The sequence below is a fragment of the Scyliorhinus canicula genome, chromosome 4 (genome assembly GCF_902713615.1).
Source record: "Scyliorhinus canicula chromosome 4, sScyCan1.1, whole genome shotgun sequence".
Classification (NCBI taxonomy): domain Eukaryota; kingdom Metazoa; phylum Chordata; class Chondrichthyes; order Carcharhiniformes; family Scyliorhinidae; genus Scyliorhinus; species Scyliorhinus canicula.
Window position 1 is genome coordinate 46,819,175 of NC_052149.1, and position 243,423 is coordinate 47,062,597.

At 44.7% G+C, this 243,423-nt stretch overlaps 2 protein-coding genes across 3 annotated transcripts; both read right to left on the bottom strand.

The window, feature by feature from the left end:
* Positions 1 to 32,524: 32,524 nt before the first annotated feature.
* ccdc17 (coiled-coil domain containing 17) lies at positions 32,525 to 121,273 on the bottom strand. The gene is made up of 15 exons (XM_038794175.1): positions 120,918 to 121,273; positions 120,177 to 120,445; positions 102,925 to 103,083; positions 82,663 to 82,725; positions 78,289 to 78,418; positions 71,900 to 72,053; positions 69,175 to 69,291; positions 66,128 to 66,255; positions 65,860 to 65,982; positions 60,079 to 60,284; positions 53,779 to 53,864; positions 49,726 to 49,941; positions 42,836 to 43,058; positions 33,495 to 33,605; positions 32,525 to 33,035 (listed from the first exon to the last, which is right to left on the bottom strand). Exons 2-15 carry the CDS (start codon positions 120,393 to 120,395, stop codon positions 32,880 to 32,882), a joined length of 2,091 nt encoding a protein of 696 aa, XP_038650103.1. The 5' UTR covers positions 120,396 to 120,445; positions 120,918 to 121,273; the 3' UTR covers positions 32,525 to 32,879.
* A 1,506-nt stretch (positions 121,274 to 122,779) lies between these two features.
* gpbp1l1 (GC-rich promoter binding protein 1-like 1) lies at positions 122,780 to 233,062 on the bottom strand. Of its 2 annotated transcripts, none has more exons than XM_038794176.1 (12): positions 232,828 to 233,062; positions 188,582 to 189,397; positions 186,204 to 186,322; positions 182,338 to 182,473; positions 172,285 to 172,580; positions 172,089 to 172,161; positions 169,497 to 169,684; positions 152,795 to 152,935; positions 145,877 to 146,032; positions 142,476 to 142,591; positions 138,972 to 139,071; positions 122,780 to 123,623 (listed from the first exon to the last, which is right to left on the bottom strand). In XM_038794176.1, the coding sequence occupies exons 3-12, from the start codon at positions 186,264 to 186,266 to the stop codon at positions 123,468 to 123,470; spliced, it is 1,425 nt and encodes a 474-aa protein (XP_038650104.1). In that variant the 5' UTR covers positions 186,267 to 186,322; positions 188,582 to 189,397; positions 232,828 to 233,062; the 3' UTR covers positions 122,780 to 123,467. The 2 variants fall into 2 exon arrangements, with proteins under 2 accessions (XP_038650104.1, XP_038650105.1); XM_038794177.1 differs by having other exon boundaries at positions 182,347 to 182,473; positions 232,828 to 233,061.
* Between the last annotated feature and the right edge of the window lie 10,361 nt (positions 233,063 to 243,423).

A 243,423-nucleotide genomic window follows, 5' to 3' on the forward strand; every position in this document is an offset into this window, starting at 1 on the left:
GTGAGCAGTTCTAAGTATCATACCTTAGGAAGAATAGATTGGCCTTGGAGGGTATGAATCGTAGATTTAGCAGAATGATAACTAAACTTCAAGTGTTACATTAGAAGAGGAAAAACACAAACTGGCATTGTATTCTTGGAAATGCAGAAGGTTAAAGATAATTTCATCCATGTTTTCAACATTTTTCAGAGAATCATAGAATTTACAGTGCAGAAGGAGGCCATTCGGCCCACCGAGTCTGCACTGGCTCTTGGAAAGAGCACCCCACTTAAGACAACACCTCCACCCTATCCCCATAACCCATGCTAACCTTTTTTGAACACTAAGGGTAATTTATCATGGCCAAACCACCTAACCTGCACATCTTTGGACTGTGGGAGGAAACCGGAGCACCCGGAGGAAACCCATGCAGACACGGGGAGAATGTGCAGACTCCGCACAGACAGTGACCCAAGCCGGGAATTGAACCTGGACCTGTGAAGCAACTGTGGTAACCACTGTGCTACCGTGCTGCCCTTTATGGGGAACATAAAGGGCAGAGAGAAAAAAACAGGTTCCATTGGTTGTGGAGTCTAGACTGCAGGAATAGTCTTAAAATTGGAGCCAGGCAAGGGTGAATAGGAAACACTTCCGCACAAAGAGGAAGCAGGAGATAGCTCTAATTAAATTTTAAATAAAGGTAACTCAGTAAAAATGCAGGCATTAGCTGAATAAAGAGAGCCCACTGACGAAGCCAATTAAGTTACCCACTCTTCGTACCTGGCTGCAAATAAGGAACATGAATATTGCAATCAGGCACACACATTTCTTGTGAGATACATCAAAAATGACAAAACTAAATTGGAAACTGCCGAACCCTCAGGGAAGCATCATTTCAAGCATGACCATCACATATTCTGACACAAATACTTTTGTTGTGCCTACACTGTGTGGCACAGTGGGCTCAAAGAATTGAATGACCTAGCCTTCCTGATATTTCCTATATTCCTGTTCAGTCATTGAGTATGTTCAAGAGGGCGATCAATAGATTTCTACACATTAAAATATTACTTTTACAGGTAGTGATTGTGGGCAAAATTTTCAATTTCTTTTTCCAAGTGCTGGCTGTGTCAAGAAAACGGACGTGCAGCTCTCCGGCTGCACAGCCAGCTTATATCACCAGATAATGCAACACCTAGAGAAATATAATGCTGTCGGCATCTCTGAGGCCATCATACTGGCAGGGCAGGGCTTGGTGTGGGCTCTAGAGCGATCAGGGTGTTGTTTTTAAAGGACAAGAAAAGAAAACATTCCTTCCATGGATAAGGGGAAATCCCCCAAGGGGGGGCATTGCCCCCTTGCCCCCTTGTACTGCCCTATGATAGTACCGGGGCATTGCCAGAATGACAAGAGGCAGTACCAGTATGCCAAGGGGTAGTGCCAGGAGGTCAGAGGGCAGTGCTGGGAAGTGCCAGGGTTTCAAGAGACAGTGCCAAGGTGCCAGGGAGTAGTGCTAGGGTGTTGGATGGGCAGTGCCATAATGCAATGAGGGAATGCCAGGATATCACAAGGCAATCAAAGAGAAAATGCTGGAAAATCTCAGCAGGTCTGGCAGCATCTGTAGGGAGAGAAAAGAGCTAACGTTTTGCAGGGCAGTGCCAGGGTTCCAGAGGGCAATGCTGGGAAAGTGCCAGGGTATCAAGAGACAATGTCAGGGTGCCAGTGAATAGTGCCAGAGTGTCAGGGGGAAATACCAGGGCAACAAGGGGCAGTGACCAGCCATGTGTCCCCCCCCGTCCCCCCGTAACCCCCCCGTCCCTCCCCCCCCCGTAACCCCCCCCTCCCGTCCCCCCCCCCGTCCCGTACCTCCCCCCCCCGTAACCCCCCCTCCCGTACCTCCTCCCCCCCCGTACCTCCCCCCGTACCCCCCCATGTCTCCTCTCCCCCCCGTCTCCTCCCCCCCCCCCCGTCTCCTCCGCCCCCCCGTCTCCTCCCCCCCCCCCGTCTCCTCCCCCCCCCCGTCTCCTTTCCCCCCCCCCGTCTCCTTCCCCCCCCCCGTCTCCCCCAAGGGGCTATACATATTTGTGCTCCTCCGACGGGTTCCCTTTGCTTGGTTTACGTTTTGATAAAGCAGTTGTAAACCGCGGTAATTCGTGACTTGAGGGGAACATACGGTGGGGAAACCCCTTAATTTAATGATAATTTATGGAAATGAGCTTCCCAACCTTTCCGGGCGGGAACCTCATTATGTCATCAGTGTGTAGTGGGAAAACTCAGAAAACAAGACCTCACCACCGAGATTCTCATTTCAGCGGTCTTGTGAGATAATCTGCCGACGTTGCCATTTTCGCCCACGGCAAATGACGGCAGAAAATCATGGCCTACAGGGAAAGAACAACAAGCCGACACCAAAGTCTTCCAATTGAGATACTTGTTTGCTGCGACTTTATATTGGGGTCAGCTAAAACAATTCTAAGACCCATCATCTAGTGTTTCTTCAACTTTAAGTAATGCAAGTACCATAGAATGTCACATAATAAAGAAACAGTGGCTGCTTTGTGATTAACCACCAGCGTCAAGCATCATGATGCTTTTGTACTCAAATATCATAGAGCATACAGTGCAGAAGGAGCTTATTCGGCCCATCGAGTTTGCACTGACCCTCACTTCCACCCTATCCCCGTAACTCTAAGCCCTCCAAACCTTTTTGGGCACTAAGGGCAATTTAGCATGGCCAATCCACCTAACATGCACGTCTTTCAACTGTGGGAGGAAACCGGAGCACCCGGAGGAAACCCACACACACACGGGGAGAATGTGCAGACTCCGCACAGACAGTGACCCAGTGGGGAATTGAACCTGGGACCCTGACTCTGTGAAGCCCCAGTGCTAGACACTTGTGCTATCGTGCTGCCCACTGTGCTAACGTACTGTGCTACCGTGCTGCCCATCATTTAAACATTAATCAACCGAGTGTCTTTTCTGTTCAAGTCCGCAAGCTTATACGAAAAGTCACACTGCCCACATGGGTGCTCCATGAGCTCTTTCTACTCAAGCTACCTGGTGAATTTCTGTTTTGACCTCTTGACTGTCACTGTGCTGTCAAATTACTTGTCTGATATTCAGTCTCAACTTTCCCAAGCTCAACCTCTTCAGCCTCAGCCATAAGTTCCATACTCTCACGACTGATTCCATCTCCATTCTTGGCCATTGCCTCAAGCTGAAATGAACTATTTGCAGTCTCAGATGCTTGTCTGATCTGAGATGAGCTTCAGACTGCATCCTCTCCAACACAAAGAACATATATTTACCTCTAATGCTCTCCCCCACCCTGACTTCAGTCCTACCACCACCAAAACACTTGTATGTGTCTTTGTCACATCCAGATTCAATTAGGGAGTTCCAATGTTCAATTTAATGGGCTCCCCTCTGTCATAAGAACATAAGAACTAGGAGCAGGAGTAGGCCATCTGACCCCTCGAGCCTGCTCCGCCATTCAATTAGATCATGGCTGATCTTTTGTGGACTCAGCTCCACTTTCCGGCCCGAACACCATAACCCTTAATCCCTTTATTCTTCAAAAAACTATCTATCTTTACCTTAAAAACATGTAATGAAGGAGCCTCAACTGCTTCACTGGGCAAGGAATTCCATAGATTCACAACCCTTTGGGTGAAGAAGTTCCTTCTAAACTCAGTCCTAAATCTACTTCCCCTTATTTTGAGGCTATGTCCCCTAGTTCTGCTGTCACCCGCCAGTGGAAACAACCTGCCCGCATCTATCAGTAAACTCTAGCTTGTCCAAAACTCTACTGCACATATCCTTTCCTGCACTGTATTCTCACCACACCAGTCCTTACTGACCTACACATTCCTCAAACTCTGAAATATATAAATCTCTGACCCCAAGTCCTTAAATCTAGTATTGCTTAGTCTTACTTCACCCCATCTCCAAAACCACCTCCAGCCTCACACCCACCCCACCCTGAACACACACTGTCTGCTTGGCATTGTCCTCATTCTTCATCGACTATTGCCAATGCTACGTAAAAGCTGTTCCTATTTCAAATATGGATGGACTATGATAGTGAAGTGCTGATGCCACTGAATTAGTAATCCAAAACCTGGATTGATAATCCAGGAAATGTAAATTCAAATCCCATCGTGGTAGTTTGAAAATTTGAATTCAGTTTAAACATCAGGAAATAAAAAGCTGATATCAGTGAAAGTGACCACGAAGCTATTGGATGTTGTAAAAATCCAACTAGTTAACTAATGTCCTTTTCAGAAGGTAAACTGATGTCTTTTCCCAATCTGTTTTACACATATTTCAAATCCCACACCAGTGTTCATTGACTCTTAGCAAGATATTCACTTGTATTAAATCAGAGCAACTAGGGATAGGGAATATAAATGGTAATCCTGTCAATAATCTCCACATTCTGAGAATGAATTAAAAAAAACTAATTATTGGACTGATCAAAATAACTGTTTTCAAGAATCATTTAAATGAGACTAGCATGCTGATTAGCTGATATGTTGACTGGACCCCTACCTCCTGCTCTCCGAAGATAAAGTATCCATGTTTGATGTTAGATTTCACAGGAGCAGTGGTCCATAACATCCCAGAATTCCTTGTACTAATTATCTGCCAAGGAAGAGTTAGTTAAGGAGGATTGCCTCACATACACAGTACACTGCATCTCACATGGTAATACATGAGAAGATAAACCCTGCAATTATTTGTCAACATTGAAATCTTTAGGTATGGAGATACGGTGGACAATTACTGAGTGGAATGTTCCCTAACACCAAGGACTGAATACCCAAGGGATGAGAGGCCACCCATTTTAGAAATCTAGAACATGGCTCCAGTTACCCAGATACTGGCTTCATCTATCAGTGTAGTTGTACTACAACTACTTCCATATAACCTGAGGTGGTTATAATTGGATGTCTGGTTTGGCTATCTATTTGATGGCCTACTGAGTGGAGAAATAAAGTACTGCCCACAACGGATCTTAGTGGGCAGGATGATGTGATGTGTTACCTAGTCTAGGAAACATGGCCACAATCACACTTCAGGTTGACCCTCACTTTCCACTTATGGAGCATTACCAATGGTCTCTGTGGATTAGGTTGAGTGCTGCCCACTGTCTTTGAAGGAGGTTGAAACCAGGGAATTCTGTTGATGGGTCAGAGATATTGGGCCGGATTCTCCGTTCCGGAGACTAAATGTTGATGCCCGGGCAGGATTAGTGGATTTCTATGACAGCAAAACCGGCGCCACACCTGGGCCAATTCACCGACCGTTAAGGGGCCAGCACTGACGGCACGTGGAACACAATAAATTCCAATGAGAAATGGTGACGGATACACCAGGTTCAGGATTGACATTCAGGACAATGGACAATGAATTTGTTTATTGTCATGTGTACAGAGGTACAGTGACAAGTATTTTTCCATGAGCAGCTCAAACAGATCTTTTAGTACATGGAAAGAAAAGAAAATACATAATAGGGCAACACAAGATACAATGTGAATACATAGACACCAGCATTGTGTGAAGCATACAGGAGTTTCGTATTAATCTGGTCAGTCCATAATAGGATTGCTTAGGAGTCTGGTAACAGCGAGGAAGAAGCTGTTCATGCGTGTTCTCAGACTTTTGTATCTCCTGCCCGATGGAAGAAGTGAGTAAGCCGGGTGGGAGGGGTCTTTGATTATGCTGCCCGAGTTCCCAAGACAGTGGGAGGTATAGATAGAGTCAATAGATGGGGGGACGGGTTTGTGTGATGGAGGGCTGTGTTCACGACTCTCTGAAGTTTCTTGCAGTCTTGGACCGAACAGTTGCCATACCAGGCTGTGATGCAGCCAGATATGATGCTTTCCATGGTGCACCTGTTAAAGCTGGTAAGAATCAATGTGGACATGTGGAAGTATAGGCGCTTTTGCGCTTTCTTGGAGGTAGCGTCGATTAGAACAGGTATCAAGCTGACAAGCTGCAGCCGCATCTACACACTGCACTCCCGAGACACTTATCCCAGGCAGCAAGACGAGCAGCACCAAGGTTTACAGATGCCAAACTGGAGACCCTGCTGGAGGCCGTGGAGGAGAGGCAGGCGACCCTGTACCCAGGGTGGGAAGGAGGCTGGCAGTTGCCGCCATTTGCTGGGCATGGATGCAGGTGGCAGAGGTTGTCAGCGCCGTGGGCAATACCGTGAGGACCGACCAGCCGTGCCAAAAGAAATTGCCTGACCTCAGGTCGGCCAGGATGAGGCAGCATTGTGCCCTGAGCACCAACCCCAATTCCACACACCAAGAGAAGGCCGCATACAACTGCTGAGAGAGGGAGAAGACCGGAGGGGAACCGTTGGAACTGCTGTCCCTCACTGCAGCAGAATAGAGGGCACTGGGCGTGGTCAGCAGGCCTGAAGAAAGGGTAGTCACCGGGACGGAGGTCAGCATTGGGCAAGGAAGTGAGACCCCGTTCAGTTGCAGTTCCCCATGGCACTTGTGTCCACCCCCACACCACACCACCACCACCACCATCCACCCCCACCACATCCTCGCTCCACCACTACCACCATACTCTCGCTCCACGACCCCCGACCCCACATCCCCTCTCCATCAACAACCCCCTCCCCACACACCCCGCTCGACCCAACCACAACCACATCCCCAGGTGTCGAGCAGTGATGACGATCATACCGACATGGATGGGAGCCATCGACCCGCATTCCATGATACCCTGGAGCTCGAGTCCAGGGAAGACACCAACGTGCCATCACAGCTGTCTCCAACACCTTCCGCCATCTCAGAGACACTCAGCTGGGTTGGGCACTGTGGTGGTATGATTAGCATAGCTGCCTGCCATTGGTGCAGAACACCGGCTTACCACTGGCCCTGGTCGGTCATGTGCCTCTCGACCGGTTGGTTGAGACCAGTCATGTGACGGCTCCCCGATTGGTCGAGAGGCTGAGTTAACCCCGCCTCCAGGCTGGGGTATAAATACCCAGTACTCCCGGCGGTCGTCCTTCTACTGTAATCGACCGCAGGGCTAACATCTAGTAGATTAAATCCATACTTTTGTTCAGTAACTCGTCTCGCGTTCAATTGATGGTACATCAGGCACTTTAGTGAAGAGTTTCCTGGGCACTATCTGGTGCGCACCACATACATGCTCCGGTACATCAGGTCGAAGTAGGAACCCCTGAGGGGCAGACGGTTAGAGGGCAGGTCGACCCCAAGGAGTAGCAGCCATCCAGATGGGTTTCGGATTTTGGAACGGACAGTCCCATCGTTCGTGGAGATGCAGTTGCAGACCCAGGGACTACATGGGGGGGTTGTTGGCGAGCATCCAGCACCTGCAGGTGCAGGTGGAGGAGTCCAACTGCCTGTAGGAACAGGAGATGGTACCGACCATGCATGCCAGCCAAGCCAAGAGAACCATGGACATTCATAGTGCGGAAGGAAGTTACTCAGCAGGTCCGGCAGAATCCAAACACCCACAAACATGACTCCAACCGTCGGTTGTTTGCCATTTCAACTCAGCATCTTGCTCTCCTGCCCACACATCCATCCTCGGCCTGCTGCAATGCTCCAGTGAAGCCCAATGCAAGCTGGAGGAGCAGCATCTCATCTTCCAATTAGACATGCCACAGCCCTCAGGATTCATCATTGAGCCGAAAAACTTTAGATTGTGACGTTTCTCCTTCATCTTAAACCCTTTTTTTAAATATCCCATACATTTATTGTCCCAATGCAAAACCCTCCCTTACTCCACCCCCATCAACCCCAGCCTATCTGTCTTTGAAATTTAAGTTTTGGTCTTGCAATCTCGTCCCGCTACATTATAATATTCAACACATTTTCACTCTCTTTAATTCTGATGAAGAGTTAAACAGACTAGAAACATTGGCCAGAATTTTCAGGCTGTTCTTGCTGGTGGTGTCTTCCTGTCCCGTTGACGGTGGGTCCCGCCGCTGGTTTCCCTGTGGTGAGGGGTGTATTCAACGGAAACCTTGTTGACAGTCGGGGAACCAGAAGATCCCACCACCGGCCAATGGGGGAGCACCTTCACCACGGCAAAACACATGGAGTTGGGTTGCTCATTATCTCTGTTTTCAGATGCTGCTGGACCGACTGAGTTTTTCCAGCATTCTCTCTTTTTGTTCCGCGATCAGCATCTACAGTATTTTGCTTATCCTCTTCATTATGTATCTGGGAATACATTCTTGCTGGTTCTGTGCCACGTGATGTGTATTCAGTGTTTGTGCAGTCTTTGGGCAAATCACCACATTGATTGTATGCGCAACATCCTTAATAAACCTCTCATTGTGTTTTACAAGAATCCAGAGTGCGGCAGCAAAGAATATAACAGGAGAGAAAACTGGCGATGAAGATGGAGGCAGAGGAATCGCTAGAAAAATATTTTGTTCACTAATTGGGGGATGGCATCGGGAGCAATGGAAAATTCTTGGGACCGGACTGGCACACACACCAATGTCGGATAAAGCACTGCCACCCATGTGAAGGCTTAACAAAAGTTTTTGACAGCAACTATGAGTAAGAAGACCAAAAACGGTGAAGACTTGCTTGTGTTGAAGGGAGTGGACTCTGGGCTGCAGGGACCGCACATGTGGCAAAGCTACACGGGCCACAGGGAGCGGGGATTTCAAAGTATGCTGAGTCTGCACAAGCCATTATTCAGGCAAAAAGTCACATTTTCGGCGAAAAAAGGGAAAGAATTCCTAGTTGCTTGTTCAAGGGATCGTTAGTGCCTTACTTTCCAACACAGTTGGAAGAGAGGAAGTGGAAGCCCTAGGAGCCCGGATCTAAAAATGGTGGGCAAAACAGATGTCATGAATGCGTTTGATGAGGATAATGAAACATGGCAGTCATATTGGCATAAATACACAGAAGGCATAATCAAAGTAAAACAAAGATATAACTGACCAGATGATCAGAAGCCAGGGAGGAATAAACATCAAACAGTCCCAAAAACCAGACAAGACAGCTTCTAGCCAGCATGCCTGAAGGCCAAAGTTTTTCCACTAGCAGCCTCGAGGTCAAGTTTACATGAAATACTCTCAGAGCCAAGGCAATGCAGAAAACCTTCGCAACGGCAGTTTTAAATATCTTCGCTGGATCAGGAAAAGACATTTTCCAGACTTGAATACCATCCCTGTATTGTGCGGTAACCATGAGCTTGTTATTTGATTTGTTCCAAAGACATGCGGGTTAGGCGGATTGGCCATGATGAATTGCCCTTAGTGACCAAAAAGGTTAGGAGGGGTTATTGGGTTACGGGGATAGGGTGGACGTGAGGGCTTAAGTGGGCCGGTGCAGACTCGATGGGCCGAATGGCCTCCTTCTGCACTGTGTGTTCTATGTTCCAAAGGTTGCAACATTTCTCAGCCCAGTTGGCGGTTAAATGTTTCTGTTGCTCCAGAATTTTGTTCACACAGGAAAACCAGGAGCAAGTCCTTCAGTGAGTTAATGGAAATCTTAGAGAGACATTTCTCTCCAAAACTGCTATTGATTGCAGAATGCTTGGATTCCACCACCATAGTCAGGAAGAAGGTGGAACCATTTTAAAGTTTGTAGGGTCTTTAAGAAGATTAGCGAGGATTTTTGTCCCAAAGGCTTTTTTCAGAAGTATGAATGTGGCGATATCGAGGTTTATATGGGCGGATAAAACTCCAAGAGTAAAGAGGACACTCCTGGAACGGACCCGCGAAGAATAGGGCTTCGCTCTCCCGAGCTTTATTAACTACTACTGGGCTGCCAACATATTGATGGTCCGGAAGTGGGTAGTGGGGGAGGGGTCTGTCTGGGAGCGGATGGAGGCAGAATCCTGCAAAGGTACGAGTCGAGGCTTTACTGACTGCGCCCCTACCGTTCTCGCCGGCTCAGTACTCCACAAGTCCCGTGGTGGTGGCAGCCCTGTGGGTGTGGGGGCAATGGAGGCAGCATACGAGACTGGAGGGGGCGTCAGTGTGGTCACCGATCTGTGACAATCACCGATTTGACCCGGGGGAACTGGATTGGGGGCTATAAGATATGGCAGCGGGCAGGGATTGAGAGGTTTGGGGATCTACTGATCCAGGAGGGCTTTCCGACCTTGGAGACATTAGAGGAGGAGTTTGATTTGCCGGGTGGGAACGGGTTTCGGTATCTTCAAGTGCGGGACTTTGTACGGAGACAGGTCCCAAGCTTTCCTCGCCTCCCCCTGAGGGGACTACATGATAAGGTGCTGTCAAAAACAGGGGTTGGAGGTGGGAAGGTTTCGGACAGGGAATTTTTAGAGTGGGAAGGGGCCCCTATCAGAGGTGAATAGGAAGTGGGAAGAGGATCTAGGAGGGGAGCTGGAAACTGAACTGTGGGAAAAAGCCTTGAAAAGGGTAAATGCATCCTCGTCCTGTGCTAGACTCAGCTTGATTCAGTTCAAGGTACTCCACAGGGCCCACATACGGTAGCTCGGATGAGTAGGATCTTAGAGGAGGTGGAGACAGATGTGGGCGGTGTGGGGGTAGCCCGGCCAACCATGTTCATATGTTTTGGGCATGTCCGAAACTGAGGGAATTCTGGCAGGGATTTGCAGATGTTATGTCGGAAGTCCTGGAAGGTAGGGTAACTCAGAGTCCAGAATGAGCAATATTTGGGATGTCGGAAGATCCGGGGGCAAAGGGGTGGGAGGGAGGCCGCTATCCTGGCCTTCTCCTCCCTGGTGGCCCAGAGACGGATCTTGCTGAGATGGAGGGACTCGGAACCCCCAAAATCAGGTTTGGGGGTCAGCGAAATGGTAGGGTTTCTCAGTGGAGAAAATCAAGTTCACTCTGAGAGGATCAATACAGGGATTCACCAGAGTTGGCAGCCGTTCATCGATTTCTTTAATAAAAAAGGATTCACCTGAGGAAGGTGCAGTGCTCCGAAAGCTAGTGTTTGAAACAAACCTGTTGGATTTTAACCTGGTGTTGTAAGACTTCTTACTGTGCTCACCCCTGTCCAACGCCAGTATCTCCACCTCAAGGAAGGGGGCTGCAAAGGCGCAACCATGTCACCATTGTACACAGGTTGGACACTCAGCGGAGGAATGTTGGAGTAAATTGAATACATGCAAGGACTGTGGCAAGAAGGGCCATATTGCCATGACGTGTTGAGCTCAAAAACATCTTCTATACCAAGAAAGTGCAAGAAGAATAATACTAATAAACAATCTAGTTGTGTTTACAAATCAATGGAAGCTCATGATCACTTAAAAGACAATGAAACCAAGCTCTACAACAGCTTAAAGTAAGCGTCTTGTCAATGCAGTGCAATCAACAACATTTTGGGGCACATCCAACACTTGAAGGTCAAGAAATTAAAATGGGAATAGATACGGGTGCATCAGTATCACTAATACCCGAGACAATTTATCGTCAAAAGCTCAAGCATCTGTCTCTAAAACCAACAAATGTGATTCTCAGGACATACACTCAAGAGGCTGTACCATTACAAGGATGCATTATGGTGAAAGTAGAAGCAAATGGACAGACGGCAAAGTTGCCTCTTCATTTTGTCCGTAAAAATGTTCGTGCTCGATTTGGCAGAGCATGGATTGGCTAAGATTAGGCTTAACTGGGAAACAGTCAATCAATTTGTGGTTCAAGGAGCAACTTGCAGCAACCTGTAAAGAAGAATGAGAACGTGTTCAAAGATTCACCACGTTCTATGACTGGAGATGAGCTACACTTAAAATCAAGCAAGACAGCACACCCAAATCTCTCAAGCTAGAACTGTACCATACATCATTAGGCCTAAAGTTGACAAAGAACGAGAAAGATTAGTAAGCCCTGCTACAGAGGCAGGGGCAACAGGGTGAGAGTGTTCACGGTCTTAGCCAGGCTAGTGGAGGAGGTGGAGCTGGACCCTTTGGTGGCAATATTTGTTGTTTTAGAGAAGCCGGTGCTCATGGAGCAGGAAAGCCTTCGCCTCTCTGATTCCACTGGCGGCAAATTTTACTAGAGTGGTGGTCGGCATCACCACCAGGGGTTGCGGCTTGGTTGCATGACCTGTACGACTTCCTGCGGTTGGAGAAGAAAACGTATGAGTTAAGGGTCTCCGAAGAGGGTTTGAGAAAAAGTGGGGGATGTTTGTGACTGTGTTTGAGGAGCTGTTCGTCGCAGGGAGCGGGGGGGAGGGGGGGGGTGAAAAAGTGGAAAACATTTATACTGACTGTATAGTTGATTGCTAGAAGTGTGTTTCGTGGGGTTTTTTAATGGGTTGTAACCTTTTTTGCTTCATGTCTGTAATAAATAACATTTATATAAAAAGAAAGATTAGTAAGGACAGGAGTCATCAAACCTGTTGCTGCAAGTGATGGGGGACACCAATCGTTCCAGTATTAAAACATGATGGCTCAGTGAGAATTTGTGGAGATTTAAACTACTATTAATCCAATTCTGTGGAAAACACGTCACACGATAGGTGGTTCCTGCCAGGGTCCCAGTATTTTGATCCCTTTTGCCCCATTTGTTCAGGATATTTTGGGTTCTAACGCAGTAGGTTGGTGTGGAGAACAGAAAGGTGACAGGTGTTATGGGCCAGGGTTTAGAGAACCCCAAAGTGTATCATGGAGTCCACCTGACCCACAACTTTTAATACATTGTGGTTATGGGGAACACACGGGCCTACTTTACAGGTGTAGTGCAACAGAGAACGAAGAATATTTTTAAACAAAAAGCATGTTTATTCTATGAATCCCATTAACATTTTTAAACACACACACAGTAAATATCTTAGCAACCATCAACGAAAATGCTCTCCCCCAAAGAATACAGTACTCTATAAGTAACCCGTAATCTTTCCTTACAACATCCATAAGACAAAAGACCCTTTTTAACAGAGATCAGGTTTAAATTCTCTACTGAGAGCAGTTATCACTTTGAAATCCTCAAATGATCTGGAGACAGTCTTTAGATTGCAGAGAGATCCTTATACAGCTGTTTGCTTTGCCTGCAGCTATCTAGCTTTCAAAACTAAACTAAAAAACACCCTGTAGCAGACAGCCCAAAGCGAAAGTAAAGCAGACAGACAGCCCAGCTCCACCCACACTCTGACATTACTGCAGCTATTGCTAAACACCCATTTCTTAAAGGTACTCTCACATGACACAGGGGAATGTCAAAAGCCTCATCAGAAAAGGCCATGGGAAAGTCCCGGTGGATTGGAAATTAGCAAACGTGACACCACTGTTTAACAAAGGAGGTAGGCAGAGAGCGGGAAATTATAGGCCAGTGAGCTTAACTTCGGTAGTAGTGAAGATGCTGGAATCTATCATCAAGGAAAAAATAGCGAGGCATCTGAATAGAAATTGTCCCATTGGGCAGACACAGCATGGGTTCATAAAGGGCAGGTCGTGCCTAACTAATTTAGTGGAATTTTTTGAGGACATTACCAGTGCAGTAGATAACGGGGAGCCAATGGATGTGGTATATCTGGATTTCCAGAAAGCCTTTGACAAGGTGCTACACAAAAGGTTGCTGCAGAAGATAAAGATGCATGGCATTAAGGGTAAAGTAGTAGCATGGATAGAGGATTGGTTAATTAATAGAAAGCAAAGAGTGGGGATTAATGGGTGTTTCTCTGGTTGACAATCAGTAGCTAGTGGTGTCCCTCAGGGATCAGTATTGGGCCCACAATTGTTCACAATTTACATAGATGATTTGGACTTGGGGACCAAGGGCAATGTGCCCAAGTTTCCAGATGACACTAAGATGACTGGTAAAGCGAAAAGTGCAGAGGATACTGGAAGTCTGCAGAGGGATTTGGATAGGTTAAGTGAATGGGCTAGGGTCTGGCAGATGGAATACAATGTTGACAAATGTGAAGTTATCCATTTTGGTAGGAATAACAGGAAACGGGATTATTATTTAAATGATAAAATATTAAAACATGCTGCTATGCAGAGAGACCTGGGTGTGCTAGTGCATGAGTCACAGAAAGTTGGTTTACAGGTGCAACAGGTGATTAAGAAGGCAAATGAAAATTTGTCCTTCATTGCTAGAGGGATGGAATTTAAGACTAGGGAGGTTATGCTGCAATTGTATAAGGTGTTAGTGAGGCCACACCTGGAGTACTGTGTTCAGTTTTGGTCTCCTTACTTGAGAAAGGACCTAATATCAGCTGGAGGGTGGTGCAGAGGAGATTCACTAGGTTAATCCCAGAGCTGAAGGGGTTGGATTAGAGGAGAGATTGAGTAGACTGGGACTGCACTCGTTGGAATTTAGATGGATGAGGGGGGATCTTATAGAAACATATAAAATTATGAAGGGAATAGATAGGATAGATGCGGGCAGGTTGTTTCCACTGGCGGGTGAAAGCAGAACTAGGGGGCATAGCCTCAAAATTAGGGGAAGTAGATTTAGGACTGAGTTTAGGAGGAACTTCTTCACCCAAGGGTTGTGAATCTATGGAATTCCTTGCCCAGGGAAGCAGTTGAGGCTCCTTCATTAAATGTTTTTTAAAGTAAAGATAGATAGTTTTTTGAAGAATAAAGGGATTAAGGGTTATGGTGTTCGGGCCAGAAAGTGGAGCTGAGTCCACAAAAGATCAGCCATGATCTCATTGAATGGTGGAGCAGGCTCGAGGGGCCATATGGCCTACTCCTGCTCCTAGTTCTTATGTTCTTATGAAAGAAACCCCTGGTTAGTAGCCTTACAAAGGAATCTGGGGGACAAAAGAATGCGGAAGCGGCCGCACCCATCATTTAGAAACGTTGGCCAGGGTGATGTGGAGGGGTTTTGGATATGTTTGGCAGGCAGATGTATGGTCAGTTTGAGTGACAAAGGAAGGAGATTGAAGAATAGTTCAAAGCCACCATCGAGGAGACATTGGGCCCGATATGGGAGCAGCTGGGCAAGGCGGTGAAGGTGCAAGGGGAGGCATTGAAGGGCATGGAAGAGGGTTTGTCAAGGCACAAGGGTCAGCTTGCCTTGTTGGAAGGTGAGATGCTGCTCACGATGGACAGGAATAAGGGGCTGAAGGTCAAAGTTGAAGATCTGGAGAACAGTTGAGGCGCACAAACCTCAGAGAGGTGGGCTTGCCGGAGCGAGTGGAGGGCACCGAGACCAACTAAATTATGTTCAGAAATGTTCTCTCAATTGGTGGGAGGAGATGAAGTGTTCTTTGCTCCGGAATTGGACAGGGAGCATTGGTCTCTGCAGCAGAAGGTGTGGCTGAACGAGCCGCCATGGATGGTGATCGTCCAAGTTCACAGTCGCCAAAGGAAGGAGTGGGTCCTGGAGCGGGCGAAAAAAAGAGTCAGAATATCGTATGAAAAGGGCACACAGTGCGCATCTACCAGGGCACTGGTACTGAACTGGCAAAGTGGCAGGCATCCTTCAATTAGGCAAAGGCGATGCTCCTCTCCATAGTAACGCGCAAAGGACTATTTCGCTATAGGAGGCTTCCCTTTGCAATAAAATCTGTGCCTGCTCTTTCCCAAGATACATGGATCAAATTCTAAGTGGGTTAATGGAACACAATGTTATTTAGATGACAGTTCATCACCAGTTCAAGTGAAAAGGAACAGTTGACGAATTTGGAAGCTACCCTGCGGCGATTACAAAGCCACAACCTGAGAGTTAAGAAGGAAAAATGTGACTTTTCAAGTCATCCATAAATTACCTTGGTCATGTCATCGTCAAAGACGGTTTACACAAGAATCAAAGAAAATGTCAGCAATCTTAGGAACACGCGTCCTCAAAATGTGACACAATTAAGGTTGTTTTTAGGATTGACCCATTATTATGGTAAATTGTACCGAACTTAGCAATACGATTGAAGACTTTACAGTTTGCTATGTGTCAAACAAGCATGGCACTGGTCAGAAGAATGTGAGAATACATACAATAAAGTGGAAGAATCTTTACTGAAGTCAGAGCTGTTGGTTCATTATAATCCAAAAATGAAGTTGCAAGAAGCTTGCGATCCTTCACTCTGTGGGGTTGGTGCAGTTGTCGTGCCACATTATGCCTTCAGGAGGGAATGACCAAAGCATTTGCTTCACCCGCTCTTGCTAGAGCAGAAATGAATTATGCTCAGCTAGGAAAATAAAATTTGGGCATCATTTTCGATGTAAGAATGTCCCAGCCTTACATTTATGGGTGTCACTTACCGTTTTGACGGATCATCGACTACAATCTTTGTGCCGTATAAAGATATATCTTCTTTGGCAGTTAGTAGATTGCAAAGATAGTCATTGATATGTTGGCACACAATTACGATATCCAGTATCGCAAGTCCGAGCAGCATACAAATGGTGAAGCTTTATCATGAATGCCGTTACAAGTCAAGCATAACCCAGAAGAAAATGTTGTCAATATTTTCTATTTTACGCTCATGGTTAGTGGACTGTGACTTCATCTAAGTTCAAAGATATACAAGAACCGATCCAGCGATGGGTAAAGTGATGAACTTGGCCCAAAAAGGTTTCTGTCAGATGTTCATATGACAAACCCAGACATCAAGCCCTATCTTACACAAAGACTTGAGTTGACAATACAGAATGGAGTTCTATTATGGGGGATCCATGTGATTATTCCTCCTTGCGTAGTCCTTGACCAACTGTATGAAGGACATCCTGGTATGGTGAGGATGAAGGAATTCACACAGTTATTTTTGGTGGCCAGGATTAGATGCTCAAGTTGAAGAGAAAGTTGGGCAATGGCAATCTTGTGCAAACCTAAGAAACACACCGCCATTACAACCATTACATCTGTGAAAATGGCTGACTCAGCCATGACCGGGAATTAAACATTGATTATGCTGGTCCACTGGAGGGCCACATGTTCTTATTTATTGTGGGATGAGCACTTGAAATGGTAGAAGTCGCGATAATGAAGACTGAGCAGACTATTGAGAAACTAGACAAAATATTCGCAAGATTTGAAACATCAGAGCAGATTGTCAGTGATAATGGTACAGGTTTACTTCAGAGCACTTCTTGAAGGGGAACGGTATACACCATATCAAGTCAGCTCCATATCATCCAGCAATGAATGGATTGGCCTGAACGTTTTTGTGCAATCATTAAAGCATTCTATCAAACCATTAAAGTACCAAGGGACATCATCAAGAAGCGGAAACAAGTGCAGCACGGTAGCGCAGTGGGTAGCACTGCTGCCTTAGGATGCCGAGGGTAGATGGATTGGCCATGTTAAACTGCCCCGTAATTGGAACTTTTTTTTTTGAAAGAGCAAACAAATTTCTAATATCTTATCGGAACACTGAACACACTACCACACAAAGTTCATTGGCAATGCTGTTGTTTAAGAGGAAACTATGAACACAGTTTGATTTGTTAACTCCACCTGATACTTCAGAGATTATCAAATGACAACAACAAACACAAATTGCTAAGAGGAAGAAAATATCTAAAAAGCAAGTATTCAACCAGGAAGAGAGAGTATTAACTGTACACCACTAATGAGAAATGGGTACCAGCTATGATTCTAGAAAAGACAGGTCCAATATCATACACCGTACAGAGACGATGAAAGAGTTTGGTGATATCATAGAACATACAATGCAGGGGGAGGCCATTCGGCCCATCGAGTCTGCACTTAAGCTCTCACTTCCACCCTATCCCCGTAACCCAACCTAACCTTTTTGGTCACTAAGGGCAATTTTATCATGGCCAGTCCACCTAACATGCACGTCTTTGGACTGTGGGAGGAAACCAGAGCACCCGCAGGAAACCCACACAGACACAGGGAGAACGTTCAGACTCCGCACAGACAGTGACCCAACAGGGAATCGAACCTGGGACCCTGGCGCTGTGAAGCCACAGTGCTATCCATTTGAGCTACCGTGCTGCCCGTGCATGTTGATCAGTTACTTGTTGCACAAACTAAGTTTGCAGAAACATTTCAGGAGAGTTATACTTTGGAAAGCAGACCAGAGACAGTGATGAATTCAGATTCTCTTTCTGAGGACCTTTCAATGCTTGTAGTGAAAGATACTGAAATATCTACTCAAGAAGTCCCATCTACAGAAAGGAATGAGAACACTTCTGAGGTTGCAAGTAGCAGAGTTCAGGAACGCCAAATTCCACCAAAATTGAACAGATGTCCACCACAGAAACTGTCTTATTGAATTGTATGGAAATAACATATGTGCGGATCTGTTGTATAAATGTAATTGTTGTCACTGCACAAATGAAGTAAAGAGAGAGGATGTTAAGTATGGGAATACCTTCCTGCTGGGCATGCATCACATGATGTGTAGTGACATCAGCAGTGCTTACGCAGGTTTTGAGCAGATCACTATCTTGATTATATGAGCAACACTCTTAATAAATCTCTCATCATATTTTACTAGAATCCAGAGTGTGGGCCCCTCCATACCTTTACTCTTTGCGGCAACAAAGAAATGTAAAACTCCTAATCTCTTCACCTACAATATCGGTAACCATTTTAATCTAGTTGTTGATAGCCTAACTGGAATTCATGAAAGAATACATCACATATTTACCCTTCCTGTTCTCTTATGGTATCCAGTGAGTCTTAAGCTGCCATCACCAATGGGGGCACCTTTCACTCTGTCCATAATAATCCCAACACATTTTTTCCATCTCATTTTCATTGTCCCGTTCCTTGACTATTTGTACAGTTAAACTTTTTCCGTCAGTAGGCCTGAAAACGAATATGCATGTCAATACATGTAAATCAAAAATTACCTTTCCAAATGACTTGCAGCTATTTTTATAATTTTAGATATTAAATAGTAATCAGAATTTAACTCCATATTATGTTTCACAACAAATTTACACAAAGAGAGAAAATTACGTAAAACACTGAACAAAATTATTATTTTTTTCTATTTTTTTAAAAAACAAAACTATTTTCTTTCCTCTCCTTCCTCCTTTAGAGTCTTCCCATTACCTGCACCATCTTCAGTCCAAGCCATCAACTGCGGAGAGTTTTTCCCAGGCTTCTGCTGAGGTTGCTTCATAGTGGCCGGATGGAGTGACAGCCTTAGTTTTTTTGTCTATTCCTTTTGGCAAAATTGGTACACAACCGATTTCAACACTGCTGTACAGCTCTTGGAACTGTCCCACCAGGTCACTTTCTTGTTGCAGCTCTTTACCAGGAACAGTAGCAGTTTTATGTTGCTGGACCTGTAATCCAATCCAATAGGGCCTGGACTAATGATCCGGACATGGGAGTTCAAATTACCATTCCAAATTGGGGAATTTAAATTCAGTTAATTAAACAAACCTGGCATTAAAAGCTAGTATCTGAAACAGTGATCACGTAACTAAGGAATTGTTGTAAACCGCCATAGGTTCATTAATGTCCTTAAACCAGACTCATGAGCAATGTGGTTAACCCTTAACTTGTATCTGAAATGGCTCAGCAATCTTACCGGCCCACGTCGCCAGGGCAATTTTCACAGTAACTTCATTGCTGTGTTAATGAAAGCCTACTTGTGACACTAATAAAGATTATTATTATTTTTGGGATTGGCAATAAATACTGGATTTGGCAATGGTGACCACATCACATGAATGAATAATAATATTGACATGATCAAGTCGTCCTTGAAATGGGATAATCCATACCTTGCATGCAGATGCCCTTCCAATGAAGCAAGGTCACATTCTATGCAAATTTCAGGCTACAGTTACCCTGCTCCCATTGCCAATCCTACTTTGATTTTGAGACTGAAATTTTGCTTGGGAGTGAATATGGCTATATTGGCTAGTTTCTGCTGTAAAGTTAAACTCTTGATGTGAGGTGAAATCAGGCAGAAATAAAAATAAGAGCCCCCTTAATTAACATGTGAAATGAGCGGAATCAGTCAGGAAGTAGTTCACTATGTGGCGGGGCACTTGATACGAGCATGGTGATCTCCAAATTTTAGCCAAGTGGTTTGAGAAGCGGTTGAATGGAAGTATGGTACTTTGGGCAAGGATAGACAAAATATCTATGGGACTCATGTACTCCTTCTAATGGCAAGGGGCACAGCATTGTAGAAGACCTGGAACAAAATACCAATCTTCTTTGCCAAATTGCAAGGCAAATGGTAGAAAAGAAAAAGCCGGACAGTTTTTAATATTTACCTCGGCAGAAAAAACAACTTCAAGAATAAAACATTACAAGTACTAAATGAACAATAGAGTTGTTTTTCAAACATTCACTCGTAGTAACTGTACAATGTGATTGTTTTTCCTGACGTTTGTGAGAGTCTTTATGCACAGCAGTTTAGTGATTTTTAGTAAATCAAGGAAATTATAAAACAGGAAAAAGTCTTCCAGTTGAGTATGGTTAGCACTGCTGCCTCACAGCTCCAGGGACCCCGGTTCAATTCTGGCCCCGGGTGCTATCGGTGTGGAGTTTGCACTTTCTTCCCGTGTCTGCCCAGGTTTCGTCCGGGTGCTCTGGTTTCTTCCCACAGTCCAAAGATATGCAGATTCGGTAGATTGGCCATGCTAATTGCCCCTTAGTGTCCAAAAGACAAGGTGTGGTTACTGGGTTACAGGGTGTAGGTGTGGGCTTAAGTAGTGTGCTCTTTCCAAGGGTCGGTGCAGACTCGATGGGCCGAATGTCTCCTTCTGCACTGTAAATTCTACAATTCTATGATTATACCTGTATCAATATTAGTTGTACAATTGGATTGATCTTCTCAAATTCCAATCCTCCTCCCTTTACCATATGCTTCTACATTCGAACATTTCCAATTATTTTGTAAGTGATATTTATTGTAACTCATAAACCTGTAGGGAGAAATATCTTACAGTTTCCCCTTTTTCCTCGTGAGAACTGGTGGAAACAGTAACTCGCTATATTTTTAATCTGTTCTTGAGGTTTAGGAAACATTGGCAAAGTAATATTCATTACCCATCCCAAGTTATCCTCAGGGGACCAAGCATCAACCACATGGGTTTGGGCCTCGAATCATGAATAAGCCAGAGGGGTCAGACCAGAGTTAGTGAAGCAGTTGGGTTTTAGCAAAAAGCACCATCTTTTGTTTTCATGTTTTGTTGATAGCCCACATGCCAATTTTCTTAGGAGTCATATTTATAATTTTCTATGGGGAATTTAAATTATTTTTAAAAAACTTTTAGAGTAGTCAATTATTTTTCTTTCCAATTAAGGGGCAATTTAGCATGGCCAATCCACTTAACCAGCACATCTTTGGGTTGTGGGGTGAAACTCCACACGGACAGTGACCAGGGCCGGGATTCGAACCCGGGTTCTCAGTGCCGCAGTCCCAGTGCTAACCACTGCGCCACATGGCTCCCTCTGGAATTTGAATTCAGAATTACTAGCCAGTTCTATAACCACTTGAACTGCCAATGTCCTAAGGGCAATATGTGGCTACTGTTCATCCATCCACAACTGTTTAACATTCTGAAATACAAATTCACCTCCTTTGTTCCACTGAAAAAGCATGTGTTTTCAAGTCTTTTCTATATCACCGATAATTTATTATCCCAGTGATCCCTTGTTAATTTTCGCTGCATTTGAACAATTCTGCAAATTTTCCTGAAATAGGAAGCCCAGACCTACACACACCTTACCCAGAATCTGTTTTGTGCTTATACTCAATTCTCCAATCCACCTGCATGCTTGATAGTTTCTAAAACAAAAACACCTTTGACCACAAGGCAATCAAGTAGTGGGATGCACGTAATGTCCTCAAGGCCCTAGGGAAAAGAAGGTGGGGGATCATGTCGGATGAAGCCCTGAGCAGACTGTCAGAGTCATCTGGCAGAGTGCTAGAATGCTTCACCATCAGAAAGCACTGAGACCTAGCTTTGCTGGAGGTGAGAAAGGCCCTCCCCGTCAGATCCTTCATGCACGCCAGAGGTCTCAGCGTGTAGCACACTGCCCTCGAAGCGGCTATGGGGGAGTATGAGACAGTCACTCTCCTCCTTGTGGACTGTGCTTTGCAAAGAAGGTCTGGAAAGAGATGCAGTGGTATTTGTCGAGGTTCATCCTGAGCAGTCTGTGACGCAGGATTGTGTGCTCTATGGGCTGTTTCCAGGGACATACACCAAGACAAACATCAACTGCTGCTGGAGGATCATCAACTCGGTGAAAGACGCTCTCTGGTCTGTCCGAATCATGTTGATCTTCCAGTGCAAATAATTGTCCTGGGTCGATTGTCGCATGCTGGCACATTCCAAGGTCCAGGACTACGTGCTGAGGGACGCACTCAAACTTGGGGCAGCCGCCACAAAGGCACAATGGGGAAAGGGCCACTGTGTAAGGCCTTTCAGCAAATGTACACGGAGGGGGCTGGTAACCATGTATAACCCTCAGTCTGGGTAATTAACACTAAATGTTTCTAACTGTATTGAAGCACTGCAGGGTGCAGCATGACCAATGTAAATATTGTGAAAAGAATTGTAATGAAAACATTGAAATGTATATAAAAGCAAATTACTGCAGGTGCTGGAATCTGAAACCGAAGAGAAAATGTGGAAAATCTCAACAGGTCTGGCAGCATTTGTAGAGAGAGGAAAGAACTAACGCTTCGAGTCCAGATCACCCTTTGTCAAATGTATATAATGTCCTCATTATTGATTTGAAGCACCTCAGAGTGCTTCTGGACCGCTGGAGAAAATGCAAATATTATCGTACTTTACTGGGCGTCATGGTAGCACAGTGGTTAGCACTGTTGCTTTGCAGCTCCAGGGTCCCAGGTTCGATTCCCTGCTTGGGTCACTGTTTGTGCGGAGTCCGCATGTTCTCCCCATGTCTGCGTGGGTTTACTCCGGGTGCTCTGGTTTCCTCCCACAGTCCAAAGACGTGCAGGTTAGGTGGATTGAATGTGCTAAATTGCCCTCCGTGTCCATAAAAGGTTAGGTGGTGTTACTGGGATAGGGTGGATGTGTGGGCATAAGTAGAGTGCTCTTTCCAATGACCGGTGCAGACTCGATGGGCCGAGTGGCCTCCTTCTGCACTGTAAATTCTATGATACTGTTATGACAATTTGAAATGTTTTTGTAATGTCTTTTCTTTCGAGCTTTTATGAATAAACTATATTTCTTTTTTTAAATCCTAAAGTATGCTTAAGTGCATGCAAGGAGGGTGTCTGATGCCCAAATAACTAAGGAAGTCGAGCATTGAACTGCTCCATTGCTTGGCTGTAGATTTTAGTTTGTATTTACATATTGGGATTCCTTTCGCTTCTCACCCCTCTCTCCCTTGAGCCATGGTAGAAGCTACTAATGTGTTAAAATACCTTTGGTATTTGGTATTGGCTTACCAATGGATGCAAGAACTTTATCTTCCTGTTCTCCCACTTCCTTTTATGTACATCCGTTAATTATTTACCTGTGAAGTTCAATCCTGACAATTGTTGGCAGATTGCTGTGTCAGAGTCTGCAGGTATAATTGGTGACTTCTTGGTGGGGTGCAGTCCATCAGATTGTGCTGATTGTTAATCAAGCCGCCTTTCATACAGCTCCACCTAATGCTCTGAATGCTGTGTGAATGTTCAGATGAAAAATCACCTAGTATTAAGATTTGTTAGTCCTTCCTAGATTGTATTTGTACATCCTCTCTTTGGAGCCATTAATCACCTTTATTTTCTGATAAAGATGTGGGAATAGCAGTTTGTGGACTGTTCTGACCATTCTGACACTTCTTGTGCAGCCTGGCCTGTTCTGGCATAGGTATATTGGATTTTTGCTGGGAAACCTACAGTTGCACCACATGGAAAAGGCTTCAGGAGACCCAGTAAAAAATTATAATCCTTAAGAAACAGCAGGACCTTCTTCTGCTCCCGGTGGAAAAACCTTGCTGATTCTTCTTTAAAGGATTCAGCTTGAAGCATTGTCTCTAAAAATTGCAGGGTCCAGAAGATCAGAGAGCAGGCATATTGTTCATCAGAGGGCCAAAATTTGGAGCACAGACTCAATGTGCCATATGTCCATCCCATTTGGCTTAATGGTAAATTCCATTCAGGTAGTACCGGCAAATCTTCTGCATGCTGAACCACCTCCCGCAAGGAAGCAGGTCTGAGAGAATCTATCTGACAACTCCTTCACTTAAATCATCAGGTGAACAGCTGGAATGGGTTCCTTTCAGGGCCTAGTAAAGGCCCAACTTCAGTAAAGTCTTTATTTTTGAGGCAGTTACCTCCCTTAAATAGGAGAAATAATTTCTTAATTTTACCCTCAGCCCGTCCTGCGGTCTCATTCTCCTAATGGAATGACATTTCAACCTCCACCTGATGATTAGATCAAGCATCTCAGTGTCCTTTTACACATGCCATCTGCCTGCCCTATGTTAATTACCTCTTCTGAATCAATCACTATTGGCAATGTTGCTGCACCCTACTTCTGCTGGTAGAGACAGGAAGCCAGATTTCCAGGCTATAGTCTAAATGTGTGATCAAGTATTAATGATAGCCTGCATGGTATCAAGGATTCTAGTTCCTTTGCAACCTTTCCTAGTTCAGCTGCTACTATGCTCTTTGGAATGTCTTAATCCTAAAGAAATATTTGATCAAACAGTAATCACTGTTTGATCACAGTGATCAAACAGATTCACAGTATTTTACATTGGTATCATTGAAACAGTAACCTTTGTGCCATATTCGTACCAGCCTCCCCGGACAGGCGCCGGAATGTGGCGACTAGGGGCTTTTCACAGTAACTTCATTGAAGCCTACTCGTGACAATAAGCGATTTTCATTTCATTTCATTTTCAAAATAGACTGCCTCCACTGTGGCAAAATGGATAATATGGGCTACGAGCCATCGTTTGATTGTAATGAGATGTAAGATGCAGATTAAGATACTTGTCAAAGGATTCAGTCACATTAAAGAGATTCAACATAAAACAGTGGTTATAGAAGACCATTTGGCCTAGTGTCTGTGTAAGATTCCTACAAGAGCTATTCAGCTACAGCCTCACCACCCCCGCCCCTCTCTGCCTGTAACCTTGTCATTTCTTCTCTTCAGATAATTATCCAAATGTTAGACTGCGAGCTATTTTTTTCAGAATATAAACTTGAACACCAGAACGTTAGAAAATGTTGATCATGAAATGATGTCAAACCGGATGGAGACACATATAGGAATTATCCTGTTTGGTTTGTATTTTTGCTCATAAACCATGGTAATCTTCCATCTAAGATAGGTTTTACTGCTTTAACAAACCTAAAATTACAACCCGAGTTGCTTCGTTTGCCAATTTATTGACCTAAGTTAGGTGGATTGGCCATGCTAAATTGTCCGTAGTGTCCTAAAAGTAAGGTTAAGGGGTGGGGGGGGTTGTTGGGTTACGGGTACAGGGTGGATATGTGGGTTTGAGTAGGGTGATCATTGCTCGGCACAACATCGAGGGCCGAAGGGCCTGTTCTGTGCTGTACTGTTCTATGTTCTAAGTGCCAACGGGATTATAAATGTCAGTTTGACAGCCCCTTCAAGCGAATTAAGGGTTTAAAACAAGTCACTGCTTCTGTGTTCTTACTGGGAATCTGAGGGATGCCCACTGAATTCACAACTATTGACCTCACATTCCAGTTGAAGCATGAAACCATTACTGTGAATCAGGAAGTAGTATTTTAAATGGACATATTAGAGGTCTCTTTGAAATTTGCCACTTATTCTCCAGTGTACACCTGTTCCCCAAATCCTTGGCAACTGGTTCCGATGAAAGGTCACAGATTTGAAATTCTGTTTCTCTCTCCACAAATATCAGACCGTTTGAATATTTCCAACATTTCTGTTGTTTCAGAATTCCAACATTCACAGTATTTTACATTGGTATCATTGAAACAGTAACCTTTGTGCCATATTCATACCACAATCAAGTTGGGAGATGCAAGATTGCTTCAGCAGTGTCATCTCCAATTGACCCCTGTGGGATACGACATCCCACAGTCGCTGCATCTGGGAATTCCAAACGTACTATTGGGCAAAGGAGAAAAGTCACTTTTCTCACACTCTTGGCTGAACTCCAGCTCTGGACAAGATAATTGATATTCACAGAGCAGAAAGTTCACTATTTTGCTCCCTCTGATCCAAGGAAATTTGGACATAACCCCCAAATCTTTGTTTGCTATTCCTGGTAATTATGCTAGGATGGTGAATAACCATTATAAGGTCATTTGGGAACTCTGAGCATATCCAGATCCTGGACTAGATTTTTTTTTTTAAAAAGTGGATTGATTTATAGACATAATCCATAATTATCTTCAACAATTGTCAAAAGCATCCCCCTTCTCCAACGTTCATAACCGAGAATGATGAGAGTAGCATTGTTGCAAAAAACCCATCTTCAAGTTCCCCTCTAAGTCACACTCAGTGAGTTTGGATACAGCCAGGAAACCCATTAAGATCGGATAGCATTTTGTAAATAAATTGAAACACAAAGCAAGCTAACGGACTGAATGACTCTTTCAGATGTTCAGATTGTCTTATGTCATTCATTATATTTTATTTTCAGATTCATCCATTGAGAGGACATACAAAGACCTTAGCAATATGTAATATAAAGATCGCTTGTTCATGGGTCTTCCGTAACTCTTGTTCAAACAGTTCACAAATGTTTAGTTCTCTCGCAAGTAAAGAGGTTTACAGCTGGCACAAAGGCTCAATAACTGTATTCATTTTTCGCCCATGTAAATGTTATGTGAATGTTAATGTTCATGTTTTATTACTATGTAAACAAGTAAATACTCACTAGATCAGCAGAAAATGTAAGGTAAAGCTGAAAGTTAAATGTTATAAATCCTGCAATCATTGATGTTTAGCAGGTCTAATGACAAAAACAACTGCCTGTCAACTTATTTGTCATGATATGTCGCAAGATTTCTATTTTACGATAATCACTATTTTCTGTGCGATTATAATGTGTTGTTCTTAGTTGGGTACTGTATAAAATGTCACCCACTTTCTATTTGCACCTCAACAATTAGAAAAGGAAAGAAGGATTAGGGTTGTCGTGATCTTGCAATTTGACAATAACACAGAAATATACTAAATGTTTCCATGATGGGAATGACTCAAAACTACTGTTAATACCATTTGGGGATAATAGTTTAGAATGCTTTATTTATTCTTCAGATCATATATAAAAAATAAGATCAAGTAAATGGCAATGGACCAAAGATTTGGCAGTCTTCATAATTGTAATAGCCTGAATCTGTTCATTGCCAACTTTTTTAAGTTTTGAATTTCTTCTTTTAGTCTAAGATCTTCTGCCAACTTGTACTATTCCTCAGGCAAGAGGTTAGGGGCATGGCGGGCCTGCGGTGAGTGGTCTACTTGTAGGTCTCTGTATTGCTTTGCATTAGTTTGCTCGGGGCGACCGAGTGATCTAAGGTGATTTGCCTGCTGATTTTCCTGTACCTTTTGTTAAAATTATGTTTTTATCAAATAACAGAATGACAATATCATGTCTAAGGATTTCTGAATGCAAAGCATTCTATGCCAAAATTTTGCAGCTATTTCTGATGATAGTAATGGGTAGTCGCCAGGCTCTTTTTGACCTTTCAGGATTATGAAAGCTATGAGCAAGGTCGTGATTCAATCTACAACATTTACTTTCCAATGCCGTAATATCACGTTACTTAACATTTACAATTTTCCCCCTCACACTATTTAAGTATAAAAGTAATTACAGCCCCATATCTTACACTGCAATTACTTTAAAACGTAATGCAAAAGTTGCATATTTATGCATACTTAATATCTGTTAAGTGAATATAAATAAGTGATTCGGAGGAAATTTATCTCAACTGCAACCATAAAAGAAAAATAAATGAATGCATCATTGTGATTTATGTAGAAGTTAATCAAAAAGTAATATGGACCGTTATCATTCCTCTGTTTCATAAGCTACATGACTTTAACTCACCCATAGATACACAAATATGTTATTTGGCTCATTACGTCTGTTCTACTCATGTGTTAGTGGAGTTATTTCTCTCCAATCCAATTTTCAGCTCTTATTATATTCTTTAATCCCCCAAAATATACAGGAGTTTGGATGAAAATGGCAGTGCAAAACAATTTGGGAGACATGTTTTTGTTGTGAGGAACCAGTTCCAGCATATCCCTGCCCATTTTTTTCCAGATCCCCAAAGGTTTCCAGTGAATCCTGTGAAAGGTCCCCAGTTGCTCTGCTGCCCTTCCACAGCTTATTCTCACAATTGCAATTTTGAAGTCTTGTGAAAATGAAGGAATCCTTCTGTTAGATATCAATTGAAAAATCCGATGAGAATCAGTGAAAAGCATGACTTACCTGCTGTGCTTCCAGATACCTATTATTACATCACATTGCTGCAGGCTTTTAAATACTGTAACAGGAAGTTTCCTACCACAAACCTCTCTTCTATCCCACAATCATTAATTCACATGTTAGACCTGAGTGGCACTTCTGGCCTCCCAAGACACAGTTAGATATTCTGTCCCAATGAATTTCTCCGGGGTCAGTGGCACAAATCACCAGTGGATTTAGTCACAACCAGCTGGAACAACAATACAGATTTTTAGGGTCTAAGTAATTATCTGTCTCCCTTTTAACCAACAAAATGTATTCTTCCATTCATGGCCTTCTGGGCAGTACATTGCACATTTCCAAAATCCTTTGTGTGATGTTTTTCTTTGCCAGTTTATTCCTAATTTTAAGATTACGTCTTCTTATTCTGGATTGAATTTAGGGGGAGGATTCTTTCCCAATCTGTTTTGTCCATCAAAACTCAGTTCTAGTCAGTCTCCGGAGGGGAAATGATAATTTTGTTGCACCACCTTCGGTAAAGTGTTCATCTTACAATGATGTGCTTCATTTAAAAATGGGGGCTGGACAGTTGGTTTGTGAAGCAAACAGAAGTTTCAATTCCCATACCGGCTGAGGTTATTCATGAAGACCTCGCCTTCTCAACCTTGCCCCTCGCCTGAGGTATGGTGAGCCTCAAAGTTAAATGTTAACTTTACTTTTCTTTAAAAGGAAATTCTCTCAGCCGGGGCTCAGAGGTAAAAGTTTAAAGCACTGGCCTGCAGTTGTAAGCTTCTATCCCAGATAAGTTAGTATCTTCAGGAGAAGCTGAAATTTTTTTATTTTTTTTTTTAAATTTAGAGTGCCCAATTCATTTTCTTTTTCCAATTAAGGGGCAATTGAGCGTGTTCAATCCACCTACCCTGCACATCTTTGGGTTGTGGGGGTGAAACCCACGCAAACACGGGGAGAATGTGCAAACTCCACACGGACAGTGACCCAGAGCCGGGATCGAAGGAGAAGCTGAAAATTAAAGGCCCACAAAAAGCTAGAATAAGATTCCTTTCCCCCCCTGAGATATGGAAGAAAAACTGCTTGTTGATATCATTGCTTCCTTCTCATATTAGTCGTATAACCTGTATTTAATGTCCGAGTTTTGGAGCCACACACTCTTTAACAGGAATTGATTTGATGACCCAATTAACCTTATTGGTACTTTAACCCACGTGATGATTTTATCAGAGCACCTTATAAGGTTGAGGATGTCTTCTCACCATTCTCGCCTGCACTTTGGAACTGTGAGGCGTCAAGAAATGGCAAAACAAAAAACGAAAAACTGCAAATGCTGGAAGTTAGAAATAAAAACAGGACAAGTTGTAAATGCAAAGCAGGTAGGCGGGATCTGCAAAGAGAAAAGGCAGTTTCTGACAGTTCAGTGGTGTACCCTTCAACAGATTGAAAACTAGGAGATTAATGAGCCTTTTATTAAGGTTGGAAAAATAGAGATAAAGGGGGTGTGAAGATTGGAGAACAGAACCAACAGATACATCACTTAGAGTGTGGGAGTTAAGTGTTATCTAACATGAAAAGTTCTTATTAAAAAACAGGTGGCAATATAAATGATCAGTGAGATGACGCTGTCACAGAGAAAGAACAAAAGAATGTGCAGATGCATTGGGTGTGGTAAAATGGCAGCAAAACCATATTTAACTCAATCAGAAGAAATTGAGAAAAAAACATTTTTAAAAGGTTAAACTTGACAACAATGATTGAAGCTGACAAAAACAGTATGGCATTTTAATAAATAGCCCGTAGTAGGCAAAGATGAGCAGGGAGGACAGGATCAGTACATGTTTCAAGCATATTATTATATCTTGGAGTGTTTTCTATGGTCTTCTGATTAGTCAGGAATAACATAAGACAATGTATACCAAACCTTGTGGGTAGTCATTTGTCCAAAAGCTTTCCTCAAAATTTAAATTGATAACAATCTATCAATATATATCAATGGAAAAAAAACATTTCTGTTGTACCTTGTCTCATAGCATCCCAGATTCACAGAATAATACAGTGCAGAAGAAGCCCTTCAGCCCATCGAGTCTGCACTGATGCATGAAAAACACCTGACCTGCCTACCTAATCCCATTTGCCATCACTTGGCCCAGAGCCTTGAATGTTATGACATGCCAAGTGCTCATTCAAGTACTTTTTAAAGTATGTGAGGCAACCCTCGCAGGCAGTGCATTCCAGACCGTCACCACCCTCTGAGTAAAAAGGTTTTTCTTCAAATCCTCCCAAAACTTCCTGGCCCTCACCTTGAACTTGTGTCCCCTCATAACTGACCCTTCAACAGCTACTCCCTATCCTCATCCCTCATAATCCTGTTCACCTTGACCAAGTCACCCCTCAGTCTTCGCTGCTACAATGAAAACAACCCAAACCTATCCAAACTCTCTTCATAACTTAAATGTTCCATCCCAGGAAACATCCTGGTGAATCACCTCTGCACCCCCTCCAGTACAATCATATCCTTACTATAATGTGGCGACCAGAATTGCAAACAGTGCTCCAGTTGTGGCGTCACCAAAGTTCTATACAACTCCAACATGACTTCCCTGCTCTTTTAATCTATTCCTCGATTGATAAAGGTCAATGCGCGGTATGCCTTCGTCACCACCCTATCAACCTGCCCTTCTGCCTTCTATGGACAAACACGCCAAGGTCCTTTTGTTCCTCAGAACTTCCCAATGTCAAAACATTCATTGAATACTTCCTTGGCACGTTACTTCTTCCAAAGTCCATCACCCCACATTTTCTAGGGTTAAATTCCATCTGCCATATTTCTGCCCATTTGACCATCCTGTTTATAGCTTCCTGTCAGTCAAGATGCTCAATCTTACTTTTAACCACCCAGCCAATCTGTGTGTCATCCACAAACTTACTGATCCTACCCCGACCCTCACCCCCCTCATCCCCACATATTCAACTATGTCGTTTACATAAATGATAATTAAGAGGGGACCCAGCACAGATCCCGGTGGTACATCACTGGACACTGGCTTCCAGTCACTAAAGGAGCAGCCTGTCATCACCCTCGAACTCCTACAGCTAAGCCAAGTTTGAACCCATCTTATCAAGTTGCTCTGTGACCCATGTGCATTTGCCTTCAATATAAGTGTCCCATGAGGGACCTTGTCAAAGGTTTTGCTGAATTATATATAAACTATGTCAACTGTGCTACCCTCATCTGCACACCTGATCAAATGCTCAAAAAATGAAATCAAATTGATTTGGCATGACCTCACTCTGACAAAACCATGCTGACTATTCCTGATCAAACCTTGCATCTCCAAGTGGAGATAGATTCTCTCCTTCTGAATTTTCTCCAATTGTTTCCCTACCACTGACATGAAACTCGCTGGTCTGTCGTTGCCTGGCTTATATCTACAGCCCTTCTTATATAGAGGAACGACATTAGCTGTTCTCTAGTCTTCTGGCCCTACTCTTCCCCTGGCTATCCTCTTCTCCTTGATATACTTAGAGAATATCTTGGTATTTTCCCTACCAGAGCTTTCTCATATGCCCTCTTAACTCTCGTAAATGTTTTCTTAAACTCCATCCTGCACTTTCTGTATTCCACTAATGCCTTTGTTGATTTGCTTCCCTTGTACTTGCAAAAAGTCTCTCTTTTCTCCTCATCGAATCCTGAATGTCTCTGGTCATCCATGGTTCTCTAGGCTTGTTCCTCCTTCCTATCACCTTGGAACATTTTGGGCCTGTACCCTTCCCATTTCCTTTTTGAATGCCCACCACTGCTCTTCTGTAGATTTCCCCAGAAGTAACTCTTTCCAGTTTACCTTGGCCACATCCTGCCTTATTTAATAAAAATCCACACTCCCCCAATCCCAATGTCAGAATGAGAGACTGAGGAAAAATTTATTTGCTCAAAGGTTGTGAATTTTGGAATTCTCTACTTTCTACTCGCGAGTGCTGTGGAGTCACTGATAGTGTATTGCAGACAGAAGTCGATAGATTTAGATTAGGAAGAGAATTGAGAAATATTGGGATGCTGTGGGAAGATGCAGTTGAGGTGGATGATCAGCCTCTGTAATTATTTTGTTGAATGGTGTTGGAGGCCCAAAGGGCCAAATGACCCAGTCCAACTCCTATTTCTTATGTTTAAATGGTGGGTTTTACTATAGAGTGATATCATAGCTAAGGTGTCAGTGGGTTTAAGATATTCGAACAGTTTTCTCCAGAAATATTTGATTTTTGTTATTTTGTCGATTACAACCACAACATTTCTCATGCAGGTTTTCAAAAAATTTTTTTATTAGGACTAAAATCAGATACAATAAATCTGTAGCAACTTCAAACAGGGCAAGGTTTTTTGAAGAGACAACCTTTATAATGCTCTTAAAGTTAGTGTAATGAAGATCTACAAAATAGATGACTGACATTATATATACTCACTGTAAGTAGACCATTTAAGTCAGTCTCAGTAGATTGTCTCATATGAGAGTGTCTTATTTGCAATGCTCATGGAAAATGGTTCCTTCATCAAGTCATTTTGATCTTCAATGAAATTAATCTTTCTAGTTTTAACATTGTCATATGTTTAGATCATGACAGCTCTGTGGGGAGTAGTCAAGGAAAGGATCGATCTCTCTCACCTTTGATTGGGTTTGTGGAGGTCAGCGCGGCCATCATTAGGAGGAAGGTCAATATGAGAAGGAAGTGAGAGATAATGAGCTGTCGGAGGATGATAAGAGGGGTGTTGAGGGGGAGGTAGGTTTTCAGAAGGAGCAACACTGTGGTTTGCCATCTGCAAATGAAACACAAGAGTTAACATTGACTTTATAAAGAGCACAGTCTTAGTGATGGTCCAATTACCCTTTCGGCACAGATATATGATCTTTATTAATGGGCTATTATCTTCAAATGTAAGCTATCGTGTAACGTAGACTGGAAACTAAAGCTAAAATGGTACAAACGACCAGGTCTACATAACTGTTAACTTTTTGATTAGAACTTGAATTTAAATCCGATTAAATTAAAACAGAGGACAACAGGAAGTTTAAAATTGTACACACAATTCCATAGGCTACATTTTCCTTTAACCTTCCATATCGGGTCCATGCAGAACCTTCACCCTCTGGTCCAACTCCAATGACATCAAATCAGTTTCCTAGGTTGCAGTCAAATCTAAGACTGGCAGAATTCCTACCAACACGCCTAGCAATAATACCCAGAAAAATCCATGCTGTGCTGAAGCAGGACTTACCAATGGTGGATATTGATACATGGAAGCATTGTGAGGATCTATAGCAGCCATTGATTGCACATCAGCATCTCTTGCATTTAACACTCTTAAGTAGACTTCAGCACTGCCAACCTAAAATTTGAAAATTAAATCAAATCATCTCTTAATTCCTCAAGAACATAAAATAATTTTATTCTGCTTATTCTCCTCCTTAAAGCACAATAATTGTTGCAAAGTGCATTACTTCAGTACACATGTTCATGTAAGAAATACATGCCCTTCTTCACAATCCCCCATGCCGATACTCATTATGAACTTCTAACAATTATGAATGGGCCCTAAACTGATGTAAAAAGTCAGAGGTGAATCAATAATGACATTGTTTAGTGGTCTCTTTGGGCCACATTATAGTTGAAACTTTCTTAGAAAACACAACACTTTAGAAAGTTGTCATTCAGATGTGCAACATAAATGTATAGAAATATCCCAAATATGGAAAACAAATTGGGGAAATGTCTGGAATGCTTCTCATGGTAATAGAGATTAGATTATTAGAGGAAGAAGCTGGGTTTCTGGTGGGACAAGACCTCAAATTTGCTACACAATGCAACATAAGGAAATTAAACAGGGAAAGATATCGGATGCCAGAAGAGTATAAACTGGCCACATTACATTTTTATTTAAATTATGTACTGGAGTGCTACTTTGGGCTGCAGTAGAGTGCTTAAATTGGTGTTTTGTGACTGAGGGAAATTAAGGGTTAATTGCAATATAAAGTCTAGTCTTTCTTCGATTTAATAATGAACTAAAAATTGCTGTTTGGGTTGGAAGAAGGTGAATTTTAGGCCACCTTTAAAACAGCGAAAAGTGGCACAGTGATGCAGTGCTTAGCACTGCTGCCTCACGATGCCGAGGACCCGGGTTTGATCCAGGCCACGGGTCACTGGCCGTGTGGAGTTTATATTCTCCCAGTATCTAAGTGAGTCTCACCCCCACAGTTCAAAGATATGCAGGGTAAGTGGATTGACCACCCTAAATTGTCCTTTCATTGAAAAAAAAAAGTTGGGTACTCTAAATTTAATTTTTAAAAAGCTTTAAAACTGGATTCATTCAGGCTCTGCTTTCAGCTGCAACTAGTTAATTAGATAACTTTATTTAACCAGTGTACAAAGGCTAGATTCAGGCAGTATAAAGGCAGGCTCTCTCACACTGCTGACTTTGTTTTCACTGGAGTGCTACTTTGGGCTGCAGTAGGCTGCGTAAGTTGGGGTTTTGTGGCTGAGGGAGTGCGGTGAGGAGGGATTTGATTTGATTTATTGGCACATGTACCAAGGTACAGTGAAAAGTATTGTTCTACACACAGTCCAGACAAATCGTTCCATACGTGAAAAAACAACAATATATAAATACACAATGTAAATACATAGACACAGTCATTGAAAGAGGTGGTCCTTTCATTTTCTACCTGTCCTCAAAGGCAAGTGCTGGCTTTGCAGTGGGAACCATAGGGGCCACAAACGATGGCTTTCAGAGGTGATGTCATGATGTCACAGTTCAGAAAGTGACGTGGTAGCTGATTGCTGAGTATGTCCTGATAGGCATTTATCAAACTATCTTAAATTTGAAGTAATTCTTTTAGCAAGGGTAGAGACTTAGTTGATTTACATTTTTCTTTAAATATAAAAGTCTTCTAAAGTTTTTAATTTAAAAGGTATAGTCGTGGCAGGAGAGCTCAAAGCCGTGGTATGCTCTTCCTGCTCTATCTGGGTACCGGGCACATTTCCAGTCCCCAGGACTAGCATGTGTGCAGGAAGTGTGTCTAGCTGCAGGTCTTAGAAGCTTGGGTTTCAGAGCTGGAACAGGGACTAGGGACACTGTGGAGCTTCCGATTGAATGAGGGAATCGTAGATAGCATGCTGAGGAAGGTGGTCACACCGCAGCTGAAGGGACTTTAGGAAGGAAGTGAATGGATGATCACCAGGTAGTCCAAGAGAAACAGGCAGGTAGGTTAGGAGTCCCGCCAGCAAATCTGTATTCATTTTGTAGGCTGATCAGAGCATTGGTTCCTCCAGGGAGTGCAGACAGAGTCAAGCTTCTGACACCATAATAGTAATCAATATTTTCTGATAGGCAAAAAGGGCTATTTTAATGTAAATATTAAAGCCCAGTTTTAATACCCTTTTGAAAATAAGGATTTCAGCACTCAGGCCATGACAAAAATTGGTGTTTAGTCCAACAGAAGTACAAAAGCCCAACACATGCATAAACTAATTGTAGATTAAAACAACATTTTATAACAAGCTATTGTTCTAATAAACAGATTTTCAAAGTCAGTTTGACATTAAGAAATGAGCTGTACCAGTAATCTAGATCAAGGTCAAAGTAAGCACCATAGCAATATGAAGGCACCATTGTTCATAATGTGGATAAAGTAAAGTCAGCAGAAAATCAGTAAAAACCAGTCTTGATAATAACACAAAATCGCATTCCATAGTATGCACAAGTATTCAAACATGAAACATTCAGAACTTACATTGCACATTGAGGATTGACAGTTAACCATCGAATCAAATGTATTTGATTCTCACCCAAACCAATTAGGACAACATAGTGGTGTAGACAGATGTCTAAAGACTGATAAAATTCTCCTTAAACATGATGGTCTGTACGGCCATCTTTATCCAGGATCATTCTATACTTTGATCGGACTACTCGCTATCTCTATTTTCATATTTTCACTTTTCCTCTCGAACTCTTGAAGTAAATGCAAGCTGTTTTGCCGTAAGAAAGAAACCATTTCTGTGTTATTTCGAAAGTAAAATTGTTTAGAAGTTACTTCTCTTTATGTCCTTTTGCTAGCCGGACTTTATTGAGAATAGATTTAAGTTTCTCTTAATTGTAATCAAATAGAGGCAATAAAAGTTTCTTGTTTGCATCTGAGAAGTGTAACACAAATTTCTACTGAGTTTTAGTGTTGCAAGACTTCACTAGATCTGCATGGTAGATCTCTACACACCACACACAGCTTGTCAGATCAATCACTGCTTAAAAGTTGATGCAGGAGGGAGGATATTAGAATTCTGGATTACTGGGATTGTTTCTGGGGAAGGTGGTACCTATACAAATGGGATGGTCTACATCTGAACCAGGACCGGACTAACATCTTAGCCAGCAGGTTTGCTAGTGTTGGGAGAAGTTTAACAAATTCGGTAGGGGGAAGGGACACAGACTGTGAGCAGAATAGGGACACAGCATAAGACAGTAAAGCAATCAAGTCAGAGGGAGCGCAGCTGTATTAAGTTTCAAGGGAGTAAGGCAAGGCTGGATGGCCACTACCTTAATGCCAGGAGTTTTACAGGTAAAACGGATGAGTTAAGGGCAAGGATTGACATGTGGAATTGTGATATAGTAGCCATCACGGAGACATGGCTGAGGGAGCAGCAGGATTGGCAGCTCAACGTCCCAGGATTCAGAATCTTCAAGCGAGACAGGGGAGGAGGTAAAAGAGGAGGAGGCATTGCATTATTAGTAAAGGAGTCAGTTACTGCAGTAAGGAGAGATGATATCTTGGAGGGAGCATCAAATGGATCCTTGTGGGTAGAGTTTACGAATAAAGAGACAGCCACATTGCTTGGTGTTTATTACAGACCCCCATATATTCAGCAGGAATATGTGCACAATTCACGGAAGTGTGTAAAAATAACAATGGAGTAATTATATTAGGTGAATTGAGCTTTCCCAACATTAATTAGATGGAGTGGAGTTCTGAAAATGTATACAGGAGAACTTTTTAGGTCAATATATAGAGGGTCCAACAAGGTGCGGCGCAGTTTTGTACCTAATTCTGGGGAATGAAGCTGGTTGAGGTGTTGGTGGGGAGCATTTTAGTAATACTGACCAAAATATTAGACAAGGTGCCAAGCCCAGAGAACCATGGATGAACAGAGATATTCAGGATACAATGAGAAGGAAAAGAGGCGTTTAACCAGTACAAGGGCAGCAAATCAGCTGAGGCATTGGTGGAGCCTAGAAAGTGCAGGGTGGAGCTTAAGGAAACAATTAGGAGAGCAAAGAAGAGCTATGAGAAAGTTCTGGCTGAAATGAAATGAAAATCGCTTGTCACAAGGAGGCTTCAATTAAGTTACTGTGAAAAGCCCCTAGTCGCCACATTCCAGCACCTGTTCAGGGAGGCTAGTACAGGCCGTGCTGCTGGCCTGCCTTGGTCTGCTTTAAAAGCCAGCTATTTAGCCCAGTGTGCTAAACCTTCTGCTGGTAAAAGTAGGGAGAATCCCAAGATATTCTCTACGTATATCAATGGGAAGAGAATAACCAGGGAAAGAGTAGGGTTCATTAGGGACCAAGGGGGATTTCTGTGAGTGGACCAGAGGGCATTGGTAGGGTGTTAAATGAATACTTCATCCGAGAGAATGAAGATGCTGGTATGGAACTCAGAAGAGAGACTGTGAGGTTCTTGAGCAAATTGATATAGGGAGTGACAAGGTATTGGAGGTGTTGGAAGGTTTAAAATTGGACAAATCTCCAGGTCTGGGTTAATTATGTACCAGGATGCTGTGCGAAGTGAGAGAGGAGGTTGCAGAGGCTCTGACCCAAATTTTTATTTTTTCTCTGGCTATGGGGGAGGGGCCAGAGGACTGGTTAACAGCTAATGTGGTTCCACTATTTAAAGAAGGGTTGTAAAGATAAGCCAGGGAATGTCAGACATCAATGTCAGGGCAACAATTGTGAAATTTCTGAAAGAGAGAATCTATCTCCACTTGGAGAGGCAAGGGGCGCGATTCTCCGCTCCCACGCCGGGTGGGAGAATCGGGGGAGGGCCGCTCTGGCATGCCCCGCGATTCTCCCACCCCCCCCCCAAAATGGCATGTTGCGTTTTGCGACACGCCGCTCGGAGAATCACGGGCCGCCGTTTTTCACGGCGACCCGCGATTCTCCGACCTGGATGGGCCGAGCGGCCTGCCGTTCCTGACTGGTTCACGACGGCGGCAACCGCCGGTTTGTGGTTTGTGGGGGGCAGAGAGGGGAGTGAGCACCATGACCATGCTCGGGAGGGGACTGGCCCGCGATTGGTGCCCACCAATCGTCGGGCCGTCGTCTCAAAGGGCCGCACTCTTTCCCCTCCGCCGCCCCGCAAGATCAAGCCACCACATCTTCCGGGGCAGCGGAGGGGACGACGGCAACCACACATGCTCGGCTGACGTCATTAGGCGCGCCAGTCGTGTCATTCTCAGCGCGCCGAGCCTTGATGCCAGCAACAAGGCCCCGCGGCCAAGATTTACGGCACGGCCCTCCTAGGCCCCCGGGGGGGGGGGGATAGGGGGCCAGGAACGCCTCTCCGGGTTTCACGACGGCATTGGGCCTTGCGGAGAATTCCGCCCAAGGTTTGATCAGGGATAATCAGCAGAGCTTTGTCAGAAGGAGGTCATGCCTAACAAATTTGATTGAAGTTTTTGAGGAGGTGATCTGGTGTGTACGTGAGGGTACCATAGATAATGTAGTTTATAGGGATTTCAGCTAAAGCCTTTGAAAAGGTCTCACATGGGAGACTTATAATGAAGGCAAATGCACATGGGGTAAAGGGTAATTTGATAAGGTGGATTCACAAGTTGTTTAGATGTAGGAGACAGAGGGTAATGGCAGATGGCTCCTTTAGTGATTGGAAGCCAGTGTGTGCAGTACCAGAGGGATCTGTGCTGGGTCGCCTATTATTTGTCATTTATATAAATGACATAGATGACTATGTGGGGGTAGGATCAGTAAGTTTGCGGGTGACACAAAGCTTGGCTGGGTGGTTAACAGAGGTTGAGTGTCTTGGGTTGCAGGAAGGTATTGATGGGATGGTCAGATGGGCAGATAAGTGGCAGGTGGGATTTAAGCCTGAAAAGTGCAAAGGAGCAATGTGCCAAGGAACAGCATGACACTGGGAAGTTCCAAGGAACAAAGGGACTTTGGCATGTTTGTCCATAGCTCTCTGAGGCGGAAGTGCAGGTGTATAGGGTGGTGAACAAGGCATATGGGACACTTGCCTTTCTCAAGTGAGGCACAGATTACAAAAGCAGGGACGTCATGTTGGAGTTGATAGAACTTTGATGAGGCCGCAGCTGGAGTACTGTTTGCAGTTCCGGTTGCTACATAATAGGATGGATGTGATTGCACTGGAGGAGGTGCAGAGATGGATATAGATAGGCTAGGAGAATGGGGCAAAATTTGGCAGATGGAGTTCAATGTGGATAAGTGTGAGGTTATCCATTCTGGCCAAAAAAATAGAAAGGCAAATTATCTAAATGGAAAGCAGATTCAAAATGCGTCTGGGCAGAGGGATCTGGGTGTCTTTATTCATGAATCGCAGGAAGTCAGTATGCAGATACAGCATGTGATTAAAAAGGCAAATGGAATATCACCGTTTATTGCAAATGGACTGGAGTATAAAAAGTAGAGAAATGTTGTTGCAATTGTACAGGGTGTTGGTGAGACCACATCTGGAGTATTATGTCCCGTTTTGGTCTCCCTATTTGAGGAAGGATTTGGTGGCATTGGAGGCAGTTCAGAGGAGGTTCACCAGATTGATTCCGGGATGAAAAGATTGACGGATGAGGAGGGATTGAACAGTTTGGGCTCATACTTGCTGGAGTTTATAAGAATGAGAGGGGATCTGATCGAGGTGTACAAAATACTAAGAAGGATTGATAAAGTAAATGTAAACCAAACAAGAGGTCACAGATATAGGTTGGGAGTTGGTTGATTTCGAACTCAGATGAGGGTGTGGGTGATGAATTTGTGGACTTCGCTGCCCCATAGTGCAGTGGAATCTGAATCATTAAATGGTTTCAAGAAGGAGATAGATATATTTCTGATTTTAAAAATGTGTTAAAGGGATTTGGGGAACAAGCAGGGAGGTGGATTTGAGACCAGGAAGTTCTCAGCCATGATCGGATTGAATGGCAGAGCAGGCTCGAAGGGCTGAATTGCCTACTTCTGCTCCTAATTCCTATATTATCCTTAAACCAAGGAGCAGATTTAGAACAGAGAGTGGAATTTAGTCATTTTTAACACAAAATATCAACTGGATTTCCAGAGAGAATGATTTAAAAAGTGGTTTAGAGTCACAGATGGGAGGAGGAGGGGTGGGTGTAGGGGTGGGGAGAAGAGACACTGCAATCTGGACACATCAACAAAGATGGGCTGAATGATCTTCCCCAACTAGATGCATTTTGCAATCACCAGACTTAAACCTGCATTCATCAGCAGTCCCTCGATTTGAGGAGGACGTCAACTGCCTTGAGTCTTCATGTAACTGAACAATCCAGTTCCTATCAGCAGATCTTTGAGCGCATAGGGCTACAGAATTCTCTCAGTGCAGAAGGAGGCCATTCGGCTCATCGAGCCTGCAACAACCCTCAGAAAGAGCACTCCAGCAAGGACCACGCCCCCATCCTGAAACACCAAGAGGCAATTTAGCATGGCCAATCCGCCTAACCTGCCCATGTTTGGACCGTGGGACAGAACCCATACAGACATGGTGAGAAATTGCAAATTTCACAGTCACCGAAGGCTGGTATTGAACTTTGGTCCCTAACGCTGTGAGGCAGCAGTGCTGAGCACTGCACCACCTTGCTGCCCATTTGGAAGGATGACCTGTGTTGTGAGATCCTTAACTTTGCCTCTCGGCCACTCCTCCCAGTCATCAATTACAAAGTTGGCACACTTCAAGGAGAACTTCTGATTACATGGAAGCATTTGCTTTCGTCTTGCTCTGGAAAACTGGCCATTTTAGAGTTGAGAAAACTGGACCTGGAACATGGGAGTCGCTTTTCACCCATCCTGATAATGTCCAGTCGATCAAGGTTGATTTTGCAGGAGTTTTGCCTGAATGCAAAAACACTAGCATTTATCAACAGACCTCCCATTGAATCCAGAGGATGCTGTGGAGGTATTGCTTATGGAATTTCTCTAGCGCTCTTGTCTGTCTCTGATAAGAAAAGTCATATCTCATTACAGCACAGGAGTGTGTGACAGCAAATGCTCCGTACACTTGGACTCTTGTTGACATATGTTGTCAAACACTTACTTCTGTTGTTTGTAGAAGGCTGAACTGCGCAGCTGATCCAATGTTAGGATCCCCTAGTTAGCCTGCTGAGGCTAGTTACTGAGTTTAAGAGAGGTAACCACCAAGGCACCAAGGTATGGGAGGTTGCTCAACTTAATCCAGAGTCTCTCTTTAACATATATGGGAGGTGCAATATTTGCTGTCCAGGTGTGGGTTGATATTTTGTTTGCACATTGTAGCCATGCTGGCCACGCAAAATGGACACTGAGCCAAACTAAAATGGAAGACAGAAGGAAAAGCCTGTTTAGTGAGAACAGACAGCCTGCTCTCAACTAATTAGCATTTTGCAAGCAGCAAACCCGTTTCTGGCCAGGTGCAAGATCTCCAAGCCAAAGGTGTTAATGGCAAAGCGCTTAGCATTCTGATGAGGCAACCCAGATCCAGGCACAAACAATGGCAACATTTCCATCTCAATGTAACACTTAATTGGTTGTGCAAACAGGATGGCACCAGAGTAACGAATATCGAAACCACCCCCCAACATCGAGGAGAGGTGGACCTGCATTCATCAGCAGTCCCATTGGAGGATTTCGAAGGTAACCGTTTGGAAACGCTCCAATCGGTACCGAAAGGTAGAGCCCGCCTAGAAGGGGGCAAGGACATTAGAGAGGGGTATAAAGGCAAATTCCCCACAGAGCCCGGTCTGTTAAACCCGTGCTCCGGCCCTGATAGACATCTTGCATCCTGACTCCAGCCGTTGAGCACCAGCCGCCGAAACCGTAAGTTCAACGCTCGCTACGCGATCCAAGCCCACTAGACCCCCAGTACCAGAACGCTTGCTGAAGGCTGCAGTACAAGACCAGGACGAAGGCCTCGTTCTCTGACCTTGCCTGTTCCTGTTAGATAAGTATTCTGTTCACTTAAGTTTAGTTATAGCTTAGTCTCTTAGTGTGTGCATGAGTATTTATTATAACTGTATAATAAATATTGATCGTTTGAACCTTACTAATCGGTGTATCGTCTTTATTACTTTGAACTTGACCTTGGAATACTTGTGACGTTGTCTATACGGCAACTGGCGACTCCCAGAGCTGAATAATTACATACAACAGAGCCTAGTAGTGTTAAGCACACGTCGAATTCGGAGGCGTGTTAATACACTCCAATAAACGCGTTTTACAACCACAGTAAAACGTGCAACAACATCATTCAACCTGCATTCCAGACTGTAAAGAGGAAAATATAACCTGTTAAACATTTGACTTGATACATGTATCCATGTGTCATTTATATATACCTGTGGAATTCCGTTGAGCTGGCCCGTTGTGAGGGATGGTTTAACTGGTAAGGATCGTATCGGAACTTTCCAGCGCCCACTGTTAACCTGATTATGATTATCAAATATATCAATCTTTGCCCAGCCTCTGGAAACCAGGCGCTGAACCACTTGGCCATATGGATCAAAGCCCCCTGCAGCTTGAAGTTCAATTACCAATGAGATTCCTGGGGAAGGGCGGACTCTATCAGAAAATAAAACCAAAAAAAAGTTAGAAGAAAGACATCTTTGACCTTATCTGTAAGGTCTTTGAACATATTGTTGTTTTCCATAGTCATGTCCATCTCTCCTACAATCCCCATCTGAGCCCTGCCAAATACGTTTCAGCATCTTGTACAGCATTAGAATAACTCTAACCAAAGTAATAAATGAGATTCTCTGTGACTGACCGAAGTGCAGCAGTCCAATTCATCCTCCTCAACCTCTTTGCAATCTTCAATGTCAAACACATCATTCTCTTCCAGCTATTTTCCTCCCCTTGTCCAGTCCTATGTCACTGTACTCACTTTGTTCTTCTCCTACCTCTTTAGATGTAGTCAGAACATCAGCAGCAATGGCTTATCTTTCCACTGATGGGGTGTCACCTCAAGTCTCCCTCAAGTATCTATTCTTGATTCTCTCTTCTTTCTCATCTACATGTCATATCTTGGTGACATCATGCAAAGACACGGTGACACAGTGGTCAGCACTACTGCCTCACAGCACCAGAGGCCCGTGTTGAAATCCGTCCTTGGGTGACTGTGTAAACTGCACACAGACATTCTCTCCATGAATTTCCCCTGGGTGCTCTGGTTTACTCCCAAGTCCAAACAAGTGCAGTTTAAGTGGCTTGGCCATACTAAATTGCTCTTTAGTGTCCAAAGGTATGTAGGTTAGGTGGGTTATGGGGTTACGGAGATAGGGCGGGTCAGTGGGCCTAGGTAGGCTGCTCTTTTAGAGGGTCGGTGCAGACTTGGTGGGCCAAATGGCCTCCTTCTACACTGCAGGAATTCTACGGTTCTATGATGAGATCAGCATTTGGCTTTCACCTTGTACCTATGTTATGGCCTATAACAGATGCAGGATGTCTTGGGCACAGTAGGTAGCCTTCCTTCATCAAAGACAGAAGCTCCATGTTTGAGTCCCACCCCAGGACTTGATGGCCAAGGAAGCCATGTTCAAAATGTGGCTGAACAGGTCGACTGTCAACATATAAATCATTCCAACGCATGTCAATGGCAGGCAACAAGAACAGGAGAAATTCCTGGTCAGCCACGTGATGGAGCCTCTAACATCACACCAGACTACAACAAACACATAAAAGTGCATGGTGCTACATAAACCTGAACTCCCCAAGTGAACTGTAAAACACCATACACCATAACAGATGCAAGAATAACAATATAGCACTGCAGATACAGGTTTTCAGGTCACTGATAATCTGGTTTTCCCTTGAATTTATTTTTGGTGCCCCTGGCGGGTTCCTGAAACGAATGCAGGAGTCTCATTTCGATGAAATTACGTTCTTGTACTTATTTCAGACTATGATTTCTATATTTATTTGCCCAGTTGGAGCTTGTCATGCATCTTTTCTGGGTCTTGAACAGTTTAACCAGCAGCCCTAAAGACATCCCCCATATTTTCAGGTTAGATGGGTTAAATTGTGAGGTGAAGGAAAGTGCATTGTGTAGGCAGACACTAGTTGATCAGGAAAGGGTATTAATATAGCATTAGATACATGGGCATTCATGGACTAAATGGCCAACCTGTGTGCATTTTACACTCTAAAATGATTCAAAGCTCATATGGTCTGTATTTAAAACAATGCTTTAGCAGCACAGAATAATAGAGTAATTGAAGAGTCCCCAATCCACCTGCAATTGACAGTAAACGGAGTCAGTTATTTGCATTTGTGCAAAGGTCAAGAATAGACTCCCTACACCACAAACCCTGTCAGAATATATTTTGTGAACATGCATAGTGCTTGTATTATTCCTCATATCTGAATAAAGCTCTTAGTCTTACAGTTGAAGTAGATGCTTTATTTCTATGAGTTTGTTCTTTCTCCAGCACTTATATTATGTTACATCTGAGCTGCCTGTCTGTGTCCTGCACACCAGCTGCCGATATATATATATATATATATACACATACACACATCTCTGGTGCTCCCTCTAGTGGTCATTTAGTTATAGTATATTTACATTAACCCCTTGTGTATATACAGTGATGCATATCACTACATCCCTCCTTTTTTCTTTTTACATATTTTCTGTACTTTGTTAAAGAAAATTTTACAAAACAGGTAGATAAATGATGATATGCCCCAAGTTGTGATGATATTGATGATTGTACAAAGCCAATTAATACTTATGAGTCCAATCTTAATAAAAAATATTATGAGTCCAGACTTTATGAATTTGTTCGGTTGAGGTTTTCTTCTGTTGTTGATGTGGTAATATTGATTTTGTAATTCCTTTGTGAATGTCGTCAGTCTTCTTGTTTTCAAGTTAGCAACAAATCATCACAAGGTGTTTGAGTGGTCGAACCACTGATGTTGACTGGCGTGGACTTTTTTCTGTGCTTGGATTGGATTTGTTTATTGTCACGTGTACCGAGGTACAGTGAAAAGTATTTTTCTGCGAGCAGTTCAACAGATCATCATAGTACATGAGAAGAAAAGGGAATAAAAGAAAATACATAATAGGGCAACACAAGATATACAATGTAACTACATAAGCACTGGCATCGGATGAAGCATACAGGGTGTAGTGTTAATGAGGTCAGTCCATAAGAGGGTCATTTAGGAGTCTGGTGACAGTGGGGAAGAAGCTGTTTTTGAGCCTGTTCATGTGTGTTCTCAGACTTCTGTATCTCCTGCCCGATGTAAGAAGTTGGAAGAGTGAGTAAGCCGGGTGGTAGGGATATTTGATTATGCTGTCCGCTTTCCCCAGGCAGCGGGAGGTGTAGATGGAGTCAATGGATGAGAGGCAGGTTTGTGTGATGGACTGGGTGGTGTTCATGACTCTCTGTAGTTTCTTGCGGTCCTGGGCCGAGCAGTTGCCATACCAGGCTGTGATGCAGCCCGATCGGATGCTTTCTATGGTGCATCTGTAAAAGTTGGTAAGGGTTAATGTGGACATGCCGAATTTCCTTAGTTTCCTCAGGAAGTATAGGCGCCGTTGTGCTTTCCTGGTGGTAGTGTCGACGTGGGTGGACCAGGACAGATTTTTGGAGATGTGCATCCCTAGGAATTTGAAACTGCTAACCATCTCCACCTCGGCCCCGTTGATGCTGACAGGGGTGTGGTATCGATTTAGTGTGTTATATGTCTTGAAAGCTGGTGTGCTTGTTTGTTCCGAAGCAAATGTGAATTTGTGAGATTCGCTGTCATGCCATGGTATGTTTGTAGTCTTGTCATTGTTTTGGAGTGTGCTGTTGCATTGTCCTTCATATGCAGAGTTGTACCATATTGTTCAGGTCATTGTCTCATTGTTGTTGTTTCTGTTGTTTCCGTCTTTGTTGTTTTCGTTGTCGACTTGTTGTTGTTGTTTTGGTCGTGCGTGTTGTTTCTGTTTTTGTTGTTTTTGTTGTTGTTCCTGTTGTTATGGTCATGCTTGCTGTTGGTGTCTTTGTTATGCTTCTTGTTGTTGTTTTTGTTGTTGTTCTTGTAGTTTTTGTTGTCGTGCTAGTAGTTTTTGTTATTGTTCTTGTGCTTCTTCTTGTTTTTATTGTTGCTGTTGTTGTTCTTGTTTCTGTTGTGCTTCTTGTGATTTTTGTTGTTCTTGTTGCGCTCAATGACTGTTCCATGTGGATAATTTGAGTCATTCTCAAATTTATTGGTGTCAGTGTCCTTTGTGGTATCTGATGTTTCATTGAGCGTTTCTTCTTGAGGATTGTGAGAATGATCTGATGTTGCATTGATCTTGCTGACATCGGTCATTCGTGGTGGATTTGATTCCTCTTCTTTGCTTCCTTGGTGCTCCTCGTCTGGAGTCATTTCTGGTTCATTTGAATCATCTTTGCTTTCTTGGTGCTCCTCCTCTGGAGTCAAAATCTTCAAGATTTCATTTTCTTGTGTGTATATGAGAGTAGATGAGGTTTCAATTGATGCGGTCTCACGAGACTCATGAGTGGTTGTGCTTTGATTGTCAAGTTCTTTTGTACAGATGAACTGAGATCTGTCAGTCTCGCTGTGATCTTGCACATCTTGTATGGGAATTGTGATTTCTTCGTCACTTGTCTCACATACAGTGGGTAGACGTACATTGTCTTCTTGTTGATTATGTGAGGTTGGTAGACTTTCATAGTCTGCTTCTGGTTGCTCAGATAAGGTTGATAGACCTTCATGGTCTTGTTCTTGCATGGACTTCGCTCTGGAGTCTTTAGTTGCTTCCATTTTAGAGTCCGTCAACAAGCTCTCTGTGGAGGCTTGCGTTGATCTCTGTGTGGAGTCTTTCAGCGCTCTGTGTGGAGTTGTGCAGTGTTCTCTCTCTGGAATTGATCTGTGCTCTCTCAACGGAGTCGTTCAGTACTCGCTGTGTGGCATCGTTTTCTTCTTGAATATTTGACAGGTTGCTGTCATCCAATGTAGCGACGATCTGCCATTGCATCATGGTATTGGATTCATCTACCATCAGTAGAGTCGTGTTGAGCTTTTCAACCTTGTCGCTGATGCTACGATTAGCATATATGAATAATTCAGCCACGTCGGAGTAGTATTTTTCAATAAACAAATCATGTTTCTTTATTTCAGATTTGTTATTGCCCTCTTCATGTTCAATGGACAAATCATCTTCTTTGGTTTTGGATTTGTCATTGTGCAATTGTGCAATTTTCTTGCAATTCCCTTTGGGTGGTGCAAACTGCTTGTTCCAGAGTGCTGTGAAAGTTATGTTCAACTGCTGGTAGACATTCAGGCAATGCTGTGCCTTTTGAGGTTAAATTTGTTGGTTTTGTGCCTTTAACAGCCTTGTTTGTGATTTTCAGGCATTTCCCCTTTAACTGGACGTGGTCTGAGTTGTCCGACGTCATGACGCTGGTGACATAAAGCGTAGGAATCGATTGCGCATGCGCAAATCGATTTCCCTTTACTGTGCGCTTTTTCGTAAACTGCGCATGCGCAGATCCCTCTTTGAGCTGTGCGCTCTTTTTGTTCAACCCGCAAATGCGCAAAACGATCTGCGTCCAAAACGTATTTTTTCAATTGCGCATGCGGTTTCCTGCACATGCGCAGACCCAGATTTGCGTCTTGTGTTCCCCGGGCAATTTAAAATATGCTCAGACGCCATTTTAACTTCTTCAGACCCGTGCAAAATAACTTTTTCGCCATTTTCTCTTGTTAAAAACGTTGTTATTTTTTTTCTTGCAATCTGCATTTGTCAATTGCGATTTCCAGTGTTAAACCTTTCTGTTATGATGATTGTTTGAGTTTTGCAACACTCATTCCCTGTGCAATTTGGTCTCTGAGCATTGAATGTCTTAAAGCAGCATTGTTACTGGTGTTACAGTAATCTTTAAATTTTTTAAGTATTACATTTAATTTGGTGTTGTCTTCATCTTTCAAGCAATTAAAGCAGTTATAGATTTCTCTAGCTTCATGTCCTGCTAGTAGAAGTGCTATTTTCATTTCTTCTGAGGCTGTGCTCAACTCATTAGCTATGAAATACAGTTTGAACGCCTGTTTAAACATTTTCCATCTAGGACTTAAATTACCGGTTATTTTCAGCTACGGTAGAGTTCCAACGCGTTGCATCGACTCCCCACGTACGAGTTTTCTTCTGTTTTCGATCTTGCTTTGTCTGCATCTTGTGTAACCTTCTAGTAAGCGTTCTGAAGACACCTGGTACCATGTATTATTCCTTGTGTCTGAATAAGGCTCGTAGACTTACAGTTGAAGTGGATGCTTTCTTTCTCCGAGTTTGTTCTCTCTCCAGTATTTATACTATGTTACATCTGAGCTGCCTGTCTGTGTCCTGTACACCAGCTGCCATTCCTGTGAAGTGTGTCTTGACTTCTTGTTTGTTTATGTATATATACATCTCTGGTGCTCCCTCTAGTGGTTACTTAGTTCTAGTGTATTTACATTAACCCCTTGTGTATGTACAGTGATGCATATCACTACAGTGCTGTTATTGAAGTCTTGTCGTCTAATACAGGTTGGGCTTTTTCCCCTTTGTCTTTGACAGCCCTCAGGATTGGATTGAGAGAACCATGGTGTAATGACATCATGATAGCAAAGAATAAAGAACAACGCAGCACAGGAACAGGCCCTTTGGCCCTCCAAGCCTGTACCAGTCATGATACCATCCTTGGCCAAAACCGACAGCACTTCCAAGTGGCGTATCCCTCTACACCCATCCTATCCATTTATTTGTCAAGATGCCTTTTGAAAGCAACCTCCCCTGACAGCACATTCTGGCACTCACCACCCTGTGTAAAATACCTGCCTCACACATCGCCTCTAAACATTGCGCCATGGACCTTAAACCTATGCCCCTTAGCGACTGACCTCTCCACCCTGGGAAAGAGTACCTGCCGATCCATGCCCCTCATAATCCATGCCCCTCATAACCTCTATCAGGTCACCCCTCAAACTCCGTCATTCTAATAAAAACATTCAGCCTCTATGCATAGCTAACACCCACCAGACCAGGCAACATCCTGGTAAACCTCCTCTGCACCCTCTCCAAAGCCTCCACATCCTTCTGGTAGTGTGGCGACCAGAATTATACGCAATATTCCAAGTGCGGCCTTACCACGGTTCTATTCAACTAGCATGACTTGTCAGTTTTTATACTTGATGCCCCGTCCATTGATTATGGGCAGTACAAGAGCACATACATTCTGTCAATAATGCGTATCGCTATTACCTGGGCACTGGCTGCTTCGCAGACAATATTCCAAAGGTGCCTTTAACTCCTTCAGACATGTAGTGAGGCCCGGCTTCCATTTCACAGTACACTGCAGGTAAGGCAGATGGCTTTCCCATCTCCTGTCCATTATTATACAAGCCAGTAACCAAGCGGATAAGGCGATATGTTGGGAGAAGGCCAAGGAGAAAATCATAAAAGACAACAAATCCTGCCCTGGAAACAGAAATATTAGTTATGAAACAAGGTATTTTTTGTTTTTTACATATCAAGTTCAAGAATAGCTTAGGAGCCAAAATACCAATCCTGTGGTGGAAGGAAGGCAATGTATTACATCTGGAGGTGTTATTTTAAAGATTCTGCTTTGTGATGAAAAGTGTCATTTTAAGTGCCCCTAGTGCATTAATATGTTTCCAGTATGCTTTTGAGTTGCCGTGATGGCACTTAAGAGATAGTCTTGTCTTTTATTGTGCTGGGGTATAAACAGTGTAGTAATTTCTTTTATAACATTAAGCATGAAAAAATTTTGAGCAGAAGCAATTTTGAGTCTTTAAATTGATTTATTATTTTAAAATGTCCACACATTCTGCAGCAAAGAATGGGAGAATGCCTCTCTGCTTCAAATCGCCGAGCAGAAACTTATAACCAAGTTCCGCACACATGAGTACGGCCTCAACCGGGATCTTGGATTCATGTTGCATTACATTCATCCCCCACCATCTGGCCTGGGCTTGCAAAATCCTACCAACTGTCCTGTTTATTGAGCTAATCCAATACCAATTTGATTTGATGATGAACTAACCCCATTTTGTTTTTGTTTTAATTGAATTTTCTCTTTTTTAAACTGCTGTAAGGGCAACCAAAGCATCCATCAAATTTACTTCTTCGTCTACTTCTGTACATGGCACTCTCAAGTAAGTTGATAAAAGGTATGCCAACTTCTCATGCACATCTTTCTGTTCCCCATTAAGAAGCATTGGGCTCAAATACCAAATTACAAACCAGGAGTAATAGGCCATTCAGCCCTGAGAACCTGCTCCACCATTTAATAGGATCATGGCTAATCTGATAGTAATCTCAAATGTGCAATCTGTTGACCCTCAATAACCTATCACGCCCTTGCTTACCAACTGGTAAAGAGTTCCAAACACCTGCTACCCTCAGAGAGAGAATTTCACTTCATCTCCATTTTAAATGGGTGACCTCATCTTTAAACAGTGATCTCTAGTCATAGATTCTCCCGAAAGATTAAACATTCTTTCTATATCCACCGTGTCAATACCCCATAGGATCTTATATGTTTCAATCATGTCACCTCTTACTCTTTTATACTCCAGCAGATACAAGACTAACCTGTCCAATCTTTCCTCATAAGACAACCCACACCACTCATTCCAGGCATCAGTCTGGTAAGCCTTCTCTGAACTGCTTCTAATGCATCTACATCCTTCCTTAAATAAGCTGACTAACAGTGTACACAGTACTCCAAATGTGGTTGCACTAGTACAACTTAAGCATAACCTCCCCAAATGATAACATTCCATTAGCTTTCCTAATTACTTGCTGTACCTGCCTTTTGCGATTCATGCACTAGGACACCCAGGTCCCTCTGCACGACAGAGCTTTGCAATTCTCACCATTTAAATAACATGCTTATTTTTAAAATTATTTCAGCAAAAATGGACAATTTCACATTTCCCCACATTTTTCTATTCGCCAGATCTTTGCCCACTCACTTAACGTATCTATATCTTTTTGTAGCTTCTTTTGTCTTCTTCACAACCTACTTTCCTACCTATCTTTGTGTCACCAGCAAATTTAGCAACCATCCCTTCATCCAAGTCATTCATATAAATTGTAAACAGTTGTGGTCCAAGCACTGATCCTGCGGGCACACCACTTGTTAAACCCTGTCAACCTGAAAAATACATATTTATGCCTACTCTCTGCTTCTTGTTAGCTAAACAATCTTCTATCCATGCCAATATATTATCTCCTACACTATGTGCTTTTACCTTTGATGTGGCACTTTATCAAATGCCTTCCGGAAATCTAAGTACCATGGGCAGGATTCTCTGATCCTGAGGCTAAGTGGTGACCCATCGTAAACGCAGTTGCATTTTACAACGGTGTCAACAGGCCCCCAGGATCAGCGATCCTGCGCCTCACAGAGGGCCAGCACGGCACTGGAGCGACTCATACAGCTCCAGTTGCCGATATAGGCGTCAAAACGGGCGCTGCGGGATTGCGTATGCGAATTCTCTCATGCGCTTTATGTTGCTTTCTCCGCGCCGGCCCCGATGCAACATGGCGGAGAGCTGAAGCCCGCCCTCTGATCGGTAGGCCCCAATCGCGGCCAGGCCACAGTGGAGGCCCCCCCCCCGGAGTCGGATCCCCTCTCCCCCCCCCCAGCAGGATGAACTCCGAGGTCCTGCCGGGTGAGACCACATGTGAACGGCGCTGGTGCCGATTCTACGGTGACCGGAGAAATCGGTGGAGCGGCGTCGCGTGAATCGTGCCCCCCCCCACACCGATTCTCCAACCCGGCCTGGGGTTAGAGAATCCTGCCCCATATACATCCTCCAGTTTCCCTTTATCCAGAGCACATGCTACTTCTTTAAAGAAATCTAATAAATTGGTTAAACATTATTCCCCTTTCTCAAACCATGTTGCCTCTGCCTGATTACCATGAACTTATCCAAGTGCCCCCCTATAAATTATTTAACAATAGCATTGAACATTTTCCCTACGACTAAATGGTAGTTTCCTGCTTTCTGTCTCCCTCCCTTATTGAAACATTGTGCTACATTTGCTATCTTCCAATCTAATGTGACCTCTCCTGGCAATTCAATGCATCAACTAGCTCACTGGATCCTTCGTTTAAGACCCTAGGATGAAATCCATCAGGATCCAGGCTCTTGTCAGTCTGCAGCTCCAACAACTTGCTCAATGCCACTTCTCTGGTGACTGTAATTTTCATGAGTTCCTCCCTCCCTTCCAGTTCCTGGCTTTAGCTGCTTTTAGGATGTTACTTGAATCCTCCATAGTGGATTAGACAATTAGAATGTTCTTGGTGCCATGGCCACTTCAAGAACTTTAAAGATTTTTTCCGGGGGGAAAGGAGAGGCGGAGAGATATAAAAGCCGAGGTTAGGTGGGGGCTAAGCTGCAAAGCATTGTGCAGCTACCAATATCCAACACCTTACCAGAGCAACTTCATGAAAAGTCATTGATGCCAATTAAGCTTTTCCTTTCATGACTTATTGCCCTGTCATGAGTCAGTAGGCCCATATTCGGCATGTTAAATACAGCAGAGCAATTGAAGCAATTTCACCGTACATGTGAGTTAGAAGGAAGGAGGGAGGGGATTCTGAGGTTGTGCAAGGAAAAGCAGAAAGGTTTAAAAACTTATTAGTTTTCTGTATTTTCATGGCAGTTAAAGGAAAAAAAGAAGAAAGGTTGAGGGTGAGCAGGAGTTGACCCCAAAGTGGATTGGAAATACAATTCAGTTGAGGCACAGTTTGGAAGCAGAGGGGGCTGGCAGATGGTCAACAACCAAGTCCACAACAATCAAAGAAGAAAATACAGATCACTGGGTCATAGGTAGCTTTCAAAACAGAAAATCTTGATCCAGTGGCGGAAGTAGCCATTAATTACTCATAAGGAAAATTTAAATATACTTCTTTGTTGTAACACAACAGCCTGTGGCTGAAAAATTAACACCCAAGTGTAAAGTTGCCATAGTCGCAGATGACCATAGGTTGCTATTTCTTAGAGAGCGGAGAGCTGACTGGAGGTGATTTAACGTGAGAGTCACCACACCTCAGGCGAGGGGTAAGGTTGAGAAGGCAGGGCCTTCATAGGTAACAGTAACCTCAGCCGGCACGGGAATCGAACCTGCGCTGCTGGCCTCGCTCTGCATCATGAACCAGCTGTCAGCCAAGTGAGCTACAAGTGCAGGACATTAGGTAAAAATGGTGTGCAATGTACTAACTGGGTGCTTCAGGGAATATAAATAATTGAATCTGTAAGATGCAAGAATGTTGGTACTTACGCTGGGTCATAGGGTGCAGGTCCTAAAGCATCTGGAGGATCCAGTAAATGTTTGGCAATCATTGGTGTCTGTGGTCTGACATGGTCCTATAAAACAGTCAATGGGATTTGTTTAAAGTGTTCACATTTTTTTGTGAATGGTTTGATTTCATCATAGTGTGAAACACGAGCACGGAGACAACCAATTTGGGTATCCAACGCTAGAGCATCAACATTTTTTGTTATTCTTAACACAAATTTGATACATTGCAAACATGTCTCTCCTTTGTCAGCACCAAGTGTCTTAATCCTAACATCCTCCAGTTTTTCAAAAAATTATCATTGTAAACCAGATGGTCGCTGAACAATAATGAAAATATTATGAACTGTGGGCAGTTTTGTGCTGTGTTCCTTTGCCCGGTTGGATGCAGGATATCAGCTGTTTGTGATCAAACTTTCTTTCATAAGGAGAGATTTTAATCCCACCATTCTGGGTTGGGTTTAAATTAAGATTTTTAGTAAAGGTTAGTGGAAAGGACCAAGGTATAAGATAAGTTACAAGGAAGTACATAATAACTAGAATTTTCAGAAAACTTCTTTTTTGGGATAGGATGGTGGCTCATGTTCATGCATACACTTCTATTGAAAATGTCCACAAATTATGTGCTTCCTTACACAATGGATTATGATTCAATCAAGTAAAATTTAAAAAAATTTTGATAAAACAATTTTAATGAGGTATTTTTTGGCATTGTAAAGAGTAGAATTTCAGAACGTGAAAACAAAAGGACTGTACAATAAACAAAGTACACAGTGCAATTGCCCTAACCCGTCCTACCCAGATCTGAACAATTGACCCCCTATACTACATTCCCCTAACCCTCCCCCCCCACCCCCCTGCTGACGATTAATTTTCCGCGAAGAAGTCGACGAACGGTTGCCACCTCCGGGCGAACCTGAACATCGACCCTCTCAAGGCGAACTCTATTTTCTCCAAACCCAGAAAACTCGCCATGTCTGACAGCCAGACCTCCGACTTCGGGGGCTTTGAGTCCCTCCAAGCTAGAAGTATCCGTCTCCGGGCTACCAGGGAAGCAAAGGCCAAAACGTTGGCCTCCTTCGTCCCCCGGACTTCCGGGGCCTCTGAAACCCCAGAAAACGCCACCTCCGGACTCATTGCCACCCTTGTATTCAATGCTCTAGACATGACGTCCTCGAACCCCTGCCAGTATCTCCTAAGTTTTGGACATGCCCAAAACATGTGGACATGGTCTGCCGGTCCTCTCAGACACTTTACACACCTGCCCTCTACACCGAAGAATCTGCTCATCCGGAACACTGTCATGTGGGCCCGGTGGACGACCTTAAACTGAATCAGGCTGAGCCTGGCACATGTTGCGGTCCCATTAACCCTGCTCCTCCCACAGGCCTTCCCCAATCTCCACTCCCAACTCCTCCTCCCATTTATGCCTCAGCTCCTCAGTCTGCCTCTCCTCTGCCCCCTTGAGCTCCTTGTAAATATCCGAGACACTTCCCTCCCCCACCCATCCTCTAGACACTACCCTATCTTGGATCCCCCTTAGTGGCAGGAGTGGAAAAGGTGGCACCTGCCTGCGCAAAACGTCCCGCACCTGAATATACCGGAATTCATTCCCCCTCGTCAACTGAAACTTGTCCTCCAGCGCCATCACCAATGCCCCCAGACTGGTGCCTCTATATGAGGCTGCGTCCAGCCCCCCCCCCCCCCCGGCCAATAATAGTTGCTGAAATTCGGCAGTGCAAGCCCCCCCTCCCCCCCGGTTCCGCTCGAGCATCACCCTCTTTACTCACGGGGACTTGCCAGCCCATACAAAGCCCAAAATGATCGTGTTTACTCTCTTAAAAAAGGAACGTGGAATGAAAATGGGGAGACACTGGAACACGAATAAGAACCTCGGGAGGACCGTCATTTTAACTATCTGAACTCTCCCAGCTAACGACAGCGGGATCACATCCCACCTCCGGAACTCCCCTCGCATTTGATCTACCAGTCAGGACAGGTTCAGCTTGTGTAGTCGACCCCATTCTCACACCACTTGTATTCCCAGGTACCTGAAACTGTCCCCAACTAACCGGAACAGCAGCTCCCTCAGCCGGTCCCCTTGGCCCCTCTCCTGAACTACAAACATTTCACTTTTTGTCATATAAAATTTGTACCCCGAAAACCGGCCGAATTCCCCCAGGGTCGCCATGATTCCGTCCATCCCAGCCATCGGATCCAAAATGTACAAAAACAGGTCATCTGCATACAATGAAACCCTATGCCCCCCCCGGACCAGCCCCTTCCAACCCCCTGAAGCCCTCAGAGCAATTGCCAGCGGCTCTACAGCTAGCGCAAACAGCAGTGGGGAGAGGGAGCACCCCTGTCTCATCCCACAGTGCAGTCTGAAATAGTCGGAAGTCGCCCTGTTTGTCCTCACACTTGCCTCCGGGGCCTGATATAACAGCCTGACACAGTCGATGAAACCCACCCCAAATCCAAACCGTCCCAGCACCTACCATAAGTAGTCCCACTCTACCCGGTCAAATGCCTTTTCCGCATCCATAGCCACCACTACCTCCACCTCCTTTCCCTCTGGGGGGCATCATGATCACATTGAGCAATCTTCTTATATTTGCCACCAGTTGCCTACCTTTAACAAACCCTGTTTAGTCCTCCCTAATAACACTCAGCACACAATCCGCAATCCTAGTGGCTAAAAGCTTTGCCAGCAGTTTGACATCCACATTAAGAAGGGAGATCAGCCTATCAGACCCACGTGACTCCGGGTTCTTGTCCAGTTTTAAAATCAAGGAGATGGTAGCCTGCGACATCATCTGGGCCAGCACCCCTCTGTCTCTTGCCTCATTAAAAACCTTGACCAACAACGGCCCCAATATCCCGGAGAACTTCTTACAAAATTCTACCAGGTACCCATCCGGCCCCGGGGCCTTACCTGATTGCATGACCTTTAAGCTCTCTAATATCTCCTCAACTCTGATCGGGGCGCCCAGCCCTTCAACTAGCTCCCTACCCACGTTTGGGAATGTCAGGCCGTCTAAGAAGCGTCTCATCCCCTCCAGCCCCGCAGGGGGCTCCGAGCTATAAAGTTTGTAATAAAAGTCCTTGAAAGCTCTGTTCACACTCGCCGCATCCACTACCAAGTTACCGCTTCCATCCACCACTTTACCTATTGCCCCAGCCGCCTCTCTCTTTCTGAGCTGCTGAGCCAGCATCCTGCTGGCTTTCTCTCCATGCTTAAATATCACACCCCTCGCCTTTCTGAGCTGCTCTACTGCCTTATCCGTGGACACCACCCCAGCCTCCTCCGTTCCCTCAAGAGCTCCACACTTGGGGTCCCTGCATACCGCCTGTCAATCTGCAGAATCTCCGTTAACAGTCGGTCCGTTTCTGCCCTGTCCATCTTGTCCCCGTGAGCCCGGATTGAAATCAGCTCCCCTCTCACCACTGCCTTGAGCACCTCCCACACCACCGCTGCTGAGACTTCCCCCATATTGTTGACCTGCAGATAGTTTTGTATACACTTCCTCACTCTCTCGCACACCCCTTCATCCGCCAGCAGTCCCACATCCAGCCTCCACTGTGTGTGCTGGAAGCTCTCTTCACTCACGTGTAGCTCAACCCAATGCGGGGCATGGTCGGAAATGGTGATTGCTGAATACTGCGCATCCACCACCCGTCAGTAGATCCCTACTCAGTATTAAAAAATCGAACCGGGAGTAGACTCTATGAACGTGCAAGAAGGAGAACTCGTTCCGTCGGCCTACCAACCTCCACGGATCGGCCCCCCGCATCTGCTCCATGAACTCCCTCAGCTCTTTTCCCATTGCCGACAGTCTGCCCATTCTTGAGCACGACGGGTCCAGGCCTGGATCCATAACTGTATTCAAATCCCCTCCCATAACCAGCTTGTGGGAATCCAGGCCGGGTATCTTCCTCAGCACCCTCTTTATGAAATCCGCATCATCCCAGTTTGTCGCATATATATTGACCAGGACCACCTTCCTCCCTACTAGCCTACCGCTAACCATAACATAGCGACCTCCCCCATCCGAAACAGTATTCCCCACCTCAAACTGCACCCACTTATTCACCAGAATCGCGACTCCCCTGGTCTTAGCGTCTAGCCCCGAGTGGAATACCTGACTAACCCAGCTCTTCCTCAACCTGATCTGGTCCGCTACTTTCAGGTGCGTCTCCTGCAACATTATCATGTCTGCCATTAAAGCCCTAAGATGCGCGAACACTTTAGCCCTCTTCACCAGCCCATTTAGTCCTCTAACGTTCCCCGTCACCAGCCTAGTTGGGGGGCACCGTGCCCAACCCCCCCTTGCCGGTCAGCCATCCCCTTTCCTGGGCCTGCCCCCAGCCCCTGTCCCGTGCCTCTGTAGCCCCGCCTCCTGGCAGTGCCCATCCCCGACCTCTTCTCCACTTCTAAAATCAAATCCCTCCCTCATCAGCCAAGCAACCCCCCCCCAGCAACAACACTAAACTAACCCCATCCCTAATCTGATTGTATACACCCCCCCCCCCCCCCCCCCTGTGCTCCCGCAGACTAGCTCACCCAGCTAGCCTGGGTGGCCCACGGTTCCGGCGCCAGCATGTCTCCCACCTATTGTTGCCTATCTGCCCTCCCCCCGCCCCTCAAAACCATCGCCCTCATCAACCCAGCCCTGACGGCCACCCCCTTTAAGAAACTGACGCCACCCAAAGTCAGTATAAAGAAAAACAAAGCCAAACTCTCACCATAATACAGATCAAAGTAATACCACTCAGAATAATACAAAGTCAAAAATCCCCACCACCATCCCCCTCACAACACAGAAAACCCACCGAAATGGAAATTTTTTTTTACTACTTTCCCCTTCTTAAACAAAAACACAATTATCGAAGAGAAAAGCCAAAAACGAAAACAAACAACCAAATAAATCAGTGCAAACAGCATTTGATAAGAACAGGAAAAACAGTTTCTCAAACTTAGAGCAAAATGCTCTCAAGTTGGCACCAGTCCTTTCTTCCTGGCAAACTCCATAGAGTCCTCGGGCAACTCAAGGTAGTGATGTTGGTCCTCAAGCGTAACCCAAAGTCGCGCCGCATACAACAGACCGAACTTAACCTGCTCCTTGAAAAGGATCGACTTGACTTGATTAAAGGCCGCCCTCCTCTTGGCCGCCTCCACACTTAAATCTTGGTACACCCGCAAAATGCTGTTGTCCCACTTACAGCTCCGCGTGCGTTTGGCCCATTGGAGAATACGCTCCTTATCCGGGTGCCTATGGAACCTGACCACCATCGGCCCGAGTGGGGTCTCCCTGCCACGGCTTCTTCGCCAGTGCTCTGTATGCCCGATCCACCTCTAACGGTCGGGGGAAAGCCCCCTCTCCCAGCAGCTTCTGGAACATTTTCACCACAAACTCCCCGGGATCGGCCCCCCGCCCCCTCCGGGAGGCCAACAATCCTAAGGATCTGCCAAATCTCCAATTCTCCAAATCCTTTACCTTTTTTGCCAGTCCCTCAGCATCCCCACCTCCATCTCCACCGCCGTCTGGTGTTCCTCCTGTTCAGCTAACGGCTTCTCCAGTTTCTAGATCGCCCGGTCCTGGGCATTTAGCCTCCTCTCCATCATTTCCTTAATTGGGTCCAGACATTCCCGTTTCTGTCTGGCGAAGCCTTCCCGGATGACCTTCATGAGGTCCTCCGTTGATGGTTAGGGCCGAAACCCCAGGGGTGTGGACACCGGCCATCTTGTCCGCTGCTGCAGCCAACACCCAGCTCGACCCTGACTTTTTGTTTCTTCCCTTTCGATCTCTTCGGGCTCTCTGTTCCATAAACCAATATATACACCGAACACTTGTTCACTGTTTCTTCAAATCCAGCGCTTAAAAGCGCAAACAAAGTCGGGGGGAAAGGTCCGACTGTTTAAGCAGAGCGGGAGCCACCAAATGTGCAACCTACTCCCTCATGATCGCCACCGCAAGTCTTCAATCAAGTAAATTAACAGAAATCAAAGGAACGCCACCAGATCCAATGTGGAAATAGTGTGACCTTTTCGTGAAAATAATAAAAATGTCCACATTATTATTCGAAATGGTGTATTTTGTGAATATCTGATCAACTCCCTTGTTATGAAAAAAAGTTCTTTTAAACATATGCACAAATGTATTTAAATCATAGCTACTCAAACTCTCTACTGGTTCCACCAAAATCAAAGAGGCAGCAAACCTTAAAACTTTACATGAAATTAAACAAATTTTCACCAGCAAAGCAAAGAGCTGCTCTTACCATGTGAGGCACCTGGGTGTGTTGGTTCAGAGTCGGATGTGGGGGAGGGGGTGGGGGTGGAGGTGGGAGCAGATGTGGAGGTGATCTTAACCCTCTTCGCATTCGCCTTCTGTTGGCTTCACTTTTCAGCATCTCAATTTCTCCTTGCAGGTCACTCACTTTGTTTATATGTTCGCGGTGCATCTCCTGCATTTCCTTTTCCAATTCTAAACCAAAACAGAGAAAACCTTTACCTTTTATAAGCATTCAAATACAGTACTCTGGTAAGTGAAATTTTCTACAACAGCATTGGAATTTCTATAGCGCTCCTCTCACATACATGATCATCTTAGAGCACTTGGTGGACAAAGATTGTGACGCGGGGGAGAGAGAAACTAAATTTCATTCTCTTAGCTCCTGGAATGCTATACAAATACTTACTAAAAATAAAAATAATTTCCATCATTGTTTGCAAACTTCCCAACAACAAAACAAGTTCTTTTAAATAAACTGGATAGATTTGCTTAAAAGCAGAAGTTATCAATTGATTATTTGCTCAATCAGAAACATTAAACAGACAGGAAGGCTCAATTATTTTCTTGAAATTAAATCCTTTTTTCCTATCACAGCAATTAGCAGTCCTTACCAATGAGAGACATGCGGGTGTGTTGGTTCAGACTTGTCGTGGTGGCAATGGAGTAAAACATTCAACATCTTATGATTATTAAAAACCCTAACAGCACACCTCCTGAACCATAATGCTAAATCCTGTTGTCACATTTTTGTCTCAGGTGGAAATGTGTAAAATTGACAGGGAATCTATTGCTCAAGAGGAGATTGGAAGCATATTCAAAAACTTGCAAAAGGGAAGTATCTACGTATATATATATATATATATTTAAAAATCTAAAAGTTGCAAGCTATGGCAAAAGAGCAAGGAAGTAGGTGGCCATTCAGCCCATCTTGTCTGCACCGCCCCATGGATAGAACACACTACTTAAGCCCACACCTCCACCCCACCCTCGCAACCCAACCTAACCTTTTGGACACTAAGGGCTAATCCACCTAACTCTCACATCTTGGGACTGTGGGAGGGAATTGTAGCACCCAGAGGAAACCCATGCAGACATAGGGAGAATGTGGACCCGAGGCCCAAATTGAACCCGGGGCCCTGGAGCTGTGAGGCAGCAGTGCTAACCACTGTACTAACTGGATAACTCTGTCAAGGGACCGGAACAGACACAATTGGCTATGTGTCCTCCTTCTATATTTACACCATTCCAACTGCAGTGAAGCTGCCATGCATCAATTTTGTGCCTCCAAATTCCCCAGCCTGTAGTGTAGAGGAAGTCCTGTACTTCAGCCAATTCTCCTTCTCAAATTGCTATTCAGCTATAAACAAATAATAATTAGTTGTTTCCCTGTGGTATTGTACATGGAGAGTTGAGCCCAAGTGTAGTCTTGGTGCCAAGTGGCTTTAGAAGGCCCAAAATAACTGGACAGATGTAATAGAGACACAAATTTAAAGTTGTGTATTCTGTCAATATTGTTAGATAACAGTTAATGCACTAGATAATCTTGGGTTCAATTTATTTATGCTGCTGCATAGCAACTCCAGTGTCCCTTATGATCAGGTATTTATCGTAACAGCCCGATATCTAGCCATACAATAGACCAATGAGGAGAGAGGAACAATAAGATCCCTCATTCTACATATTGCCCAGATGAGACCAATTCGAAATGAGATTTATTTTATTGCAAATAACCTCCCTTTCTTTCTTCTTGGCCTTTCTTGGTTCTTCTCTCTCCTTTCTCCCTTGTCACTTGGCCATGTTTCTTTTCTCCTCGGGTACTCTGCCATCTTTATCCTTACCCCCAGTTCATTAGTGCTGCTCTGTTTCCTACTTCTGCCATGATCCCATGAATTAATGTATTTAAATAAACCCACATAAACTGTTTCTCTTACCAGTTTCAGGAATGCCAGTAGCACAAACTTTCTTTGTGGATCCAAAAGGAGCACTCCTTTTCTATTGAGCCTCACAAAGATGAGTTTTACACTTGCCTTGCAAGACTCTGCGGAGTGCCTTTCAGGTTTCATCAAGCGGTGCATTTTCACAGTTTATCTCAGTAATGTCTTGCTGTGTTACAACCTCCTCTACAATCTCCATTCCTCAAATTCCAGCTTCTTGAACAACCCCCCCACCCCGCCACTTCATTTACTCCCTATTACGATCCATGCTCTGTGACTCCCTAAACTGAATCCTTCTTCCAGAACCTCCTCTGAACCCAGTTCTTTGACCAAGGTTTTAGTCACCTGATTTCATATCTTCTTCTTTGGCTCTGTCAAGATTTTCTCATGGCCTCTGAAAATTCACCTCGATTGTTGTTTGATAAAGTGCAAGGGGTCCTCATAACTCTACATTTAATTGGTCTCGTAAAAATGTTACTGGTACAGGAATGTCATCAGAACCTTGCTTTTTGTTATCAGTTAGTATTAGGGGGAACAAAAATAAGAAAGCAATACATTTTAGAAACAGAAGTTTGTGCAATGACTGCCCTTTTAAATGGACTTCAGAAATCAAAAATAAAAATACCAAGGGGTCAGAGCAAGCATCTAATGCAAAGTCTTGTTGATATTCATGACTCAGCCAGCTACCATCTGCTGTACTGCTATGCAGGTCATTTGTCCTTGAAATTCATTTAGAGGTAAAGAGAATTCTAGGAGACAAAATAGCGGTATCTGGATTTCTTAGCAAACATTATTGTTTAAAGGTATCACGATGGTACTTTTGTTTACCTTCATTATATCTAATTTAAAACAGACCATATGAAGAATGAATCATGCAATGGACAAAAGAACACCTCAGAAATATAGTTTTTAAGCAATGTACTTCATGAAGCAATAAATCTCTGTTTTGACCTTGAGCAATGAGTGGAATGTGAAAGGGTCAGAAAATGTGAAGTTTAGTCTCAAAGAGAGTTTGCTTCAAAGTGTCGTCACCATTAGTTTCTTGTCTAAAATGAATTCCTGTGTGAAGTGAGTAAGGCGAGTTTGAGATAATTTGTGTTAATCAAATTTAAAGTTAACACTATCTACATGTTTAAGTTAGACACAGAGGAATAGCAGTGCAGGAGACTTTCAATATGTGTGGCGTGTGAAAGGAGGACAATCATGACACCTTCAAGGTGGCACATTTGCACTAATTGTTGGAAAATTGAGTTTCTGGCCTTTGACGTGTTTAAGCAGCCAATTCCACGCCGCTGAGGACCCGGATTAGAATCCAGGCCCTGGGTTACTGTCCGTGTGGGATTTGCACATTCTCCCAGTGTCTGCGTGGGTTTCACCCCCACAACCCAAAGAAGTGCAGGTTAGGTGGATTGGCCACGTTAAATTGCCCCTTAATTGGCAAAAAGATGATTGGGTACTCTAAATTTATGAAAAATAAATAAATAAGCAGCCAATTGGCCACAAGTCTCTGTATCAGAGAGATGAGGCATTTCTGGATCAGATCTCCAGAATATAGCTACTCAAGGTATGAGGTAACCAATTACGCAGATATCAAAGGTTAACTCCATATCATGACCTCAAAGTGTTCCACATTTGGAGATTGTGAATGATTGTAGAAGTATCCATTGCCAGAGCTTGGCTGGAATATTTGGTTACATAGATACCATGAAATTGGTAGTTTATTCATGAAGATTACTTTACATATTAATTGAACATAACCAGTGCCAAGAAGGTTATTGACAAGCAACTCGGAAAAAACAAAATCAGGATGAAGCAGCCAATGTTAGCAGTCGAGCTCTGGCAATTTTAGAAGTTCTGACCAAATTTTGTAAGACAGATGTGAAAAGACTCAGTGGCCCAAAATTATTTCAGGCAGAAGACTTGTTTGGTTAGCTCTGAGCACCAACATGTGGCGCATCAAATAATTCTAGTGATTCACAATCCAGGAAAGGTCTATATTGTACAAACTAAAGGGGAAGGAGGAAGTGCAGCGAGTGAAACAACTCAGGAGGGTAACATGGTAGGCCATGAGATACACTGCCTGTGGAATGGGTGAGCTGTTCATTGAGCTTGGTTGTTTCATTTAAGTGGCGAAATGGCAAATCAAAGCAGCCTGTGGCAGAACCTAGAAAAAGTGCTCTAGTCACAGGAGCTACACAGGCAACTCATGCCCATCAAGGTACAGATGTACTTCACCAAACTAGATGTGCAATTGTAATTACTGCAAATAGAGGCACATGTAAGACAAGTTGCGCATCTCTCAGGCAGTTTTCCATGCAGCTCATGGGCTCCTGGGTTTCAGCAAGTTTAACAATTATGGTGGTGCAACTGGTGATGAGCATCCCAGGAGGGAAAACACATCACATTTTGGGAATTCTTGTCCATTTTCCATGGAAAGGATTTGCAAGAAAAGTTATATTCAAGGATTGCGGTTTCAAGCAAAAGTGTGTACAAAAATAAATACATAAATATCTGAATCAGATCGCATTAATAATTAATAAAAACAGAAAATGCTGAAAATGGTCAGCAGACCAGGCAGCAACTGTGGAGAAAGAAACAGAGTTAAAATTTCAGGTCGCTCAAATGTTCCAGCACTCTACAGCCTTCTGTATACGTACGAAGTTCAACAATTTTAGATGGTAACCTCTGCCCCCATCTTGTTCGAGGTGATTTTGTATTGATTTTTTGCTGGCTTCTTTCTTTATCTTTTCATGGTGCATTCAGATGGTTGCTATGTAACCGTTCATTTGTCTCTTTGCTATACCCATTGCCATTCTCTTTGGCATCACAAACTCTGCTGTTAGTTAATTTCTTCTGCCCACCACCCTATCACACACCTCCCCTTTTTTCTTCCCGCCCCCTCCTCCCTTCAAATGGCTTCATAATTCTTAAATTTCATCTTCCTTCCATTCTGATGAAAGATCATTGACTTGAAATGTACACTGCTTCAGATGCTGCCTTACCTGCTGAGTATTGCCCACATTCATTTGCTTTTGCAGAAATTACGGAATGCTTGTTTGAACATGATCATTCCTCAGTTCAGAGGAGCATGGAAATGTCATGTCAAGATGACAACTGACCAAAATAAGTAACATAGAATACAATTTACCTTAAGGCAAGGGGAAACACTGTGGAATTTCTCCTTATGAAATGAAATAGTTTGGTAAAGTCTGTGATACAGAGGATTATGCATGGTCTGCAGTGACCTGGGTTCATGGATTGACGCTTCCTTAAGTCATTGATATTTTTCTTCATATTGAATGAAATATTATCTTATTAACAACAGACAATTTTTCCTATTCCAATTATATTTTTATTAAATGTTTCTAAAATTACAATCATTAGCAACATATAATATATATATATTTTTACATTCTTTATCTGGATTTACTAACAAGGTTTTAGGTGTGAAAATGACAGTAAATGAAATTCCAACATTTAATTTGATGCATTTCCAAGCACAACACATACACGATTAACAAGCAAGAGTTGTAATATTAAGACCAGTGCATTGAAACCCTCAGTAACTGTGCATTCCTGAATTCAGGATCACTCTGATCAATTATAGGCTTTGTTTTCATGCACAGTTTTTGACTGGAAAGATTTTTTTTTCTTTAAATACACTGGTACAAGTATATTTCAGTAGCTTCAAAGTTTAGTCATTATTTAATCACACCTGCAGTTTTCTATACAGTAGGCTGTTCATCTATAGTTACTCACTAACATTGTGTTAAATTCCTTTTGTAATGGGTAACCGTATGCATTAGGGTCATCTCTGAGAGCCCAACACCTACCATCATCAGGATTCCTCCTTTCTCGCTGTAACTTTAGTTTCAAAATTTCATCTTCCAGGCGCTGGTTCTCAAGTTCCACAGCTAAGAGTTCAGCATCCAGTGACCTGTGGGGCGACTCATGTTCTGTAATGGATGAGCAATGTCACAGATCCCAGTTAGAATGTCTGTATTTTTTTCTCTTTGACAACAAGCATTATTTCTTCTAGAACAGTCACTTTCCAAAAATAGAACAAAGCGTAGTTCTAGTATAATCCTGATCGCTACATACTTTTTTTTTTCTCCTTTGGTGGTCGTGTAGACTTTTCCAGACGGTGTGCCTCTGCCTGAAGACCATGTATTTGTGCAAGAATAGTCGGATCATTGCCACCGCTCTGAAGATAGACTAGTTTCAGTGCACTGGAAAAAAAGGTAGAAACACTGATATGGAAAGATAGGTTTTTCATTAATGTAGCGAGTTAAGTCTCCAGCTTTACTATTCCTTAAAGGCCAAGAAAGCAATCTCCAGAAACATAAGGCCACCAAGTAAACATTCAGACCACTGAAAGGAATACATCCAGAACAACATAAATTTGTTTTTTTCTCATTACAAAAACTGAGCTGATAAGTATTTTAAAATTCTGTTTTCATTTAAAAAATAATACAATTAGTAGAAACCTGAAATTTTACAGGGCAGGAGACTACGATCAAGCCCACCGCACCTCTGCCATCTTTTTCAAAGCTTATTGATTAAGTTCCATTTCCTTGCCCTACTCCCAAACCCTTTTACACCTTTCTTCTTCAAACCTTTAGCAATTTATATGGCAGGGAATTCCATCTTCAAATAAATCTGTGTCAAGAAATATTTCTGCAATCTTTCTCTTTAACTTTCTACTAGTAGTTAATAAGCAACAACATATTATCACTAGTTGATGATTAACATTAGTTTATGCTTAACATCCCAGGCCCAAAACTCATTTAACTCATTCCAGGTTAAGCAGCGTTTCGCTTGCATCTCTTTCAATTTGGTCTATTGCATTCGCTGCTCCCAATGTGGTCTTTATATTGGAGAGACTAAACGCAGACTGGGTGATCGCTTTGCTGAGCACCTTTAGTCTGTGCGTATTCAGGACCCTGACCTTCCTGTTGCTTGCCATTTTAACAAAAGACCCTGCTCCCATGCCTGTCCTTGGCCTGCTGCAATGTTCCAGTGAAGCTCAACGCAAACTGGAGGAACAACATCTCATCTTCTGGCTAGGCACGCTACAGCCTTCCGGTCTCAACATCGAATACAATAACTTCAGATGATTAGCTCGACCCCACCTCAACCCCTTTGTTTCCATCCCATTTCATTTTAAATTTCTTTTACCATTTCTTTCTTTCTTGTCATTCTTAATATATATTTAGCCCTCCCCCCAATCTTAACCACCATTCCTTCCCTTTTCTCCCATTTGCTTCCCCCTTCCCCTCCCCCCACACATCTACATCTGTCACAGTTTCCCCTCTGATGTTAGTTTCTCTGCTGTTTGGCCTTTCACACCTTTTGTTCTCTCTGGGGACTGCTGTTAGCACTCTTTCCCTTTAATTTCTGTGGTTATTAGCACACCGTTTCCTTGGGTTTCTGTGGCTATGACTCATCTTTCATTCTCACTCCACAGTATAAATATTTCCCACTTTCTCGGTCTTTTTGCTTTGACAAAGGGTTATCTGGACTCAAAACTTTGGCTCTTTTCTCTCCCTATAGATGCTGCCTGACCTGCTGAGATTTTCCAGCATTTTCTCTTTTGTTTCAGATTCCAGCATCCGCAGTAATTTGCTTTTATCATTAGTCAGTTGGTGGTTTGGGTGAAATTCATTTACTACCTGTCCTTTCATCTCCTTGGTTATTTTCTACTGGAAATATGAAAGCAAATTTTCATTGCTTGGCTCCAAGTAAACTCTAATCCATGTCCACTACATTGGTTTAAAGTTCAGCTGTAATTGACAATGCTTCTGTAAACCCCACTGAGAAACTACAAGTGCACAGAAATCATGCAAGGTGGAACATCAAACTGATGTGGCCCAAAGAGTTTAATTACCCACTTGGAAGTTTTAAATTTGCTTTAAGGGCTTTGTTGCAAAGCAAAGTAGAAAAATGAACTAGACAAATTAAGTGGTCATCTGCAATTTAGATACCTTTAAGATATTTGTCATCAAAAATACTGAAGCAAGATTTTTCTCTCTCTTTCTGCTGATTCCAAATGGATCTGGGACAGTCAGAAGACATTATATTAGCTCCTTGCTAACAAACACCCCATCAGGGAATTTGTGCTGGAGCTGACCTGTCTGACAAACAAATCAGAACATTCCAAGAGTGTGGTATCATAAATCATAGTTTTGCATCATTATAACCACAACATCATTGGATGGCAGCATGTTATAACTCTAAACATTACTCCCGCACAGCACAAATCTTCAAATTATTTTAAAAGGTGGCATTTCCTTATAGATGCTGCCAGGGAACAACCTTTAATCTGACAGGCAGCCAATCTGGGCACTCAAAGACTGAAGTTCTCATTCCTTTTCACCTTCCTCACCACCCCAAAAGTCGGAAATCCTGCTGGGAACGAACATGTAAATAAATGCAAATTCAACTGAGCCTAGGAGACTTGCTGGAGTTCTGGGAAAGAGATTGAGCAGCTGTTCACCAATTTGACTTTCCATCATGTGGACAATCATCGGAATATAGGAACAGAAGTAGACCATTCAGCCTATCCTACTGAAGTTTCAAGCACACGCCTGACGTACCTTTTAATTATTGACACACGTTGCTTAAAATTCATAAAGCTCAATATGAAGTTTAGATTTACTATGAATGGAATTTGGACACTTTTACTTGTTAAAGATGCAGACATTAAAGAATAGTAAATAAACTATTTCCAGGATTACATTTTTTTAGCTACAAGTAGTTGACTTAAAAAATAAATTAAAGACTGAAATTTTCAAAATGCCGACAGGTACGGCACATGTAAAGATAAAAGTTGATTAAATAGTCCTGCAGGCACAGCACATGTAAGGATACACGTTGATTAAATACTCCAAGGGCAAAATCACAAACTGCTACTCTAAGGTTAGAAATCATAGAATTTACAGTAATTACAATATTTCTGATCAATTGTGATGTTAAATCAAAACAAGCTGTGACTTTAAAAAGTCAATCAAATAATAGCTATATCAACACAAGTATAATGTGTAATTGAATGTATAATATAAATCTGAATTTGATTCAGGGTAGACAATTTGGTAATTTACCAAGGAGTAATATTATTCTATTTATTTTTTAAAATATGTTCTGCTCACCCTATTTCAGTAGATAGGCTGTCACCACCAGCAAATGATACAAAAGTAAGTGGCACTTTTTCTTCCTTTTTCTCTGCTGGAGACCTGTCTGTAACTTTGACAGAATCCTGTTTGGCACTAGGACAAGGATATATTTACAAGTCAGTAGAATGATTTGGAACTTACAACACCACTGTAATGTATTTTATTCTGGCCAGAATAACAATGGTTAGATTAATAGTCTGTGTAATGGAATTACAGAGCATAAACAACTCCCCCCCCCCCCACCCCCCACTCCTCCACCCCCCCACTCCTCCCCTCCCCTTGCCTCACATACAAAATTTCAAATTTCAGCATCCTATTCCTTGTTTTTCCCAATCAAATATCTTCACAGCTATAGTGATTCAATATCAAAGAAATAACAAATTACATTTGGGCGACTTAAGTTTTGTGGACTAGCTTTAGCCATGACTGGCATTCCAACCGAACTCCTAATGTAGAAAATATAATCTGGCTATCAAACTAGATGACGTGGGAAATGCTTGAATGCTCCAAAATGACCACAAATTAAATTACTGTGTTAAGTAAGTACTGTGTTACACAGGAAATATTTTTGCTGCCAATTGCATTCAAATGTTGAAGTAGTCCTTCACTTTTTGAAAATTAGTTGAGGATACAATGGTCTGATGAATTAGACTGCATTCTCAAGCAATCACACTACTTCTGCAGAGCAATATGAAGCAAGTTGTCGTCTTCCAATGCTGTGCAAAGATTAATATAACTGGGTCACAATGAAGTTGCAGCATTTGCACGTGCTGCGGCTGTGGATAGGCTGCTACATTATTCTGGCAAGAGCCAGTGGCATTCTAACACTAATGTGCCAAAATCTGATACAGGTATATCTGTCAACTTTAGTTTGTTGTCATTGGATTGATTTGTAAATGTAATTTGTTTTTTCTTTGATATTCCGATATTAAAACTGCAAAGCTATTATCATACAGTTACATTCAAAGTCATACTAGCACATAGAATATTCGCAAAGTATTGTACACAAGGGGACATATAAAATTCTAAAACTAACATTGGAGTTATGGTATTTTGGGATTTTACACTGACAACTAATCACCAACTGATCTTTAAAAAAAATTCAATCAGTTAATCGATGATAGAAACAGAATATATTTTATTTTAGATATATCTGCTGTCCTTCCTGCTGACAACCAAGGTACACTTCATATTTTCATGGATACAGTGACATATTGGTTATCTTACTACATTAGTAATCCAGGGGTCTGGATTAATGATTCAGATACATCATTTCAAATCCCACCAGAGCAACTGGGTAATTTAACTTCAAATAAATAAACCCAGAATTAAAACATGGTATCAGTAAAGATGGCCTTAAAAATACTGGATTGTAGGGGCAGCACGGTGGCGTAGTGGTTAGCACTGTTGCATCACGGCTCCGAGGTCCCAGGTTTGATCCCGACCCTCGGTAACTGTCTGTGTGGAATTTGCACATTCTCTCCATGTCTGCGTTGGTTTTGCTCCCACAACCCAAAGATGTACAGAGTAAGTGGATTGGCCACTCTAAATTGCTCCTTAATTGGAAAAATGAATTGGTTACTCTAAATTTGAAAAAAAATTACTGGATTGTTGTTAAAAAAAAATACCTGGTTCACTAATGCCCTTCAGGTCAGGAAGTCTGTCAACCTTACCTAATCTACCCTGTAATGTTGTCCACAACATTGTGGTTCACTTTGAACTTCCCTGTGAAATGGCTTAGCAAATTACTCGAGGGCAATAAAGGCTGACCAGTAACCCCAAATCCAATGAAATAAATTAAGACCATAAGACATAAGTGAAGTAAGCCATTTAGCCCATCAAGTCCGTCAATTCAATAAGATCACGACTGATCTGATGTGATCCATAATCCTAGATTGCCTTACTGATTAACAATTTGTCTATCTCAGCCTTGAACATACTTAATGACTCAGTCTCTAAAGCCCTTTGCGGTAAAAAAAAAAGCCCCACAGATTACACTACTCTCAGTGAAGAAATTCCTTCTCAATTCTGTCTTAAATCGGCGACCCACTACTCTGAGATTATGCCCTTTAGTCCTAGTCTCTCCAACAAGGGGAGACACCCCCTCAGCATTTACCCTGTCAAACCCCTTGAGAATCTCAACAAGGTCACCTCTCATTCTTCTCAACTTCAGTGAGTACAGGCTCAATCTACTAAATCTCTCCTCATAAGAAAATCCTTCCATATCAGGGAACAACCTAGTGAACAACTCGTTTAATCTGTCTATATCCCTCTGTTGACCCTTTGTGTCATCCTCACTTCTTGCCTTCCCACCTATTTTTGTGTCATCTGCAGACCTGGCAACAGTACATTCACTTCCCTCATTCAAGACGTTAATATATACTGTACAATAATTGTGGGCCCTGCACCGATCACTATGGCACTCCATTAATTACAGACTACCATCCTGAAAATTCCCCTCTTAGCCCAACTCTCTTCTTCTATCAGTTAACCAATCTCTATCTAATATATTAGCCCCAACACCTTCTCTTATTAAGTAGCCTTTTGTGCGGTACCTTATCAAATGCTTTTTGGAAATAATATAAACGAAGTACTGAGCTCTCCAGAGAAGGCGTTCTTTAAATTTATATTAGACTGTCTTCTGTCCAGTTTGCTACGACCTTTCTATTGTTTTATTTGTATTGTATATTTGGATACGTACATGGATTCCATCTGCAGCAGTTCGATTTGTTCTCGGAGTGCATCTAAAGCACGTTGATTCTTCTCCTCCTGTGCCTTAAGTTCCAGCAACATCTGCTCAATATGGGCAGTGAAATGTTCTCTCGATGACAGCTCCTCTAGGCGCAGGCGAATTTCTTTAAAAAATATAATGATCCTTAAAACTTGAATGGCTGTCTGAAAATATGGAACAATCCACCCCAGACATCAGTCAAATGCATTTTAGACCTAAAGTTGCAAAACTCTGTTCTTGGTGTGGGACCTTTTCAACTCGTAGCAAAAAATTGGAGAATCAAGTGTTATGGGCCAGGGTTTAGAAACTCCAAAGTGCAGTGTGAAGTTCATCTGACCTGCAACCTTTATGTTGAATTTGGCTAAGGTGAGCACAAGAGCCTTCACTGCAGGTGTGATTCATCAGACTTCATAGACACTTTAATCAAAACAAGATTTATTCGAAGAGTTTGGTTAACATACACATATATTTTATGTATATAGAACATATAATTTACAGTGCAGAAGGAGGCCATTTGGCCCATCGAGTCTGCACTAACCCTTGGAAAATCACCCCACTTAAGTCCACACAGTAATCTAAGTATATAACACAAAATGAATTCCCCCTTAGCTGTTCCAATTCAATAACAAAATCCAATTAAACCAAAACCCTTTTTCAAGGGCGTGACCAGCACATTGTATTCTCACTTGAATGGGACTGGTCCTTCTGAAATTCTGATCCAGTTACAACCAGCAGATTCAACGTCCTTCCAGAAAGCAACTATGCCTTTAAAGTACCGAGGCAGTTAGCCACAAACAATGGGCTTTGTACTGGAACAGCTTTTAAAATGAAAAGAGAGAAAAACAGGGAAAACACTTATTTCTCCTTCTGCAGTCCAAAGCAGTCAAACTGAAACTGAACCCCCCCCCCCAAAAAAAACCCCTCTCACCTGGCAGCCACAGCCCAATGTGCCACAAGTCACATGGTAAGAGACTAAACTTTTCTTTTTTTTTTAAATTTAGATTACCCAAATATTTTTTCCAATGAAAGGGCAATTTAGCGTGGCCAATCCACCTACTCTGCACATTTTTGGGTTGTGGGGGTGAAACCCACGCAGACACGGGGAGAATGTGCAAACTCCACACGGACAGTGACCCAGAATCGAACCTGGGACCTCAGCGCTGTGAGGCAGCTGTGCTAACCACTAGGCCACCGTGCTGCCCCGACTAAACCTTTCTTAAAGGGACACGCACATAACACATATCAGACTCAATAGGCTTGATTCACAGAACTTCCAATTTTCTAACTAATAAAATCAGTAGCCAGGAAATTGGCAGCCCTGTGAATCGGATGTGCTGACCACCAGGTAATATGCTCCATTCCATGTTTATGTTGAACAGAGCCTCTGTTTTGGAAATTATGGCCCCAATATTCATGAAGAGAGTAGGCCCACCAAAAATGGTGGAAGTTCAAATCAAACTTAACAGCTGAACTCAGCGGTTTTTGGATCCATTGACAAACCGGGAGCAATTTGGTTGCCTGCCAAATTCTGGTGTGGTATGTGGGCTTGGCGCAGAGCAGGGATTATAGAGACCGTTGAGGCTGGAGAAACTGCGGGGGGGGGGGGGGAAGTGAGGAATTAAAGCAGGGGTTGGCCAAAGGCTTCCATGCACCTCCTGGCTCACAATGAGAGCAGAAAAAGGCACATAAGCTTTGACAAAGAGTCATCCAGACTCAATACGCTAGCTCCCTTCTCTCTCCATAGATGCTGTCAGACCTGCCGAGATTGTCAAGTATTTTCTGTTTTTGTTACTTAAGCTTGTGGAGCTGGCAATTCCCATCTTCCTTGCAATGCAGCATCAGGTAATTTTAAAATCAGGCACCCAGTTGATAGTGAGAGTGACTGTTCTTGACATCAATGTTGCACTTGACCAAATATGGCATCATGAGTCTAGCGAAACTAGAGTTGATGGGAATCAGTGGGAAAACCCTCCACTGGTTGCAGCCATACCTCATACAAAGGATGATGGTTGTGGTTGTTGGATCAATCATCATCAGGGTGGTGTCCCAAGCTCCACCATCTTCAGCTGTTTCATTTCCTCCATCACAAGGTCAGAAGTGGGGAAGTTCACAGACGATTGGACAATGTTCAGCGCCATTCTCATCTCTTCACATACTGAAGCAGTCTGAACCCATATGCAGCAAGACCTGGACAATATTCAGGCCTGGACTGATAAGTGGTGAGTAACGTTCGCGTCACACAAGTGCCAGGTAATGACCATCTCCAACGAGAGGATCTAACCACCCCCCACCCCTATGACATTCAATGGCATTACATTGCTGTATCTGCCAAAAATCAACATCCCGGGGGTTATCACTGACCAGGAACAGAACTGGATTAGCCATAACAATAATGTGGCTACAAGAGCAGGTCAGATGCTAGGAATTCTGTGGTGAGTAACTCACCTCCTGACTCCCCAAAGCCTGCTCACCATTTACAAGGCACAAGTCAGGATTGTGATGGAATACTACCCAATTTCCTGGAAGAGTCAGCTCCATAAAAACTCAAGGATCTCAACACCATCCAGGACAAAGCAGCCTGCTTGATTGGCGCCCCATCCATCACCTCCTCTCTCTTCCCTCTCCCCTCTCCCCCCCCCCCCCCCCCCCCCCCCCCCCCCCACACCAAAGTATAGTGGCAGCAGTGTGTGCCATATACAACTCACCAAGGCTCCTTAGACAGCACCAAGGCTCCCTGGACAGCACCTTCCAAACTCGCAACATCTACACCTGGAAGGACAAGGGCAGCAGATGCATAGAAACACCATGCTCATCCACTTTTGTTTTTGCAAAAAATATACTTTATTCGTAAAAGAGCTGAAAGAACATTCTAAACATTTCAAAATGACCATCACACAAAAGTGGAAAAATATTCAGGTTCACTACATAAATCATGTTGCACAGGGGCACACTGGTGACTACAGCACTGAGGACCCAGATTCGAATCCCAGCCTGTGGGGGGCAGATCGAGGATCGAGCACCACGACCATGCTCGGGAGGGGACGGGCCCGCGATCGGTGCCCACCGATCGTCGGGCCGGCGTCTCAAGAGGACGCACTCTTTCCCCTCCGCCGCCCCGCAAGATCAAGCCACCACATCTTGCGGGGCGGCTGAGGGGAAAGACGGCAACCACGCATGCGCGGCTGACGTCATTCTTGGCGCGCCGGGCCTTGAAGCCAGGGACAAGGCCCGGTGGCCGAGTTTCCCGGTACGGCCCTCCTATCCCCCCGGGGAGGGGAGAATAGGGGGCCGGGAGAGGCTTCCGACGCAGTCGTGAACCTCTCCGGGTTTCACGACGGCGTCGGGCCTTGCGGAGAATTCCACCCCTGGACTTTGGAATGTGTCAATGTACAACACTGGGTTGGGGACCACTCGTTGCACTGGAAGACCCTCCCCTCAAAACCCCAAACCATTCTGACTTGAAACGACATTGCCGTTCCTTCGCTATCGTTGGGTCAAAAACCTGGAACTCCCTCCCAAACAGCACTGAGGTGATTCAGTGGGTGGCTCACCACCACATTCTCGAGGGCAATTAAGGATGGGCAACAAATGTTGGCCTGTCCACCAACACCTACACCCTTTGAAATAATAAAATAAATTGCATTTTGGGTCTCCTATTTAATATGTTAAAGTGGTGTTGTATAGTCCATGCCAGTCAACTCAGATGCCACAAATCTCACTGCTATAAAAACAGCCATGAGTGTGTTTGCAACTGTTTAAACCATAGCTCTTTCCCACCATCAAGAACCTCTCACACCTGTGCCCTGGATGTTTATACATTGTAAGCATTACAATCAGTACGTGTGCTGTTTGTGTGCAGAGATGAGGGAAGGGATTTGAACAAATGAGGCAAAAGGGAATTGAGGGATACTGGGACAGAGTCAGAAGGCATAATTAGAGTGCTAGGAGGTCCTTGGAATCTAAATACCTACTATAGACTGTAGATTATACTTCGTCTCTGCGTTGTAGATCTATGAAATATGTGCATGCCTTTTCATTTTGAATTTAACTTCAACTACTTGATCATCAATATTAGCATATTTCCTATAATATTGCTTCTGGTAAGTCAGAAAATATTCTTATTTAACAAATTTAGGATCATTAGGCCCTGTAAATATAGTGTATTTTTCTGTTGAAAATGCACTACCACCATTATGTAACCTAGCATTTCCCTTTAAAGCCAAATGCTCTAATGGCTGTAAACTTCAGCTCATCTGAAACTCTATTGTTCCTTGCACCAGATACACTTGCCCATCACCCTCAAGTTGACCTACATTGGCTCTTAGTTCCCCAATCTCTTTTCATGCTAAGTCCATCCTTAAAACCCACATCTCTGATCAAACTTTTGGTTACTCTTCCAAGTTGTTACACTTCAATTATACACTTTGATGTTTCCTACATTATAGGGGTAAATGCAAGCTGATTGTTAATTGCTGTCTTGTGAATTGACATTTCAGTCAATCCTGAAACTTGCGTATGTTCATATGCCCACTAGAGGTGTTAAATATATCTTTCAAATGCACCTTGCTCCAAATTCTAACCACTCTTCGGTTAACAAAGTCTCTCCTGAATTTTACATTGGATATATTAATGACTCTCCGTTATTCGTGACTGAAACCCACTTTGCACATCTCCAGAATTTCACTAAACCTCAGTTTTTCCCTTAGAAAGTGCTACCAAGTCTCAGCAACAGTACACTAGAACAATCCCCCAAATTCAGCAGGAAAGGAGCAGCAGGGGAAAATGGAAGAGGAAGGAATGAAACTTTGTCCCTGGGACAATTTTAGGAACTGTGATATAGAGGTGCAAATAAGAAAGTAAGCAACACCATCATTTACCTGAAAGGACTAGTGGCAAAGTTTAATTATGGTAGACTGTGCAACAGAGATAGCTACAACAAAAGTGTTACTTCACAGGGAGTATGCAATTATGAAATCATTTTTATTTTAAGCCAGCAGCTTTCATGTGAGATTGCTCAGTAAGAGTTGCAGACATACTGTTGATCCTCATTCACACCAGCCTTTTGGGCAAATGTTCTTGTGCGATCCACCATAAAGTTGAAGTTATAGACTGGTCTCATTGCACTGATCTGAGAATGCAGTAAGTCAGTAAGCTGCAGAACAAGACTGGCTGGAGAACCATGTTAAATATGAAAAGGTGGCAAAGAATTCTGTTTTTAAAAAATGAAAATGGCGTGTAGACCTGGGACATGCAACTGAGAAACATAACGCCACCTATAATTTGTGACAGCTAAGGGATGTCATATATTTTAATATGTTTCACATTGTCAGTATATATAGATATCAAGCTTGGCTGAAAAACATGACGCGCAACATATCATAGTTAAAATTAATTTTTCTGTTATCTAGCCATTGTCCACCTTCCATACTACTTCAATTGTCCGACACTACTGGCTAAGGCAATTTTCACCCTAACTTCACTAAAGAACATAATTGAGCTTTCATACAACCTTCCTGTGCTGTATTGTTCCTTGTTTTTTGGGGTTTTGGCCATGTAGTATCATGACCGGTACACACATGGAGGGCTGAAGGGCCTGTTCCTATGCTGTATTGTTCTTTGGAAGAAGTCTTACAACACCAGGTTAAAGTCCAACAGGTTTGTTTCAAACACGAGCTTTCGGAGCACTGCTTCCTCACCTGAGGAAGGAACAGTGCTCCGAAAGCTCGTGTTTGAAACAAACCTGTTGGACTTTAACCTGGTGTTGTAAGACTTATTACTGTGCTCACCCCAGTCCAACGCCGGCATCTCTACATCATGTATTGTTCTTTGTTCTAGCAACAGCAGTTTATGGAGTATTAGTTGGGCCACCGTCACTTTCCTTGAAGCGACGCGTTTCGTGGCAGGCACAATATTTAACATGCCATTTTACACATCAAGACATTAAAAAAAAAACTTACCTGTATTATTAGCCCAGTCCAAGATTGAAACTGAACCGTAGTATGATATTTATTAAACACAATCTTTGTGAATAGGATACTAATTGTGGAAGTTTCTTCCTCAATCGGCGGTGGAAGCAGAGTTGTTGAATATTTTTAAGGCAGAGGTAGATAGATTCTTGATAAGTAAAGAGGTGAAAGGTTATCGGGGGTAGATGGGAATGTGGAGTTGAGGCTATAATCTGAACAGCCATGATCGTATTAAATGGCGGAGCAGGCTCGAGTGGCCAGCTTCTGTTCCTTATTTAATGTTTGTATGCATCTTCAAATGTATCTTAAGTAACTGAATAACATAACACATTTTATTAAGGCAAAGTCTGTACCACTCTGCGGTAGAAAACAGGATGATATAAAGCTTCCTACCATCTCTTTGCTGCTCCAAATCCCTGTTTCGAACTTGAATATCTGCCAGCTGTTGACCATGCACCTCTGCTATTTCTCGCATCCGTTCCTGGTGTTCCCAGTCCCTCTGGATTCGGGGGCTTATCTCAAGCTGTTCAATATTGACAATTTAAAATTTAGTGTGACAAGGATCGACACAGTTTTAAGAAGTGACTTTCAGAGATTAACCCAACTGACATGGCAAATCGAAATTAATTTTCCTTTTAGATTCATGCTATCTTGATTTAACAAAGGGAAGCAAGGAGGAGAGGCTGGTCAAGGAGAGCCAGTAATACAATACATAGCCAGAAGTGCTTTAAAAGTCTTCATTTATTTAAATTTTAATGTTACTGAAAAAAATTAATTTAAAATTCACAGAAAAATATTAATTGAAACAGCATTCAATATAGTATGATCTTAGCACAACATCAGATCTTCGAATTCCTGTTGATTTCTGGAGACAGACGTTGGAGTGAACAGCTTCTTCAGATGCACAGTTAGTATGCACCAAATGTAGCTGTGATTGATCCAAGTTTCACTTTTCTTTGAGAAAACAGTGAGAATTTATATATTTGCTATTACTGTTTCACACTACTGACTTAGGATATTTTCACCATAACTGTTTATTTCCCACAAATTTCCAAAGGGGAACTCGGCAAAACAAAATATCGGGAGATCTACTATTGGTCAAAAATAATCCGAACGGTCTTTCTTCACCAACAATTGGTTTATTAACATTCCCTATTCCCTCCACCCTTATCTCAAACAGCTGCAAGGGAGTCAGCCTTTATTGTCATTAAGTTAACATCTGTTTACACCGATTTACCCCTCTCCTTATCAACTCGCTCCCTCCCCTTCGTGTTCCTCTTGTCCTAGCCCTGAACCTGTCTCACTTTAGTTTCTCCTCTTTACCTTCTTCAAACTCATCGCATGAATGAGACACTTGACCCCATTTTCAGTAAACTGCTGAGTCTCAACAACCTTTCCTGGCCTCAGGCAGGCTGGCTTATATTAGTTTATTTGCTCTGCTTCACCTCTCCTGAGTAATGACATCCTTTCAGAATCGATATCAACTCTCTCCTCCAAAGTACTGCACCACTGCCAAGGTTCTTGAATGTATTTCAGAGTCTACAGTCCATCTTTCCCTCAACTGCCAGTTGGAATCTCTCTAATTAGGTTTCTGCACTCAGTTGCGAAAGTGTCCTGATTTAATTGTGAGTGTGAAAAAAAGTGAGATTTGTGACAGTATTTCTGCTTGTGGTGGGAGGGGAATGGGAGGTTGTTTTCTGCTCTGTGGGTATGGGTTAACAATCTCTGTTCACTTTAGGGTATATGTTTTTGCCTTCTACCAGCTTTATTGCTCTCTCAATTCTGCTGCTTTTGCCAAGATTCTTTCATTAATCCTCCATTGTTCAGGTGTTGGGATTTGCTTCAGTGGCTGATCTTATAAAGTGTGATATGAATTGAAATTGACTATTTCACGAGTAAGATTATTTTTTAAACTGCATAGTAATTTGCTTTTTTCAATTGGCTGTTTCCAGGAGGTACCAGCACATAATTTTTAATGAAATGACAATATAGGGATTATGGAGTGTCTTGCTTCGGCTGTTATGTCATACTAGCTGATGTCCCATTGTAATGGATCAGTCACACGACGTGACATTTATTTGTGCAGAACTCTTGGAATAATCACATGTTTTCAAGGGTACTATACACATCAATATGTGGGCTTTTAAAAACAAAACCTGAAGAAAATACCATATTGTTTTGTTACCTAAAGTTCAGGCCTATTTGATGAAAGCTATTTGATGAAAGGTGAAAGACTACTTCTTTTGATTGAAACCATTATCAATTTAAAATTACCACAGAGAATAAATAAAAAGGAGGTATTTATGCAGAGATCTGTTAGATTTGGTACATGGAGCAAATTATGCAAATACCATTGCATTGCTTTAAAAAATTTTTTTAGAGTACCCAATTAATTTTTTCCAATTAAGGGCCAATTTAGCGTGGCCAATCCACCTAGCCTGCACATCTTTGGATTGTGGGGGGCGAAACCCACGCAAACATGGGGAGAATGTGCAAACTTCACACGGACAGTGACCCAGAGCCGGGATCATACCTGGGACCTAGGCGCCATAAGGCATCAGGGCTAACCCACTGGGCCACAGTGGTGCCCACCATTGCATTGTTAATGGAAAAGTGTATAAATATTTGAAGTGAAGGAAGATATACACGGATAGGGAATTGAAACAACTGCAGTGGGATTAACTTTGGTTGGTTCCAAGAGTCAGCGATGGGCCAAATAGTCTTCTCCTTCGGGAAAGCTTCAATGGTTCACATTATGCATTCACAAATACAAGAAAAATGCAGTCTTTCTGGAGGCAGTGTTTTAATTGTCAGCAAAAAGAAATGACAGGTAAAACTCACAATTATAGAATTATGATAATGTTATGGTAACTGTTCGCAGATTTTGGTCTAGAATAAAGACATGTATAAGCAGCAAAAATTAATACATCAAGTATTTTAATTCAAATTAGAATAAAAGCACTTCACCAGAAAGGTCTTTCAAAAGTCACCATGAGCTGCAAAAAAACTTTAGCTGACCCCTCGGATCATTAAGCCGTTCCAGACTGTGGTAAACCACTGTTGCACCTCTATCAGAGGATGTATGGTAGGACCTGTACTACAGGTACGTTGGTAGTCCCGGAGTATAAATATGTGTGTCCTCCATGCTGCAGCCATTTCACCAGCTGCTGTGGGAGGCCACACATCTTACAGCAATAAAGCCTCAGTTGTATCCAACTCAAGTCTTTGTGCAATTGATCGTGCATCACAGACAAATGCAGGATAAGTAAGATCCTTGATATAGACAGCCTGTAAATTCTTTAAATTACCTTCCTGCAATTATAACCAAAAGCTAGACTGCTTGAAAGATACTAGAAGATAGCAACTAAAATAAATTAACAAACTTCTTTCTTAGCTATATAACTTTTGACACTTAAGATAACACCTTTCGGAATAGTGGCTATCTGAACATCTACATATATAAGAAACTTGACATATTGAAAATAGACAGAAGTAGAAATGTGTCTCAAACAACTCCCTGTCCGACCATATATCTTAGACACTTGACATTCAAGCAGACACTAAGATCATTAAATCACATATTGTTGATAAAATAACAAACCTGACCGTTTGGCTGGAGGAAATTAGCCAGCATCCAAAGATAGGATAACAGTAAAGCCCGTCACAAAATAGGAGAAATTATGTATAAAAAGAGGAGCAATTTTGCAGAACTGGTCTTCACACTCTCTCCTGCCAGAGTGTGTCAAAGTTCTGTTCTTCAGCCTGCCTCATCAAACAAAAACCATTGTGGGTTTTGTAAGTATGGTTCTATTAAACGTCTTGGAAACGTATTAAAAATTGATATGAAATAATTTAGGATTTTCCATGTTTAGATATATCCTTCTGAAAAATGAAAATCGCTTATTGTCACGAGTAGGCTTCAATGAAGTTACTGTGAAAAGCCCCTAGTCACCACATTCCGGCGCCTGTCCGGGGAGGCTGGTACGGGAATCGAACCGTGCTGCTGGCCTGCTTGGTCTGCTTTAAAAGCCAGCGATTTAGCTGAGTGAGCTAAACCAGCCCCTAAATGAAAATTGCTTATTGTCACAAGTAGGCTTCAATGAAGTTACTGTGAAAAGCCCCTAGTCGCCACATTCCGGCGCCTGTCCGGGGAGGCTGGTACGGGAATCGAACCGTGCTGCTGGCCTGCTTGGTCTGCTTTAAAAGCCAGCGATTTAGCCGAGTGAGCTAAACCAGCCCCTACTCTTCTCTTAGAGAAGTTAGTTTGTTAGCAGATAACAAATGACGATTAATGGACTTACATCCTTAACAGATAATAAAGGACTGTTTAACAATTTATATTATTAACTCTGCAATTCTGTACATATCAATTGAGAGTATTTTATAATAAAAATATGATTAGTAGAAATGATACTGTGCAGTTTTACTCTCAATAAGTTTTAGATCTTAGACACTCATTTAGGAAGTCTTAAATATCAAGGATCCACGACCGGCAGAGGTAGAAGGTTTTAGTAATGAGCGATGTATCTGAACTTCTTCCAGGAGAAAGTAACTGAAATCCTGTTTAACTGTTTGAGACACAGAAAGGTTACCTCCCCTCATGAGAGCTATTCTGAGCCTTAACAGAGAAACAGATTTCCCTCTTTTGGTGGCTTAACCTGATATAGGTTAGTAAGATAGCTGCTCTGGATCTGGAATACCTAAAACCAGTCACAATATACACTGGTAGTAAGTAACTAACTAGGTAAACTATAAACGTACACATACCTCTCCTTGCCAGGATTTATACATGGGTAAACTTTCTTCAATCGACATCCTCAGTTTGTGAAACTGAATGTATATAAAAATAAAGAAAGCATTAGAATGTAATGCACAGATCTATTGTTAAAAATTCCCTGCATGGAAAAAGATTTTTTTTTTTAAATTTAAATGGCACACACACAACACAATGTTGTGGAGAGAATTTATACGCTAATGTTTCAGGTGTAGACTTTTCATCAGTTATCGTCATAGATGCGGACTGATCGCCTGAGTGTCACCAACATTTTGTTCAAAACAACATATTCTATTTTTCTCCTCACACCAATTTTTCCCCCACCTTTCCCAATCGCATTTAGTCTTTTCTAGGGTTCCAAAGGCACCAGATGCTCTCCAGTCTGTCATCAATGTAACCATTGTTCCTTGACAGTGAATATCAACACACCCAATCCTGAGAGGCATAATAACCGAGCACAATTCTGCCCTGCTCCACCATCTGGGCAGCTACAGTTGCAGTTAATGGGGTCAATGGATAACAATCAGGAGCAAGAAATCTAGCCAATTTGCTCCGAGCCAACGTAGCTGGCACCTGTCTGACAGAGATTAGCTAATTCAGCACAAAACAGGAATTAAGCCCATCTCTCTTTGTTTGCTAAATTCAGCGATGCAATGAATACTCACAGTTTAGTAGCTCTGGATGAAGTTTAAGCTTCTCTATCCTTCGGTCATATTTCTAACTGATCCAGTTGAAGAGGAACTAGATTGTTTGGAATTATACTGATCCAGTATTTTATAAGAAATTACCAGACAAAAGCCGATTGTCGGCACAGATTTCAATAGTAAAGTGTCCCTGGCACTTTCAGGCAAAGACTCTCCCCTAAAATTCTCCCTGTGTGAAACCAATGTCTACACCACAAAATTTCCAAAAACTCCAAGAAGCCGTTTTCCATGTTATCAAACCATATCCCATTTAGTCTTAAGTAAAATTCCAATGGTTTAAAACATGCTAAATTCATTACCATTTCATGGAATTTCAAAATACCAAGCTACGAATTTTCTGTGCACAGAATTGCAATAAGCATCTTGGCCTGGCTTTCAAATGCCATCTGAAATGGCCCAGCAAGTAACTTAGTTATATCAAACCACTAGAAAGACTTGAAAAAAGGAATGAAACCAGATGGACCACTCAGTATTGACCTAGACACTGGAAACAACGGCAAACACAGCCCTGTCAACCCTGGGAAGTGTTCCATACTAATATCCGGGAGCTTGTGGCAAAATGGGGAGAGGTGTTGGGAGACCACAGACTAGTCAAGCAACAGTCTGACATAGTCATACTCATGAAATCAGTCCTCATTGAGACAATGTCCCATCACTATCTCTAAGGCTGCAACACACTGGGATAGAAGTTGGGGGTTCTTAACATTGACTCGAACCCCCATGAAATTTCACATCATTAGGTCAAACCTCCTTGCAGTGATCTGGAACAGCCTAGATTTTAGGCCCGATAAAATTGGACACTTGAAATCAAACTGCAGTCGACATCGAGGCAAGCTGATGGGCATTTGAACTTGCCCAAAGATTTGCACACATTGAAACCCAGACAAGTTGCCAGGGCATGTTTGGGCCTGCTCTCTCAATCACCCATTGAGGGTGAACTGGCTCTATTCATATGGTTGAGTCAATCAATCTCCTATGAAGAGAAAATTGGCTATATTCATGGATATATTGTTATGAGTCAATAAGGTTACATACAAACAATGCACAAGGAAATGGACCCCCGACTTTCTGCTGGGCGGCTATTAGTAACTCCATAGGGTGGTGCCACCTCCCACCTTGTGACTTCACCGGCTGAGGGCTGAAGAACAATGTGGAAAAGCACAGGGTAGGGTACAAGAATCAAACCCCGGATCTCACAGCAGCAAAGCTATAAAAGGTACATGGATAAAACGTTTGGTTAATAAACTGGTCGAAAGAAGAAATTGAAGGGTTTTGGATTGGTTTTGACAGATCAGGGGCAGGTTGACGAGACAAGATAGCACTGCAAGCAGCCATTTGGAAGGTCCCTAAACAAAGGGAAACCCCGGCGTGCAGGGGCACATCCACATGCCAGAAGCACAGTTGCCAGCCATGTTGGGAGCCCCTTGGACAAAGGGAAACCCCGGAGTGCAGGGGTGCGTCCACCAAGTAAGTATGGTTGAACCCGCAGGAAAGTTGGGGGGGGGCACCAAAATTATCACCTGGAATGTCAGGGGACTTAACAGCCTAGTGAAAAGATCCAGAATCTTCGCCCGTTTAAGTTTGAAACCAGACATCGTCTTCCTCCAAGAGACTCACCCGAGGGAGAAGAACCTACTGCTGGTAAGGAAGGACTGGTTGGGACAGACATAACATTCATGTTATGGGACAAGGGCTAGGGGGGTAGCAATACAGAGGATGGCGTTTAGCGTGACAAAGATGGTTATGGATACAGGGGAATGGTACATCATGGTCAGCAGTGTCCTAGGTGGGGCACTGGTAGTCCTCGTCAATGTGCACACGCCCAACTGGGACGACATAGAATTTGTAAAGATGACCATGGCGGAAATCCCCGATATAAGTTACGCACCGACTAATCATGGGGACTTTAACCGTGTACAGGACCCACTGATCGACTAGTCAAACCCAGAACACAGAAAACGGCAGGCATGATGAGGGAACTGGGATTGTTTATGGAACAGATGGGGGCTGTGGACCCATGGCGGTTCATTTATCCAGGTGAGAAGGAATTCTCATTCTTCTCACCGGTACACAAGGTATATACCGGAATCAACTTCTTTGCAGTGGGGAAATCGGTGCATCCAGAAATAATAAGAGCGGAATACTCCGCAATTGTAATCTACATGGATGGGAGGTTGGAGATGGGCCATGTCCAAAGCCCCACATGGAGGTTGGGCACAGCCCTCTTGGCCGACATGGTCTTCTGCCAGAAACATCACAGGCCAGAGGTGAGTATGTTATGAACAACCGGAACGGGGAAGTCTCACCTTTCACATTCTGGGAGGCACTGAAGGCTGCGATTAGGGAGAGATTATAGCCTACAAGGCACATAGAGACAGGGAAGAGAGGGCTGCTGGGCAACAACTGACCGACTCCATCCTGAAGGTTGACAGATGGTACTCTAAGGCCCTGATCGTAGAGCTTCTGGCAGGGAGTTAAACCTGCTATTCACCAGGAAGGCAGTACACCAACTCCGTCAGACAGAGGGGACCTTGTACGAGCATGGAGACAAGGCTAGTCACCTGCTGGCTCGTCAACTGAGAAAGCAGGCAGCCATGAGGGAAAAAGCACAGATAAAGGATAGCATAGGCAGACTGGTAGCCAAACCAAAAAAAGGTCAACAAAGCCTTCTACCACCTCCGAATCCCCCGACAGGGATTCGGGAATGAAACAGTTCCTCGACGGGTTGGACATGCTAGTGGTGAGGGACAACAGATGGGAGGGGGCTGGAAGCACCACTAGGACTGGAGAGGTCATGGAGAGCATCAACTCCATGCAGGCAGGGATGGCGCTGGGGCCTGACTGTTTCCCAGTGGACTTTTGCAAAAAATGTGCGATGGTACTGGCCCCGCACCGGCGGGAGATGTTCTCAGACTCGCTAACTAAGGGCACCCTGCCTCCAACACGAACGCAGGCCACAATATCGCTGATAGCCGAAAAAGACAAAGACCCAATGGAATGCGGATCCGACAGACCTATTTCACTGCTCAATGTGGACGTGAAAATACTCGCAAAAATTGGCTAAGCGGCTGGAGAATTGTGTACCAGAGGTGGTCGCAGAGGACCAGACGGGCATTGTTAAGGGTAGACAGCCAGCTGCGAACATCAGATGACTGCTGAACGTGATAATGACCCCAGCCGGGGACAGGATACCAGAGGTGATCGTCTCCCTGGGCCAAGAAAAGGCCTTCATCAGAGTAGAGTGCAAATAACTCACTGAGAAACTAGAGTGGTTTGGGCTAGGGACAGGATTCACCTCATGTACAATACCTCAAGGCGAGCGTACGGACCAACACCAGCAGCACAGGGGCACAAGGAAGGGATGTCCGCTATCCCCGCTCTTGTTTGCCCTGGCAATCAAGCCGCTGGCGATTGCCCTGAGAGCGGCGAGGAGCTGGAAGAGAATCCGAAGAGGAGGCAGAGAGCACAGAGTCTTGCTCTATGCTGATGACATGTTCCTCTCCACCTTGGACCTACAAAGCGGCATGAAAGAAATCATGAAGTTCCTGGGAGAGTTCAGAGCATTCTCGGGCTACAAACTTAACCTTGGCAAAAGCAAAGTATTCCCCGTGATCCCAAGAGGGGAGGGGCAAAGCTGGAGGGACTACCATTTAAACTAGCCCAAAACAAATTCCGCTACCTGGGGAACCAGATTGCCCATGATTGGACGCGGATCCACCAGTGGAACCTGGCCAGTCTGCGGAGGAAGTAAAGAAGGACCTACAGAGATGGGATACACTCCCTGGCGGGGAGGGTACAGACGATCAAGATGAACATACTGCCCAGGTTCCTCTCCTGTTCAGATTCGTACTGACCTACATCTCCAAGGCCTTTTTCAACTCAATAGACAAGATGATTATGGTGTTTGTGTGTGTGGAGGGAGTGAAAAAAAAGAGTCCAAGAATCCCCCAAAAAGTTCTACAAAGAAGAAGAAACATGGGGGGGGATGGGTGAAGAAGCCAGACACTGAATGAGTGAGGGTGGAGGAGAGCTCCTGTATAGGAACGACCCTCCGGGCCCTCACCAGCACAGGGCTAAATAGCTGGCTTTTAAAGCAGACCAAGGCAGGCCAGCAGCATGGTTCAATTCCCGTACCAGCCTCCCCGAACAGGCGCCGGAATGTGGCGACTTGGGGCTTTTCACAGTAACTTCATTTGAAGCCCACTTGTGACAATAAGCGATTTTCATTTCATTTCATTTCACCATGGCAGCATGCCCATCCCCGCCAGCAAAGCACTCAACAAGTCCTGTGGCGCAGGCTGGGAGGGCCAAAGGCCCTGTTCCTGTGCTGTAATTTTCTTTGTTCCTTGTTCTATACCCTGAAACCAGATGTGGCAACCTTTTGGCCCCCATTTGCAGCAACCAATAGTTTCGCATCCAGCCATGCTGGACGCCACCTTTAAGAGGTGGAGACAGATTGGGGGGGGGGGGGGGGGGGGGGGGGGGGGGGCGCACTGACGGTTAGAGACGTTTACACTGAGGACAGACTAGCAACCTTAGAAGAACTGACTGCAACTATCAAACAGAAATTAACTCTGACATCTACAGGTCAAGAACTTTCTCCATAAGGAGGCGACAGCTTACCCACAGACCCCGAGAAGCACAATGCTAGAGGAGGTATTGGACATGGACAGTCTGGGGAAGGGCAACCGTGGGGACCTGTACGTACGACTATTGCAAAGGACACACTCCCTACTGGATGAAACGCAGGAAAAATGGGAGGAAGAGCTTGGGACGGAAATAGGTTGGGGTCTCTGGAGCGAAACACTGAGCAGGGCCAACTCCACCTCCTCGCGCACAAGGCTCAGCCGAATGCAACTGAAAGTGATGCACAGAGCACACCTGACAAGAACCCATATGAGCAGATTTTTCCTGGAGGTGGAGGACAAATGTGAATGGTGCCAGGGAGGCCCAGCCAACCATGCCCACATGTTCTGGGCATGTCCCACACTGGTCAGGTTCTGGACAGCCTTCTTTGAGGCAAAGCCCAAGATGGTGGGGGAGAGAGTGGAGTTGAGACCAAGAATGGCAGTCTTCGGGGTATCGGACCAGCCAGAACTATTCATGGGGAAGAGGGTCGATGCCCTTGCATTTGGTTCCCTCATCGCCCGCAGGAGAATCCAGATCGGCTGGCGGTCAGTAGCACCACCCACAGCTGCAGACTGGCTGGTCTGTCGGAATTTCTCCACCTGGAGAAGATCAAGTTTGTCATTCGACGCAGTACGGTGGCGCAGTGGGTAGCACTACAGCCTCATGACGCCGAGGTCCCAGGTTCGATTCTGGCTCTAGGTCACTGTCCGTGTGGAGTTTGCACATTCTCCCTTTGTTTGCGTGGGTTTCTCCCCCACAACCCAAAAGATATGCAGGATAGGTGGATTGGTCGCACTAAATTTCCCCTTAATTGGAAAAAAATGAATTGGGTACCAAGTTCGCTACCCAGAGGTCAGAGGAATGCTTCCACAAAGGTTGGAGGCCATTCACCAACTTGTTCCAGAACCTCTTCAAGACCAACAGCCAATAGAGTGGGGGAATGCATGGGAGCCAGCGGGACCACGGGGAACACGGAAACCCCAAAGAAACGCCACAAACAGGATAGGGGAGGGGAAGGAGGTGAGGTTGAGCGACAAAGCGGGGTGGGGAAGGAAACGGAAGGGGAAAGACACAGCACACATGTGAGCAGATAACTGCCAATTGTACAATAAGCGATGTGAGAATGGTCTCTGAATCAACAAATGAAGGGGGTGGGGACATCGAAACAGAGGAAAATGACTTGTACAGTGTAACCGACGTATATATCCTTCTTGAATGTACACTGTGTAAAATGTAAAAGCTTAAATAAAAACATATTGAAAAAAAGATATTGTGGCAGAGTTGAGCTGATAAACGGAAAGTAACAGTCGCACTACACAAGTGCCAGGCAATGACCATCTCCAACAAGAGGGAGTCCAACCATCTGCCTGTGACATTCAATGGCATTACCATTGCTGAACCTGCCACTGTTTGTAAACTCCTGGAGTTGCCATTGACCAGAAACTGACCTGGAACAGCCAAATAAATACTGTGGCTACAAGGGCAGGTCAGAGGCTGGGAATTCTGTGCAGAGTAACTCACCTCCTGACTCCCCAAATCCCGTCTACCATCAACAATTCAGGAGTGCGATGGAATATTTGCCCCTTTCCTTGATGAGTGCAGTTCCATCAACACTCAGGATCCAGAACAAAGCAGCGCGCTTGATTGGCACCCCATCCATCCTCTCAAACATCCATCCTCTCCAACATCCATTCCCTCCACCACTAAGCAGTGTGGCAGCGGTATGGACAATCTACAAGATGCATTGCAGCAACTCACCAAGACGTCTCAACAGCACCTTCCAAACACGTGACCTCTACCACATAGGAAGACACCACTATCTGCAAGTCCCCCTTCTAGTCAAACACCATTCTGACTTGAAACAATATCGCCGTTCCCCTCATTGCCTCTGGGTCAAAATCCTGGAAAATCCTAACCAGCAGTAGTGTTTGATGTACCTACACATGGGCTGCAGTACTTCAGGAAAGTGGCTCGCCACCACCTTCTCATGGACAATAAACGTTGGCCGAGTCAGCAATTCTCATATGCTGTGTACGAGTAAATTTTTCAAAAGTGACATCAAAATCACCCATTTGTAGTTATCACAGAAAAACATGGTGATAGAATGCAATCGCCAGAACACCAAATTAAGTTCTTAACCATCATGTGCAAAACATAGAATTTGAATTATTCACCAAAAGTAAGAATCCCAGGTGGCATCTTATTTATTCTAGACTGGCACTGGAAGAACAAGTATGGGTGTATTAAGTGTATTAAGTGCATAATTTAAAAATAATCTCCAGGTTCAGGTAATTCTTCACCCTGCCGTTCTCTTAGACCTAGAAATACTAGCTGTATCTTGTGTTACCAAAGCTCTGAAATATCCCTCCTGAACCTCTCCATCTCCATCTTTTTCTTTACGTTTTTAATTGCCCTTCCAGATATCTTTCTTTGGCTCAGCATTGATTTTTGCCTGATTACGCTTTGGCGACCATCTTTTGTTCTTGATGAATGCAAGTTGTTACTATTGCTACAATTATGAAGTTATGTTAATTACAAGATTATGTTGTTTAGGACTGTATCTTTAAATTTAAAGCAAATGAAGGGAGTGATCTTACCTGTTCTAAGGTACATATGACAGTAAACCTAGGTAGTTTGATTGGAAGAGATAATAGGACGGCTGAGATTGTTTACTAAGAAGGAGGTGTACGCCATTTATAGAACATAGAACATAGAACATAGAACACTACAGCGCAGTACGGGCCCTTCGGCCCTCGATGTTGCGCCGACCTGTGAAACCATCTGAAGCCTATCTGACCTACACTATTCCATTTTCATCCATATGTCTATCCAGTGACCACTTAAATACCCTTAAAGTTGGCGAGTCTACTACTATTGCAGGCAGGGCGTTCCACACCCCTACTACTCTCTGAGTAAAGAAACTGCCTCTGACATCTGTCCTATATCTCTCACCCCTCAATTTAAAGCTATGTCCCCTCGTGTTGGTCATCACCATCCGAGGAAAAAGACTCTCACTGTCCACCCTATCTAACCCTCTGACTATCTTATATGTCTCTATTAAGTCACCTCTCAGCCTTCTCCTCTCTAACGAAAACAACCTCAATTCCCTGAGCCTTTCCTCATAAGACCTTCCCTCCATACCAGGCAACATCCTAGTAAATCTCCTCTGAACCCTTTCCAAAGCTTCCACATCCTTCCTATAATGTGGTGACCAGAACTGCACGCAGTACTCCAGGTGTGGCCGCACCAGAGTTATGTACAGCTGCAGCATGACCTTGTGGTTTCGAAACTCAATCCCCCTGCTTATAAAGGCTAGCACACCATATGCCTTCTTAACAGCCCTATTAACCTGGGTGGCAACTTTCAGGGATTTATGTACCTGGATGCCGAGATCTCTCTGTTCATCTACACTACCAAGAATCTTGCCATTAGCCCAGTACTCTGCATTCCTGTTACTCCTTCCAAAGTGAACCACCTCACACTTTTCCGCATTAAACTCCATCTGCCACCTCTCAGCCCAGCTCTGCAGCCTATCTATGTCCCTCTGTATCCTATAACATCCTTCAGCACTATCCACAACTCCACCGACCTTCGTGTCATCTGCAAATTTACTAACCCATCCTTCTACACCCTCTTCCAGGTCATTTATAAAAATGACAAACAGCAGTGGCCCCAAAACAGATCCTTGCGGTACACCACTAGTAACTGAACTCCAGGATGAACATTTGCCATCAACCACCACCCTCTGTCTTCTTTCAGCTAGCCAATTACTGATCCAAACCGCTAAATCACCTTCAATTCCATACTTCCTTATTTTCTGCAATAGCCTACCGTGGGGAACCTTATCAAATGCCTTACTGAAATCCATATACACCACATCAACAGCTTTACCCTGATCCACCTGTTTGGTCACCTTCTCAAAAAACTCAATAAGGTTTGTGAGACATGACCTACCCTTCACAAAGCCGTGTTGAGTATCGCTAATCAACTTGTTCTTCTCAAGATGATTATAAACCCTATCTCTTATAACCTTTTCCAACATTTTACTCACAACCGAAGTAAGGCTCACAGGTCTATAATTACCAGGGTTGTCTCTACTCCCCTTCTTGAACAAGGGGACAACATTTGCTATCCTCCAGTCTTCCGGCACTATTCCTGTCGACAAAGACGACATAAAGATCAAGGACAAAGGCTCTGCAATCTCCTCCCTGGCTTCCCAGAGAATCCTAGGATAAATCCCATCTGGCCCAGGGGACTTATCTATTTTGACATTTTCTAAAATTGCTAACACCTCCTCCTTTTGAACCTCAATTCCATCTAGCCTGGTCGACTGAACCTGAGTGTTCTCCTCGACAACATTGTCTTTCTCCAGTGTAAACACTGACGAAAAATATCCATTTAATGCTTCCCCTATATCCTCTGATTCCACACACAACTTTCCACTACTATCCTTGATTGGCCCTAATCTTACTCGAGTCATTCTTTTGTTCCTGATATACCTATAGAAAGCCTTAGGGTTTTCCTTGATCCTATCTGCCAACGACTTTTCGTGTCCTCTCCTCGCTCTTCTTAACTCTCCCTTTAGGTCCTTCCTGGCTAACTTGTAACTCTCAAGTGCCCTAACTGAGCCTTCATGTCTCATCCTAACATAAGCCTTCTTCTTCCTCTTGACAAGTGCTTCAACTTCCTTAGTAAACCATGGCTCCCTTGCTCGACAACTTCCCCCCTGCCTGACAGGTACATACTTATCAAGGACACGCAGTAGCTGTTCCTTGAAAAAGCTCCACATTTCGATTGTACCCATCCCCTGCAGTTTCCTTCCCCATCCTATACCTCCTAAATCTTGCCGAATAGCATCATAATTGCCTTTCCCCCAGCTATAATTCTTGCCTTGCGGTATATACCTATCCCTGCCCATTGCTAAAGTAAACATAACCGAGTTGTGATCACTATCACCAAAGTGCTCACCTACATCTAAATCTAACACCTGGCCGGGTTCATTACCCAGTACCAAATCCAATGTGGCCTCGCCCCTTGTTGGCCTGTCTACATACTGTGTCAGAAAACCCTCCTGCACACACTGCACAAAAACTGACCCATCTATAGTACTCGAACTATAGTATTTCCAGTCAATATTTGGAAAGTTAAAGTCCCCCATAACAACTACCCTGTTACTCTCGCTCCTGTTCAGAGATGATGGCAGAAATCCCTGATCTCACAATAAGTAGACTCCTGAATCTCCCAAAGTGTCAGCAAGGTGATGAAGGTACCTGATTGTGAACAGTCGTGCTGTGTTTTCCATTTACTTCCAAGGTGAAAGATAGTTGGACTTTCAAGGAACTAATTAGCACTTCTATCTGGATACACAGAAAGCTAGAAACAACTGTGGACCTCTTGCTACAAGGACTGTATTTCCCTGGAGATTGCAATATGTGATGTGTATAAAAGGGGACCATTCCTACCTGCCATTTCAAGTGTGAATAGCCTACAAAAATGCATTTTGTCAATCGTGCTTTTTGATGTCTGTCACATTAAAAGTTTTAAAAACATCAAGTCTTGCCATCTTTCAGCTAGGAAACTGTTGATTTCTGTTTTTCATTAAAGTTATCAGTCTCAACAGAGGTTGTAACATTATTCTTGAATTTTTTTTTTTTTTTACACAGAGCTGGGGGGTGCCTGGAATGCGCTACCAGGGGAGGTTTTGGAAGCAGATACATTAACGGCGTTCAAAAAGCATCTTGACAAATACATGGATAGATGGGTTCAGAGGGATTGGGGCACTAGGAAATGCTGAGGGCTTTCGCCAAGGGTGGTATCATGACCAGTACAGGCTTGGAGGGCCGAAGGGCCTGTTCGTATGCTGTATTGTTATTTGTTACAATTCCAGCTGATGTTACCACTGGACACACAGTTCCCGGAGCAGAACCCTGGCTTAACAGATCATAAGTTTTATTTCTTGTTTAGAGACGTGGATGAAGAGAGTTGCAGAACTGCTGATTAACTATTTTTAAAAAAACATTTTATTGAGGTATTTTTTGGTTTTATAACAACAACAAAATAAATAATGTACATGAATTTATAAACATAGTGCAAACGCCGTCTTCCTCCCTTACAGGTCCCACCTTTGTTAACCCCCTACTCCAAGCTAAACTAAACCCCCCCCCCCCCCCCCCTTCTGCTGATGATTAATTTTCCGCAAAGAAGTCGACGAGCGGTTGCCACCTCCGGGCAAACCCTAACATTGACCCTCTCAAGGCGAACTTGATTTTCTCCAAACAGAGAAAGCTAGCCATGTCCGATAGCCAGGTCTCCGACTTCAGGGGCTTGGAGTCCCTCCAAACTAATAATATCCGTCTCCGGGCTACCAGGGAAGCAAAGGCCAGAACGTCTGCCTCTTTCTCCTCCTGGATACCCGGATTTTACGACACCCCGAAAATCGCCACCTCCGGACTCAGCGCCACCCTTGTTTTTAACACCGTGGACATGAACATAGAACATAGAACGATACAGCGCAGTACAGGCCCTTCGGCCCTCGATGTTGCACCGACATGGAAAAAAATCTAAAGGCCATCTAACCTACACTATGCCCTTATCATCCATATGCTTATCCAATAAATTTTTAAATGCCCTCAATGTTGGCATGTTCACTACTGTTGCAGGTAGGGCATTCCACGGCCTCACCACTCTTTGCGTAAAAAAACCCACCTCTGACCTCTGTCCTATATCTATTACCCCTCAATTTAAGGCTATGTCCCCTCGTGCTAGCCACCTCCATCCGCGGGAGAAGGCTCTCGCTGTCCACCCTATCTAACCCTCTGATCATTTTGTATGCCTCTATTAAGTCACCTCTTAACCTTCTTCTCTCTAACGAAAACAACCTCAAGTCCATCAGCCTTTCCTCATAAGATTTTCCCTCCATACCAGGCAACATCCTGGTAAATCTCCTCTGCACCCGTTCCAAAGCTTCCACGTCCTTCCTATAATGAGGCGACCAGAACTGTACGCAATACTCCAAATGCGGCCGTACTAGAGTTTTGTACAACTGCAACATGACCTCATGGCTCCGGAACTCAATCCCTCTACCAATAAAGGCCAACACACCATAGGCCTTCTTCACAACCCTATCAACCTGGGTGGCAACTTTCAGGGATCTATGTACATGGACACCGAGATCCCTCTGCTCATCCACACTACCAAGAATTTTACCATTAGCCAAATATTCCGCATTTCTGTTATTCTTTCCAAAGTGAATCACCTCACACTTCTCCACATTAAACTCCATTTGCCACCTCTCAGCCCAGCTCTGCAGCTTATCTATGTCCCTCTGTAACCTGCAACATCCTTCCGCACTGTCTACAACTCCACCGACTTTAGTGTCGTCTGCAAATTTACTCACCCATCCTTCTGCGCCCTCCTCTAGGTCATTTATAAAAATGACAAACAGCAACGGCCCCAGAACAGATCCTTGTGGTACGCCACTCGTAACTGAACTCCATTCTGAACATTTCCCATCAACTACCACTCTCTGTCTTCTTTCAACTAGCCAATTTCTGATCCACATCTCTAAATCACCCTCAATCCCCAGCCTCCGTATTTTCTGCAATAGACGACCGTGGGGAACCTTATCAAACGCTTTACTGAAATCCATATACACCACATCAACTGCTCTACCCTCGTCTACCTGTTCAGTCACCTTCTCAAAGAACTCGATAAGGTTTGTGAGGCATGACCTACCCTTCACAAAACCATGCTGACTGTCCCTAATCATATTATTCCTATCTAGATGATTATAAATCGTATCTTTTATAATCCTCTCCAAGACTTTACCCACCACAGACGTTAGGCTCACCGGCCTATAGTTACCGGGGTTATCTCTACTCCCCTTCTTGAACAAAGGGACCACATTTGCTATCCTCCAGTCCTCTGGCACTATTCCTGTAGCCAATGATGACCTAAAAATCAAAGCCAAAGGCTCAGCAATCTCTTCCCTGGCTTCCCAGAGAATCCTAGGATAAATCCCATCCGGCCCCGGGGACTTATCTATTTTCACCTTGTCCAGAATTGCCAACACTTCTTCCCTACGCACCTCAATGCCATCTATTCTAATAGCCTGGGTCTCAGCATTCTCCTCCACAATATTATCTTTTTCTTGAGTGAATACTGACGAAAAGTATTCATTTAGTATCTCGCTTATCTCCTCAGCCTCCACACACAACTTCCCACCACTGTCCTTGACTGGCCCTACTCTTACCCTAGTCATTCTTTTATTCCTGACATACCTAGAGAAAGCTTTTGGGTTTTCCTTGATCCTACCTGCCAAAGACTTCTCATGTCCCCTCCTTGCTCGTCTCAGCTCTCTCTTTAGATCCTTCCTCGCTTCCTTGTAAATATCAAGCGCCCCAACTGAAACTTCACGCCTCATCTTCACATAGGCCTCCTTCTTCCTCTTAACAAGAGATTCCACTTCTTTGGTAAACCACGGTTCCCTCGCTCGACCCCTTCCTCCCTGCCTGACTGGTACGTACTTATCAAGAACATGCAATAGCTGTTCCTTGAACAAGCTCCACATATCCAGTGTGCCCAACCCTTGCAGCCTACTTCTCCAACCAACACATCCTAAGTCATGTCTAATGGCATCATAATTGCCCTTCCCCCAGCTATAACTCTTGCCCTGCGGGGTATACTTATCCCTTTCCATCACTAACGTAAAGGTCACCGAATTGTGGTCACTGTTTCCAAAGTGCTCACCTACCTCCAGATCTAACACCTGGCCTGGTTCATTACCCAAAACCAAATCCAATGTGGCCTCGCCTCTTGTTGGCCTGTCAACATATTGTGTCAGGAAACCCTCCTGCACACATTGTACAAAGAATGACCCATCTAATGTACTCGAACTATATCTTTTCCAGTCAATATTTGGAAAGTTAAAGTCTCCCATAACAACTACCCTGTTACTTTCGCTCTTTTCCAGAATCATCTTCGCCATCCTTTCCTCTACATCCCTAGAACTATTAGGTGGCCTATAGAAAACTCCCAACAGGGTGACCTCTCCTTTCCTGTTTCTAACCTCAGCCCATACTACCTCAGAAGAAGAGTCCCCATCTAGCATCCTTTCCGCCACCGTAATACTGTCCTTGACAAGCAGCGCCACACCTCCCCCTCTTTTGCCCCCTTCTCTGAACTTACTAAAACACCTAAACCCCGGAACCTGCAACAACCATTCCTGTCCCTGCTCTATCCATGTCTCTGAAATGGCCACAACATCGAAGTCCCAGGTACCAACCCATGCTGCCAGTTCCCCTACCTTATTTCGTATACTCCTGGCATTGAAGTAGACACACTTCAAACCACCTACCTGAACACTGGCACTCTCCTGCGAAGTCAAATCTGTGCTCCTGACCTCTATACTCTCAATCTCCCGTACCCTAAAACTACAATCCAGGTTCCCATGCCCCTGCTGAATTAGTTTAAACCCCCCCAAAGAGCACTAACAAATCTCCCCCCCAGGATATTGGTACCCCCTCAGGTTCAGATGTAGACCATCCTGTCTATAGAGGTCCCACCTTCCCCAGAAAGAGCCCCAGTTATCCAGAAATCTGAATCCCTCCCGCCTGCACCATCCCTGTAGCCACGTGTTTAATTGCTCTCTCTCCCTATTCCTCATCTCACTATCACGTGGCACGGGCAACAACCCAGAGATAACAACTCTGTTTGTTCTCGCTCTGAGCTTCCATCCTAGCTCCCTAAAGGCCTGCCTGACATCCTTGTCCCCTTTCCTACCTATGTCGTTAGTGCCAATGTGGACTACGACTTGGGGCTGCTCCCCCTCCCCCTTAAGGACCCGGAAAACACGATCCGAGACATCTGCAAACCCCTGCCAGAATCCCCTAAGCTTCGGAACGTGTCCAGAACATGTGGACATGTGGACATGGTTCGCTGGCCCTACCGCACACCTTGCACACCTATCTTCTACCCCAAAGAACCAGCTCATCCGGGCCACTATCATGTGAGCCCGGTGAATGACCTTGAATTATATCAGGCTGAGCCTGGCAGATGTTGTGGACGCACTGACTCTGCTCAACGCATCCGCCCAGAGACCATCCTCTATCTTTCCTCCCAACAACTCTTCCCACTTGCGCTTCAGCTCCTCAGTCCGAGTCTCCTCTGACCCCATAAGTTCGTTGTAAATGTCAGAGACCCTCCCTTCTCCCACCACCCTCTAGGAACTACCCTCTCCTGTATCCCCCTTGAGCGGGAAGGTTGAAACCTGCCTATGTAGGAAGTCCTGCACCTGCAGGTACCTGAATTTATTTCCCCTCGCCAATCCAAATTTTTCCTCCAGCTCCCTCAAGCTGGGAAAGCTCCCTTCTATAAACATATCCCCCATCCTCTCAATCCCTGCTCTCTGCCATCTCTGAACTCCCCGTCCATCCTTCACAGGGCAAACTGGTGATTATTACAGATTGGGGACCAGACCGATGCTCCCTCTGCTCCCACATGCCTCCTCCATTGCCCCCAGACTCTCAGGGCCGCCACCACCATGGAGCTGGTGGAGTACCGTGCCGGCGGGAACGGCAGAGGCGCCGTTTTCAGCGTCCCCAAACTGGTGCTCTTACATGAAGTTGCCTCCATACGCCCCCATGCCGACCCTCCCCCCCCCAGCCACTTCCTGATCATGGCTATATTCGCAGCCCAATAGTAGTTACCAGGGCCGGCTCAAGGCACCGGCAACTCGGGCAGTCGCCCGGGGCGCCATGTGCTAGGGGGCGCCATGTGCTAGGGGGCGCCAGACTCGGGTCCCGCGCATGCGCAGTTGGGCCGGTGCCAACCAGCGCATGCGCGGTGGCCGCCCTCCCCCGCTGTGGCCGCCCTCCCCCCGCTGTGGCCGCCCTCCCCCGCTGTGGCCGCCCTCCCCCGCTGTGGCCGCCCTCCCCCGCTGTGGCCGCCCTCCCCCGCTGTGGCCGCCCTCCCCCGCTGTGGCCGCCCTCCCCCGCTGTGGCCGCCCTCCCCCAGGGGAATGGGACAGTTCAGCGCCAACGTTTCAGCGCTGCCGTTTCAGCGCCTGGACGTTTCAGCGTCAAAAATTTCAGCGCTGCCGTTTCAGCGCCAAAAATTTCAGCTGGCCAGCGCTCATTCATTCACAGGTCACTTTACAAGTGCAACGAGATTAACAGGGGAGCCAAAAAGCTGCAGTGCAAAGGTGGTGACACAGGTATACTTAGTTATAACACTTAGTTATTTGGCCTTTTTTTGGAGTTTTATTACTGTGTGCTAAGTGGTGTGCAGAACCCAGATACAGAAGCCTCACCCCCAAGGTCTGCTTAAATGTCATGTCTCAAGCTTTTAAAATTTGCTTATCTTTAAACATGGGGATAAAAATCCCATGCTCTTTAAACATAGGGGAGAAAAAGCTGAAACTGTCAGTGAGAGTTTTGAAAAACTCTCCGTTGAACTACATGTCATCTGGTGTAGGTTAGAAAACAATTTACCATCTGCTCATGCGGTTTCAATAATCAATAATCAATTATCACTCCCCCCCGGTCCGCTCCCCCCCACCCCCCGGTCCGCTCCCCCCCCCCCCCCCCCCCGGTCCGCTCCCCCCCCCCCCCCCGGTCCGCTCCCCCCCCCCCCCCTTGCGGGTCTCCCCCCCCCCCCTCCTGCCCCCCCCCCCCCCCCCCCTGCGGGTCTCCCCCCCCCACTCTGCGGGGTCCCCCCCCCCCTCTCTGCGGGTCCCCCCTCTGCGGGGCCCCCCCCCCCCCTCCCCCTCCCCCTCCCCTCCCCTCCCCTCCCCTCTGCGGGCCTCCCCTCCCCTCTGCGGGCCCCCCCTCCCAGGCCCCGCCCCGCCCCCCCTCCCCTCCCAGGCCCCGCCCCGCCCCCCCCTCCCAGGCCCCGCCCCCCCTCCCCTCCCAGGCCCCGCCCCCCCTCCCCTCCCAGGCCCCGCCCCCCCCCTCCCAGGCCCCGCCCCCCTCCCCTCCCAGGCCCCGCCCCCCCTCCCAGGCCCCGCCCCCTCCCCTCCCAGGCCCCGCCCCCCTCCCCTCCCAGGCCCCGCCCCCCTCCCCTCCCAGGCCCCGCCCCCCCTCCCCAAGGGCGCCGAAGTTCAGCTTGCCCGGGGCGCCAGCAACCCTAGGGCCGGTGCTGGTAGTTACTGAAGTTTGTCAGCGCCAGCCCACCCTCTCCCCAGCTCCGCTCAAGCATCCCACTCTTCACTCGTGGGGTCTTGCCCGCCCATACGAAGCCAGTGATCACTTTGTTGACCCGTTTAAAAAAGGACCACGGAATAAAGATGGGGAGACACAAACACAAACAGGAATCTCAGGACGACTGTCATCTTCACTGTCTGCACCCTCCCAGCTAGTGACAACGGGAGCGCGTCCCACCTTCGAAAATCGTCCTTCATTTGGTCCACAGTCGGGCTAGATTTAGTTTGTGCAGCCATTCCCACTTGGATGCCTAGATACCAAAAGCTTCACCCTACCACTCTAAACGGCAGCTCCCCTAGTCACTTCTCCTGTCCCCTCGCCTGTGAGCCCTGTCCACCTCTAAGGGTCGGGAGAATGCCCCATCCCCCAGCAGCTTCTCGAACACGTCCGCTATGTATACCCCAGCGTCCACTCCTTCGGTCCCCTCTGGGAGCCCATCGATTCTAAAGTTCTGCCGGTGGGACCTATTCTCTAGGTCCTCCACCTTCTCCAGGAGCCTTTACTGCTGGTCTCTCAGCATCACCACCTCCAACTCCACCGCAGTTTGATGTTCCTCCTGGTCAGCCAGCGCTTTCTCTACTTTCTGGATCACCCCATCTTGGGCATCCAATCTAAGCTCCAGCCGCGCAATTGATTCCTTAATCAGGTCCAAGCAGTCCCGTTTCTGCTTAGCAAAGTCCTCCTGGATAACTTACATCAACTGCTCCGTTGACTGCTGGGTCGACAAGCCAGAGATCCGGTAATCCTCCATGCTTTCACCCACTGCAGCTTCAGCCCAAGCCTTCTCTGTCCGTCTATTTCTGCATTTGCGAGCACTTCTCGTCCTCCTCTCCATGCACCGATGTGGGAATCCAACACAATTGTCTTTATCATCGATTTTGCAAACCAAGTCCGGTAAAAAATCAGGGGAAAAGGTCCAAAAGTCCGATCCGAGTAGGAGCCACCAAATGTGCGACTTACTCCTTCATAGCTGCTACGGAACTATTAGCTAAAGAATAAAATCTATATTAAACATGAAAAATTGACTATAATACACCACTCCTTCACCCCAGCTATATTGCCCCGGGCACACACTGATTTATAAGGAGAATATAAGTTATATCTTAAACTCGGATGTTCTAGGAAGCACGCAGTCCATGTAAACCAACAGGCCAACCGTGGTCAAACACACAACCCTCTGAAACCAAGTAGTCGATCCCACCCAATACGACTTCTGTGGATTTTTCATCAAATCCCTCCAGAAGCTTATTACACTGAGCCAACTGGTCTCATTGGAACTCTGACTTGCCACTCTTTGGGGGGGGGGGGGGGGGGGGGGAAATCACACCTTGGAATCTTCTCCCAAACAACACTTTCTCTCTAATACCTTCACCAAGAATCTACTTCCAGGATTTCAATCATTCCTTTCAGTATTCCTCTCCTTGGATTGAAAGGTGCATTCAAGCTTCCATACAAGCTCAGGTTCCCAGCCAGGTCAGCAGAACACTACTCCTTCACAGGCTGTATTAAGATGTCACCAAACTTTTGATTTACCTCGGATGTCTGGTCTTTCACCTAGCTGACTTTAAATCTGGTTCTTGCACCTGTTTCTTCAACTCCGAGCATTTTTTCTGCTTTTTACTTGAATTCTCCTGAACAGGACCTTTATTTCCTGTTATTTGTTCCTCTAATTATATGTCTTCCTGATACATACATTTTGTCCCCCAACTCCGATTTTTGGACTATCTTTTGCTCCTTTGGCAAATCTGCTCCCTGCACCTCTCTTGTCCTGTCCAGCTTCACCTGGTTCAAGCTTAAAAACTAACCCAAAAGTTATTTCTCGCCGAGGATGACTCTTGGTTGCTAAGCAACAGCCTAATTTCTCTTTTATCCATATTTTCTTTCATGCCGTAAACCGTCTTGCATGCATCAAAATTAAACTGAAGTCATTAACATTTTAAAATCAGATACACAAAATTGTAAAACTATACCCTTTTTCTAATACCCACAAATACAAATATAGATTATTTAGAACTCCCTCAGGTTTCTGACACCATTACACTATAAACCACAATAGGGACTACTTCCATCACCAATACCCAAGAATGTACCACCACCCTTTCTGATGGTGAAATAATACAAATGAATTGACAACAGTTGCACCAATGCTAATAAGGAAACTTGAAGGAACTTCAAACAGATTTCATAAGAGTAAGATATGCATTTGAAATTGCAAGAATGCTGAAGCACGACTGCTCAATTGCTACATTTCTAGCATTTTTCAAAAATATTACAGATTAACGTGTTGCTGTGACATTCAGGATACTTGGCAAATTTCATAAGGTGCTTGAAATAGTAATTTAAATAGGAGAGAACATAAGTTAGAAATAGATCTGGAATTTGAAAGCATTTTTCTCAGAGAAAGAAGTGCTCATAACGAAAATGTGATTTAAAATAGCATATTGGAATCCCACCAGGTCTTAAGAAGAAATTGTCTCTCATGGTACAGTATATGCTAACTGGAAGAAAGTGGGGGAAGACAATCCTGTTTGCTGTTTGCGGTTCATCAGACCAGGTTTCAATATTATTAGTGTAGGGCCCAAACTGGTGAAAATGATACAGTATCAGATCTTCCGGATTGTGTAAACACACTAATGTCCACAGTGCAGACTGCTTCGGTCCCTATTAATTCCCATATCATCCCTCATCCATTTATTGTTTTCCATTCATTCAAATGCCTTACCTCATCAGTTAATCTTCTAAAGGCACGACCGTCAGACAAACCAATTTCAGCTTGCTGGCCCCTCAAGAGATTCCATTCTCTTTCATTAAGTGAATTGACGTAAAGGTGCTTCTGTTCTTCTTCTTGCTGTTGGAATTTTTCCCTCTTACTTTTCTTGTCCTGAATGTGAAGCATCCATATCAGAAAACAAATTATGCTCTCCCTTTGTCAGAATACCCACCAAATGAGTAAATTATCCAGTTAAAATTAGCAGTGTCTTACTGAACTTCAGTATTTTGCATATGTCAATTCAAGTGATCTCTAGAGTTTTTTTTAAGCACACTGCTTTGCAAGATATAGAAGTATACTTTAATGTGGGAGATTCCTAGCCAGCATGCAATACATTAGACTCTCAATTAGTGTTGGATTATAAAACATTTTACAGTATAGATGATGATCTGAGGTGACCCCAAATTCATCTAGGTTGGGGAGAAAGCTAAAAATTGAGCTTAGCACTCTGAGGGATAATACCTATGGTACACACAAGACCAGAGTAAGATTAGGCAACTCGGCTCAAAATGCAGTATCATTGACGGCCCCGTCTCCCGAACTAGCCCAAATGGTGCACCCAAGATGGTCATGGATTCATCAGTTTCAAAGTGGCTTTCCACTTTCCTGTTGTCATACCGCCTGGCACACACAGATTTTATATTGCACTTACCAGCTCAGCAATCCCTTTCTCCTGCCACTGACCCAGAAGAAATCCAATGGTACAATGCAAATTTAATTATGGAACACCGTATTGGCACCACTGGCCTGACACCAGAGGTACTGTTTAACCCCCTTGTGCTATTATGGCCACTGTAGCCAAATCGTTCGTAAAAGCACTTTCTAACGAGCCAGTCCTCCAGGAAATTAGACTCAGATCTCCAGAAGAAAAGACTCTCAAAATCAAAAGAAATGCACATTGGGAATCATTCACCAAGCTAATTCCAGGCCCTCCCAGTATGCGGCAGCACTTTTATTCCCAGTATACTTTCCCACTGTGGATTACACGGAAAATTATTTATTTTCAACTTTGGTTAATTATTTTCCCTCCCTGTACTAAATTCTGCATGTTTTAGTTTATATTTTCCCGCTTTTTGATGGAGAAAACCATATATAGTTGTCCCAATTTTAAAACTAAACTTGTTTGGCTGGGGTCAAGCGAAGACTCCAAACGTATCTTCCAGGTAGCTTATACATGCGCTGCTAGGCCTTCTCGTACAACATGTCCCACGATATACCTGTGTCAACCACATGCTCTTACAATCATGTCCATGAAAAGGGAAGAGTTGGAGGCTGCACCACCAGAAGACCATGTTGGATAGTTTGCGGTCAGGTCATGAACTGTTTTTTCCAGATCCTATTCCAGACTCTGGTCAAAGACAAGGTGGGAATGTGCCAAAAACAGTTCCTTGAATCCCACGCTGCACCAAAACATTTTGCAGCATCAGAAGCCAGTAGCATCCAAATCTCGGAAAATACCATTTCCACAAAACATTGGTAATTGACTGAAGACTGAATCCAGCCACTGAGTATGCATGCCTTCTGAATGAGCAAGACTCTGTGCGGTTTCCAATATCAAAACACAATACTTTCTACCAAGTATGAGGCATTCTTCTTTATTTTTTAATCACATAAGAAATACTGAAAACCTTCTTGTCCATTATTTCCTTTGTTACAACACCCTGAGCAAGTGCATGGACACTCCCAGCTCCACTCATCCCGAGTCACAACACAAGTGAATTAACCAATAATTCTTATAAAAAATACCCAAGGTCTTTGGCCCTTGGCTGACCAATAAATCCTGTCACCATGTTTATAAATGTAAACACAATTACTGTTTATTTATAACCAAGAACGATAATGAAATACACAGCAGGTACAGTTGATTAATGATTAAGTAATACATAACTCCCACTTTAATTTACACACACACACACACACACACACTACACACACGGGTGGAAAGGGGTAAAAATCGTAAGTGAAAGGAAGAGAGACTTTGTTTCAGGCGACAGTTCTTAGCACACTTTTCTTCACAGCAAGCTTGCAAACTGAAGTCTTTATTTCTGGCTTCTCTGTAGATTCACTCATTCAAGTTGGCTGTAGTTTAGAAATATAGTATTCACAATATTTCTGGAGAAGCCCCTAACTTCTCTTCAAACCTTGCTTTCAATTCATGGTTTGTCTTCAGGCCTCTAGTTCCAGAAAGACAGTATCCTCAGGCTAGAGGAGAGAGTCTCACAGCAAGCTTTCTGGAGAGAGCTGGAATTTTCTGGCAAATTAGCTGTGTCTGTTCACCATGCTGCCAGAATCAAAACTGAAACCTCCTTCGGTCTCTGAACATCCCATTTGGATAAGACCCAATCACCACCTGTTACAGGGCAATGCCACTTCATTGGCTACCAGCCAAATCAATCAAATCGGGTCCCATAACAGCTCTCTCACTGCTGCCGGCATGTCTGCAAATTCAGTTTAAACCAGCACAGGCTTCTGGATTCTGCTCCTTGAGTTAAAGATACAGGCTGCTTGCCTTAAAGGCACGTGTCCATTAATCATCCATGGATCAAATATATAATGGGAAAAATAAAAGAAAGGAAAATAAGGGAATAACAGGAAGGACTCTTCTATGAGACATCTCTCTATGAGAATAAAACTTCAGGGCATCGACATGGGTTATGAGGTATGCAAGACATAAATCAGAGACACATATCCATCCCCATTGTACAAGTTCCCTTCCCAATGTATACATTGGTAACTAGTCAGCCTTTAAGCACATTATCCTTTCCAGAAATGTGCACTATTTTAACATTGAACGGTTGCAATAATAAACTCTGACAGAATAACCCTGCATTCCCGGTTTTTAACTTCTCTATAAACACAAGCGGGTCTGCTAAAACTAAACTTTGTTTATTGTCATATCGGACATATACTTCAAAGTGCTGAAGGACTAGTATCAAGACGAAGGCTTCCTTTTCAATGGTTGAACACTTCTCTGGCATGGATTTAGTTTTTGAAAAATATCCGACTGGCATTCTATCAATGCATTCTTGTCTTTTAGTAGGCCCTGTCCCTATCACCAGGTCACTGGCATAGGTGGCTACTTTAAATGGTCTGGAAATGTCCGCGGTGGTCACCAACAGTGACCGTCAGTGCAGCTGAAGGTTCAATTCTGAGTTGATTGACTTTATGTGTACCATTCTTTGTGTTACAATCTTCACCTCCTCATCATTTCACCTCCTCATCGCAGTTTCACAGCCCTCATCTCCATTTGGTAACGTGAACTCAAATAATATGTGCTTTCAAGATTTGAATTTTTCCTCTTTACTTTCAGAATCAGAGGATAGCACTTTATTGGCTCTATGAATTTTCAGGTTTTTGTTGACAGATGCGGTGGCAGAATCACTCTGTGATTCGCCATCCACCTTGCTCTTAATTTTATAAGGAATTAATTAATGATTATTTCATCTCCTTTGCTATTTGCTTATTTTACCTGAAAGGGACACGGTGACCTTTAAAAGGATGTGGGTTAACTAGCCGTTTAGTTGGCATTACTTACTGTCCTTGTCCTGACTAACTGATGCCATGCTATCATGTATATTTTCCTTCCATGCAGGCATGCTGTGGGAAATATTTGCACCTGAAGTGAATGGAAATGGCTTTACTGCAAGAAGCCGTAACAAATTACTTTTAGAAAAGTCCAAGTCACTTTCTGTTCCAATTTGCTCTTTTCTTCCCTAGTTTTGGAAGAATTACTTGCCATTCATTCATGATAAGTTAGTGACAGGTCTATTCAGTAACAGCTGTTTATCATTACTTCATAGTCAGAACCAAAATCGAATTCAGAATTCTCATCCGACTCTTCATCACTGTTATGGACTCCTCTTTCGTGTGGTCACCTTTGGTCTTGGGAGTTCCCAGAATTTGGTTCTCTACAAGATTTTATGTTTGACAGACCATCTAGAGCAGGGGTGGGCAAACTTTTCTGTGCAAGGGCCACATTCAGAAATTCACAATTTTAAAGGGCCGCATAGTATATTAAGTAAAATAATTACTTCACCCGGTTATGATTCTGGGCGCCTCATATAGAACATAGAACAGTACAGCACAGAACAGGCCCTTCGGCCCTCGACGTTGTGCCGAGCAATGATCACCCTACTCAAGTCAACGTATCCACCCTATACCAGTAAGTAACCCAACAGCCCCCCCATTAACCTTAAAAAAAATAATTAAAAAATTTTAAATAAAAAAAAAATTTTTTTTTTTTTTTTTTAAATGACTTGGTGGGCCGCATAAAGACCTTTGGCGGGCCGCATGCGGCCGTAGTTTGCCCACCCCTGATCTAGAGGTACTTAACGTCTGTCAACATTTTCCTCCCACAGTCCAAAGATGTGCAGGTTAGGTGGATTGGCCATGCTAAATTGCCCGTAGTGTCCTAATAAAAGTAAGGTTGGGGGGGGGTTGTTGGGTTACGGGTATAGGGTGGATACGTGGGTTTGAGTAGGGTCATCATGGCTCGGCACAACATTGAGGGCCGAAGGGCCTGTTCTGTGCTGTACTGTTCTATTTCTTTGAGTTATTTACTTCCCAATGAGTTTTCCTAATTCCCACACGCCCTACCGTTTGTATCTCATGTGCGATCTGCAATGCTATGTGTACTCCGGGCAGCACGGTAGCACAGTGGTTAGCACAGTTGCTTCACAGCTCCAGGGTCCCAGGTTAATTTCCCGGCTTGTTCACTGTTTGTGCGGAGTCTACACACTCTCCCTTGGTCTGTGTGGGTTTCCTCCAGGTGCTCCGGTTTCCTCCCACAGTCCAAAGGTGTGCAGGTTAGGTGTATTGGCCATGGTAAATTGTCTATAGTGTCCAAAAAGGTTAGTTAGGGTTAAGGGGATGGGGTGGGCTAAAGTGGGGTTCTTTTTCCAAGAGCCAGTGCAGACTCCATGGGCCAAATAGCTTTCTATTGCACTGTAAATTCTATAATTTCTTCAGACTCTCTGTAATCATGGATAAAGTTACCACCTTCACTCCTGCCAAATCATTCCCCAAAAATCTACTCCAACCACTGGGAAATATCATAGATTATCATAGAATTTACAGTGCAGAAGGAGGCCATTCGGCCCATCGAGTCTGCACCGGCTCCTGGAAAGAGCACCCTACCCAAGGTCAACACCTCCACACTATCCCCATAACCCAGTAACCCCACCCAACACTCAGGGCAATTTTGGACACTGAGGGCAATTTATCATGGCCAATCCACCTAACCTACACATCTTTGGGAATTTCGTAACCACTCCAACAACTACTGGACCTCACACTAACTCCCACTCCAATTGTACTTTATACAATGCAACTGGCATACAATCTCCACCTATCCCATTCACTAATACTTTAGCTTTCATTGAGCTCTCTGGAGGGGAAACTAAGTCCTTCTGCAGTAACAGTTTGAGCAGCACCTGTGTCCCTTCGGATAGTTACGAATTTGGCTTCATCATTTGATGAAAATGGGGTAATATTCCCCTTAGACAAAAGTCTTGCATATCTCTCCCCTACCTCATTCCTCACACCAGCTCCCGCAGTGTGTGTTTATCGCAAGACTACTAAATCCAGTTAAAGTTACAGTCTGCCCTGTAGCATTCTCCACTTTTGCTTCCTTTTTGGAATCCTTATGAACTCCCACAAGTCCAGGGCAGCACGGTGGCACAGTGGTTAACACTGCTGCCTCACAGCGCCGACGTCCCAGGTTCGATCCCGGCCCTGGGTCACTGTCCGTGTGGAGTTTGCACTTTCTCCCAGTGTTTGCATGGGTTTCATCCCCACAACCCAAAGATGTGCAGGGCAGGTGGATTGGCCACGCTAAATTGCCCCTTAGTTGGAACAAATGAATTAGGTACTCTAAATAAAATAAAAATCAACTCCCACAAAACCTATGGGCTTTCTTTGCAACAGGCTGAACAAACGTTTCCCACCATGTTACAATGGTAACACCTAGGCTTTTGAGTCCCACCTTCACCCTCAGTATCTTCCTTCTTGGGCTGAGGAGATCTGAAGAGCATTCCCAGCTGTCCATTCTTTATCTTGACTAACTGCCTTCCTTTCACTTCCTATCCTTTTCAAAATTATGGAGGCAATGGAAAAAAGGTTTAAATTTATGTATTAGCTCATAATTGTTAGCAATAATTGCTGCCTGCCTCGTAGTCTTCACCGTCTGGTCTTCAACATGGGTTCTTAGTACAGAAGGTAGGGAATTCTTAAATTCCTTTAAGAGAATGACCTTTCTCAGAGCCTCATTAGGTGTTGCAATTCCCAATGCTCGTACCCACCTATCAAAATTGACCTGCTTAAACTTTGCAATTAGCATACATCTGTCCTGGCTGTCTTCTTCATTCAGAAACTTTTGACGATATGCATCGGGAACCAATTCACACACATCCAGGATAGCTCTTTGTTTAAAAAACCTTGCCATAATCCTTAGACACAGAAGCATAAATGTCCTGCACCCTCCCCATCAATTTACTCTGCATGGGTAATGTCCATTTTTATTTTTGCCACTGAATTTGGGTTGCTATTTTCCCAAAAGACCTAGAAAAAAAATGTTTTTACCTTCTCATCGAATTTTGGGAGGACCTGCATAAATCTAAACATATCACCACTGGGTTCGGTTCTCGGATTAAGCCCTCTTCGAATTTGTGGCAGTTCCCTACTACTTTCTAGTGCTTTAATCTGGAAGTCTTTCTCTAATTCCAACTTTCTCATTTCCATTTCTTTTTCCTTGTGCCTCAGCTCCATTTCTTTCTCTTTTTGCTGAATTTCCAATTGTTTCATTTGTGGCTGGATGTTAGCTAATTCTACTGATTGTTGCCCTGACCCAGGCTTTGTTTCTGGCATTTTTTTCAAGTTTAAATGCTGAGCAATCATGTCAATTATCTCCAGCTTCTTAGGTCTAGCTGGTACCTTGATTTCGAATTTGCCTACTAATTCAACTAGCTTGTCTTTGCGAAGCTCTTTTAAATAAACTAGAGATAGGTCATCCACACTTAGCAGCTTCCAGATCCATCCTTTTATATCACTACAAACCTAGCGCCCCTTTTCAATTTACACCGTAACCCCAATTTTGCCGTCTACTGTTCCAAAGATTCTGGGCGAACCCCCAAATTATGTTATGACACACTGGACAATCCCAGCCCCACTCGTCCCAGAGTCACAACACAAATTAATTAACCAATAATTCTTTTATAAAATAACTTAAGTCTTTGGCCCTTGGCTGCCCTATAATTAATCATCAGGTTCGTAAATGTAAACACAATTACTGTTTATTTGTAACAAGATCTATAACGAAATACACAGCGGATACAGTTGGTTAATGATCAACTAATACGTAACTCCCACTAACTTAACACACACACATACATCATGGGCGAAATTCTCCGACCCCACGCAGGGTCAGAGAATCGTCCGGGGCCGCCGAAAATCCCGCCCTCGCCGTGGCAGAAATTCTCCGCCAGCCGGCAATTGGCGGGGGCTGGAATCGCGCCATGTCGAGTGGCGAGCCCCCTGCGGTGATTCTCTGGCCCGCGATGGGCCCAAGTCCCGCCACTGGGAGGCCTCTCCCGCCGCCGAGGTTTGAACCACCTCTGGTGGCGGCGGGATTGGCGGTGCGAGCGGGCCCCCGGGGCAATCGGACCCCGGGGGGTGCCCCCACGGTGGCCAGGCCCGCGATCGGGGCCCACCGATCGGTGGGTGGGCCAGTGCCGTGGGGGCACTCTTTTTCTTCCGCCTCCGCCATGGCGGAGGCAGAAGAAAATCCCCCAGCGCGCCCCGGGTAGGGGAGAATGCCGCCCCATCAGTGAAAGGAAGAGTCTCTTTCAGATGATGGTTCTTAGCACACTTCTCTTTACAGCAAGGGATCAGAATAATAGTTATTCTGAAACCTCACTATATTGCAGAATAGTTTTTAAAAGAAGCAGTTTTGTACAAACTTTACTGGCGTCTCTTTAGATTCAAGCATTCACATTTTTCGTAGTTTAGAAATATAGTATTCATAACTGTTCTGGAGAGGCCTCTTACTTCCCATCAAACTTTGCTTTCAATTCATGGGGCGGGATTCTCCCGTACCCGGCGGGGGGGTGGTCCCGGCGGGACGGAGTGGCATGAACCACTCCGGCATCGGGCTGCCCCAAAGATGTGGAATCTTCCGCACCTTAAGGGGCTAGGCCCGCCACGGAGTGGTTTCCGCCCCGCCATCTGGAGGAATAGGGGCCTGGCGCCACGCCAACCGGCGGCAAAGGGCCTCCGCCGGCCTGCGTGAGTCGGCACATGCGGCGTCATCCCCGCGCATGCACGGGAGGGTTGGTCTCCGCATCACCCATCGCGGAGGACCACACGGCCGTGAGGAGTAATAGAGTGCCCCCACAGCACAGGTCTCCGCATCGCCCATCGCGGAGGACCACACGGCCGTGCGGAGTAATAGAGTGCCCCCACAGCACAGGTCTCCGCATCGCCTATCGCGGAGGACCACACGGCCGTGCGGAGTAATAGAGTGCCCCACAGCACAGCACTGGATCTGTGGACCCCGAACGCGGGACAGGCCACCGTGGGGGCGCCTCATGGGGCCAGATGCCCCCGCGACCCCACAGGAACCCCACAGCCCGCCCGCGCAGCCAGGTCCCGTGAGTAAGAGATCTCCTCTGATTTACGCCGGTGGGACCGGCTACAGGCGGGCGGGAGTTCGGCCCATTGTGGGCCGGAGAATTCGGGCGGCCCAGCACCCATTGAGTCGCAACGGACCCCGCCATTCTCCGAAGCGGGTGGCACAACTCACGCCGGGCCAGTTGTTTTGGGGGGCGGGAGAATTGAGACGACGGCGGGGGCGGTATTCACGCCCACCCCTGGCGATTCTTCCACACGACGGGGGCCGGAGAATCCTGCCCATGGTTTGTCTTCAGGCCTCTTGTCGTCCCAGGAACACAGCACCCAGGCTACTGGAGAAAGAGACAGCCTCACAGCAGGCTTTTTGGAGAGTGTTAACTGGATCTTCCTATAGAGAAGCAGCTGGGTCTGTTCATTGTGCTGCCAGAATCAAAACTGCAAACTCCTTAGGTTTCTGAAATATTCCACTGGGGTAATATCCAATCATCACACATCACCAGGCAAAGTACAGCTTTTTGGGTCAATTCATTGACCACCAGCCAGATCAATCAATCAGAGTCCCAGAACATTTCTCGCAACTGGTGCCAGCCAGTCTGCAAATCCAGTTTAAACCAGCACAGGTTTCTGAGATTCCTCTGCTTGCCTTAAAGGCACATGCCCAATCATCCATGGATCAAAAATAAAAGTAACGGGAAATAAGGGAATGAACAGGGATATACAGGACCCTTACACTTTCCAAACATCAAACTCAAAAACTAGAACTGCATACCAACTCTCACAAATTGATTGGTGAGTTCAAGAAGGGCAAAGACATGATAGAAGGTCACTTACTAGTTTTCTCATTTTAACACTGAAATGTTGCATTGGGACAATCTAAGGTTTGGGAAGTTACTTACAAAATACAAAGTTGGTTATCAACGCTGGATGGGAAAGCTGTAATGACGTCTAGTTTAGAAAAATCTAGTTATCACAGCAATTAGGATAGCCGAATAGAACAAGTGGATGAAATTGAAAATCAACAGCTCTAATTAGGATTCATAATTTGTATCCCCAATTTATTTTCACAGTATAGATTTAGAGTCTTTTTTCCAAAGTCTAATGAATCAGCTTTCTTATGACAACCTCAATGTTTTTGTACTCATCTTTTGCCCACTTCCCACCTTTTATGACCACCGGTCAACAGGAATTTCAGGCTTAAAGCCAAATACCACAGAAGATACCGTATTTCATTGTGTTTCCAAAAGTTGAGAAACAAAAATGGGCGCTAGGTTTTCCATTAAGACTGAAAAGTTCACAAATGCATCATTTACCAAGCAGTCAACCATGTAATCACTTGAGTAGATCTGAGAACAAAACAAAATGTTAATCACTTAGCAACATGTTGTTTTCATTCCATATTGTGGAGAGAAAATCCGGCCTCAAACAACTGTTGCAATTAGAGTTTTCCAAGGTTGGAATGGCCAATTATAGTTTAATTTTATTTCCTGAAATCAACATTTCCTCACACTCACTCTGAGTGATCAGAATAATAGTTATTCAGAAACCTCACTGTATTGCAGAATAGTTTTTAAAAGAAGCAGTTTTGTACACAGGAAGTTGCTGCTGCTGTAAAGGCTTTCATATCACATTTCTGGGTGGATGCAGCAGCGCAAGAATTATGCTTGCACAATCTTGATCATGTGCAACTGACTTGGATTTTTGGTTGCACCTCATTAATGCACCTGGGAGAGGTCTGTACAAGCAAGGAGTACAATGTAATAATAATAATAGCTAATTATCACAAGTAGGCTTCAATGAAGTTACTGTGAAAAGCCCCTAGTCGCCACATCCCGGCGCCTGTTCAGGGAGGCTGGTACGGGAATTGAACCCACACTGCTGGCATTGTTCTGCATTACAAGCCAGCTATTTAGCCCACTGTGCTAAACTAGCCCCATTGGCCAATATTAATGAGCAGAGTGATATGACCACCCAGTTTGTGTCTATCTGCATAAGGGAGAGTGTGTGCGTGTGGGGGAATGAGAGATAGAAGAGAATCTGGATTGCCATCAACAGTCTAATTTAGGAGGAGATTTGGAGTGATGATGTTTGAAACACCATTTCACCTTTCAAACTCAATTACAAACTCAACTAGACTGATGGGATGCACATCTCCTCCGAGGTAATAAGTGTTCAAGATACTGAATCGGAGGATTTACTGAGTTTTGCAATGTATTTCTATCACTCCTGCTAAAAGATATTTCAATTTCAGTTCACATATCGATTTTCCAAACATTGTGGGAAAACTAATGACGAAACACACAACATTGTGATATAATATGAGCATGCGATCCACAAACTGACTTATAATTGGAGCAGCCAGTTTCAAAGATTGCTCATAAAGAAGCAATATATTGTACTGAATGAATTAGTTACTGTCAGTCAAGTGGGCGCATCCTAGGCCAGGGGGTTCCTTCCCCACTTAATGTATTCGTAGATATTGACCTATATAGATCAACAGTTTCAACATTTGCTCAGAATTTGAAGAGAGGTGGTTTGATTTTGCTTTCCCTATTGATTTACATAGAATTTACAGTGCAGAAGTAGGCTATTCAGCCTAGAGTCTGCACCAGCCTTTGGAAAGAACACCCTACCCAAGCCCACACCTCCACGCTGTCGCCATAACTGTTCGGTAATTTGGACATTCTGAATTGTCCCTCCGTGTACCCGAACAGGCGCCGGAATGTGGCGACTAGGGGCTTTTCACAGTAACTTCATTGCAGTGTTAATGCACGCCTCCTTGTGACAATAATAATAATTATTATTATGATTAACCCAGTAACCCCACCTAACCATTTTGGACATTAAGGGCAAATTAGAATGGCAAATCCACCTAAGCTGCACATCTTTGGACTGTGGGAGGAAACCCACGCAGACACGGGAAAATGTGCAAACTCTGACCTGGGACCATGGTGCTGTGAAGCAGTGCTAGCCACTGTGCTACGGTGCCACCCTTTATATGCTGTATTTCTAAACCCTTCGTTTCAATGTGATCCAACTTCTGTTAATAACTTCACAGAAAACTCATGATTAAAAGTGGGTTCGTCTATTTGCACACATTGAAATGGGGGCGAGGGTAGTGCATCCTTTTCAATCAAGCAATAATAGAGAGCGATAGAAAAGATAGATTTACAGAGCAAAGAGCACAGGCAAAAAAAATGTAATAGTGTCACGTGAGTCCAGAATCGAAGTTCAATGGTGCATTCTTGAAAAACGATGCTGGATATTTCACTTTTCCAGTAGACATAACTTCCATGATGAGATGGGCACACAAAGATGAATTTATTTGTTGGTGATGATACAGAGGTGCCAATAGAAAATGTCTAGATGGGTCCAGGCTTTCACTTTGAGCCCCTTTTCTGTGCTGCTGGTTGGTAGATGGAAAGATGGGGAATTGGGCTTTGCAGTTCCACAAGGCAATATCATCCATTCTGCCAGATAGGGGGTCATGTCACATGACTCCCACCTCCCCATGTTGGCTTTGACAATGGGTGTTTAGTCCTTTAAAAAAAAAGAAATTTAGACTACCCAATTCATTTTTTCCAATTAAGGGGCAATTTAGCGTGCCCAATCCACCTACCCTGCACATCTTTGGGTTGTGGGGGCGAAACCCATGCAAATATGGGGAGAATGTGCAAACTCCACACGGACAGTGACCCAGAGCCAGGATTGAACCTGGGACCTCGGTGCCGTGAGGCAGCAGTGCTAACCACTGCGCTGCCACGTGTGTTTAGCCCTTTGTCTGGGTTCCTGAAATTGTTGATGTTCCAACCATCAGGAATTTCAATTAAAAGTTAGAGTTCTTCGTCCTGGAAGACTACTAGATTTTATTGGTCAGCCTGGGTTCTGAAATGCAGATGACCTTGGTATAGTTTCTTTTGAATTTGGTCTCTGTAGCCCAGAAGCTGTAAGGGTGTCTTCAGAGATAACGAGGTGTAATGTTCCCCAATATAGCCAGATGAGCTCCTATTGTTTGAAGGCCTCAGATAAACATAGCTTCATCAGTTTTAAAAGATCATCATCAAGTTTAACATTTTAAATTAGCCATGATTTTTGTTAAAAGTTGTGGTCTTAGTACTATTACAAACCCCACAAGCCTTCTGTGGCAGATCTTATCAAATGGATTTTAAAAATCCAGATGCAAATCTACTGTATTTCCTTCATGGACGCACTGTTACTTCCTCTAAAAATGGCAGTAACGTTTGACAGAGGAACTAGCCGTTTAGATATCTTCTATGTCCTTAAAACAAACCATGCTCTTGAAAGTATTGTTACTTTTTGAGCCATTTAGCCCAAGTAATGGAGTTGATTACCTTTATTTCATGAGATGGGGGTCTTACTAGCTAGGCCAGCAGTTGTTGCCCACCCCAACGTCCTCTCGAGGTGATGAGTTGCCTTTTTGACTTACGCCAATCCATGTGATGGAAGTATACCCACAGTGCTTATAGTTTGGGGATTTTGACCCAGCAACAGTGAAGGAATGGTGATATAGTTTGAAGTTAGGATGGTATGTGGCTTCGAGGGGAACTTGCAGGTGGTGGTACTGTATTCCCATGCATCTGCTGCCCTTGTGCTTATAGGTGGTAAAGGGACTAGGTTTAAACAGTGACCTCAAAAGGAGGTCTAGTCGGTTGCTGCAGTGCATCTTGCATATGAAATGAAATGAAAATCGCTTATTGTCACAAATAGGCTTCAAATGAAGTTACTGTGAAAAGCCCCTAGTCACCACATTCCTGCACCTGTTCGGAGAGGCTGTTACGGAAATCGAACCGTGCTGCTGGCCTCCCTGGGTCTGCTTTCAAAACCAGCAATTTAGCCCTGTGCTAAACAGCCCCTAATAATAATCACATTGTCACAGTAGGCTTCAATGAAGTTACTGTGGAAAGCCCCTAGTCGCCACATTCTGGCATCTGTTCGGGGAGGCCGGTACGGGAATTGAACCCATGTTGCTGCCTTGTTTTGCATTACAAGCCAGCTATTTAGCCCAGTGTGCTAAATCAGCATTGTATGGTACACACTATTGGGTTGGTGGTGGGAGGGAGTAAATGTTTAAAGGTGGTAGATGGAGATCTGATCAAGCAGGATGCTTTGTCTTGGATGGTGTCCAACTTAAGTATTGTTGGAGCTGCACTCATCCCGGCAAGGAGAGAGTATGCCATCACACTTCTGACTTGTGCCTCGTTGAAGGTGGCTAGACCTTGGGGAGTCAGGAGAGTTGCGTGCAGCAGAATTCCCAGTCAATGATCTGCTCTTGCAGCCACAATATTTATTTGATTGGTCCAGTTCAGTTTCTTGTCAACGGTAACCTTCAGGATATTGATAGTGGGGCATTCTGTGATGACAATCCCATTGAGTGTCAAGAGGTGATAGTTAGGTTCTCGCTCGTTGAAGATGGCCATTGGTTAAAACTTGTGTGGCACAAACGCTACTTGGCACGAGATGTTATCCAATATTACGGCATATGAATATGGTCTATTTCTGTAATTGAGGAATTGCAAATGGTACTGATCATAGATCATAAAGTGCAGAAGGAGGCCATTCGGCCCATCGAGTCTGCACCGACCTACTTAAGCCCTCACTTCCACCTGATCCCCATAACCAAATAACCCCAGTTAACCTTTTTGGGACAATTTAGCGTGGCCAATCCACCCAACCTGGACTTGTGGGAGGAAACTGGAGCACCCGGAGGAAACCCACGCAGACACGGGGAGAACATGCAGACCAGACAGTGACCCAGCGGGGAATCAAACCTGGGACCCTGGCTCTGTGAAGCCACAGTGTGCTACCATGCTGCCCGATTGTACAATCATCTCACTTTTGACCTTGCATGAACAGATAAATGAGTAGGCCATTTGGCGTATCGAGCCTGCCTGCTCCCCCACTGGGTAACATCATGGCTGGTCTGCTGATGGCCTCAACTCTACTTTCCTGCCGACCCCCTGTAACATCTGATTCCTTGTCAATCAGAAATCTAACTCCGCCTTCAAAATATTCAATGACCCTGCCTCCATGTGGAACAGGACTCCACAACAAACAAGGACGGAAAAAAGTTCTCCGTTTCATCTTAAATTGGACAACCGTTACTTTAAACTGTCCTCTAGTTACAATCTTTCCCGGAGAGATTTCTCAGCATCAACCCTTTCAAGTCCCTTCAGGATTTTACATTGCAATAGAATCATATTGGCAATATTTGGATCGAGGCTGCAATGAGGTCAGAAGCTGAGTGATCTTGGCAGAACAAAACTGAGAGTCAGTGACCAGGGGATCGGTGTGCAAGCACCGCATGATTGCACCGTCAACCACACCTTTCATCTGTTAGGTCGTTGAGTAGAATGATGGGGCAATCATTAGCCAGACTGGATTAGTCCTGCTTTTGTGAACAAGACATACCCAACAATGTGGAAGATTGTACAGGTAGGTGAAAGTGACACAGCTGCACTGGAACAGCGTGGCTAGGGGCAGAGCTATTTCTGTAACATGGGTCTTCAGTAATCCTGCTGGGATGTGGTCAGGGCTCATAGCCGTTGCAGTATCCAGTGTTTTCAGCTGTTTCTTGAAATCACTTGGAATGAATAAAACTGGTTGAAGACTGGCATCTCTGATACTGGGGACCTCAGGATGCCAAGCTGGATAATCCACTCTGCACCTCATGTTGAAGCTGCTTGCAGATGCTTCAGCATGGTCTGGTTTAGCTCACTGAGCTAAATCGCTGGCTTTTAAAGCAGACCAAGAAGGCCAGCAGCACAGTTCGATTTCCGTACCAGCCTCCCTGAACAGGCGCTGGAATGTAGCGACTCAGGGCTTTTCACAGTAACTTCATTGAAGCCTACTTGTGACAATAAGCGATTTTCATTTTTTTTTCTTTTGCACTGATGATTTAAATGGGGATATTTATGGAGACGCCGCCTCCTGATCATTATTTCATTGTCCACCACATTCAAGACTGGTTGTGGCAGAACTGCAGAGTTTAGATCGATGCTCTGTGGTCCACTGGCTTTTATTCCTTCTCAATTTTTCTGTAATGGTTTGATACCATTGATGGTTTGCTTGCTCATTTCAGAAAGCAGTTAAAAGTCAACCACGTTACTGCTGCCCTGGAGTCGCATGTCTGGCCAAATAAGGCAAGAATAGTAGATTTGTTCACTAAAGGATACTAGTGAACCAGATGGATTTTTAAGACAGTCAATGATAGTTTCACCGTCACCATTACTGAGAGTAGATTTTCAATTCCAGATTTATTAACTAATGTAAGTTAAATTCAATCGATAAATTCAATCAACTGCCATGGTGGGATTTTAATCTATGTCCCCAGAGCTTGGGCCTCTAGAATACTATGCCATTTCCACTATGCTATTCCCACTACGCCACTTTCTCTTCCTGAACAGAAATGTTACATTGATGGCTCCAAGACACCTGACACAATTCCCACATTCTTCAAGGGGTACATCTTAGTTGAACCGAATGAGAATGTGAACTCACCATGTAAAAGAGCGCCTAATTTCATGAATTGATAGCACACAATGTTAATGCACTAATGTAGTATAAGCTTTCACCTTAATTTTAAAAGTCTTCAAAATAAAAATATAGGTATTGTCACAATACTCTGGGCTAGTAGCGGTCAATTCCAGCCCCACTTGACCTGGGGTTGCAACACAGGTGAAATTAAAGTTACTTAAATATCCAATGTCTCTGGTTTGATCCTGATTAAGTACAGGCATCAGGTTTGTAAATTTTAACACAAAAGCCTTTTATTATTTAACAGTAATTCGTATTAAATGGACAAAAGTAAAAGTTAAACGGTTAACTACTACCTAATTCTCCCTCCCCTCCCAACTCGCCTCACTTGAGATACACACACACAGACAACAGAGGGAAAAGGGAGGTTGAGAGGAAACAAAATAACAGCACAAAATAAAAGATAGGTATCTTTGACTTCAGGTGGATATCTTCCAGTTAGATTCATTCTCCAGGAAATTGGGTATTATATTTTCTTCAGGGTGTAACCATTCCTTCAGCAGCACCTTCCAAACCCATGACCACTACCATCTAGAAGGACAAGAACAAAGATTCCAGAGAATTCTACCACCTGGGGTTCCCCTTCAAGTTGCTCACCATCCTGACTTGGAAACATACTGCTGTTCGACCAGCATCCTGAAATTTCCTCAACAGCACTGCTAGTGCGCCGACACCTCAGGGACTACAGTGCTCAAGGCAGCAGCTCACCACCACATTCTGAAGGACAACTCGGGGTAGGCAATAATTGCAGGCCTAGCCACATGTGCAATTCAATTAAAAAGCATTATGGACCATAATGCTCACAGTGCAGTGCCTCGCAGAATGTAAAGGAGAGGGTAACATGACAGATGTGTAAGATGACAGATGCATGCAAGAGAGCAATGTGCAGGAAGACACGATACCCAATACAGCTAGCAGACTTGCAGGAAAGGTTTGGAGGATGCACAAAATTGATAAACAAGCATGTGTAAACCACTGATGAAACCCTTGATGTGTAGCACAAGCACACAGACATATATTATGCTTACCGTTTGATCGGGAGTACTTGTTTCTTTTGGCTCATTTATTCTCCACCTGTTAATTCCGTTTCCAGGATCTTTAGGCAGGCAGTCTCTTAGCTCTGGATTTAACAATGAAGGATCTCCAACATAACTGCCAATGCAGAACTTGTCCTTGTGTTTTTCTAATAATGCTAAAGATCTGAAGTTCATGTGACAAAAGTGACAACGGAAATTTCCAAAATCCATACTTCTGAAGTCAGCGAAGTAATCCGGAGTCTTTCAGTTTACACAAAGGCCTGGAACAATTCAAACTCACAAATCTGCACACGATCAGATAAGTTTTCAGCTTGCACAACAATTAACATGGCACATTACCATAAGTACTCTCAAAACCGTTTATCTTTTTAAAATCTACAACAACTTTTAAAACACTGCCGTTCTTTTTAATCGCCAGAATTTTCACTTTCTTGAAGCACTTTGAGATTTACATTTCCTCTGCATGTTGTATTTCCACAACAGATTAAAAAAAACCAAAATATATAATTGAAGTAAATTTAACACATTTAGCATCACAACTGAACACTGCACTCAGTTTAAACAATGAAGCTGAACAAGGTGTTACTTTAAATTGTCTTCCGATATCAACTTGACAACGTCAACATTCAAAATCCTTAACAACCATTACATTGCATAAAACTCATACACAAAATACACTACAATTATGCTTCAACACAAGGGGATCAATTCTAATTTTTTCCTGCGACAGACCTGTTACTCGAGTACTCGGAGGCATTCCGTCTTTTACATTTCTTCCAATATATCTCTATTTAGGTGGTTTGCATTTTTTGAAGCAGTTGTTTGGTTTGAATGATTGTTTTGATTGTTGCTAGGAAACTGAGGGCAGGACACTTTGATATGACAAGTTAATCTCTATTAAAAAATGACCGTTGTTAAAGGGACATTGTTATCTTGTTGAATTGTGTGCAACATTTTTTAACCACATTGATATAGCATTTTGCTGAGCCTGTTAAGGGAAATCATGCATTGTCTATGGCACTTCAGTTTAGAATTGCAAATCAGTTTTTGTTTCAGCATTTTAAGTAAAACAGAGAAAAGAAAGCACCCCAAGGACTACTGCAGTTGCTTACTCCCAATCATTGATGCAAAAATTGTGACTACTTGAAAACACTCCGAAGGAGATGCCAGTTCCGTTTAAAGAGCTATCAAATTATTTTTGAAGATAATTGAAAAGATTTTAATTTGTCCATGTATAAAACTCAGAATCTCAAAGTTCAGCTTCAATTACAATGTAAAAGAGACAGTGGATTGTGCACTTACTTCCTATTTCAAACTATGATGGAAGCTTATAACGCAAGGAAAGGAACCTACATACAAGGTCTGTTTTTAATTTTAACAGTAGTTATGGCAACACCATTTAGACAGAACAATTTGCTTGATCAGCAGCTCAGCCATTCAACTAATATCCTAACAATACAGTAGGTATGATCTGCAAGATGCAATACACCATCAGCCTCCTTTGACAGCACCCAACATCTGGAACAATAATGGTAGCAAAAGCATGGGAACACCATCATCTGCAAACTCCCTTCCCAGTCAAATGCCCACTGACTTATTATTGTTTCTTTAGTGTTGATGGGTCAAAACCTGGAACTCCCTTCCCAACAACACCGTGGCTAAACTGCAATGTTTCAAGACTGCAGCTCACTGCCACTTTCTGAAGGCCAAGTAGGGATGAACAGCAAATACTGGTCGAGCCATCAACACCCACATCCCATAAGACTTTTTTTTTAAAAAACGTACTAACGTTTTTTTGACATCACCATCCTCCCTGCAATCTTTCCTATTGAGAAAAACAAAAGCAGCAATGTCACAGAGAAATGTCCACATCCAAATTTCCCAAGTCTCACATTTTATTTTTCCCAATTAAGTGTGGTCAATTACCTAACCTGCACATCTTCGGGTTGTGGAGGTGAACCCACGTAGACACGGGGAGAATGTGCAAACACCACACAGCCAGTGACCCGGGCTTGGGATCAAACCCAGGTCCTCAGCACCATAGGCAGCAGTGCTAACTACTGCACCACCATGCTGACTTTACACACCATTTGACTTGACATATTATCACTTCATCCATTGTCAGTGGTTCAATAATAATAATAATAATCTAAAAATCCCTATCTCACATTATTGTCGGATAACGTGATGCAGAAATTCTCAGAGTAGGACCACCATCGCCTTCCCCCGGCAACTACAGATGAGGCACAGGCTCAATATTATCCATATCTCAAGATCAAATAAATAAAATTACAGATTTCCAATGAAAAAGAAACTATTAAGATTATATGTGAGAAAATATTTCAATGGAGAAGAGTACAATAACAGTTTTTGGGCTACTTCTAGAATATTATAAGAATTGTTAATTATCTTGAACTATTTATACTTCACTTCGATGCTCATTCGTGTTATGCATCTTTGGCTGACTACCAGCATATGCTTATGCTGTTGATTGCTTTTTCTTGCAGTAAATGGTTCAATTATAAAAGAAACATTTTATTCAGAAATGATCTTTCAAATCAGAAAGTTCTATCAAAGAATTACAACACCAATGATTTTGGCAAACTGATGCAAAATATTTATTCCAAGTTATTTTAATGCAGTAGTTTTCCTCATACAGATATTCATATGTGATAGCCACTTTAAATTTGTAAATAACGTTATCAAAATAATCTTAATCTTTGAAATTTCACAAAATTTATATTTTACAATCCACCCTGAATATCAAGGCTGTTTGAAGAACTCAAAGCTCCTATTGTGAATATTTTACAACTGTACCAAAGAAATGGAGATAAACCTCTGGTGACAAATCTTGTTTTCTTCTTCCCAAAATGTCACGACATTGAAAAACATGTTAGCATTATTCTTGACAACCTATCATCAGTATTTTGAATTTGTCTCTTACACTGCTTGTTCTATCACACTGCTATTCCTACTAATTGTCTGCAAATGTTTTTTTTCAAGCTTTCAAAAAAATACCCATTTTCTCCTTGCAAATGATTACTCAGAATGTGCTTTGCCCCCTTGTCTTCTTTATTGACTCATATTTCATTCTACGAAGCATTCAACAGGACCAGCTGGTCAAAGAAAAAAGAAAAAAGCTCAACAAGCAAATTTTCTTCTTTGGGATATGATCAACTCCCTTGTGCATGGAAAAATATAACTCTGTGCCAAAAGAGCTTTAGTAAGTTTAGTCCTCCAGCTATAAGAAAACATATAACGTGAATTCCACTTATACCAAGTTTAGGCATCATCATCAGAATTGGTACTACTGCTAGTTTCAGAATCTGAGTCTTCATGAAGCCCTGTACTGAAAATGCCTCCACAATGGGCGAAATGTAAAGCTGTACATCGGTTCTTGAACTGAAAACCATTTTTCCTAAAGCCATTTTTCTTGAGCTATAAAGAAAAGAGAGAGAGATTATTTTGGGTTAGCCAGTGTTGCTTCATGGCTGATAATCACATTTGAACCCATACAAAAGTGAATCAAAATCAATGAATGTGTGATACTATTGGACCATTTACTCTATGAACATGACACAGCAATTGATTAATGTTTTTTAAAAAATGTTTTTAATTGGATTTTTGTACAGAGTATATTTCGCCGTTATGTACACAGGATATGATATATCTATGTACACGTAAGTAGGCATCCGTTTGTGCCAGTGAGGCACTTCCGGAGTGCAATCCTTGAGTGGGCCTGATGTCGGTGTTGCCCCTCACTTCTCCCGGTTGAATTTCGCCGCCGTTGTCTTCTCGTGCACGCTGCCGCTTATACATATATTATATTTAAAAGCTGTTGAGTCAAATTAAGTAGACAACCCCAGTCCTCAATATTGAAAAGAAACCATAAACTTCACATACTTGGGACTGAGGTATGGAGCAATGGAGATTAAAGGAGGCAAGGTGTCAGAGAAGAGTTTGGGATTAATGTTGTGCTCAGATAGTTCTGGAGTATAATTGCACGACACTGGACAGGACACGCACATTGATTGAGGTCACTTAAGTCAAACATGGCCTTGGATGGCTATACAGTTGAATATCAGTCATATTGACATTTGTGGCCTTCATATTTGCAGACAAGGGAACATGAGTGGAACCAGATAGACTATTGAGGTGACTTGGTAGGGGGTAAAGTCAAGGAACCAAAACCAAACTTTGGGCAGAAAAAGAAACTTGTATCACAGACAGTGTAACAATTATGATGTAGAGGTTTATATAATAATCTTTATTGTCACAAGTAGGCTGGCATTAACACTGCAATGAAGTTAGTCACCACATTCTGGTGCCTCTTTGGGTACACATAGGGAGAATTCAGAATGTCCAAATTACCTAACAACACATCTTTATAGAACAATAGGTCTTTAGAGCAAGACACCACACTCATTTAAATCATCTTATTTGAAAATAGGAACCATTGGAATGGATAACAGCAAGCAGCAGATTCAATGTTCTGCCTATTATTTTCTTGGTTTGCTGGTTTTGAAAGAAATTACATTTAAAACACAATAGGAAACCACACAGTCCAAAATAATTGTGATTTTTGGAACAGAGCGATCTCTTAATGTAACAACTAAAGATGATTTAAATCTGCTGATGAGTCATATTTGATTCAAACATAACTGTTCCTCTCTCTCCACAGATATTGCCACGCTTGCTAAATTATTCCAGCATTTTTGATTTTACTTGTAATTTAAACTGAGATTGCTAACTTGGCAGTAATCAAAATTGCATCATAAATTGTAAATAACATAAATTGCACCGAATTCTCATGCATCACTGTGCTGAGAATTTTACCCACCACTTTTTCAATAATGGTAACGTTCGTTTCAAAAAAAGCTTTTGAACTATATTGAGCCAAGTCACAATTTGACCATAATCACACATCTATACCCATTCCCATCCGAAGAACAAATTCTCTCAAGTACCTGACAAGTGGAGGAGAATGCGGAGACCCAGGCTATTAGAATAGATGGCATTGAGGTGCGTAGGGAAGAAGTGTTGGCAATTCTGGACAAGGTGAAAATAGATAAGTCCCCAGGGCCTGATGGGATTTATCTTGGGATTCTCTGGGAAGCCAGGGAAGAGATTGCTGAGCCTTTGGCTTTGATTTTTATGTCATCATTGGCTCCAGGAATAGTGCCAGAGGACTGGAGGGTAGCAAATGTGGTCCCTTTGTTCAAGAAGGGGAGTAGAGATAACCCCGGTAACTATAGGCCGGTGAGCCTCACGTCTGTTGTGGGTAAAGTCTTGGAGAGGATTATAAGAGATACGATTTATAATCATCTAGATAGAAATAATATGATTAGGGATAGTCAGCATGGTTTTGTGACGGGTAGGTCATGCCTTACAAACCTTATCGAGTTCTTTGAGAAGGTGACTGAACAGGTAGACGAGGGTAGAGCAGTTGATGTGGTGTATATGGATTTCAGTAAAGCGTTTGATAAGGTTCCCCACGGTCGGCTATTGCAGAAAATACAGAGGCTGGGGATTGAGGGTGATTTAGAGATGTGGATCAGAAATTGACTAGTTGAAAGAAGACAGAGGGTGGTGGTTGATGGCAAATGTTCAGAATGGAGTTCAGTTACGAGTGGCGTATCACAAGGATCTGTTCTGGGGCCGTTGCTGTTTGTCATTTTTATAAATGACCTAGAGGAGGGCACAGAAGGTTGGGTGAGTAAATTTGCAGACGACACTAAAGTCGGTGGAGTTGTAGACAGTGTGGAAGGATGTTGCAGGTTACAGAGGGACATAGATAAGCTGCAGAGCTGGGCTGAGAGGTGGCAAATGGAGTTTAATGTAGAGAAGTGTGAGGTGATTCACTTTGGAAAGAATAACAGGAATGCGGAATATTTGGCTAATGGTAAAATTCTTGGTAGTGTGGATGAGCAGAGGGATCTCGGTGTCCATGTACATAGATCCCTGAAAGTTGCCACCCAGGTTGATGGGGTTGTGAAGAAGGCCTATGGTGTGTTGGCCTTTATTGGTAGAGGGATTGAGTTCTGGAGCCATGAGGTCATGTTGCAGCTGTACAAAACTCTGGTACGGCCGCATTTGGAGTATTGCGTACAGTTCTGGCCGCCTCATTATAGGAAGGACGTGGAAGCTTTGGAACGGGTGCAGAGGAGATTTACCAGGATGTTGCCTGGTATGGAGGGAAAATCTTATGAGGAAAGGCTGATGGACTTGAGGTTGTTTTTGTTAGAGAGAAGAAGATTAAGAGGTGACTTAATAGAGGCATACAAAATGATCAGAGGGTTAGATAGGGTGGCCAGTGAGAGCCTTCTCCCGCGGATGGAGGTGGCTAGCACGAGGGGACATAGCCATAAATTGAGGGGTAATAGATATAGGACAGAGGTCAGAGGTAGGTTTTTTTACGCAAAGAGTGGTGAGGCCGTGGAATGCCCTACCTGCAACAGTAGTGAACTCGCCAACATTGAGGGCATTTAAAAGTTTATTGGATAAGCATATGGATGATAATGGCATAGTGTAGGTTAGATGGCCTTTAGTTTTTGACTTCCCATGTTGGTGCAACATCATGGGCCGAAGGGCCTGTACTGCGCTGTATCGTTTGATGTTCTAAGTGTTAAATAATACTGAATCCAAAGGGAGAACCAAATATGTTCCATCTGTAAGGTGGCATTGAAACTTATGATGTATTTTTTAACAAGATGCCACATGATCTTTATCTCGGGAGCAGAATACTTCTCAGGAGTTTCATGCAAAATTGACCGGAGGTTAGAGGAAGCCAAACGTGTGATAAGCAAAAGTACAGGTCTTCATTGATGCTAAGCCTCCCTCCACCCAAGTGTGGGATTCCAGTCCTTTAGTGGAAGGTGTCCCCAAATCAAAGGGCATGAAATAATGCTCTGTGTCTCCAGGAAGGAGGTTGCAAACTATTCAGCAGAAGCAGAACAATGCCCCTTGGAGATTTCCATCATCAATGGAGGTGCAAACTATGCTGTTGAGAGATCACTAGGAGGTGCTGGCTGGTATATCCAGTACACCCCACACACTGAGCTACCACCCCACTAGCAACGCACCAATATAAATAGGAAGATGGTTAATGGCTAAAAAAGAAAAAAAGTTGTTAATTTACAAATGCGAATTGGAAAGATTCAAAATGCCCAGTGGGATCACTGTTAAGACTGCTGGACTCGTTAAAAAAAAAGTAGGGCAAAGACATGTTTGGGGAGTCAGCAGACAAGTCTTCCAAAGTGAGAGAACAAGTTGGTTAAACTTATTTTTTAAATGTATACGATGTACTAAGTTTTACAAATGGTGGCCATTGTGTGCCAAAGGAAAGATGTAATGCTAAACCTAATCACAATCATTGGCTCGGCTGCAATTAGGTTAATGCATCTAGTTTTGGGTGCCATACTTTATGAAAAATATCATGGCACAAGACAAGAGTACAGAAGACATTCATCGCGATGGCTACAAATCTAGAGAAATCTGGATTCTTTCGACAGGAACAGAGAGATTAGATCGAGACATGCAAAACTATACAGTGTATTTTGGTACGGCAAGTGGGGGGAAAAAAACTATTGCCACTACAAGAGTCGAAACATTATTTATGAACTAGACCGCATAAAATTATCAAAAGAACAAGGTGTTTACGAGAATCTTTTGTTTAAGCCAGGGCAATTGTCATGATCTCAGTAGGAATTGGTAATGTTTTTTAAAGAATCCGGAAACCCAGATATTTACTAATAGAATGAAGCCACAAGGTTCGCAGTTTAAAAGAAGTTTTCTACACAATAATCAAAAAACACAAACACTAACAAATACATTATCCTACATTGTGAGGTATGTTAAATGCATCAAAAGTACAATGAATTGAGTTACTTCGAATCGAAACCTTCAAATACATTTCCTTCCACATCCAATAGACTTAGACACCAATAACTCAATTCAGATGCTTAGCAGAAATTGGAATATCAATCACTTGGTTTTTGTACGGTTGCAAAAAAATTCATACATATTTTGTAGATTCCTTCTGTTTACTTCTGGCAAGATTGTCCCTTCAAATCTCCTCCAACCATCCTGATTGCAAATGCCTCATTCAAAACAGACTTCTGTAACGTATCCCCTACAGTCATAATTCTTCTAGTTAGAATATGCTCTGGAGTCATGCATCAAAACTCTTTTACTCTCTCACTCCTCAGAGCTTGGCTCTACCAGATGTCCAACTCACTGTTGGAGTCCTTCAGTTAACATGACATTTAAAAGATTTTCGCCAGATTTCAACTGAATATATTTTCTTTAAAATTAACAAAAAAATCTAAAGAAAATCTGCTGGGACACAGAACCACATCCACAATCTACCCACCCTATAATTAACTTGTTGATCCTATTTTTCTATTGTTTGTCTCCCAAGCAACTTCTGGGAAAACAAAGGTAGGTTTAAGGGAATTAGACTTGTATTGGTAAACATCAGAAGGTATAGCTTCAAGTGTGCTAAATTTATTGTTTGTGTGGAAGGGTAAAATCTATAGATTCATGATAGACAAAGGTGTTGGAAAGTGTGGTAGTTGGTTAAGTTACAACTGCATTTCTATTGTGCTTAGAGAGGGCTATCATGTGAAGAATAAGAGGTATGTGGGTTTGCTTAGTAACCGTTGCCTTGTACAGTGAAGAAGGTTTCAGTTTTAGCTTAGCTAATTTGACTACAGTTAGAGGTACGTAGTGAAAGAGAAGGCAGCTAACACAGTTGGTTGAGAAGGATAGAGGGAACATCATTCTCACCTTTGCCAGAAGAAGTCATACTATGGAGTAATAAATGCAAAAGATCTGAAGAGCAGCCAGTTAAGGAAACTAGATAAATGAAGATAAGTTTCCAAGATGTTGGAGGTAAAAACTACTAGAACAGAGAACTGTTCAGTAAAAGCAGACAGAGCTAAGAAGACCAAGATGCCAGAAAGATATCTGAAGTGATTTTCAAGTTTGTGAGATTTTACTACAGCCTGTGGAACACGAGTTGAAATAACTATGGAAATTGGTGGCTGGATCGGAGTTTGTGTAAAAGCAGTTAGGACAAAGGAAAGATTAAACGGAGGTGGTGTAAAATCCTGGGCTGGTTTCACTGTTAAAAGTGGAGCACAGCTTGGGTTAAACAACTCATTTGTAAAACCTGGACTGGATTTCGGAATGAAAACTGCTACGGGAAAGCTTTCTTATGAGAGGGTTTAAGCGTGCTTTTGGGAGTGGAATTTGGAAACACTCATGTGATCATCACGTGGGAGAATTCGGAGGAGAAATCCACTGACGCCAACTTTGGTTCAGAGTGCAAATGAACACTGCAAAGGAGGAAAATTATGGGCGGTCTGGCACTGCTGAATCTACAATATTACCACCGGGGGGGGGGGGGGGGGGGGGGGGGGGGGGGGTGGGGGGGGGGGGGGGGAAGAGAGAGTGAGGGGATGGGAGGAGTCTTCCTGCATGGAAACTACACTTCGGGTCCTCGCCACGCAGAGCTCCCATCCCCCCCCCGACGAAATACACATCCTGCCCAGTGATGGTAGCCACACTAAAGACATGGAACCAGATGAGGCAACAGTTCGGTCTAACCGAGATGTTCCCCCATCTGCGGAAACCACATTCCCACCAGCCATGCTAGACATCACCGATTTTTAAAAATGGACGGGGGGGGGGGGGGAGATGATGATAAGTCAGGGACTTTTACATAGGGGACAGAGTAGCAACACTGAGAAAACGGACGAAAGACCTGGAACTACCAACAGGACAGGAACCCGGGCACCTCCAAATCAAACACTTTCTCTGCAAGGAGACGATAGGGTACCCCATGGCCCCAAGAGACACTTATGAGAGGAACTGATTAAGCACGGACAGTAAGGAAGGGGGGGGGTTGAAACTGTGGGAACATCTATACAATTCTGGACAGGGCTAGACTACCATTGGACGAAGCCAGAAAAAAATAGAGGACGGACTGGGATGGAAGTGGTTTGGGGACTCTGGAGCGAAGCACTGAGCAGGGCCAACTCAACCTCCTCCTGCGCAAGCTCAGTCTCATGCAGTTTAAAGTAATGCAGGGAGCACACCTAACATGAACAGATTCTTCCCGGAGGTGGCGGATAAAGGTGAACAGAGCCAGGGAGGGCCAGCCAACCACGACCATAAATTCTGGGCTTTCCTCAGCCTTCTTCAAAGCAATGTCCGAGGTTGTGGGGTTGAGGGTGGAGATGTCCCGAGAATGGCAGTCTTCAGGTTATCAGAACAGCCAGAGCTACACATGGGGAAGGGGGCCGACACCCTGGCTTTTGCCTCCATAAATGCACAGCGGAAAATCCTGCTCGGCTGATGATCAGCAGCACCACCTGCAAACTATCTCGACCTGGAGAAATCAAGTACACCGAGGGACAGAAGAGGGCTTCCACAAAGCATGGAGGCCATTCGTCGGCCTGTTCCAAGATTTGTTTGAGGCCAACAGTGACTAGGGAAGAGGGGGAGTTCAGACAAGAACACACACTATGAGTAGGTACAAAGGGGGAAGGGGATTGTTATAACCTGCCTGCTTATCATTGGCTGGGGACTAATGACAATCCCACAATCCTGTGGGAGTATGAGCTTCCCCAATGAGGGGAGCGGAGCAATCATTAGCAGACTTCCTGCATACATAGAGCTAGCCAGTTTGGACCCAGCAGAGAGAGGGGGAGAGAGCGAGAAAGGAATGGGCTGCAAGGGAGGTATATCAAGAAATATGTATGTAAATAAGAAACTGTCCAAAATGTAAATATCGGATACAAAAGTATCACTGTAAAATTGAAAAGCGGCAATAGAATTTTTTTTTTAAACTTTGGTTCAGAATGGAATGCATTTATTTGCCCAGTTATCTTGTATGCTTAAAAGGGGCTGTGTGAATGAGATCATGGTTGATGAAGATGTACTTTGTGATCAGTGTTAATCCTAAACCCTGTGTGTAATTGTCAAGGGAGGGGTTGGTAGTAAAGGTGTATTGATTAACAGTCCAATTTTTAAAATGTTTGATAACTGTTTTTCATGGTTCTGTTCATCCACGTTTTATATTTTACAAAGTTACCGTCTTTGTTTTTGAAAATCATTTTATTGGCTATTCTCACAAAGTTACCGTCTTTTGAGCCAGGGTTCAATTCTTGGATCTTCCTATCCATTTATATCAATTGTGATCATAACAACCTCGTCACATACTCATTTCCTGAAAGCCAGGTGCTTTACCATTTGATTGAAGGTCAGCTGCAGTACCCCTGTGCATGCAGGCTGCTTGGATCACTGTAACGTCTGGTACAGAAGAGCATTGTGCAATCCCTCAGTGAAACTTAGTTCTTAAGGAGACCGTCACCTCAACACAAAATGTCGGCTTTTTCCACCAAGAGCATATGAGCCATTACACAAGGTTGTAGCAGAATCAGTGGTAAAATATTCATATGAACGTGGTTTAATGTTTGAAAACAGGAAACAAAAAACCATGGGAAAGGGTGGTAAAATGGTCGATGGACTGAATGGCCTTTATCAGAATGCTAAGTTCTATAAATCTGAAGGCAGAAAATACATCAGTGGGTGCAGAATCATTGGACATCAAATAGTCAGCAATGATTACTGCAGAAAATGTTGACATGTTAAGAAATCGTCATTGATGGAACCAGCGCCCGCTTTGGCGCTTGGAGGTGGGGAAGCTGGCAGACGAGGAGGTGGGCGGGCGGGTCAGAGAATGTATCGAGAGATATCTGGAGGCCAACGACAATGGGGAGGTCCGAGTGGGGACGGTCTGGGAGGCGCTGAAGGCGGTGGTTCGGGGGGAGTTGATCTCGATTCGAGCGTACCGGGAGAGAAGGGAGCGGAGAGAGAGGGAGATTGGTGGGGGAGATGGTGAGGGTGGCCAGGAGATATGCGGAGGCCCCGGAGGAGGGATTGTTGCGGGAGCGGCACAGCCTTCAGGCTGAGTTTGACTTGTTGACCACCAGAAAGGCGGAAGCTCAGTGGAGGAAGGCACAGGGTGCAGTGTATGAATATGGGGAGAAGGCGAGCAGGATGCTGGCACACCAGCTCCGTAAGCGGGATGCAGCTAGGGAGATTGGTGAAGTTAAGGATCGGGGAGGAAATGTGGTGGGAAGGGGGGTAGACATTAATGGGGTCTTCAGGGACTTCTACGAGAAACTGTATCGGTCCGAACCCCCGGGGGGGGGGGGGGGCGGGCGCTTTTTGGATCGGCTGAGATTCCCGAGGGTGGAGGAGGGACAGGTGGAGGGGCTGGGGGGCGTCAGATGAGCTGGAGGAGCTGGTTAAAAGGGATAGGGAATATGCAGTCAAGGAAGGCGCCGGATGGGTTCCCGGTTGAATTTTACAAGATGTATGCAGACCTGTTGGGCCCCCTGTTGGTTTGGACCTTTAACGAGGCGAGGGAGGGGGGGGGCTTAGCCCCCGACGATTTCTCGGGTGCTGATCTCCCTGATTCTTAAGCGGGACAAGGATCCTCAGCAGTGTGGGTCGTACAGGCCGATCTCACTCTTGAATGTGGACGCCAAGCTGTTGGCAAAGATCTTAGCCACGGGGATAGAGGACTGTGTGCCGCAGGTTATCCACGAGGATCAAACGGGGTTTGTGAGGGGGAGGCAGCTGAAGACTAACATACGGAGGCTCTTGAATGTTATAATGATGCCGGCGGTAGAAGGGGAGGCGGAGATAGTGGTGGCACTGGACGCGGAGAAGGCCTTTGATAGGGTTGAGTGGGGGTACTTGTTGGAGGTGCTGGAAAGGGTTGGGTTTGGGGAGGGGTTTGTCAGTTGGGCGAGGCTGTTATATGAGGCCCCGATGGCGAGCGTGGCCATGAATAGGAGGAGGTAGGAGTATTTTCGGTTACACCGAGGGACGGGGCAGGGGTGTCCCTTGTCCCCCCTACTTTTTGCGCTGGCAATTGAACCCCTGGCTATGGTGCTGAGGGAGTCGAGGAACTGGAGGGGGCTGGCGCGGGGTGGGAAGGAGCACAGAGTGTCGCTCTATGCGGATGACCTATTGTTGTGGTGGACCCGGTGGGGGGAATGCCGGAGGTGATGAGGATTCACCGGGAATTTGGGGACTTTTCGGGGTACAAGCTCAACTTTGGGAAGAGCGAGCTGTTTGTGGTAAACCTGGGGACCAGGAGGGGGGATTGGTAGGCTCCCATTGAAAAGGGCGGAGAGAAGCTTTAGGTACTTGGGGTGCAGGTGGCTAGGAGGCCCTGCATAAGCTTAAACTTACAAGGCTGGTGGAGCAAATGGAGGAGGAGTTTAAGAGGTGGGACATGTTGCCGCTCTCTCTGGTGGGTAGGGTGCAGTCAGTCAAGATGACGGTGCTTCCGAGATTTCTGTTCCTGTTTCAGTGCCTCCCCATCCTTATCCCGAAGGCCTATTTCAGATGGGTTAACAGGAGCATTACGGGGTTTGTGTGGGCACATGGGACCCTGAGGGTGAGGAGGGTGTTCTTGGAGTGGGGCAGGGATAGGGGGGGCTGGCGCTGCCCAACCTCTGTGGGTACTATTGGGCTGCCAATGCAGCGATGGTGCGTAAGTGGGTGATGGAGGGGGCAGCATGGAAGAGGATGGAGATGGCGTCCTGTGTGGGCACGAGCCTGGAGGCGCTGGTGACGGCGCCGCTGCCGTTCCCTCCAACGAGGTATACCACGAGCCCGGTGGCGGTGGCTACCCTCAAAATTTGGGGGCAATGGAGGCGGCACGGGAGGGGTGGGGGGGGGAGAAAGAGGAAAGAGGTGGGGGCCTCGATGGGATCCCCGATACGGGGGAACCACTGGTTTGTTCCGGGGAGAATTGATGGCAGGTTCCCGAGTTGGCACAGGGCAGGTATCAGGAGGTTGGGGGACCCGTTAATAGATGGGAAATTTGCGAGCCTGGGTGAGCCTGGGGGGGGGGGGGAGAACTGCAGTAAAGGGGTTCTATTCCTCCCATCACCCTTTACATTTTCTGTCCTTTTGTTGTTGATATTACGCAAAAATTTGAATAAAAATTGTTTTTAAAAAAAATTGTCATTGATATGAACAGTTACCGGGGTTTAAAAAAATCTAAACACTAATCAACTGCAGTAAACAAAGGTACCATGTACTAAAAACAAGTTATTTCATGTTCAGGGAAAGACTTATCTTAAAGTCTTACATTGTAAAAATAATATTTTAAGAACAGATAATTATTTCAATAGCAAAAAGTAACTGCCACTGATACGTACAAAGGGTTATAAGTGTGGTATCATACGGGTAGGCAAGGCCAAAGCATCTGTGGACAGAAACATTGGCTGGGATTCTCCGACCCTGCGCCAGGTCGGAGAAGTCCCGGGGCGAGGCATGAATCTCGCCCCGGCGCTGGCCTCCCCATTCTCCGGTGCTGTTTTTTGGGCAGCGGCGGGATTCCCGCCACACCGGGGATGGGGGAGGGGGAGCATTGACAGCGGCCCCTCCGGCAATTCTCCAGGACCCAATGGACCGAGTGGTCGTCAAGTTTTTCCCAGTCCCGCCGGCATGAATTACTCACCTCCCACATGGCGGGACCTGGCAGTAAGTGTGCAGGGGCCGTCCTGGGGGGACGGACGGTGGCCTGGCCCGCGATTGGAGTCTACCGATCTGCGGGCGGGCTGGTTCCGTGGGGTCTTCTTTCCTCCACGCCGGGCCCCTGTAGAGCTCCACCATGTTGCTTGGGGGGGAGGGGGGGGGGGGGGGGTCAGAGTGGAGAAGGGAACCTCCGCGCACGCACAGAAATACGCTGGCCGGTGTGCACATGTGCGCGATCACGCCGGCCCTTCGACGCCGGCTAGAGCTGCGCGGACAACTCTGGCAGCAACCTAGCCCCCTAGAACGGTACAAATTCCTCACGGGAGCTGTTGACGCCAGAGTAGTTGGGGCCGGTTTTCCCGCCGGCGTGGGGACACAGCCCCATTTTTAGAGAATCCCGCCCATAGAGTACATTAATCATCAAATGGATTATTACTCCAGAACAGGATTCAGTTATATTAATTTAAGCAAATGAAAATAAAGTTTCAATTATGAATCTGGCCACATGGCATGGAGAGGAAATGTGATGTAATGGTTTGATCCTTAATTCCATTTGCCTTTACCAATTGAGGCATAGATTACAAAAGCAGGAAGATCACATTGGAGTTGCATAGAACTTTGCTGAGGCCACAGCTGTAGTATTGTGTGTAGTTCTGGTCACCACATTCTAGGAAGGAATTGATTGCATTGGAGGGGATGCAGAGGCAATTCACCAGGATGTTGCCAGAGATGGAACATTTAGGTTATGAAGAGAGGTTGGACAGGCTTGGGTTGTTTTCGCTGGTCAGAGAAGATTGAGGGGTGACCTGATTGAGGTGTACAATATTATAAGGGAAATGGACAGGGAGCAGCTGTTGAAAGGTCAGTTATGAGGGGGACACAAGTACAAGGTGAGGGGCAGAACGTGTAAGGGGGTTTGAGGAAAAGTTTTTTTTACTTAGAGGGTGGTGACGATGGAATGCACTGCCTGGGAGGGTGGTAGAGGTGGGTCGCCTCACATCGTTTAAAAAGAACCTGAATGTGCACAAGGCACATTATTACATTCAAGGATATGAGCCACATGCTGGCAAATGGGAACAGGTAGAGAGGGCAGGTGTTTTTCATGCGCCGGTGCAGACTCGATGGGCCACTTCTGCACTGTGTAATTCTGTGATCCAATCAATGAAATTAAGCTCATCATACTTGTAAACTCAGTCTTAAAATCTGTGCTCGAATGAAAACTCAGCCAAGGTTATTGAACAAATTTATCCGGCATAATTTGCAAGATCCTTCCGGTTTATTTTCTTTGTTCCCATTTTATTGTATTATTTTTGGTCTGTGGAGCTATATTTGGAATGTGCCTTTAAATGGAGGACTCGAGCTGAAGCAGCCTACTTGTCAGGGCATTGTGTTCTGAGGTGCCTACTGAATCTTAGGAACCAGTTTTGGAGGAGGTTGGTTCCATTGGTTGGCTGGCAACCTGTTGGTTGCCCAGGGGCAGTATTCTGCCTGACAACAGTCAGTGGTTGGTTCCTGTGTGATACTTTCCAAGAGAACTGACCAGCTGTGTTTAGACCTTGAAAGTGAAAGGGATAGGCAGTCTCTGTCTTGCTGAAGTAAAGAACTGCTTTATTATTCTAAAACCCATGAATGCCTGGCACATCTTTGCTGTAAATGTGAAATAATCCTGAATCAACAGAGAAAGTTGATTGGCGAACTCTTAAAAAGTCATTAACTGGAAGCCACCCTCCTGGAATTTATAGTGCAGGAGGCCATTCGGTGCATCGAGTATACACCAGCCCGTGAAAGAGCAGCTTACCCAAGCCCACACCTCCACATTTTCCCCGCAAACCAATAACCCCACCGAACCGTTATACACTAAGCGGCAATTTAGCGTGGCCAATCCACTTAACCTGCACATCTTTGAATTGTGGGAGGAAACCGGAGCACCCGGAGGAATCCCACACAGACACGGAGAGAAAGTGCAAACTCCACGCAGACAGTCACCCAAGGGTGGAATTGAACCCGGGTCTCTGGAGCTGTGAGGCAGCAGTGCGAACCACGTGCCGCCCTAGTGCAAAGATTCTTCATCCTTTTATTTTTTTATTGATATTCTCTTTCCTTTTCCACTAGCCTACCCCCTCTATATTGTTTGTGTGTGCATGTCGAGAGTGGGTGTTTAGAAAGGGGGAGGGGGTATTAGATTGTCAGTTATATTTTTTGGTCAGTTTAACTATAATACTGTACATAATAAAAGGTGTTAAAGTTAAAAACCTGGTGACTGCAGTTTATTGGGATCAGCCAAGGACCTTAGATACTTAAAATAACATGTAATCTGGGTCAAGTGGGGCTGAAATTGACCCGCATTAGCTCAGGGTGTCATGACAAATTTTGCACAATGCACTTCATATCCCACCTAGTCTCTGAAGAAAGTAAAGTTTGGAAAATCATTGGTCCTGTTTAAATTGTTTTAACTCATTAGAATCCCCACACTGCAGGAGACCATTCGTCCCACCCCATCTCCGCAACCATGTAACTCTACCTACCTTTGTACCTACTAAGGGACAATGTATCATGGCCAATCCACCTAACCTGCACATCTTCCAGAGCATCCAGAGGAAACCCACGGAGAGAATGCAATCTCCTTGTAATATGCATATCTGCATTTGAAATTTGTATCTGAGGTAAAATTGAAATTAAGGGTATTTTACATAATTTGAGCCCCAATGCAGAATGTATTCATTTTAACAATATATTTCGGCTTAAAATTAAAGTTAGTCTCATTAAAATTGCAAATTTTAGCTTGCACCTGACAACATCTGAATTTCTAACACTTGAATTTTTAGGACAGGGCCAAGGTTTTCTAGAAAAGGACAGATAATAGACTTCCTACAAGTCCAAGAAAATATGCATTTCCCGAAGGCAATCAGTTGTTTTCAGTTAATATAGTTCGACATTGAAACTAGAACCATTGCCCCACTTTTAATAGTTCTTATTCAAGATTGCTGTTTGCCAAAACAAAAAGCAAATATGTTCAATTCCAAGTACTAGTTCTATTCCTCCCATCACCCCTTACATTTTCTTTCAGCTGCAGAGCAGAACCAACTAAATCAGATGATAGAATTCTTACGTTACCAAACATATTCATTCTCGAGTTATGAGCATCACTAACATAACATTTATTGCCCATCTCTAATTGCCCTCGAGAATGTGGTGATGAACTACCTTCTTGGATCACTGCAGTCTATGTGGTGCAAATACACCCACAGTGCTATTAGAGGAGGAGTTCCAGGATTTTGACCCAGAAATGAAGAAGGAATAGTTCCAAGTCAGGATTGTGGGAGATTTGAAAGGGCATGCAGGAAGTGGTGTTCCCATGAGTTTGCTACCTTTAATCGTCTAGGTGGTAAAGGTCACAGGTTTGAAAGATGCTGTTGAAGACACCTTCACAAGTTGCTACAGTGCATCTTTCAGATGGTACACATCAGTGCTGGGGGCCGTTTTCGCTCAGTTGGATGGACAGCCGATTTGTGGTGCAGAACAAGGCCAACAGCGCAGGTTCAGCTCCCGTGCCGACTGAGCTTATCTATGAAGTTTCCATCTTCTCAACCTTGCCCCTTGCCTGGAGGTGTGCTGATCCTCAGGTTAAATCGCCACCAGCCAGCTGTCCCCCTCAAAGGGGAAAGCAGCCTCTGGTCACCTGGGACTATGGTGACTTCACATCTTACTGCCACTGTGTGCTAATCTTGTGGGCTCTTTTGTCTTGGATGCATTGAGCGTTCCACACAAATATTTCAGCACAGAATGCAGGCAGCGCTAAGGAATCGCTACATTGACATCACTGCCATCCTCTAGGTGTTGGTCCAGTACTATTCCAAAACAGTGATTTTTAATTTTTTTAAAAAATAGGAGTGGACCAATTAGCCCCAAGAGACTCTACCACAGTTCAATAAAATCATGGCTGATCTCGTGTGGCCTTAACTCCACTTTCCTGCCTGCCCCCATAACCCTCAGCTCCCTTGTTGACCAAAAATCTGTCCAAGTTAGCTTCAATATATTCAATGACCCAGCCTCCACTGCTCACTGTGGAAGAGAAAGAAACCTCAGGAGAAAAAAGTTTTTCCTCATCTTGTTGAGTGATGTTTGAAGTTAAATAGATGGCTTGGATAATATATTCAAACAAAATGTAAACCATTGCAATCTTACAGTTTGAAAAGAAAGGACAACTGACAGACATACCTGCTCAGTTTTAGCCTGGAACTCCCTGAGCTCATCTTCAGTCAGAGGCAAGAAGTTATCATTCTCCGAGGATTCCTGCCAACCCATTTCTTTCAACAATCTGTAGAAATGGACATGAATTCAAAGTTCGATCCTGATCCCACTAAAAATAAATAATTCAAACTGTACAAAAAACATCTTTACATTAGAGCTACTACTGGTCTTGTTTATAATAATTTATGAATGTGGTCCAGAGGTTCTAAAAAGCAACAAAACGGTGTCATTTCATGTTTAAAGGGACTTTTAAAATACCATGCTCCCATCTGAACAGTATCATTGAAAGATTTTAATAATCAGCTGTTGAATACTCAAATCATTCCCAGGCTCGGGCTGAATATACAACCAATGATTTTTCTAAACTTCGCTCCTGGCTAATATCTATTTCCAATGGGCAGGATGCACTGATGTAGAGTTGAATCCTTAAAGAGTATCTAATATTTTTTTTTACACTGACATCAGGGATCTACTAATTGTTCTCCAGCAGCAACCGGAAACCTCCAGGTCAGCAGCTAGGCATAAAGCTGAAATTTATTTTACTCATAGGGGAGCTTATCCTAGGAGTAAGGTAAGATTAGACAACCAGGTCAGCCCAGATTAAACACCATGCAGCCCCTTATACTTCAAGTAGGCAATGGAGTCCAAGAAAATTAGTTCCTATGCACTTTAGTGGCATTAGAGATTGGGATCTAAGCGTGTTAAGAATTTCCTCTTGCATACATACCACACTAACTTTGCATGAATCTGGATAATACCAAAAATTTCCACCCAATTTTAAATACATTTCATAGAAATAATGAACATAACGTTTGCTATTAGGGTAAAATTAAGGACCCACTCTGGTATGTAACAGAACAACATCCCAAAGCTCATCATTCCTGGTTTCTTCCAACTTCACATTTTAAGTGCAATGTGTTCCGCCAATTACTGTAAAAATTGATCTGAGAATCAGCTCTGCAAATTATTCAAAGATACAAGTCCAAATTAAAGTGCAACTGACTGGTGCCAAACACTTAATTATACAGTCCAGCTGAAACATCCTCAATGTTGGTCAAATGAAGATAGGCAGCATACCAGCACTTACAACCATTTCTAAAATGTATGTAATTATGAAGGGAGCAATAACAAAGACTGAAACAAACCAGGAAGAAAAATAATCCCTTGAAAGTTTTGCTATTACCCATGCAGCTATCTCATTGCTAATTTGTAGCAATTTTGTCTTGGTAAATTATTTGCTTTTACCGCTGGCATTTTTGGTAGTAATCAAGTGCTTCATTTTTTGGCTCAGGGAAAGGAAGACTGATGCAGGATACAGAAAATTTTAAAAATGTAGCAGAGATGCTTTAATGTGTTCTATGTCCAGGAGTAGACAACTATGTAATAGAAACATAAGGGAGACATACATATACAAATTGTAAATCTATACCAGCTAGCCTGTGTCAGTATCAAGAGCCTTCAGAAATCTAGTTTGCACACTGTGGGAGTCACTCCCTCAACTCCTCCATATTGCTTCATCCCTCATTCTTTAAAACCTACTTCACCCAATTTTTCTACTGTGACGTGCCTTGGAATGTTGTGATCTATTAAAGGTACAGTACAGTCTTAAATCCGGATGTCCAAAAGCTGAATTGTCCTAAAACCAGACAATTTTATCATGTGCCACACTTGGATTGAGTAAAATAAAAACTTACTTGGACAATTCAGCGAGATGATACATTGACAGTGTGCTCTGCTTGTCAGGTAAAGGGAGACAATAGTGTAGTGGTAGTATCACTGGACTAATAATCCAGAGAACATGAGCTAATGCTTTGGGCTCAAATCATAGAAATCCTAGAGTGCAGAAAGCGGCCATTTGGCCCATCAAGTTTAAACCGATCGCCTGAAAAGTGCACCCTACCAAGGCCACTCCTCCTCCCCACCTTCGATACCTTCAGGCATCCCCACAATCCGCAAATTTTGCCTTCTGGAGCAGTGCTCCAGATCCTCCACCTTCTCCTTCAGCCTCTTCTGGTCTCCCACATCACCCCACCTCAGCCACCAACTAGGCCAGCTGCTTCTCTGCTCCCCCGCCATCTCCTCCACTTTCTGGATCGCCCGGCCCTGGGACTCCAGCATCTACTCCACTCTCTCGATACCTGCCTTAACCGGCTCCACCACTTTGGTCAGGTCTTCCAAGGCCTCCTCCCTCTGCTGCCTGAATGTAGTATTCAGAAATGCCACCAACTGCTCCGTTGATCACTGGGCAGACATAATGGCCCCTTGCCTCCCATAATCTTTACCTGTGGCGCACCACAAAGACTCTCCTGCTCCAACAGCTCCTTTCTTCTCGTTCCATTCCTAGTTTGTGGATCCATCCACAAGCCACACCAGAGAAGTTACACCGTTTCCAGGTACTCTACACCTCCTTCCATCCAAAACATACCCTTCAGACAGGGAATGGACCGAAAAAATACCACCTTGAGCAGGAGCCACCAAATGTGCGACCGCTCATTCCATAGCCGCCACCAGACGTCCCCACACCTCGCCTTATCCCTGTAACACCACCTAACCGTTGGACTCTAAGGGACAAATTAGAATGGCCGATCCACCCAACATGCACATCTTCGGACTGTGGTAGGAAACAGGAACATCCGGAAGAAACCCATGCAGACACGGGGAGAATGTGCAGACTCCACACAGACAGTGACCCAAGACGGGAATCGAACCTGGGATCCTGACGCTGTGAAGCCACAGTGCTATCCACTTGTGCTACCGTGCTGCCATTCCTTATTATATCGCCATTCCTTCACTGGCGCTGGATCAAAATCACACAACCCCCTTCTTAACAGCACTGAGTGTACCTACACCACATGGATGGCAGTGGCTTAAGAGGGCAGCTTGCCACCACCTTCTCAAAGGCAGAAACATGATTCTCCTTTGCCGCTTGCACGCCAGTCTGTTCCTGTGCTAAGTGGCCTGTAACCCCCAGTTGACCTGACAAAATGAACTGCCCATGGCCTGAACTGAAATGCAGCAAGATCTAAACTCTAGCACGATCACTGTCCCAAGGTTGCTGGTTTTTGAGACACTGTACCTATACCATGCAAATCTATGCTACTACTACAGCAAATGTGTTCTATTAAACACCAGGTAGAGCACCAAACCAGTACAAATTGTTGATTGAAGAAACTTTAAAAAATGACATCAAAAACTGCTGGAAATGATATCTTTCTCCTGTCAACCATCTTTATGCTTTTTAAAAATAATGCTTATTTTGTGCCAATTAAGGTGAGTTTACAGACATTTTTCTTCTGTGAATTTATCCCACCAAGATTGTCCGAATTGATTTATACTTGGAGCTCCAACAATCAGTAGAGAGAGAAAAGATTTAATCCCATCAGTCTACTATGTTTGTCCAGACATCAAGTGAAAATAAATTAATCACAAATGTGATGCTAAATTGAAACTAAATTTAAAAAATAATTATACCTATGTTCTGCTTCAAGAGAACTGGAAAGATAATCTTTTTCCGGGCCACAGAGGGAGAGATGATGCTGATGACCATTTGATTTCCCATTTGTTTCTGGAATATTCTGTACACAATCCTGTTGAAAAGTAATTAAAATAAACAAATAAATGTTCAGACAGTCCAGGTAGAAAAAGTGGATAGCACAACTTGTGCAACAATGTTCTAAAAATGTGCTGTTTCAATCCCAACTCAGATTCCAGATGACTGAAGGATGAAAAACATGATTTTAAATGAGAACTGGCAAGCAGATAATGGGGGCAAGTCAGCAATTATCCAGACATCACACACAAAAGAGCCCCACAAATGAATCACACTGTAATGTGATTGTAAGTAATGATCCATACTTAAGTGAACCAGGGTTATTTCACAACATAATAGGAAAATATATTTTAATATGCTCTACTGTAGGCACATGTTTCAATTTGAAGCAGAACAACCTGTGGAACAAATCTCTGATGGACAGCTCTCAAAGGAGCGGTGTTGCTGCATTCTTTGCCGCAAAATCAACGACCACAGCTTCAGTATCATCTTTTAAAAAAAAAAAATTTAGATTACCCAATTATATTTTCCAATTAAGGGGCAATTTAGTGTGGCCAATCCACCTACCCTGCACATTTTTGGGTTGTGGAGGTGAAACCCACGCAGACACGGGGAGAATGTGCAAACTCCACACGGACAGTGACCCAGAGCCGGGATCGAACCTGGGACCTCAGCGCCGTGAGGCAGCTATGCTAACCACTAGGCCACCGTGCTGCCCTCAGTTTCAGTATCATAATGCTGCAGCATGTCATTAGCAAAACTGACTTCACCAATGGCACTAACAAGATCCTCAAAAATAGATGACTTTTGAGCAAGTTATGGCCCAGATTTTGCAACGAGGGCAAAAGTGGCACTAACAGCAATTTCTAGAATCTGCACCTGTGCAGAATGTAGAAATCCAGAAGCTGCTACGTGTTGTTCTATGTTTCTACAGAGGATGACTGTGATGGTATCACCACCCCCTACCAAACCCAGAATGTAATCCCCAGGCTATGAATTGAGTGAACCTCCACCTTTGCAGTTAGGCTTGCAGTTAAAAATAGTATTTAATGTTAGACTAACTTCACAATTATTACTATCCCTGAAAATCTCAAGTAAATTTTACCAATTATGCTCAAACAAAATACTGCACATTTTTAAAATTATATCTATTTTAGCTTCGATCACAAGTCATTTACTTCTCTATCTAAATTTAAGAAAGTGAAGGGATTCAGTGTTTTCAACTATAATACAAAAGCAAACTACTATAGATGCTGGAAATCTGAAAGAAAATCAGAAACTGCTAGAAATACTCAGAAGGTCAGGCAGCAACTGTGGAGCGAACAGGAGTTAACATTTCAGGTCAATGAATCTTCAGTACTTTTATCTTCCTGGTTTTCTGCCTGTAAGAATATTTTTAATGTAATTGGCTGCTTATCCTGCTTGTTGCTGGACACATGGTGATCGATCCCCTTGACTTGATGCAGGATTTAAAATGCATTTAGAAAAGGGGAAATCCAGGCTATTGTAATTGCTAGGTCTTTGTGCGCAGCTTTCTTCTTGATCAACGACAAGACCATACCTTCACTGCTGACCACAAAATCTAGCTCAGTGAAAAATGGTAATTTTTTTAAATAATCCAAAATGGTGGATGGGTGATAAGAGTTCTTAATTAGAAATCAATTTGCACAGCTGTCAAATGTTTTAACAGTTGCTGTCAAATAGATATCATAAAATGGTTATGATGTTGGGATTAGGTTCCATAACAAAAGATGAAAATGTGGGATTACCACTATCAAATCCCTCCTCATTGAGATACTGTGAACATTCATAATCAATAAGCTACACTTGTATAACAATTAAGCAGACTAGATAAACCCATGTAAAATTGATTACTCTTTTTGTACATATTCTCAAAAATGCATTATGAATTGCAGAATGGGTTTTATTCCTCTGGTTGAGGAAGCAATTATAATTTGATGTAGAAGTTCACAATCCATTGAACGGCTTCAGCTAACAGTGTGAATAGTTCTGATGTCACCAGGGACGGATGTTTTAGGGCAGAAGTTAAGTATTTGGTCAATGGTTCATCAGCAATTGTTTGTTTCTTTACCAAACACAGAAATGTACAAAAAAGAGGAGGAAAAAAACTTTCCATTCATGCTGTGTGATAAATGGTTCACCTTGGACTCCTCAAAAGTTTCTCCAACATCTATATAGCTCAAGTAAGGAATGTAATGAAATATTCACTATTTTCCTGGTCGGGTGCAACCACAATGCTGAAGCAACTCAACAGCATCCAAGACAGAGCTGTTCATTCAACTGGTGTCCTGCCACTGGATTAATTATCCACATATGCAGTATATACAATCTAAACAATACACCACAGCAACACAACTCAACTGTACTGCAACTACAAGATTATTACCACCAAAATGATCAGCAATTTTTACAAATGCCATCTCGAAGTCATATAACATTTTAATTTGTATACACATTGTGGTGTTTTCATCATCTGGATCATTACACTGAAATCCCCCAAGATTATCTGCTGTCGTTACTGGCAGACACACACAAATGAAGCAGAAATAATGTGACGATGTCATGGTCATATTTGTAATTTTTCAGGGAAGTACTATGGCGCAGTGGTTAGCACTCCTGCCTCACGATGCCGAGGTCCTAGGTTCGATTCCGGCTCAGAGTCACTGTCTATGTGGAGTTTGCACATTCTCCCCGTGTTTGTGTGGGTATCGCCCCCACAACCCAAAGATGTACAGGGTAGGTTGATTGGCCATGTTAAATTGCCCCTTAATTGAAAAAAATGAATTGGGTGCTCTAAATTTATTTTAAAAAAATATTTGTAATTTTCATCCAATTTTCTATCAAGAATTCATCAGTATCTTTGCTTTTCCAAACAAGAAGCAGAGGAGTAAAATGAGGACACTGCTTGGTCAGGCAAAACACAAGAATAAATGAGGGGGGAAAAAAATGCACAAACTTTCAGGTGACTTGGAAACATTATCTGCTGTAAACTGAATTTGACTTGCAGGCAGCAATCACCCTTTTCTGCGTTATTTCAAATTATCACTATATTTTCTAATCAGCGGCACATAGACATGGCAACAAGAAACATACTTTGCAAAAGTAAGTACTTTCACCTCCTTCCCATCATGCCAGTAATACAGGACAGCAGGATTCCGTCCGAAAAGGTCAACTGTCCCCACAATAGTTACCTGTACAATGTTACTAACTCCCAACAGGAAATAATTTAATTTGCTTTGTGTGATTCATTTGCAACCAAACCAACCATAAAGTTGAAAGGTAGATCAATTATTTCACTAACTTCCAATTTGTCGAAATCTCTGTGTTCTGATATTTCATCGTTTCGGTCATCTTTCAGTGCCTTCAGAAACTCACTCTTCTTGTCTGTCTTTACCCGAGTCAGTTTCATTAGACGACATGTGCTGATCTCTATTGGAGGAGTGGTACTTGAAGGAATCTGAAAAGAAAAATGGAAGTATGTTTCGGAATTACCAAACTTCAGTGATAGCATTCTCCAAAACTAAAAAATATGATTTGCCTCATTTTGTTACACTCCTTGAAATTGATAATGATGAGATTCATGAACCAGAATTGTACAAGGAATATATTTCAGATTTTTGCCAACTGTTCTAGTGCACGTTAACAGCAAATCAGCACCAGATTTCGGTGACAGATTCTGCAAAACGAACAGATAAAATATGTAAAGCTGCATCACTGACTATTTATGACATTAGTAGGGAGAAGGCTTTGGTTTCCAGAGTTAACGACCTTGGCTACAAAGTATGTTCAACTAATTTTGTGAATGCAAAGAAACAAATATCAGATTTCATTCTGGGCCTATGAAGATACCGTACAAGCTTTATAACCAGAATAGGTCACTTTTATTAATTAATGATTTATAAAGATTTCCCCGAATAAAAAGCAAACAAATTTGAGGACTTAGACAAGAATCATTTCTGCTCTGCCATTTTCTGTTGGGCATGACAGCTCTTCATTTTAATCTCAACTCCTACCTCTTGTCCAGAAATCTTAGTATCATCTGACTTTGTTAAGGGAAATAAAATTGATTTATTAAAAGAGATTAAAACTAAAGATGCCACTAGTTAAATGCTTATGTCGACAGTAAACTCAACTCTGGTGAACATTTATACCCTAGGGGCCCATATCAATAGGATGCTTTGCCTAATGAACTTTGCGTTCCTCATGGGCCTGAGTCAGTGGAAGAACAGTCACCAAGCCCGAACAGATGAAGTTAGCCTCTGGGAGACAAGGGAAAAGATAGATAGTGTTGTGCTTGGTGGATCCTGTACCTGGAACAAAGACACCTGGTCAATGTAAATTTTCTGTGTATGTGATATATAGTGCATGATTCTAATGGAAATCTCCGAGTTAGCAGAGTGCTCCTTCTGATGTCTCTCCGAGATGGCGCTCTCCCTCCATGCTGGAAGAATAAAACAATCATAACCTGTACCCGAGTCAGCCTGTACTTGAATCTCCTGTGGTCAATTTGTAGCACTCCACCACAACACCTTTATATCAATTGATTTCTGGGGTGGTGTATTTCACATTTTCACAATTCATTTATGCAAATATGTTTTTTAAACTTACTGAAAGTACATATAGAGCAGGAAACAAAGTAGTTATAGGGGTGACGGCATTGGGGATGGAAGGAGATGCATTTTCAGGAAAGAAAAAGTGTCAATGTACAATTGCTTAGATGTGACGTTTCAGGCCAGAAAGAACGAGCAAGAAAAAGCATTCCAAGGTCAGAAAAGCAAAAAGAGTAATGGTCTAGACTACTAGGATGGAGTGAAACAATGCTTTGAAAGGCTTTGATGACAAACATTTTAAAGTTAAGACAGTGTGGCGCAAAAAAAAAAAAACACAACTTGGTAAAGGCAGAGATGATCTGAGAGATGTGTGGGACATGGAGCACTGGATTACCTCAAGTTCGTAAAGCCATTTTAGGTCATTGGGAAGGGCACAGGAGAAATTAATCACTAAAATGAAAACTATATCGAATAGGTTTGAGCAGCAGTGTAGAGGTAAGAACATAAGTAAATGAAGTGCCAGTTGTGGAAGAATACTATCTTCGCAACAGATAAAGTAGGAGTTAGTGTTGAATTAGTTTGGTCTGTGATAGCAAATAAGCGAGCAAGGAAAATAACCTGGCTGTCTACAATCCAAAGGATAATATTAAGCATTTTCAGGTGAGTTTGAGTTTTTTCATATGAGCAAGAAAACAAGTTCTCTACTTTGGTGATCAATGCTCTTCAATTCCAAGTTCAATGGACCATCCTATTTCCCATTTGCCAATTTTCTGAAAAATAACAGTCTCATCTTCAAAAGTCCCACACTGCTTCACCGCCAAGGAAATATAATCATTTCATAATGTAAGCAAATACAAGAACCCACTTGCACAGCAAGGTTCGAAATTATTAATTTATGGATGTGGGCATCGTTGGTTAGGCCAGCATTTATGGTCCATCCCTAGGTGCCCTTCAGAAGGTGGTGGTGAGTTGCCTTCTTGAACCTCTGCAGTCCTTGAGGTGCAGGCACACCCACTGTGCTATTAGGGAGGGAGTCCCAGGATTATGCCCCAATGACAGTGAAGAAACGGTGATATATTTCCAAGTCAGGGTGGTGAGTGACTTGGAGGAGAACCACCAGTTGGTGGAGTTCCCAGGTTATCTGCTGCTCTTGTCCTTCTAGATGGTAACAGTCTTGGGTTTGGAATGTACTGTCTAAGTAACCTTGGTGAGTTACTGGAGTGCATCTTGTTGATGGTACACATGGTTGCTACTGTTAGTCGGTGGAGGGTCTGAATGTTTGTGGAAGGATGAGCAACCAAGTAGGCTGCTTTGTCCTGGATGGTGTTGTTGGAACTGCATTCATCCAAGCAAGTGGAGAGTATTCCATTACACTCCTGGCGTGTGCCTTGTAGATGATGGACAGGCTTTTTGGGAGGGGGGGGGGGGGGCGCAGGAGGTGAGGCACTCTCCTTTGCCTGATCAGTTGAAGTAGCACATGAAGATTTTCCATGTCAAAACATATGTGCACAGCACAAGAGTCGCAAAATACAAGTCTGACCCTTCACTCAGTATCTGCTCCAAGCACTGGGAACAGTTTAGGATTCAGTTCTTCTGGCCACAAGGAGGCACCAGAGTGGAAGTTAAAAACAATAGAACCAGAGTCAAAAACAGTTCATACGGCTTGTACATTCTAGATGTAAATTTTGTGTCACATTGCTACAAACATGTCAGACCGTGGCAGATTTCTAGACTAGCAGAAGACATGTGATTTACTATATCTACATACCAAATCAGCTAAATAAATTAAATTTAAAATGTTTTAAAGATCCAATTCTTGTTTTCCCCCAATTAAGGGCAATTTAGTATGGCCAATCCACTTATTTGCACATCTTTTGGGCTATGGGGTGAGACCCATGCATGCAAGGGGAGAATGTGCAAACTCCACACGTCAGTGACCCAGGCCCGGGATCGAACCCAGGTCATTGGTGCAGTGAGGCAGCAGTGCTTACCACTGCACTACCCGCTAAATAAATAACTTTAACTGAGATAAATTAACTTAGTCAAAAATTGTGAGCATGTCACTCTTTTATAGAAGTAGTGCTTGCCCCAAGATGCTAGTTATTTTCATTAATACTGAAATATACTGTGGCTCTATGTTCTATAGTTCTCCAGACTCCTATTCAAGATCCATGCTTTTGCAGTTAGAATATCCAAAAGCATTTTGTTCAGACAAGATTTTTTATTTTTCAAACACATCGCTACTTGACTTTTATTTTACATAACTCATTAACATAGTGGAAAAGGGAATTCTGTGTATGTCATCTATATGCCTTTGGTAAGAATATGCACAGGTGGTTTGCAAATATCAAGAATGCATATAATTGAAGACCAACTTAACGGGTTGGTAGTTGTTTAGGAGATAGGGACAGAGTCAGGTTGATGGGTTAATCCTTCGATTGGTAAAACAGGACAATATTACCAAAGGATCAGTACTGATCTCAGTTTCTCGCTGTATATATTATTGATCAATAGAGAAAAGAGCATTGCATATCCAGGTCTTCACAAAACGACAATCAACTGTGTGGGTGCAAGCAAGGACTTTTTTCTGGGTCAGCATTTGTTGCCCTTCCCTAGTTGTCCATGAGAAGGTTGTGGTGAGCTGTCTTCTTGAACCACTGCAGGCCCTGAGGCATAGGTACACCCATAGTGCTTTTTAGGAGGGAGTTACAGGATTGACCTCACAACAGTGAAGAATATTTCCAAGTCAGGATGGTGAATGGCAACATCACTTTTGGAGGGGAACCTGCTCTCTTGTCCTTAAGAGATGGCAGTGGTCATAGGTTTGGAAGGTGTTACTTTTGGAGCCTCGGTAAGTTCCTGCAGTGCAGTATGTAGATGGTACACATAGCTGCCAGTTCATTGGTGGCAGAGGAGTAAATGCTGGTAAAAGGCATACCAATCAAATAGGCTGCTTTGCCCTGGATGGTGTTGAGCTTCTTGAGTGTTACTTGAGCTGCACTCATCCAGGCAAGAGAGAGTATTCCATCAGACTCCTGACTTGCAGATGGTGGACATGCTTTAGGGAGACAGGAGGAGAGTTAATTGCCACTGGATTCTGAGCCTCTGACCTGCTCTTGTAGCCACAATATGGCTAGTCTAGTTCAGTTCCTGTTCAACAATTGTAATGCCATTGAATCTCATGGGGCATTAGTCAAGTTCTCTCCTGTAAGAGATGTGTGTGGCGCGAAGGCAACTTGCCACTTGTTAGCCCAAGCCTAGATATTGTCTAAGTTGTGTTGCATTTGGACATGGACTGCTTCATTATTTGAGGGGTAACGAATGGTGCTGAACATTGTGCAATCATCCGCAAACATCTCCACTTCTGACCTTGTGATGGAAGGGAGGTCATTGATGAAGTAGCTGAAGATAGTTAGACCTAATACACCAATGCTTTAATAATCTTTATTGTCACAAGTAGGCATACATTAACACTGCAATGAAGTTACTGTGAAAATCCCCTGATTGCCACACTCGGACGCCTGTTCGGGTACAGAGGGAGAAATCAGAATGTCCAAATTACCTAACAGTACGTCTTTCAGGACTTGTGGGAGGAAATCGGAGCACCCGGAGGAAACTCTCGCAGACACGGGGAGAACGTGTAGACTCCACACAGACAGCGACCCACAGGAATTGAACCTGGGACCCCAGTGCTGCGAAACACTAGTGCCAACCACTGTGCTACCATGCCGTCCAGAGGAACTCCTTCAGTGCTGTCCTGGAGCTGAGATGATTGACCTCCAACCATTTTCCTTTGTACCAGGTATGACTCCAACCAGTAGAGTTATCCCCCTGATTCCCATTGACTCCAGTTTTTTTTTGCGCTCCTTGATGCCATACTCGGTTAAATGCTGCCTTGATGTCAAGGGCAGTCAGTCACACTCATCTCACCCATACAAAGGGATACAGATCGACTAAGTAAATGAGCAAAACATATAATTAGTGCTCCGTATGGGTAAGTATGAGCTTATCCACTTGGGATCCTAAGAAAAACAACTCAAAATTCTCTCTTAAAGATGACAAAAGTTGTGAAGGATCAATGAGATTTAAAGTTCTGTATACGTAATCAGAAGTACAAAAAGGTAATCAAAAAGGCGATTGGAATATTGTCTATACTCAGCAGATCTGGCAGCATGAGGTGAGGAGGGGCGAGTAGAGAAAGAGGCACGGCCAGCTGCCTACTTCCAGCACCTGTTTTCATTTCCAAATTCCAACATCAGCAGTATTTTGCTTTTATTTTACTGAGATTTTATCTGTATCTCAAGGTAGCCAGAATCCAATAACGACTAAGCAATATAGTGAGCATTGGTGAGACTGCATTTGGATGGTTGCACTCAGTTTTGGGCACCAACTCTGAATAAAATAATATTGCCCAGGGAAGGGGGAGAGCACAGATTCATGAAAATTATACCAGCACCTAAAAATATAAGTACATTGTAGCATAAATTTGGCTTGCGTCCCCTCGCGTTTATATATTTGAATGATGATCTAAGCACGGTATTGAAAATCGGCATGATAGATACAAATAATCTATTGTCTCTGGGATTTTAACCCCTCATGTGCAAGAACCAAGAAACCCAAATCTTCAAATTTGTGCAAGCTCATTTAGGGGCAAAAATCAGGAAACAAATCTTCACGCAAAAGATGATGGAAATCTGCAATTCATGACAATGTTGCAACAACTGAAATATTCACAGTTGATATATATTGCATCAAAAGAGATAGAACAGCAGCATTTAATTGAAATGCAGGCGAGATGGGTCATGATCCATTTGAATGGCAGAACAGGCACAAGGCCTTGAATGGCTCAACTCCTGTTGCTGTGTTCCCTGTAGGTGCTGGTTTAGCTCACCAGGCTAAATCGCTGGCTTTTAAAGCAGACCAACAGCACGGTTCGATTCCCGTACCAACCTCCCCGGACAGGCGCCGGAATGTGGCGACTAGGGGCTTTTCACAGTAACTTCATTGAAGTCTATTCGTGACAATAAGCGATTTTCATTTCATATGAGGCAGTGACAAAGAGAACAAAATGGAGTAGCATAACATCTTAAAACACAATGCCTTTTAGATAAACACTTCCTCTTCCATAATCTGCAATGAAAATAATACAAACACAAGTTCCACCAATTGACATTATAATAATCTTTATTGTCACAAGTAGGCTTACATTAACACTGCAATGAATTTACTGTGAAAATCCTATAGTCACCACACTATGGCGCCTGTTCGGGTATACATAGGGTGAATTCAGAATGTCCAATTCACCTAACAACATGTCTTTTGGGATTTGTGGGAGGAAACCGGAGCACCCGGTGGAAACCCACAGACACGGGGAGAACGTGCAGACTCCGCCCAGTGACCTAATCTGGGAATCGAACCAGGGTCCCTGCCGCTGTGAAGCAACAGTGCTCAATACTGTGCTACTGTTTCTCATGGAATTGTGCACCACAAACAAAAAAAGAGATACAGTTCTAGATCACTATTGAATATTGAAGTACTTTGGGATCTCAAACAGACTGACTGGCATTTCCAAAGTAACGTTCAGAGCAGATTTTAATTAAGTCGAAGGAAATAAATGGTAATAAAACACAATTCAATTTTAATTTATGTTCTATGTATTACGATCATACCTCTTTTGGAGAGATGTGACAACTACTGCTGAACTGTACTGAAGGTTTGATCATCGCAATGGGACTTGTAAATGCTGAATCTTGGCCAGAGTAAAATAAGCCAGGTTTGTTCTCCCTTCCAGTAGATTTCCATGGTCCTGGCTACATTTGAAAACATATGGGGAAAAAGAAAACTCACATTATTTATTCTCAGAGTTGAAGATTAATGAGAATCTTTCAGGATCTCAAAACGCATCAGAATCAGCAAGATCTTTAAGAACCACGAGTAAACTGATGGGCTACAAAAGTGTGTTAGCAGATCCACTTGGGTCTCAAGTGTATTTTGCACTTTATCCTTAAAATAGACACAGGCTAGTTTTTTTTTTAACATAATTGTGGGTGTGACCATCTAAAATGGCCACCCGCAAAGAATGGCGGTAATTGTGGTCAGGTTTTGGGACACAGACAAGACACTGCTTGTGTATTTGCAAACAACAGCTCAAACTCATGCAGGAACACACACCTGTTGAAGGCCACTCAAAGGTCCTCCTGGTACAATGAACTCCAGATAGAAACTAACAATAAGTGGCAGACTCGAGGGCGCCCGTTTGCCTTATTTTGGAAGGCATAAGTGCCTTGGACACTAACAGCCATGGTCAACTAGGACCCGCCCAGCCATCAAGGTACCCACCTCTAATTGGCCAGGATCGATTAGAGTGATCAAAACCCTATTGATCCATTGGATCCCCACCTGGAACCGCCGAAAAGGGCGCGAAAGATCAGAGGATAAGAACTGCACAACCAGCCTTCAGTCTCTTTTGGACTGACCCCTGACCACCCACCAACTGCAGCACAGCTAACAACATCAGCCAAGTTCAACGACCCGCGACATCAACTGACAGACGACCTAGCTGAGTGCCAGCCACAATACGCGAGGAAACAGAGAAGGCCTTATCTACGCTGCACCAAGCCGGTCATTTGGAAGTTAAGTCAAGGTCGTTCAAATCGATAGTCATAGTCTTAGAGTGTATGAGCCTGTGATTTCTTAAATATATACTAACCTTGTGTCTAATAAATAGATTGTGATTGAACTGAATACTTGTATGATCATTTGTCCAATACATGGGGTACACTCACACATTATTAAAAGAGACAGAAGTCAACATGGGTAATTCAATCTATACTACAGAAGAGATGCTCAAATCAGATTCTCCATAAAATATGTGGCATTCTAACTATGTCTATGGTTTAACTTTGCAGGCGAGGTGAAAATATGATGAAAATATTTATGCTCCTTCCTCGAGTTAAAGCCTAGAAAGTGCCCTTGATGCCATTAACATAAAAGATATGCTCCGGTTTCCTCCCACAAGTCCTGAAAGACGTGCTTGTTAGGTGAATTGGACATTCTGAATTCTCCCTCAGTGTACTCGAACAGCGCCGCAGTGTGGCGACTAGGGGATTTTCACAGTAACTTCATTGCAGTGTTAATGTAAGCCTACTTGTGAGACTAGTAAATATTATTATTATATGTTTAAACAGTCTTTGTCCAGTGTTTCAAGAAAAAAAAGTTTTCTTAAAAGAAAAAGAGCACAATACAGGCCAGATGATTTCCATACAACTCCACCAAGCATCGACACCCTAAGACAGGTATTGTCAAACTCGGGAGTACGACCCACGGGTAGGTCACAAGCGGGTGTCCGTGGCGGCACTCCTGATCGCACGAATCCGCACGCAACAGCCGGCTTTTAACTACGACGGCTGCAAGCGGCCTTCAAAATGGCCAGGAACATATTAAAAGAAATCTGGCCGCACTGCACATGCATGCCCGATCATCGGTGTGCATGCGCAACGCTTGCACACCGATGATCGGGTACGCATGCACAGTGCGTCCGCATTTTAAAAAATATATGGGCACAGCATTTTTTTTTTTTTTTTAAAAACAAGTTCGCGGGACCAAAGGGACCCAAAACCATTTCTTCCATTTTGTCAGCAACAAACAAGCTAAGAGAAAATGGTGGGTCGCGGTCAGCCAGCGTGGGCCGCGAAGGTCGGCAGGCGTGGGTCGTGAAGGTCGACCAGTTGGTAAAAATGGGACCCCGGAAAACAAGTTTGAAAAACACTGCCCCAAGACTATAAATGCTATTTTTGGCATCAAATGATATATACCTAGAAATTACAATAAAAGTAAATGAAACGAGAGTGGGTGGGCAGTGTGACAGTGCTGGTTTGGGTGACCTTCAGCTGCTGAGTGGCATGGGAAGTAAGATTAAATGTGGTGGGAAGTCTTTAAACTGCAGGGTTTAAAAAAAAAAACACGTCCCTTTTCACAGCCACTACTGCACAGAAATCTGCCCATTCGGCTACACCTACCATTACAAAAAAAAACAAGAATTTAATGGGGCTTCGCAGCTCTTCGCATTCAAGTCATTACCCCACAGCAGCAATTGCTGCCTTGGACCTCCATCCCCATAATATTGTCTCGCAACCCCACTGGAGGGTCTCAACCAACAATTTTGGAATCCCTGTTCTGGAGCCAAATAGCAAGCTATTTTAGACCTGGTAACGTGCATTGAGACAGGATTACTTAATAACCTCATAATGAAGGAGCTCAATGCAGCAATGATCATAACACAATTGAATTTCACATTCAGTTTGAGGGAGAGAAGAGTGGGTGTAAGGTTTGTGTTTTTAACTTAAATAAAGGCAATTGCCAGGGTATGAAGGAAGAGCTGGCTAAAGTGAACTGGGAAATTAGATTAAGGAGTAGGTCAGCAGTGGCAGACCTTTAAGGAGACATTTCAGTAATCTCAGTCAAGATATACTCCATTGAGAAAGAAAGACAATGAGGAAGCAGCATCTGTGGCTCACTAAAAAAGTTAAAAATAGTATCAAATTGAAAGAAAGAAAAGTGTATGATCCTGTGAAGGTTAGTGAAAGGGCAGGAGATTGGGTAGAATTTTTTTAAAAACAAAGAATTACTAAAAAAGGGAGAAATTAGAGTATGAGAGAAAGCTACTTAGAAATATAAAAACAGAGAGTCAGCGATTCGACAAAATTTAATAAGGAATTAAGTGCAATTTAAGTGAGTATTGGTCCTCCAGAATGACAGTCCGAGGAATTAATAATGAGAAATCAAGAAATGGTGGAAGCGCTGAGTGGATATCAAGGTTCTGTCTTCACTGCAGAAGACGCAAAATCATCTAAAAACTACTTGTAAAACAACAGGTGAAACGGAGAGAGCCAGGGAAAAAAGGTACTGAGAGAACTATTAGAACCAATGGTTAACAAGTCCCCTGGACCTTAAGAACAAGTGGCTGCAGAAATAGTGGATACATTCTGTGTAATCTTCCATAATTGCCTAGATTCTGAAAAGGTCCCACCAGATTTGAAAAAGGCAAACACAACTCATCTATTCAAGGGAGGGAGGGAGGCAGTAAAAGTAAGAAGAAACTACAGACCATTTTGCCTAACATCCGTCATGGGGAAAACACAAACATCTACCTGTTGAGGTTATAGCAAGTAACTTGGAAAATCTTGATGCGAACCTGGTTTTGAGAAAGGGAAATCATATTTGACTAATTTATTAGAGTTCTTTGAGGAGGTAACAAGCAATGTGGATAAAGAACCACCCATGGATGCAAGGTACTTTGATATCCAAAAGGCATTTTGGCAAAGTGCCATATAAAAGGTTAGCACACAAAATAAGAGCTTTTGCTGTAGGAGTTAAGGTGCTAGCATGGAGAAAGGATTGGTTGGCTACCAGGAAGCAGATAGTTGGAATAAAAAGGATACTTTCCAAGTTGGCTAGCTGCAATAGGTGGAGTATCACAGGGATTGGTACTGGGGTTTCAACTATGTACAATCTATTACTTGAATGAGGTTACTGAATGTACAGTTGCGAAATGTGCTGATGACATAATGATAGATAGGAGCGTTAGCTGTCAAGAGGACACAAAGAGTCTGCAAAGGGACACAGATAGAAAGTGAATGCGCAAAATTTGGCAAACGTGATATAACGAAGGAAAATATGAACTTGCCCAGAGAGATTGTGGTAAAGGGATCTAGGTGTCCTGGTATAATAAATCACAAAAAAAATAGTATGCAGGTATAGTATACAGGTGATTAGGAAGGCAAATGGAATGCTGTCATTTAATGTAAGGAGAATAGAATATACAAGGAAGGAAGTTTTGCTCGTTGTACAGGGCATTGGTGGAACCATGTGTGGAGTATGTGTACAGTTTTGGTCTCCTTACTTAAGAAAGGATATAATTGCATTAGAAGCAGCACAGAGAATGCTTACTTGATAGATTCTTGGGATAATAGAGTTATCTTAAAGGTTGGACAGATTGGGCCTGTATTCACTGGAAACTCAGAAGAATGAGATGCAATCCTATTAAAACATTTAAAATCCTGAGGGGACTTTAGACAGGTTGGATGCTGCAAGGTTGTTTCCCCATATGACAGATATTAGAACTAGAATAGATGGTTTAAATAATAAGGTATCTCCCATTTAATACGGAGATGGGAAGCTTTTCTTCTCCAAGGGTTATTAGTCTGTGGAATTGTCTTCGTCAGGGAGCAGTGGAGGTAGGGTCATTTAAGGCCGGGTTAGATTGTTGCTTGACAAGGGAGGTAAAGGAATGGGGGGGGGGGGGGGGGGGCAGACAGGAAAGTAGAGCTGAGGCCACCATCAGATCGGCCATGATCGTATCAAATGGTGGAGCAGGCTAGAGGGTCCCTAATGGCCTGTTCCTAACCTGTAGGTGCCTCCTCCAACTCAATCTTTCCATCCTGCCCTTATATCCTTCCATGGCCTTCTCAAACATTATGCATCTCTCTACCCCTTCAACCACACGTGACACTAAGTTCCACTTCTCTGCGTAAAGAAACCACTCCTCAATATATTTTTTAATTAAGAGTACCGAATTATTATTTTTTTGACAATTAAGGGCAATTTAGTGCAGCCAATCACCTACCCTGTACATCTTTTGGGCTGTGGGAATGAGAGCCACACAGATACGAGGAGAATGTGCAAACACCACACAGACAGTGACGCGGGTCCGGGATCGAACCCAAGTCCTTGCGCCATGAGGCAGCAGTGTCTCCTCAATATATCTAATAGATAAAATCATGCTCACTTGCTCTGGACTCACCCATGTGGAAACAGGGTGAATGTATAGGAATTAGACATCTCTCAGGATTTCTCAGACTTCTCTCCCCCAACCCACCCTGGCCAATCATGGAATAATTAGCAAAGGGCTACATAAAGTTCAAAAACAGAGACATACATTAGATGAGATTTGGCAAGTTTAAAATATTTACGAGAAAATCAATGTAACTAAATACACAATTAATGATTAATATCTTCTAAAAGAGCTTCTTTTTTAGAGCTTAGAGCTTAAGAGCTATATTTATTTAGTGCCTTTAATGTGGTAAAACATCTCAAAACACTTCACAGGAGCATGAGCAAACAAAACTTGACACCCAGTCAAATAACATAGGTCAAAGCTTGGTCAAGAGATTGATTTTAAGGAGTGTCTTAAAGCAGGAAAGAGAGATAAGAGAGACACAGGTTTCGGAAGGGAATTGCAGAGCCATGGTCGAGGCAGCCAAAGGCATAGATTAAAATCATTTACAGAAATAAAGGATCAGCATAAATAATTATGTGTCAATGTCTGAACAAAGTTATTAATATCCTGAGAAAAGTGTGGAATATTTATAATGCATGCCCATCTTATTCTCTACTGTGAAAAGATGGGACATACTTGTATACCAAGGAGTATGAAGTTTTTGGATTGAATGCTGTCACCTACTAGCAAAGCAGCATGTGGCATACATGGGTCACATGGCAGTAATCTTAAACGTTAATAGGTCTGAAGCAGATCACCGGACATTGCTCAATAATTGTCCAGAAGATGTTGTTACATCAGTGAAGTTCAGAATAAATAGAAACTGAAGATTGTAAACCACCTGGCAAGGTTTAAACTCATACCTCGCCAAAGGATCTTCTACTGTAGTACAGAGATGTATTGCTTGCATATACAACTGTGCCAACTTTAACTAATAAGTACATCAGTTACATCACACGCTCATTATTTTCTAATTAACAAATTGAAAACTAGAGTTTTTTTGCCTTAACCAATATGGTGAAATTGTTCTATATTGAGGCATCTGATATTTTTATTTGCAATTAGAACATGTACATTTAATTGTACAATTTAACTTTATTATTTGTCCTAATAGGAATATATGAAATAGTATATGGCATTCTGCCCCTCAAGCCTGCTCAGTCATTCAATAAAATCTTTCTTTAAAAAAAAAAATATTTTTATTCTCTTCCTTTTTCACATTTTCATCAAAATACACCCACCAACAAATCAACAACAAAAACAATGGCAATGCCCTGGCCAACAACCCCTTTATCCTATCCACCCCCAACATTTTAAAGACAAAAGAATCAAAACACCACAATAATCCCGCACATAATCACCAATAACCTATACATTCAATAAAATCATGGCTGATCTATTTGTGTGTCTCATTCTACGTTCCCATTTACCCCCAATAATGTTTGGTTCCCTTACCTAACAAAAATCTATCTATCACCATCTTAAAGATATTCAACAACCTGCGCCTCCACCACTTTGAGGCCGAGACCCCCAAAGTCTCACAAACCTCAGGAAAAAATTCAAATCTGTCTTCAAAGGGCCACCTCGAGTTTTAAAACTGTGGCCCCTAGTTCTGGATTAACTCAGAAGAAACATAATTTCCACGCCAACCATTTTCAGGATCTTACACACATCTATCAGATCACAGTATTCAAGATGTGATCTCACTGATGCCCTGTATAACAGAAGAGCAACATCCTTACTTTGTTAAATTCCTCTCTTTGTATCCACCTGGGGTGGCCAAGTCCCGATTACAAAATGGACACTTGCAGAGAATGAAGAAAAAAATGGACAATGCTGAGAAAGCAAGCAGGCGCAATGTTTGTCTGTTGATTGGAGTTTGCAGCTCCCAGACAAGACTGATACTGCAAAACCATTAGCATACTAATGAGCCATCTCCGGGGGACAAAAGAGAAACATTTAGGTAAACGATACTAAAGCAGCCACCCCAGCGCCAGAGGAGACTAGAACAAAGCAGGCCAACGGCCAGCAATCAGGGCACCCACCCCTTTATTGGAGGAAATCGATACCAATGATCAGGATATGGTCCAATTAATTGGGACCAAGTTCAAGGCCCGTCCAAAAGCGCGCGATGCCCCCTTTGGGTATGAGAAGAAGCCCCCAAGAGAGAATTGTTCTTCTTGGCCTTGGCTCTCAGCGACGAGAGGCCTGCCCAGCAGCTGCACCAGAACAAGGAAGTCCAAAGTCAACGCACGCTACGAGATAGACGCCCCTAGCTACTATTCCGTACCAGCTCGACCCCAGCAGCCTCAGAACCGGACAACGGCCATTGTTCCTGTGACTGAGTGGGCGCCCGAAGCCAAGTATAGGCTTTAGTAGTAGTGATAGTTTAGTTGGTAGATTTTGTGCATGAATATAATTGACTGTGTGTAAATAAATTAGCACTGATTTCGAACTTACTAACTGGTGTATTGAGTCTTTGATCAGTATTCAGTTTTGAACCTTGTGGCGGTATCGAAAGATATCTGGCGACTCTTGAGGAAACGTTATTAGAATTAAGGACGGCGACCATATTAACCGCCATAAACAGAGCCAATTAAAGAGTGAACACAACGAGCAACATCTTAATAAAAGGATAGTATTCTATTAACCTTTTTAAATACTTGTACCATTGTACCTGCATACTAATTTTTAGTGACTCATGCACTCCAACACCTAGACCTAGATGGGCAGCACGGTAGCATGGTGGTTAGCATAAATGCTTCACAGCTCCAGGGTCCCAGGTTCGATTCCCGGCTGGGTCACTGTCTGTGCGGAGTCTGCACGTCCTCCCCGTGTGTGCGTGGGTTTCCTCCGGGTGCTCCGGTTTCCTCCCACAGTCCAAAGATGTGCGGGTTAGGTGGATTGGCCATGCTAAATTGCCCGTAGTGTCCTAATAAAGTAAGGTTATGGGGGGGGTTATTGGGTTACGGGTATAGGGTGGCTACGTGGGTTTGAGTAGGGTGATCATGGCTCGGCACAACATCGAGGGCCGAAGGGCCTGTTCTGTGCTGTACTGTTCTATCTATCTATCTCTCTGCACCTCGGAATCCTGCAGTCATTCTCCATTTAAGTAACAATCTGCTATTTTATTCTTTTGCTAAAATGAAATTCGCATTTTCCCATATTGTACTGCACCTGCCAGATTTTTGTCCATTCATTCAACTATCTACACCCATCTACAACCTCATGTCCTCTTCACAATTTATTTTCTTCCCAATCTTTGTCTCATCTGCAATTTAGCTATCTTGCCTTTGTTCTCCTCATCTAAGTCACTGATATAAATTGTGAAAAGTTGAAGTGGCTGCAGGATTCCACTTGTTACATACTGAAAATCAGAAAATAACCCATTTATGCATACTCACAGTTTCCTGCCAACCAGCTAATCTTCTATCCATGCAAATATGTTACCCCCTACACCATGAGCTTTTATCTTCTGTAGTAACCTTTGATGTGACACTTTATCAAGCACCTTCTGGAAATCCAAGTACAGTACACCTTTACCCACGGTGCACATTGCACCTTCAAAGAACTCCAATTATTTTGTTAAACATGATTTTCCATTCACAAAACCATGCTGACTTTCCCCAATAACGTCGAGTTTTTTTTCCATAAATGCCCAGCTAAAATATCCCTAATTTTGCCATTTTGTTCAAAAAGAGCTTAATCTCCTTTTAAGAGCCTCCCCATGACGGACATCAGGTTAACTGGTCTGTAGCTCCCTGTTTTCCACTTCCCTCCCTTCTTGAACAGTAGATTTATACTTGCTACTTTCCAGTCAGATGGAGCTTTTCCAGAATCCACCTAATTTTGGAAAATCAACAGCAACTACCGCATTAGCCTCCTTTCTCAAGATCCTAGGATTAAGTCCATCAGGACCCAGAGACCTATTAGCCTATAACTCCATCAGTTTGCTCAGTAAGGCTTCCCAAATGATTGTACATTCACCAAGTTTCCCTCTCCCTTTCACCTTTTGATACACAGCTATTACTGGAATGATTCTCCTCTGTAGCCTAACAGAGGGGGAATATATCGTAAATGGCAAAACTCTTAGGAATATAGAAAGTCAGAGAGACCTGGACGTGCAGGTCCACAGATAGTGGAGAGTGGCAACACAAGTGGGCAAGGTAGTCAAGGAAGTATACGGAATGCTAGTCTACATTGGATGGGGCATAGAGTATAAAAACTGGCAAGTCATGCTACAGTTGTATAGAACCTTGGTAGTGGTGCACTTGGAATATTGCGCACAATTCTGGTCGCCACACTGCCAGAAGGATGTGGAGGATTTGGAGAGGGTGCAGAGGAGGTTTACCAGGATGTTGCCTTGTCTGAAGGGCTTTAGCTATGCGAAGAGGCTGAATAGACCCAGACTGTTTTCATTAGCATGATGGAGGTTGAGGGGTGACCTGCTAGAGGTCTACAAGATTATGATGGGCATGGATAGAGTGGATGGGCAGGCACTCTTTCCCAGGGTGGCTGGGGGTCAGTCACCAGGGGACATAGGTTTAAGGTCCGTGGTGCAAAGTTTAGAGGAGATGGGTGAGGCAGGTTTTTTTTTTATTTTAAATTTTTTTTTTTTTTTTTTACACAGAGGTGGCGAGTGCCTGGAATGTGTTGCCAGGGGAGGTTGAGGAAGCAGATACATTAACGGTGTTCAAAAGACATCTCAGCAAATACATGAATATGATGGGTATAGAGGGATACGGCACTAGGAAGGGCCGAGGGTTTTGGCCAAGGATGGTGTCATGACCGATACAGGCATGGAGGGCTAAAGGGCCTGTTCCTGTGCTGTATTGTTCTACAGTGAAGACAGAAGCAAAATATTTGTTCATTTCATCTGCCATTTCTTTATTACCTACTTTTAACTTCCTATCATATTTTTCTTAGAGGACCAACGCTCAATTAACTTACTCTTTTCCTTTTTAAATATCAAAGAAACATTCGCCATCCATTTTTATATTTCGAGCAAGTGTTGTGGTCAAAGATTGAAACCACTCACTTCCAGTGGCGGCGATGCCCGAGTGAGCCGCACATTCAGCGGGCTCTCACTCCGGCGGGGCTTTGGAGCTGATTCCCCGCGATAGCGGGACCTCGGTGGCGGCAAAAAGGCCGCCGCGAAAGGGCTGGAGAGCGGGCTGACAGCGATGGAAACGTGGGAGGCCAGCAGGTAGGGGAAGAGAGAGAAAGAGAGACGGAGGCAAGGAGCAGAGGAAACGGACCTGGAAAGTATGATGGCGGACCCACGGAACTTCCTTCCTCCAGGAGAAGAAAAGAAGTTTTGGAGTTGCTGAAGCAGGACAACTTGGACCCACTTCAGAGGCCAGAAGGTAAAATTTAAGGAGCTGGGCGAAGGAAAGCAGCAGCGAAGGTGCTGAGGAGCGGGCTGCGGCACATGGAACAGCGAGAGTCCGGAAGGCAGAAGAAGAAGGAGAAAAAGGGACAGAGACAAGGACCTGAAGAAACTTACCTGGGACCTAAGATTGAGGACACACGGACCCTGGACTCAGCAATCCAGCAGGCGCTGGATAACATGCTCCAGGTAATGAAGTCCAGTTTTGAAGCGCTGAAGCGGGACAGCTTGGACCCAATCCAGAAAAGCGGTGGATCAGCTGAACCAGAGGCTAGACGCTCAGCATGTTAAAGTTAAGGAGCTGGGAGAGGCGGTGGAGGAGCAGGCGGATGCGCAAACGGTTGCAGCGCTAGAAGTTGACGGCCTGAAAGAGCGGCAGAGAAGACTGCTGGACAGAGTGGAGGAGCTGGAGAATAGAGTCCGCAGGAATAATCGAAGGATGGTCGGCCTCCCGGAGGGGGCTGAGGGAGCTGATGCTGCAGCGTTTGTAGCAGACCTGCTGAAGCAGCTGATGGGGGCCGAAGCCTTTCCACGACCGTTGGAGCTGGAGGGGGCACACAGAGTGCAGGCAAGGCAGGGGCGGCCGGGCGGACCCCCCCGCCCGATGGTGATTAGGTTCCACAGGTTCGTGGACAAGGAGCGGGTGCTGCAGTGGGCAAAGAGCGCCAGGAGCAGCACGTGGAACAACAGTGTTCTCCGCATTTATCAGGACCTAAGCCAGGTGGCGGCTCGGCGGCGAGCAGCCTTTAAGAATGTCAAGGAGGTGCTGTTCAAGAAGCACGTGAAGTTTGGTCTGCTGTTCCCAGCTCGTCTATGGGTCACGCACCAGGGTCAACACCATTACTTCTCCGAGCCCGAAGAAGCGATGGATTTTGTGAGGGACCTGGAACTGGTCCCGAAAGGAGGCCCCAAGGACGCGAATTAGGGCCCCGAGGATTACTGTGGGTAGGAACGCCGAATGTGCCTGGACTGCTGCTCAACGGTTGGCTGGGCCAAAGGGGCCAAGCGGAACATTTGGGACTCTTTCCTTTGTTCATGGACATTGGTTTGGGGGGGTTAACCCCCCCCCCCCTCCCTTTTTTTGTGGTCTCTCTTGTTTCTTATGGGGGGTTTTTGTTTTTTGGGTTTATTTTTGTGCTTTTCCTCTTTTTTCTGGGGTTTTTTTTTCCTGTTTGTACTTTTTGTGCAGCTCGCAGAAGACACCGGAGCCGGCTTGCCCCAGTGGGTGGGAGAGGGGGATGGGGCGCTGGGGGGTGGGGAGGAGGACGGGGAAAACAATGGGAATGAGACAGGAAGGCGCCGGAGTGTTGAGTCACCGGGCTAGCAGATTGGCTAGTCAAGGGAGACAGGTGGGGGGGGGGGGGGGGGGGAGTTACAGCCAGTAGATGGCAGGGGTGGGGGTATCGGGGGATGGGGTTGGGGGGAGGGGGGGTTGTTCTGCTGACGGGGGAGGGACTTGAAATAGGCACTGGAAAGGAGGTCGAGGGTGGAGACAGCCAAAGAGCGGGCCAGGAATGGCGCGACGCACGGGCCAGGGGCCAGCCCGAGAAAGGCTATGGCTGACCGGCGGGGTGGGGATGTGCCCCCCGACCAGGCTGATCACCTGGAACGTCAAGGGACTGAATGGGCGGGTTAAGAGGGTCCGGGTGTTCGCACACTTGCGGGCCCTGAGGGCGGACGTAATTATGTTGCAGGAGACACATCTGAAAGTGTCTGACCAGACCAGGCTAAGGAAGGGCTGGATTAGCCAGGTCTTCCACTCGGACTTGGACTCGAAGTCCAGAGGGGTGGCAATCATGATCAACAAGCGCGTGCAATTTGAGGCAGAGGGCATATCCGCAGACAGGGGGGGCAGATACCTGATGGTACGGGGCAGACTGGAGGGGAGAAGAGTGGTGCTGGTGAATATATATGCCCCGAACTGGGATGACGTGGACTTCATTAAAAGAGTGCTGGGGAAGATCCCGGACCTGGATTCTCGCAGGCTAATAATGGGAGGGGACTTTAACATGGTCCTTGACCCGACTTTGGATCGGTCGTGTCCCAGAACGGGTAGACTCTCAGCAATGGCAAGGGAGCTGAAAGGGTTTATGGAGCAAATGGGGGCAGTGGACCCCTGGAGAGATAGACAGCCAAGAGGAAGGGGCTACTCGTTTTACTCGCACGCCCATAAAGTATATTCCAGGATAGATTTCTTTGTACTAAGTAGGGACTGTATGGGGGAGGTAAAGAACACGAAATACTCAGCAATTACCATTTCAGACCATGCCCCGCATTGGGTGGACCTGCAGTTCGGGGGAGCGAGCTATCAACGCCCGCAATGGAGGCTAATGTGGGACTGCTGTCAGAGGAGGGGATCTGCGAGAGGCTTCGGAGATGTATGCAAAATTACCTGCAGGTGAATGACACGGGGGAGGTCTCAGCGGCGACCCTGTGGGAGGCACTAAAGGCAGTAGTGCGGGGGGGGGGAGCTGATTTCAATTGGGGCCCAGAGCCAAGGCAGACTGGGCAGAGATGGATAGATTGGTCAGGGAAATGGGTCGGATAGATGAAGAGCACGCGGAGTCCCCGGGGGAGGTTTTACTCAGGGAGAGGCAGAGACTACAGGCGGAACTGGGGGCTCTATCCACGAGCAGGGCCGTGGAACAGCTTAGGAAGGCAAGGGGAGTGGTGTATGAGCATGGGGAAAAGGCTAGCAGACTGTTAGCGCAGCAACTCAGGAAGAGGGAGGCGGCCAGGGAAATAGGTAGAGTGAGAGACGGAGGGGGGCGCAAAGTGGAGGACCCGGCAGAATTGAATAAGGTATTCCGGGACTTCTATCGTAAGCTGTATACTTCGGAGCCGCCGGAAGAACCGGAGGGGATGAAAAGGTTTCTGGATGGGCTAACATTCCCAACAGTAGGTGGGGGGCGAGTGGAAGAGCTGGAGGCCCCGATTAGAGTGGAGGAGGTATTGGGGGGCCTTAAGGCCATGCAGTCGGGGAAGTCCCCGGGGCCGGATGGATACCCAGTAGAGTTTTATAGGAAGTTCTCTGAGCTGGTGGGCCCGGTCTTGGCGAGGGGTTTTAATGAGGCAAGCCACCATATCACTGATATTGAAGCGGGGTAAAGACCCGGAGGCGTGCGGGTCCTACAGGCCAATCTCCCCGATTAATGTTGACGCCAAGCTCCTGGCAAAGGTACTGGCGGGTAGAATGGAGGACTGTGTACCGGAGGTGATTGGGGAGGATCAAACGGGGTTTGTGAAAGGTAGGCAGCTGGCGGCCAACCTGAGAAGATTACTTAGTGTGATAATGATGCCCCCAGTGAGTAGGGAGGTGGAGGTACTGGTGGCAATGGACGCCGAGAAGGCCTTTGACCGGGTGGAGTGGGACTATCTATGGGAGGTACTCAGACGGTTTGGGTTCGGGGAGGGATTGGATCAAACTATTATATCAGGCCCAGAGGGCCAGCGTCAGGACCAACAGAGAAGTGTCGGAGTATTTTAGGTTGTACCGAGGGACCAGACAGGGCTGCCCGCTCTCCCCGCTGCTGTTTGCGCTGGCCATAGAGCCGCTGGCGATGGCGCTGAGAGCCACAGAGGGTTGGAAGGGGATGGTGAGGGGCGGGGTTGAACATAGGGTTTCTCTTTATGCAGACGACCTGCTCCTGTATGTGTCGGACCCAGTGGCCGGGATGGGAACTATACTGGGAATGCTGAGGAAGTTCGGCCAGTTCTCAGGATACAAATTAAATACGGTCAAGAGTGAAATGTTTGTGGTCCAGGCAAGGGGCCAGGAGAACAGATTGAGGGGGCTACCGTTTAGGCTGGTTGAGGAAAATTTCCGGTATTTGGGAATCCAGGTGGCACGAGACTGGGGCAGGCTGCATAAGTTAAATTTGGCCAGGGTGGTGGAGCAAATGAAGGGAGAGTTTCGGAGATGGGATGCACTCCCGCTGTCGCTGGCAAGGAGGGTGCAGACTGTAAAGATGACAATCCTCCCTCGATTTTTGTTTATTTGTCAGTGCCTTCCGATCTTTATCCCACAGTCCTTCTTCAAAAGAGTTAACGGGCTGATCATGAGCTTTGTCTGGGCGGGAAAATCCCCGCGGGTGAAGAAGGCGATGTTGGAGAGGAACCGCAGCGAGGGAGGGCTGGCTTTGCCGATTCTGATCAATTATTACTGGGCGGCCAACATCGCTATGATAAGGAAGTGGATGGTGGGTACGGGGTCTATTTGGGAGCGGGTGGAGGCGGCTTCGTGCAGGGGCTCCAGCTTGGCAGCCCTGGTCACGGCTCCTCTACCGCCGGCCAAGTACACCACCAGCCCGGTAGTGGTGGCGACCCTGCGGATATGGGGCCAGTGGAGGAGGCATGTGGGGGGGAGATGGGGGCGTCTGTCTGGGCGCCAATCTGCGATAACCATCGGTTTGCCCCCGGGAGTATGGATGGGGGGGGTTCCGAGTATGGCGGCGGGCTGGTGATATGTTCCTGGAAGGGAGCTTTGCGAGTTTGAGGAGCTTGGAGAAATTTGGGTTGGTAAGGGGAAATGATTTTAGATACCTACAGTTGCGGGACTTTGTTCGTAGACAGGTCCCATCTTTCCCACGCCTCCCGCCAATGGGGATCCTTGACAGAATAGTCTCTAGGAGGGAAGAAGGGGAGGGTAGAGTGTCGGGTATATACAAGGTGCTCATGAGGGAGGAAGGGTCCCAGACAGAGGAACTGAAACTTAAATGGGAGGAGGAGCTAGGTGGGGAAATGGAGGAGGGGCTGTGGGCAGAGGCCTTGAGTAGGGTAAATTCGACCGCGACATGTGCTAGGCTCGGGCTGATTCAATTTAAGGTCGTTCACCGGGCCCATAGGACGGTGGCTGGGATGAGCAAATTCTTCGGGATAGAGGACAAATGTGCTAGGTGCGCGGGAGGACCAGCGAACCACGTGCACATGTTTTGGGCATGCCCTAAGCTGAGGGGGTACTGGGAGGGATTTGCGGGGGTCATGTCCCGGGTGCCAAAAACAAGGGTGGTGATGAGTCCAGGGGTGGCAATTTTTGGGGTTTCGGAGGACCCGGGGGTCCAGGGGGAGAAAGAGGCCGATGTTTTGGCCTTTGCTTCCCTGATAGCCCGGCGACGAATACTATTGGCGTGGAGGGACTCAAAGCCCCCGAAGACTGAGTGGTGGCTTGCGGACATGTCGAGTTTCCTGGGTATGGAGAAAATGAAGTTCGCCTTGAGGGGATCTGTGCAGGGGTTCGCCCGGTGGTGGCAACCATTTATTGACTTCTTTGCGGGAGAGTGAGCGTCAGCAGGGGGTGGGGAGAAAGAGTAGAGTAGGAGGGAAAATATGGCGGGTAGTACCGGTGGGAGAGTAGAGTAGGAGGGAAAATATGGCGGGTAGTACCGGTGGGAGAGGAGCGGGCTGGTGCAATTTGTTACGATTGAAGTATTGAAAGTACATGGATGTTTGTACATTTTTGCTTTCTTTCTGATGATGTCTGTAACTGTTTATAAAGCCAAAAACTACCTCAATAAAATTGTTTATTAAAAAAAAAAAGATTGAAACCACTCAAGGTGTAAGTTGTAAATGCCAGAGACTTTATTCGAAAGCATACGAGAGACATAGTCCTACTCCTCATCTTAACCAACTGGTACCAAGGCTGTGTAACATATTTATATCTTTTGGTTATCACCTTTATACTATAAATCTCATGAGCTGCATGATACTGGCTGCAGCGCAGTTTAACCAACTGAAGGCTGAATTCTGTGCTTATCACACTTTTGCTTACCCATCCTGTGAAGGTCATTAACTTTGAGATTGCTACTTCCCACACCACCATGTTGAGAAAGGGCTCTAATAATTTACTTTAAAGCAAATGTTCATAACTACATTTGCCTACTTTAAAGTCATCAATGTTGAATTATTTAAATTTCCTCACTTCACAAGCTTCTTCCTATACTCTCATTTAGTTATCCTCTAGCCATTCTCTGCTGCTCTTTATGTTCTGACCAGTCTTCTGGCCTGCCACTCATCTTGGTGTAATTATATGGATTTTTCCCCCAAGTTTGATGCTTTCCTTAACCTCCTTAGTTCATCACGAGTGGTGGTCCTTCACTAAATAACATCCGTATGCTCCAAGTTCAACATTTTGATGATTGGTTTCATTTATATTAAATAAGAATGTTATAAAAACAGTCAAAATAATTCAAACAATGGATTACAATACCTTTGAGGGAGGAGGTGCAGGTTTGGGTATTAGATTTTTGTAAACGCTTGGGCTTGCAGTGTTTTTGTTGCAGTTTGCAAAATGGTTTCCTGAAGAACAAAAGCTAGTTGAGAATATTGGTTCCTCTTTCAAAACTTTTTTGATGACCAGCATCCTGGAAACCGGCTGCTTGGCACTTGGAGGGTTTTCTGCATTTGGAAAGATAAAGTTGGAGAAATAAAGTTTGCTAGATGATTTAATCTTTCCAAATAGTCCTAAACTGTATAATGGAAACATTTTACATAATCAACACCGCATTTCCACGCTCCAGTGTAAAATCTACAGTTCCTGCCAGGCAGAGGTTATTACTATGGTTCAAACCAACAAACACAGTCATGTTCCAATGAAAGCTGAAATGCTGCCAGCATATCTGCCCCAAGTAACATTATTCAACGCATTTCACTCGGTTTGGCAGATATAAGATAACAATTTATTACCACTTGAAACCAAAACAAGGTTCCGAGCATAGTTTTAAGATAAATGTTTCAAATCCAAAAGAATATCGGGATCAATTTCTCCCATGTCATTTCTAGATTTGGGTCATTAAGAAAGCACAGCGTGCTTCGATCTTTTAATTATTTAATGCAGAAGTTCAAATATTTGGAACCATCGTCTCCAGCAAGTGCCCAATGGTGACTTGATTAATGCATTTTAGCCTTTAAAACAATATAAATGAACTAATTCATATGTGCACTGATTTCTATTAGGTTGTATGAAGTAAAAAAGGAGTTTAATTTGAGAAAATAAGCTATTTCTGCTTCAAGTCTAATATAATCAAGGCACTGGTTTCATCCTCATGGTCTTCAGGAGCAATTAAACACAGTTTTTCCCTTTTTACTGTTAGACTATCAAACTTTTCTTTTCCTCTACAAGGGTTGCAACCTTCTTCTACAGACCTCTCCAACAGGAGCTAATCTTGTCAATCCTGTTTAGCTCTTCAGTCCTCTCCTTAGAGACATTTCTGCTGATGCAAAAGTACTCAGGGCTAAGTGGGAATTGGAAAACTCACATACAGAGGATGGATAAATTCAAGAACCAAGGTTTGGTTCAAATCAAGTTTTTGAAATGCAAGTCTGGCACATTGGTACCAGACACAACTGGCTGCTCAAATGTGATTTTGAATACCTCCCATGATGGTGGGTTGGCCATTGGCTACAATTGCAGAGGTCATGGGGTCCCCACTTTTGAAATAAAAACTCTCATTAGGAAGAGCTATGTGCTTGGTGAAGACAAACAGAACTTGGCTGCAATTAGTTGAATATGCCCCATATCTAGGTAATCTGTATTGACCAGGATCAAACAAGAATACTGCTTATATTGTGTGCCCTGCTTGTGTTATATCCCTCTCAACTTCAGGTGGTGATAAGCAGCTAACAAAACTATGAATTAGACAATAAACTGTCAAAACGGTCATTAAATTGTAAACGGATAAGTTAACAGGAGCAATGGCAGCTTGGATTTGAAGTAGTTATGAAGTTCATCGAGTATTACCTTTCAAAGGACCGTTGCTTCAGACTGTGGTCAAAGCTTCTCTATGGCCTATTTGTCTATCAATAATGGCTTCAGTAAGATTACCCAATTTAGTTGATAAAAATGTAATTCCTACAGTACCGTGTGTACAATATGCCATAACAATAGCACTCTTGAGCACTTCCCTATTAATGCCTGATTTGGAAAAATTGTGAAGGAAGATTAATCAGAAATCTCAACACATAATTAACATACAGAATGGCAAAGTTGTGCTCAAGTTTGAAAGAGAAATGATGATTTAGTTACAACTAAACCATTATGATTTGCAATTGGAAAGGATTGAGGAGATTGCCCTGGTAGCTAGGATTTTAATCTTACAGATTCTTAAATGTTGTATCAAACTTCTACCCAAATGACAGTTGTTGAATCTGGCCCTTGCCAAGTGCCAGGCCTCCATGTAAATTCAATTTGACACCTCTGACCTAGAGCAGTGCTTCCCAAACCTTTTCCTGTTGTGACCCCCATTTTAATGGCTTTGTGTAATCCCAGAATGAAAATTTGATGGTAAAAGAGTTGTGTGTGTGTGTGTGTCTCTCTCTGCTCCACAACCACTATTATCGTCGTGGAGTTTGAGGCCTATTAGGGATTGCGGGCCACAGTTGGAAAGCCCTGCTCGCGAGCATTATTCTTTCTTGCATTCAAAGTCCATCATCTAAATTTGGGGTTCAATTTTGACTGGAGACACTGGAGAAATTAAAAAATATATATATTTAGAGTACCCAATAATTTTTTTCCAATTAAGGGGCAATTTAGTGTAGCCAATCCACATAACCTGCACATCTTTGGGTTGTGGGGGCGAGACCCACGCAGACACAGGGAGAATGTGCAAACTCCACACAGACAGTGACCCGGGGCCAAGATCGAACCTGGGTCCTCAGCGCCGTAAGCAGCATTGCTAGCCACTGCGCCACAGTGCCTCCCAGACATTGGAGAATATAAAAAGCTAACATGCAGGGGGTTTGTATTGCTGAAAGTTACAAATACATATATTCCAAAATATGCAACGTTCCGGCCTCTTCTTACCCCATACTCCTGCTGGTGTGCTGACAGGTCTGCTCTGGATAGTTTGCTTTTCTGCATCAGGATTCAGAGATGGCTGTTGAAAAAGATTTTATCCAAGATATCAGTCAATTTATTATGTTAACTGAGAAAATTCTAATAGCTTAAGTATCCGCATCACAAAAGGGTCATTTATTTAGTTACTAAAAAAGGAACTTACAAAGTCTTCCTCTTCAAACTGAAGTTTTTCATCTTTTTCCTCCTTTTTTTCTTCCTTTATCTCAGCCGGTGGCTTGTCCTGGAATCCTGAATTCTTTCGGTTATGAAAACTGCCATTCCTGTGTCTATGGGCATTACCACCACCACGCTGGTTGACAGAGTCATGGCCTCTAGTTACATTGTGCCAACCAACACTTTCTTTCCCAACCTGACTTCCAACAAGGCTAACTTGAACACCCTTAGAAACACCCGAATCCACAGAATCATGACGAAGCAATGAAGGCTGGTACCAACCATCTGGAAAAAAATAAATAAAATAAAATCACAATATTAGGCTTTTCATGAATATAAACTAAAAATATTTATTTTGTGGCATGAACTCCCCTTTCTGATTTGGCAGCCTTTATTTTATTTCTTTTTTAAAAATAATATTTTCTTAAGGTACTTGAAATTTTTTATAACAGTAACAATGACAATGACATCAACATGGTAAAATAAACATTTCCCCGCCCCCCACAACCCAATCTTCACACACCTCAACTATACAACAATCCGCCCCCCTCCCCTCCTTGGAATACTGCACCTGCTGACATTTTTAATTTTCCCCGAGAGAGTCGACGAACGGCTGCCACCTCTGGGAGAACCCCAACATTGACCCTCTTAAGGCAAACTTTATTTCCTCAAGACTGAGAAACCCAGCCATGTCACAAACCCAGGTCTCTACACTCAGGGGCTTAGAGTCCCTCCACATTAATAAGATCCATCTCCGGGCTACCAGGGAGCAAAAGGCCAGGACGTCGGCCTCTTTCGACCCCTGAACGCCCGGATCTGCCGACACTCCAAAGATCGGTACCTCTAGACTCGGCACCACCCGTGTTTTTAGCACAGTGGACATTGCCTTAGCAAAACACTGCCAAAACCTGCTAAGCTTCGGGCATGCCCAAATCATGTGGTCCTCTACCCCGAAAAACTTGCTCATCCTAGCCACTGTCATGTGCCCGGTGGACTACCTTAAATTGTATCACGCCAAGCCTGGTGCACGATGAGGTGGTATTAACCCTGCTTAGGGCATCCGCCCATAGACCTGCCTCGATCTCTCCTCCTAGCTCGTCCTCCCACTTGCCCTTTAGCTCCTCCATCGGAGTTTCCTCCGCTTCCGAAAGCTCCTGGTAAATATCAAATACATTCACCTCTCCCACCCAGGTACTGGAAACTACTCTATCCTGTATCCCCCCCCCCCCCGTGGCGGCAGCAGCGGAAAGGCTGGCACCTGTTTTCTCAGGAAGTCGCGCACCTGCAAATACCCAAAACCGTTCCCTGCTGGTAATTTAAATTTATCCTCCAAAGCTTTACAGCTGGAAAAACTCCCATCTATAAATAGATCCCCCATCCTTCTAATTCCTGCCGTCTGCTAACTCTGGAACCCGCCATCTAGCCTATCCGGTACAAACCTGTGGTTGTTATAAATCGGGGTCCAAATCGATGCTCCCTCCACTCTCTTATATCTCCTCCACTGCCCCAGATCCTCAAGAGCCGCCACTACCACCGGACTTGTGGAGTATCGGGCCGGCAAGAACGGCAGAGGTGCCGTTACCAATGCTCCCAGACTGGTGTCTTTACATGACGCCGCCTCCATCCACTCCCATGCCGACCCCTCCCCCACTACCCACTTCCTAATCATGGTTATATTAGCCGCCCAGTAGTAATTGCAGAAATTCGGGCCACGCCAACCCACCCTCCCCCTGACTGCACTCCAGCAACACCTTCACTCGCGGGGTTTTTACTCGCCCACAGAAAGCCCAAAATAATCTTATTCACCCACTTGAAAAAGGCCTTAGGGATGAAGGTGGGGAGTCACTGAAAGACAAACAGAAATCTGGGGAGCACCGTCACTTTCACGGTCTGCACCTTCCCCGCCAGTGATAGCAGGAGCATGTCCCATCTGTCAAAGTCCCCTTCCATTTGTTCGACTAATGGGGGTAAGTTTAACTTGTGTAGTACCTCCCATTTCCGGGCCGCCTGGATTCCCAGATATCGAAAGCTCTTCCATACCATTCTAAGCAGCAGCTCTCCCAGTCTCCTCTGCTGCCCGGATCACTTTTCCCCATGTTCAATTTATACCCTGAAAAATTGCCAAATTCCCCCAAAATTCGCATTACTTCCCCCATCCCCTCCAATGGGTCAGAAATGTACAAGAGCAGGTCATCTGCATAGAGCGAAACCCGGTGCTCCACCCCTCCCAGTTCCTAGAGGCTCTTAACACCACGGCCAATGGCTCTATGGCCAGAGCAAACAGTAACGGGGAGAGGTGGCACCCTTGCCTCATCCCTCGGTGTAGTTCAAAATACCCCGACCTCAGCCGGTTCGTGTACACACTCCCTACTGGTGCCTGATAGAGAAACCGCACCCAGTCAATAAAGCCCTCACCGAACCCAAACCTTGCCAGCGCCTCCCACAGGTAATGCCACTTCACCCGATCAAAAGTCTTCTCCACATCCATCGCTACCACCACTCTGCCTCCTCTCCTGAGGGCATCATAATAACATTTAGAAGCCTTCGAACATTGGCCTCGAAATCCCATCTGGTCTTCCCCTATCACCCCCGGGACACAGTCCTCTATCCTTGTGGCCAGTATCTCAGCCAGCAGTTTGACATTCAGTAGAGAAATCGGCCTGTATGACACACATTGCTCCGGATCCTTCTCCCGTTTCAAAGATCAATGAAATAGAGGCCTGCGACATTGTTGGGGGGGGGGGGGGGGGGGGGGAAAGAAGAGCAAGATAGGAGGACTCCCTTTTCTCTTGCTTCATTAAATGTCCACACCAGCAGTGGCCTCAATATCTCTGAAATCTTGTCATAGAATTCCACCGGGTAGCCGTCAGGCCCCGGGGCCTTACCGGACTGCATGCCCTCCAGCCCCTTGATTATTTCCTCAATTTCAATTGGGTCTCCCAGCCCCTCCACCATGTCCTCCTCCTTCCTCGGGAACCTCAACTGATCCAGAAATTGCCTCATCCCTTCCACCCAGCCAGGGGTTCCGACTCTCATAATTTACTATAAAAGACCGTAAACACCTCATTAATCCCCGCTAGGTTCAGGATAGTAACACCGTCTCTACTCTTTACTTTACCTGTCTCCCTGGCCGCCTCTCTTTTCCTGAGCTGGTGCGCCAACATTCTGCTAGCCTTTTCCCCGTACTAATAGATCGCCCCCTTGCCTTCCTCAACTATTGCACTGCTTTCCCTGTGGTCACCAGCCCAAACTCCACCTGTAACCTCCGCCTCTCCCTCAGTAGCCGCACCTCCCAGTATCCCCTGTCCACCTGGAGTATCTCCTTCACTAATCTATCCCTCTCAGCCCATTCCACCTTTTCTCTGTGGGCCCGCATCGAGATTAATTCGCCTCTGACTACTGCCTTCAAAGCTTCCCAGACTGTCACTGCAGAGACCTCCCCCATATCACTTGGTTTACAAGTGCAACAGGTGATTAAGAAGGCAAATGGAATTTTGTCCTTCATTGCTAGAGGGATGGAGTTTAAGACTAGGGAGGTTATGTTGCAATTGTATAAGGTGTTAGTGCGGCCACACCTGGAGTAGTGTTCAGTTTTGGTCTCCTTACTTGAGAAAGGACGTACTGGCGCTGGAGGGTATGCAGAGGAGATTCACTAGGTTAATCCCAGAGCTGAAGGGGTTGGATTATGAGGAGAGGTGGAGTAGACTGGGACTGTACTCGTTGGAATTTAGAAGGATGAGGGGGGGATCTTATAGAAACATTTAAAATTATGAAGGGAATAGATAGGATAGATGCGGGCAGGTTGTTTCCACTGGCGGGTAAAAGCAGAACTAGGGGACATAGCCTCAAAATAAGGGGAAGTGGATTTAGGACTGAGTTTAGGAGGAACTTCTTCACCCAAAGGGTTGTGAATCTATGGAATTCCTTGCCCAGTGAAGCAGTTGAGGCTCCTTCATTACATGTTTTTAAGGTAAAGATAGATAGTTTTTTGAAGAATAAAGGGATTAAGGGTTATGGTGTTCGGGCCGGAAAGTGGAGCTGAGTCCACAAAAGATCAGCCATGATCTCATTGAATGGCGGAGCAGGCTCGAGGGGCCAGATGGCCTACTCCTGCTCCTAGTTCTTATGTTCTTATGTATCATTTGTTTCCAGGTACTTGTGGATGGACTTGTTAACCCGCCCACAGACCGCCTCGTCCGCTAGCAACCCCACATCCAGTCGCCACAGTGGGCACTGCCCTCTCTCCACACTAACCCGTCGATCCACGGGGCATGATCCGACACTGCAATTACCGAGTACTCAGTATCCACCACCTTCGGTATTAGCGCCTTGCTCAGAACAAAAAAGTTGCTGAGAGAGTATACCTTGTGGACATGTGAAAAAATGGAAAACTCCTTGGTCCTCGGCCGTGCAAGCCTCCATAGGTCTACTCCCCCCATCTGTTCCATAAAACCGTTCAATTCCTTTGCCGCAGCAGGCCTCCTCCCCGTCCTGGATTTTGACCGGTCCAATTCCGGATCAATGACTGTGTTGAAGTCCCGTCCCATGATCAAGTTATGTGACTCTAAGTCTGACCTAACACCCGCCTCAAATTCCACATCATCCCAATTCAGAGCATATATGTTCGCAAGTACCACTCGCACCCCTTCCAGCTTTCTACTCAGCATTATGTACCTACCTCCCTTGTTTGACACGATTCCCCCTGCCTCGAATGCCACTCGGTTGCTGATCAAGATCACTACCCCACTGGTCTTTGAGTCCAGTACCGAGTGGAACACTTGGCTAACCTAGCCCTTCCTCAATCTCGTCTGGTCTGTAATCTCTGGGTGTGTCTCTTGTAGTATTGCCATGACCACCTTCAGTTCCCTCAAATGCACCAACACGCGAGCCCTCTTGACCAGCCTATTCAGTCCTCTCACGTACCATGTGATCTGCCTGGATGAGGGGCTTCCAAACACCCCCCCCCCTCCCCCCTGCCGACTAGCCATCATCCTTTTTAGGCCAGTCTCATGCTCGCACCCACCGCCTCCTCAAGTCCCCACTTGGACTATCGCCATTCCTGATCTCCCATTTGTCCCCTAATAAGTGTTCCTCCCCTGTCAGCGAAGCTGATCCCCCCCCCTCCCCCAGCAACTCTGAAAATCCAATCCCCCAAGTCAAGCTCCAGCTTAACACCTGTCCACCCCCCACTGAGATTCCTAGAGTCAGCTGACCCATGATGACTCGATAGCTCCCGCCCCTTGCACCAAGCAGTCTACCTCCCTGTTTGTACTTTCCTCTCTGCCCCCCCATATGACTAAAACATTTTAAAAGCATCACATTCCCCAATAAACAAAACAGAAAAGTGAAGAAACAATCACTTTAGAAAAATAGTCACCCAAAAAGTATAACTAAATTCAAAGCCCATTCCCTCCCTCTAACAAAGGTCCCTACAAGACAGATCAACCTTTAACCATCCACACAGTCCATTATGTCACACACAGCTACTGAAATGTTTACAATCCAGCACCACAAATCGCTGCCACAGTACCTCTCCAAGGCTTCAGTGTCTTTTAATTCGCCTCCAGCTTCATTTCTTTAATTAAGGTCCATACCATACCTTTAATTAAGGTTTCAAGTAGAAGTCCCGTTCCTCATCTGTGACCCACAGGCAGGCTGGGTACAGCATCCCGAACTTCACCCCCTTCTTAAAGAGGATCGTTTTTGCCCGATTGAACCCAGCTCGCCTCATGGCCAAATTCGCTCCCAGGTCCTGATAAATTCGCAAGTTCTCGCACTTGCTACTCCTTTCTTTCTTGGCCCACCGCAAACCATGTTCCTTGTCCATGAAATGGTGAAAACGTACCTCGGTGGTTCATTTGCTCTGGGCTTCATCGCAAGGGCTCTGCGAGCTCTGTCCAATTCCAGAGGCCGAGGGAACGCCCCAGCCCCCATCAACTTCTCCAACATAGGCCCTTGCATCCGATCCCTCACTGCTTTCAGGGAGGCCAACAATTCTGAGATTCTGCCTCCTGGACCTATTCTCCAGGTCCTCCAGCTTCTCCTGCATTCTTTTCTGGCGGTCGTTCATTATCCCCCCCACCTTGCCTTCCAGCAGTTATACATTCCCCGTGCTCGGACAACTTTTGTTCGACCTCCTGGATCGCTCCCCATGAGTTTCCTGATTCTGAACCACTTGATCAATCAAAGCTTTAATCGGGTCCAGCGTGTCCTTCTTCAGCTGGCAAAGCAATCCTCAAAAAACTTCACCAGCTGCTCAGTCGATCACTGTGCCGTCTCCCCGCCGCCCTTGCCCTCCGCCATGCTGTCCCGTGTTACCAGCTCTGCTGGAGTCTCCCTTATAGGACTTTGTCGTCTCACACGGCCACTTCTGGTCCAATTCTCCATACACCGGAGTGGGGTTTCTCCTTACTGTCTCACTCTTCACTGCTTTATCCCATAAAATCAGAGAAGAAAAAAATCGGGGGGGGGGGGGGGGGGGGGGGGGGGTCCAAAAGTCTGTTACAGGTGGGAGCTATCAAATGTGCAACCCACCCCTCCATGGCCGCCACCGGGCTTCCCTTCATTTTATTTCTTCACATATCACAATAGATCCAATTCATCGCTTGCTTCATGCATACCCGAAACCAATACTCACTCCACTTGTATGTGTATTTAACAATTTAATGGATATAATTGACTTGAGAAACAATTTTCTGGAGGTCACCAACTGGCACCAAATGGAATTAGTTTTCAATGAACAAATATTAGGACCCTAGATGAGAACCCAATTATTTGCAATTTGTAAAATTGAGGGGAAATGTTACGCACCACAGGAATGATAACACCGACTAATAGGTATCTCTTGTGTTTAAAAAAAAACTTCACACAGAATTAACTGCATTGGCTACAAAGAGATAGCTTTACAGTTGACAGTTCTTAATAAAAAAAGTGAAAACCTTAACTTACTTCCCAAATCTGCCACTATATTCCAATTAAGCAAACCAATATATTCCAAATGCCATTCATGAAGAGTTAACATCAAGGTTTCTACTTGCTTTTCTCAATGCCGAATATTTGGAGAGAACACCTTTCAGGACCAAACTGAAACATCGTTCAGATGAGAGTTCTGGGACCAACTGCCTTGTCAGACAAACCTGGCTCCTCCTATTAACTACATAATCTATACCCAAAGCACAAGGCATTCCTTTGTTTCTTCTTACAAGATGTCCCTTGACTCGTTTTGCCAGGACCAAACACAATACCCCTCATGAATCATCTACACCCCCTCACTGTCTGTGTGGAGTTTGCACATTCTCCCCGTGTTGGTGTGGGTCTCACCCCCACAACCCAAAGATGTGCAGAGTAGGTGGATTGGCCACGCTAAATTGCCCCTCAATTGGAAAAGAATTAGTGGGTACTCCAAAACGATTTTTAAAAATGAATCGTCTACACCCCAGGGGTCCTTCAAACATAAACAATATTCTACCAGCTAGCTATCTTTGAACAAATAAATGGTTCTATTAGCAGGACACTTCATCTGCAAATCAATTATTACCTCACCTTCACGACACCTAATCACAGCTCTACCAGTCTTACTGTCTGTATCTTAACTCAGGTTTGAATAACATGACTGCTATAAAATATGGCCATTTCTTACATTCATCACATAGGTAACATGTGCTTCAGTTTTACAACTGCACGTAGTTATGCAGATAGGCTGGCTGCTTTTCTTTTATAAAGAATGGATTATTGAAAAATGCACCGTTGACAATCAAATACTTTTAGCTCATTTCAGAAATAATAAAATAATAAGACCGGCAACAGTTTTCGGGGAAATTAAAACCAGGCCAAAAATTGTAACTGATCAGCAGTGCAATAGTTTCTGAATTTACACACGCTACATCTGAAACAACATAATCAGTATTCAGCAATTTGGTTGTTGGAATGCTTCAACGGGATAAAGGAACTACATAAATGCAAGTTGTTAGCTCAAAGGTGTACCTATTCCATTCTGAATCAAAGCAATTAGTTAACTCCCTTTGGCTTTTCTCCGTAGTGTGACATTTTGTATCCACTCACACTGAACAATTTTGTGCCTCTTGACTTTTGTTTATGGGAAGCTTGTTAATGATTGTTACCACTTAAGAATGTGGCTAATGTCAGGATGTTTCCAAAACATAACCTATCATTTTAACATTTCCTGGGGCCACGCATCAACAAACTACTTTGTTAGCGATGTATGATTTGCAACATGTCGAAGCTGACTATAAGGACCGTCTTTAAACAAAAAGTTACTACTGGAAAGACATTATACATATAAAACACAAAAAACTCAATGTTTGGCAAAAATAAAAGACTAATTTTTGCCTCAAGAAGGTGGTAGAATAAAAATATTTGAAACAGCCAATTTAGTTGTAGAATGCTGTATGTTAGAACTTATATTCTTTATCTTCACATTTTTGCTTGTGTAAATTATCTATTTGTAAGTAGACACAATCAGCTGTTTTAGTCCATAGAAAATGCGAAGCTTGCATTTGGTATTTCTCATCTAGATTGACATGGGATGTGGAATTTTTATCAAGTTATGAGACAATTGTCCGAGCATGCACTAATTCAGTGCAGTAAATGTTTTAGAGCCATAACTGCATGAGTAAAGTGTCGAAAACCCATACTCATAACAGACAGTTTTATATAATCACAAATGACCAGTAAAAGCAGCCAACCAGTGACATCCCTCATTATTTACTTCACAGACAGAAATGCAACATTGATGCAAATGGGTTAGCCCACTGCATTGGCTTGACCGATGGAAGCCTAAATTAAATGGCAATTTCCCCAGTTCTGCACAATTAGCGAGGGTTCAAAGGATCAAGGCTATGGTGTTTTGCTTTATCTCTAAAACTTGCTCACTTTGAGCAGAGCTCCTCATCATATCACAGGACAATAGAATTTTATTTTACATGTGGAGTTAATATTTTGTGAAAACATATTCCTTACATCTTCTCTTCCATGGTTTTGATTATTTATCCCAGTTAATTGCTTAGTTACTTAAGTTTTAGTCAAAGCTTTTCTCCATGAATTTATGTGGAAATCTATTTCAATAAACTCCCTTTAAATGCATACACATTATCACAATTGTAAACATTAACCAGTTACCCATCTACTTACTATAATTATTAATTTTAATCTCACCACAAATATCAAAACCATCCCATCTGACTAAATAGGTTCTAGCCAGATGAAGCACAAAGGCACAAATCTTTTCCTTGCTAGTTGGTTTATTCACAGGATGCAGCATTGCTGATCTCTGCCTCTCAACTACTAACACCGTATTCAAGGTGTTCTTAGTCCTTAACAAACAAACAATGTCCATCACCTGTGTACCTTTAACAACATAAATCAACCAACCATTAACATTATAAACTTCAGTGTCATATTACAATTTAAAAGCAGCAACCTCATAACTAACCACAACCGTTCAGTTTTCTTTCAGCGCCACTTGACCTCCGAACCTTTCAGTTCGTGGGTCAATATAGTTATGGCCAATTTACAGGGCAATTATCATGCAGAGGTTGCCACAGTGGTTGGTGCAGACTTGAGGGCAGAATGGCCTCCTTCCGCAATGTCGGAATTCTATGATGCATGAAACAGTTGCTACCTCCACTGTCAGGTGATCATATCACCTGATTATTACTGAATCAGATACCTTGCCACTGTAAATCATTGTATTTTTATATAATATAATCAAGCCTAAATGAAAGTGCATCTGAATATGTTGGATGATGTAATGTGTATAAATGCATATATCAATCATAAAAATTAGGGTCTTTTGAAGCCAATCGTGTTTGTTAGATTCCTAGCAATGTCATTTTGTTAAATATAGCCACATTTCAAAATGAAATCTTACTTATACAATATATACTCTGGCAAATGTAAAATAGATAAAATAACTTCAGAAAATTATTGATTTAATTGATAGTATTTTGTAACATAGTAACCGATTATGCTTCTCCTAAATTTTCAGCTGGCAAATTAGAATTGTCTGATTGTTAAATTGTACCTTTCCTACCTCCAGCAGCTCGAAGTAGACCATTACTAAAGAAGCCATCTGAAGAGTTGTGCCTTCTACGATTTACGCCAAATCGACCATCACCCCGAGCAAAATGATCAGTGTGTTTCTCACTGGTAGAAGATGACTGCATGAAAATGTTTACAAAAAAGGTAGTAAAATTAATTGTACCTTCCACAATAGCATGAAGTCCACCAATAGCTATCAACTTAAGTAATAAATACAAATTTGACGTAGATTATTCTGCTGTTATGCAGAAGTGCTGTCCTTTTAAAGCCACTGCTGCAGTAAATTATGGGTGAAGTAACCAAATTAAATTACTTCAGACTTTGTGTCTCGTTTCTGTACAATCAAACATCAATAACGTGGCTGCAGCATTATCTCCGATCGATAACTGACAGTGACATAAAGATTTGAGTGACACCAAGTGTCGTCAATAGCAAAGCAAAGATGTAACAAATAGAACATGCATGGTCATTCCCCCCCTGTGTCACCCCCACAAACCCAAAGATGTGCAGGATAGGTAGATTTGCCACGCCAAATTACCCTTTAATTGGGGGGGGGAATGATTATTAAAATCAAAAATGCGACATCTTAAAGGCACAACCATTACAGCACATATGGAGCATGTAAAGCTGGACTTTGTGAAGCTGATGATCCAACTGAGATAGAATGTATTAATCGCAAATAATTTAATTCTACATTAATTGAGCAGCAGCAAACTATCAGTAGGTGCAGAGACACTCAATTCTGACAGTCAATGGCAAGCAGTAAAGTGTGTACTTACTTGTGTTACCTACTGAATAAAGTATTTTGCTCTTGAACATGTCGGGGCTGGTTTAGCACAGGGCTAAATCGTTGGCTTTGAAAGCAGACCAAGGCAGGCCAGCAGCACGGTTCAATTCCCATACCAGCCTCCCCAAACAGGTGCCGGAATGTGGCGACTAGGGGCTTTTCACAGTAACTGCATTTGAAGCCCACTTGTGACAATAAGCGATTTTCATTTCATTTCTAAAATTTCTGGTATTTTTGAGGTTGCTTGGGAGGACAAAGTTTAACTTTTCTTCTTCTTACATGGCCCATGTATAACATCACCGAGTAATATCAAATAATGTTTTCCCTTCTAGAATTTTGCAGCTAAATCAGTTTGTGATATGCACACACAACATACTTGAGATGTCAAAGTGCATGTGTCTTCTACATCAAAACGCAAAATAGATAGTTTCACTAGCACCTCAGGATCTGCTGGGAACGGTGGAACTTATTTTAAAATAGAAACGAGCACGAGTTGCTTTCATTGATCCACATCAGAAAAATCTGAGAATCTCCCAGTTAAAATTGGTTTCAACAAAAGTGTATTTTGAGAATTATACATGCAGGAAAAATAAATAATGAATTTAAAAATCAAGAAAAGCTGAACATTTTGACTCAAAACAAAATCAGATAAGGCTCAGTCATGTGTAATCAATCCAAATTTAATTGTTTGGAAAAGAGGCAATTAAACACAGCACACTAACTCAGGGTTTTGACCCGCAGGTGGGTCGCGGGCAAGTGTCAGGAAGGTTGACGAACAATCAGTGACGGCATTCCCACGGTGGTCCCGATCACGGCAGAAGGACCCAATGGCCGCTACCTGCATTTTAATTGAAATGAGAAGGAAAGGAGGCTGTGTGCAGTCTTCTGGTCAGAAGCTGCAGCAGTGAGTAGGTCACATGCCTTGCACGTACACTTGACGTCAAACGCACTGTACGTATGTGTTTTTGGCACCAAATCACAAAGGAGAGCTTCTTCCATTTTCTAGCTGCTGGCAAGCAAGGCAACAGGACTGTGAAGATGAATCATTCTCCTACTAGAAAGATATGGCCAGAGACACGAATAGGCAGTGTACCTACTGGACAGGATCTCACAACTGAATTTGCTGGAGTGCTGCACAGGAGAGTCCAGGGCAGGTCAGTTCAGAGCTCCAGGACTGGTTAACAGTCTACAAAGAGGAAACTTAACATGGGAACAAAGCCATATAAAGAAGAGGTCTGTTTTTGTCAACTGTGTCAATGAAAATAAGGATACAAAGCAATGTACATTACATGCAGGGAAGTAGTGACTTGAGACCCCAGAATCAATTATTAACTTCCAGCTGACTCAAACTGAAAAGACGATGCTGCTGTACCTTGCCTGTGACTGGACATTGAAAACATGCCAAAATCCCATGAGGCTGTCAGCATTCTGGAGTAGCACCTGCCAGTAGCATCCAGTGCTGAGAATTTTATTGCTATTGACCTTCATGACGTCCTGTATGTGCATGGTTGGTGTTTCCATTCTCAAAGGTGTAGATGGCAGAAAGGAACTAGTTGAAGATTGCATCAGATATGCGCAGTGCCCTTTCCTCCTGTGAACGTGATTGGAGACCAAGCAGACTTTCGCATTAAAGATAGGTGAATGTGGCATGTGTTGCAAAGGTCGGCTTGTTGGCAAAAGTGGGTCCCGGAAAAAAAAAGTTTGAAAAACACCGCACTGACTAAAGATCAAGGAAACACTCTGCGCAAAAAATAGTCTCATGCATTTCACAAGATCTCTAGCAGTCAGATGAAATAAAACATGTAATCCATCATTCAGGTAGCTTCTTGCCCAAATCATAAAATTGAGTGTTCCAGCCCCATTCAAAAAGACCTTGAGCGTAAAATCTAAACAGCCGCTTCATTACAATACTGAAGGACTGCTGCACCGTCAGATGTGCTGCTTTTCGGATGAGATGATAAACCTTCAGGTAGTTGTACAAGAGTGAATCGGGCTATTTTAAAGAAAGCAAGGAGTTCTCACAGTGCCTAGTGCCTTGGCCATGTTTTATTCCTCAATCAACATCATTTAAACAGATTACCTGTTCTCTCATTGAAGTTGGCGACACCGTACAATGCTCATGTATGATGGTTCATTTCCTATATTACAACAGCGAGTGCACTTCAAATGAGTTCTTAATTGCCTACACAACATTTTTGGGATGTCCTGAATTTGTGAAAACCACGTCTCGTCTTTATTTCATTCAAAGTCAAAAGGTCCAATTTAAGTACTATGATAAAAGGCATTACACAGCAAGTACATTTATTCTGGTTCCCAAATAAAATAGCAAATCTTTTAGTTGAAAAGCATAATTATATTGCTGCTTCCTTCCAGCCAGTTATTAGTCATTCACAGGTTCAAATTAATTCACCTGCTCCCATTGATCAAAACTACTGCTCAGAGTGTATTCATGGCCTCTGCTTTCTAAATATTTAGGCTGAATTAGATAGATTTTTGATTGACAGGCGAGTCAGAGGTTGTGAATGATCTTCAGACAGCTCCCAAGGCTAGAAAAAGTGGTCACGGAATGAAGGTAATGTCTTTCCAAAACCATATCAATTTGCCTGGACTTCAAAAGAAACCATGCCAAGGTTTGCTCACGATAATTAAACTATTTATTAAGCAAAAGATGCATTTAAAATCAACTTGTATTTTATTTAGTCCTTTACCATCGTACCATTTCCCAAGGTGTTTCAGAATTTGACATCAAGCCATAAAAACAATGTCAGGGCAAACTTGGTCAAAGAGCTAAGTTTCAATAAAGTTAAGAAGAGGAAAGTTGTCGAGAGGCACAGAAGAGAGGGAATTACTGAGCTTAGAGCCAAGGTAGCTGAAGGCACAGATTAAAAATCAAGCATGTTCAAGCGATTCAAATTACATGAGCACAGATATATCGAGGGGTGTTGGGCGAGCGGTGATTACAAAAATAGGAAGCAAACTGAAATAAGGTTGAAAAATTTTACACGAGTTCTTGCTTGACGACTTAAAACAATAAGATCGAGACGGCCAAATTTTGTATATACCTTGGTTGATGACTGAGATGATGGAAAATTAAGCCAAGCAGGAACAAAGTCATGTTGCGCCATTTAGGTCCAGTGTCTTCTGTCAGCGGAGTGAGGTATCAAACCTCATGGCCAGGATCCTGCAAAAAAGGGGTAAAAAAAAAAAAGTGGTGAAATACCCAGATATCCTGACAAAATACACTAATAAATGTAAATGTCGCCAGTCCCAGGGAACCATAGGCTGCTCACCCTTTGAGTTAACCCAAGGGTGATTTAACCCGAGGGTCACCTCACCTCAGGCGAGAGATAACCTTCATGAATAACCTCAGCTGGTACAGGAATTAAACCCACACCATTGGCGTCGCTCCTCAGCACAACCAGATATCCAGCTAACTAACCCCAGTACAGAGTGGGATTATTCCTTTCTCGAAAGGAATGATATTTTTCATATCAGTCACTTACAGTCTGTTCTCCATCTGTAATTCACCACCGTAATTTTTTGTTTTTTATTCCTTCACGGGACATGGGCATCGCAGGCTGTGCCAGCGTTTATTGCTCATTCCTAATTGCCCTCGAGGGGGCAATTGAGTCAACCACATTGCGGTGGGTCTGGAGTCACATGCAGGCCAGACCAGGCAAGGACAGCAGATTTCCTTCCCGAAAAGGACATTAATGAACCAGATGCGTTTTTATGACAATCAACAATGGATTCATGGTCACTTGAATTCCAGATTTCTATTGAATTCAAATTTAACTATCTGCAGTGGTGGGATTGGAATCTGGGATCCCAGAGCATTACTCTGGGTCTCTGGTTAAGTAGTCCAGTGATAATACCACTATGCCACCCAAAATCATGTAGTAAAAGTGCATTATTTAGGCAAAATAAATATTGGGGCAATGAGTACTCATCCCAATAAAGTAAACGTAATGATATTTTGTTAATAATAAAAATTATTATTATTGTCACAAGTAACAATAACACTGTAACCTTGCTGATGTATACAGTGGATTCTATGGTGACCATGGGCGGTGCCGGACTCCTTTCTCTTTTTCTCCTTTGTTTTTTGTTTCCACCGTGGGAGGGTTTGTTTTATTGGATGCATATATTGGCAGGTGGGCCGTTGTTTGGGGTGGTGGGATCGTTGTTATTGTTAAGGGGATTGACATTTTGTATTTGTTACCGTTTACTGTTTGGGGGTAGGGTGTGAATTTGAGGAAAATGTGAAAATGGAGAATAAAAACATTTTTAAAAAAAGAATAATCTTTATTGTCACAAGTAGGCTTACACTGTAATGAAGTTACTGTGAAAAGCCGCTAGTCGCCACATTCCGGCGCCTGTTGGGGTACATTGAGGGAGAATTCAGAATGTGCAAATTACCTAACAGCATACCTTTCGGGACTTGTGGGAGGAAACTGGAGCACCCGGAGGAAACCGTGCAGACTCTACACAGGCAGTGACCTAAGCTGGGCATCGATCAAATATCAAACTTATATAGTCATGTGCTAAACTTGATGATTGGTTCGTTTTTTTTGAGCAAGAATAAAGTTTTTTTTAAAGCTTAAAAATCTGATGGCTTTTTACTTAGCTCCAACAATTGCAATACAAACAACTTCCCCTGTACGGTATCAGAGGGCTGTTATGAAAAGAATATTCAGGTCATTGTAGTCATTTCTGAAAGCAATAAAGGTGCCAATGAACTGATCTCAGTGAACCGATCTAAAGTCAAGTCAGTCCCACAACCCACCAAGATATCTCAGTTTCTCGAATCTGGCCTCTTAATCCTACTGCTGCCAAATGTGGTTAAACTGTTCAACATTAATGGCTGTGCCATCAGTTATCAAAGCCCTGAACTTCGTCACTCTATCCTTTTTAAGATGCACCTTAAAAATACACCTCCTTTAGGTCTTCAAGCTTCTGGTCATCTGTTGTAATATCTGATGTGGCGTGGTGCCACATTTTGCCTTATAATCATCCTGTGATTCACTTTGGGATTGTTTTATTGCATTAAAGGAGCTTTATTGTTGTTGATAAAACACATAGTAGGTTTTCATGCAAAGGCAAATTACCACTGGTGCTCTTCATCCTGTTAAACATTTTGTGCTTTACAATAACTGATCACACCAATAAGCAGCATTTTACAACCAAACTCACATTTAGTTATTTTAATTTACAATCCAAGAACAAATAAAAATCAAATTTGGTACAGCAATGTGCTTGACAGATAATTCTTATGATGCAAGGATTTTGCTATTTCTGCGATATGCTACTATGAATTCGAGATTTACAGACAATTATGTAATAAAAAACAAATGCACCATTTGAAAATGGCAGAGTAAATTCAATTTTCAGAAGTTCAAACCTCTAAAGTACTACATAGTCACAAAAAAACCCAACTTACCTTCAAGCGGAGCTCTGTGGGCCCTCAGCTTTGATGTTTCCAGCACTGAAGCTTCTTATTCTTCCCAAGGCAGGTTTGCAAACTGTAGGAAGAGCTTGCAGGGCAATCTGGCCGCTAAAGCACCAGAAGCAGCACTCCTGTGCCCACCTACACCTCAAATCCCCCTCAGCTGCTCATTTTATTATCACCCTTCCCCCAAGTGTACAAAAGTCATAAAGCTTACTGCAGCTAAATTTTTTAACTGAGAAAAGGAAGAACTACGCTCACCTCATTAATATTCTCAGTGAAATACCCAGGATGGAAAAAAAATTACACAAAACAACAAATTAGCTACTCTTTTGTCAACAATGATTTGATTACAACATTTCCAAAAATAGAGGTGTACCCAGATTTAATGAATTACGAGATTCTCACATCTACAAATTTAGCTTCATCATTCTTCCATTTCTCCCCACATCCATCATTTTTATAGCTGTCTCTAGGATACACAATGTGCACTTTTGAGAGTCCTTACAGTGATTTTAAACCCAGAGTAGTTGTCTTCCAGCATAAGTGTACCTAACATTTACTTTAACATCTCCAAATATTCTGTCAACCAAAACAATAAAAAAAATTAAAATGCCTCCTGCCTTCTTGCAAGAAATTTTTAAAACGTCAATTTGTCTCCTACTTTTTCATTAACTTTAGCTTTATTTTTTATATTTCAGAGCTGACCATACTAAAATTGACAAGCTAAGTAAATAGTCCTATTTCTTTTCATCTTCTGCCGCAAAAGAAAAATGCTTTTTTCTGGTTTCCTCTCGTTTCCAGGAATACCTGCAATAAAGCAAAACAATGAAATAGTTCAGGTGTAGAATTCTTCTGAAACTGCAGTAATAATCAAAGATATTTCTGTCAACACAGTACCTGAAAGGCACACCTGAAAAAAGACTCATCTGGAAGATCCAAGTCAACTCATAACCAAGATGCATGTAGATTTTCCTGCCCAAAATTAATTTCACTTATACTTAAATAAACAGGAGCATTCTGCAACTAAGAATTATTGCCGAAAGCAATAATTGCAACACTGCAAAACAGGCAAATTTCACTTGCATTTAAGCCCCTTTTTATTCTTTCATGAATTGTGGGTATCGCTGGAAAGTTAACTTTCATGAGAACTGACAAAAACTCTTGTTTCTCTTCACAGGTGCTTCCTAAACTTGAGTATCTCCAGCATTTTTGGTTTTTATTTCAGATTCCCAACACCTGTGGAATATGGCTTTTAATAAAAAGCTGTAGTTGTCTTTCAATACAAAGAAACATGGATGAATTTGTTTTCAGAAATCAATCTTTATTCTGAAAAAGTTGTTTAATCTTTCAGTTATCATAAAATCCCTACAGTGCAGAAAGAGGTCACTTGGTCCATCGAGTCTTCACCACATGTACGAAGAAGCACCCTAACCCAGGCCCCACTCTCCCGCCCACTATCCCGGTAACCCCACCTAATTTTTGGATATCAGGGGGCAATTTAAACTGGACAATCCACTTAACCCGCACACAGTGGCTGTTTCACCTTGGCATTAAATTTATGCAAGTAATTTCAAGCTCACTTATTTCACTTTGTACCCTTACTTCTCACAAGATGATTTGTCTGCCACATTTGCTGCAGAGGAAGACGGTGGGTCAAGGTCCAGCAGAGGGCAGCAGAGCAGAGCTACTGATCAGCTGTTCTGGGGGAATTTGCATACGTGCAGTGCGGTCAGCCTAAGTTGAAGGGGAACCGGCAAAGGAGACCCAAGGAGTTTGAGTGAAGACAAGCATCCAGCAGAGGGCAGCAGAGCAGAGCTACTGATCAGCTGTTCTGGGGGAATTTGCATACGTGCAGTGCGGTCAGCCTAAGTTGAAGGGGAACCGGCGAAGGAGACCCAAGGAGTTTGAGTGAAGACAAGCATCCAGCAGAGGGCAGCAGAGCAGAGCTACTGATCAGCTGTTCTGGGGAAATTTGCATACGTGCAGTGCGGTCAGCCTAAGTTGAAGGAGAACCGGCGAAGGAGACCCAAGGAGTTTGAGTGAAGACAAGCATCCAGCAGAGGGCAGCAGAGCAGAGCTACTGATCAGCTGTTCTGGGGGAATTTGCATACGTGCAGTGCGGTCAGCCTAAGTTGAAGGGGAACCGGCGAAGGAGACCCAAGGAGTTTGAGTGAAGACAAGCATCCAGCAGAGGGCAGCAGAGCAGAGCTACTGATCAGCTGTTCTGGGGGAATTTGCATACGTGCAGTGCGGTCAGCCTAAGTTGAAGGTGGTTTGTGGAGGGGCTGTTGGCAAGTGACAGTTAAACCCGAAACACTTCATCAGTGTTTCCCACCCTACCTCCTCCTCTAACCAACCCCCCCACCCCACGGTGGTTGGGAAGCGGGAGCAGGGGCCTGTCGTGAAGGTGAGTGCCTGCCTTTAAATTTGCTTAACTTTAGCGGGAGCAGGGTTTGAGGTAATATCAGGTAAGCTCTTCCTTTCTTTTTCTTTTTCTTGTTTTTTTTAAATCTAGAGGTGATGTCAGGGAAGGCAGTACAATGCTCCTCCTGCAGAATGTTTGAGGTGAGGGACGCCGTCAGTGTCCCTGCTGATTTCATCTGTGGGAAGTGCACCCAACTCCAGCTCCTCAAAAACCGTGTTAGGGACCTGGAGCTTGAGCTGGATGAACTTCGGATCATTCGGGAGGCAGAGGGGGTCATAGCTAGGAGCTTCAGGGAAGTAGTTACACCAAAGACTGGAGATAGATGGGTAACTGTAAGAGGGACTGGGAAGAAGCAGTCAGTGCAGGGACCCCCTGCGGTCGTTCCCCTGAGTAACAAGTATACCGTTTTGGATACTTGTGGGGGGGACGACTTACCAGGGGTAAGCCATGGGGTACGTGCCTCTGGCACGGAGTCTGTCCCTGTTGCTCAGAAGGGAAGGGTGGAAAGGAGTAGAACATTAGTAATTGGGGACTCAATAGTCAGGGGCACAGATAGGAGATTTTGTGGGAGCAAGAGAGACTCACGTTTGGTATGTTGCCTCCCAGGTGCAAGGGTAAGTGATGTCTCGGATAGTGTTTTCCGGGTCCTTAAGGGGGAGGGGGAGCAGCCCCAAGTCGTAGTCCACATTGGCACTAACGACATAGGTAGGAAAGGGGACAAGGATGTCAGGCAGGCCTTTAGGGAGCTAGGATGGAAGCTCAGAGCGAGAACAAACAGAGTTGTTATCTCTGGGTTGTTGCCCGTGCCACGTGATAGTGAGATGAGGAATAGGGAGAGAGAGCAATTAAACACGTGGCTACAGGGATGGTGCAGGCGGGAGGGATTCAGATTTCTGGATAACTGGGGCTCTTTCTGGGGAAGGTGGGACCTCTATTGACAGGATGGTCTACATCTGAACCCGAGGGGCACCAATATCCTGGGGGGGGGGGGGGGGGGGGGGGGGGGAGAGATTTGTTAGTGCTCTTTGGGGGGGGTTTAAACTAATTCAGCAGGGGCATGGGAACCTGGATTGTAGTTTTGGGGTACGGGAGATTGAGAGTAGAGAGGTCAGGAGCACAGATTTGACTTCGCAGGAGGGTGCCAGTGTTCAGGTAGGTGGTTTGAAGTGTGTCTACTTCAATGCCAGGAGTATACGAAATAAGGTAGGGGAACTGGCAGCATGGGTTGGTACCTGGGACTTCGACGTTGTGGCCATTTCAGAGACATGGATAGAGCAGGGACAGGAATGGTTGTTGCAGGTTCCTGGGTTTAGGTGTTTTAGTAAGCTCAGAGAAGGGGGCAAAAGAGGGGGAGGTGTGGCGCTGCTAGTCAAGGACAGTATTACGGTGGCGGAAAGGATGCTAGATGGGGACTCTTCTTCTGAGGTAGTATGGGCTGAGGTTAGAAACAGGAAAGGAGAGGTCACCCTGTTGGGAGTTTTCTATAGGCCACCTAACAGTTCGAGGGATGTAGAGGAAAGGATGGCGAAGATGATTCTGGAAAAGAGCGAAAGTAACAGGGTAGTTGTTATGGGAGACTTTAACTTTCCAAATATTGACTGGAAAAGATATAGTTCGAGTACATTAGATGGGTCGTTCTTTGTACAATGTGTGCAGGAGGGTTTCCTGACACAATATGTTGACAGGCCAACAAGAGGCGAGGCCACATTGGATTTGATTTTGGGTAATGAGCCAGGCCAGGTGTTAGATCTGGAGGTAGGTGAGCACTTTGGAAACAGTGACCACAATTCGGTGACCTTTACGTTAGTGATGGAAAGGGATAAGTTTACCCCGCAGGGCAAGAGTTATAGCTGGGGGAAGGGCAATTATGATGCCATTAGACATGACTTAGGATGTGTTGGTTGGAGAAGTAGGCTGCAAGGGTTGGGCACACTGGATATGTGGAGCTTGTTCAAGGAACAGCTATTGCATGTTCTTGATAAGTACGTACCAGTCAGGCAGGGAGGAAGGGGTCGAGCGAGGGAACCGTGGTTTACCAAAGAAGTGGAATCTCTTGTTAAGAGGAAGAAGGAGGCCTATGTGAAGCTGAGGCACGAAGTTTCAGTTGGGGCGCTTGATAGTTACAAGGAAGCGAGGAAGGATCTAAAGAGAGAGCTGAGACGAGCAAGGAGGGGACATGAGAAGTCTTTGGCAGGTAGGATCAAGGAAAACCCAAAAGCTTTCTATAGGTATGTCAGGAATAAAAGAATGACTAGGGTAAGAGTAGGGCCAGTCAAGGACAGTGGTGGGAAGTTGTGTGTGGAGGCTGAGGAGATAAGCGAGATACTAAATGAATACTTTTCGTCAGTATTCACTCAAGAAAAAGATAATATTGTGGGGGAGAATGCTGAGACCCAGGCTATTAGAATAGATGGCATTGAGGTGCGTAGGGAAGAAGTGTTGGCAATTCTGGACAAGGTGAAAATAAATAAGTCCCCAGGGCCTGATGGGATTTATCCTAGGATTCTGTGGGAAGCCAGGGAAGAGATTGCGGAGCCTTTGGCTTTGATTTTTAGGTCATCATTGGCTACAGGAATAGTGCCAGAGGACTGGAGGATAGCAAATGTGGTCCCTTTGTTCAAGAAGGGGAGTAGAGATAACCCCGGTAACTATAAGCCGGTGAGCCTAACGTCTGTGGTGGGTAAGGTCTTGGAGAGGATTATAAAAGATACGATTTATAATCATCTAGATAGGAATAATATGATTAGGAATAGTCAGCATGGTTTTGTGAAGGGTCGGTCATGCCTCACAAACCTTATCGAGTTCTTTGAGAAGGTGACTGAACAGGTAGACGAGGGTAGAGCAGTTGATGTGGTGTATATGGATTTCAGTAAAGCGTTTGATAAGGTTCCCCACGGTCGTTTGCAGAAAATACGGAGGCTGGGGATTGAGGGTGATTTAGAGACGTGGATCAGAAATTGGCTAGTTGAAAGAAGACAGAGAGTGGTAGTTGATGGGAAATGTTCAGAATGGAGTTCAGTTACGAGTGGCGTACCACAAGGATCTGTTCTGGGGCCGTTGCTGTTTGTCATTTTTATAAATGACCTAGAGGAGGGCACAGAAGGATGGGTGAGTAAATTTGCAGACGACACTAAAGTCGGTGGAGTTGTAGACAGTGCGGAAGGATGTTGCAGGTTACAGAGGGACATAGATAAGCTGCAGACCTGGGCTGAGAGGTGGCAAATGGAGTTTAATGTGGAGAAGTGTGAGGTGATTCACTTTGGAAAGAATAACAGGAATGCGGAATATTTGGCTAATGGTAAAATTCTTGGTAGTGTGGATGAGCAGAGGGATCTCGGTGTCCATGTACATAGATCCCTGAAAGTTGCCACCCAGGTTGATAGGGTTGTGAAGAAGGCCTATGGTGTGTTGGCCTTTATTGGTAGAGGGATTGAGTTCCGGAGCCATGAGGTCATGTTGCAGTTGTACAAAACTCTAGTACGGCCGCATTTGGAGTATTGCGTACAGTTCTGGTCGCCTCATTATAGGAAGGACGTGGAAGCTTTGGAACGGGTGCAGAGGAGATTTACCAGGATGTTGCCTGGTATGGAGGGAAAATCTTATGAGGAAAGGCTGATGGACTTGAGGTTGTTTTCGTTAGAGAGAAGAAGGTTAAGAGGTGACTTAATAGAGGCATACAAAATGATCAGAGGGTTAGATAGGGTGGACAGCGAGAGCCTTCTCCCGCGGATGGAGGTGGCTAGCACGAGGGGACATAGCCTTAAATTGAGGGGTAATAGATATAGGACAGAGGTCAGAGGTGGGTTTTTTACGCAAAGAGTGGTGAGGCCGTGGAATGCCCTACCTGCAACAGTAGTGAACTCGCCAACATGAGGGCATTAAAAAATTTATTGGATAAACATATGGATGATAAGGGCATAGTGTAGGTTAGATGGCCTTTAGTTTTTTTTTCCATGTCGGTGCAACATCGAGGGCCGAAGGGCCTGTACTGCGCTGTATCGTTCTATGTTCTAAGGTGCACATTTCCCCGAGCCTCAGTTCTCACTGGTCCCTTTTCTCGGCCAGCTGAGCTTTTTGTTTCTGATTGCCACTTCCTTGCCCTTCCAAACAGAAATTCAGGGCCTTCAGCAATGGTCTCCTATTTTCCAGTGTCAATATCCTTCATATCAAACTTGCAAGTGTCCTTGCAATAGAGGTATAGATGCCTAAGAGAGAGTGTGACCCAGTGGCCAGATCACAAAACAAAAGATCTGAGTATATGGCTGTCATCCATCTGATGAACGTGGCCAAATCAGCGCAGGCATTCCTTTTAAAAAATAAATTTAGTGTTCCCAATTAATTTTTTCCAATTAAGGGGCAATTTAGCGTGGCCAATCCACTTACACTGCGCATCTTTGGGTTGTGGGGGCGAAAGCCGCGCAAACACAGGGAGAATGTGTAAACTTCACACGGACAGTGACCCAGAGCCGGGATTGAACCTAGGACTTTGGCGGCATGAGGCAGCAATGCTAACTACTGCGCCACTGTGCTACCCAGTGCAGACATCCTTGGGCTTAGCAATGAGTGCATGCTGATGGAATTAGATCGTTCCAGGGCCTTGGGAGTTGGTGACCTTGTTCTGCTAAGAGATGCTGAGGATATGTTTGAGACAGTGAGGGTGGAAATTGTTCAACTTTTGATTCGCATGGTCTTCAAGGTCTCACCACTGTAAAATTGTACACTGAGGGCACAGGCTTGGTAGACTAACAATTTGGCGTTCTCAATGGACTACTGTTATTTTACACGGACTTGCTCAGCTTGGACAGAGGAGCTGCAGCTTTTGCAACGTGTGAATTGATTTCAGCGCCAAGTGAGAGATGGTTAGCGGCAAGGTGCGCAGTGGTTAGCATTGCTGCCTTACGGCACAGAGGACTTGGATTCGATCGCGGTCCATTGTCCTAGTGGAAATTGCACATTCGCCCTGTGTCTGTGTGGGTCTCACCCCACAACCCAAACATATGTAGGGTAGGTGGACAGGCCATGCTAAAATCGCCCCTTAATTGGAAAAATTAAAGAAAAAAATGACAGATTGTTGAGGATTTTAGTGCTTGCATAAGTGAGAATATTAACAACATCCAGTGTTAACATTATCAATGCCAACAGATGGTAGTGTGGCACATCCTGGACCATGACATTGGTCTTCCTGATGCAAATAGTAAAACCAAACTTTTTTTTTTAAAAAAAAGGAGTGTCTGTCCATTTGCCACTTGGTATGGAATGCTAGTTTTGCAGTCAGCATTGAGTAACTATGTGATGAGGACTTGGCCAACTTTCGTCTTAGACCCCAGGCGAGTAAAGTTGAACAACTTTCCCTCCGTTTTTATATGCAAATAGACACCCTTTCAGATCCAATTTTCTCCAGCAGAATCATAGGGCTGGATTCTCCCGCCCTGCCCGTTGCAACAATGTCATGGGTGAACTGCGAACAATGGAGAACTCCATTGACAGGTGGGATTCTCCAATTGCCAGGCGGACACAGCCATAGAATCTCACCCATTGAATCTACAGTGCAGAAGGAGGCCATTCGACCCATCAAGTCTGCACCGGCCCTTAAAGAACATCTGGCTTACGGGGATAGGGTGGAGGAGTGGGTGTAACACTGCCTAACCATTGGGACAGGGGGCACAGTATCACAGTGGTTAACAAAGTTGCTTCACAGATCCAGGGTCCCATGTTCGATTCCCGGTTTGGGTCTCTCATAGGAGAGTCTCTTTAAGAAAAAGGTGTATTTTATCAAAAGGCTGCAGTGATGTCATTGTGTGGATGGAGCTGGAATGTGATTCTGCTTTTTACTTTCGTTTCGAGATGGTAGCTCTCTTTGGCTCTGTGTTTTAGTTTCGCTTTCAGTTGGAGAGCTGCATTCAAACCAAGCAGATGTATACTCTCTATGTTTAGATCACTTGATAATTTAAAAGTGATAACTGTTCTCTGTAGATAATTCAAACCTACTGTCTTTGTTAAAAAGTGTTTTGGCTTATGGCTGTTGTGAGGAAAGTTACTAAGGGTTACCTATGGATGACTATCTTTTTGGTGGGTTATCAGTGTTGGTAATTGGTACGATGTTTTCTGTGGGTTTATAAAATGTTAACTGGATTCATAGAATAAACATTGTTTTGTTTTAAAAATACTTAAGATCTCTGTTGCATCACATCTGTAAAGTGAGCCCTGGTGCTCCCCATAACCAAAATTTATTAAAAGTTGTGGGTCAGGTGAACTCCATGATATACTTCGGTGTTCTCTAAACCCTGGCCCATAACAGGTCACTGTCTGTGCAGAGTCTCCACGTTCTCCCTGTGCCTGCTGGAGTTTCTTCCAGGTGCTCCGGTTTCCTCCCACAGTCCAAAAATGTGCTGGTTAGGTGGATTGGCCATGCTAAATTACCCTCAGGTGTCCAAAAAAGGTTGGGTGGGAATACTGGGTTACGAGGATTGGGTGTGGGCTTGGGTAGGGTGCTCTTTAGAAAGACTAGTGCAGACCAGATAGGCTGTGTGGCCTCCTTCTGCACTGTAAATTCTATGACACTAAAGGGGCAATTTAGCATGGTCAATCCACCTAACCTGCACATCTTTGGACTGTGGGAGGAAATTGGAGCACCCGGAGGAAACCCACGCAGACACGGGGCGAAAGTGTAAACCCCACAGAGTTACCAAAGGCCGGAGCTGAACCTGGATCCCTGGAGCGGTGAGGCGGCAGTGCTAACCACTGTACCATAGTGCTGCCCCATAAATAGACCAGCTTTGTTCCCATGGTTGAATGCCTTGGTGAGACTGATGAAGGCAATATCCTTTATTTACAGCTTTTCTCCTGCAGCTGCCGGATTGAGTCGATCATGTCAATTGTATACCTTCCAATTTAGAAAATGGGATTCAGGGTAGATGCGTTCATCTGCAGTTTGACAAGGGCACCACAGAAAAATACTTTTCCCAAAATGCTCATCAGGGAGGAGTTGCCTCCACAGTTGTTGCATCACTGCAGTCACCTTTTGCGGTAGAGGGCCACAATCTTTTTAAAAATAAATTTAGAGTACCCAATTATTTTTTTCTCCCCCAATTAAAGGGGCAATTTAGTGTGGCCAATCCATTGGGTTGTGGGGGTGAAACCCATGCAGACACGGGGAGAATGTGCAAACTCCACACGGACAGTGACCCAGGGCTGGGATTTAAACCCGGGTCCTCAGCACCGTAGTCACAGTGCTAATCACTGCGCCATGTGCCACCCCTGAGGGCCACAATCTTTACATCCCTCATATGCCGAGACACTGTCCAGCATAAACAGTTAAGTTTGTGCAGATTCTACAGGAGCTTTGGATTCCAGTGCTTTATGAGTCCAGATGATATAGCACCAGCATATGGAGCTCTGTCCATGGCAAATGACTCAATAGCTTTGCTAAACGCCTCCACTCTTGGTTACAATATCCAGCTCTGCAATAACAGGGAGGCCTTCTATGGTGTTGAGTTTCCTCGATGACACATTCTTCTTCCTGGAATACAACTCAAAATAGTGTTCCAGACAAGTCCCCAACAATTTAATGTAGTTGGTGATGACCTCCTCAGTCTTTATTTCCAATAAAGCTGTTTTCTTTGCTGATGGATCTGTTGCCTTCTTGGATCCCTTCTCACATATCCCTTGCATTCCATGTTGAAGGATATCTGGCAAAGCTGGAACCAGTAATTACTGCCACGCCACTGAGCAGTCTGTTAGACTTTACTTCAAACTGCTCTTAGTGCATTCAGAATCTTCTTGCTCAGACCTCTTGTATTGGAAGCCAAGAAGTCTGCTCTTACAAAAGACAGGTTCCATCATAGTGCTGTCAGCTTCAAACCAATCAGCATTTTTCACTCTTGCTTCTTATATGTTGGGAATTCAGTATTGCACATGGTGTCTTGAAGTATGTTGTGGGAATTCCAGAGAGAACCTGTTCAGTCAAGTCGTGGAACTGTTGGTTTAGCTGCCTACTGGCTGGCATTGATAAGACAGCATTTCTGCTTTGATGAAAACTTAAGGTGGTTGCATCCTAACCCTGGTGCACACCAGGCAGTGATTAGTTGCACACTCAATCATTTTTTCCAATTAAGGGGCAGTGAGGGGACAGTCGTGTGGCCGGAAGGCGGAGAGGAAGATCAATAGGACGATTCACCAACGGTTAGGTTTGGATCCTTCTGACCCTCTGACCCTGACTGACTCGGTGCCCCTGGCAACTGACTCGGGTGCAGCCGTTACGCCTCACCCCACAATCACCCAGCAACACCCTCAGCCCGGTGATATCTTGCCATCGGATACCGGGCCCAGCGACCCTTCTGCGCTGGACCTTCTGGGTAGCGGTAGTGAGGTGTGCGACCTTGAACCAGGAGGGTGCTCTGTGCCAGCCACAAATTCTGGAGGGAAGCATTGAGGGACAAGGAGTCAGCCTGGAAGGCCCTCCAGAGAGATCGAGGTTCCCTGGTGTGTGACCCTCTCCCTTGCAAACGGCGTCAGTCCAGGTTCTTTTCCATAGATGCCCAATCCCCGAAAGAAAAAAGGCGGGGGGATAGTGAGGAAATCCCAGCCACTGTCCCCCACCAGGGTGCTTTGGGGTCAGACGGGACCAGAGAGAGCCCGTTCCACCCAGCACAACTTTAGCACCCCGGACTTGTTCAATTTCTATGGGGAGGGGGTCATCCATAACCCCCTGCTCCTTAGGTTCTTAGCGGGTTATGATTTGGAAGACCCTCTGTCCCAACCGCTTCGTTCGGACACCTCTGCCACCATCCCGGACCCGTTTCCGGAGTTATTTTCAGGGCCTTCCAATGACCAGGCAATGGGATGGAGCAGGCATCTGCACCACCACCTTCCGCTGGCACGGGGCCCCGGGAGGAGCCCGAGGAGATCCCGTCTGTCAATGATTCCGGTGACGGGATCAAGGCAGCCTGAGTTGGTTGGTGGGCCCATGTCGCCCGCCGCACTTAGTGTGGTGGTGGATTCGGGCCCGGAGAGCGACTGTCCAAAGTCTGTCAGCCGCCTAGTGTCAGGAGCGCAGGGTGCACGAGACGCTCTATAGCGGGGCTCACTCATGCCTGACACTGTTGCCCCACACCTCCTGTGGGGGACTCACGGAATCTGTCACATCATAATTGAAGGTTCTTTTATTTTTCTGCCTCCATAGATAGTTCAGGCATGTCCCTATTGGGCCTCTCCTCCATCAACACCCCGACTCCCTCTCTCCCCCGACCACCCCCCTATCTTTCCCTTCTGTTGGTACAGAGGCGAGGGTATCTGGTCTCTCCAGCGCAAAGTTTAGTGCTTGTACATTTGTTTTTTGTAGAAACGTGTTGTGAACCGTTTTAATAACCAGAGTATCCACCATCCCCTCCCTGTACATTGTTACTGAGGAGAGGGTACCCCGTTTCTCCAACATAAAATTAGTGTTTGTACTGTTTGGCCTTGGATATATTTTTTCACTGTTTTAATAAAAAGATATGGCCAATCCACCTTCCCTGCGCATCTTTAGGTTGTAGGAGCGAAACCTACGCACACAGGGAGAGAATGTGCAAATTGCACATGAACAGTGACCTGGGGCCGGGATCAAACCCAGGTCCTCGGCGTCATGAGGCAGCAGTGCTAACCACTGCGCCACTGTGCTGCCGGGTCAGCACTTTTACTTGTCAGGGGCTGTCTGACTTGTGGTGGGCAGTGGCTGATCAGTGGGACATGACAGTCCCTCCTACTACCAGAGACAGCCCATTGTACCCATTCTCTACTCAAGGCAAGTTTATCTCATCCCTGGTAACTGCTGTCTCCCATGTTGTGTTAATGCCTGACAGTGAAACTGCAATGTCCTCTCTCAGGCACTAGCCTGGGCAAAATTTATGGAGACCCTGGCCTGCCAAAAGTCAGAGTCCATCTTGCGACCTCCCTAGCTTAATCCAAAGAATGCAGAGGGTCGACATGGGTTGCTGGAAAATTAGTCCACCTTTGGGCTGCACTCCAGAACTTTTGTCAGGTTAGATTTGAATACTCCCAAAGTATCGAAAAGGTTGGAGAGCTACTTGCCAAAATTGGGAGTTCGGCTCACGAGTGCCACGGTGTGTCTACACCCCAATGGGCAGGCACACTGCATTTCTGCTTGCCAACTCGCCTCAGTGCTCCTTCGAAGGTTTCAACCTGGGGCCATGAGCGCACCACCCACCCTTTATTTCAGTGTACTGCCACAAGGGAGGCACAGTCAGTGACTTGCAAATGGAGAAGCTGTGTACGGTCAGTGAAAGGCTTACACATGTGACTTCTTCTCAATTTACTGAAAGCCAGTGGTCTAAGATGGAAGAATACTAACACACAAGAAGTAGGAAGCATGCTAACTCTCTTCAAACACACTACATGCATTGCATCAACCTGTTGGACATGTACAAAGTAGACAATGTCAATTAATATTGTAAAAAGAGTACGTACATCAGCTGTGCCCAGACATCAGACTTTGTTTATTATTTGGAACAAGCAAAAATATTGAATTACTTTTGAATTGCACCCCAAAGTTATCCAGTATATTCCAAATCTCAAATTCCCATACCCAACAAAATGAAACTCAATTTTTGAAACGGTTCTGACTTTGCAACCTTAAATTGTACAAGCTGTCTTACATGTGTAATGTACACAGATTATATACTGCACAATCCATCCACAGGGTAATACTCTGATCCTCAAAACACAATGGGACGAACCTAATGCAAACAAGGAGCCAACTGTTATCTATAAATTCAGTGAGACTTGCAGTGGCGGCTACGTGGTAAGCAGTCGCACACGAGGTGGCTCCAGCCAGAGTGCTTCGTTTTTGGCCTAGTTTATGGGTGACGTTTGGAGAGGGTGGAATTTGAGTAGTTAGATGGGTAAGGTGCCCACACGAAAGTAATCCCTCAACAAGTATAATACAAGGCAACAGACAGGACAAGAATCGTCAGACTCAGAAGACCCTCGAGCCTCATTGGTAGAGAAGACGGCAGAGGCTCCTGCTGCGACTTTGACCTCGCTGTGGACGGCCGAGATGCTGGCAAGCTTCTTGGTGAATGAATTCATAAAAGGAGTGGCAGGCAGTCTCGGAGGACCTTGATAAGGCAATGGAAGAGGCTCCAGCCCCCATCCGTGTGGCCTTGGAGAAGATAGATCGGAAGGGGAAGGAGCAAGGCGCGGTGAGACAAAGGGTAGAGGTTGCACTCTCGGAACAGAGTGACCGGATTTTTCCCTGGAGGTGGAAATGGCATTGCTGGCTGAAGGGCATAAAGCTTTGAAGGCCAAGGTGGAAAATCTAGAAAACCGCTCCAGACGGCAAAAAAAATAAGAATTGTTGGGCTGCTGGAGGATCTGGAGGGCAAATTCTACGGACTATATGGCCATGATGTTTGGAAAGGTTGGGGGGAGGGGGGGAAAAGAGAAGAGAGAAGAGGTTCCATCCCCTCCAAAATTGGATCGGGCCCATCAGTCGCTAAGACAGAAGCCCCAATCTAGGGAACCATCACAGATGATCACTGTCAGGTTCGACAGGCACCAAGACAAGGAAAGGGTCCTGAGGTGGATGAAGGACGATCAAGGATATAGATGGGAGGGCCATGCCTTCAGGATATATCAAGACATGGGAGCAGAACTGGCTGGAAGGTGTCCAATGTTCAACAAGGCCAAGGCCACATTATACAAAAGTAACGTGCGATTTGGTATCGTAGACCCAGTCTCTCTTCCAGTAACTTTTAAAGAGAAAGACTATTACTTTGATGCACCGTAGGATACGTACAAGTTTTTAAAGAAGCATGGACTGGGGCAAAATAACTGATAATTGTTAGGTGCATTTGTATTTATTGCGGGATCTTTTGGGAGAGGACATGTGATTATGGGGGATTTGCTGGGGGTGGGGGAGTTTCGAGTTTCTATTTTTGGGATTGCTTGTGTTATATTTTTGTATTAAAATTGGATGTGGGTGGGGGGGGCTGGTTGTTGGTATGATTATTTTTCTGGTTTTACTGTGTGCAGGGGTCACCTTCTTAGCTGACGGGAGCAGAGGAGTTGGGGTTATCTGCAGCTCATTAATTTTAGGATTTTCCTTGTAAGTAATCATAGAATCGACAGTGCAAGAGGCCATTCAGCCCATCAAGTCTGCACTGACCCTTGGAAAGACCACACTACGTAAACCCATGTCTCCACCCTATCCCCGTAACCCCACCAAACCTTTGACACTCAGGGGCAATTTAGCACAGCCAATCCACCTAACCTGCACATCCCTGGACTTTGGGAAGAAACCGGAGCACCCGGAGGAAAGTCACGCAGACATGGGGAGAAAGCCCAAACTCCACACAGAAGCACATGTTGCCTATTTTAGAACCAAAGTGCTTTTCACAAATTGAAAGCAAAAGAAAACATTGCTGAAACCAGGTGAGAGGCAGGGGAATAAGAGAACTCTGTATTTCATCAAGTCACAGATCAATGTTGCAACTCATTTAGTGTTACCTACAGGGGTAGAAGGCCCCCTGTCCGGTTCAGAACTTTGGAATGTCAGGGGGTTAAAGGGACCAGTGAAACAGTCATAAAAGCAAATTACTGCGCATGCTGGAATCTGAAATGAAAGAAAATGCTGGAAAATCTCAGCAAGTCTGGCAGCATCTGTAGGGTGAGAAAAGAGCTAACCTAGAGTCCGATGACTTTGACAAAGAGTCGTCGGACTCAAAACGTTAGCTCTTTTCTCTCCCTCCAAATGCTGCCAGACCTGCTGAGATTTTCCAGCATTTTCTCTGTCATTTTAGTAAAACAGTCACAGGTGTTTGTACACCTGGAAAGTTTGAAGGCTGATGTGGTTTTTTCACAGGAGACCCATTTGCAGATTAGGCACCGAACAAGGTTACGGAAGGGCTGAGTGAGACAGGTATACCATTTGTTTCGATGGCACGGTCCGGTGTCAACGTTGATTCACAAGAGGGTGTCCTTTCTAGCTGCTACAATATTGGTGGACCATAGCTCCCGACCAGATTTACAAGATCTTTAAGAAATTCTATGAGAGATGTACAAGTCAGAGCCACCTGGGGGAGACCGGGAGATGCAGAAATTTCTACATGGGCTGGAGCACCTGAAGTTAGGGGAGTAGGACAGGGCTACATTCGAAGGAGTGATAGTGGAGCAGGAGATAAAAGATGCGATTGGGAGGATACAGTCCTGGAAGGTGGCAGAACCAGATGGGTTTCCAGTGGAATTTTATAAAAAATTCAAAGATAAGCTGGTACCGCTGATGGTGGGGATGTCTGAGGAGGCGATAGAGAAGGGAGTGTTACTAGAAACTTTGGGGCAGGCATCGATTTCCCTGTTGCTTAAAAGAAATAAGGACCCAACGGAGTGCGTGTCATATAGGCCCATATATCTTTTAAATTTGACGCAAAGATATTGGCGAAGGTACTGGCAGGTAGGCTGGAGGAGTGCCTCCGAAGAGGATAGGTGAAGATCAGACTGGGTTTGAGAGAGAGAGGCAGCAAACATTAGGAGGGTATTGAACGTGGTTATGGCACCGGCGTAGGGGAACAAAACAGAGGTGGTTGTGGCATTGGACACCGAGAAGGCGTTTGACCAGGCAGAAAGGGGATACTTGATGGCAGTTCTGGAGCGTTTGGGATTGGACCACGATTTGTGGACTGCGTAAAACTACTGTACGAGGAGCAGAAGGAGAGCGTCCACACAAATAACATCAGCTCGGAATACTTTTCTCTCCACCATGGATCTAGGCAGGGATGTCCCATGACCCCTCTGCTGTTTGCACTCGCGACTGAGCCCTTGACCATCGCATTATGAAGTTCGGGGCTATGGTAGTAGAGCATAGGGTGCCCTTGTATGCAAATGGCTTGTTGTTGTTGTGTCGGAACAGAGTATGTCAATAGGGGAATACTTTGCTTCGGAGGTTTGGGTCTTTCTCGGGGTAGCAATTAAATCTCGACAAGAGAGTGAATATTTTGTGGTGTCTCGGCCGGGGGCAGGGGTGAGGGGGCTGCCATTCCGTAGGGGAAAGACTCACTTTAGATACCTGCGAGTGCACCGGAGGTACAACATTTCTAGTTTGGTGGAAAGGGTGAAAGCTGATCGAGCAAGGTGGGATGGTCTCCCTCGGTCACTGGCGGGTCGGGTACAGGCAGTTAAAATGAACATGTTGCGGCGATTTCTGTTTATTTTCCAATGCCCGCTAATTTTCATCACATAATTTACAGTGCAGAAGGAGGCATTCAGCCCATCGAGTCTGCACCAGCCCTTGGAAAGAGCACCCTACCCAAGTCCATACCTCCACCCTATCCCCGTAACCCAGTGACCTCACCTAACCATTTTGGACATTAAGGGCAATTTAGCATGGCCAATCCACACCTAACCTGCACATCTTTGGACTGCAGTAGGAAACCGGAGCAGCCGGAAGAAACCCACGAAGACACGGTGAGAAAGTGCAAACTCCACAGAGACAGTGACCCGAACCCGGGACCCTGGAGCTGTGAAGCAACTGTGCTACCACCACTGTGCTACCGTGCCCCCCTGCAAAAGGCATTTTTTTTTTTTTTTTAGAGAGATTGAAGGCCTGGTTACCTTGTTCACATGGGGAGGGAATATGGCTCACTTTAGAAAGGTGATACTACAGAAAGGAAGGCAGGCAGGGAGTTTGGTCTTCCGAACCTGATGTATTATTACTGGCCGACGAATGTGGAGAAGGTATGGAGCTGGGTCATAGGGGTTGACTCCCAGTGGGTCAGAATGGAGGAGTGTTCGTGTCGGGGGTCGGAATTGAAGACGCTAGCAACAGCGCCGCACCCGACGGCCCCAGGGGAATACTAGGGAGTCCGGTAGTGATAGCTTCGGTGAAAATTTGAAGGCAGTTTCGCCAGCTCGGTTGGGGGCAGGGTCAAGGGAAATGCCGATTCAGGGGAACCATAGATTTGAGCCAGGGAAGTGGGATGGAAATTTTGGCGATGGGAGGAGAAAGGAATTAGGACACTAAAAGATTTGTTTTTTTTTTAGGGTCAGTTTGCAGGATTGAAGGAGCTGGGAGTGAAGTCTGGAGCAGGGGGAAATATTTAGATACATGCAGGTTCGAGACTTTGCCAGAAAGGAGATACAGAGCTTCCCGGTAGAGCCGGCATCCACATTGCTGGAGGAGGTGCTGACGACCGGGGGACTGGAGAAGGGGGTAGCGTCGGCGGTTTCTGGGGCTATTTTGGAAGAGAAGGCACCGCTGGAAGGAATCAAGGCAAAGTGGGAGGAAGAGTTGGGAGAAGGTATGGAGGAGGGGTTCTGGTGCGGGGTGCTCGCAAACCACGTTCATATGTTTTGGTCCTGTCTAAAGCAGGAGGATTACTGGAAGGAGGTGTTTACGGCAATCTCTGAAGTGGTGAACGTGAAACTGGACCCAGGCCCCCGGGAGGCCATATTTGGGGTGTCGGACCAGCCAGGTTGGAAACTGGTGCGGAGGCAGATGTTGTAGCCTTTGCCTCGTTGATCGCCGATGGCAGATCCTGATGGGGTGGAGATCAACCTCTCCACCCTGTGCCCTGGCATGGCCGAGGGGCGGGGGTACCTGCTTGAATTCTGGACTTTTGAGACGGTCAAATTTGAACTGAGGGGAAAGATGGAAGGGTTCTACAATTCATGGGCGTTATTCATTGAGCATTTCGAGAATTGGATTTAATCAATCATGGGGGGTGGAGGTTGTAGGTGTTAATGGTGACTATGGGTGATTCCTGATTCCTTTTTTATTATTTGTTTATGTTAACATGCAGGCAGTTGTTTGGGGGGTTTGGTGGGAGGATGGGATTGTTGTTATTGATATGGGGATTGACATTGCATTTGTTACTGATTATTGTTCATTGTTGGTGGGTGTAAATTTTGTAGAAAACGTGATAAAGAAGGGGAATAAAAATATTTTAAAAAAATATTGAATTATGTAATCGTCGGTGGGATGTTGACAAAAAAACGTCGGTGTGGGGGGCCAGGGGAGGACTACTTCAATTGCGTTTTGGATCCTAGGTTAGGTCAAGTCCTAAGTCTCTGCGTCCATCAGGGGTAGCAAAGTTGATATTGGTCTTTATGAAACAGATGGGCAGGGGGGCAAGGGCGGACCCGTGGATTGACTTCTTTACGATGGGTAGGTCTCTTCTTCCTGGGTGAAATGGGCTTTCTACTCAGGAATCGCATCTCAGATCATGCTCCACATTTTGTGGATCGGATATTGGAGCAGGACCCCTCTCAACGAACCCCATTCAGGTTGGAGAAGGCGTTGTTGGCAGACAAGGGATTCTGTGAGCGTATATGCTCTACAATTGAGGAGTACATGAGTTTTATCGGAGCGAGGCTGTCTCACCTCCCACTGTGGGAAGCTCTCAAGGTGGTTGCTAGGAGGGAGATAATCTCCTACAAAGCAATATGGAAGGGTGGAGGGGCAGAAGCTGGTGAATTCCATCCTCAAGGTGGACTACCAGTACATGATTGCCCCGACACTGGAGTTGTTGGCAAGTAGGAAGAAACTGCAGAATGATTTTGAGCTGCTCTTAACGGCAAGGTGGTGAACCAGCTGCGTGCTCGAGGGGGACCATCTAGGAATATGGAGAGGAGGCCAGTCGCCTTTTGGCGCATGAGCTGAAGCGGCAGGTTATCTGCAGGTAGGTAGTGCAGATAAGGGATTTGGGTGTTGGGCTAATTTCCGTCCCAGGGAAGGTTAATGCGGTGTTTGAAGCCTTTTATCGAGAGCCATACACGTCTGATCCTGCAGAGGAGAGGTTGTGAATGATGCAGTTTTGCGACAGGTTGTCCTTCCCGATTGTAAAGCAGGGGCGAAGGGAGGAGTTGGAGGTGATGATGGAACCAGAGGAAGTTATGAAGTGTATTGGGTTAATACAGTGGATAAAGGTCTGCATCCGGATAGATTGCCTATCAAAGTTAGCCGGTCAGTTGATCCCACTGTTGCTGGATATGTTCAATGTTGCAATGTACCAGGAGTAAAGCAGGGGCGAAGGGAGGAGTTGGAGGTGATGATGGGACCGGAGGAGATTATGAAGTGTTTTGGGTTAATGCAGTCGAGTAAAGGTCTGCATCCTGTTATGGGCCAGGGTTCAGAGAACCCCAAAGTGTATCAAGTTGACCCACAACTTTTAATAGATTGTGGTATGGGGAGCACACGTCCTACACTACAGGTGTGGTACAGCAGAAATGGAAAAGTAATTTTTAAAGCAAAATAATGTTTATTCTATGAAGTCAAGTTAACCTTTTTGAAACATAGTGAACATCTTAGCAACCATTAATTCAAATACAACCCCCAAAGAATACAACACCAAGTAATGCTTACGCTGTCCTTTTAAAATCCATAAGACTTAAAAAACCTTCAAACCAGAAAGACATCAGGTTTAACTTCACTACTGAGAATATTTATAATTCTCAATTCACCAAGTGATCCAGAGATGACTTCCGGTGGCTGCGATGACGTAGGAAGCCACACATTTGGGAGCTCCCGTTTTAAACTGACTTTTCGGCTCTTTTTAGAGCCCAAAACGGAAATTTTTCGACGTCTCCCGGTGGGGGAAGGTGTGCTGAACGACTTTCCCCGCAGTCCATGACTCGAACTCGGAGAGGAAAGGGGGGAAAAACGGCAGCAGCTCCCCAGAAAAAATGGGGGAAGGAATCCAAGATGGCAGCCGGAGGAGCTCCAGAGGAGTGGAGGCTGTGGGCCCAGGAGCAACAAGCTGCTCTCCTGCGCTGCTTCACAGACTTCAAGGCTGAGGTACTGAGCTCTCTGCAGGAAACAAACAGAAGGCTGTCGGAGATTCAGACCACCCAGGGTGCTGCCATCAAGGAGTTGCAGACGCAGGCCACTGAACGAGAGGAGGAGGCCGTGGTCCTCGTGAGTAAGGTGGAGGGGCACGAGGCACTCCACAAGAAGTGGCAGGAACGCTTCGAGGAGCTTGATCACCGCATGAGGCGTAAAAACCTGCGGATCTTGGGCTTTGCGGAGGGGCTGGACCTGACAACCTACGTGGCTATAATGCTGAACTCGCTAGCGGGGGCTGGGTCTTTCCATCTGCCTTTGGAGCTGGAGTGAGCGCACAGGGTGCTGGTCAGGAGGCCTAAGGAAAATGAACCCCTGCGTGCGGTGCTGGTGATGTTCCACCGGTTCAGTGATCGGGAGTGTGTGCTGCGCTGGGCCAAGAAGGTGAAGAGCAGCAAGTGGGAGAATGGGGTAGTACGGATCTACCAGGATTGGAGTGCGGAGGTGGCTAAGCGGCGGTCCGGATTTAATCGGACGAAGGTGGTGCTTTACAGGCAAAAGATAAAGTTCGGAATGTTGCAGCCCACGCGCCTGTGGGTAACTTATTCGGACCGGCATTATTATTTCGATTCCCCGGAGGAGGCGTGGGCCTTCGTGCAGACGGAGAAACTGGACTTGAACTAGGGGTTGGGGGTTGCGGGGTCGGTTGTAATATTTTAGTGCTGGATTCTGCTGTTGCTGTGTTTTTTTTTGTACTTTTGCAATTTTGATACGGTTATTTACGGGGGTGTTGTTCTGCTATGTTTTCTTTTTGCTGTGGGGCATTGTTTGAGTTGTGTATCTTGCGGGGAGGGTCGTGGGGGTTTGTTGTATTCTATGTCGGGTTGGGGGTATGGAGTGAGGCTGGTATTTGGGAGCTGCGTCAGAAGGGTGTGGTGGGGCAGTGCGAAAGCGTGGGATTTCCTCTGGTTTCCCGCGCTGCGGGGCTGGGGGGGCGGAGACAGTGACGGGGCCTTAACTGGTTCTTCCCCGCGCTGGAGCAGTGCCTGGAGGAGGGATAGATTGGGGGATGATCCCACTTTGGGAGGGGTCGGGTTATTGGCGGGAGTTTCCGGGGTCAGCAGAAGTTAGCTGACCCACAGAAGTACAATGGAGGACGGTTCGCGGCTGGGAGGGTTCCTAGCCTGGGGGGGGGAAGAGAGAAGGGGAATACCGGGTTGCTGCTGGTAGGGTCAAGAAGGAGCTGGTGGGGCAGAGGTGAGGTGTTGTCGCTGTGGGGACTGGGTCGGGCAGGGGGTGCTGGTGCTGGCCTGGGGCGGGCAGTCGACAGGCTATGGCTAGTCGACGGGAGAGGGGGGGGGCGGGACGCCCTCTGATCCGGTTGGTCACCTGGAATGCGAGAGGGTTGAATGGGCCGGTGAAGCGGTCGAGGGTACTGGCTCATCTGAAGGGGCTAAAGGCAGATGTGGCAATGCTTCAGGAGACCCACCTGAAGGTGGCGGACCAGGTCCGCCTGAGGAAGGGATGGGTGGGGCAGGTTTTCCACTCTGGGTTGGATGTGAAGAACCGGGGAGTGGCGATTCTGGTGGGGAAAAATGTGTTGTTTGAGGCATCGGAGGTGGTGGCGGATAAGGGGGGGTAGGTATGTTATGGTTAGGGGCAGGCTACAAGGAGAGACGGTGGTACTGGCTAGTGTGTATGCCCCAAATTGGGACGATGCGGGCTTTATGAGGCGTATGTTGGGACGGGTCCCGGATCTGGAGGCGGGAGGTCTGATCATGGGGGGGGGGGGGGGGGGGGACCTTAATACGGTGTTGGATCCTTCACTGGATCGGTCCAGCTCTAGGACGGGTAGGAGGCCGGCGGCGGCCAAGGTACGGAGACGGTTTATGGACCAGATGGGTGGGGTGGATCCATGGAGGTTTGAGAGGCCGAGGGCACGCGAGTACTCTTTCTTCTCCCACGTACATAGGGTCTACTCTCGGATAGATTTCTTAGTGGTGAGTAAGGGACTGATTCCGAGAGTGGAGGAGGCCGAGTATTCGGCCATTGCAATCTCCGACCACGCTCCGCATTGGATAGAGTTGGAGATGGGGGAGGTGCGGGACCAGCGCCCGTTGTGGCGGTTGGATGTGGGGTTGTTGGCAGAGGAGGTGGTGTGTAGGAGGGTCCGGGCAAGTATTGAGGGGTACCTCAAGGTGAATGATGTGGGGGAGGTTCAGGTGGGGATGGTCTGGGAAGCCCTGAAGGCACTGATTCGTGGGGAGCTGATATCCATCCGGGCACACAGGGAGAGGAGCGAGAGGGATAGACTGGTGGGAAAGATGCTGGAGGTGGACAGGAGGTATGCAGAGGAGGACTGTTGGGGGAGAGGCGCAGCCTGCAGGCTAAATTTGATTTGCTGACCACTAGAAAGGCGGAGGCACAGTGGAGGAAGGCACAAGGGGCAGTGTACGAACATGGTGAAAAGGCGAGTAGGATGCTGGCTCATCAGCTCCGCAAGCGGGATGCAGCTAAGGAAATTGCTTGAGCGAGAGATAAGAGTGGGAATGTGGTGCGGAAGGGGGGGTAGAGGTGAATGAGGTCTTCAAGGACTTTTATGGGGAACTGTACCGGTCGGAGCCAACGGGGGAGAGGAGGGGAATGGAGAGGTTCTTTGGCGGGCTTTCTTTCCCGAAGGTGCAGGAGGAGAAGGTGGAGGGGTTGGGTGCGCCGATTGAGCTGGAGGAGCTAGTTAAGGGGATCGGGCAGATGCAGTCAGGGAAGGCACCGGGGCCGGATGGGTTCCCGGTGGAATTTTATAAAAAGTTTGTGGACCTAGTGGGCCCCTTGCTGGTGCGGACACTCAACTAAGCGTGGGAAGGGGGGGACTTTTCCCCCGACGATGTCGCGGGCGCTGATCTCGTTAATTTTAAAGAGGGACAAGGACCCCCAGCAGTGTGGTTCATACAGGCCCATATCTTTCCTCAACGTGGATGCTAAGGTGCTGGCAAAAATCCTGGCCACCAGGATAGAGGACTGTGTGCCAGGGGTTGTGCACAAGGACCAGACAGGTTTTGTGAAAGGAAGGCAGCTGAACACGAATGTGCAGAGATTGTTGAATGTCATCATGATGCCGGCGATTGAAGGGGAGGCAGAGATAGTGGTGGCGCTGGATGCGGAGAAGGCCTTCGATAGAGTGGAGTGGGGGTACCTATGGGAGGTGTTGGGGAGGTTTGGATTTGGTGAAGGGTTCATTAGATGGGTAAGGCTGCTATATGAGGCCCCGATGGCGTGCGTGGCCACGAATAGGAGGAGGTTGGATTACTTCCGGCTTTATCGAGGGACCAGGCAGGGTTACCCCCTGTCCCCCTTGTTGTTTGCACTGGCAATCGAGCCTCTGGCGATGGCGTTGAGGGATTCAGAGAGGTGGAGAGGCTTGGTGCGAGGTGGAGAGGAACATAGGGTGTCGTTGTATGCCGATGATCTGTTACTGTATGTGGCGGTCCCGGTGGGAGGGATGCCGGGGGTGATGGAGTTGCTAGCTGAGTTCGGGACCTTTTCAGGTTATAAATTAAATTTTAGGCAAGAGTGAGGTGTATGTGGTGCACCCTGGAGACCAGGAGGAAGGAATTGGTAGGCTCCCGCTTAGGCGGGCAGGGGAGAGCTTTAGGTACCTGGGGGTGCAGGTGGCCAGGGACTGGGGGACTCTTCACAAGCATAATTTCACCAGACTTGTAGATCAGATGGAGGAGGAGTTCAAGAGGTGAGACATGCTGCCATTATCATTGGCGGGGAGGGTACAGTCCGTCAAAATGACGGTGCTTCCGAGGTTCTTGTCCCTCTTTCAGTGCCTGCCCATCTTTATCCCCAGGGCCTTCTTTAGGAGAGTGACTAGCAGTATTTTGAGCTTTGTGTGGGCACATGGGACTCCAAGAGTGAAGAGGGTGTTCCTGGAGTGAGGGAGGGATAGAGGCGGGCTGGCGCTGCCCAACCTTCTGGGGTACTATTGGGCGGCCAATGTGTCAATGGTGCGTAAATGGGTGATGGAGGGGGGAGGGGTGGCGTGGAAAAGAATGGAGATGGCGTCATGTAGAGGTACGAGCCTGGGTGCCATGGCAAAGGCACCGTTGCCCCTCTCTCCTAAGAGGTTTACCACGAGCCCGGTGGTGGCGGCGACCCTAAGAATCTGGGGACAGTGGAGGCGGCATAGGGGGGAAACAGGGGGCTCAATGGAGGCTCCACTGGGTGGCAACCATCGGTTCATCCCGGGGAACAAGGATGGGGGATTTAGGGGGTGGCAAAGGGCGGACATCAGCAAATTGAGGGACCTGTTTATTGGCGAGAGGTTTGCGGGCCTGGGGGAACTGGAAGATAAATTTGGCCTTCCCCAAGGGAACATGTTCAGATACTTGCAGGTAAAGGCGTTTGCTAGGCGACAGGTAGAGGGATTCCCTTTGCTGCCCTCGCAGGGGACGATGGACAGAGTGCTTTCGGGGGCGTGGGTAGGAGAGGGGAAGGTGTCTGACATCTATAAGGTAATGCAGGAGGTGGAGGAGTCGTCAGTGGAGGAGCTGAAGGCTAAATGGGAGGAGGAACTCGGGGAGCAGATAGAGGACGGGACTTGGGCGGAGGCCTTGGAGAGAGTCAACTCTTCCTCCTCATGTGCGAGGCTTAGTCTCATCCAATTTAAGGTGCTGCACCGGGCACACTTGTCCGGGACTAGGATGAGTAGGTTCTTTGGGGGTGAGGATAGGTGCACCAGATGTTCGGGGAGTCCAGCGAACCACGCCCATATGTTCTGGGCATGCCCAGCACTGGAAGAATTCTGGAAGGGGGTGGCGGGGACGGTGTCGAGGGTGGTTGGATCCAGGGTCAAACCAGGGTGGGGACTCACGATTTTTGGAGTTGCGGTAGAGCCGGGAGTGCAGGAGGCGAAAGAGGCCGGTGTCCTGGCCTTTGCGTCCCTAGTCGCCCGTCGAAGGATTCTGCTACAGTGGAAGGATGCAAGGCCCCCAAGTGTGGAGACCTGGATCAGTGACATGGCGAGATTTATAAAACTGGAAAGGGTCAAATTTGCCCTGAGGAGGATCAATACAAGGGTTCTATAAACGATGGCAGCCTTTTCTGGACTTCCTGGCTCAAAGATAGGTATCTTGGTCAATAGCAGCAGCAACCCGGGGGGGGGGTTCCTTATTGTAGTGTTTATTCTGTAACTTTATATTGTGTTAATTTGCGTTGTTGTTAAAATGCTGTGTTGTTCAGGGAGGTGGGGCGAATGTTTATGATTGTTAATATTATTATTGTTATTTTTGGTATTTTACTAAGGTGCGCTATTGTTGTATAAATTCAAAATTTTTCAATAAAAATTTCAAAAAAAAAAGTGATCCAGAGATAGTCTTTTGATGGCAGAGAGAACAGCAGTACACACCTGCTTGGTCAGGCTTCAGCTTGAACATTGAGAACAAAACTAACACACCCTGCAGTCTGCTCATAAACGAAAGTTAAAAGCTGACAGACAGCCCAGCTCCACCCATTCTCTGACATCACTGTAGTAGTAAACACCCATTTCTTAAAAGGTACTCTCACAGGACAATCCGGATAGGTTCCCTATCAAAGTTAGCGGGTCAGTTGATCCCACTGTGCTGGATATGTTCAATGTTGCCATGTACCGGGGGGGGGGGGGGGTTGTTGAACGCTGACACCAAGTTGTTGGCGACGGTGTTGGTAATGAGTTTGGAGCCCCGCCCTCCAGGGGTGATCTCGGAGGACCAGACTGGTTTTGTTAAGGGCCAGCAGTTATCGGTCAATATACAGTGATTGTTAACCATTGTTCTGTCCCCTTGCCCAGTGGCTGAGCTGAGGTGATTATTTCAATGGATGCTGAAAATACAATTGACAAGGGTTGAGCGGGGCTACCTATTTGAAATTCTTGGAAGGTCTGGCTTTGGGCCAAAAGTTATATAATGGATTTGGCTTTTGTACAGGGCCGCCACCATGAGTGTGTGTACAAATGCTGAGTTTGGGTTACTTCAATTGAATAGGGGTACATGGCAGGGTTGTCCATTGTTTCCATTTTTGTTTGTTTTGGCAAATTGAGCCTCTGGCCATTGTGTTGAGGTTGTCCACTGGGTGGGGGCGAAGAAAGAGCTGGCGGGGAGGAGGAACATAGTTGGTCTTTATATGTCGATGATCTGCTGCTGTATAATCGTGGACCCACTCTCCAATATAGAGGAAATAATGAAGCTCAGAACTTTTTGCTCCTTCTTGGGGTATAAGCTGAATCTGGGAAAAATAGTGAATACATCCTGGTGAAAACCTCAGGGAGGAGAGCTGATCTAGGTGAAGTTGCCGTTTTGCCTGGCCAGGACTAGCTTCCGTTATCTGGGAATTGTGTGGCCCACGACTGGGCAGCGCTCCACAAACCAACTTTATCACTCTGGTGAATGGGGTTAAGGCTGATTTGAAAATATAGACGTCCTCCCTCTAATCTTGGCAGGCAGGGTGCAGACCGTGAAAATGAACATCCTCCTGAGGTTTGTGTTTCAGTGTTTCTCCCCAAATCTTACTTTTGTAGTCAATAAAATGGTATCTTCTCTTATTTGTGTGAGCAAGACCCCACAGATTCGTAGGACGTTGGCACTGCTGGGGAGGCTTGGCGCTATCTAATTTGACGTTTTATTATTGGACTGCAAATATTGTAACGGTAGAGGCTACAGGTTTGGTCAGATTTTATATGGGGGTGGATTTAGGCAGGCTCGTGTGGAGGTTAGAGTCTAAACCCTCGTCACTGCCCCACCTGTTTTGCCCTGCAAAAGTTACCTAGAGTCCTGTAGTGGTAGCCACTTCGAGCATTTGGAGGCAACTCAAACATGATTTTCAGCTGGGCTCCATGTCAATGTTGGGCCCCTATTTGCAAGAACTACTTGTTTGTGCCGTCTGGCTTGGACTCGTCATTTAGGGTATGGGGAAGGGAGGAGTTGGAGACATATTTATTGAAGAGAGGTCCGCCAGTGTGGAGGAGTTATTGGAGAAGTTCCAGCTCCTGAGAAGTAATGTATTTCAGTTCTTGACTTTTTGCCTCAGGAGATTCCTTCATTTCCCTTGGCACCCTTGCCTTCACTCTTGGATAAGGTCCGATCTCTGGCTGAGTTGGGTGAGGGAAGGATTTGAGGTTTTCGATGGCCAGATCCCGTCGTCAGAACAGATTTCGGTGGAGGAAGTAAAAAGAGAGAGCGCGTGGGAGGGTGAACTGTTTTTTTTAAAATGGGGGGTGGAATGAGGTTCTTCACAGGATCAAGACCACCTCCTCTTGAACTGGATCAAGTTGAGCCCAGCACAAGGTGGTCCACAGGGCGCACTGACCAGGGCGTGGATGAGTGGTTTCTTCTTGGGGGTGGAGCATAGGTGCAATTGTTGTGCTAGGGGACCGGCAAATCATACGCACATGTTTGAGCCCTGCCCGAAACTTGTCAGCTTCTGGGTCTCCTTTTTCAGCACCATGTCAGGAATTCTGAGTATTCAACTGGAGCAGTGCCCGTTGGTGGCTCTTTTTGGTGTATTGGACTTGCCGGTGCTGAAGACGGGGCGAAGGGGGATGTCCTCACCTTTGCCAAGTTAATAGTCCGAAGGAGAGTTCATGAGGGGGTCGATGGAAGGGTTCTACTGGAGGTAGCAGCCTTTCATCGCCTTTTTTCAAAGAATTCGTCACCATCAGTTGCTGAGGAGTTGTTGGTTTTTGTTAAATTTTGTGGGTGTAGATGTGGGTGGGTTTATTTCGCAATGGTTTTTGATGTATGCCATTGTTTCATTTTACCATGTTATAATGAAAAACCTTTCCGAATTAAAATATCTATTTTTTAAATCTATTAAATTCAGTAGCCACTCAGGTCTTTCAGTCTTCATCACCCTTTGGAAGTCTCAACGCAATGACGCCAAAGGAATTCCCCAGGAAATCTGAATGTTTAATGGGCTATTCCCCAGGACCCTTGGACCCTCCAAAAACTCGCCAACTCTTTAGTTAGAGGCAGAGACTTGAGATAGTTCTGACTTACCTGGTAGTTACCCAGGAATATTTAGAAAAATCCTAGTTCAACTCCTTTTTTTGTAAAAAAAAAAGTATTTTTATTAAGGTTTTGCAGAATTTTTCATAATAAAATAGTAACCATAATAACAAAACAAACTAGAGTGAACAGTAGCATAGTGCAAAAAGATAATATACAGTAACAATTAAATAGACATTACCCCACGTGACCCAGTCTTCCCACACCACCCCAATGAAGCACTCAACCCTGCCCCACACAGATTGCTGCTGCTGCTGACATTTTAATTTTCCCCGTGAAAGTCGACGAACGGCTGCCACCTCCACGAGAGAACCAGAGTGTAGACCCTCTCAAGGCAAACTTTATTTTCTCGAGGCTGAGAAACCCAGCCATGTCGGTAACCCAAGTCTCTACACTCGGGGGCTTTGAGTCCCTCCACGTTAATAAAATCCGTCTCCTGGCTAAGGGAGGCAAAGGCCAAGACGTCAGCCTCTTTCGCCTCCTGAACTCCCAGGTCTTCTGACACTCCAAAGATCGCTATCTCTGGACTCGGCATCACCCGTGTGTTAAGCACCGCGAGACATTGCCCTCGCAAACCCTTGCCAGAATTCTCCAAGCTCCGGGCATGCCCAAAACATATGGACATGGTTTGCAGGGCTGCCCTTGCACCTCATACAACTGTCTTCTACCCCAAAAAACTTGCTCATTCTCGCTGCGGTCATGTGTGCCCGGTGGACCACCTTAAATTGAATTAGACTGAGCCTGGCACATGAGGAGAAATTAACCCTGCCCAGGACCTCTGCCTACAGACTCGCTTCCAACTCCTCACCTAGCTCCTCCTCCCACTTGCCCTTGAGCTCCTCCACCAGGGTTTCCTCCGCCTCCTGTAGTTCCTAGTAGATATCCGACACCTTCCCCTCCCCCACCCAGGTGCCGGAGACCAACCCGTCCTGTATCCTCGGTGGCGGCAGCGTCGGAAAGGCCACTACCAGTTTTTTCAGGAAGGCTCATACTTGCAGACATTTAAAAGGCGCTTCCTGGTGGCAGATTAAATTTGTCCTCTTGCTCCTTCAAACTGGGAAAGCTTCCGTCTATGAACAGATCTCCCATCCTTCGGATGCCTACCCTCTGCCAGCTCTGGAACCCACCATCCACCCTACCCAGGAGAAACCTGTGATTGTTGCATATCGGAGTCCAGACCGACGCTCCCTCCACCCTCTTGTACCTCCTCCACTGTCCCCAGATCCGCAGTGTCGCCACCACCACCTGACTTGTGGAGTAACTGGTCGGCGAGAACGGCAAAGGAGCCGTTATCAAAGCTCCCAGTCTAGTACCTTTACATGATGCCGCCTCCAGCTGCTCCCACACCGCCACCCCCTCCCAACCAATCGCCTGCTTCCTAATCATAGCTATATTGGCCGCTCAGTAGGTGAGAATGTTCGGCAGCGCCACCCCCCTCCCCCCCCCCCCCCCGCCCGCTGTGATCTCCCTACTCGCGGGGTCTTATTCACCCACACAAAACCCATAATGATCCTACTCACCAGCTTAAAAAAAGCCTTAGGGATGAAGATGGGGAGGCACTGAAAGACAAACAAAAATCTGGGGAGGACAGTCATTTTCACGATCTGCACCTTCCCTGCCAGTGACAGCGGGAGCATGTCCCACCTTTTAAAGTCCCCTTCCATTTGCTCCACCAACCGGGTCAGGTTGAGCTTGTACAGGGCATCCCATTTCCTGGCCACCTGTATACACAGGTAACGAAAACTTTTCTCTCCCATCCTGAGCGCTGCTCTTTCAGTCTCTCCTCCTGCCCCTTGGCCTGGGTCACAAACAGCTCGCTCTTTCCCATGTTCAGTTTGTACCCTGAAAAACTACCCAAATCCCTCAGGATCCGCAGAACCTTCACCATCCCCTCCACAGGGTCCGAAATGTACAGGAGCAAATCATCCGCGTATAGAGAGACCCGATGTCCCCCCACCCGAACCAGTCCCGCCAGTTCCTTGAGGCTCTCAGCGCCATAGCTAGTGGTTCTAAACCTAGGGCAAATAGTAACAGGGAGAAGGGACACCCCTGCCTCATTCCCCGGTGAAGCTCAAAGCACCCTGACCTCAGCTGGTTTATACATACACTTGCTACAGGCGCCTGGTACAGCAATTTCACCCAGCCAATAAAGCCCACACCAAACCCGAATCTCACCAGCGTTTCCCAGAGGTACTCCCACTCCACTCGGTCAAAGGCTTTCTCTACGTCCATCGCTGTTACCACCTTCGCCTTCCCTCCCTCTGAGGGTATCATAATAATATTCAAAAGTCTCCGGACATTGGTATGGAGTTGTCTACCGTTAACAAACTCCAGTCTGATTTTCCTCTATCACCCCTGGGACGCAATCCTCAATTCTTGTGGCCAGAATCTTAGCTAGCAATTTGGCATCCACGTTTAAAAGCAAAATCGGCCTGTATGACCAGCAATGTTCAAGGTCCTTCCCTCGTTTTAAGAATGAGTGAGATCAAAGCCGGTGATATTGTTGCAGGGCGGGTTCCTTTCTCTCTAGCCTCATCGAAGGTCCTCATCAGGAGTGAGCTCAATATTTCCGAAAATTTCTTATAGAATTCTACCTGGTAACCGTCCGGCCTCGGGGCTTTACCCGATTGCATGTCCTCTATACCCTTGACAATCTCCTCCAATTTAATCGGGGCCCCCAGCCCCTCCACCAAGGTCCTCGTCCACCTTTGGAAACCTCAACTAGTCCAAAAATTGCCTCATATCCTAGTCCAACTCCTGGGTAACTGGACAGCTAATCCCCCCGCCCCCCCCTCCCATTACCTTCCCCACATGACCCAAGCCAACTAGCCTCCGCACCGATCCAACAACCCCACTTACCCAGCTTGACGGGCCCCCACCCCTCTGACTCCTTCCGGACACCCCAGACCTGATCCTGAGCCCGTCACCCAACTAACCTCCCACCATCCGATTGCCCGCGCCCACCCCCGACCTGACTAGACCCCACCACCCAATTTCCCCCAACCCAACCGCACCTCCTTTCCCAACTACCACCCAACCTGCATTCCATTTAGCCTTTGAAGATCTATTAAAACCCAGTGACCCAGACAGGCTATTGGAAGGGATGGGTAAGACTTTGCATCTGGAAATTCTCTCTTCTCCTTGCCAGCTCATTTATTTTCTCCCCATGATGTACACATACCACAGCAACATGGTTTAAAAGTTGTTGAAGAGGAAATATTGAGAGTGACTAGTAAGCAATAACAATTTTAAGTAAACTCTGATACTGGGAAAAATCTGTCAGTTGCTGATCATGGTAAGAGATGATGGTTGAACATTCTCACCGGGTGTCCAAGCCTGATAAGACCAGGCAAGGCAATTCAACAGCTCGAGATATTACACTATTCGTTATGATGTTTTTAATTGTCCATAATATTTTAGGCTTAATTATGCAGGGCAGATAATATCTGGGGATAGAATGAAGTGTGAAGATATTAGAAAGGAAAAATCTAATCCTAGGAAAAAGCTAATCCAAGGACAAAGTGGATGTGATAGACAAAACATACAACGGACTTTATGGTGACACAAACGGCTTTATAGTGAAGCGAATAGGGTTTCTCGCAGTGAAGGCATTTCCTTTTAGATCTCCTTTTATAAGTTTATTCCAATGCTTTGCGGATATTTATTGTGAATGGATGGCCCAGGCAGAAATATAAAAACGATTTTGTGCTAACGACAGCAATCTCCTTTGGCCAAAATAGCCTCTCTCAATCATCCTCTGGCTCATAATTTTACAATATCAGAGGCTGGAACATTTAATTGTTAATTTCATAGAGCAGAAATTCAATTAATGTTACCCCATTTTTTGTTAATGCAAGTCTCATGTGACACCTTTGTCACTTTCCATGTATTTGGTCGAGATTCTTCCCCACGCTCCCGATTCACTTAAAATACTGGGACATTTAAACATCACTTGCCAGAATACAGCACCAGGTGCCATACAAAAAAGGGATGTGGCTCCTGTGCGATTCCTTTTGCTGATGTCTCCAAGATTTCTTGTGCTGAGTCAGATCTACAGGACACTCGATCGGAAAACTGGCCAATAAATAAAAACAGAGGAATCTAAGCAGGTCATTTTTTCATCTGGTCAGCACCAAAAGGAGGGGTACCCCACTGACTGGATGAGTTGGGCCAACATATCAAAATATTATGCGGTGATATAAATTTCAAGCTCACTCCCAAATTACATTTCTTCACATATCCTTTTTAATTTTTCCAATTAAGGGGCAATTTTGTATGACCAATCCACCTAGCCTGCACATCTTTGGGTTGTGGGGGCGAGACCCATGCAGACACGGGGAGAATGTGCAAGCTCCACTCGGGACAGTGACCCGAGGCCAGGATCGAATCCGGGTCCTCGGCACCGTGAGGCAGCAGTGCTAACCACTGCGCCACCCTTTCTTCATGTATTCAAAGCAAATAATTATTTTAAAATGATAGCACACTCGCTATGAGTACAACATCATATTTTGGCTCAAAGTATTCAGAGTCAGCAGATTACATGACAACAATTAACCATGTTTACCATTATGCGCTTGACTTGTCCTGTCAATTTTGTTGTGACGTAATTCAATAAAAATCTAACAGGGGTCAAAGTGATAAGCATTCATAATTACTTGACCATTAAATAATTCATAGAAAAGAGTAAATGCAGAAATAATAACATTTTAAAAATGTACAGAGAACACCTGGTCATCTGGAGCCCTCATTATTTTCCAACTGAGAATTTGACAGGCAAACGTTTCATAAAGGTAAACCACTAAGTCTTTAATTCCAATCAGTATTACCTCCATACAAGGCATGATCATTCATGCACACAAGGATGCATTAAAAGCCCTGAGATTTTCCTATATTAACATGAACACAATCAGAAAAACAATCTTTGGGGCACATTATATAATCAAGGCAGTAAGCACAATATTAAACTTATATGTCTAGGATTTCATATGTTGGCACTAAGTAGTCCGATTTATAAAAATCAAAATGATGTCCAGGTACATCGTACAGACATATCTATACAGACCAATTTCATCACTGTTCATCATCATCAGTGGTCCAGGATATCAGTATGCAGTTGTCCAGTTCAATTTACAATTTCTCAAATAAGAAATAGTTCAGGCTGTTTGCAGCAAGATTTGTCCAACATTTGGAGGTTTGGGTGTTAAGCAGCAAGTAACATTTGCACCATACAAGTACATCTTCCCTTGACATTTAACCACATTACAATTCCAGAAGCCCCACCATCAACATCTTGGTGGACTGGGGTGGTTACCAATGACTAGATAATGGAGATAATAGATTTACCCTTGTATTTCCCAAAGCTTTTTCCCATCGACAATGCACAAGTCAGGAGTGTGGTGGAATACTCTCCACTTGCCTGGATGAGTGCAATACCAAAGAAGCTCGACACTATCCAGGACAAAGCAGCCTACCATTGGCACCATGTCCACTACCTTAGACATTCACTCCCTCCACCTCTGATGTACAGCAGAGTGTACCATCTACATACAAGATGCAGTGCAGCAACCTGCCAAGGCTCCTTCAACAGCACCTTCCAAACCTGTGAACTCTAACTCCAAAAAGAACAAGGACAGCAGATGTATAGAACACCACCACATGAAAGCTTCTTCAAAGTCCCTCTCTGTCCGGACTTGGAATGATATTGCCATTCTTCCTTTGCTGCTGGGTCAAAATCCTGGACCTCCCTCTGTGGACTGCAGCTGTTCAAAAATACAACTCCACTATCACCTTCTCAAAAGGCAACACGGAATGCAACCTCATTAAATAATAAAAATAATGATTTTATAAGTGATCAAAACTGATAAGCTCCCACCTTCCAAAACTTGGCCGAACCCACATTTTACGGAGTCAAAATTAGCAGGCTTGTTAAGCCTAATGGTTCTTGCTGGTTATTAATATTCTTTTCGTTTTGTCTAATAGCAGGGCTGAATTATTTTATGTTTTACAAAATTGCTTTACATTTTATGCAGCAGCCTCATAGTGCCCTACTCCAGAATAAGAGTTTGAAAGATAGCAAATAATAGACGGGCAGTCCAAAAAATTGACTTTTGAAATCAAAATATATTCATGAAGCACAAAGCAATCCACATTTGTTGTTAATTATTAGATTTCATTATTTTATCAGTTATTGGACGACAGACAAACGTCTGGTTGTTTTGTGAGGTTTTTTCACTATAGATACTGCATTAGGTAATGTAATGTGGTTGATGGTACCATGGAAAAGAGATATTAGGAAATAGGGTTCAGAAATGAGACCCCAATGGAGCAGACAACGTTGGGGCTCAACAGAAGAGAAAAACAACCGGAGCACAGGGTCAGAGGGATACACCCACACCTGTTGAAGTAATCTCAGAGTTCACAATATACAGGCAGTGGAATCCCCCAAAGATCCATAAAGGTGTTGAAAGTACTGGGCTGAAAACAGGTCTGCTGTAAACTGCCCATTTACTTCCAAGATGAAAGGGAGTATGGGGTCAAGGAAAGCTCATTAGCATTTCTACTTGGATACAAAGCTAAAATGTTCCATACTGCCATGAGGAAGAAGCCACTTTTGAGATAAGGTGACAGGTTTCCCTACAAATCAATGAATGTCACAGACAGACAGCAGTTTTGTGTGGTCAGGGGAGAGAGAAGAGCTGCTTGGCTTTGCAAGCTACCACAGTCGGGTATGGGGAGGAAACTGTCTCTAAATTGAAGGGATGTATACTGTAACCTTCTAAGGGTTCCAAGAGATTAGCCCTGGCATGAAAGAGGCAATAATCAAGAATAGGATTTACTGCTAGGGTAGAGTTAAGAAACTCACCAAAAACTAAAGAAAATATCTGGAGAAAGTCACTCAAAGTTACTACTCAGAGAAATAGGGATAAGGGAACCCATTGGAACCGGAAAGGAACTCTGGGCTGTTTGCTACTCAAATCTGTTAATCCATGGAGAGCGTGATGTAATTCCGTGGAGAGTGAAATGCGTGCTAAGTATAAAAGAGGGATGCTCCTTTCTGTAGTTAAAGTACATGTTGCCTTAAAAAGAAAAACAGCTTTCAGTCAATAGAGCTTGTCTAGTCTTTTACTGAACATGTTTGAATACATGAAATCTTGACAAGTCATTCTTTCAGCTAGTATCTGGAGGTTTGAATCTCTTTTTAAAAGTCATCAGAGTCTCTATGATAATCTTAAGATCTGCAAGTGCAAATAAATTTTGGAAAATCATTCACCCACTCTCTCAAGCAATCAAAATCAGTCCAGGGATCAGGAGAAAATTAACCACAATTTGGAAGAACAAGTGATAGCCAACATGAATTTGTTAAAAACAAGATGCATGACAAACTTATCTAATGAAATCTGATCTGATGGAAGGGCAGATCTATAGTATCATAGAACATAGTACTCAGAAGGTCAGACAACATCCATGGTGTGAAAAATATTGTTGGATAGGGCAGCACGGTAGCATGGTGGTTAGCATAAATGCTTCACAGCTCCAGGGTCCCAGGTTCGGTTCCCGGCTGGGTCACTGTCTGTGCGGAGTCTGCACGTCCTCCCCGTGTGTGCGTGGGTTTCCTCCGGGTGCTCCGGTTTCCTCCCACAGTCCAAAGATGTGCGGGTTAGGTGGATTGGCCATGCTAAATTGCCCGTAGTGTCCTAAAAAGTAAGATTAAGGGGGGGGGTGGGGTTGTTGGGTTAAGGGTATAGGGTGGATACGTGGGTTTGAGTAGGGTGATCATTGCTCGGCACAACATTGGGGGCCAAAGGGCCTGTTCTGTGCTGTACTGTTCTATGTTCTAAATCTTTTGAGGTGGCAGAGCAATCTGCTAAAGGAAGAGATTGTAGAAGCAAAGTTAAACATTTACAAAATCATAAGTTTGGAGTATTGAGCCCAATTATGGGCACCAGACTTTAGGAAGGATGTTAAGCCCCTTGGAAGGATTGTAGTGATGATTTACTAGAATGACACCAAGGATGAGGGACTTCAATTACGTGGAGAGACTGGAGAAGCTGACATTGTTCTCCTTTAAAATGATTATTTTAAGGGCCGATTTAATAAACATAATCAATATGTTGGAGAGTTTTGATGTAGTAAATAAGAAAACAACGGCAGCATGGTGATGCGGTGGTTACCCTTGCTGCGTCATGGCATCGAGGACCCAGGTTTGATCCCAGCCCCAGGTCACATTCAGTATGGAGTTTGCACATTCTCCCCGTATCTGCGTGGGTCTCACCCCCACAACCCAAAGGAGGTGCTGAGTAGGTGGATTGTTCATGCTAAATTGCCCCTTAATTGGAAAAAAAAAAATTTTTAAAACACTTAAAAAAAAAAGGAAGCCTTTCCACTGGCAGGAGGTCCAATAACACAAGACATATTTTCAAGATAATTGGCGTTGCGGAGATTTTTTTAAAAAAAATACTGCAAGTTATAAAATAGAATGTAGTGCCTAGGTGGATGTAGAAGCTTTCAAAACAGAACTGGACTTATTCATAGATTTACTTGTATAACTCTTGCAAAGAACTGGCACAGGCATGATAGATCGAACAGCCGTCTGCATTTTCCTATCATTCAACCTTTGCCACAGCCAACAACCAGTCTAGGTCCGTCCTAACAGCTCATGACATATCCTACAAGTCACTAAACAGTACTCCAAATATGGCCAAACCAATGATTTCTATAATGACAGATTAGTGACCTTTGATTTGTATTGAATGATCCTCTTTAAAACAACCCAATACCCAGCTTACTATGGCTAGGACATCTCTGCATTGGTTGTGAATTTCAAGCATGATGTATACAATAACACCAAGATCCACTTTTCCTTCAAATCGCTTTCAATATTATTCTTTGTAAATGTTCGATATGAATTACACTGCATAACAGTGCAGAAGGAGGTCATTCAGCCCATCGAGTCTGCACTGACCTACTTAAGCCCTCACTTCCACCCTATCCCTGTAACCCAATAACCCCTCCTAACCTTTTTTGGACACGAAGGGCAATTTAGCATGTCCAATCCACCTAACCTGCATGTCTTTGAACTGTGGGAGGAAACCGGAGCACCCGAATGAAACCCACGCAAACACGGGGCGAACGTGCAGACTCTGCACAGACAGTGACCCAGCGGGGAATCAAACCTGGGACTCTGGTGCTGTGAAGCCACAGTGCTAGCCACTTGTGTTGCCCTCAAATGTATTACGGTTAAACGCTATTTATCATTGTTTAGCCCATTCACCCAGTACTTCCATTATTTTTTTCTCTAGACTGCATTCCTCGGAAGTCCTAACTGTTGCAAAAATGCTCATGTCACCATCAAACCTGCTGACCAGGTCTTAGAGAAACAAGTGAACAGCAGTGGGTCTAACACCAATCCTGGGGTGACACCACTGCCTTTAGGCTGATTGATAACCATTAACTAAATTAAGGGAAAATATAAAATAATTAAATTTTGAGTGATTGAGGAATACCAGTCAGTCAAAGAAAAAAAATTTTTTTTTTTTTTTTAAAAAGTCGGCTACCAGAAATAATTATTTAAACTTCAATTAGAATCAAAGAATCGTTACAGCACTATGTCGCTATTCAGCCTAAATTTGAGTGCTCAGGGAAAGTTAGTCCTGAAAAAAAAAGTCAGCCTTCATCAAAACAAATATTCAAGTTACCAGCTGAGATAAGAGCTACAATTAGCCACAAAAGATTCAAATTGTAACAGAAAAGATAACCTATAATTAGAAACCTGGAAAATCTGTTTTGAGCCCGATGACTCTTGTCAAACAAAGAACTTGTCAAGAGTTGTCAAACAAAGCTTGACAAAGAGTCATCGGACTCAAAACGTTAGCTCCTTTCTCTCCCGACAGGTGCTGGCAGACTTGCTGAGATTTTCCAGCATTTTCCCTTTCATTTCAGATTCCAGCATCCGCAGTAATTTGCTTTTATTTAAATCGGTTTTGAGACTCTGCTCAAAGTTGGAGTGTCGTAACTCAACCATAGTTAGTTAGCAAACTGAATTTTGTTGCCCTTGGTCTGGCGCGAGCATCTCTCTCTAATTCAATTCAAAAGATATGGCTTGATCACTTAGCAGTGAAGTTCAGTAGTCGCAGAAAATGACACAAAGATGTACCAGAAAATGTTATGGTGAAATTAATGCTTTCACAATTAAGCAAAGAAACTGTTAAATTACAAAAATTAAATGCAAAAGTTCACTAGCGCGCACAGCTCTATAAAAGCAAATGTATCTTACACATCTGATGGTGATGCTCATAGTACATGGATGGGCACAATGCTCAAGGAGGGATATTACGCCTTAGTACACACAAGGCAACAGGGGAATTTGCTGTAATTAACTTCAAATTTCATATTTACAGGGTACTTTGTTTCGAAAAAGCTCCTTCATAAACAAATAGGAAAATACCTTTTGTCCCGCACCTTGCAATGCGAGACAGTTAAGTTTGATGGACACTCACTGTGAACAGTAGACAACCACTGGCTTTATTACTAAAGCATTGGGGAACTAACCCACTTCCTGAAGGTGTGATTAGAAATGAAAAGTTACAGATATCACATTTACAAGCTGCAACTGCAATGAAGCAAGGGGGATGTATGTGAATATTGTAATAGCCAACCCATGAGTGGATATCACCCTATTGTTACTGGCATTGAGAGAATGCATTAGCCCCACATATAATACAGGCACAAATCTGTGTTAGGCCAAGTAGTTCACTGTTTTTAATTTCACAATAGAGGAGCACAAATTAAAAATGTCTTTGTCATTTGTAAACGTATATCATAATGTATAGTCCAAATCACACAACAATATTCACTGCACCAGCTTGCAAAGTGTAAACAATTAAGAAAGGTTTTAGTTGCATGTAGTAGCCTAAATACTGGACAGACATAAGAATACCAGTTTGTGGAATGCAAATACAGGAGCTTTTAACACTCAAAGGAAGGAAGGAAAGAAGAAACTAAGCCACATGAATACAATTGCTTTCATGTCCTGAATACATCACAAAGCACTTCATAATGTGCAGTCAGTCATGTTGCAGGCAAATGCAACAAGCACTGATACAGGAGGAGGAAAGAGAAAAAGAGTGGGCGAGAGAGAAAGAAAATAATTCATCTTCAAACCAATACATCAATCCAGCCCCAGAAAATTCAGTTGACTCTTTAAGTAGATCTGTAAGCCACCATCAACGTTTTGTCTCGTAAGTGTCATGAATGAGAGTTGGCTTAAGTCTGAGGGCAACATCTGCGAGACTCAGTCTATTGTAAGATGGTGGGAAAACCAAGTGACTTAGTTAACTTCATCATTCGCACTCACCTACCCGTCATAAACACAGCAGCTTATGTTACTCACTGCAGAGTTCAGAGTCTCTGACCTACTCTTCCGGTCACAATATTTACATAGCTGGCTCACTTTCAGGCAATGGTCCATCCTACGATGTTGATGGTGGGGATTTTGTGATGGTACTGCCATTGAATGTCAAGCGGAGGCGGCTGGATTCTCTTTTGTTGGAGAGGTTTATTGCCTGCTGTTTTTGTGGCGCGTATGTTAACTGCCACTTGTCAGCCCAAAGCCGAATGTGGTCCAGCTCTTTCTGCAGATGGACATGGTCTGCTTCAATGTATGGCGAGTCACAAATAGTGCTAAACTTTGTGCAATCATTACAGAAATTCTTGACCTTGATGGAAGGACGAATATTTATAAGTAGCTGAATATCATTGTTCCTGAGGAAATCCTGCTGTGATGTTGTAGGGCTGAGTTTATTGGAAACCATCTTCCTTTGTGCGAGATATGACTAAACGATGGAGAGTATTCCCACTGACCTCAACTTCGCAAGGGCTCGTTGACGCCACACTCCATCAAATGCTGCCTTAATATCAAGGGCAGTCACTATCTCCTCACATATGATGAAGCGGTACTGACACTGCAATGTCAACGACACCTTATCTTCCAATCACTTTGCTGATGATAGAGAATAGAATGATGAAGCGCTATTTGGCCGGACTGGATTTGTCCTGCTTTTTGTGGGCAGGTCGTACCTGGGTAATTTCCCACAATATTGGGTAGGTGCCAACGTTGCACAGTCTTGAAACAACTTGGATTGGAGCATAGTTCAGCAACACAGGTCTTCAGCACTACAACCATAATGTTGTTGGAACCTACAGCCTTTGCGGATTCCAATGCATTTGGTAGTTTCTTGAAAGCTGTGGATGAGAAAGCTTCAACTAGACCAAGACCTTGCTGTTCAACTTCCACAAAGAACTCCAACCACCCCATGCTACTCATCTAAGGTGAGCCCAACAGTATATAATGTCAGTATATTGAAATGCTGAGTTTTGCTTTAAAATGCACAGGACACCCATTACTATTATAATGTTCCCACTTCTGCCTTTACAGCACAAGCCACCACCATTGCTTAAACTCACCCCCAGACTCAAATTTTAAGAAGCAAACAAACTCTGGTGAACACCAGACATGAACTCTAGCTTATCCAAAACAGTACTGCCATGATCCTCCCCCTCATTGAGTTATGTCCTGACAATTCTCCAAGGCTCCGAAGTTCTCCAAAGCAATTAAATCAAAATGCTCAGTTATTTTCAAAATGAAGGTCTCCACGGATCTGCCCCACTATACTTTCTTGCACTATATGAATCTTTTACTTTTCCAATACTGGTCTTCTTTATATTTATCTTCCTCCATTCTAATATTGGTATAAAACTTTGTTGGCAAAATCTGTTATGATCCCCTGGAAAACAACAAAACAAAAGAACCAAATTTACCAATTGATCCCAAAAAAATAAAAATGCAGAAATTTCACTGTTTATAGCCTTTACTTCATCAAACCAAAATCAACACAAGCTAAGCATGAATTAACAGACAAATCGTTGTCAATATATACCAGAAATTACATGCTAAATAAAGATACAAAAAAAGACAGATGAATGCAGTCCACGCAGCGTAGCTGGCACCAATTTCAGCCACAAAAATCCTTCAAAGCTTTGAACTTCCTCAGGTAAAATTCCAGCTCCTTTTTGTTAACTATTTAACAAACAATTCCCATCCGACAGCAGTTTTTCCCCTGGATACAATCTTCAACAAAATGGCGTATTCTCCAGAACCTTCCCAGCTTTGCTGAATCGTTGATTCCCTTATTTCCCATTTCTTTTACTTTGTGGTTATCATTTTTGATCCATGGATGTTTAATGGACCTTTAAGTCAAGCAGAGGAAATGTAAAACTCTGAAGTTTCAAAATGTTACCCTGTGCAACAGGTTTAGCTTCTGAACAGAAAGACAGGAACACGAGAGATTGGAGGGGTTCAGTTCGATAATTTGGCTGGTGGCCAATGAATTGGCAAAAGGTAGTATTCTGCCCAGCGATATGCAGTGATTGGGTCCTACCCGAATGGGATAGTTTTCAGAGGACGCAGGAAATGACAGTCGGATCCTGGACACTGAGAGGAGCAGCTGAGTGTATCTGTCTCTCCCTCTCCAGATATACTGTCTATCTGCTGTTTTCTGAAGCTGCAGAGAAGTCTGGATGAATCTACAGTGAAAACCATTAGAGACTGAAAACAAAAACCTCAAACTGAAGGCCTAGATTGAAAACAGATGTACAGGAAGAAGTCCACCTGAAACAAAGACACTTATCCTTTTATTTTCATAATTATTTTAAGTCCTTCTTTCAATTATAGTGGCGAATTACAGGGTCAGGAATTAAATAATTAACCAGTTGTATTTGCCACATATTTAATTATAGTCAGTTATTAATAAAAGTGAATAATGTTTGAATTTACAAACCTGGGGACTATTTATTCCAAGGAGCCGTGCTCCGAAAGCTCGTGTTTGAAACAAACCTGTTGGACTTTAACCTGGTGTTGTAAGACTTCTTACTAGGGTGTTTTTAAAGAATTAATTGATCATGTCAATTGTGTTGCAACCCCTGGTCAAGTGGGGCTGGGATTGACCACGCACTAGCCCAAGGTTTCACAACACTATCACAAGCGTCTTGATGGCTTGGATCCACTAGTATTATCTTAATTCAAACCCTCAGTAATAACCCTGTGCACTCCATGACCGAGTCTGGCCAGCCAATGAATTGAAGAGTAAGAAACAGCTGCAGCATCCATGCATCTGCCTATTGCCAGCTCCTGGACGTCACCCTTATTTTCATCAGCCTGCTTGCACAGCTTGATTATCTGAGCTTGGGTGTCAGTGTCTTTTATTTGGTTTCAGTTTCAGTTTCCCCAGAAACCCAAAGTGTCACTTTCCCTTAGGATCTGACACTAAAACACAAGCTTTAAAACCACAGTCAGTGTATCCAACAGAACATTCAATAAGACATCTAGTCAGACAACTTGCACATGGCATCTCACTGGTCCCACAAACCGCAGGTTCCATCACACTACAACATGGAACATGTCACAAACCCTCTGCTTTGCTACTCCTCCCCTACATTAAATGTGCATTATAAAATCAGTATGCAAGATGTACAAACATATTTGCATCCTAAAAGGATTGATCAGATGTCTGTTCTGAAAGACTCCTGTTTTCTAATCTCACTACATTCCGTTCTTACACAATGCTGATACTTCATGGTGGGAATTGCTCATAGCAATGTTTGCTCCTGCAGCAGGGCCACAATATCAGGTGGGGCAACTAGAAACAGTGCTGAGAGGTAAATCAAAGTGCTTCTGTGTACTTAAATGTGAAGTGACCCTCTTCATACTTGGTCGAGTGGGTTAAAAAGGAAAGAATACCACTGCGATGTGAGAATAGTGACAATACGATTCAGAATGAGTTAAAGACAGATTACTATTTAAACCAGCAGAACTGGTTACAGCGACTCCAATGGAACTGACAATGGAGATACATTTTGAGGAAGTATAGTTTCCTATGCATAAATCCAAATTATTTGAATTTTCTGACACAAGTTTAATTGAATTAAAAAAGTATTGGTTCTGGAGTATAAACCAGGCTTCATCATTTGAATCTACAAATTTTAAATTATCCATTCACAGGAGGATAATATTCCAAAAATCACAATCCAAAAATACCATTGGTTTGTGTTGTAACAGAGTAAGCAAAGCTAAACGTTCTGCCTTGGACGTTCATACAAATGCAAGCTGTTGCTAAAAATGAGGTGGACATTGAAATTAAATGCAATGATGGACTAGAAATGGAAAATGCAATTAGTTAAAACTCCTAATAAGTACGAAGATGTTTGTGAATATAACTTAAATCCAACCCAAGCAAATGTAAACGAACACGATTGCGTTGCCACGGAATTATGACACCCTATACAATCATCTAATAACATTAGTTTGCACGATTTAGATTCCTTCCCACATGAGGAAAGTGTATCCTTGGGTGCGAGATATTACAGTATTCCACACGACCAGAAATGGCAGCCGTGGGATGGGTGGCTCAGCAAACAGAAAATAATCGGCAACCTCATCTCAAGTGTGTTATTCCACACTTCTGAGGCGGAAAAGGGAGAATCCGAAGTGAAACTTCCTGCCTTTCCTGCAACAACACAATAACACTGTCCCAACAAGCAGGTGGTGGGCACAGTTAGCCTCAAAAGGAAAACAATTATTCAAAAGTAAATTACTGCACTGGCCGATTGTAACACGTTTAGCACTTGTTTGACGAAGAAAAACATCAAGCCACACTGCGTACATAAGCGATGGACTAAAAAGTACAAAATGCAAGTTTAGGCCACAAATTTCATGACATACAAACAAAAAAACCTGCCTAATAACCATAACTCTTTCCCATACGAGACAGGTCACAGGACAAAAAAAAAATGTATGCAATGAACATTTTACATTTGGTTCTGAACTCCAGCAACAGCAAATAGTAAGGCGGCTGCTGAAGCCACGATGATGATAATAACAACAAACGCTGGGGCCAAAATGGCGACAAAGCAGGCTGCAGGGCAATAACATTGGCTGGCCTCTTACCTCCACAAGGTGGGGGGGGAGGGAACCACTCAGCAGCAATCGCCCCTCCACTCGACTCCTTTTCTTCTTCAGCTCTCTCCCGAGCCCTGAGCGTCAACCCAAAGTATTTCCAATAGATTGCTGCTTTTATGTGTAATGTGTGTGTGTGTATTAATCAGCCTCTCCAATGCTGCTGCCGCTGCTCCGCAGTCTTTCCTCCTCCCCCTCTCCGGGTGCTCGCGCTCGACGCTCCTCCCGCTCGATCGCGCGCGCGGGGATTCCACCAAAACACGGAAGGAGGCGCGCGCGAGCGGGAGAGTCACGTGCCATTCTGCCCCCATCTGACGTAACAATCGGCTCGCATTGTTTTGTTGCCCCTGTATGTGTGTGTATATGTGTCAATCATGTCTTCCCATTCCCTGGGAAGGCAAGGCAGTGGGGATGGGGCGGGACGCCGGGGGGTCGTTTTACTCTGTACTGCAAACCGAGGGGCTCCAAAATTTGGAGCATCCGCCCCCCCCCCCCCCCCCCGTGTCTGTACGCCTGACCTGGAACGTATACTGTGAATATCAAAGGTCGCGCGAAGTTGCATTGAGGCACCTCAAAAGAGGAACTTTGCAAAGGAGCAAAGTTGAATCCTGTCGTTCTTTCTGTCATTTTCCAATGTGGGATGTTCTCGCCCTCAGCATGTGTGCCTGCCTTGGTGGGATGTATTTTGTAAACAGATTTGAAGGAAGATTTAGGACTGAATCAAGGAGGAACTTCTTCACTCAGAGGGTGGTTAAAGTATGGAATTCCCTACCGAAAGGAGAAGTAGACGCTACTTCATTGAATATATTTAAAGATAGGATAGATGTTTTTTTTGAAAAATAAAGGAATTACGGGATATGGCGAGAATGCGGGTAAGTGGTTCTGAGACCACGAAAAGATCAGCCATGATCTTATAGAATGGCGGAGCAGGCTCGAAGGGCCAGACGGTCTACTTCTGCTCCTAGTTCTTATGAATGGAAACACTTTTAGAGTGGAACGTACCGCATAGAGACAAGTCAAATTTTATTGCACTCCGTGTAATTTTCAAATGTTTTGTTATGTGCTTCGACAATTTTTATGAACAAAGCATATCTTTGGGGGGGAAATAGTTTCACACCTATAGCTGCATGAAAACAAAACACGGTGGGGGAGAGAGCCGAGCGATAGAAATGGACCTGCGTTTTTAACATTTTGCTCAATTTCCTCTCCACCAAACCATGTTGTTTTCTTGCGGCTTCCCGCAAGAGTGGAGGTGGCAAGGATCAGTCCTGATGAATGACTGTGTTGCCTGACTTGCTGAGTATTTCCTTCATGTTTTTATATTTGGCAGGGAACAGTGTAAGTTGAACGTACAGTTGCTGCCTGATCTGCTGAATGCTTTCAGTATTTTTTTAGGGGCGAGGCTTTTTTGCTGCTCTATTTCAAACCTTGTATACAATCCATCACCGGGGACAATTCCATCTTTGTAGCATTACCCACTTCCATGCGACCCTCACTTTCAACAGAAGTTTATAGTTCTATTTTGCTCTCGTAGGTTACATTTCCAACCGTCTCTCATCTACTGACAATGGATCTTTGTTCCCCAACAAATATAAATTAAAATTTTAATCTGCAAATTTCTCCACAGGCACCTCCAAGCCCATATCCTTCTCCAACCTTATATTCCTTGCTGTTTCTCAGGTCCTTTCTGTTGTTCTGTTATTCATTTTCAATGTGTTGTACGTTGAATGAGCTCAACGTCTCTATGGTTAGTGCTGGTCTCCCTCCATGACTCCAACATTCTGTTGATCGTTTGTCAAGTAAATTGTTAAAAGGAATCAGACCTATTGCCTGTACGTATTTGAACCCAGGGCTTTTAACATTACCACAACAAGATGTATAACAATTTCTGACATTCCTCACAATAGAAGCTGTCATATTTTATCAGTAGAAAGTATGTTAAATTATATAAATGTTTAGCTTTCAATGGACCAATTATTCAATCATTCATAGAAGAATAGAATAAAATACCTACCGTGCAAAGGAGGCCATTAGGCCCATCGAGTCTGCACTGACCCTCCGAAAGAGCACCCTAACTAGGACCACTCATAGGACATAGAACAGCACAGGACAGGCCCTTCGGCCCTCGATGTTGTGCCGAGCAATGATCACCCTACTCAAACCCACGTATCCACCCTATACCCGTAACCCAACAACCCCACCCCCCTTAACATTACTTTTAAGGACACTACGGGCAATTTAGTATGGCCAATCCACCTAACCCGCACATCTTTGGACTGTGGGAGGAAACCGGAGCACCCGGAGGAAACCCACGCACACACGGGGAGGACATTCAAACTCCACACAGTCAGCCAAGGCCGGAATAGAACCCGGGTCCCTGATGCTGTGAGGCAAATGTGCTAACCACTGTGCCGCCCCAATCAGGATTTAGTGTTATCTGTTAAGATAAATCAGAAAGAAACTTTACACAAAACAGTGATTAAATCATTCTCCCACCTTCCACAACTAAAATAATTAAGAATAATCCAGCACACAATTACAAGTAGTGTACAGGGATGGGATTATAATGTGACTTGTTTGACATGACTGAAACTCAAAATAATCAAACCTATCATGTATTCTCTCTATACAACACGGTTGTTGACTTCCTCTTTTTAGTTTTGAGACTATTATATCCTTGTACATGTCTGAGAGTGTTAATTTAATTTAAGGTTTCGTTTGGAGACAGAAATTTGTTTTCCATACATTTCCAACCGCCGGCAGGAAACTTGCAATCCTACCTGGTTCAGCCTGTATGTGACTCCAGTGATTTAATAAATTGTTAATTAATTCAACAGAATGCCACTCGTGTTGCCAACTGCGAGGTTTCATCTCGAGTTGCCCCATGCTCCCATCCATTTCTTCTGACGTGCTACCTTCCCACACCAATAGAAAGCAAAAAGACTCATTATGCAATTGAATGATTGACTGTCAACCGGCCTCCACCGCTCCAATTTTACATATTTTTTTACATCTGATAAGTGAAATGATCAAAGAAAATGTTTTTGTTATAAACATTTTATTGAGGTATTTATGGTTTTACAACAACAAAATAAACAATGTACATGAATTTATAAACATAGTGCAGAAGCCGTCTTCCTCCCTTACAGGTCCCGCCTTTACTAACTCCCGACTCTAAACTAAGCTAACCCCAGCCCCCCCCCCCCCCCCCCCCCCCCCCACAACCTTCTGCTGACGGTTAATTTTCCCCAAAGAAGTTGATGAACGGCTGCCACCTCCGGGCGAACCCTAACATTGATCCTCTCAAGGCGAACTTGATTTTCTCCAAGCAGAGAAAGCTAACCAGGTCAGTTAGCCAAGTCTCCGACTTTGGTGGCTTTGAGTCCCTGCAAGCTAATAGTTTCCGTCTCCGGGCTACGAGGGAAGCAAAGGCCAGAACGTCTGGCTCTTCTCCTGGATTCACAAATCTTCCGACACTCCGAAAATCGCCACCTCTTTGGACTCGGTGCTACCCTTGTTTTTAACACCGTGGACATGATATCCGCAAACCACTGCCAGAATCCCCTCAGCTTTGGGCATGTCCAGAACATGTGGACATGTTTCGCTGGCCCTCCCGCACACCTTACGCACCTATCTTCTACCCCAAAGAACCTGCTCACCTGGGCCACTGTCATGTGAGCCCGGTGAATGACCTTGAATTATATCAGGCTGAGCCTGGCACATGTTGTGGACGCGTTAACTCTACGCAACACATCCACCCAGAGACCATCCTCTATCTCTCCTCCTAACTCCTCTTCCCACTTGCACTTCAGTTCCTCAGTCTGCATCTCCTCTGACCCACTGAGTTCCTTGTAAATGTCAGAGACCCTCCCTTCTCCCACCCACACTCTAGAAACTACCCTGTCCTGTATCCCCCTTGGTGGTAGGAGCAGGAAGGTTGAAACCTGCCTGCGTAGGAAGTCCCGACACCTGCAGGCACCTAAATTCATTTCCCCTCACCAATCCAAATTTCTCCTCCAGCTCCCTCAGGCTAGGAAAGCTCCTCTCTATAAACATATCCCCCATCCTCTCAATCCCTGCTCTTTGCCATCTCCGAAACCCTCCATCCATCCTTCCCGGGGCAAACCGGTGATTATTACAAATTTCTCCTTTCCGCTCCCACGTGCCTCCTCCATTTCCCCCAGACCATCAGGGCTGCCAACACCAGGGGGCTGGTAGAGTACCGTGATGGAGGGAACGGCAGAGGCACTGCTATCAACGCCCCCAAGCTGGTGCCCTTGCTTGAAGCCGCTTTCACACACCCCTATACCGCCCCTCCCCCACCACCCACTTCCTGATCATTGCTATGTTCGCCGCCCAATAGTAATTACTGAAGTTCGGCAGCGCCAGCCCGCCCTCCCCCCACCCCGGTCCGCTCAAGCATCCCCTTTTTTACATGCTCGCCCAGACAAAGCCAGTAATTACTATTGACCTGTTTGAAAAAGGACCATGGAATAAAGATGGGGAGACACTGAAACACAAACAGGAATCTCGGGAGGACCGTCATTTTCACCGTCTGCACCCTCCCAGCTAGTGACAACGGGAGCGCGTCTCACCTCTGAAAATCGTCCTTCATATGGCCTACCAGTCGGGCCAGATTTAGCTTGTTCAGCCGTTCCCATTCCTACGCCACCGGGATGCCTAGGTACCGAAAACTTCCCCCTACCACTCTAAACGGCAGCTCCCCCAGTTGCCTCCCCTGCCTCCTTGCCTGGACAGCAAACATCTCACTTTTCCCCATATTTAGCTTATACCCTAAAAACCAGCCGAATTTCCCCAGAATCCTCATCATTTCTTCCATCCCCTCTAATGGGTTCGATACATACAGGAGCAGGTTGTCTGCATAAAGCGAGACTCTGTGTTCCACTGCCCCTCGGACTAGCCCCTTGAGGCACTCAAGCGCAATTGCCAGTGGCTCTATGGCTAACGTGAACAACAGTGGGGAGAGGTGGGCATCCCTGCCTCGTCCCCCGATGCAGCCTAAAATAGTCCGATGTTGTCCGTACGCTCGCAACAGGAGCCTGATACAACAACCTGACCCAGTCAATAAAGCCCTGCCCAAATCCGAACCATCCCAGTACCTCCCACAGATATTCCCATTCTACTCGATCAAAAGCCTTTTCTGCACCCATCGCGATCGCTACCTCCACCTCCCTACCTTCCGTGGGCATCATGATCACGTTTAACAACCTTCTTACATTGGTCCCTTAACAAACCCCGTCTGGTCCTTCCCAATAACGTTCGGAACACAATCCTCAATCCTAGAGGATAAGATTTTGGCCAGCAGTGTTTGCCCATATTCAATAGGGATATCGGCCTATAGGGCCCACATAGCTCCGGGTCTTTGTCCCGCTTCAGGATCAATGAGATCATGGCCTGTGACATCGTCGGGGGAAGCACTCCACATTCCCTTGCCTCATTGAATGTCCTCATCAACAGCGGCCCCAATATCCCAGAGAACTTTTTATAGAATTCCACTGGGTACCATCCGGCCCCGAGGCTTTACCTGACTGCATGGCCTTCAGACCCTCCGCTATCTCTTCCAACCTGATCGGGGTCCCCAGCCCTCCTACGAACCCCCCCCCCCCCCCCCCCTCCTGTCCACCTTCGGGAAATTCAGCCCCCCAAAGAAGTGCCTCATCTCCTCCGGCCCCGCTGGGGGTTCCGACCCATACAGCCTACTGTAAAACTCCTGGAACGCCTGATTCACCCCTGCTGGGTCTCCAACCAGGCTCCCGTCCCCACCATTTACTTTCCCTATCTCCCTGGCAGCCTCCCTCCTTCTAAGCTGCTGGGCAAGCATTCTGCTGGCCTTCTCCCCATGCTCATAGATCGCCCCCCTCGCCTTCCTCAGCTGTTCTACCGCCCTCCCTGTAGTTAACAAGCCAAATTCTGCCTGTAGCCTCCGTTGTTCCCTTAAAAGCTTTGCTTCCGGGGTCTCCGCATTCCTCCTGTCGACCTGCAATATCTCCTTTATCAGTCGGTCCATCTCTGCTTTGTCTACCTTCTCCCTGTCTGCCTGTATCGAGATCAGCTCCCCTCTAACCACCGCCTTCAATGTCTCCCAAGACCACCGCTGCCGAAAATTCACCCGTGTCGTTGACTTCCAGGTAGTTCTGAATACATTTCCTCAGCCGCCCGCACACCTCTTCGTCAGCTAAAAGTCCCACGTCCAGCCTCCAGTGCGGGCACTGGCTACTCTCCTTGCTAACCTGTAGGTCATTCTAGTGCGGGGCATGATCTGGGATTGTAATCGCCGAATACCCCGTGTCCACCACCCCCGTCAGTAGAGCCCTGTTCAAAATAAAAAAATTGATCCGGGAGTACACTTTATGCACGTGTGAGGAGAAGGAAAACTCCTTCACTCTCAGCTGCCCAAATCTCCATGGCTCCACCCCTCCCCATCTGCTCCATGAACCCCTTTAGCTCCTTTGCCATTGCTGGCACCCTGCCCATCTTTGAGCTCGATCGGTCTAAACCAGGGTCAATAACTGTGTTGAAGTCCCCTCCCATGACCAACTTATGCGAATCTCGGATCCAGGATCTTCCCCAGCATCCTCTTCATAAACTCCACATCATCCCAATTTGGCGCATACATATTTACTAGTACCACCTGCACCCCCTCCAGTTTCCCAATGACCATAATGTACTGGCCTCCCACATCCGTAATTATTCTTCCTGCCTCAAACACCACTCACTTATTAATCAGGATTGCGACCCCTCTAATCTTCGAGTCCAGCGCCGAGTGAAAAACCTGTCCGACCCATCCCTTCCTTAATCTGATCTGATCAGCTACTCTAAGGTGCGTCTCCTGTAGCATTACCACATCCGCCTCAGATGCGCAAACACGCGCGCCCTCTTAACCGGCCCAATTAGTCCTCTTGCATTCCAGGTGATCAGCCTAGTTGCGGGGCTCATCCCCCCCCCCCCACTTCGCCGATCAGCCATCACCTTTTTTGGGCCAGTCTCCAGCCCGCATCCCACGCCTCCACCAGCCTGCCCCAGGCAGCCTCCGCCCCCGACCTCCTTTCTGTCCCTCAGCAACAGTCCTTCCCTCGTCAGCAGAACGTCCTCCCCCCCACCGCTAGTAATAGCACAATCTAAACCGACCCCTTCGACAAGCATAACATTTGCTCACCCCCCACTGCGCATCTATGAGCTAGCCCGCCCAGCTAGCTTGGTGACCACCGCCCATGGCGCTAGACATTCTCCCACCTATTGTGTCCCCCCCCCGGCTTATACACACATACTCAAACGAAAAACCAGGCCCAACACAATTGCCCTAGAAAAAAAAATCGATAAATAAAGAAAAGATCAAACAGAAGATCCAGCATCTAACAAACACACCTCTAGCCCCCATCAGTGCAAATGTAAACTTTAACTCACTCAACTCTGCAACTGGCCCCCAATCAATACAGAAGGCATTACAAATAACGTCCGAAAAACAGGGAACTTTTTTAAAGTGAACATTGCAGAAAAGTTCAAAGTCCTCAGTCCGCCACCAGTCCTTTCCTTTTCGCGAAGTCCATTGCTTCCTCGGGCGACTCAAAATAAAAATGTTGCTCCTCATAGGTGACCCAGAGACGGGCCGGATACAGCAGTCCAAACTTCACCTTTTTCTTAAATAGGGTCAACTTTATCTGATTGAACCCCGCTCTTCTCCTGGCCACCTCTGCATTCAGGTCCTGATAGATCCGCAGGATACCGTTCTCCCATTTACAAGTCCGTGTCTGCCTGGCCCATTGTAAAATACGCTCCTTATCCAGGTACCTGTGGAATCTCACCACCATTGTCCTCGAGGGGTCCCCCACTCGCAGCTTCCTCGCGAGCGCTCTGTGAGCCCTGTCCACCTCCAAGGGTCAGGAGAACGTCCTATCCCCCAGCAAATTCTCGAACATGCCTGCTATGTATGCCCAGCGTCTGCTCCTTCGGACACCTCCGGGAGACTGACGATTCTCAGGTTCTGCCTTTAGGATCTATTCTCTAGATCCTCCACCTTCTCCAGGAGCCTTTTCTGCTGGTCTCTCAGCATCCCCACCTCCAGCACCACCACAGTTTGATGTTCGTCCTGCTCAGCCAGCGCCTTCTCTACTTTCTGGATCACCCAATCTTGGGCATCCAATCTGAGCTCCAGCCGCGCAATTGATTCTTTAATCGGGTCCAAGCCCTCCTGGATAAATTGCATCAGCTGCTCTGTTGACTGCTGGGTCGACAAGCTAGGACTCCGGTCAGCTTCAGCCAAGCCTTCTCTGTTCGTCTGTTTCTTCCTTTGTGAGCACTTCTAGTCCGCCTCTTCGTGCACTGATGTGGGAATCCAATCAACAATTGCCTCTGCCATCAATTTTCCAAACCTTGTCCGGTAGAAAATCGGGGGAAAAGGTCCAAAGGCCTGACCTGAGCGGGAGCCACCAAATGTGCGACCTACTCCTTCATAGCCGCCACCGCAAGTCAAAAATGTTTTCTAAAATAATCCATTTTAATGCCCCGATGATATTTCCTTCAAGGGTTGCACACAGCAGAGTCCTGGAGATTGATTTTCAATTCCTTCCTGTAGACTCCTGGGCCAATCCTGGAGGTTTACAACCCCCCCAGTGTCACCTATGTCAAGGGTGGATTGACAGATAGAACAGGGGTGGGTCAATTCGCACTGTACGAAATATTCACCACCACAAATAGCCTTGAAACGAAACATCTCGAGGCCTTGTTCACTGTAGCTGGGTACTTCAATCAGGCGAAGCCCAAGTGCTTACTATCTAGTTACCACTAACACATCACCTGTTCCACCAGTGGCCCAAGCATCCTGAACCACTGCTGCACAATATCAAACATGCCTACCGCTCTATTGCCCGCCCACACTTTGACAAATCTGACCACAAAGCTGTGCTCCTGCTCCCGGCTTGTAAGCAAAAACTGAAGCGGGAGAATCCGTCAAAGTCGTGCATTGTTGGTCTGAGGAATCGGATGATCTCCTACGGGACTGCTTAGAGTCAGTGGACTGGTCTGTATTTAAAAACTCTGCAACCAGCCTGAACGAGTACGCACTACAGTAACTGACTTCATTAGTAAGTGTGTAGAAGACTGTGTGCCAAAGAAACAAATCCGCGTGTTTCCCAACCGGAAACCCTGGATGAACAGGGATATCCACTGCTTGCTGAAATCAAGGTCTGAGGCGTTCAAGTCAGGCAATCCTGACCAATACAAGAAAGCCAGATATGATCTAAAGAAATCCATCAAAAACGCCAAAAGACAGTACCGAACCAAGCTCGAGTCCCAGGCTAGCCAAACGGACCCCCGCCATCTATGGCAAAGTCTGCAAGACATAACGGGCTACAAGATGAAGGCATGTAAAATCGCCGGCTCCAATGCACCCCTCCTTGATGAGCTCAACACATTCTATGCATGTTTTGAGCAAGAGGTCAGCAAGAGCGAGCCCTTCGCCTCAGAAGAACTTGTATCTGAAATCACCATTGCAGATGTCAGAGCAGCCTTCTCGAAGGTCAACCCACGGAAAGCCAGTGGCCCGGATGGGCACTCATGTCTTGCGCGGATCAGCTGGTGGGGGTATTCGCAGACATCTTCAACCTCTCTTTACAACAATCTGAGGTCCCTATCCAAGCAGTGTGCCTTAATGACTATCGTCCAGTGGCTCTGACATCTATCATCATGAAGTGCTTCGAAAGGTTAGTCATAGCACGAATCAACTCCGGCTTCCCGGATTGGGCTCATGGGGGATTCTTCGTGGCACTCACAAAAGACAACACTTCCTCCACGATCATCCTCAACACCGGTGCCCCACAAGGCTGTGTTCTCAGCCCCCTATTCCTTATACACCTATGACTATGTGGCCAAATTCCCCTCCAACTCGATTTCTAAATTTGCTGTTGGCACCATCGTAGTGGGTCGGATTTCAAAAAATGACAAGACAGAGTACAGGAATGAGACAGAATCTGGTGAACTGGTGCGACGACAATAATCTCTCCCTCAATGTCAACAAAAGGAAGGAGATTGTCATCGACTTCAGGAAGGGTAGTGGAGAACATGCCATTATCTACATCAATGGGAACAAAGTAGAAAGGGTCGAGAGCTTCAAGATTTTAGGTGTACAGATCACCAACAACCTGTCCTGGTCCCCCCATGCCAACACTATAGTTAAGAAAACCCACCAATGACTCTACTTTCTCAGAGAACTAAGGAAATTTGGCATGTCAGCTACGACTCTCACCAACTTCTACAGATGCAACATAGAAAGCATTATTTCTGGTTGTATCACAGCTTGGTGTGGTTCCTGCTCTGCCCAAGACCACAGGAAATTACAAAAAGTCGGGAATGCAGCCCAGTCTATCACGCAAACCAGCCTCCCATCCATTGACTCGAACCATAATTCCCGCTGCCTCGGAAAGGCAGCCAGCATAATTAAGGACCCCACGCACACGGACATACTCTCTTCCACCAGGAAAAAGATATCAAACTTTGAGGTCACGTACCAACCGAATCAAGAACAGCTTCTTCCCTGCTGCCATCAGACTGGACCTACCTCGTATTAAGTTG

What these genes read in the sequence shown, in the direction of transcription:
- ccdc17 (XM_038794175.1), bottom strand. Translation starts at nt 120,395, where the DNA reads ATGGATTTTGGAAATTTCCGTTGTCACTTTTGTCACATGAACTTCAGA. An exon ending in CTGCTGCAGATGGAATCCAT is followed by an intron (nt 69,292 to 71,899) that starts GTACGTATCCAA and finishes TCCTTGTCCTAG; the next exon opens with TGCCAAACAGGATTCTGTCA. An exon ending in CCTGCACCCTATGACCCAGC is followed by an intron (nt 49,942 to 53,778) that starts GTAAGTACCAAC and finishes TTCTGTTTCCAG; the next exon opens with GGCAGGATTTGTTGTCTTTT.
- gpbp1l1 (XM_038794176.1), bottom strand. Translation starts at nt 186,266, where the DNA reads ATGGCGCAACATGACTTTGTTCCTGCTTGGCTTAATTTTCCATCATCT. An exon ending in CTGCACCTCCTCCCTCAAAG is followed by an intron (nt 152,936 to 169,496) that starts GTATTGTAATCC and finishes TTTCAAATGTAG; the next exon opens with CCAGGACCATGGAAATCTAC. An exon ending in TCTCTTGAAGCAGAACATAG is followed by an intron (nt 139,072 to 142,475) that starts GTATAATTATTT and finishes CCATTTCTACAG; the next exon opens with ATTGTTGAAAGAAATGGGTT.